The sequence below is a fragment of the Strigops habroptila genome, chromosome 4, assembly GCF_004027225.2.
Source record: "Strigops habroptila isolate Jane chromosome 4, bStrHab1.2.pri, whole genome shotgun sequence".
Classification (NCBI taxonomy): domain Eukaryota; kingdom Metazoa; phylum Chordata; class Aves; order Psittaciformes; family Psittacidae; genus Strigops; species Strigops habroptila.
This window is the reverse complement of record NC_046358.1, coordinates 35,749,267-36,025,746: the sequence shown is the minus strand read 5'-3', so window position 1 is coordinate 36,025,746 and position 276,480 is coordinate 35,749,267. Positions and strand designations below refer to the sequence as shown.

Below are 276,480 nucleotides of genomic sequence, written 5' to 3'. Positions count from 1 at the left end.
CCCTTCACTTCTGCTGCTTTGTTCTCCGCCTGCAACAAAATCTCCTTTGCTAAGCACAGTGGCCTTTTTCCTCCTTCACTCAGCACTTCCTCCTTTGCCACCCTTGGCCCATTTTCTTCAAGAGCCACCGCACCGATGGAGGAACAGGACCCCTTTTTACCCAGACCCCAGCCCATTCCATGGCACAATCATATTGGCGGCTGCCCAGCCCCATGGGAAGGAGGCAGCCTGTGCAATGGGGCAGTCCAGCCGCCACCTCCAGAAAGCTCCTGGATGCAATGAGAAGCCCAAGCTTTCTCTTGATTGCGTGGGGTTTTATTGCAGGCTCCTTGCGGGGTTCCAATGAGGAAAGCACAGCTGTGCTTGCCTCATTTAGATTTTGATTATCAGAAAAGACCTGCATCAGCCTGTCTATCACTGGGTTTGAACGTGCTGCCTCTCACCGAGTGCAAGCTTCTTGCCTTTCATTTCTGGGATTTCACTTCTAAATGTCGAGTGGTTCCACAAATGTACGGGTCATCTAGTTTCAGGTGTTTTCCTCTCCTCTCCTCCTGGCTGGTCTGTGCCCTGGGGTTATAACCATGACCATGCACAATGCCCTGGGATGGGCCTATGGCACTGGAGACGGCTGGGAGATAAGCGGCAGCTTGGCAGCGGTGCTCCGGCTCTGTTGTGCCACACAAAGGGATGGCATCGGCAGCAGCAGGAGCTGTAGCTGCAGAACTTTGTGCTTGAATTACTCTGGGTTATGAACCCTCACTCGTGTGGTGACGGCTGCCAGCCCGGCCCCAGGGCAATGGGGTGCAGAGGAAGTGCCGCATTGAGAGAAGCTGCCTTTTGACCTGCTGGCTGTGAGTGGCACAGGGTTTTGTGAGTGCATGGAGTGAGGTGCAGCCTTGCCTGGCGATCTAGCATCCACCATGGTGCAGGTGAAAGCAGAAGGCAGAGTGGTGAGAATGGGTGGAGGGCTCGACGGCGTCTTCTGCAGTAATTGGCAGCCCGTGGCATGCGGCTGCACGACCACGAGATGCCGGGATGTCTCTGCTTGCAGTGTTTATTCTTTAGGATGTCCCTGTCACACACCCAGCGGCTGTGATTATTAATTACTATTTACACTTTGCTTTGGATATGCGCTGCATTTTAAAGACCAGCAGAGGTGGGAACCCTGCCCTCATGGAGGCTCCCAGGCTAGATGTGGGGAGCTCAGGCCCTTGGGTAATGTGCTAAAGGCCCTTCTTCCAGCCCCTGCTCCCCGGCCACACAAAGAGGGGGGACAGGCCCCCACCACTGGTTTATCAGAGCCCTTTCCCGCTCTTTCATCCCATTCGCTCCTGCCCAGCTCCACAAGCCTTCCTGGGGCCAGACAGGCAGAGGGGGTCCCTTGTTCTGCACTGGGAGAGTATGTGGCAGGGGACACTGGGAACAGCGGGTGTGCAGGTGTGTGCAGGTGGAATATCACTAATGCCCTGGAGCCTGCCCATGAAGTCTGTACCACAATGGGTGTTCAGGCTATTGCATGGATCTTCTGATGGTATGGGCATGGTGTGTGGCCAGGCAGTGGTGGCTTCTCAGTGCAGAGGGGTATTTTACAGTGACAAGCTATTTTTTGGTCCCTGCAGCAGTGTCCCCTGCATGCCAGCCCTGCTGCTGGGTTCTGGCCCCCAGGTCTCCTTCCCATCCACCCCAGCAGCCCCTGGTTAGCTGGAGGCAGATGCCTGTTGCAGTGTGTGCCCGGATAGGGAACATGGAACCACGGTGCGGCCAGTGCTGCTTGCAGAGGGTGGGTCAGGGCTGTCACATGGCTGTCAAAGTGCCACGCTGCTGATATGAACTTTCCCCTGATGAGTGGCCAAATTTAGGCACAGCCATCTCCTGCCCCCGAAGTGGGTTTTGGCTGTGCAGATTGCGCTGGCCCACATGCCTCAGGTGCTTCTCTGCTGCGGTTTCCTAAGCTCCGGCTCAGGCACAAGCTCAGGTGAAGGAGGGGTGTGAGAGCAGGGCCAAGTTCCCATGCTGCACTCAGGGGCTGGGGAGCTCACTGCTCCTTTGTAAGCCCAGGAGCTGCAATCTTTACCACCTCCCTGCTTGGCAGGAGGAAAAGTGGGGCCAGGCAGATGGAGGGGCCCATTGGTACCCAATACAAGATCCTCATTGGATGGATGCTGTCCTTCTGCCCTGGCAGCACCATTGCGATACCCAAGCAGTGCAGAGACCATGGCCTTTTCTGTCTGGCCAGGCATCTGGGAAGAGCCATCTCCCTGCCAGTGTGGTCAGCAGCCACCTACTCCTCCCCACCACAGACGCAGCCATGCCATGGGCTTGTCTGGAGCTGGGAGAAAGGATCATGCTGGGATGGGGGATGCCTACCCCTGGGTTGGGGAGAGTCCCAGTCCCTAAAGTGGCGCACCCTGAGAGCTGAGGCCCAGCTGAGCACTGCCAGAGCCTGGCAAAACCCTGCTGGCCCTGGATGTACAAGTTTAATAATGTTGTAGGGCTCAATGGACTCATGGTCCATCCTCAGGTCATGCTATTTTGGAAGGGCTGAACACCTCTGCCTGTTCCTGGCTTGTGACGGGGGCAAGGAGCCTTCGTCAGGCTCCAGCAGCATGCTGGTGAGGGCAACCCCGTCACCCGGGCAGGAAGGTTTGTGCTCTGACTCTGCTTTGTCCCTGCGGTACTGCTTGCTTCCCTTTTCTTTTTATTTCTCACACAGGCTGCGGTAAAACGTGTGCACCACACGTTCGGAGCAAACAAACCCACGTCATGTGTTTTCGCTTTCTCTGTTTCCTTGCCTCCACGTGTTAGAAATGTGCAGCATCTGTGCACTTTCCATTTGGTACAAACAGAGCACACTCGGTCACCAGTGGAAATGGCAACAGATGGTTTGCATGGGCACCACAAAAATAATTTGGGCTCTGGTGGAGTGGGTCCTCCTCCTCCCTCATTTCCAGACCCTTTTTTCCAGAGGGGGGCAGTTTGGCTAGAGGAACCCTGGGGCAGCCTGTAGACAGCAGCGGGGCTAAGCGGGGAGTTTCTGAAATGTGCCTGGCAAATGTCTGCGACTTGAAACTGCGTTGGAGGCTTTCACCCGTGCTGGGCACCAGCGTGTCAGCTCAGGCCCTGCTGGGGAAAGGGCTGCTGGCAGGGAAGGCAGGGTCGTCTTCGCTAATTTGCTGGCACATCTCTCCCTTGTGCAATGCTGAGGGGGAACCTCCTTGCCTGCAGCCCGGGGCATGCTCACCCCACTGCTTCGGCAGCCAGAATGGGGGAGCGCCGGCCAGGGCAGGGAGCCCCCGGCAGCAGCATGGGGGGTGCTGGCCAGGGCAGGGAGCCCCCGGCAGCACAGGGACCTGGGGTGGCTGACGCCTGCCCCGAGAGGGGCCAGCCCACAGGCCGGCGCTGCGCTGGCCAGAGGCAGCGCTGGCCCCCGAGGGTCCTTTCCCAGGGCGCGGTACAGGCCGTGAGCTGCGGCAGTCCTTGGCTGTCCCCTCCGCTCTGACGGGCAGCTCAGAAATAGCAGCTGGCCCAGTTCTCCCGCCCCCGTGGCCCAGATCTCGAAGAACGGAGGTTGCTCGCACAGCAACAGCAACAGCAGCAGCATCAGGCGCTGCATTTAGCCCATGAGCTCAAACAGCGGGAGAGGCTGCCAGCAGGATCCCAGCCTGGCTGGGTGACGCTCCTGCTTGGAGACTGCGCTGCAGGCTCTGTTTGTTGCTGTAAACACGCTCGCTGCTGCAGCTTCCCTGTTACTATCTATAGCCGCGATCTCTTGGCTCCCGTGCAAGGCGAGTCTGCGGTCTGGCTCCCACCTTAGCCTGACCTGAGCCAGGGCTGCCTGACAACCCCATCGTGGGTGGGTGTCTCCGGGCTTCGCTGCAACAAGGATCAAAACAAAACCCAAACTGGAGGAAAGGACAAGCCTCACCCCTCACTCCTCGCCGGTGGTTTCCCGGTGGCCCCCTGCCCATGCCCTTGGCGGATGTCCCAGCACCCCTGAGCCGGAGCTCTCCCAACCTTCCGGGGGGGCTGCGGCCCCCCAGGCTTCCCTGGCAGGGCTTCCCAACACCCTGTGCCATTACCCTCGCTCTGGACTATTCCTCTGCATACATGATAGACAAGTAAGTAGCGCTACACGAGCGTAACACGTTCCTCGCCACAGGGAAAGTGGCAGGTCAGGCTCTCCGCAGGCAGGGCCCACCTTGCCCCCGTGCCCAGCTACGGGCAGACCCTGCTCTGTGCTGGGGACCGGAGTTTTAGTTGCAGGGCGAGGCCCGCTGCGGGGCCCGGCTCTCGAGCACCCTGCTCCGCGGTGGGGCTGCGAGGGGGCCCGCCGCGCCACGGCACCGCCGCCCCCCGGGGAGCGGGTCACCTGCGGCGGGACGGCGGCCGCGGGGGCAACGCCGGGGCTCTCGGGGGGGTCTCGCCAGGCGTGGGGGGGCCGGGGGGGAAGGAGGAGGGGGGAGGGGCTGTCCCGTCGCGTCCCGTCCCGTCCCGTCCCGTCCCGTCCCGCGCGCCGCCCGCCGCACTTGGCTGCAGCCTGGAGCGCTTCCCGTCAGTCACGCCCCCTCGCACAGGATGTATCCCATATAAGGATATCTGCGTCAGTGGGTTCCCGAGCCCGGCCGTACCACTCTGCGCGGGGGGGGGAACCCCGCTACCAGCCCCCTCCGCACCGCCCACGGGGCTCCCCCCGCCCCAGCAGCCTCCTCCCGTCCCTCGTCGCGGCTCTCTTCCGCGGGGGGCGGTGGCAGGTGGCGCGCGGAGCGGCCCCGGAGGCGGCGCGGGGCGGGCGTAGGGCGGGCGGCCCCCCCCGCGGGCGCGGGTGGCGCGTCCCCAGTGACGTCGCCGGGAGGGTATAAAAGGGAGGCGCGGCGCGGTACTCCAGCAGCTGAGGCAGCCCCAGCAGTGGAGCGGAGAGACGCGCGGCGCGCACCGGACAGAGGGACGCTCGCAGCCGGCCCCTCCTCGCTTCCTCCCCAAGGACGCTCCGACACCGCCGCGTCACCCCGCACCACCGGCTTGCGCGTACCGATCCGACATGATGTACCAGGGCTTCACCGGAGAGTACGAGGCGCCCTCCTCCCGCTGCAGCAGCGCTTCCCCGGCTGGGGACAGCCTCACCTACTACCCCTCCCCGGCGGACTCCTTCTCCAGCATGGGCTCCCCCGTCAACCCACAGGTGAGGTGCTGGGCACGCCGGCTGTGCCCTCATCGCGGGGCGGCAGCGCCCGGGAGGGGACGGGACCGGACCGCGGGACAGGAGCGGGCGGCGCAGGGCCCGGCGGTGCCCGCAGAGGAGGGCAGGCCGCGGAGGGCTGCCCCCAGGCTGGGGGCTGGCCGTGGGGAGCGGCTCCGGTGCCGTGGCGGGGCGGGCGGGGGGAGTCGTGGCCCGGGCCGCGCTCTGCGGCGGGTGTGTAAAGCGGCTTCATTGATAAAACGCGAGTTCATTGAGGAGACTCCGGAGCAGCGTCTGCGTCAGCGCGGACGTCAGAGATATTTATAACAGGCCGCTCTCGTGTGGAGCCGGCGCTGGCAGCGCGGCGCGGCCCCGGGGGCGGCGGGAGCGGCCTGGGCGCCCCGCTGACGGCAGCCCCCCCACCTCCTGTCCCGCAGGACTTCTGCACCGACCTGGCCGTCTCCAGCGCCAGCTTCGTGCCCACGGTGACGGCCATCTCCACCAGCCCCGACCTGCAGTGGCTGGTGCAACCCACCCTCATCTCCTCGGTGGCCCCCTCCCAGAGCCGCGGGCACCCGTACGGCGTGTCGGCGCCCACCCCCGCTGCCTACTCCCGCCCCGCCGTGCTGAAGGCGCCGGGCGGCCGCGGGCAAAGCATCGGCCGCAGGGGTAAAGTCGAGCAGGTGAGCGGGGGCCGGGGTTATTTGGGGATATGGGAGGGGGCGCGGCCGGTGGGCTGCCCCGGCCGGGAGGCAGCAGGCGTGGCGGCGGTACTGAGCGGCCTCTCTCTGCCCGCAGCTGTCCCCTGAGGAGGAGGAGAAGAGAAGGATCCGCCGGGAAAGGAACAAGATGGCAGCGGCCAAGTGCCGCAACCGGCGGCGGGAGCTCACTGACACGCTGCAGGCGGTAAGTGCCGGCCGGGATAGAGCGGGACTCGGGGTGGGGGGGTGCGTGTGGTAAGAAGAGCGGGCCTCCAGCCGGGGGTGGCGCCGGCCCTGGCTGACAGCCCCGCGCTCGCTCTCTTTGCAGGAGACCGACCAGCTGGAGGAGGAGAAGTCTGCGCTGCAGGCAGAGATAGCTAACCTGCTGAAGGAGAAGGAGAAGCTGGAGTTCATCCTGGCGGCTCACCGACCCGCCTGCAAGATGCCTGAGGAGCTGTGCTTCTCTGAGGAGCTGGCAGCTGCCACCGCGCTTGACCTAGGCACCCCTAGCCCTGCCGTGACCGAGGAGGCTGCCTTTGCCCTGCCGCTGATGGCTGAGGCGCCGCCGGCAGTGCCGCCCAAGGAGACTGGCAGCAGTGGGCTGGAGCTCAAGGCTGAGCCCTTCGACGAGCTGCTTTTCTCCACGGGGCCGCGGGAGGCCTCCCGCTCCGTGCCTGACATGGACCTGCCTGGGGCCTCGTCCTTCTATGCCTCGGACTGGGAGTCGCTGGCTGCTGGGACCAGCAGTGAGCTGGAGCCGCTCTGCACCCCTGTGGTGACGTGCACCCCGTGCCCTAGCACCTACACCTCCACCTTCGTCTTCACCTACCCCGAGGCGGACGCCTTCCCCAGCTGTGCTGCTGCGCACCGGAAGGGCAGCAGCAGCAACGAGCCCTCGTCTGACTCCCTCAGCTCCCCCACCCTCCTGGCCTTGTGAGGGGCTCCAGCATTGACTGACCTGCCGGGCCCCCTCCCCTGCCCGCGCACCCCCACGGACTCACCGCTGCGCCCCATGGGGCTCCCCGGGCCTTGGGGAGGGCCCCGTCACCGCCATCCCCCTGGCCTGGTGCCCCGGGGCCTGGCAGAGCGCCCCGCACTGAGGCCTCGTACCTCTTCCAGAGATGTAGCAAATCGCATGGAGTTTGTCTTGTCCCCAATGGCCCATCCATGAGAGCTGGTAGTCTGTAGCATGTCCCACATGGCTGGGTAGGTGATTCCCTCCCCTCCTTAGTATCACTAGCATTAACTAATTAATCTCTTGGTTTTAAATAATTGGAATTTAACCTGGTGCTGGGTATCTCCAACTCGTATCTAGTGCAGCTGATTAACAATAACTACTGTGTTCCTGGCAATATCGTGTTCTGATGACTTAGCAATGACCCATCTTACGTGGGGGGGAAAGAGACTATATTTTATTTTCTAGTAGGTAGGTAAATAGCTATATCCATGTACTGTAGTTCTACATTGATGTTCATTGTAACTTTACTGATCATGCATTGTTGAGGTGGTCTGAATGTTCTGACATAAGTTTTCCATGAAAACGTTTTTATTGTGTTTTTAATTTATTTATGAAGATGGATTCTCAGATATTTATATTTTTATTTTATTTTTTTCTACCTTGAGGTCTTTTTTGACATGTGGAAAGTGAATTTGGATGAAACTTAAGCATTGTTTGCTTATTATTGTTCAGAGGCATTGTCAATAAAAGCATTTAAGTTGACTGCTGGAGCTGTCCTTGTGTTACCTTTTGCATCACTTCCTTGTGTGCCTAAAGGGGTCCCTTAACCTCTAATTTAAGCTGGGCTTTATTAACAGCAGACTGCTGCTAGCAGCCTGAGGTGTTGGTGCATTGAGGCAGGAATACTTAAGGCCAGGCCTGTCCTGGTGTTGGTAGGGGCTGGCTGTGGCTTTGCTGTTCCCACCCATCCTCATTGCCTATCTCTTCTACCTGTCAGGGTTTGGTCTGCTCCTGTTCCTCTGTGTAACTTGCTATGGCCTTTCAGCAGCAAGCTGGAGGCTTCACTGGAAAGGAGGTAAAAGGGGCAGGTGAGTTTGTGCCTCTCAAGCAAAGAGGCCATCTCCCACCTCCTCACTTGCAGGGGGGCCTCAGCCTACCTAGGGAGGGGTGGGCACTGCCCTGGACTTGGTCTGACTCCTCTAGGAGTAGCTATGGGGTGTCTTCTTTTGGCCATGAGGGGAGGAGAAATGCTCATGTACTTTCTTCTCACTTTGGGCTGAGTGGCATAAGTCAAACTGCTGACCTTTCCCTCGCCTCTCAGTTATTATTAAAGCTGGCCATGTCTTTGAATGAGAGTTATGGCACATGGCCCCCTTGCACTGTGAATGTACTTTGCTCCCCAGCGTCTATGCAACACTGATTTACTTTAGAGGGGCTGCTACCCTCTGCTGTTCCTGCTGCCTGTGAAGCAAAACCTGCCTCTGGCAGGACAGTAGCTAGGGTTGGCTACCCCTGTGTGCAGAGCAGTGTCTGCTCCCTCCCTAATGCTTGCTCATGAAGAGACCCACCAGAGTAGCAAGACCTCCCCCATGGCCTCCAGCCCTGTTGCTTCAGCTCTTGAGAACCCCTTTCTCCATGTGTAGGCACCTGTGTCCTGCTGAAGGCCACCCTGACACTGTGCTCTCAAGCAATCTCTGCAGGCTGGCATTCAGGGCTGGGTTTGTGTAACTAACTCCACATTTCCTGGTCACTGCAGCAGGCTCTGCTTTCTTCACCCCTTCCCTAATCAGAACACGCACAGGATGTATCTCATCTCAGCAGCGCCTATTGCAGCTTCACAGCTTGCTCAACAAGGCCTGCCCTGTGCAAAAACAAATATTACGTGCTTGGCTTCCCGTCTTCCAACACTAAGCTGGAGGCAGCACTGACAACTGATGAAGAATGACCCCAGTTGCTACTGAGATGCCACCCACTGAGAAGCAGCTACTTTCACATTGCCACTCAGGTTTACAAGGGCAACACCCAGGCGCTGCAAATACATGGTAGCGCTGACCCCTGAAGCAGACATGTAGGTGTAGCTGCAAGAGCTTGAGACTGATGTGACAAGCTACCCTGTGAAGTCTGTAAATCTGGAATGATAACCCACTTTCTGCTGAAAGACCATCGGGTTCAGAGCCAGAGAATTCAGGGGTCTCAGAGACCCCACGCATGCTGGTTGAAATCACCAGACGCTCAGCAGAGAGGCTGGGAGAAGCAGGGGTGTAGAGAGACCCAAAATAGTCACGCAAAATATGGGCCCCCTGAAGAAGGTGGAGTGATCCTGGCCCCATCATCTCTCATGATCACTGGACAGGTTGAGGCAAAATCTAGTGGTGAGTTCTGAGGGACAGCAGTCCTGCAGCTTAACTGAGGCTTTCCTTGCTAGCAGCAGTGACAGCAAGTGCCAAGCACGAGTGTCAGCTTTTGCATTTGTTACGCAGCGATGTCAAACTCAGGGGTGGCACTAGGTGAGACACTGTATGCTTAACCCCAGGCCCCAGCCCTACTCCCTGCCTTCAGCCCAGGACAATCCAGAATTCAGGATGAGCTATGTAAAATTCATGGCATGCCACGAATATGACTTATCTGCTTTCCTACCATTGGAGAACTCTGTATTGAAATCTCAGTTAAATCAGTGGGAATCTTGCCACTCACTCCAACAGAACCACGAGAGGGAATAATGCAGCAATCTCTGTTTGGAATGGATTACATGCATGTGCTTCAATTATAAGCTGTATCTGATACATCACACAGATATCAGTACAGAGCTTTGTGAAACTAAACAATGGAATGAGATAAGACAAGCAGGTAATGCTCGTGTTACTTCTGACGCCTCCTGTGCTCCCGATGCCATCGAGGATGGGATCCATCGAGGGCAGCAGTGTAATTAATTCTTAGAAATGAAACTGCAACACAACGCCATGGAATAGTGCAATTGTTATTGCGAATTACAAACTGTAGAGCTGTAAAACAATATGAAGAGCCTTAAACGCGTTTACAGTAGGATAAAGAACGGCTGCACAGCAAAGCAACCCCGGATACAGGAGGGTGCTGCGGGTCCAGGACCGCTCCCATGCTGGCAGAGGCCCCGCACGCTCCTCTGCGCGCCCCCCCCCCACACCCTCCCTCGCCTCCAGCGCTCCTGCCCCCGACAGCCGGGAGCAGGGGCCCGAGCTGGCACCACTGCCGGTACCTGAGATCACCGCCGAGCTTCCCGGCGTCGGGCCGGGCGAAGGGCGGGCGGCGGAGCGGCGCTGAGGCGGGCCCTCCCCGGACCCTCCGCGCTGCGCAGGAGCCGCGTCCCCGGGGCCCGCCCCGCCGCGGGGCCCGCAGCCCGCCCCTCAGGAGGGTCGCGCGGGCCCCACCGCCGCCCCCGGCCCGGCGGGCGCATGCCGCCTGCGCCTGCTCCCGCGCGGGTGCCGCCATGCCCGCTGCGTGCGCGCCCCGCCGCGCCTGCGCGCCGGCCGCCGCGCCCCGCCGCTGTGTTTACTGTTTGGTTGCCAGGGCGCCGCGCGGCGGGCGCGTCAAGGACGTGACGTCCCGCTCCCCGCGGAGACGCTACGAGCCAACGCCATGACGCAAATACTTCCGGCCGTGCCCATATATGGCAAAGCGGCGAGTGCCCAGCTTCCCAGGGCGGGCGCGGGACGCCAGTTGGCGCGTGCGGCGCTGCGGCGGGAAGGTTCCAGAAGGGACGCGGCCCGGTGCGGTGCGCGGACGTGTTCCTCGGCTCGGCCCCGGCGCTACCGGTCGTGCTCGCACGGTGCTCTGCCCCGGCCTGGAAAAGGGACAAAGCTCGCCGCTGAGCTCCGTGCGGGCTCCTCGCGGGAAGGCGCCCGTGGTGGCCTCCGTTACGCCTTCTCCAGCACTCCCGTTCGCCTTTGGGGGAGGGAGGTGTCGGGAGAGGGAACGGGAGGTGCTGGAGTTCCCCGCAGCGCCGGGCGCCGAGTCTGAGGCAGATTCCCGTGTAACAGCTTGTAGCTGTGCTGTCCGTAACAGGGACATTCCATTCCGTGATGGGCTCCTGGCTGGAAGAGTTTCCCCTGTCATGGAGAATCAAAGGCCATGCAGTTCAACTTACCTTAAAACGCATGATAACAATTAGCTTTTATCTCTATATGGAATTAGTTGAAAGAAAATAATCAGCTACCCTGTGAAACCTGACTGCAGTGCAGTAGGTGACCAGGCATATGTTCTGCCGCTTCGCTTGTCATTGCTTTCGTTGTTGCTCTGCCACTAAATCCGACTCCTCTGCTTTCAGTCAAAATAGAACGGGAAGCCTGCCAAAAAAGTTGTCAGAGCCAGTGGACAGTCAGAAATAAATGGGTTGTTCAGAGCAGATAAGGTTCTAGAATAAGCTTCAGTTAGTGTTTTGTTCTGTGCTCACTATAGAGGAATTTAGATGATCCCTGTGCTTTTACTTGATTTAATGAAAGATTTATCAGAGGGTATGTCTCAAGCTGAAGTGTCTGTAGAAAAGGTCATGAAAGAAATAGCTAAAATAAAAAGCTGAACGGTTGGGCTGCATAATATTCATCCAGGAGTTCTAGGAGTAGTAAGGGTTTAAATAGCTGAGCTGCTTACTAATGGTTTTGTCTAACACTGTTTAGAAGTGCTTTGATAAAAGAGAATGAGAAGATAGTTAATAACCAGTCAAGTTAATGAAAATGGCTTAAAAAGTGAATGTGTGGAGAAAACGTCATACTGGTAGAGCTGACAGAGCTTCTCTACAGAAAGTGTGGCCTCACACCTCATTTAGAGTCCTGTGAGGAGTTGGGAAAACATGTGGATGAGGGAGGTTGAGCTGCTGTCCTCTACTTGGGTTTCTAAAAAGCACTCAACAACATCTATCAGCAAAAGCTCCTGAAGAAACTATGGAATAAGAAGAGAAGTTCTCACATGGGTAGATAACTCTGAGTTCAAGACAGGTTGCCATAAGACAGAGCAAAAATGTCGTCTTGATGGAAAGAATCAATATGTGAAGTTCCACAAGGATTTGAATTGGAGCCTGTGGCCTGAGAGCAACTTGAGTAAAACGGCGCAATACAAAGTAGGTGATGCAATTGGATGTACATAAATGTAAGGTGTTTGAAATGGGAGATAAGCAATCTGAACTTCAAATGTACAGAAACAGCCCGAAAGGTGATTTATGACTTAAGAACAAGATCTTGGCATAATAATAGTTCTGTGAAAATCTCATCTCAAGGCTTGGTAAATGAGCAACTGAAATGTTAAGAGGTAAGAAAGAAGAGCTAGAGAACAAAGCAGAGAGCATCATTAAGTCCGCAGTTGCCAGTGCTTTGAATGCTGTGTACGGTTCTGATCTTACCTTCAGAAGGACATAGAGCACTGTAAGAGGTGCAGAGAAGTAAATGGGTGTTCTGTGGTGTGGAACAGCTTCTGCCTGCATGAGAAACATATAAATTAACTGGGACTCTCCAGCCTTACAGAGGCATGAATGAGTGGAGGTTTCTTTCAATGCAAGAATGATGTGCATCAAGTGAAACCTGGGGAAAATGTGGGATAAACCCAAACTTGATGAGGTTGCTCATTCCATATGTGGTTACTTGTGGAAAACCTTGTGCATGATTTTGTGAGTACTACAAGGGTCTGGGTTTTTTTGAGCTAAAAAGTAGCCCAGGAAACGAATAGAAGAAAAAGCTAATGAGGACTATTAAATAGAAAAATACTCCCTTTGGCTGCAGAATTCCTGATTTTTGTAAATTTCTGGGGCTTTGAGGAATACTGTGGGAAGGCAGTACTACACCCGACTTTGTCCTCACAACCTTCTTTGGGTGGTTGCTGTCAGGTAGTTTCAGGAGACTGTGGCTGACAGCAGAGAGGGGGAAAGGATGTGCTTGATGTGACCAACTGCGGCTATTCCTATGTGGGTTTTTAAGTACCTAGCTGAACTTTTGCTCTTATTCTGCACTTCCTTATTGTAATGGTGTTTGAAGGTGTGTAAGTTACCACGAGATGTGATCTCATGTGTCCGTGCTCCTCATCCGCTCAGATCTTTTGCTGATAAGGTTGTTCTTTGACGCTGCTTCCAGGCAGGCTTTCCAGACACAGTAGGTAGGCTGCTGAGGTGCTGAAGTGAAACTAACAACTCATTCTTCTGATTTGGAACCACCGGATGACCACAAGAGACCTGGATATTATATCAACAGGATATCATGGGAAAACAAAAGAAGGCCGTAACTAGCATGCGGACAAAGTATCTTTATCATTTCCAATTATGGAGCTCCTGTGCTGTCCTGCCCCCCCCATCCCCCCCCACCTTCCTCACATTTTCAGTCTGCAGAACAACAGATTTTCAGCTCCTCTTCACTGATTATATTTGAGCTCTGTTTTTATGCGAATGTTGTGTAACTTGGTCCTGTTGGTTAAAGACAACCAGCTGCAACAGTATAAGAGTCATTTTAATTCTGACTGCATCATATCTTCCATTTGGTAAGGATTTAGCTCGTTTTAAATAGCCCATCTTGAATCTTTTCATGCTAGGGAATAAGGAAAGTGAAACCAACTGGTAACATTGTATTTATCTGGATTTGTTTGCAAAACTAAGTATTTGTTTTGAATAGGTAACAGTATTGCAAAGGCCATGAAATACAGTAGCAGTGTCAGTTTTAAAGCATATAATCTGGAATGTAGAGGATTCAGATATTACCAGGTTATTAAGGTTTTTAAGTAAAACATTATTTTGACAGTCCTCTGAAGTATAGTGGGTGCTTCAGCATAAGAATGATGCAATTCCTGCTATGAAGCATTTGAACTCTAATTGTAGGAGAAATGACAGTTGCCAGTAGCACATGGTAGAAAGAAGGACAAGCTCTGCTACAGCATTTAAGCATGTGGTATGGCAATTGAATTAAAATAGTAACATAACCTAATGCTGATGTGTCACTAACCTCGAGGACACCACGGAAGATAAACCGAAGTAGTTTCCTGGCATTACATAAGAGTTGAGTGCAAAGCCAAGAATGGGGTTTCGGCACAGATAAGGATTTCACTCTGAGACTTTCAAAGAGTTCAGCTCTTCATAGCTTTATTCATGAGAGTTTCAGATCCTCCTCCCCTTTTTTTCCCCTACTGTTTGTTAGCAAGTTCCAGGTGCCACAAGCCTGGGTTCCTTGGCTATGCCTGTGCTGCTAAATCGGAAGGGATAGATAGCAAGTTTGGGCATTGGACTGCTGATTTTCCACCCTGCTCTACTACACAGTAACAACTCTGGTCTCTGAAGCAGTCTCAGCTTGTGTCAACTAGCAATCTCCAAGATGGTGTTTGGGTGTAGCTCAGAGAGTAGAGTGTGTCTGATGGGCAGTGGCAGACTGTGTGAAACCGGGCTCCCTCTGCCCTACTGGGTCATCCAGCAATACCCTAGCAGGTATCAGACTGTCCAGCACACCTCTGTACTTTGGCATATGGCAAGTTCTTTTGCTTCATGCTCTAAATTGCCCCTCTGGGCTACAGCACAGCCCTCATGTCTTCAATTCTGGGTATTCGAAATAACACCCCTCAAATAATACTTATGCCTTAGGGCTACAGGGACACTGTATGTAGTTCAGAGGTGAGCATGGGCCAAGTGTTGTGTACTGTGGATGTGGTGAGTGTACTGCCTGGCCCTTCTGCCACAGAACAGTTCCTGGCCCTGTTTCATTTGGTGCTGTAGACACTGCCCGTGTCACTGGTCTGAACAAGCTCTGGAAGCTTACAGGATTTACCTCACTGTAAGGGGGAGGTTCCAAGAGGAATCCTGATGACTGCAGTGTTTGGTAAACTACCTCCAAGTCATCCAGAAATTCGGTGGGAGGATTTAAGGAAAACATGAACTAATGTTTTTCATGGAAAGGTAGATACGTAGCTGTAATTGGAAACAAATACAGTGAAACGGCAGATAAGGAAACATGTTACTCTACCTGGTGGTTTATCTTCAAGATCTTTGTTTCAGTCTGGGAGCAGAGCTGAGGGACATTGCAAGCTGATGGGATGGTTTCCACAGCTTTTAGGACTGCAGAATGATACGGAAACTACCTTCCCTAGAAGGGATGTTCCCAATTAGGAACATTGATTTGAGGAAAGTTTTATGTATACTCTACATACCTCTGTGTTCTGAGGGACCCCGCTGCTGAGGGTAAATGCCTTACTGGGTATGGCTTCTGGCTTTTAGTCCCAGTCCATTTAGTTAAGACCTGAACTTCTAATCACCTTCCTAATGAAACTTCTTTCGTTGTAGCTTTAGTCCTTGATGTGGAAGGGTACTACAGGAGCACAAGACTCTTGCTCATTACACCAGAGCAGGATTAATATGACTTCTTGATGAACCTGTCATATAGAATCATAGAATGGTTTTAATTGGAAAGGACGTTAAGATCATCTAGTTCCAACCCCCTGCCATGGGCAGGGACACCTTCCACTAGACCATGTTGCCCAAGGCTCTGTCCAACCTGACCTTGAACACTGCCAGGGACGGAGCATTTACCACTTCTTTGGGCAACCTGTTCCAGTGCCTCACCACCCTCGCAGAGGAGAGCTTCTTCCTTATATCTAACCTGAACTTTCCCTATTTAAGTTTGAATCCATTGCCCCTTGTCCTATCACTACAGTCCCTGACGAATATTCCCTCTCTGGCACCCTTGTAGGCCCCCTTAAGATATTGGAAGGTCTGTTCCATGCAGCCCTCTCTTCTCCAGGCTGAACAGCCCCAATTTTCTCAGCCTGTCTTTATGTGGGAGGTGCTCCAGCCCCCTTATCCTTGTGACCCTCCTCTGGACTTGCTCCAACAGTTTCATGTCCTTCTTATGTCGGGGACATGAGGATTGTATGCAGTCTGTGTATAATGTAAACATAAGTCATCTTTGCCAAGAGGGCTGCTTTAGCACTTCAGAACTGAAATGTTTAATTTTTTTTCTTCCATAATTTTTAGAACCTATAATTAGAGAAACATTTTACTGTGCAAGTATTTTCATGCCAAAAATCAATGCAGCTTATTTGCTGATTCCTCATAGACAGTAGATACTACTCCAGTAGTTCTGGAACTGGTGTTACTTGTGTGTTTGTGATTGAAGTGCCAACCAACTCCCTGTGCTGGATATGTGTATAACTCCACGCAGTCAAACCCCAGCAAAATCTCCTTTTTCCAAACTATTTTATGACCAAAGTCTGTGATATTTTTCCTCTTTGTGCCACAGTCACTTGCTGTTGTAAATCAGACCTTGGCAGCTAGCTGCTAAAAGCCTGAACTGTTGCGTGCATGTGAGAGCGATTATCATAGCTAATTTAAGGCACGTGTAGTTGCACAGGGAATGACCTCACAGCTTCCAGTCTTCTTATAAATATAGCTTAATTACTGGATATTGCATGACAGATTGTGCCCTGCAGGTGATCAGGCACAGAATGTGGTAAAGACCAGCTCTGACTCTTAACCAAAGGTTTGTATTTCCTTTTAAGATACATTATGCACTGAAATAATAATCTGTGTTTATGAGGACAATGCATTTATTATATAATGATTTCCACCTGAGCATCTCGGAGCTCCATATAGGCACTAATGATTGAAGTGTTCTGTTCTATTCTGCAGCTTAGCGTGAGCCGTTCAGAGCAGCATCTGAGTACTTTCCCATTAACCTCAAATGTGACTAATACGCAAATGTGTGGTTTGTTCTCCACTCCTCTCCCCGGTGGATTTTGTGTTGCAGTGTGCTTGCATTATGGGTGAAAGCAGCATAGCTGGCAGTCTGGACGGGCAGGTACTGAAAGGTCCTTAGTCCCTAGGGAGCTCATTCTCCAAGTTTGGACAGGTCCTTGGAAAATGGGGTCTCCTGCATAGGCGGGTATTATATTACTGCAGAGTCTTCTTGTGCCAGAGGGTCAAAGTCGTTGCCTACAGTCTATCCTAGTGTTTCAGGAGACCCGATTTTTGATGTGCTGGTGCTAGGCCACTGAATGCCTTGAAGATGACAGACTCGATTAGCTCTCCTGGAGAGCCATATGAAGCAGGTGAAGAACATGATCCCATCTTAATAGCCAGGTAAATTGTGGCACTGACACTACAGTTTCAGGTTAGATTAAATCAATCTACATGTGTGGTTCTGCTATCTTCTCTGCTCCCATCCATGTGATCCAGTTTCCTTCCTGGCTTCTACACAGTTACTTGTCTGACCTCTCAGTGAAATGATTCAGGAAGTTACACTGGCACAACAAATATATTTATGTGGGAGGGTTAAGTTCCGGCTGGTCTGAGTCCCTTAACAAAGTTAATGTAGGATCAGTCAAATGCTAATACCAGAGCAATGGAAGAAGCAGACTCTGTAGCTGATAGAGCTGTATAAACTCCTGTGGAACAGCATATTGATGGCCTAAGTGACTTGCCCAAATTCCATTTGGAGTGCTCACTTTTCAGACCATGTGCTAAAATCCTAGTGTTTTCCCATGAGGGTGGTCAAATGGTAGAGCAGGTTGCTCAGAGAGGTTGTGGAACCTTCAGCCTTGGAGGTCGTCAAAACCTGACTGGCTGAAGCCCTGAGCAGCCTGCTCTAACTGGCCCTGCTTTGAGCAGGGTTGGGCTAGGTGGCCTCCAGAGACCCCTTCCAACCCATGTTATGCATTGGGTCTATGATCTGCGGGATCATTTGGGTCGGGGAGAGTAGAGCTGGTGTGTGTGAAACCAGCCAAGTGGTAACACACATGTTTGTGGCAAGGAACTACTCCAGATGTATAAAACATCTCTATGTATATGTAAAAGCATCTCCAATACCCACATGACATGCTCTGACAGATCTAACTAGCAGTTTGAAGTGCTGTCTTTGCTGTCTGTAGTGGGTTGCTAGCTCTCCCAGGTGACAGAAGGGAGTCTGTGCTGTGCCCTCTCCTGTCCCCAGTGCTGTTAGTTAACCAAGTGACTGAGGAGCAGGGCTTCTGTAGAGCTCCCCAGTGCCCAGCAACAAAGGCTGATGTTCCCATTCCTTTCTGCCTCCCCTGGAACTGGTGTGTTAACCCAGGCCAGGAGGGCAGGGTGGAGAGACTGGCATGGGGATGCCTGAAACCACCCCAGCCAGTTGTTTCAACACAGGAGTCAGACCCCTGAGGCAGCGACTTTAGGCTTAGCCATCTCTAAATCCAGGTCTTTGGGGTCCTGAGACATCCATTCACTGGAGTTTGTTTCCCCATGTCTGATTTTCTGTACTTGTTATTTGTGGATAAAGGGCTATAGCTTAAACTGATGTGCTATAGTTTCTAATGGAACTGACAGAAGCATGTAAATGTGGCCTTGCTGTTCAGTTGCGTGATGATGTGAGCATGATCCTGAGCAAAGCTTGTGTCTTCTGGGTTTTGGTGGTCCTCTCCAGGTCCAGTGTCAGTGGAGAAGTCTTAGTGTTGGGATTTCATCATCCCGGTGCCTTGAGTCATGTGGTTATGCAACAATTTAAATTTCGGGTTTTGTTAAGCATGTGTTTAGATCTCGAGATCAAGGAGAGTTGAGCAATATGAACCCTGCAGCCTCAACCACTTGAAGCAACAAGCCACGTTCAGTGTTTGCAGCAGCAATACCGAGCAGATCCCGGGAGTTACTGTGGATGTGGCTCGTGAGCTGGCACCCCTGGGTGTCCCCTCCACCCGACTCCCCGGACGAAGGAAACGTCACCAGCCCCCCTGTGCCTCCAGTCCCGGGCAGCCCCCGGCCGTGCCCCGTCCCCGCCCGGCAGCAGCGCCCCGCAGTGCCCGGCGCTGGCCGCGTCCCTGCCCCGCTGCCCTGGGTGGGCACTCGGAACTGCAGCCCTGGGCGGTCTCGGCATGTTTTACAGCCTCGCAGGAATGCTGCTCGTCCAGTCGGTGAGTCTTCATTCCTCGCCTTTCACTGCTCCCTGCTGGTCTCCAGCAAGCTGAGCACTGCAGGGGGAAAAGCAGAAGCGACTGGTTCTAGTTGAGAAGTACCGAATCAGGATGCTTTGACCCCAGAGGGAGTTACTCCAACCCCCGGCTCAAAGCAGGTCGAACAGGAGTGTGTTGCTCAGCGTCGGCCAGTTGGATTTTGAATGTCCCTGGGAATGGAGGTTCTACAACATTTCTGGGCAACTTGGTCCAGTGTTTGACCAGATTCATAGTAAACAATCAGAATCTTGGGACGTGCTTTGAAGCATTGGTATTTCCCCACTGCTTTCCCAAACTTTTTACAAATTCCAACAATATTTTTGTTGGAATTTTTCAGCAAAGTGGCTCCTCAGCCAGGTGGCACCCTGTACTGTTGCATGGAGTTATTCCCTCCCACGTGGGGGACTTTGCATTTGATTCTTTTTGAACTTCATGAAGTTCCTATCAGCCATTTTTCTGGCCTCTTGGGACTCCTCTAAGCGGTAGCAGTACGCTACCTCTCTCTAAGCATGTCACTCACTATCCCTGATTTGGTATTGTTCATAAATTTGCTGACCATATGCTTTGTCACATCATTCAGGGTGTTGATAAATGCATCACAGTACTGGCCCCAGTACTGTGAGATGCCACTTGAGTACACTGGTTGTCACTGGGACTTTGTACTGCTGATCAGCTTTGAGTTTGGTGGTCCAGCCAGTTTCCAACCCACCTCATTATTCATGTACCCAGTTACTATCTCACTAATTTGGCTTTAAGGTTACTAGGGGAAGTGGCATTGAGAACCACGCTAAAGTCTGTTACTGGCTCAGTCAGAACCAAAGAGCTGGTGCTCCCCCTGCCAGTGCAGAAGCCTGCTTTGCACTTGCCTCAGGCAGACCCTCCTGTCCTCTCCACAAAACCTCTACCCCAATCCATCTGCACTGCAACTGCTTTCAGGCTGCCCTCCTTGCTCTCACCTATCTGCTTCCCACCGACTGGTGAGCCTCACAAGGGTGCTTCCTGGGGCAGGATCAGGGAGGCAGGTAGATTTTCCTGGAACAGACAGGTTGTTGACACATGGCCGGACTTGCTCTCAGAGTCCTTTGCCTTGCTGTGTATCTGCTGTGCAGTCTGATAACTGAAATACTTTTTGATGAAAACTTGTTCTTAATCCACTCAAATATGCACATGTGCTGATGTTGAGTCTAGTTTACCTAATGAAGCTTTGGATAGAATGGTCTGTTCCTGTAAACACTATGCAGACTAGGGGCCATGGCAGCCTCTTATCAGATTTTGCCTTAGGGAATAGTAAAAAGTCAGAAAGCACCTGTAGGATTAGGATCTGGCACTTTTGAGGAGTGCTGAAGACTGAAGCACAGCACATGAGGAGCTTGGGCTCCCATGGGCTGTGCTAGCCAGGGGAAGAGCTTTGCTTCTGATCATTTTGTGAAGTCTGTTTTTTGACTGTTTGAACTGTGTTCTGCAGGAAGGACTTGGGGAGATCTTGGGCTAAGCCTGTCTTGTGCCAGTGAGAATGCTCAATACTGAATGGTTGACAGAGGCCACAACCTTGAAGGACTGTCTTGCTGTAATTACCATGCTGGCAGAGGTACTGGGGTGGCACTGGGGCTGAAGGGCTCTTTGGGTATAGAGGGGGATAGAGCTTGTTGGATTCAAGCATTGTGCTGTGTGTATAAGTTAAGGGTGATTTCTAAAGTAAGTGAAAAGGTAGGGAATTACAGCCCTGGTGAAAGGTGCCTTGAAGCTTTCTGCACTGCTCTTAGATTACTTATGTCCCTGCAAAATGGATAACAAGAAAACAGCCCTGTTGACATTGTCTTGTGATACCTATTTCTGATCTTTTAAACCCAGAACAGAAATTCCTGTGTGGCAAGAAGGGAAGTTTGGAATAAGACTTGGATAAGAGTTTGCATAAAGTAGTACAGTAGAGCTTCCTGCTCTGTGAGCAGCAGCGCTGGAACCGGTCCTCAAAAGTTACCTGGTCTTTACTTCTTGCACACTTCTGAACCCAGCAGTGACCAGTTGCTGCTGCTGCCATCTCTGATGGCCAGGACTTTTACATGGTTGAAAAGTGGGCAGGGGACAGATGCTGAGGGCAGCTTGGAAATGGCTGTGGAGAGCTGAGAAGGTGAGACACCCTGAAGCAGCAGTGTAATGGACATGAGGGTGCAGCATTAGAAGGGTAAAGCTTCTAATGTCCTGAGCTCGTAAATGTCTGTGCAACCGCAGCTGACCACTGATAGATGCTGCGATGCTTTGTGGGGTCTGCGGTTTCTAAGGCATTTTCAGAAACAGTCATGCTTCTAGTTGTTCTTTCCTTGCTGTCTTCAAAGAAGCATCTATAGGTTTGAGCTGATCTGCTCTCTTGACTTCCCTTGTGCCTGACAGTCTGATGTGTCCAGCTGCTCACCATGCCAGATCAGAGAACCAACCCTGTGTTTGAGGAATGTTTGCTTCATTGCACTTGCTTGGGTTAATTTGCCATTTGTGTTCTGTCTCCAGAGTGGCCTATGGAGGTCTCTCTTAAAACCAACATAACTAATTTAATGATTTTCTTTTCATGCTGAGCACCATCTTTCTTCACCCCCATCTGCTGACATTCAGCATGTTGAAAGCAGAGCAGTGGGAGCCCTGGTCGTTGCAGTCAGCCATGTAATAGAAATCGCTGCTGTTGTGCTTGTAATGATGGTTAATTACCTGGGTTTGAAAGGAAAAGTTTGTTAGCAGTTATGCAGCTACAGAGTCCTGCCTGTCTTACAAGCTCTACTCTGTTCTCAAGACCTTCAGAATAAAAATGGAGACACAGTGAAATGTACAGACAGTAACAAACACTGTCTCTTGGTTTGTTGATGCGGGGAGCAGGGGCATTTTGCTATGCTGAGTTTCCTTGCGAGGGAAGGGTGTCAGTCCCAGGAAAATTGCCTTCCTCTCCTGAGGCCTGTCAAGCACATTTTCCTGCCCTTCCCTTGGGGACCCCTCTCATTGGAGTCACAAAGCTGTAGATGGTGTCTGCAGAAAGAGCCGGCTCTGCTTTGGAGGTCTAATAGCTGCAGTACCTGAGGAGCTGCCTCCTTTTGCTGAGCCCAACAATAAGGTCCTTCTGCTCCAGCTCATGGCCTCTGCCCAAATTCCTCAGTACAAGGGCGAGCTCCTACCAAAGCTGAAGACACTGGATCAGTGCAGCCAGGTGTTTGGCTAATGCTTCACAAGAGGCAAGTTCTTCCTTTGCTTCCCTTTACACTGCAGACCTGCCAACAGGCAAGATGTTAAAATAAGGGCCGTGTGGTCCCTGTAATCCCTACTGATGCTACCCCAGGCTTTTTCTCCTTCTCCTTCTTTCTTTTTCCCTCCTGTGGAAGCCTCATACTCAAAGTCTTACACTGTGCTTTCCAACTCAGGCTCTGGATCAAGTCTTGCAAAGATTGGGTGCAGCTGCAAAACTGCTGGAGGGTTTTTTATCCTCGCATCAGATGGAGCTGGGAAAAAAAAAAAACCAAGGGTAAATCACAGAGCCAGCAACTTTCTTGGCGTCTCTGGGATTGTGGCTCCTCCTGCCCCTCCGGCCTTCAGAAATGTACTCGGCAGAGCTGCCCACATAGAAAAACAAATGCATCCCAAACCAAAACAAACAGAGTTGGGTGTTGGGAGTGGATGGGCCAACACTGTGTGCTGGTGTCATCTCTGCCCAGTGCCAGCATGTTGTCATAGGAACAGCTGGATTATTTTACAATCCAGCTGTGGAGCCAATTCTCCAAAGGAGTAGCCTGGAGGGAGGAGAGAGGGGCAGGCAGAAGGGAGCACTGCTGCATTTTCTGGTAACTAGAGGGAGGAATATTAATGGAGAGAGGGAGGAAGGGAGGGAAAGATTACCAGTGAGTGCCATTGATCGTGGCCTGAAACCGCAACCAGTCATTTCCAGTTAACTAACTCTCCACTGTTAGCTGCATCTGGGAACTACTAGCTGCCCTGAAGAAGAGGGGTGAGGAAAAAGGCAAATCTTTTCGTGTTGAGGCTGATAATATGTGTATCACAGCATGTTGTCCTGCAGTGACTATGGCTTGCCAGCTGCAGGGAATGTTGTGGGGCCCCACCACCCCAGAAAGTTGGAGCTGGTCAAGTACTGGGGCCCCACCACCCCAGAAAGTTGGAGCTGGTCAAGTACTGGGTGTTTTCCCATCAGGAAAAAAGTTCATCATCCTTGCCCTCTTTCAAATATCTGTTGCCTTGTTTCCTTTCTGGAAGCCCCTTGGATCTTGTTTTGAGGATGCAGAGCACTGAGGGCACTGGTTTAGTCTTTGTGCTGGTGAAGGCTGTCGTACCTAAATGAATATGTATGGTCTGATGGCAGGATGTTTGCTCTTAAAGTAAGCTCCAGGCCCTGTGGTTTAGCAAGTCGCACTGGTTTTCTGTTTGATGAGTACCCTGCAATGAAGATTTGGTGACAAAAGCTAAAAGCCTGCAGTGGCTGTGAGAGCAAAAGCAGTGCATTTGGCCTGATACAGCAGGGGCTGCTGCTCTTCTAGAAGGGGAGTACGGTCAGGAGGAGAATCGCCCGCCTGCAGAAAGCGAGGCAAGGGGGAGACGCGTGACGGGAGGCGTCCGCAGGTCTCTCTGTGCCATCTGCAGGACGCGGTTACTCTCGTGGTGTCTAAAACAGGCCTGCGGTTTAGCATCAGAAGCACCGTCAAGGGGCGCCGGGACTTGGTATCGAAGGCGGCGGCACCTGCGGTGGCCGCGGCCCCGGAGGCGCTTGCGACCCGCGGCCAGTAGAGGGCGCAGCGGGCCGGGCCCGAGCGCAGCGGCGGGCGGGCAGCGCTCTGGCCTTTGGTCCCCTTCGCCCCGGCCCGGCCCGGCCCGGCCTGGCCCGCCGCAGCGGCTGCGGGCTCAGGGCTATAGCCTAACCCGGGCTTGGCCAACCGCTCCGCGGGGCTTGGCGTGGCGGCGCGGCAGAGCTTGTGTTAGCGCTACTCTGCGCTAGCAGGGCCCGGCCTGCTGTTCCCGACGTGGACAAAACTGCACTCCCTGTAGCTGGGGGGAAACAGGAGGGCTGGCAGCTGCCTCCTGTCAGCCCTGCCAGTGCGCTCTGCAGCCCGGCTTGGCTGTACAGGAGCTATCCTTGCATCAGTCGCAGGGAGAGACTCCAAGAAAGAGCTGAGCATGGGTCGACTGCCAGGATGGATGAATTAATCTGCTGTAGAAACCAGGGTCTTGCTTCCCCCTTGCCAAGTCATTTTGCTGCTCTGATAGGCCTGGCTGGCTCTGGAAACCCCTTCCCTCAGTAAGTTTGCGGCCAACACCAAGTTGGGCAAGAGTGTTGATCTGCTGGAGGACAGGAAGTCTCTCCAGAGGGATCTGGACAGGCTGGATCGATGGGCTGTGGCCAATGGTATGAGGTTCAACAAGGCAAAGTGCCGGGTCCTGCACTTGGGACACAACAACCCCCTGCAACACTACAGGCTTGGGGAAGAGCAGCTGGAAAGCTGCTTGGCAGAAAAGGACCTTGGGGGTGCTGACTGACAGCTGAACATGAGCCAGCTTGTGCCTAGGCAGCCAAAAAGGCCAACAGCATCTTGGTCTGTATCAGCAATAGTGTGGCCAGCAGGGCCAGGGCAGTGATTGTCCCCCTGTACTTGGTATTGGTGAGGCTGCACCTCGAATACTGTGTTCAGGCCCTTCACTACAAAAAAGATGTTGAGCTGCTGGAGCGGGTCCAGAGAAGGACAATGAAAGCTGGTGAAGGGTCTGGAGCACAAGTCTGATGAGGCTGAGGGAACTGCGATTGTTTATCCTGGAGGAAAGGAGGCTTAGGGAGACTTTATCACTGTCTACAAGTACCTGAAAAGAGGTTGGAGGAAGGAGGTGGCTGATCTCTTCCCCAAGTAATAAGCAACAGGACAAGAGGAAATGGCCTCAAGTTGCTCCAGGGGAGGTTTAGATTAGATATTAGGAAAAATTTCTGCACCAGAAGAGTTGTCAAGCATTGGAACAGGCTGCCCAGGGAAGTGGTTGAGTCACCATCCCTGCAGGTATTTAAAAGACATGTAGATGTGACACTTACAGACATGGTTTAGTGGTGGATTTGATAGTGCTAGACTAAGGGTTGGACTCGGTGATCTTAAAAGTCTTTTCCAGCCTAAACAATTCTATGATTCTGTGATTCTCAGGGCAGCACTCTCACGTGCAGTCTTTGCCAGAAGACAAGTCCAATTTTATTCCTTGATTTTGAAGTGATGATTGCATGATACATAAGAACCACAGAATGCGGGGGAGCTTGTAAGATCTGGCATCATGATTTTGCCCTTTTTCAGAGTTCAGTAAAGATTCTGAGCCATTTCCCATACTTCACTTGTCATTTTTGTTTATCTCATTTATGGTTTGATGCTGTATGTACAGACTAGGGTCTAGAGCAGAATCGAAAGGGGAGTATCTGTTCTGCACCTTGCTGGTTCATTTGAGTTACAAGAAAAAATTTTAGGCACTGCAGCACCTTCTTCCATCCCTCCTGCTTTCTCCATTTTTCTGGGTCCTCCAGCGGCATCTGTTGACCCTGCCAGTCAAGACTTGCAGCCCCTTTTAGGGGGACAGTTGGCAGGGCTTTGAGTATTCAGCCTCGCCTTCAGCATGTGAGCCTCTTTACCAGCGCATCTCCAGACTTGTGAGAGAAGATCCAGTGAGAAGTTTTAAATCATTTGTGGTATTTGGACTTACTATTAAAGACACCTTTTGAAAGTAATTTTGAAAAAATTACTTCTGGGCTTTTTCAGTAGTGCAGTTCTGGATCTGGCCCCTGTTCTAGAGAAGTTATTTGCAGAGGAAGATGGCATTGGAGAAGAGGTCAGAGTTTGGCCTGTAAAATATACAAAGAAATTATTTGCCTGGAATCTAAACTGCCACTTTTATTTCCACATTTTCAAGGAGATCCAGAGATTCCTCTTTTCTCATTTTATTTGTGGTCTCTACTGCTTTGGGGACATGTTTAAGGAGGCAAAATGCAGGCAGTGACTAATGAAGTGTCTCAGATGTCTTTCCATGATGAGACAGCCACCAGTGTGGAAAATCCTGTGCTGCTTCTGGGGGGAATTTTGTCTCTTGCTCTCCGCTATAGGGAACCTGCTTTCTTGTTCTTCATTTTAGCCTTCAGCAGAGGAGGAAGATTTAGGGGGTTTCAGGCAATTCAGTAAGACGCTTTTTTCTAGAGCTTCAGCAGATTGTCACTGCTGTGAGGTTCAGGATAGACTTGGTTTCCAACATATCCCCAGTCTCAGGTGGATATGGACTCGTCTCCCCATGCAGCCCATCACTGTGGTGCTGCACCATCAGTTGGTAAGACCTGCCAACCCTACTGCAGTTGTGAGTAGTCTGTTGAGCCAAGTGATTTGGCCAGAGCTGTGGCACCAGGCAACGTGGTGGAGCAATAGCAGTGGTAGCCCCCAGCATGCTGGTATGCAGGCCAGTGGCTGTTGCCAGTGCATGGATCAGCCCTTGTGATGTGTGTAATGAAAGCAAGAAGAATGCCTAGATTTTGCATGTATGCAACATGGGATCTCTGGTTGTTTGTGATACAGCTGTATGGGGCTTTTACTCTTCAAAAGGTCAGCATTGATGGGTAACAGGACTGTGCATTAGTAGAAATTACTGAAGACAAGGCCTGGAAGCTGGGGCAGAACGTAGGAAGGAAGCAGGGAGAAGAGAAAATAGAATTGGTACAGGGTAATTGCAGAAGGGCAGGAGAGGTGTGACATTGGCTTTTATGGGGAGTACACCACCTTGGTGTGGGTCCAAGGAGGAATAGGCAGCTGCGGACATTATTGTCCTGTGGAATTACCTGGGCTAAGCCTAACCCACATTGCCACTTTGAGGGTGTCATGTGGTAGCTGGAGCTGTGGTAGCTCCATGAGTTCCCCGGCAACGACAAGTCCCTGGCAAGGTGAAACTGAGACCCAGGGAAGTGACCCGGGGTTCAGCACCCAGGCTGCAGCGCCACTGCTCCTGCAGTGGTGGTGGTGATGCCAGTGCAGGGAGCACACGCAGCAGAGTTACAGCGTGTGCCGTAACTGCTGTGTTACAGCTGTTACACAGCTCCTTCTGCCCAGCTCCTTCTGCCTTTCAGGGTCTGTCTTTTGTTAAGTGGTACTGTGTGAGGCACTTGTGGCCAGGGATGGATGTAGGCCCCCTGTGCTTGGTGCTGCATCCCTGGAAAATAAGCAGTCCAGCACTGAACCAGTGCTTAGCTGCACTTTCAGACAGAATTGTCCATTCAAAAAGGAGCTTCATTCACTCTAGTGCATTGTTTGCCAGATTTTCCCAAACTCCTGTGTTTGAGAGTGTCTTGTAAATAGTTCAAATGCTTTTTTGAAAGGGATCATTAACAGTCCTTCAGAGCCCCTCCAAATGTGTTTGTTATCTTGAATGGAAATGTATATAGTGCCTTTGCTCATCATGCTTACAACCTTGGTATTGCAGCCATGAAATCCTGCAAAGGAGAAGGGCTTAAAAGTATGCACAAATGTGAAACTAATTAGCTTGGTGTCATTGTCCAAGCTGAATGAAGTGCTGAAAGAAAATAAACATTCACAATGAAACACAGCATGTATCTAAACAAATTCTTTCAGCTTTAGTAATAATATGTAGTGCTTCTTTACTAAATGAATGACTGGAGAATTTTTCCATGTTAAAGCTGAGATTGTACTCAGATGCCATCACCACCAAGTCTGCGTGGTTCAGCATGGACCTGCTTTTCCAAAGGGCTTTTGCCACAGAGGCTGGGCCAGAATCTTTCTCTCCTGTCAAAGTGTTTCTTTGTGCAAGCAATCATGGTAGCTGCATGTATCAACTAAGTACACAGCTGCACGCGCAGTTTTTCGTGTTGCTTTGGGCTTCTGCCTTTTAGAGATCAGACCTTGAGTGATTATGGATTTAAATTTGCTTTGCAACTAATATGATCACTGAGAATGCCTTCATTCCCACAAGTAGCTGGTCAATGGATTTGTCTTCAGATAAAGAATCTTCTATACCCTGCCCTGAGTGGAGCTTGTTAGCAGCAGGGAGGATTGTAGCTGCAGTTCTGTCTGCTGTGAAATTCCCAAGATTCCCATCACCACCCTCGTTTAAACATCCCCCAGCCCTACTATAAACAAGCGAGACACTCACCCTGTACCCTGGCTGGGAGCCAGGGATATCGTGCGCTCTGGCTGGAAACAGAAGGGGAGCACAGAAAATAGTGTCAAGTCATGAATCATCTCAGTGAGGATCGACAGCCACCATCAACAAAACCAGACAAACCTGGGGTCACTGCTTAGTAAGCAGTTTATTTCTTGCTGAAGTTCCAATGCGCAGGCAAGCTGCAAAGGCAGCAACACACCACTGGCAAGCAGATGCCTGTGCTCCGTGCACATAGGGCATCTCCTCGCCACGTCCTGTTGTAGCAAGACACCTGTAGGGCTGGGGCTGTAGTGTATGGACCTCTCAGCTGTTTCTGGCTGGTTTCCTAAGGTGACAAAGCCTATGTGATCATGCTGTTTACCATGGGCCCTTTTGACAGCTTTTCAATGTGGCTGGACAGTTTCAACCAAAAAGAAGAATAGGAATTTCTGAGATTGTTTTATTTCTACAAGTTTTGTGATGCTCTAGAGGTGGACAGAAGAATCAGCCCAGTTCAGCATGACACCATGGGAGAGGCATGGAGAGCAGAGCTTGTATAGACCCTGGTCTGCCAGCTGTGACCCATATATGTAGAGTGTGCGTGTTGGTACCACAGCCAGCACACACATGTATCAGGACTATCCAGAGCAGGGAATGGAAGAGGTGTGAAGAGAAAGCCGCGATTAACGCAGTGCAAAAGAGACATACAAAGGCAAAGGACACCAATATAGAAATTGGCTCATCACCTGTTTTCTTCTGTTCCAAGATCCTTATCCAGACCACCTTATGCCTCTTAATTCTGCAAAGAAATCTAGACAGTCTGTGCTCATGAGTGAAGATTTAGATACATCTCTGTTACTTCACACACTGAGTGTGAGATACGGTTGACTCTATCCTAAGCTCCTCTTTAAGCAGACTTGAAGCTTAAAAATGGTGCCTCCATCCAGAGTGACTTTGGGGGGGATTTAGATGCAGCCCACCAGCTCTTGACAAGTTTCCAAGTTGGCAAGGCTTCTTTTGTTGAGAAGTCTTTGCTGCCTGGTCTGTATGTGCTGTCCCCTTGCCTCAGGTGTGTGGGACAACAAAGACTAGAGGGATACAACATGACAGGTAAAGTTTACCATGGGTACCACCTAGGCAGAAAGTTCATGGACCCACAGCCTTATGTTTTTGGGTTGTTTTTTGGCATAAACAGCCTCATACACAAGTAGGAACCATAGTTTTTGTATTACGGAGTATCTTACCACATTACTTTGGAAGGGCTGTAGCTCTGTTTTGCAAGGTGATCTCCTGCTGCACAACTGATGCCAGTGGATCCTTGTGATTAACTGCACACCCTGGGGGTTCCTCCATCTGTGCCATAGTGCAGTGCTTCTCATCTGAGCTGATTTGCTGGGTCTTCCGTGTGCTCTGCGACTTTGGGGTCACCTTGACCAGCCACCATCCTCTCCATTTGAATAGGGAGCACATGGCCTCTTGTCTTAGCATGGCTTCTGCTTCTGCAAGGTTATACAAGGAGAGCCGAAACTTTCTTGTCAGAGGCAGGGGAGCAAATTCAGTCTCCGGCAGACCTGGAACAACAAGCAGCTTGGAGAAGGTGTGCTTCCAGGATACGTGCCAGCACTGAACCAGCACCAGTGGCAGGTTTACAGAAATGCCACAGGCAAAACGAGAGCTCTGGTAATTCACAGGCTCCCCAGGTTTGACAGGCAATCATCCAGCCTCACCTTTTGTATAAGACTGGCCCCTTCATTTCATGTAGTTACCCCTGTCCCACACCCAATAATATGTGCTTGCCAGCAGTACTTTTGGGAAGTTAACCAGTCTCAGCACGGAATTGAATGGAGACAGGGAATCTACCATGTCCATGGGTTGATCAGACACACTCTACAAAACCGTGTTTTTTTTCTAATCAGATATTGCCCGGTTATGGCATCTGGCTGTGGTTCCCATTCTTCCTTTCTTCAGGAGATTAAAGACTTTTTGTGTGCCCCATGTTTACTCCCTGGGATTACATTGGGATAAAGGCACTTTCTTCTGTTTGAGAGGCTAAACAGGCTGAGCTTACTATGGAGCAAATAGTGCAGCGCTCAGCCATTGGAGTGTCTCTTCTCCTTCCATTCCCCAGTGGTCAACACCCCTTTTAAAGCAGGGAAGTAATGCTTTTGCCAGTGCTGTACACTGGCGTCCTGTACCTTTTTTTACCCCTACCCACCATGTCCTTCCCTGAGTGTCCACTCTGAGGATTTAGGCTGGATTTTAACCCATGTTCCCAAAGAGAAGTGCTTGGGGCCATTTTATATGATGCAAGGTGCATGTTGAATCAGAGAGGGACAAAACCAGCAGTAACCGAAAAACTTTCTGAGTTGTAAAGGCCAAAAGGAATTAATCACTGCAGGGAAATGGGCTCTCTTATTTACACAGAGGGTGGGAGAGAGAGAAAATAAAGTGATTTAGAATGGAGAAGGGAAAGAAAGGCCCTTGTAATGTCCCTGTCAGTACCAAAATAAATCTTTGAACAGAGAGGGGGGAAACAATAGCAGCAGAAAGCTGCCCAAGCAATGGCAGAGCAGAGCCTTAGCAGCAGATCTCTTCCTGACTAATGGCTGCCAGCTCTGGACCTTTGTGGTTAGTTTGCTTTGGTGAACCCAGTAACCGCTGGCATGTACTTGTCTTTCTCATCCGTGGACTGCTTGCTAACCAGGCGGAGTGGTGATACTGAGGGCAATATCCTAGCAGGAATGTAGCTAAGCCATTGGATCAAATACTGGATTTGAATCAAACCAGTCCTGTTTTGGAGCAACTGAACTGTCCGGTGGGCTGGAAAAAGCTCTGGGGAACCTTGACCAAGGTTGCTAGAGAGCAAAGTAGCAGAGATTTTCCATCCAAAAAGGATCCAGGCAACATCTCCTTACAGTAAACAGAAGAAAGCCTTGCAGTTTTGTGATCCTTAAGCATAAGGGGAGTGGATGAGACTGCTGGGAGCAGGCTGACAGCCCTGGGAGGTTTTATACTGACAGAGCACATCTGTAGAGGAGAGCTGCCAGGCTGTCATGCAAACCCACTGTGGGACCATCTCACACGTCAAGCACATGCTGTCTGCACCTCCGGGGTTCCTCACACCTTCCTGGACATGACTGTGGGCAGGGAAGCAGGTCAAATCATCAGTGTTATTAACAGCAAATCTGACATCTGGGCTGGCCAGTGGAACAGCTCAGGCATTTGGTTTATTTTTCTTCTGCCTTTGGCGCTTTTGCTCTTTACAGAAGGCGGCCTTAGCGCGTTGCTAACACACTACTTGGGGTAAGCACTACATGAAACTCCCACTATTTTGAGGAACCCAGCTCAGGCATTTTTTAAATAACTGCTGCTTTTTTTTTTAATGTGTGATTCTTGGACAAATTGAAACTAAAACCTCTTCCCTGACACACTGTTTTTGTCTATTGTGCTGATAGGCTGCTCTGTGGTTGCAAATCTCCAACATATCAATGTACCCTGATTCTGCTCGCACTTGGCCTGACTTGACACTCTGGAGTAATTTCATGAATGTCAGTGGAGACATTTCCTCTTTATGCTGGCACAGAGCTAGCCTGGACGTAAGCCCCCACCATACATAGAGGAGAGCTGCAACTCTCCCCTGCTGCAGCTAGCAAGATGGGTGCAACAGAGGTGAACTTGCTGGAGTGCAGAATGTGAGCACGTAACTGCTGGGGACTAGGGAACGCAGCTGTCCTTCCTCCAGCTTTCAAGTGGTTTCACCAAGAGCATATTACAAACTGGGTCCATTGATTTCCCCAGTACTTGCTCTACAGCACTAGGGAAATGGACCTTTGCATTGACCATGGCCTGTTTGGAGATAGATATAGATAATCTTCAGAGGCACCTGCTCCCTCCTTCCTCTGTCTACTTCCAAACCCACCCATCAGCATCCCGGTGCCTGGCATCATGAGCTGCTTGTTCTCTTGGCTTAAAAACAATGTGGATCATAGTGTTAGACTCTTTGGAACAAGTGGAGTCTATTTTTATCATCTGTGCTGCTTTCGAGAGCAGTTGAGTAGGTGTAGGTACAGTATCAAGGGATGAGGTCTCACAGGGGGCTTGTGACTGCTGGGATTCCGAGCAAAGCTCTGGTGAGCCCAGAGGCAGTGAGAGGGTTCACTGGTCCCTCCAGGGGTGCTGCAGGGAGGGGGCTGCAGTGGGTGTAGCTGGTGGTATGTATAGGCAGCCAAAACCTGGTGTTGTAATGTCTGAGACGCTCTGAGTTTGGAAAAGGCCCCGATGATATCACCCTGCAGAACTGTTAACAGCAGAATGCAGGAAAGGAAACATTCACAAGTCCTTTCCCAATCTCTAAAGGAGAGGAATTAATGCTCCGTGTTCCCATTCCCATCCCCATCACTCTGCTTGGAACTGGCTTTCATTCACCACCAGGCATCAAAAGGGACAGTTCTTTCTCTTTTAATTTCTCCTTGCTTCTGCCATATCTCTACCCATATGTAGCAGAGAGTGCTGACAGCAAAAAGTGTGAGAGCAGTGGCTGTTCTGCACGACTTCCCTGTGAGGACACTGAACTCTGCATACCATCCTGCAGTTCTGCTTAATCCACTTCCAGAAGAGATAAACAAGCAATGGTGCTTTCAGTGCTACCACAGAGCACACAGAAGGGAGACTAAGCTCTGCAGGAGCTCTCCCAGGCTACTTCTCCTTTGTGACTGCTCGGTCTCTGCAGTTCTCCGTAGGCCCCATGTCCTGCATGACCACCAGCCCCCCTTGGAGCCCCTTCCAAGTCCTGCACTGGTGGTCTGCTTGACTGCAGTCCTTTCCCTGTTCATTGTGGCTGTGGCCAGCACAGTGCATCCCCCACCCTGCTTAAGAAAGCGTGACTTTTCTGGAGGTGGGAGCAATACCATGCAGAGATTGCTTAGGTGCTCTCAGCTCTGCTTTTTAATGTGATCCACCCACCATTACAGGATCCTTGAGAGGGTGGGAGGGAGAAGCCCAAAGCAAGAGCCAGTTAATGTGTACTAAGTGAGCAATACCCCACACAGCACAAGGAGCATGAAGAATGATGTCAGCCAGTGACTGCTTGAACTAGGCAATTATCTTTGTGATTTTTCTCAAAACAAATTGTGGAGAATGCGTGTGAAGTATTTCCCCCTAGAGCTTCAGGCAACAGGAGCTTCAGACTGGCAGGGCTGGTGTATAGTACTGAGAACGAATGAAAGTGGGGCCCATTAAGCTGCTTTGACAGGGGGAGCTTTCTTTTTTAGCCAGTCGCTCGTTGCCAATGCATAGTCTTGCTTTTCTCCTTCCCTAGCGCTCAGGAGCTTGGGCTGGTCTTCCTTCCACCATCTGTGACGGATGAGATCAATGTGGAGCTCCCACCCTCCTGCTCTCAAAAGAGCCAATGTCATGGGCAATTTGAGGAAGGGACAAAACAGATAACAACCCTCCCCTACAGCTTTCACAAAACCTCATGTCCTGGACTCACTGATTCCAGCATGCGCATTTATCTGCAGACTGGCTGAAAAAGGACTGAGATATCTTGTTTATGCTTGTGAGCATCAGGTTTGTAGCAAGCATGGTCCTGCTCTTATGGAAACAGAAAGATAAGAGATGGAATTGACTTTCCAATAACTTTCACTGATTTTTGGAGTGCAGCCCAAAGGATAGCAGTGGGGAGCAAGTCAGGCAGGGTCTGTGTTGTGTTATGGCTACAGGAAATGTCAGTGTGATTTTCCTCTCTGAGGAGGAGAGTGAGAATCTTTCTTGAAGAGTTCACCAAATATTGTGACCTGAATTGGGGGTAGTTGGAGCTGTTGACAGACAGGGAAGATAGATTGAGCATAATGCTAACCAGTTTAGCCAAAAGATGACTAAGGTAGGGAAGCATTGTTTTCTCCAAACATCTGTGAGGAGATGGAGATTATGTTAGCAAAGGAGAAAATTTAGACTGAGCATCAGGAAAGTACTTCCTAGAAGTGAACTGTTTCTCCCCAGGGAGGGGGTGGGAGTCCCATATCTGGCAAGATGGGAACAGCAATAAGTAATAACAGATCGGATTACTTGCTATGTAATGATAACAAATAATGTAAAATGAGTCTTGATAACAAGCTAGAGTTCTCTGATAGCAACCATATGCACAAGCCAAGGGATGAGCAGGGTGGGACTTGGGGGATTTCTCATGATGACAGGGTGCGCCTGGGAGTTCTGCTGACTTCCTTGAGCCATAAAGCCTTTATTTAGGCTTTTGTTCACTCAATACTTTGGAGCAGAGGTAAGTTCAATAATTGTGCCCCTTCTCTGTGATTTTTCATTTGAGGGAGAAGGAGTCTGGTACAGCAATGGTCAATTTGTGCTTTATGTGCTGGCAGTGGGATCCCAGAGACCACTCCCCCCAGCTTTATTTCACTCCCATGCTGTTTGGAGTGGAAGGATCTCCAAGCAAAGAATGCAGAAAGGCAAATGTATGTTTTGGTTGGGGGCTGTTCTGTGATACAAGCCAAGGCCTGAAGTGGGGTCTTAAATGGACAATCACATCTAGGAGTATGTGAGAAGCATCTCCTCTGAGATGTGGCCAAGATGCTAAACACCCTGGCCAAAGGGGGCCCTGCCTACAGAGCAGGCAGGGCTGCAGATGAGAGAAGCAACTGAGTCTGTGGGCCCAAGTGAGCCTCAGACACCCAAATTAAGGCCCAAGCCCCTGGATTTCTTGGCTGCTTGTTTCTAGGAGAGAGATTAGTAACAATCTCCTATTTATACACCACTCAAAAAGATGGGGTTAAGGCTGGGACTCTTTAGTGGTTTGGGGCTTTTGGTTTTGGTGAATGATGAGTTCATGATTTGCTTGGGTAACCCTGGAGCAATATGGCAGCATTTTGTCTTCTTTGCAGACTTGAAGCCTTGGCTTTGTTTAGCATGGGCTGTAGTGCCAGCCCTGGAGAGTTAAAATGTGAAAGGGGAACACCCCCTGCTTGCGCCCTTGCCCACTTGGCCTGCCAGTGATTATGTCCTAAGTGGTAGTCATAAGATAAGAGGGAAAATATGACTGAGAGGGTGCTGGGGGAACTGTGCCGGTCCTTGTGCATCACCTGCCCCACCAGTGGAAGAGGAAATGGGTGACTCAGGGCCTGGGAGCACAGCAGGGGCAGGAGGAAGGTGGCAACTGCCTTACAGGGTTGAGAGTGACTAAACGCAATCCATGGGGGTCTGCCTCTGTCCCCCAGTAAGCTCTGTGAGGGCAGAAGGAGAGGAGTTTCCAGCCCTGCCTTTTGTCATCCCCACCTCACAAAAACATCAGACCGGAGGCTCTTGTCCGTGCAAATGTGAGACACGGGCAAATGTGGGGAAGAAGGACAAGAAAAGGGGCTGGAGGTTGAGGTCACTTTTTATCCTGAAGCAGGCTTGTTGGAGTACATCCACAGCTGCACAAGGAGTCCTTTCAGTCTATAGGAAAGCAAGCACAAAGAGAAAACAAACTATAAGGATCAGGCACTTCAACAGCCAAATCAGCAAGACCATTGTCCACAGTTTTCCCAAAATAGGCTGCATCATTTCAGAGACACTTCCTCTCCTCCTGGTCCTGCTGCCTTCACCCAGTGACCAGAGCCCCAGCATATTCCTGCCAGGCACTTGTTAAACTCCTGTGCAGAACTTGGGGGAGCTGAATGCAGAGGGGAAAGGGTGAAGAGTGGGTGCTGGCTTGGATGTGGTGGCCAGCCTGGGCAAGCAGAGCACAGCATACTTCCTTGGAGATCCAGCTGGAAGTTCATGGAAACTCTCTGCTCCCCAGGCTCGTATGGGATGGCTGCAAACTGTGTGTTGCTTATAGGAGCTTCTGAGGGTGCTTCCAATTTGCCCTGATGTGCAAACCATACCTTCTCTTCCTCCAGGGCCCTTCCTCAGCTAAAGGCTGTCTTCCTCTTCTTTGTGCTGTGAAGGGTTCAGCTCCCTGTGTCCTTGAGGCTGAAAGGACAGAAGTAATACCCAGTGCCCTTGGGTCTGTTTTCGGTTGTAAGAAACCACATGGCTCACCTGGAGTCGACTCAGTGTGTGGAAATGGATCAAGAAGAGTGTCCTATCGTGGGACAGAGCCAGCCTGCAGTGGCAGTGTACCTCCGGTGGAAACTGGTGGTCAGCTTTTCTCCCAGGTGCTACAGATAGGTGAAGGGAGCCCCAGCCAACAGCATGCACACCACGTGCCGTATGAAAGGAACCTCAGAATGACATGAAACCCATTAGCAATGTCACCTGTCATTTTTGACTAGTTTGTGGGTGGCCTGGCTGACAGCTGACCAGCTGTCCCATTCCCACCAGCCCCACCTCTCTTTTGTGACAGGAGTACCTAACCTGAGCAAGCAGGGGTAGCCCTGGGCTCACCTGTGCTGAGACGGCTCTCATGTCTGGCTGCTGAGCTGGTGTGACACTGCTCAGAAATGCCCTGCAGCAAAAGGCCAAACTGATCTTGTCACAGGAAGAGGAACCACCACAGACTGCATGGCCCTGCACATCCTGACCCTTCCTGCAGCACCAGCTGGCCTGGCCTTGTAGACCACTGATGGGGGAAAGCACTGGGGAACAGTCATCCCTGCGCCCTCCACCAACTCCATGGCTAGAGCCTGGCTTGGTTTGGAGGCTGCGTACCAAAATGTCGAAGGAATGAATGGAGAATCCCATGAGGCCAATTCTGGGAATGATCTGGAGTGCAAATTTCCCCTGTCCCTCCCTAAAGCAGACCTGCCCTGGGCGCCATGAGGGCCATGGAGAAGTTAATTCTGCAGCTGGGGAGACATCTGTGATTTGGCGAGGATAGGTTGTTTCCACAGAGGCTGCTAATTCTGCATGAGCTAATCTGGATTTGCTGCTTCTCTGTACTGTGAGTCACAGTGCGCATGGTCCTTCGGTCACTGTGGCAGGCTGCAGGACTTCACGGTGGCCTTTTGCTTTTCCTAGAGAGGATGACTCTCTTTGACTTGGCTGCCATGTGCTGTTTGACGCTTTCCATTCATGTGCAATAAGATCACCACGATCTGCAGCAACAGTAGGTTGTCACCCTAAGATATTCTCAGCAACAAGCAATGCATTAGTTGGCCTAGGGTATTCTTGCAGTGGGCCAGAACAATGCCTGTATAAATTCTCCCAAAGGAGCCACTGACAGCTCTTAGGAATTGAAGACCTCAGAGAAATACAGCCATTAGTGTAGGGCAGCCTGTCTTCTCAAGGTAAAGCTTTATAGAGCTGAGTGGAAGGGAAAAAACAAACCAAACTTGGTATAAAAATAAAGTAGAAGGTGGTCATTCAGTACAAGGCAAGCACTGCCTTCCTCATCAGCCTGCCCAGAACCCATGGAAAAGCTGCTGCCATCAGTAAACCCAGCCCTTGACCAGAGCACTCTATACCGTACCCCGCACCTACTGGGACAGCCGAGCCCTGAGACTGTGTGGATTCCCAAGCTGCGAGTGCTGGGCCATGGGTACCAGATTAGCTCTTTTTATTTCCTTTCATTTAGCAGGATCCTGCAGAGCTGGGCAGCTGCCAGTCAGTCTGTCAAGACCTGAACTATTTTGGGAATTTTTATGATGGAACAATATTTTTTTGGTAAACAAACGGAAAGCTGTTAAACAGGGACCTTCACCTCACAGCTCCCAGTTCATCTCCCTCACTGCTGCGATGCCACAGTGACTGTACTGTCCACTCTGCAGAGCTCCCTTCATGGCTCCAGCAGGGGCAAAACAAATAGCAGGCTTTTTTTTCCCCTTTTCATGAACTCCTGAACAAAAAAAAAAAAAAACACCAAAAAAAAAACCTAAGAAGAAGAAATAGAGTAAATTTGGTTTAAGCAGAAGCAGTGTTTCTTGGTGGACTTAACCCCTCACACACCTGAAGGCAATCTGTATATTGGCTCTGTGTGCTGTATTAACCTACCATGCAGCATCTAGTCACATCCCGCACTGGGTTTCCTCAGGACTGCTGGAACATGAATCCAACCAGCAGTGACACAGGGCTGAGTGTGCTCAAAAGGAAGACTTCCTTTTTTCATAGGAGTCTGTTAATAGGAAGCCCTCATGGAGTCACAGAGTGCACAGAGGAAGATGTTTGTATGGAAGAATTGAGCAGGGAAAGGAAGGGCAGAAACATTTCCCGCTCTAAAATGGAGGTACTGCATTTCTCAGGGGAAAAACCATGAGGGGCCAGTGAGTCCTTCTTGCTGCCATGGGCCAAAATTGGTTTCACAATTCCTATGTATTGATGGCACTGGAGAATCCAGTCTCACATGGGATATATCTGCCCCAGCCTTTCGGGGAACTGATTGATGGCTATCAATTGGAATGAGCTAAGACATTTGTCTGCTCCACAAATGCTTCGTCCACATCACAAAGGCGGTTTGTGGTTTTCCTCGGTTCCTGGAAAGTCCAGTCCAGCTTGTACAACAGTGCTGGCTCACACAGGCCATCCTGGCAGCCCATTAACTCCAGAGCATGCAGATCACTGAGGTGTCTTGAGGGACGGCGTTCTGCTTTTCTCCTCTGCCCCTTGTTCCACTGCCAAACTCATCTAGGAGATGTAGTTTGCCCCACTTAGGAATCTTTTGCTTGCCCCATCTGATTCTGCCTTGGGATCTTTCCTGTAACTCATTAACTGTTCTCACTCTGAGACTCTGCTACTAATGACTTTTTCAGAGGAGGCTTTAGTAAAGCTGCCTGTGAGCAATTGCACCTCCCTCCTGCCCAGCTTTCTTCCCTTCTCCATGGGTAGTAGCAGCCTTGTATTTTCCTCTCATGTCCTCCAGTTTCTCAGGTTTCTTCTGTTTGCTTTTGCAGCCTCAGAAGGTCAGTTTTGGCACCTCCGTTCTTACCCTTCTCCATTTCACTCTGACACTTTCTTCCATGTCCATTCGTATGCATGACTTTCTTCTCACCTACATGTCTTCAGCACCCTTCCAGGGCAGCTTCCCCACCCTGATGCTACTTCTCTTCCTGGCCTCTGCACCATGTGGCTTTCCTTGGCTCTGTGGTCTGCTCCCTGCCTGTGTAGGAGCAGAACTCTCCTCGCCCCACCATGGAACGTTAGGGTTGAGAGTCCCAGGAGTGCTGGGAGAACATGGGTTGAGCAGCTTGGTGATTGCAGCAGTGGTGCTGTGGAGAGACGCACATCAGTCCTCAAGCTGCCTAGCACTTGAGACATCCCCATGCTGCAGCTGGATGTACAGAGACCAATTTACTCAGGTCTTTTGGATCCCAAGTCTGTGTTTTTAACAGACACCTAAGCTGTCAAAATCCCTGTAGTTTATATCTCCTGTGATTACAGTTTCTGCTTTCTGTTATTAGAGTCCCACTCCTATTTCCTCTTCTTGGTTTGTTTTCCCTCTCTTCACGCACTAATTTCCCCTCTTTTCATTGCACCCCACATTTTACCCCCATGAATTGAACTTATGTGTGCTTAGCTGGTCCATCTGCCCCACAGAGAATATACTCCGCCCCCAGTAAATAGCCCAGCTCTCCTTTTTATCTTTTTCTCCTAAACAGGTTGTGCTTTTCTGCAGTGTGTTATCTCTTTAGCACTCAACGGCTTATCCAAATCAGTGTTGTTTATGCCTATCACTCCTGTTCCTCCTGCTCAGCCTCATTCCTCCCCTAAAGAAGGCTTCCTCTTTCTGCTGCAGTTTTATTCCTCCAACTTTTATCCACCTCAGTCACTCCTACTTCTACTCAAGCCCATTTTCTGCTTATAGTTATGTTATGCGTCTCTGGGCTTTAGCCTATAGTTGTCCAGCTCTGTCTTCTTCGTGTCAGGCCATCAGAGCCAGCTTTATGATCCTCTGCTTGTCACATGGAGGTGCAGCAGAATACAGGGGTTTTGTCCCAGGAATTTCTTTGCTGTGATTTGGCCAAACTGCTTGTAGATCTAGGCACTGGGCACCAAAAGGACCCATTGCATCTATGGCTTTTACGGCTATTCCTTCAGTCAGGTTGTAGATAAATACACCCACAAGGCTGGAAGGCAACTTAGCCCCTCTGTGGCTGTGACAACACTTAGCTGGACTACAGGGGCACTGATGGGGACCTTCCCACAAGGGTGCTTTGTACTAGGGATGAGCAGGGAAGACGTCTCAAATGGTGTCAGTGGAAAAACTAGTGCCCTGGGCAAGAGCTCAGAGTCCTGCCTCATCTTCGGTCTGTCCACCTGTGCCTCCGCAAAGGACATTCTCTCAGCTTCCAACCTGCAGGCATCTCCTGGTCCTCTGTTGTTTGCGATACTGCAATTTGTTGCCTTGGAAATAAGTGCTGTTTTATCCCAAACAGAGCCTACATTTTCACAGCACAATCAAGCGAGAAGAGCAGATGGTTTCCCCCATCTCTTCTGCTGTATTTCCCATTATCTTCATCCACAGTTGGATGACAGGAATCTATGATTCAGTGCAAGTATCTGTGGCCTGGCTGTATCTACCCATGTAAGCTGGGGAGCCATGTTTCTGCTGGGATATGACATGCCTTTGTGTCTAGCATCACCATTTTGGCTTCTTGCAAACAAAACTTGACCAAAAGCCTAAAATAAACGACTTCTTACCGACTTCAGTGGTGTCTATGAGCAGTGGGCAGAAGGAAGGTTCAACACCTGCAGTTTCAGTTTCCCAGGGCTTTGTAGTACTCTCCTTAAGCTTTCAGCCCTCTCCAAGCTCATTTTACTGTTTTATATGTTGCACTTTAGACAATATAGGCCTTGTCCTCTCTGCAGACACTGGTATTCTCCTTCCCTGCAGCTCTCCTAGGCTGAATCTCAGCTAGAGCTTGGCAGCAGCTGTGCTAGGTAGGACTTGGGAACTGGGTGGGAGATAGGTCTTCATGCAAATGTCTTTCCCTGGAAGCAGTTTTCATAAGAGCTGTTGGTACAGGGGCACAGTGGGGCCGTGGCTCTAATATGCACTTGGAGAATCGAAGAGATGTGGGGACTCCATAGGGCTGCGGAGCCTTTGGGGTCTGAAATGGCTGAGGGAATCAGCACTTCCAAGACCGAGATTAATGGCTTTGCAAACAGTTCTGCTTTCATTCCTCGGTGTTATTCTTTGTGATTCAATCTGATTTGTTTGAATTCTGTTCTGAGGCTTATGTCCTGCCCAGCACTTTGCTGCTTGGATGCTGCCTTTTATTGCCAGAACAAATGTGAATGAGAAAATTTAGGCTGGAGATTAACAGAATATTTCTTCCTTTCATAGCAGTAGGATCCTCAAGCAGCTTTCTAGTGGGAACAGGGGTTATATAAGTGATGCTGCTAGAGCTTGTGGCTGGATTTAGTGATCCAGTGTCTCTTCCAGTTCTACTTTTTTGGGAGCCAGCTATGTTTGAAATTTGTTTGAAGAAGGGAAAATTATCCTCAAGATTCAAATGTCCTGAATTAAGAATGGAAAATGGAGCAGAGGCAACTGAAAACTTTGGTTCTCGGTTCTCTTTGCCTAGCAGCAGGCAGGCTGCAGAGCCAGGGCAAGCGACGAGGCTGACTTTTGGAAAGAAACAGAATTCCTGTAGTTCGGTGTGGAGATGTGGCATGGGGAGGGCAAGGCAGAGCCCTGGGGAGAGTGATCATGAGGGATGGGAGAAGGAAGGAGGGACAATGCAGTACTGGGGTATGGGGCACAGGCCTGTGAGATGTGGGAGGAGGAGGAAAGGAAGATAGTTGCCTTTCCTGCACGTACCGTGTTTGCCTGTTTTGCTTATCACTGAATTTATCCTTTCTGCAATGAGTAACTGACTAAGGCTCCTTGTGCTGCACCATTAATCTGTGGCTTTCCATTAACAGGCAGGTGCTTGTACCCGGGGGACCACCATGCTGACTGCCAGAGATTCCTGGCACCGGCTACTACGGAGTTAAGCAGCCAGGCTGGAGTGTGCAAACAAACATTGAGACCTGTACTAACAGCCCTGCTTTGTGCTAGTGGGAAGCACAGGCTCCAACTTCTTCCGATTTCTCACCTGTCCAGACTGGTACAGAGAGAAAATGCCTCTTGGAGTTGCAAAGAAAACCACACCTATTTGCAGTGGATTCCCCAGGGCCCTCCTGTGGGGTATTAACCCTTCAGCCCGGGGGCCCACAGTCTGCCTTTGGCATGGAGAATTCCCCAAAATCGCTGGGGAAATCAGCCCTTCTCCCTCTGCTGAAGAGATTTCTCCTGCTCATGGCCCAGGGTATTGGCCCATCCACTCCCTAGAGCAAGTCGCAGCTTTCTCTTTCCTCCCTATCTGCACAGTTATCTCTGTCCTTTCCTTAACTGTGCACTGGGGCTCTTTCTGCAGGAGCTGGGCTTCCTGACCCAGCTCCTTCCCCCAGAAAGCAGAACTTGCTCTGCTGTTTTTGGGTTGGACCTGTGATCATGTCTCCGTGTTTGTCTCAGACCCCACCAGGTTTCCCTGAGATACCAGCTCATCCCTCCCCCTTGAAATATCCTTGCTCTCTTCAGACTTCTTCCTGGTCTCACTGTTTGCTTTCCCTCTTTTCCCTGGTTTCTGAGTTTTCTCGGAAGGAATCCCGTGCTCTGGCCTCCTCAGGCTGGAGTGTTGTGTTGTTGTTTTTCCTTTCGTCGCTATGGGCAGGGATTTTGAATACTGAGCCAAGGAGAGGGAGGGAAGGAGGGAGGCAGTGAAAGAAGGAGGGAGTACAAGGGGAGGGATGAAGAAAGCCAGGGAAGTGAGAAAGCAAAGCGTGCAGGGGAGCAGAGTAAGGAAGAGATGGTGGAGGAATGAAATGGGGAAGGAGGATAGAGGGCATTATGAAGAGGAAGAGTTTTGGATAAATATCAAGGAGTGCTTTTTCATTGGTTCTTTTATTAATAACACTATTGCAGCAGACAGGAATATCCAGAGCAAGGCAAGGAACACCCCCCCCATCTGTCTAGGACACAAGGCATGAGAGGTTATTCAAGGCAAAAAGATCCTTCAGAAAATGAACATCCAAGCCTAGAGCAGCCAGTAGGAGCACAGGCTGCAGCAGGGAAAATGCTAGGTGCCAGTTTGGTGGGTAAGGAGAGAATGTGAAGCACAAAGACGCAGAAAAAAATTACAGGACCTTCTTTCAGTCTGTTGGAAGCAGGAAGCCTGGAAGAGGGCTAACAAGTTTTCTGAAGAAAGCAGAGCAGCTAAGGATGCTTACAGCACTGCAGAGAAGCTAAGTAATTCCCATGCCAAAGCCAAAAAGGGATAAACGCCCCTAATAGTGCAGCTCAGCTGCTACAGACAAGGCACCCTTAGGCAATGAGAACATATAAAAGCAAAGGCTAAAGCAACCATCCCCGTGACTGAGAAACCAGCACCTGAGGATCAGAGTGCAAGAGACCAGCAGCTGCGTGCAGAAATAGGGGAGGGCAGAGAGAGCCAAGGAGCTGCGGACACTGGTCTCATTTCAATCCCAGGTGAATCTGCACACCTACTTGATCTCCTGTGTTGCAGTGAGAAATCTGCAGCTCACTTTCCTCTGCCATGGGAAATGGTGCTCCTGGAGCCGCTAGAAGTTATGGAGTGTTTCCTGCTGTGGGAAGTAACAGCAGGACATGGATTTTCAAAAAGCCGTGAGCAGTGCCTTTCACAGGAGCTTCTCAATGAGGCTAAGTGGCCATGAGGTGATTTGTGCTGGCACTGCTGAAATACTGCAAAGAAGCAGAAGCTGTAGGCCCTGAGGGCTCGGAGCAGTTCACCTCTGGGAGCCATGCAGTAGTAGGATGGAAGCTAATCCAGAGAATATTGTAATGCCACTGAGTGAGTCTGGGATAAACCTTCAGCTGGAATACTCCGTGTGCTTCTCATCACCCTTGCTGGGGAAAATAGGGGAGATACAGGCAGATAAAGAAAATTACTAAAAAGATGAAGCCTCTTCCATGTGAGCAGGGATTGCAAGGAACACAACATCAGTTTTCAGAGAAGATAAATGGGGAAGGGATATGAATTAGCTAGGGCTATAACTTTTTTAGGAAAGACTACATATTTCAAACTCAGTTAAGCCAATGCCTAAATGACAAAGATAAGAAGGAATTCCTCTCTGGAGAGATTATTCCACAACTGTCCAACATAAAGATTATTCAACTTAAGAATCCAGCACTGTCAAAGCTCTTGCACAGCATTTGCCAGCCCTGGTATCTAATCAGTCCCGTTTTTATAAACAAGCAGCCTGGGGATCAATCAGCCCGTCAGCCTGTGTCCATTAGGCTGCTGCCATGGCGGTGCCTGCTCTGGCCTCAGCACTGCCGCAAGCATGGACGCAGACGCTTCCCCACAGCAACTCAGGGGCAATTTACAATCCTCCCAGCCCTACTGCTTGTGTGATCTGTCTTTTTTCTCCCTAGCCCAATTCTGCAAAATGACTGGAAGTACCTTTTTTAAAGAAAAGTCAGACTAGAAATGAGGTAGGGTTGCATGAAGGGAACAGCTAAATCAGAGCTGAGCAGTGGCCAGTGGGGATGGTGTGACATGCAGCCATAGGTGGCTGAAGGGCTGCTGCATCTTGACTTGCATCACCACCACCCTCCCCTGCAGGCTGAGGCTCGCTCTTGCTGTAGGTAGTTACTGTACTCTGATTTACAGGACTTTGAACATGTGAGTGCTAGGTTGCGTCCTTTAGTGGATAGTTTTCAGTGTTGACCATCAGGATTGAAGATAATCCTAATATTGAAGGCAAGGATCAGGGAAAAGGGAAGAAGATTCACGAGGATTTTGGCGATTTAGGTGGATGAATGACAGATGAAAAATACTGCTTCATGTAGCAAATATCAAATGGCAAGTGTGGGAGCAAGGAGCAGGTCTGAGGAATACCAGTTAAGCAGAGCCACAGCACAGTGCTCTCAGCCTCAGTGGGTGGAAAGGGAATCATTAACACTATCTGCCTGCATCAAGAGGCATTGCAGGAGGGAATTTTACATGTTGGAGGTCAATGTGGCTTTATGTTTGCCAGGCACATCCCATGTGTGTTGTGCTAGTCAGCCTGAAGAAGTTACAGAAAGGATATGAAAGGAGATGGAGTGGCTAACATCCTGATTAGACCCAGAAGATTAATCAATATTGAGCACATAAACCTGTGTTTGGACATGCAACAGAAATATTTAGGTCTAGTGTATCACTGGCTTTCTTGAATTCTTGGCCAAGAACATCCCAGGGAGGTTACAGTGAGCTCATCTCCACTGATGGTGCCATAAGGAGGGTGCACAGGGCAAGCAAAGGACTGTCATTGCTAGGGTCTTAAACATGCTCTCAATGCACTTGGAGGACATGGCACATCAAATGCAGGGACCCCTCAGGACCCTTGTCAGTGTTCTGGCTCACATTGCTGTGCCATGGGCAGGGCTGTAACAGCAAGAGTGCTGCTGAGAAACCTGGCAAGAAGGACCAGAACTGATTCTGCCTCCTTTGCCTGCCTTCGGAAGGCATGGGCCTGCCCCAGGCAGCACCCACTCCTGGTGCAAGAGGGCCACCAGACAATCCAGAGAAGAGGGGTGAGAAGGACAAGGATGGCTGTGGTGCCGTCACATGGCAAACTGGCCTAGGCCTGGATACAGTAATGAGCTGCACAATTCATCCACGCGTAGAAGGCAGAGAAATGCGTGCTGGTGTGCAAAAAGCAAAGACTTGTCCCAAGGACTGAGAGCAACTCCTTTGCTATCAAACTCCTGTGCTGGTGCAGCTCTGTTTTGCTCTAGAGTTCGCTCTGTTCCTGAAAACTTTCTGGCCCTGTGTTGTGCTGCAGGGACTGTGTTTCCACCTCCGTGAGCCTTCATCTTCCACATGCTTTATTTTGGACAAAAATATGCAGATCATCCCTTTCATCTGAGGAGAAAGCCATCTTTCAAATGGCGACGTACGGACAGCTTTGTGTGTTCTGTGCAGTGGCACTTTTGCTTTTTCCTCAGCCTCTCCTGTTTCCGTTGCAAATGCTGCCATTCTCGCTTGGTTAATTTGTCTTTGTCAGCACATGTTTCCACAGCACTGGTAAGACTGACCGTCCCTGGTAGGACCAGCCGTGTTTATCCAACCACTCCACATCCTTCGGCAAGCTGCCTGCTGTTGGTGACTTTTCTGTTCACTTTTACCCACTGAAGCCACAAATTCTCAATGAATTCTTACATCTTTTCTAGCCCGAATGAAACTATCCGAAAAGTAAACATGTTTGGTGTTTACATGAGGCAAAACCCAGCTTGGGAAAAGAACAGCTCAAGCACAGGCAGCTGAAAGAACGAGGAAAATTCCCCTGTGAGACAAGAGTTCCCAACTCAAAAAGGAGTGATGCAAGTTTGTCCCTTTAAACATGTGCGTAAGCGCTGTCCCGAACAAAGATGCTTCCCTGGAATTAGTCCTTCAACAGCTAAGTAAAACAAGTCCCAGTTAGGACTAGCTTGGATTATCATAATAATGGAGGCTCAGCTGCTGCCAAGACCTGCAGAGGGGAAGCAGGGAAGGAAAGACATTGTAGGCTGAAGGGTGGGATTCAGCTACCCCCTGTCCTGCCTGCTTCCTGACCTTCTTGAACACAGTCTTGGGTACACAGCTTTGGAATCAGTGCACTGCAAACACACTGCAAGTGCTCGTCATGTACAGACTGGTAGGTGTGGGGTCTCTGCTCCTGTTCCATGGGGACTGGTTGGGGGGAAAGAGCACCCATGAAGAGGTCAGCACTCGAGGCTGAGGCTGTAGATTCTATGTTGCAATGAGATCTCCCAGCTCTGCTCATTAGAGAAAGGGAAACGAAAAAGGGGAAAACAGTGGAAGACAGAGCAGGGAGAGCTCTCTTTCTTCCAGCCCCCAGCGGAGAAGGGGAAATGGCACTTTCCCACCTTCCCCAGGGCAGGGAAGGGCTGCAGGAGGAGCCATGTGCTGGACTGGACCTTGCTCAGCCAGGTCATTAGCCTCCTCTGAAATCCCCTTGGTTTTCCCTCTCCCTTCCCTCAGGATGCAGCAGCTGAGAGGGAGCTGCCATGCCCTGAAGGCAACTTGTGTGAACTGCTAGAGAGAGATTGTTTGTCAACCGCATTGGGATCCCTCCAGCTTAAGGCACTGGAAAAGTCTGTCCTATCTGATATAGGATGGGGAAGGAATGCATATGGGAAAAATACACCTCAGCTTGCGCTTCTCCCTTCCCCCAAAGATAAGGTGCCAAGATTAAAGAAATATTGGGGTTGTGTACAAAGGTGTATAGAAAGTATTCTGCCTCTCTGAAAATAAAAAACTAGTAGAACAACAGCATGAGGCTTTGAGCAACCTGGTCTAGTGGAAGATGCCCCTGCCTATGAGGGTAGAAATGAGGGTACGTGTACAGTGTCCTGCTGAGCCAGGTTGTTACCTATTTCTGTAGGACAACTTGAGCAAAGTATACCCTATATTGAATGCAGCATTCCCGGTCCCCTGTTCCTGCTCAGTCCCAGCACCCCATCTGAGTTCTCTCTCTCTTGCTGAGGCACAGAGGAAGAGGACAAGGCTGGAAGTGCTGGTGGTGAAACCTTGCAGATGATGAATTGTCAGTGGTGAAAAGAAATTAAATTGGTGAATAATGAAAAGAAACCATGACTGACAAGCCAGAAGGAGAACAGGGCAGGGTGGATGGTGCCTCTGTGCAGCTGGGTGGATGAGGAGGGTAGGTCAAAGAGATCGCAGTGTTGCTCAGCTCCATGACAGACTCCTCTAGTCTGTAATGACCTGCCCACAGGGACACAGAGGTCAGAGGAATTTGCTGGTTGTGAGTCCTCACCATGGTTCATCCTATTTGGAGACATGTCTCATGTCTTTCCCCATTTCCTTGGGCATAGGCTCAGGCGAAGGGAGCTGGGTAATGCCACTCAGCCTGGTAGTTTTGCTGGCCACTCTAGTATTTTTTCTTTCCAAAGGAGCCTTTCTGTCCTGAAATGCTTTAGCAGCAACAGCCCTGGAGCAGCTAGTGCCTCTGGCAGGTCCAGCGTGGCCCTGTAGCTGTGCAGAAGCTATGCTTCCTGGAATAGTTCGGCACATGCAGGTGGGAAGAGGCCAATGTTAGAGACAACGAGGAAGGAGACAGTTCAAATCCATGCAAATAAGTTATCGAGAAGGCTCCAGTCTGCCACCTGCTCCCCTGTCTCCACCTGACATCATGGTGCTAGAGCATGGCACACCATGAGTGTGCCTGTACCTAAGGCAATATCCCTCCTGGGGTGTCCCAGCGATGATAAGGGAAGAAGACCAAAGCAACTGAGCAGGGGAACCTTGAACCCCTCATCTTCCTCTTGGCTCCTCTCGGCTCCTCTCCATCCCAGTCTAAGTGCCAGTGGAGCTGGGGCTGACAGCCCTTGACCCGTGTACAGGGGAGACAGCATCGTGTGGGGCATGAGCCGGCCGGGCTGGGGTGGGATGAGATGGGAAGGCGCCCACTTCCCGTGGGGCCGAGGGGTTGCCCTGCAGCCCTCCCTGCCCCCGTGTCTGCTGCCCAGGGCCGGCGGGGTTGGTGCTGGGAAGCCCGGCCAGCCTCCGGTCCTTGGCCTCCTTGCTCCCAGGCGCAGGACTGAGAAGCGGGGTCTCCGCACAGAGCCTGTCCCTGCGGGCTGGCCCGGGCGGGACTGCGGCGGCACCGGGACGGGTCGCCGGGGCTGCCCGGGGCTGGGAGGCTGAGAGCTGGGGCGAGCGCACCCGGTTGAGGGGTGCGAATTGCCGGAGCGCCGTGGTGCGGAGGGGCCAGGGGGCACCGAGGTTGCCGTGGGGTGCCGGAACTGCCGGCTCGAGGGCACAAGGGTGCCAAGGGATGGCGGGTGCGGAGTCCCGAGGTGCGGGCTGTGGGGATGCTGGGCTGCGGGATGCCGGGCTGTGGGGTGCGGGATGCAGGGATGTCAGACTGTGGGGTGCGGGATGCCGGGGTGCGGGGTGCCGGTGCCCCGGCTGGTCCCACCCCTGCGCGGCGCTCCCCGCCCCGCGGCCCCGCTCCCCCGCCCTCCCTGACGTGTGGCGCTGGCAGCCCGGCCGGTTCCGCATTCCCGACCCCTCCCCGCAGCCCAGGGGCCGCTATATAACCGGGGCTGATGCAACCCACCCCGCCGCCTGCCACAGCCTGCGGGAGGCGCGCACCGGGGCGGCGGGGGGCGGCGGCGGCGGCCCGAGGCGCCCCGGCGGCGGCCGGCACCGACATCGACACCCGGCGGGGCCCGGGGGTCGGGGCAGCGCCGCGCAGCCGGGCGGCGGAGGCGGCGGGGCTGAGCCTGCAGCCCGCGCCCGGCCCCTGCGTGCGGCCGGGCCCCGCGGGCACCCCGGTCCCCCTGCACGGTGGGTGCGGGCGCGGGCGGGGGCGGGGAGCGCCGGGCGGGCCGGGACTGCGGCAGGGGCGGGCGGAGGCGGCGGGGGGCGCCCGGAGGAGCATCCCGGCACCCCGCGGCGGCGGGCAGGGTGCTGCGCTCCGGGCGGCCACAGGATCCGGCTGCCAGCGGCCGGGCGCCCCGGGGAGGCGCGGGCAGACCCTCCGCGGGAGCGGGCAGAGCCGCACAGGCGGCCCGTAGCGGCGCGGCTGTCCCCGCAGACAGCTACGCGCGGGGCCGGGGGTGCCGGGCCGCTGCCCCGCTCGGGCCCGCCGCAGGGACGGTGGCAGCGGCCTCGCCCGGTGCCCTCCTTGTCCCCGCTTCACCTGTCATGCGGGGCGCAGGTGGGGGGCCCGGGTTGCCTCCGGACCCCGAGTCGTGCCGTGCCGTACTGCGGGGAGGGCGGCGTTGCACCGAGCCGGGCCTCTCTCCCGCCTGCGGGGCCCCGGGAAGGAGAGGCACTCGGTCCCAAGTCCACTTTAGCAGTCAGGCATGGAGTTGAATGGAAGTTGCATTCTTTTGCACGGTGTGCTCCAGGAGGCACTTTTCTTTTTCCATGGGAGGGAAATAGGTTTGAGAGCAAATTGGGGGAAAGGGAGAAATACCAAGAGAGCAAGAGCCACATTATGTTTCCATTTTCCTTTAATGAAGGCCCTGTGGAGGTGTATTTGAAAACACAGGGTCTCCTATGCCTTCAAGGAGGGTGAGAACACAGTGCTGGCTGGTTCCAGGGCCATATGCAGCGTATGGTGGCCAATGAAACGAGGCCTGGCTCGTTCTCTTGCTTGTCTTGGCAGCCTGCTCCATGGCTTGCATTACCAGCCCTGGAACACAACCACTGCCAAACTGTGTGTGTGTGCGTGTGTGTGTGTGTTTGGACTCCAAGAGCTCAGCAGAACAAATGCTCCTGCAGCTTACACCAGGATTTTTTAGCTAGTTTCAAGAAAACTTGCATGAAAAACTCTTATCTGGAGGCAGTTTTCAGAGTCTGCACTAGGAATTCGCTGGTGAGTGCTTGTGTGGGGACATCTGGGAACGCCAGTCACTGGAGTTCAGATTCTTGGTATGACTCCTTCTCATTTAAACCAGCAAAAACCTGCCCATGTGGGGGATGAGTGTGTGGAAATGGGAGCGCCATCCAAACCTTCCCTGTGTCAAGCAGTGATTGCTTGTCCCAGGCTCCTGGGGTCTGGGGGATTAACAAGATCTGCTGAGGGTTAACATGCAGGTTGCTGCTTGTCTCCTCGCTGAGATATCAATGGATGCTTCTGCCTCCTCTTCATGGCTGAGCGTTGAGCATTTCCCTCCTTACAGGATGCAGAGGTATCTGTGCTGCAGTCCTTGTCAATGAAGAGTAGATACTCCCTCACACCTCTTGCCTCCTCCTGCCTTCTCCATCTGAGCAGTGTGTCCAACTAAGCTCCTGAAGCACAGGCAGCACTGAGTGTCTGCTCTGTGGTCTCCTTCCCCATGCTAGTGTTTGCTACTTCAGCTGCATTGCCTAGGCCAGGTACTTGACAGCATGCAGTGTCTTGAGTGTGAAGCTGTTGAGAGGCTCTTTTCACTGCAGTGGGCTGTTCCCGGTGGACTTGGCTCCAAGAGCAAGGGAGACAGAGCCATGGTGTGTCGTATGGACCCCTTGCCAGCCCGCATGTGTCCTGCAGTGGCATGCGTGTGTCCTGCTGCAAGGAGAAGGTATAGCAAACCTGATGACATCTGTCTTTGGCTGCTTGCATGGATTTCTTGGTTGATTGGAGTGTTCAGAGTATCAGTCCAAACATTGCAGGCTATTTTAACGTGCTGCCAGGGAGCTGAAGGTCCGTATGAGCCTGTCAGCTGAGCAGGGCTGTTGCAGACTAGCCAGAGCAGGTCTTTATATGAATTAGAGGTCTTTGTGGATGACCCTGGCATTTGGGGCATAATTTTGAGGAGCTTGTAGGGGGGAGGCTCTCATCTCTGAGGCCATCCTTAGCCCCTGAGGGCAGAGCTCTGTGCCAGAATAGGGCTGTCTTCTTGAAGAAGATTCCAGCCATGACCACCTTCCATGTGGTCATGGAAGGTCCTGAGGGATTTCAACAACTCAGTCGCTAACCTCAGTGTCTGAGCTGCAGCCTAGCTCAGACCCAGATATTCCTTCCTCCTCAAACCCCTTTTGAGCTGCTTCAGGTAGAAACAGGATAGCTTTTACCTTCCTGCTCTGTACTGCCGTCCGGTGTGTGGTGCAGCATTATTAAATGTCTGCCACAAGTAATTAATTGCAATCTCTAATAACAATACTGTGATAATTAATTCCAATTTTTTGCAGCTATTGCGATTAACTGTTGCAATAGAGGAGCCTTACCATGCTGGGTGCTGTACAAAACCTGCTGTCACAGGTTGCTTGCAAGCCAGTCGCTGCATTGCAGTGGTGGGGGCAGTGTAATGCTGAACTAGAGCTTTTTACTACCCTGTGAAGGTATGGAAGAAAATGTTCGGGGGAAAAGGAGGACTGTGAGGTGACTGCTTTGCTAATGGCAAAGGGGGGTGTTACTTCTAAAGCTGAGGACTGGAGGACCAGTATTTCCTCGTAATGGGGATAAGGAGTCAAAGCATCAGATGGGCAGGTATGGGGCCTGATGGTGGGAATCAGCTGGGGGGGGCTGCAAAACTGCACTTCTGCTGAGGAGAGGCTGTCTGTCCTGTGGGTACAGTGTAGGGAGCTGCGTGCCTGCCTGATGGAGAAGAGGAGGGAGGCGGCAAGATGCTCTGTGTTCCTGTTTTCAGAAAGCTTTTCATAGCCTTCTGTCTGTAAATGACTTGCACATTCCTCCTGCCATCTGTGTGAAACTAGATGTACAGGACTGAGCCAGACTGCTCCCACTCATGAAATCAGTTTAGACTTCCATCTCGTAAGGAACTGTCCTTCACAGCTCCTTCCTCTCTTTAGCATTGTGGCCCTGCAGCCCACTCACTGGAGCTTGGGAGTTTGGGATGGGACATTACATGTCTGGTGTTCACAAACCCTGCAGCTCTTCTCCCACCATGTGGGGTTGCCTGTGGGAGGAAGGGAACAGCAAGGGCAGCAGCTGGGGGTGTCTGTGGGAAGGGCACAAATGCTTCTTTGGCCCTGCACGCCCCGGGCCTGGTTCAGGAGCTGTGTCTCTTTCTTGGGGTGGAAGTGGAGCATGGAGGTGGTGGAGTACAGCGGTGTCTAGCATACTGAGGTGGCATACTTCAGCTCAGTGCACTTCGTAAGCCATGCTGTGACTGTGCCTTAAACTCGTCTTTAAATAAAGAGGAATCTCCCTGTTGCCATAAAATACTAAAGTTAGATCCTTGGTAAAGAGAGGGCATGCACAGTTTTATTCCAGTGGGTGTCACTGGAGCTTTTCAGTACACTACAGGTAGTGGGTTCCTTGGCATCAACAGCTTCAGCAGGTGAATGAATGAATGCACAGTGGCTGTTGTTAAAGTCCGTGTTTGCCAGCACTACTGCATGGGTATCTGCAAAGACTATTTACAGCCAAAGGGCTTGGCTGCAGCTGTGCTCTGGTGGTTGGCAAGTAACTTCCACACTGATTAGTGTGGCCTTTGGCACTGGTACTACAAGTCACTGCTTTTAACAATGCAGACCAGAATAGGCCAAACAGGAGATGGGGCAACCTGCTGTAAGGTACTCCTCAAAACTAGATGCATCAAATGCATCTAGACCAGATAGCAGTTGTGTGGGAATGGAGAGTATTGCATTTTAGACAACAGCAAAAACCTGTAATCGCATGGCTAGGTACTTGCGGCGGTGGGAATATGGGGTAGTGGCTTTCTGCCTTCAACTTCATTGTGGTTAACTTGGCATTCACTGGGGGCTGAACCTTGAAGTGAAAGAAGGTTCATAGGCTCCAGTGACCCCCAGCACCCTGCAGTCTTCCCATCCAGAAGAGTCAGATGGAAAAAAGGCAAGTGGCTCTGCGCTTCAGAGAAGGAGTGATAGCCAACTGCCCTGTCTTTGTTTGGAAAGTTGCATTCTTTGGGCATGAGAAGTTGGGCATGTCAGGAAAGGGTTTTCATGTAAATCATCCTTCTGCCAACAGAAGGAACCAGAAAGATGCAATGTATGACACTACAGGCTGAGCAAACTTGATAGCCAGGAGCTAAAAAAAGTAAAAAATTACAATAAAGCCTCAGTAAAATCTAAGGAACCATAAGTTGCTTTTCATGGATGGTAGCACTACTTCTGATCTCCACAGCAGACTTATAGTGTGTTGGCCAGGAGCAGATGAAAGGCCAGTTGCTGTGGCTTAGGTGCTCCAAGACAGTACATACAAATGTCAACAGTATGTGTTAAGTGCTAACACACTAATGAAGAGATCAAAGATGGCTTATATGGTGGCTCGCAGACTTTGGCAGTGCTCTGATGCATGGCAGCTGACAAGTAATGGCAGGCACCCCAGTTGAGCCTGGAGTGAGAGCACAACAGGCAAGCACAGAGAAGGGCTGATAGGACCATGTTAGTGCAGCACTTAACGTGGGCAAGAGAGAAACATGCTGGTATTTACAGAGTGTCAGAATCTGCTGGCTGGCAATATTAGGTGCTAGACTAGCTCTCTGAGCATTGGAAGAGCACTTGGATCAAACACTGCGGATGTCAGAGCATGTAAAATAGCTTATGTTGGAAGAAACTGTGATTTATAGACAGCAAGATTGAAAATAAGGTTGCAAACAGCCCTTATTCTCGCCAAGGAATCCGACAACAAGAGATAAGGCAGTAATGTCAATTTAAATTGAAGTGTGGCTGTTGGAGCCCACTTTGGGATTTTGTGGTCCTCTCTGCTGTTGATGCAACAGGAGCAACTGCGTTGGATTTATAAAGAAGCCAAAAGCACCTCTGGAAAAGCGAGGATGCATAGGATGGTCCTGGGGGAACAGTGGATACAAACTAAGGCAGTTCCTACGCAGGGAAATGAATGTAAGATTTCAACATGGGTAGGCTTTCCTGTGCCAGTTTTAGTCAGTGGGTAAGAATAGCACTGAAGAGGAGTCAGGAGGGGTGTGAATATAGGTTAGCAACCGGAGTACAAGCCCCCAGGGACACTGGATTGCGTGGATTATGCCTACGCACATTAGATTTATGCCATAACTGCTATGCAAACATCAGCTCCTTAAAACAAGCGGAAAACCCAACAACAACAAAAAAAAAAAAAGAAAAACAAAACCCAAACAAAGCAAAACCACCCAAAACACCCCCTTTTCCCCCCCCAAAAACGCCCAACCAACCAAAAAAACCCAAACAAACACCTCCCCAGAAAAACCAGCAGCAAAATCACTGGGGGAGGGACAGACCTAAACCAAAACACCCCAAAGCTCAAGCAAATGAAGATCAGAACTGCAGGAGAAAGAATAGGAGGATTCTATGATACGCAGGGGCAGTGTCACCAAGGAAGCTGAGCAACTGTATGGGACAGTAACAACTTGGTAAAGCTTCTTCCCACTTCGTCGTTGGCTCCAGAAGATAACAGACCCCAGCAATAGGAGAAAAACTGAGTAATGGGCACTGTCTTTAAGAAATATTAAATCAACCAGTGTAACAGACTGTTGACCATAAGGACATAAGTGGGGGACAAAGCACAGAAATACTTGCACTGGTGGGAAAGATGCAAGAAAACAAAGGTGAGCAAAGAAAGCTGAACTGTTGTCAGCTTTTTGTGGATGAGACTGCTGATAAAATAACAGAGCTTGGCCTGAGGTTGACCGATACCACAAGAAGAACAGTGCCAAAGCAAGGAAGCAAAAGTGACTGTAATAATTAAGAGAGTTTATAGACATTTTGGCAAGAGGTCAAGTCTTGTGTTACAGCATTTTAACCAGAACAAGGGGAGTGTAGAGGCAAAGCTAAAGAAATACAAACTGAATTTTGACCCATGAAATCACGTGCTGACCAGATTTTTGCTGCAAGAATAGTTGCTGAAGAGAGCACAAGCTGCTCATTGCTAAGCTGAAGTTTTAAGAAAGCCTTCTCTGTCTCCTAATTCACTCTGGAGCATCTTGATGTCATGGTAAGAAATGATGAATAGCACCAGTGCAGAAGGCACAGCTACTGTGAATGTAAACTGAAGCAGCTCGTGTCACGCAGATCCCAATGTCATATGTAAGGCTGCACATTCTCTTTCTCCTCGCTGCTTTGCTTTGCTGTTAGCTTCATTATGCGAAAAAGCATAGCTGATACAATGCAGGAATTGTGTGGTTCAGCTGTAGGACACCATAAGCTAGGTTTTACTGAAGATATGATTTTTAGCTCGTGTAAGGAGACACTGAAAGGCTGCCTGACAATGTGGAATAAAAGACTGTTTTAATAATCGGTTCTGAAAAGAAAAAATCTAGTAAGAATCCCAGCTAAAGAACTGTGTTAGAAAGTGAAGGAATACAGAGTTGAGTTGGTCCATGTGTCTTAGAAATAACAAACACTGCACTGGAATATCCAGAAAGGAATTAGGAATTGGCAGGGCACAAGCCATATTCACCTCATCCAGCAAGATGTGGCTTTTGAAAAACTGAAACTTAAGGGTCAAACTCAGATCTTGAACTTCAGTGTTACTTCTGTCCTACCATGCAAACCTGGTAGAAATATGCCGGAGCTATAGGCAGGCATGTCAGTGTCTTTCAGGGTAGCGGCCTTGGGAAGAAGACTGAAGTATTAAAGAGAATTACATGCCTTGGCTTTTTGACACTATCAAAGTACAACTTTTTACCTCTAGCATTAACCAGAAAAGAAGGTGAAAGTATCCTGGACTTTGGATGACAGGAAAGCCTCTTTTACAGGAAGGAGAGGCAAAAGGAGTCTCTGACCAGCAGGGAGTGACAGTGCCTGGGGCTGAGGGGCACTGAGGGGCTAGGCGGGATGATCTGTCACTCCACCCCGCTCTGCAGAGAGGGACATTCCTGCTGGGAATGGTTTTACGTTCCTCTCCACGGTCTATCTCAGCTTGACTCTTGGCAGTCCTTAATGTGCTCCAGAGCTTCCTGACCCCCTAAGTAAGATCCTGCTTGCAGAAGTCACTGGCCTTCTTCCCACCTACTTCTCAGCTCATCTTGATGTGCAGGTTCATGTTCTGCCAGGTGGCTCCTAGCGGTCTGGTTTGAACAGCCTTAGATTTAGTTTACACCGATGCAGGTGTGGTGTGGGCTTTGGCAGTGCAGACCCTGGATCCAGGATAAATTTTTAGAGCATGTTAGGTACTGGGCCAGCTCCTTCACTCTGACCTATGCCTGATGTCACACTGGTGCGGAGGCTATTTCAGGGCATAGTAAGCTACCAGATCAAAGAGGTGGAGGGAAAAGATGGACCAGAGAAAACGTGTTTTCTCAATTCTTTAGCCAGTTGTCTGTGGGGAGCTGCCCCAGGCTCAGGAGTGCAGGCAGTCCCATAGTCTGGAGAAGAGGTTTCTCCTCCTTCCTTGTTTCGTAAATTGGCATAACCCCAAACTTTGTCTAGCTGAGGACTTGCACTGTCCAGCCCAGCGCCCGAGTGTTGCCAGCTGCATGTCAGGATGGAAGACAACAAATGAAATCCAGGTCACCAAGTCCGAAATGGATTTAGGCATCCATTGCAGGGCTCAAGTCAGTTCCCAGCCTGAAGCCTGTGAAAGGGTGGGTGAGGGCCCGCAATCAGTGTGTGCCATAGCAGGTCATACATGGTATTTGCAGGAGGGGGACTTAAGCTCAAACTACTCAACTTGGGGATGGACATCTTGTGCTGACACCTGGGCCTCTTCAGTGGCAGATTAGAATATACGGCAGCTCACAGCACATTGCAGCCTGTAGGTGCTCTCTGATGCAGATCCTTGTCTGTCATGCCAGTAGGGCTTGCACAGCACCCGTGCTGGGAGCTGTGGGGCTTGCATAAGCCTTTCTACCCTTGACTAACCTGTATGATTGGCTTTCTTTCCCTTCTGCAGCTCATCTCTTGTTCCTTTGCATTAGCAAACATACCAAATAATCTGGGTAAAGAGATGAGCCAACACCAAGAAATCCTTAACTTCTCTGCTTATCATGATTAACCCTGTTCAACCTGCTCCCACTGACCCTGCTTGAGCAGGAGGGTTGGACCAGGTCATCTCCAGAGGTCCCTCCCCACCTCGACTGTTCCGTGACTCTGTGACCCAGCAGCCCTGTCTTGCATGCAGCTTTACTCAAGTTTTCAGCCTGGTACTGACATCGACTTGCCACCCTGGGACGGGAAGTGCTGAGCAACTGTGTCAGCTGGCTTGACAACATGTGTGTGTGCCTCAGCTTAGCACACAGCTCTACTGCCTGGGCCAAAAGTCTGCATCGCCTGTTACCTGGTCTCTCAGCAGCTGAGAGTGGGTGATTTGGAAAGAGTAGGGCAAGTGCATGTTATCCGTCGCTTAATCCTCACTCTGGCAGTCGATGCCATCAGAGCTGCCAGGCGTTTGTGCAGACTGATGTGACTGATGGTCCTTCGTGGACCCCTCTTCCATGAGTTTGCCCAGCTGCTTGCTGAATCCTGCCTTTTGACTGGCTCTAGTGGCTGTGGGAAGCCATTCAGTGACATGTTGGGTTCACTTTATTGGCCTGTTTTTCACTCCTGACACCACTGGTCCCTCTCTCTGCTGGTGGGTGCCTCCTGGCACAGAGGCAGGATGGGGTGGATGCCTGGAGGCTCCTGGAGTGTGCTGGGATCGGCCTGGCTGGGCAGAACAAGGAGATCAGTGCACAAGCACTAAGACACATTGTTGGGTTGAGTAGGGGGAAAAATGGTTGTTGTGTGGATGGAAGTTGACTCAATGTTGTAACTGGGTCACTTGTGAGTGTCTTGGATCACCTGTGAGTGTCTCAGGCCACTTACACAGGTAGAGACGTACTTGTGTTGTAGCAAACAACCACCTGCTCCCTTTGGTTTTTGGCTGGTGGAACAGTTCCAGCGTTATGGGCTTCCCATTTTAGGTAAAATTTTATTTCTTTATCTCTTAACCACTTGTTCTTCACGTTTCCTGGTAACTCCCTTTCTTCTGCCTATAAGAGACTTTGCCAAAGTTTGTCCTGATCCTACCCTTGCTGGTGCTGCAGTTTTTTTTCTTTCCTGATAGAAGCAGCCTTTTGCACCTTGCTCCATTTCCCCTCCCCTTCAGCCTTTGCATCTTCATGTCTGTGCTGGGAGATTTTTGATCTGTGGCAGGTTTTTCTCTTGTGGTTTTATCCCTGGTACCTGTGTGCCGTGTCCCAGCCCTGAGCAGTGGGCTGAGCCTGTCCAGAAGAAATCCAGCCGAAGGCATATTATGGTCCTCTTTGTGCCATTTTCTTCTTGTCCTAATAACCTACACGTTAATCGAAACCAGTTAAGAAGACCTCGGTCTTCTGCGCTCCAGAGAAAGGTGTACCAAAACCAGTCCATGAGACCAGTGCTGTAGCCAGCTCCTGTTCTTCTGCTTTGCCCCTCGGGTCTTTTCCCTTCCTGATATACACACCAGTAGTGTACCCTTCCTAGCAGGATTCATATATTTTGGTTTCTGTCACACAGGTTCTGCTTAGTCCTCACTTTTGCCATCACTGGGGAAGGGTGGGTGGTTTTTTAGGTGATGGGATCATAGAATAGATTTGGCTTGTTCCATGTTGTGAGGTCCTGTAGCTGGGTTGTAACAGGCCATGTCTCACTCTCCCTCCAGCCTACGAAGCTGTTTCCCCTGCTATGATGCCAGGGCAGATCCCCGACCCGTCCCTGGCAGCCGGCGCACTGCCTGGGCTCGGCCCCTTGACAGGACTGCCTGGCACAGCCCTGACCGCTGAGGAGCTGAAGTGCGCTGACATCCGCAACATCGGGGCCATGATCTCGCCACTCCACTTCCTGGAGGTGAAGCTTGGGAAGAGACCCCAGCCCGTGAAAAGTGAGGTGAGTCATGGGGGCTGCTGGCTGCCGGTGACCCTGCAGGGCCGTTGCCTTCCCCTGCCTGGCTTTCTCTCCTGCCTGTGCTTGGGTTTCCTGCCACCGTGGCCAGCAACGTGTTTTATAAGCATGTCATGTTGCCTGTTTGGTGCTGTACACGTGTTGGCGGCTGCTCCATGAGCTGCCTCTTCTCTGTGCCTGAATTTATGTCCCTGCTGCATGGGCTGGGAGTGGTGGCCTCAGTGTCCCAGACCTGACTGGTCCCATGCAGCCATTGGCAGCCAGCTGATTTCAAAGCCTGCTTGTGGAGCAGGGCCTGGTGCAGCCAGCATGGTCCCAGGTTGGTACATGCACCTAAAGGAGAAGCCATGCAGCCTATCAGAGGATTCGCATGATGCTTTCATCCCACCTCGAGCCCTTGGTGCTGCTGGTGTTAGTGTTGCCTTTCCTGTGAGGACAAGGCATGTGGGTGAGTGGTGTTGAGCAGCAGTGGTGACCCAGAGTGTGCTCCAGGCGCTGCTGGCTGGGGCTGCCCTTGCTCCACTGCTCAGGGCTCCTGGGATGGGGCACGTGAGCAGCTTCTGCAGCTTCTGCTTGGTAGCACAGGCTGACATGTCAGAATCAGGCTGTGGAGACTTGGGAGACACTTGCACAGCGTTTTCCTTGTGTGATTGTCTCATGTGTTGGTTGTCCAGTCTTTGACCCCTTGACCCTTGCTGTACTGGTGGTGAGTGTTTGCACCTCACACTTCCTACAGGCAGAGCTGGGAACCCATCAGCTCAGAGGCCCCGTGGTGGTGAGGGTGGTGGCTGCTGCCAGAAGGTCTGATAAACAACCCTGCTGAACAGTGCATTTGCTCCTGTGGATACTTCAGATGATGCCATGTGAGGATGGGGTGATGTGCATCCTCTAGAGAAGTCAGTGAGGCAGTGATGATGTGAAAAACTGTGATGAGCTGTGAGCTGAAGGGGGTAAAACGTTGTGTCCAGGGAGCAGCCCGATCTCTAAATGGTGCTGACATGTGATTTGACCTAACTTTCATGGCAAAAGCTCAGCAGCACCCAGGCCCACCTGCAGGGAGGGTGCCTGATGCTTACCTCTAGCCCCTTGCAGTGGACACTTGTGGGGAGAGCTGGTATGATGGAGTCCATCTGCTAACCTTGCACAGAAGCTTTGTGCCCAGGGGGTGTCCAATCAGCTTGTGCAGCATCCCACAGAGATCACCTGGAGAAGGACTGAGAAGTTCTGCAATGGCAAGAGCTGAGGTGAGGATGCTGTGGGAAGCCATCGGAAGGGCCTGGGGTATGCTAGTGGCTTTGGTCTCTCTGTGGCAAAGCAGTTGTGGGTTGGCAGCTGAAGCCAAATGCTGTCCCAAGCTGTTATGCAGCAAATGGGGTGCAGTGCCCGTCTTGCTTCATGGCTAGGGGAAGAAAGAGGGAGCGTGTAACTGTGCTGTCTTCCTAGGCACAGCTCCTTTCTTGGGGTGTCTCAGGCACTTCTGAGGTGGTCCTGTAACAGCTGCTTTTGCTTGGTAGGCATGGGGATGTAGTCTCATTGGCCTCTGTGCAACAGGGACAGGGCAGCTCTGCCCCACAGCAGGTACTGGAAGTGCCAAGTGTCCTCTGAGCCAGTTGTTGAGACACCATGTGGAGGAAAGATAAGAGGAAATCCACTGACAGCCCCCACGCGGCCACTGTCCCTGCAGCCAGTTCCTCCCCTGCATAGCTTGTGAAGCTGAGGGCAGCAAATGCAGCTGCCCCTGACACAGGCTTTGCAGTGAAAGCCTGCGGGAGCTGAAGCAGTAGCTGCTCATGCCATGAGCAGCCAAGAAGCTGCCCACACATGGTTTTGCAATGCAGCCTGCGGCTGCTTTCCTCTACCCAGAGCTGGGGGACGCTGGGTACCAGCACGCCATGCTCTGCGCAGTGCCTGCGAGAGCAGCCTGCTCTCCACGAGCCAGGGCACAGGCGGCTTCCTCTGCTGTGCTGGGGGGACCAGCACCTCCTGGCACTGTGGTGGCTGTCCCCGGGAGTGCACACAAAAACCACCCCTCAGACTGATGGGCAGCCCCACTGCGCAGGCTGCCTTTCTCTCAGGGCAGCTGGAGACAAGTGGTGCTGGACTCCTCAGGATGGTGATCGCCTCGGTCCCTGGTGCTGCTGACTGAAGCAAGTCAGGATCAGCCCCAGACCCACAGGGCAGCCCACAGGGCTCCCCTGGAGATCAGCTACTGAAACATGCTATGGGGTGATACACCATCACTGTCTCTCGTTCGTCTGAGTAGAGTCCTAATCCCCAGCACGAAGGTCATCTCACCTTTTTGAACTGAAATCAAACAGAAGCGGAGAGGGGGAAGCCTGGAAGGGGCAGCAACAGGTCACTTTGATTCTTACTGAATGGAGCAACTGGGCATGGAAATGTGTCAGGCAGTTCCCAGGGATACTGTGGGGCTTGTGCAGTCGCTGTTTGCTCTTCCAGCTCCTGTTACAGCCCCAGATGTACTTTGCAGGAAAGTGCATCTTGAGCTTTGGAGCTCTGAGCACGTGTCCCCTCTCTGTACCCTCCTAATAATGGTTGAACTAAAAGGCCAAGAAGCTATCTAAAGGGTAGATGAGTGGATGGGAATGGTGGCTACCCTGATGTCCACCTCCTCTTAAACTCTTCATGATAATTTTGTAAGAGCTGCTTATGCCTTTGCTGTGGGGTATCCTGGTCCTGCTAGGAGGAAAAAGCAGCAGAGCATGGAGTTAGTGCCTTCCTGGTCACTTGTGCTAATGCCTACCATGTCTGAGTGACATGGGTGCAGTGAGAGTCAGCCACTTGTAGCTGGACTTGGGGGCATCAGTGCAGTTCCCATCCTGGCTTTCCTAAGCATGCTGCATGATGCCCCATGGCACTGCCTTGGCAAAGGAATGGTGGCAACCCAGCATTATGGAAATCTGTGCATAGCTTGTGCTGACTTTGCTTTATATTTTAGCCACGGCTAAAATAGCAACTTTGGAATAATGTTTGGGAAGTAAGGTAGAGAAAATGCAAAAGCTATTAGTGCTAGGAAACTTGGACATCATTTTCTAAAGCGTTCTATACATGCTGCATATTGTACATGCAGCTTACTTAATGTACCCCTTCACCTTAACTCTGCTGAGTCAATGTCTTATCCTGTCCTTGCACATCACATTGAGATGTTTTGATGAGTGGGCTTTGGACTGTTGTGAATATTAGCAGTGTGCACAGTCTGCTGTGGATGGTGGCACATGCAGCATTCATTTCCTGCAGATACCACCAGTGTGCCTATGTGTGGGTTAATCTGGTGGTCCCCCACTCCCACCACCACTTTGTGGCCTTGGAAATCTCTGACCTTTCTTTGGAGGTGACTAAGCCCAGCCCTAGAGCAGCAAGGCTGTTCAGATAGTGTGTGCTGCAAGAGGCTCATCTGGGAGATGTGTCCCTCAGCCCCACTGACTTTGGAAGGTACTAAGAGAAGGATGCGTCTGCCTTCTCTGACTGGAACTGCACTTAAGAGACAGTGCAAATAGGCTGTGGAAGTGCTCATAAAGCAAATGTTTCTTCCACTGCATTTGAAAGGATCTGTACTGCCAGGTATTAGTTGATAGGAATGAGGCAGTTCAGACTGACGTCTCAAATTTCAGAGTCCCAGGTCAAAAGTGCTTGGAGACACTGGGGACCTTTACTTCTTTAGGCATGCTGCAAAGCATGGATGCTGACTTTGCAGGACATTCCAGCACTTCAGATCTTTCTTGAAGAAGCTGGTTTGGGTTCTCAGATGTAAGCATGCCATAGGCCATTTCCTCAGGCTTTGTAGTAAATATCCCTAAATACTTTGATTATGGGTTTCTGACCCATAGGGCTTGTGGTTTGAGTCAGACATCACAGAGCAGCTGAGTCATGGCGAACAGTGCAGGCACTGCTGTGTCCTGCTTCTTTACAGGAGATGCAGGACCTGTCACCACGGTGGCCCTGTGACAGGCAGTGGTGGAGCTGCAGCAGACAGTCCCATGTACTGGAAGGGGGGAAGAGCATCCAGGCCCAGCTGGGGGACCTCTCAGGTTTCTCTGCCTCTCACCCTGGGCTGTGTGTGTGATGCTTCGAATGACTGTGCTCACAAAGCTGTGCCTGTAGATGTCTGTGTGATGAACTGTGCTTGTCTTTGTGGGATGGGGCTCTGTTCCCCTTGTCTCTGCCATCCCTCATGGGGGGAGCAGCCCTGCAAGGAGTTGTATATCCCCTGCCAGCTGGGTCCCCAGCTGTGGGTACCGTACTGGTCTCCCTCCCTGTGTCCTCACAGTGTGGAGTCAGGGGCCATGGCAGCAGCATGCTTGGTTCCTGGTGAGGATTAGCCCACATCACTGGTGGCCACTGGCACACATGGCTGCCACCCCTCTCCTTGCCCTGCCTGGTGGGGCTGCTGATGCTCACGCCTACCTCCTGCCCTGCCCCACACCTGCCGGCTCTGACCTGAGCTTCTACATCTCGTTGCAGCTGGATGAGGAAGAGGAGAGGAGGAAAAGGCGCCGGGAGAAAAACAAAGTAGCAGCAGCACGATGTCGTAACAAGAAGAAGGAGAGGACGGAGTTCCTGCAGCGGGTGGGTGCCCTGACCTCTGCCAGGGCACAGCAGGGATCTTGGCGGGGTCACCTCCCTAGCAAGGTGCCCCAGCTGTGGGCAACACTCCCTCCTGAACTGCCCTGCTTTGCTCCTGTGCCCTTACTGGCAAAATACAGGCCCATTGGCCCCCTTTCCATGAGGCTGTGAAGGTGGTGGCCAGGCAGAGCTTACAGGCATCCCTGTGCCCATGGTACCAGAGATGGAGAGGGCTAAAGGTGGGCTCTGGGGGCTACCTTCAGAGGGCTGAAGGAGGGCTGATAGTATCCCTGCCTTAATGCTGGAGGAGGAACACCCATGGGAGTGTGGCACAGGAAAGGGGCTGACAGCAATGCGGGTCTCCTGCCCAAATTCCTGAAGGTTGCCTGGTTTATAGGCCAAATGCCATCTTGCCTGTGACCCCAAGGCAGCAAAACTCTTACAGCACCTCACTGCTTTTCTGCAAGGGGTAGTAGGACATGGGCAAATGACACAGTGGAGGACAAGGAGCCATTTCACAAGGGCAAATCCTTGCAGATGGGGGGGGAAAACTTAAACATAGGTTTGTTTCCAAACACCTGTCCAGACCATGGAAAGCAGCCAGGCAGGGGTTTTGCTGTGGTGCAGCAGAGACCTTTCCTAGGAAGTGGGTCTGTGTTTTGTTGTGGTGGCACTGGTAATGCAAGGCAGCGGGGCTGAGGATGAACTGCCTGGAGGGACCTGGGGATGAACTGCCTGGAGGGACCTGGTGCCTTAGCAGGTCCTCAGGCTGCTGCTGTGCTGCAGGGGCTGAAGGACAGCACTGAGCAGAGGTGGCTTGTAGGCCAAATTGTTTCTCCTTCTATCTTGTCCTGTTGAAGTAAAGTCACATGTGGTTGTGTTTCTGTCCTGCTAGGAGTCTGAGCGTCTGGAGCTCATGAATGCTGAGCTGAAGGCCCAGATAGAAGAGCTGAAACAGGAGAGGCAGCAGCTGATCCTGATGCTGAACCGGCACCGTCCCACCTGCATCGTGCGGACAGACAGCATCAAGACACCAGAGAGTGAAGCCAACCCGCTGCTGGAACAGCTAGAGAAGAAGTGAAGGTGGCACTGGGCCAGGAGGAGGAGACAGTGGCGCAGGGTCTTCCAGGGTCTCTAATGTATGTACTGTATGAAGAACTGTGCACCCAGGCCTGGTGCAGCCAGCACCCAGTGGGCTTCCTTGGGAACTATGGACCAGACAAATACGGGGACAGAGAAGATCAGGAACCTTCAACCATGTATTCTGAGGCTGAACCTGGGAGCAGGGCTAGTGGCGCCGGTGAGGGTAACCTCCCTGTGATACCTCATCACAGCCCTTCAGCCTGCTCACAGCCCTGGGGACCCACGATGCCACAGCATGTCCCACGAGGACTACACACCCCGTGGGGAGCAGGGGCCGCGCGGTGCCCACCAGCACCCTGCCCAGCGGCTGCTGCTGCTCCTGGCACACGCTCCAGAGGGAATCCCGCACCCAAGAACCGCAAACACTTGATGCAGCCCCATGTGGTGGGCAGGCCTGTCGGGGCTCGGTGGCGCAGGCGCCCCCCGCAAGCACACTCAGTATAATGTTTACAGCCCAGCTGTCCGTGTCGGCCGTGCTTTTGAATGCACATTTTTACACTTTTTTAAAGTATTTTTTACAAAGTTTTTATACAGCGATCTCTATATGGATTTATATAATCACTAGATGTGATCCCATAGAAATGTATGTTATGATGGTCTGTTTGTTACAAATGCATATGCCACAGTTATCTCCATTGTGTTACTTGTCCGGTAGCGTCTGGCTTCTTTCCTGCCACACTGGGAAGGGGCTCCAAGCTGCCCTCTGCAGTGGTGTCGCTGCCCTCTCCATCCATGTATGTCCTTCATAATATTCAGTTCTGTATCTCTCAGTAAATGTTACCTTTATGTATGCTGTCCTCCTGTGCTCTGTCCAGGTCAGGCCATGGTGGGCTCTGGCCAGAGCTTGGCACTGTGGCAGCACATGCCAGGTCTGACCAGCCTGAGCGTGTTCTTGGCTGAGCGGGATGGTGGAGCTGATCTCTTTCTGGTGCTTCTCTATAGTAGCAGCCATGGGCCAGTGGAATTCACCCTGGCAAAGTTGGGAACCTTGGAGGCAGCTCTGACCATTGTCAAGCAAGAAATAGCTCTGCTATGCAGCAAAGAGGGCCTGCAGGGCATGGCTTGCCAGCTGCAAAGGCAGAGGTGTGAAACAGGGACACCATCTCATCCTTACCTGGTCCTCCTTGTTTCAGGCCTGAATGCAGCAGCTTGAACTCCTTTCAGGGATGAAAAAAAGATGGGGGAGCTGTCACAATGTCCTTGTGGTGGTGATCCCTTCATGGAAGGAGGTGGAGAACAGTTCGTTTGGGTCTCTGCTGGGTCTGAGCCTTGCCCCTAACTCATGTGCTGGGAAAGCTCCTAAAGCTTGCTCTGGGCTTCAGCCAGTGCCAAGCACAGGGGTGTGGAGGTTGAGAAGATAATCAGCCAAGTGTGCTTCAAATGCTAGGACTGAAAGAGTTAGCATCCCCTTATGAATAACCAAGCCCTGACGCTATTGCTGTGTTCCTGGCTCTTAGATATGGAGGCAGTGAGAAGGTACCTTGATCTGGACTGAGCAGACCCTATCTCAACATGTGGGCACAAGAGAGGGTTGTCTCAGAGGAGCAGTGGTGCACCCGGTCTTTTCCCAGTGTGTTCTACCCATTACTAGTGTGGATGAGGCTACCTGGATGCAAATTGCAAGTCAAAGAAGCTTTCAGCATCTGGTACAGATGCACACTCCAGCCAGGAGCACTGAAGCAGTGGTGGGGAGAAGATGAGCTTGACCTAAACGTGACCTAAACAGCATGGGAAGAGGCCTTCCCTGAGCGCGACTGCTTCTCTAGTGCATGTTTCACTCTCCTTTTCCAACCATTAACCTTCAAGGATATCTGACATTAGTCCTTTCCCTGTTTCATACTTTCTTCCTGGATTTTCCCTCCCTTTCCATAACTTCTGGTATTGGGATCTCCTAAAATGCTGCCAGTGGCCTTATTTAGTGTGAAGCACATTGGATCTGTTACAGACAAACTTTTTGCCCTGGGAGGACTTGTTGGCTGAGGTGCTTGGAGGGATGTACAAGGGCAGGACCTGAAGCAATGCTGGTGGAGAAAGGCAGTGTCTGGCCTGGCTTCCACTGCCTGCTGGGCAGCTGTCCCTGTGTGCTTCCTTCTGCCCAGACACTGCAGTGGTGGCTCAGACCCATTTCTCAGCTGCTGCCTGGAGCCAGTCATCATATTCAGAGGAACACAATGCCTCTCACCAAGCTCTGCTGGAAGGAGACAAAGCACTTGCTGCGCCTGCTCCTCTCTTCAGGACTTTATTTCCCTGTGCAGAATGTACGTGGTAATGAATTCCCGGACTCCTGCAAGTATCGGTTTTCTCTTGGGTGGTCAGCGGGAGCTCCGCATGGTGTATCAGAGGAGCCAGCAACAGACATCTCGCGGTTTTTGCTCACTTGGGGAGCCTGTGCGCTCATCTCCACGTGGGGGGACTCTCACCTGCCTGCCACACACCTTCCAGCAGCGCTGGTTGTGCTTGCGGGTGCAGGCAATGGCCCTTCTCTGGCAAACGGCCACACTGCAGTAAAACTTCCTGCTGTGAAAACAGCTGGCTTGCAAGAGAAATATAAGGTGCCCTTTGAAACCAAGCATGCCAGGAGCAGCTAGCAAAGTAGCAGCAGAAGAGTGATGGATCTACATCAGCTTAATGCTCAGGTACTCCAGACAAGGCTTAGGCAGGAGGTATCCGAGCCCCAGCAGTGCCCACATAGGTTTTTGCCCAGTCTCCTGTATATCCTCCAAACGGCCTCCTGCTGCATTCCAGCCAGCACCAAGAGGTTTGCCACTCAGTTTGGGACGTTTTTTTTCAAGGGCCTTGGTTAGTTTATGGCCCAATGGAGTTAAAGTAGAGGGTTTAAAGCAGTTAAAGCCTCTGCCCCATAAGCCACAGCCTGTGAGTGTTGAATGGAAAAGGCTCTATCTCGGCACAGCCCTGGGCTGAAAACTCCTCCTGGTACCTGTAGGAGACAGGCTATTTGATGTTCCTGACTCTGGTACCATGTGTCCTCTCCAACCGCCCTTAGCAGAGGTACAAATATTGCCATGTGACCCCTGGACACCTTTCAGGCTGCTGCATTACAGTGGCATCGCCTGGGCATGGACAGGAGCAGTGGGCATGTGCCAGGCACAGCCCATGTTGCTGCATGCCAGAAGGGTGCTCCCAAACTGAAAGAGCAATGGTTGTATCTGTGGCCATATCCATCCACCTGGGTCTCCTTCCACTGGTAATGCATGCTTGCTAGGACAACGCAAGGGACACAAAGCCACAAGGGGAGAAGGCCAACAGCATCCTGGCCTACATCAGCAACAGTGGCCAGCAGGGGCGGGGCAGTGATCATCCCCCTGTACTTGGCACGGGTGATGCTGCACCTTGAATCCTGTGTTCAGTTCTGGGCCCCCTCACTACAAGACAGACATGGAGGTGATGGAGCAGGTCCAGAAAAGGGCAATAAACCGGTGAAGGGCCTAGAGCACAAGTCTGATGAGGAACAGCTGAGGGAACTGGGGGTGTTTAGTCTGGAGAAAAGAAGGCTCAGGGGGGACCTTATCGCTCTCTACAACTACCTGAAAGAAGGATGGAGCCAGGGGGTGGCTGGTCTTCTCCCAAGTAACAAGTGATAGGACAAGAGGCAATGGCCTCAAGCTGTGCCAGGGGAGGTTTAGGTTTGATATTGGGAAAAATTTCTTCACCAAAAGAGTTGTTGGGCATTGGAACAGCTGCCCAGGGAAGTGGTGGAATCACCGTCCCTGGAAATGTTCAACAACTGTGTAGATGAGGCCCTTAATGCCATGGTTTAGTGGTGGTCTTGGCAGTTCTGGGGTAAAGGTTGGACTTGATGATCTTAAAGGTCTTTTCCAACCTAGCTGATTCTATGGCACCTCTCAAAGGTCATCCAGCCACCTCTTGGCCATCCCACACTCGCATGTCCTGTAGGGTGTACTGAGGGCCACGACCACAGCAGAGCTGATGGTATCACAGACTTCAGCTTGGTGCCGGTGGCGCTGGAGCTGATCGCCTGATGGATGTGAGGCTGCTGCCAGCCCCACGTGCCCCGTTGCAGCCAGCCGTCAGGCCGAACCCCTGTTCCCGATGTGCGCACCCGCCTCTCCACTGGCCTGTGGACCCTCTGCGGGCGGCGGCAGCGGCAGCCCATCCCGCCGGCAGGGGGAGCTGCGCGGCCGCGGGAGCGGCGGGGCCGGGCCGGGGCGCCGCCTGCCGGCGGGAATGCAGCTGGGCCGTGGCGGCTGGAGCTGGTGGGTGCCCCTCGGCGCTGAGCGGCCGCCCTGGCCCTTCCCCTTCCCGGGCACCGGCCGCCTCTGCCGGCGAGTCCAGACTGCTGCCCCGGCTCCGGGGCCCAGCACTGGCACTACAGAGCTGTTGGAAAAGGCCCAGAGGAGGCCACGAAGATGCTCAGCAGGCTGGAGCGCCTCTCCTGTGAAGACAGGCTGAGAGAGCCGGGTTTGTTCAGCCTGGAGAAGAGAAGGCTCCAGGGAGACCTTAGAGCAGCTTCCATTGCCTAAAGGGGCCCTGGCAGTGTCCAAGGCCAGGTTGGACAGGGCTTTGAGCAACCTGGTCTAGTGGAAGGTGTCCCTCCCATGGCAGGGAGGTAGAACTAGATGATCTTTAAGGTTCCTTCCAACCCAAACCATTCTATGGCTTGTGGTGCTGCCCCATGATGTCAGATGGTTCTTGTCAGAGATGTGAGCCATTTCCCAGCCATTTCACCTGCAGACCCCTCTGCCTGCAGGGTACCTGAAGTCGCTTGACAACCAGGACCACCAGCCATAACTCTCAGGGTGCCATCAGCCCCCTCCAGCACATGCCCATCTCCTGTTTTGTGAGATCCACATTCAAGATCCTTCCCACACTCATCAGTTCAGGCAGGAGCTTTCCCCAGGGCATGATACCACATTTTTCCTGAAGCCCAGGCAGATGAGCCCCATCACATTTCCATTGCTTAGATGCTTATCCCAGCTCCCCAATATCCTTCCCATATTACCCTGTGTCCTCTGCAAAGCCACTCTCACCTCTTCTTCCCCAGGGAAAGTTAGGTGCCACTTTGCCCCAAAACACCAGGTCTGAGGCAGTCCCGGGGTGATGGGCTGAGGGTCCAGCTACTGTAGGTTGGTGTGAGTGCTCCATGCTCCATGCCTGACTCCCTTCTTCCCACCAGACCCCCGGCAAGTGGTATGGCCCATGGGCAGCAGGAACCCAGCTTCCCCACAAGGGTCCCCAGTCTTGCCAGCTCCTCCTCACCCCTCTCTCCTGCAACCAGCTCATCCCGGAGTGGTCGAGCAGCCCACTGTGCTCCCCAAAGCTTAGTTGTGGCTTCCTTCCTTTCCTCCTCACCTTCCTCCCACCCACTGCTCCATGTCCCCTGTGTGTGCTGCCCTGGGTGCAAGGGCATCCAGCCCCCCTGGCCTGTGGCCCATCATGGGCAAAGGATGCTTGGAGGCCATTACTCTGCACCTTTTCATAGTATTGTTCTCACTTTGTGTTTGCCCTTCTCAGCAGGGGCTGAAGGGACTCTGTGACACTGTGGTAAGCAGTATTAACTAACCTTTGACAGTGACCTGCCTCTCTTGTTTCATTTTGAGCCAAGGGCAGCAGGTAATCATTTATCTTTGTCTTTACTGGTTCTTCTACTCCACTTAATGGAAAACAAGCCCCAAAAATCCCCAGCCTTGATATTTACCAAGAGACACGGAAACTTCTTTGATTACCATGCGTGCCAGACTGCACTGAGTGGCACTGGCCCATGGCTGGGCAGCAGGACCGGAGCCGGGGAAAACTGCTATGCTGCAAGGATGATTGCAGAGGAAAGAGAAAAACCAGCTACTGCTTCCCTGAGCCTGGAAATCTCAGCCTCTGTGCACTTTTTCTTATTTGTGATCACTGGTTGCCAGCAATTGGAGTGGGGGGGCAAGCTGGTGGAAGGCAGGCACAGGGAGCATTCCCTGCCCCTCTGGAGTCACCATGCTCCTGCTGGGCTCAGGAAACTGCCCCAGAGGGCAGAGCCAGGTGGGTCAAGAGCAGGTCCAGGGTCAAGAGAATGAGCCTCCCAACACTGTGCGGCTGGTGGGTGCAGCAGGGTGGGTACTGTCAGAGATGACATCAGCCCTGCCAGCAGGGAGCTCGCTGGCAGCGGATCTCCCACCAGCCCTTTCTGTCCAAGGAAAAAGCCCTGCTGGGCAGCTGGGGAGTCTCCCTGGCTCTCACTGGGCAGGGCCACTGGGAAGGGCTGGCACCAGTGACAGCATGGCTGGGTTGGCCTTTCTCTGTGGCTGAACCCCCCGGCGCAGGGGCCCGGGAGCTGTTGCTGGCTTGGACTGCCTCCCCCACTGCGCCTGGGTTTTCATTCTGGGCACAGCCGATGCTTCCCCCACCCTTGGCACCCACAGAAGCCTCGGGGGCTCTGCCTGCTCACAGCTGGGTCTCCTGCCCAGTGAAGGCACTTTTCATCTCCTCACTGCACACATGGGGAGAGGGAGGAGGAAAGGTGGAGCTGGGGCTGGGGCTGGCAGGGAGGCACGGAGCAGCTCAGCCAGCCCAAAACCAGACTCTGCAGCCCAGACATTGCCTGGGGCCAAGTTTGCGTAAGAGCCTGGCTGCAGGTGCAGTGTTGTGTTTGTGGGATGAGAAAGCTTAATGTCACTGGACCTTTGGGTTTATCTGTCAAGGTGTGCTAGAAGTTAACCCAAGTTAGCTAAAGCGGTGGGCTACTGTGGTGGTATAAAACCCTCTACCAGATGCCCTGATGCTGCATTAAAGTGGCTTTTTCACGTGGAGTGACCGGCTCAAGTGGACTCCAGCTCAGCAGATGCATTTAGCAGCGCAGGCAGCAGCTATTGACTGCCTGTAGTGATAAGCTCTTTGTGAGCACAGCCTGCCCAGGGACACACAGACACTGAACCCAGTTGTACCAAGACCACTTTAATTCTGAGTAAGAGCATCTGCCAAGGGGCTTATTGCACTTCAGTCACTTCCAATTTTAATATAGCTTAGCCATTCTGCATGTTTCTGCGCAGACAGGCTCTCAGTTCCCCATCAGTAAAGAAATGGCCTTCCTTTCTCCAGTCCCGTGTCCAGCACAGAGTGTGAGCGGGCTGCCATGGGGTCTGGGGAAAGGTTAGCCCCTGTCACTCGAGGCAGTAGATGGACCACTGGGGGTAGGACTGACAGCTCCACATCCCTGTCCAGCTCAAGGGACTCTGCTAGACAAAAAGGCCCTGTGTTAGCCAGCTGATGGGCTTTTCCAGCCCTGGCTCCCACCAGTGTGAGCTGGAGTTCCTAGGAAATACCAGCAAGAAGCTACTTCCAGAAGCCTGCATGGGCCTCAGCAAATGCAGAGTTTGGGTCTGTGTGGCAGGGAGGTTTCACTGCAGCCTGTCACGTCTCAGATGAAGCTTCAGGAACAGGATCGTTTGCCAGTAACCACCACCTTGTGCTGATGTTATCTAGTTTCTGCAGAATGAACTTGCTGCGTTGTCATCTGTGGCACCATCAGGGGAAGTCCTGACTCCTGACACTGCAGTTCCTGCCCCTGCTTTGCCACTGCCCCAATTCCAGCAGCATCATCCAGGCTGGCTGGATTTGCTGGACACCTGCTTGTGCTGAAATGCCCAGGGGTCATCAGGAGGAAGTGGGCAGCAAGGCTTTGCCACACAGCCGCAGGCTCCCAAATCCAGTGGAGCCTTTAGGGAACCTAACACATAGTTTCTGTTTGAGGATAAAATGGCTATTGACAACTCATTGCAAGGTGGCTCTGAATGCCTGGTGACCAGACAGCAAGAGCTAACGTGGGTATCAGCAAGTGCCTTGCAGTACATGGGCTACTGGCTTCTGTAACAGAGGCAAACTCCGTGGGTGCTACTGCTGCATTATGTAGGTGTTTGCTGAATGAAGCATCCCTTTTCTTCTGTGCAGACCTTCCTTGTAAGCAAAGTGACCTGATTCATTCACCAGCTCCAGCCAGCAGATGATGGCTGAGTGGCTAAGATAGGCTGGTGCCTGCTAGCACTGCTGTGTGACCAGGCAGGATGATGGCACTGATGCTGTCAGTGTAATAGGCTGGCACAAGCAAAGCCACTGGTTCAAACAAACTGCCCCTGGGTGCAGGCGCAAAGTGTTCACCGTGCCTGCGAGGGAGAGGTGCAGACTTGACTTGAATGTGGCTGAGGCACCCGCTCCGCTGCCTGTAGGTTGCTGTCTCATGTACACAAGCTTCAGGAGCAATGCAGGCTGCCATTGTGCCCTGCCAGGCCGCCCTGGGTGTGACATGGAACCTCGTTCAGGCAGGGCTTTGGGGCACATCTCTTCACCTGACAGCAGCCATCCGCCGGGGCTGTAAGGGCTGGGGCTGCTCGGTGGCTGGGTTTGTGCACTGGTGTAGCAGCATTTCTCCCAGCCATGCTCTGGAGCATGCCTAAGTGCCAGCTGGCACTGAGCTGGTTTAGATGAGAGTGCCAATGGGTTGAAGGCTGTGCTCCAAATTCAGGGTAGAGCTACCTGGTGGGTCCCGCTCACTGTGCAGCAGTGGGAAAAGGAGATGCTGCATGAGGAACAGGAGGAAGAAAAGCACATCATCCTTTATAATCGTAATGCCATTGTAGATGGCTGTGAAGCAGCTTTCCTGGGGTACTGTGTTGGCTTCTGGTTGCCCTGCTGTGAAAACAGGAGACATCCAAAGATGTGTGCTGACCTAAATTAGGGTTGCAGGAAAATTTCCCTATGCAGAGACTAAAAGTCCCACTAGTTTAGAGCGGAAACTAGTGAAAAGCCGCGTGATAGAGATGTGCAGAGCAATGCCTGGCTTCGAGATAAGTCTGTTTGTCTGCTCACCCCCTCACAAGATGTTCAAAGAAATGGAAAGACAACTCATTTCAAACTGGTAAATTGACACACTCCTCACAGAGCCAGCAAACTGGTTTGTGCAGGTGGACAAGAGGCCTTGCTGGCCAGTGGTTTCAGAGGGCTCACAAGGGATCAGGTATTGGTATGAAAAACGAGGATACCCAGAACTCAAAAAGTTTGGCTTAAAAAAGATAGAAGACAGCATGGTTCTTGGGCACCTACTTTGGGGTCAGGTAAAGGAGAGCGGGAAGGAATTTCTGTCTTTTTCCTGTCCCTTCTTTGAAGCCGATGTTGCAGTTAGTGGCAGCAGGAGGACCGGCTGTTCAAGCCAGGGCCTTGCAGCAGCTCTGCTCGCACAGCTTAGGGTGCTGCATCTCTCCCTCATTGCACCTCTAAAGTACCATTGGGGATGACGTACTACTGAAAGCCCACAGGTCAGCTGTGTCTGGGCACTGGTGCTGGCAGCCACTGTCAAGGCCGCAGGGAAAGCAGCCAGGCTCTGGGAGGCTGGTTAGGGAGCACCTCTGTCATGTCACCTCTATGCCAGGGCACAGAAAGGTGAGAGTGGAAAGCACATGATTAATAGTCATTTGAAACTGCCGCTTCTCCCTCCCTCCATCTGCTGCTCTGAGCCCCCTGGGAAACTTGTGGGGGTTCATAAGCCCCCTTAGCTTATGAAACAGACAGCATGAAGCAGGTCCTCCCTTGTGTCCACGCGGTGAACCATCTGCATCCCTCCTCGCGTTTCTCTCAAGAAGGCATGAGAAGCCCTGAGCTGGCTGGCTGGGGACGCCGGGGGACAGGCCAGGTGTGGGGCAGGGGCTCAGCTCTGCCACCGCCTCCCCTGGCACCCCGCTGTGGGACCAGCCCTGCCCCGGATTGCTGGCAGCAGGCGAGCACTGTGCGTGCCAGCCGGCGGCTGTGCCAGCGTGTGCCAGTGCAGCGCCCGGGCAGACGGGGCTGTACGCACTTGTGTGTGTGTTTTGATAACTGCCAGTGTGGTGCTGCCAACCAGTGCCACTCACACGGGCACCAAGTGTCGCTTCTGCTCTGCTCCACGCTGCCTGTCCTCCCCCATGCCGCCTCCGACACACTGTGCTCCAGCACTGCTTGTACGAGCAAGCTCACTGCACGTGCACCCATCAGCGCAGCTACTTGTGCTGAACACCTCCTCCAACCACGCTGTGTGAGCCAAAGGGCCTGGGAAGCACTTGTTCCCACCAGATGGGGAGGGAGAACCAGTCTACACACCCTTCTTAAGCCAAAACTGAAGCAGATCCAATTGGGGTGGGAGTACAGTACTAACATGAGTGCTGTTCACACTTAATCTTCTGCTGAGATGGGTGTCTCAGAGTCTAGCTGCAAGAACATGCCCTAAATAAGCTGTACTCAATCCTCAGGAGGCTTGAACATATCTTATGGTGATGGGTGGTATTGAAGAACATTTTCCTCTGAATGGAGTCATGGAGTAGCCATGTAATACATTCAAGAGTCATGTATTAATTTAAGAGACAAGTAATGCATTCACCCTCCACCCCCATGCCATGGGTCATGGCTGCAGCCAATGCCCAGTGAACATCAAATGCCCTGTGAGGCTGCAGTCATCCCCTGGGAGCACAATTTTCTGCTGCCTGGTTGCTGTGGTTGGATTTGCTGCACTAGCAGAGGCCCAAGGTTGAGTCCTGCTGCCATAGCGGCAAGGTTGGACAGCCACGTGTCTCTCCTGCTCTTGTGTAGCCTGGAATGCACATGCTAGGCAGCACAAAGGAAGCTGGGCTATGGTCCCTTACCAGTACCGGTAAGTCTGCCCCTGAGTGGATCAGCCCTTCTGGTTAAACGGGTCACTGCCCTTCCTCTTAGGGCCTTCCCCACCATCACCGAACGAGACTGCCACCCAGATGAGTCAAACCGTCAGACAACATCTGCACCCTCCGCACGCCCCGTCCATGCGCTTGGATAGTTCAGCCGGTGGGCGCAGCCTGGGCAGCGGAAGCAAAGAAGCCCTGGGGAAGCATCTGGTGGCTAAGCCTTTTTGGCACCCCAAGTGTGTACATATCCATTGTGGCTGGGTGGTCTGGTCCATTTCTGACCAGATCCCAGAAGCTAGACAGGGCCTGTGAAGACAGCAGTGAGAGCAATTTTGGCCTTAAATGTATCTACTCTACTAGGATTTGGGATCTGATCTGGAGAGTCACGTAGATGCGCATCTGAGTACTTGCTCATGAGCTGCTAAATCTTTGCCAGGAAAAGGTTAGATTTGTGCAATTAACTACCCAACCAATTGATATGTACAGAACAGGAGAAGGAGACAGTGGTTCACCTTTTCAATAGCCTGGGGTGAACTAATTATCTGTGTCTTAAGACTGAAACTCCCACATTAGAAGTCAGACATTGCCAACCTCCTGCCAACCCTGGCCAGGCTTGCTCTCCCCCTCCATCAGGGTCAGACAGACCCCAGCTACCAGGAGCTCTGTGTCTGTATCTGGAAAGCTAGCACATTTGGCAGTTCCTTTCTATAGTTTCCTTCTTTTGAAACATAGAGGTAAAAAGTGTTACCAATAACGTTCAAAAAGAAATTGCCAGAAATGGGTTTGCCTGGGCAACCTGGCTTCAGCCATCTTGTGCATACAATCACCTCCTGCATTTTGCCCTGGATTGCTACCTCTTCGGCACCCAGGTTGGACCTCAGCCAGAGGGAATGATGAGCTGGCCAGTGAGGCTGCCTCCTCTCTAAGCAGGGCTGGGAAACTTATCCAGTCAGTGAAGCAAGGGACTGCAGAAAGTAGGGTCTCCTGGGTAGACACTTGGTGCCTCCCTAGAGAGCTGGGTCTGTGTCTGCCCCTGCCTCGAAGTTACTCTGTGAGTTGGTGAGCCGCATAAACAAGAACTTTCACAGGAGCAGCCCCATCTTCCTCATTTGCAGGAGCTGATTTACAGAAGTGCCTAAAGTTTGCAGCCACAATCACAGACATCAACAGCCAGGCTTTGGTTAAAGTGCTATATAGAGCAAAAAACACTGAAAAATTAGATCCTAATTAGTTCAAACTGTGCCCAAAGTGAATGAGTACTTGTGACCTGAATCTCTCTTTGTCTCTTGTTTTGCAACTGTTAAATAGGGATAACTCCACCCACACACACCTGAAAAGGTGGCTGAGAAAACAGCTTTATTAATAGCCCCGAAGGACTCAGTGATGAACTGATGAGCACTAGAAAGCCTGTTAAGGAGTAGAGAAGCAGGATGTCAGAGCAGGTTCTGACCACAGGACAGTGATGAAGGTAACACAACTATTCCAGGGAAGAAACCTTTGTGGGTCATGCAGTTATAGAGCACAGCATGTTATGTGTCATGAAGGTGTAAATGTAGTGTGTTTGAATTAGAGCCCTTATCGTTTGCCAGATATTTGTGTGTAAAGTATCTTTTTCCTGTATATTGGCAGGTTGTGCCCAGTAAGGACTGAAAGTGTTTGTGTGATAGGTGTTTGCTCTTTGCTAGGTGGGATGAATTTGGTGGGACTACTCTTGAGCTCTCCTGCTACAAACTTGCTCTCAGGCTCACTCAGCTCAGCAGAGGTGAAATAGCAGAGATGAAATAGTGATGGAGACAAGCCATGCTGCCATCTGGGGAAGCTGCCCATGTCACAGACAGGACCAACACCTGCTGACAGAGCAGGACATGGCAGAAGCTTCTCTGGTAGAGAGCAAGGAATTTATTTAACACCACCATTCACTTAACATCTCTTATCAGCACTGAATTCCACAAAGAACTCTTCAAACTCATATGAAGAATGAGAAGCAAATTGTTTCAATTGTCCAAATATTGTAAGAAATAATTTGCATGAAGTACTACATGTGAAGCAGAAGCAATCGTGGTGGTTTACAGGAGGCTGAAGTTGGTAGCTGCTCTAGGTTCGACTTTTAAATAGCACTATGCACAAGGTGATCATGCAAACAAGATGGGTGACATGGATGGGGTGAGGACGCAGTTTTGAATGTTGCTGCCATAAGCCTGCAGCAGGTGAGACGGCTGGAGCAGCAGGCTCCTTGTAAACAAGGAAACTCTAGTGATGACCTGTGCTGAGGAAGCTATTTGCACAGTTGGGACATAGGGACCTTTCTGGGTTTTGGAGGCAAAAGAACTCACTGCAGTTAAGGCTGAGAAATGTCTTATGCTCTCTGGGCTGTGAGCAGCCTATCTTAGTAGCTTTTTGTTTTTTCTTTTCCTCCCCATTTAAATGCTGGAAACATAACCCTAATCCATCCTACAGAGGCAGGATTCAACCTGGACCATTCCTGATAGAGGTTTGTTCCCAGCTACTTTATATGAATAACTTTGTCAAACTGCCCATCCCAAGGTCTTCCTAATCTTGTCTTGCTTTGAACCTCAGACCTGAACCTTTTCTGCTGCAGTTGAAGCTTGGTTCTTCTTACCTTGTGCTGGCTGCACAGAAAACAGCTGGCCACTCTTTCCATTACAACATATCAAAGACTGCTCCTTTCTCCCCACCCACTTCCCACCCCCAAGACTTCTCTTTTCTAGGCTAAATGGACCTATCTTCACTCCTTTCTCTTAGCACAAGGTTTCTGTGTATTTATCCTTTGTATTGTTTTCTTTTGGACTTTTTCCACTTCTGGACCTGGGACTCCGAATGGGTCCTGGCCCTGCACAGGCAGCACAAGACAGTCATCTTCTCTGCCCTGCACCCAGCACCCCAGGCCAATACCCGGCCCCTTTGCGACACCTCCGCATTGCTGGTGACGCTTTGGTTTATGGTGCTCTGCAACCCCCAGATTTTTCCCTGCCATTCTGCTGCCCAGTTGGTTATTCCCCAGTTCATCTACCTACATCTTGCTTTGCTTTACATTTGCATTTGTTCTTGCTGAACTGCATCTTGCTGCTTTCAAACCATTTCTTTGGCAGTTGAGATCATGCTAAGCCCAGCCTCCGGAGTCCCTGCAGCCACTCTGTCCAGGATGAACAGGACTCCCTTCAGCAGTACCTGCTGTTATTCAGAAGGGACAAAGAAAGAGCTGGATGGTGCCACCATCCAGTGGAAAAACCTCTGGAAATATCCCTGCTCCATCAAGCTGCTGGTATGGCAGTAACCTAACACTTACGAGTTCATCCAGTGCCACTGAAAGTGATTTCACAGCTACTGTGATTAAGATCAAGAAACCAAAATGATCCCAGAGATCAAGCCAGGGGATGTTATTCATGGTGTAAATTTAGTTGCTGAAATCAAGCACAGCTGTCTCCTGAGGCTCCCTCTGATAGCAGGGGAGAGGGCCAGCCTGGGGAGGGGCAGCAGGATATTGGCTCTCCATGTTGTGCCTGCAGCAGGTGCCCAGGGCAGCACCTGGAAAGCTGTGAGAAGATGCTGGTGAAGCCAGACTGGTGGTTTCTGCTGCTCTGAGTTGGGAGATTCCACTCCAGAGGAATGGTACATGGTTCTACTCAGCCCTGGGGAGCACTGCAAAGGCTCTGCTCACCTTTCCACCAGGAGACCCTGTCTCATTCACAGCACACGTATTCACTGGTCATAGTGACAGGAATTCATTAGCATTGTAGTCAGCTTGATGGCAAGGGGTGTGTTTGGGCAAGGAGGGAAGAAGGATGTTCTCTTGCTCCTGCTCAGCAAGACCAAGTGTCCTAAACCCTCTCCCTCGATGTATCTCTCTCCTGAGATTTCTCCATCAGCTGCTGATAAAAGCCCAGCTCTGTTTTCTCCTGTGGATAAAACAACAGCCTTTGCCATAGCTGCCTTCTGGCCAGTTTTGCACTGACCACCCAGCTCCTATCAGGACACCCAGCTTCCCTGCACTGCCTCCTGGCAATGCACACATTGCCTTCCCGATCCTCTCCCTTCAGCCACCAGCCTCACTAGATACAAAAGGAAGGAATTCAGCTCATTTGCGCACTAATAGAACAAGGATATTTTTCCCTTAGGAAAGAGCTCCCTCTGTCCTGCCCTGAGCAACAGCAGCCTGTGGAGCAGAGTGGGCTAGGCAGTCTCTGAGCCCCGCTTGCCGGAAGAGGGGCGTGGGTTTCCTCGGGAGAGCGGGAATCTAGTGGCATGCTTCCTGGAAAGGAAGTGCTGTTCAGGGTTGCAGAGTTCAGAGGAAGTGTGGTGATGCAGCGAGCAAATGGATGCTTCAATAGCTGTGCCGGTGCCTTGTGGGAGGCCTGAACTCAACGCCCTCCCTTTGGCTGCTCCCTTCCTGGAGGTGGCCACGCCAGGAGAGTCCTGCCTGCTGCATGGGGCTGTGTGGCCAGGCAACGGGGTGCCTCAGGATGGCTCATGCTAAGCAAGCAAACACTTGCAGCCACATTTGAAAGTGTGGAAGATCTTCGCGTTTCCCTGCAGCACATCAGGAGAAAAATACACACTCAAGGCTGTGAAATGGATAATCCAGTGGTATGGGATGTTTCTAATAAGGGAAATGCTCCAAAATGGAGCAGTTTTGTTTCTGGACCTAGGACAGGTGACTTCCCTGAGCTGCCCAGCCCATAGACAGCCCCACACAGTTCTTGCTTTTGCCCATGTTGACTCCATGAGTGTCAGAGTTGGGAAGAAATGCCAGCAATGCAAGTATGCACTGTGCTCTGAGCATGTGCTTTCTGTGCTGCTATAAGGCTGCAATAAGGCTGCAAACTGAAAGCTACTAACACTTTTGCCCTGATGACAACTGCATCTCAAGTGCTGATGCCCTGCTGCTCCTGCCTGAGGCAGAAGAAACTCGACCAAAACATCAATATGCAATTAAAATCAGCAACTGGGAATTGCTGCTTTCCACAGGAGTGAGTTACTGTGGATGGGTTCATGCCTGTTTCTGTATGTTCTCCCCATGGCGCATGCGAGAACTTAGCGGCTCCAAAGGCATGTGCTCCTGCCTGTGGGTGGAGAGCCTGTTGTCATGTAGCCCTAGTTCACCCCGTTGGCTGTGGTGCCGTGAGCAGATCAGAATGGAAATGGCTTCTGCTTTGACACTCCCGGCTCCTGCACTGTCACATCCAGAGCTGCTAGCATGGCGTAACTTGAGGGACCTCCTAAAGCACTGCTGTCTCAGGGACTGAGTGCATGTCTTCAGACTGCTGAGGCTCCTACTAAGGATGGAATAGTCCCACACAGCACTGACCAGGGGAGAAACAAAACATTGTAAAGCAGCTGCTTTTTGCTGCCATCTTCATGGGCCACACCCAAGCTGGGTGCCAGCAGAAGAATAGCATGGAAAAGACCTCCAACATGCCGTAATGCTCCTGTCTCCCCATACTCCCCATACTTCTATCCTATGCTGTATATTGTCAGCTGTGCTGAGAGGGGGATGTAGGGGAGCATGACAGTCTTGCATCCCCTGGGGTGTAGCTAAGCTCATACCACGATGTGGAGTGAGAATTAGGTCTCAGGTTTAGCTTCTGGGTCCATAGATGATTATGTTTACAGTACTTTGTGTACCAGGGTTGATACTCCCCTTACAGGCCAATGGTGAGGTACTAATGAATGTTTTAAAGCACTAAAGAGCTTTGCCACAGAAAATACCAGTCCTACCAAAACCAATCCAAATGTTCTATGATTCTGAGCCTTTCTTCTTAGTGGGACTGGTGCTCCATCGTACACATGCGAGCCATCCGCACAGCCACCTGCTGAGGGTTCCTGTCCGTCCCTGGGACCCGTGTCAGGGACATGGGTTGTGGGGAGGTGGGAGGTTACCCAGGAGTTTCCCCGGCTGGGCTGGGATGTGGAGGCTGCCTGGGGATGGAATGACCTCCTGCCCACGCAGGGCTGGCAAGGCACATGGTGCCCCTGGAATTTCTGGGGCTCCCGGCAACACCTCCGCGCTGCCCTCCTTTGAGGGTCCAGGTTTCACAGCCAGAGCTGGGGCTTTTCTTCCTTTCCATCTCTGCTGTTTGTCTCGGAGAAAACCCATCTCACTGTTTTTCAACTGCCCGAGGGTGTTTTTCGGGGTTTTTTCAGGCTATTTTGAAGCTCATTTTTCCCAGATGTGCTTTTTCTTTTTTTCTTTTTTTTTTTTTTTTTTTTCTTTTTCTTCTGTAACTTTTCTTCTTCGCCTTAAAGTTTCCGGCCACGTGACTTTCAGCTTACATCCCCGAGGTTCTGGGAAACCACAGGAGGCTGAGACCTAAAGGGAAGGTGCAGAGGATCAGAAAGTAGAGGTAGAGAAAGTAGCAGAGCACGGGGCAGGAGGACAGTGTGCCTCTGGGACAGGCAAGAGCTGGGAAGCCAAGGGCCATCTTGGGCAGGGGAGAGGGAAGGGAAACGAGACAGAAGGCAGGCACCCCAAGGGCACAAAGGAAGCTGAAGAGGCCCTGGGAGCCAGAGACGAGAGCCATGCCCCACAGCTCCGACAGCAGTGACTCCAGCAGCTTCAGCCAGTCTCCCCCTCCGAGCAAGCAGGTAAAGTGGGGACCCTTCGCCAGCATTCCCTAAATGGAGAGTCTTTCCCGGCGGGCCAGGGGTGAGCAGGAGAAAGGGTGGCACCCACCATTAGCATTTTCATAGCACATTGTGGTGGGGCTTTCTAGGAACGGCTGTGGGGAGAGGGATGCGGGCTGAGCCGGGAGCCCTGGCAGAAGCCTCAGCCACCAAACTGGGTATTGGTGGAGAGAGGAGGCCTGGTTACCTGGGGCTATGCCAGGGGCAACTGCGGGGCCAGGACCCCTGGGGCGTAGTGAGCCCTGCGGTACATGCTGGGCAGGCAGCAGGCATGAAGCATCCGTGTGAGAGTCAGTGCTTTGGTGAGGAGCCTGAGTGGGCACCTTCTCACCATGGACGGGATGGCTCAGGAGCGGCCTGCCAGCTTCCTGCTGCTGTGGACAGCACTCGGGACCCGGAAAAGGCTTGCCGCTTTGGGTCTGCTCTCTTTTCTGTTCAACCTTAGAGGTTTTTCACCTCAGTAATGCTTGACAGAGGGATTTTGGTTTGTTGTAATAAGTACCTTAATGGTAGGTTGTCTGCTGGCAGATACTGACACAAGTCTGAGATATTTCCACTGCCTTTTCTGTCTAAACTTTATTATATCTGTCATCTCTCATTTCTCTAGGGCTACAAACAAGCAAGTACCTGAGACTTTGCTCAGAAATCTTGGGGACAATCAGGGCAGATGATTTTGGGCTTCCAACCAGGGATGGAGAGGCATCCTGGTAGAGAAGGGGATAAAGCACAGGGGTTGCCAAAGGATAGGGACTGGACTTGGTGCAGGATGTGGGAGCTGCTGTATCTGAGGCATTTGTAGGGTATTGAAGGCAAGGATAAAACGGTTCAGTTCAAAGAAAAGAAAAGATCCTGGGCGGGGTGAAGGGGGGAGAGGATGTGGACAGACTGATGGGCTGGGTAGATAACTATTGTGGCTGAGTCTTGTAGTCCTGTGGAGAAGTGGTGGTATGAATGTTAAAGAGTCCACAAAAGAGGCAGTGCAATATGAAAATAGAAGGTGAAAGAGTCTGTGTGACAGTTTCAACTGTCAGAAGGCTGCAGCAGGACCAGATCTCAGCAGAGAACAGCTACTGCACGAAGCTCGTGATCTGGAGCCTGGAGACCTGTGCTCTCTCCTACCCAAGGGTCTTGGGAATGTTGCAGTCAGCATTGCAGGCATTGCTACCAAGGGACTCCAGAAAAGAGCAAGTGCAGAGATCAGAGAGCTGGAGCAAATGAGATCTGTGGAAAACCAAAAGCTCTGAGTCTGTCTAGGTAAACAAAGCAGAGGCCACATTGCACTGTAAGGGTCTACAACAAATAAAGCCTGAAGGAGGAGAATGATGGGGAGGAGGAGTGACCTAATGGGAGGAAAGGAGGAAAACACAGGCTTAATCTCTGAAAAGATGGCTTAGTGAAGGAGGTGGAATGTCTGCAGTGACATATCCCCACAGAGAGACAGGAAAGGGAAAGGTTTTCTGTACAAGGAATTCAGAGTGTTCTGGGGAGAAGTTCCTACTCTTGTCCTTCAAGGCATATCCCAGGCCTGAGTCTTGGTGAAGAGAGTGATCATTTCCCAGCTTACTGGGGTGCCAGACTTGCCGCTCCTGGCAATGGGGATGTAAAAAGCATCGTGCATCCCTGGGGTATGGCTTTATCCTGGTGCTAAGGGTGTGTAACCCATGTCCTGTGCTTCAGTGATGTTATCTGCTGTGTCCCCTTCCCACCTGCAGGAGCATGGCAAGGGAGGGGATGCCCCAGTCATTTCCATGCCTTGTTTTCCTAGGACTCTTCTGATGACATGAGGAAAGTCCAAAGGAGGGAGAAGAATCGCATTGCTGCCCAGAAGAGCCGCCTGAGGCAGACCCAGAAAGCAGACACGCTGCACTTGGTGAGCACTCCCACCCTTCCCTGTCCCCAGTGCTGGGGGCTCACATGGGGGACAGCATGCATTTCCCCTGGGGAGTTGGAGTAGGGATGGTCAGTTGGGGCAGGATGTAGGAGTCAGCGCTCACAGCGAGAGCACACAGCCCAGGATGACTACCATTAAAGCATTTAGTTTTGCAGCTAGTTTTGAATCCACCTTCATCTCTCAGTCTGGCATAACAGATTTCCTTTCCTAACCTCTTCTGATTGACTCACTCTTTGAAAGCACAGACTCACCCAGACTGGTTCTCCACAGGTTTTTGCATGCCATCACTTAGCCAGCAAGGCAGCAGTGTACAAGGATGCTTCTCCGAGATTTGTGTTCATTGGTATGGTTGGTACTGCAATATGGAACTGAATGGGACATGTCCTCTGGTCTGTTCCCTGAGAGGCTGCCAGCATAGATAAATACTAACAATCTTCCAGTATTTTTATATTTCTCCATGGTAGCATTCCTGAAGGCTTTTCTTGTTGTTTAGCATGGTTTTCTTTGCTGGTTTTGCCCTGCTGCCCCACTCTCCTCCTGTGGTACCATGGGCACTCATGTGGCTCTTCCTAGTATGAAGAATTATGAAGAATGAAGAATCTGCTTTTCAGGAGGGATGGTTACTTCTGGCTGTGTGTGTTTGGGCCGGGAGTGTCTAGTTAGTGTTGGAGCACAGGGGCTGGGTTCCTTTGCATTTTGCACTTTGGCAAGTGCAGTCCCATGTGTTTTGGGCCATTGGCGGGGCAGGATGGAGAACACACAACTGCAGCGGGCAGAGACCATCTTTATCCCTGTGCTGGGCTCAGCTGCCCTTTGAAAAGCAGTAGTTGGCCTCAAGTTCAAAAAAACATCTTTTTGACTTAGTGGTCTTCATATTCCCCCATATCGCCATTTTTGGGAAGAATTCATGAGAAGCTGGTCCTGAACCTTCCTCCTTATTTAGCGCCCTCAGTCCATAGTTGGAGCTGGGTTTAAGACAGAGACTTCATTCTTTTCTCAGTAGCTGATGATCCTTCTAGAGCTGACATGTCTATGAGCTGATTGCATTACATCTGTCGGCAATGACAGTCTGAATGACTGTGCCTGAAAGGGTTGTAGAGACATCCCTTCCTGGGAGTCAGTGCTCTCCCCAAGGTAATCCTAGAAGTGGATATGGACTCTGATCCTTCCCCAGGAAAAACCTGCCTAGCTGTGCAACAAGAAGAATTGGGCTGCTCTTAGAGCAGATGACAAACCACTGGCTTACGAGATTACTGCTGCTCAGCTAGCATTGATAGCACACAGTCCTTGCCATGCCTTGGGGATGGCAGCAGAGGGGCTAAGCCCAGTTTGGTTCAGAGAGGATCCTGGCAGGCAGCTAGAGAAATGCAAGGAGGCAAGTAGAGGATGGATTGAATTTTTGCTAATGTTTTTCCAATTCCTGGTGGACAGTGACCCCCTGCTGTTCTTGGGTTCATTCCCTAAGTGCTCTTTCCTTTCGGTCAGCTCTGCATGAAAGACTTTGCCTCTCTGATGTGGTTCTGCCCACAAAAGCATGGCTCGGCTTCAGCTCTGGTGGGATGAAAGGAACCAGCAGCTCTGTCTGCCCCAGGGCTCTGTAGCTTGTGTTTTGAGAGGAATGAGTCACGGGATGCTGGAGCTCCCAGCCCCTGGGTGATTCCCATCAGCTCCCGAGTTCAACAGCAGTCATGGTTTCCAAAGCATCTAGCCACATCAGAGGTGCTCCTTTGCTGTGTGAGCTCCTCCTGTGACAGCCGCTGTAACTGCTGAGTGTTTCATTCAACCTGTGTGCAGAGCACGGGCACTGTCAGAAGTCAGTGTGGCAGCAGAGGGGTGGCAGGTTTTCTTTCCCGAGGTGGTGGTGCAGCTTTCCAGGGTCTCGGAGTGCTGAGTCCCGCTTTAGCTGTCTCGGCTGAGTTTGTAGAGCCTGCTGCCATGTCTTCTCTCCCTCCTCCGGTCCTGCCCAGGCTGCTGGCTCCATGGTGGGTTGCAGCCAGGGAAGCTCTAGGCTGGATGGAGCTGACTGCACTTCGGCAGCAGTAGAGACAGCAAAAGCTTCAGTACTCTTGGGATCACTGGGACGAGGCTGAGCACCATTATTAACCCCTTTGTTGTTATTCTCATTAACAACAGTATTAATTCAGTTCTTCTGAGGCCTCAGTTTCTCTTTTCTTCTGACTCGAGCATCTCCCCTTCCTCCCCATTGCGCCGCCGGTTTCCCCGGCTGCTAGCAGGAAGCAGTGAGTCTTTTCTTTCCAGGGCAATGACAGGTTTCCCGTGGCAGGTGGTTTTCTGGTTAAAGACGGCGGTTATTCAGCGCGCCCTCCCCCCGACCGCGCGGCCCGGGAAGCGGCCGCTGCGTGCGAGGGAGCGAGAAAGCCTGGGCGGGAGCACGCCGCAGTCACTTCTCGTAAGCCGGGCCCGGGGAGCGTGGCTGGGCCGCCAGCATCGCGCGCGGCCCGGCTGCCCGGGGGAGGGGGGTTTGCCCAGGCGCGGCTCCGTGCCGGGTTTACCGGAAACGTGTCACTCTGGAAACTCTGCGGGGCAGAGGCGCGGGGCTGCACCCCCCAGCTCAGCCCTGCAGCTCCCGTGATGAGGAAGCCCCTGTGGCTCTGTCTTTTCAGGAGAGCGAAGACTTGGAGAGGCAGAACGCTGCGCTGCGCCGGGAGATCAAGCAGCTGACGGAGGAGATGAAGCACTTTGCCTCGATGCTGAGCTCCCACGAACCGCTCTGCTCCATCCTGACGTCCCCGCCGCCGCCTCCAGAAGTGCTTTACGCCACACACTCCTTCCACCAACCCCATATCAGCTCCCCACGCTTCCAGCACTGAGCCAGCCAGTGGGATGACAGCCTGCCAGCTCCACCAACAGCAAGAAGCAACTTCGTGGGGCTCACTTTTCCATCCAAGGGAGAAGGATAAAAGGAAGGACGGACAGGCATCCCTTCTTAAAGTGTGTACTCTGAGTGACTTGCCTAAGACCTGCTCCCTGTGCAGAAATGGCAGAGCCACCAGGAGGCATCTTCAGGCAATTTCCAACTTGGATCCTGGGAAGCAGAGGCATTCACAGAAGGGCAGCAACCTCCTTCCCTGGTGCTTACTTGGGGATGCTCCCAGAGTGTGTGACACTGGCAGCCTCCATGCAAGCGCCTGGCTGCAGCATGCAACAGCTGGAGCTCCAGGGAGAGAGGAGTGGGGGCAGAGGGGAAAGTTGGGGGCCACAGAGTACCAGGGCAAAACTGGTTTATTTTTGTAAAATAAAGATTGAAAATGCTTAACTCGTTGTTTCCAAAATAGGACCTGAGCCACTCCTAAAGCCCAGCATGACACAGGGAGGATGCAGGCAGCAGGAGAGCTAGAAGCAATGGTCTGTGGGGTGATGTAGTCCTTGGGGGAGATTGGTCCCTCCTTGCTGCAGGGCTGGACCTGATAATGGGTCTGGTGTGCCCCATAGCATCACAGGTGTCTCTTCCCTGCTGACCCCCTCAACTCCCTGCTGTCAATAGGTAGACCTCCATGTGCTCCCTTGCATGTGTGGAGGTGTGCTGCCATGTTGTGTCACCTCACATGTGGGTCTTGGTGGGCTGGTGGATCAGCACAGCTGGGAAAGGAGCATTGCAGTGTGGAAGGGGGTGGTGATGGAGCTGGAGCACACAGGGGAAGCAGGACCCTTGCTCCAAGGCACCCTGTTATAAGGCACGTAGCTGCAGCCTACACTGTTTTCCCTTCCCCACTAGCCACAGCTCCACCAAAGGCTGCTGTGTAATCTCATGCATTGAAGCAGATGAAAGCTGAAAGGTCAGTGAATAGTAGATTAGTTCTGCTGCGTCTGATCTACTGGAAACACAAGCTGGTTCATATGACGAGGGTCTCTGTACCAAACGCTCTGCCAGGCAGCAGTCTGCCCCTCAGGCCCACTCTAAATGCAAGGCTGAAGCCTACCTGCCAGTGTAGGTCCTGTTGCTAATGCTGGTTCAGGGCTGCTGCCATCTCCACGGAGCATCAGCTGCAATTTTTTCATCACAGGGTACCACAAGCAGTGCTGCTGACATAGGCTTTTAATTGACTCGATTTGTAGATGCCCTTCCTTCATGCACAGAGAAGCAATGTATCTCCAGATGGATTTTGGCCAATTGTCATAGCCCTCAAGAGTGGTTAGGAAAAGTCTGTCATGTGCTGGGCTGTGCCCGTTTTCTCTCTCTCTTTTACACTAGGGAGACAATAACCAAACCATCAATATAACAACCAGAGCTGCTGATTCCCTGTATAGGCCATGTTTTGAGCCACCGAGGCTACAAAGGTGCTTTCCAAACTGCTTTCCTCTGGGATTTAGCCCTTTAAGCCTGGGAGAGACAACTGGCTGCAGCTCTAGAGTAGCTTGCTTTTACAGGCAAGCTTCTGCTCCTTCAGCTTCTCCTAGGTTTGCTCCCAGATTTTTCACTTGCTGTTCCTTAGCGGTCTGATGCTCCTGTGCTTCCTGGATGTCCTGGGTTCAGCCTCCATATGGAGGCATGGGTTTTCCAGTATATAAACTGGGGAGAGTTACCTGGAAGGCCCAGATCGCTGCTCGAGTCAGGCTGGGTATCGGTCGGTGGATGGTGAGCAATTGTATCCTCTCCCCTTGTTATTTCCCTTATCATTATTATCATTTGTGGTACAGTAGTGGTTTTTTATGGTACCTTAGTTACTGGACTGCTCTTATCTCAACCTGTGGGAGTTACATTCTTTTGATTCTCCTCCCCATCCCTCTGGGAACGGGGGGAGGAAGAAGAGGGGGAGCGAGTGAGCAGCTGCGTGGTTCTGAGTTACTGGCTGGGCTTAAAACCACGACACTGGATTGTACAGAATCAGAGAAAAAAGCTACTGCTACCCTTCTGAGGATTTGCTGTGCAGGGCACTGCAGGCTCATGCTCCTCACTGGCAGATGCAGCAGAGCTCCAGCAAAGCTTGCATTGTCTCAAAGCATAGTATTGCCTACAGAAATGAAAAACCTCCATCCTCACGGCTATAAAATGCTAAGCTTGGTTTTAGCTGCAGATGGAGAAGGTCCTACCCTGATGTATGTATATCACCTATGCCCATAGAGCCTCAAAACCAGTATTCTTGTTGCAGAGCTGCCAAAATCTGCGATCCTGCAGGCTGGGTGGGGTTCTGTGTGATGCCCACAGAATTGCTAGACTACTCACTGGTAACGTCTCAGACTTATTACTGCGACTCAGAACGAAAATAAGTGGTAAGTGATGAGACTGGGAGACGGGTTTGCGACAACATCCTCTCCAGAACCTAAACAACATTCTTGGCATCATCAGTTAAGGTGCCCTTCCTCTGCATGGTTGGCTGTGTGCTGGAAGGCCTCCAAGCAACGTTGTACTCAGCCGTTTTGGCCAAGCACTGGGTGCTTATTGGTGCTAAAGGATGCATCTTCCAATGTGACTTGTATTTGCCCCAGTCTTGCCCTCAAAAACCTGATAATACAAGATGATCTGCGTGGTTCAAGCTGGTTTTGACCTTTGGGTTGCTTCTGGTGATTGCTAGGTGTCTCAATATAGTCTCTCTTTGTTATGAAGAATGGTTCCTCTGGGAGACTGTCCTTATCACCTGAGCAATGAGGGACAACGTACCCTTTCAGGGCCATCAGCCATTTCAACCAGAAAAAAGATCTTTTCCTGAGGCTATCTGCAGAGCTGCACAAGCTGCGTGATTAGGCTATGTGAGGAGATGCCTTTGCTTCTGTACCAGTGCAGTGTTTTGCTCCTCTTTCCCAGGCTCCTAGCCTCTACTCAAGACTCCTTCTCCTCCTATTTTATTTCTAAGTAGCCAAGTGCCTGTTCTCTGATGTGGCCCTCACTGTTGCCAGCAAACGAACTGTTAATGAGCTCAAATGAGGAGCAAAGGGCAGGATGGTGGCCAGGGCAACCATCCAGTTTGCTTTCGATTGTCTGCTCCTACCTGCAATGCAATTTCTTCTGAACTTAATTTCCATGGCATGTGGAATTTCTAAAGTGTTATGTGAGTATTTGGCCATGTCCAGCCAAATACCGTGCTGCTTGCTGCTCCAAGGGAAAGGGATGCTTCTGGGCACAGAAGTGGAGAAACTGGGTGATGGCTGGGTCTGTGGCAGCTTGCCCTTACCCAAGTAGGATGTCAGTGCCTTACTGACCCTCACTGAAAAGCTCTCTCAAACCAGTAAAGAGATGAGGGCTTACAGGAGGCTGAGAGGCTTTTTCGAGCAGAGGAAGTCCAGAGAGTGAGACAACTCTTCCCTGCCAGCACAGCCTGCCGAAATACTGTGTTTGTGCTGGCCTCTGCTGGGCAAAGCCTGAGCTCTCCCAGCCTGCAACCCCGCTTCTCCATCACTAGCTCCCGTAGGGCTTGCAAAGCTGCGTGCAGCCAGTGCTGGGCTGGAACTGGGGAGTGAGCACTGGGAAGCATCACAGGTGGAGGGGTAACAGCTACTAGCTTAAATAAACATAGGCCTGGCTGCAGCCTTGATGAACTATAATCATCCTCACAGATACCTGTGATGAGAACCGTGGATTTCAGTGTTTTGATAGCCAGGAAAGCTTTTGCAGAAGCACTTCGGCTGGATTTCTGCCCAGCAGCCTTGTCTTAGGGACTCTGTTGTAGATCCATACTGGGCAAAGCCATCCAAACCCCCAGTAGTTTGGGGCTGCGAGAGCAGTGGAAGCAGGTGGAATATGGCGCTGGCAGGCAGCTGCTGTGGGTGCTTTTCAAGCCTTAGTGACCAGTGCCTCCACATTACTTGCTGGCTGATATCTCCTCTGCAGACAAAACAGAGGTGTCTGGCAAACATCTGTTGATATAATCTGAGGGTGGAGATGGGAACCAGGGGTCATGAGAATTACATTTTCCTTTATGGCCTTCACTGAATCTCAATACCTCCTACAGGCTAAGGCATCCTGGCAACTCTGTGCAGAAGCAGAGCAAATCACACAACGTGGTGCGTGCAGTAATTTTCTCCCTTTCCATCCCTCTAAAAGTACAGGCTCAGCACTTTACAAGCACTCAGTATCAGCATTTCAGGACTGCTTCTATGGTAAGATAAATAAAGATACGACATTCGGTGCTGATTTAAGCTTAACATACCTCCCCAGATGGGAAGCCCAGGGCAATATTTTATGCCTGGTATTCCCTTCCTGCTTCATCTTCCTCAGCTCAGCTGCAGGCTCCCAGTGTGCCAGGTGCCAAGGTGGAGAGAGACAGAGCCAGCCAGTCCAGGGGAAGGTGCATTTATCCTGCTGTATGAGGCTGTTATGATCCCAGCTGTCATCACTATGATACATTCCCTCTAAATTGATTCACATGTGAATTTTTTCACTCGAGAGACAGAAGAAGGGGTAATACCCAAGCACAGTATGCATGGAGTCAGAAGCGAAGAAGAGGCATGTCTTCAGTTTGGCAAAGGTCAGAATGAGCAGCTGGGTTGCCCACTTTGCTGTGGCTCCAAAGTATTTATGCACTTGTTTCGCCAATCCCATCTCAGAAGTCACTTCTGTTAGTGCTGCCAGCCTGCATCAGCAAGAGAATAATCTCCTGCATACTGAACCAAAGCAGCAGCCCATAAAAGAGACCTTCTCTCTGCCTTTTACAATGATCACAGTGTCTAAAGCAATACTTGTCATACAAGAATGCTGCCTGGATGCTAATATTTCAGCACAAAGATCAAAGAAGATCAGAAATCACTCCTAAGAGACAAAGTATTTTTATGAATCAAATGCTGGTGAGAAGAGAAAAAGCAAAGCATGGCATGAAATAATGTGATCTTCCTAGCATCAGAACTGTGCTCACTTTTTCTGGGTTCTTGTTATGCCATGTTCTTGCCACCTCATTGATAAATGATCTGGAGGGGATTTGAGCAGTGATGCAGCAACATATGTATACATGAAGTTTTTTAGGTTAATCAGAAATCTAGCCAACTAAACAGTAGAAATGTATATTCATTTCTTGCCAGTGCAGGGTTACAGCCAGTGCATTAAGGTTACTACATAAGACTATAATTTTTTCTTGCAGCTGAAGTTGCAGACACCAGCTGCTGAGAGCCCTACTGCTTCAGAGACATCCATGCAGAGAGAGTGTGCATTCTTCCCAACTCCTGCACCAGTTCTCTACTCTTTCCTAAGATGCATTCAACTTTTCTCCCGTTATGACAGCGATGATGTGGTGTCCTGGTCCCCAGGACTTGTCCCAGGTTTGTCTTTTTTGCTGCAGAGCAAGTGGGAGGCAGAAGAGGAATGTGCCTGAGTTCAGCAGTGAGCCATGCACATTTCCAGTGCTCTTTAATTATTAATGCCAGCTGCAAGCAGTAGCAGATGAAAACCTTTTTTGTGTCATTGGCATGAACTGGTATGACTCACTGAGATGGAGGCTGGAGGATGCTGAGTAAGAAGGGCTTATATACTTTGAGCTTTTGGTATTTGGGGTTAATCTGTGACCCTGATCTGGACTGGGGATGTAAATCTAAACTGTGGCTGAGTTTTGAGTCTAGCTGGCTCTTTTTTCACTTCTTTTATTCTGAGCTGAGTGAAGAGATATTCATGTCCCATGTGCATGCATAGTGCAAGGCAGAGGAGTGAGGTGGGTTTGCTCCAATGACAGAGCAAACAGAGCCTAAGCGTGGCTCTCCTTACAACTAAATATCTCCACAGCTTTTCACAAGCAAAGGTTGAGAGCTGGGCTTAGATGCTCGAGCAGCGCAGCAGGCTAACCACAGTTTTATACAGCTTTTGGATTAGAGCTGATTCTCATCCGGCCAGATCAGAGCATGGGACAGAGCAAGTTGACATCTGTTTGCAGAAGACCATGCAGAAGTAGTGTACACACCCTGTGCCTCTAACCAACAACCAGCATATCTGAAGTAGGATGAGTGTAAGTAGTCTTCGATGCTACACACTCCTTTTTACATCCTTTTCTTGCTGCAAGAAGGCAGCTGTCAATATTAGCACTTCAGCCATGCCCTCCCATATACCTTTGCAGTTCAGACCTATATAATTCATCCATACAAATATTGCACCTGAACTGGACAGGGTTAAATTAAAGCCATTGCTGTGTTAAAGCCAGGCTTTGAACAGAGAGATTAGATCTGTAAAGAGGTGGTAGTTCAAGATGCTGTTGGCAGCCGAGATTGGCAGTCAGGAGCAACAGCTCTGCCCCTGGCAGGGCCACAGGCAAATCACCTTAACTCTTTGAGCCCGTTTCCCCTGTAAAACAGATGTAGGTGATGCATCCCCAGTGAAGTTCTCCGTGAGGATGTGCTGAAGGGGAAAAATATGTTATTTCCCTTCCTGGAGTTATGCTTTTGAAAAAAGGCCTTATACTTTGAAGAGGATAGGTTTGGTGCTCAAAGTTATTCCCTGCACAGTTTTGGTGGTTTGGAGGACTGCAGGCTTCTTTAGATGGGATTTTAGATTGTACAACTAAGCCATTGTGTTTTCTGGAGAGGAAGGTAATTTTTGCAAGATTTGGAATGCTGCGGAGGCTGCATGCTGCACTGCTATAAAGGTTGTTGTCCATCACTGTACGGATTTTTACACAGGAAATGTAACAGAAAAGATTCATAAGGTTTTAGGGTATTCATTGTGTATCTAACCTACTGTCATAACCTAATCCACTGTATATACAAGCTGTACGCTGGATCTTGCTTTCTGGTGGCTCCTGGGATGTAGTCAGCTATAGATGCCAGCAAGGCATCTGCTCCATAGGGGAACAACGTTGCCTTTGTCCAACGGGGCAGCCCTTGCCAGCCGCCCTGCGCTGAGTCCCCAGCTGCATATTGCATCCAGGTGTGACCAGAAGTGAGTGGTTCTGCCAGCTATTCGAGTCTTGCCGTTTGGTCTAGTAATAAAGCTACCTGACTTCTGAAATCCTCCACTAAAGCAGTTTGGGTGTTGAACCCCATACAAAACATTTTTGCCTCCACCAACAAAGATCTTGTAGTCTTCTCTGCAACATCTGTTGTGAAAGGCTGTGTGGGATAGACTGGGAGATCTTCTGACATCTCTTCTAGACCTTAATCATATCAGTTAAAATGTGACAGAGCCACCTAAGAACTGCACTAGCTAGGTCTTCTAAGTGCAATGATGAGATTTAGAGGCACAAATCACAATGCCATGAGTTTGAGAGCAAGGGACATCCTGTGATCGATCCTTTGAGCTTAAATACTTCCCATTTAAAGGGAGCCTAAGCATTCCCTGAAGTCTCTGCAGGAACTGCATGGCTGGAAGATCCAGTAGATCCCTGAGTACTTTTCCCTGGCAACCTTCACTTTGTGTCCACCTACTCCTTGAACCTCTGATCTAGTGTGGGAGAGAAAAGGCATCAAGGCATTATCCTTTCCACAATATTTTTCTAATATGGCTTCCATACACCTTCCAAGCCGATTTTCACCACCCATTCATTATGGTCTTGCTTGTCATCAAGGCATGTTGCCATCCGCTAGAAATCAGAAAGGTGGATTATCATTGCCAGTATCATCCTTAACATTTACATGTACTGGGTGGGCTTTGAGAAAACCAAACTTGTTCCAAGGCATGTTCTTCAGTCCTTGCAGAACATAAGGGAATCTGCTGTAAAGGCAGAGTATATTCCAAGAGAAGTCAGAAGTTGTATTTCTTGAGATCAGTAGGGAAAGCAGAAATGTTAGGCTCTATGTGATGGCCTGTACCATTACCTTTAATTTGGGCCCTGCTTCTGCCCTTAGTTTAGTGCCTTCCAGCCTTCACAGATACTTTTGGCTACAGGATCCTGTAACCTTAGCACTTGTGTCAATCTCCATGTAAAAGAGGTTTCCCTCTAGCTTTTAAATCCACTTCAAGGGGTTGTCCTGAAATATAAATAATTTTTCATGCCTAAAAATTCTTTATATAAAGATTCTCTGATGAGGGAAATCCAAAAGCAGCTGCTATGTTGCTTGCTGAGGGAAAAATGTTAATCTGAGTAGAAACAGATGCGGCAACGGAGTGAGGAAGAAATGCAAAGCACAGGGGTTTTATTTCGGTCCAGAAATTGGCAAACGATATAAAGGGGTGATTGAACAGTTCACAGAGGCAGAAACAAAACAACCCTGAAATCAGACAGGAGTTCTGGGAAGTGTGGGCCTGTAGGTATGAAAAATAGTTGACTAAATCAGCTTTGGGGGAGTCAAAGTTGCTTCCCTGCCTGGCTCATGTTCTGGCTGCAGTCACCAGAGGCTGGGCGCTACTTTCATCTGTCTGCTTTTAGCTGTTCTTTTCAGCAGGGTCTGTGTTTTAGTCATTCTTGATTTACTGTTTGGCTTTTCTGATTTGACTAAGACACCGGTTTAGTGTAAGCAAATAGCTCCTTGCTTGGCAAGCTCTGGCTTGCTATGGACTTTTTGTTGATGATGGGTAAAACTGAGGATTTTTGAGAGAAATTTGGGAGCTGAAGATTGAACTGAAACAAAACTCAAGATGACAGACTGCTTCTGACTCCAGTTTGGAGTAGGGCTGGCAGGGGGCAAAGAACCCAACTTGTGTTTCTTATTCTTCTCCCATATTATTGAAAGATTTTTCTAGGTGTGTGCTCTTGTTTTAGTCACACATAAAGAAATGTAACTGTTCTCAGTGTTTCCTTAATGTATGACAGTGTCTCCTCAACTCTTTCTTTTATTATTTATACTCTTTCCACTTTTTCTGTAACTTAAACCTGAGAACCACACTCAGTCCCTGTTAGTCACTGGTATCTTCCTCTTTGCTGCCCAGAGACCTTTGACTACAGCAGACTGCCATACAGTAACTAACTTCATTATCCTGCATTTATCCAAGTTTACAAATTAAAGGTGCCATGGACTGTGGTAGCACTTTCAGTTACAGATAGCTAAAGATACATTCCTAAAGTCTGTAAATGAATCTTTAGAGTGGAAAGCATTTAACTTGGCATGAGAACTCTGACTAAAGTCATACAGACCTAAATATAACATGTAGGTGACATATTTCAGTTAGTTTTGGGTAACTTAAATAATGTCTTACCATCTGCAAATTTGCTCCTTGCTCTGCTTTTGGGATTATTAATGGCTGACAGTACTCTGAGCAGTCCCAGTTTGCCATGCTAAAAATTGCCTGTTTATTTCTTTTCTTGATCTTTGCTTTCCACCTACTCTTTAATTAATGATAGTGACTACCTCTGGGTAACTTTGATTTCCTCATAATATTGTGGAGAATTTTATAAAGACCTTTACAAACCTGATGAATCTAAAAGTTAATTTTCTGTACTATTTTATATCCTCAAAGTTCCCAGACTATGCAACTGTTGGACTGTGACAGTCCTTTTCCCTCTCCATTTCACCTCTGCACTTTCTGCACTGCTATAACTTATTGCATTTCTGACACATTTAAATTACAAATGCATTAGAACAAATTCTTCTGTTCTTTCTATTGTCTCAGTACAGTGCTCGGAGTAACTTTAGGTGCCTAAGCTAATAATAAATGGGACTGAAAACCTCTTTTCTGGCTCTTGCTTCTGAATTTGCCTTTCTTGTTCACTACATAAAAGGACTACACTATGGTTACATTGTACCATCCTAACCAGCATTCCAGTGAAGCTAGAGATTGACTGGCAAAGCTGTGGGCTGAGGACCGGGAGAGCAGGAAGGTTTGCAGCTCTGCTCTATGGTGCTTTCAGCAGAGCACATAGTGAAGGCTGTGATGGCTTTGCTTATCTCCAGCTGCACTCCTTGGCCACTCTCTTGGGAGTAGGACACCCAAGTGGGTGACAAGCAGTGAGCTGTAAGGATACACAGCAAGAAGCACTTAAGGTGACATTTGCTCTCCTTGGAATAATTTGTCCAAAGATTATTTTTTTTCCTTGTATGGGAAATAAGAACATAAAGGCACCGAAGCTGATGGTCTGCCCTTGCTCCCGGCAGTAGTCAGGTGGATAACTCAGAGGAGCATCAGCATCAGTAACCTCCGACAGCATTCCACAAAGCAAATACAAGCCAGAGAAACTTCACTTTTTCATGTCCTGACCCGAGTCCTAAAGACAGCTCATCACTGCAGTTTTTCCAAGTGAACTTTGAGCTGTGAGCTGTGTGGAAAAGAGCTGAACACCACCAGCATGCAACCAAGTCCACGTTTTAAAGCTCGCACTGAGTAATGTCTGTACAGTTCAGATAACAGATTGCTAATTAAATGAACTGTAGATCATAAGTGATCTCCAGGCAGATACCTGTCAGACTGGTGTGTTGCTGAAGTTATGGGAAAACAAGAACTGACTCATTAACTGCAGGTTTCCCAGGAGGATGAAAACAAACATCACTTTTGGCTCTTGCGCTTCAGTCCCACTGAGGTGTTTTAATTTTGACTTCACTAGATGATTCCACTTCATAGTGTGCCATCTCATGAAAAAACCCATCGGAAGCCAACCCAAATGAAACCTAAACCGGTTCATCCTCCAGACGTCCACCCTGGCATCTCTGGCTGGGTCAGGTGCTGCCCACATGCACACAAGCCCCCCCGGACGCTGTTCTAGGTCAGTCCACGGCCTGTTCGTCACCCAAAGTTTACACCCTGAAGCCTCTCCTGCACCGCGTCGTTCTTACGCCGGGGCCTCTATTTAATGGCGGGGTGCTGGCGGCCACGGGGACGGGTCGCTGTCCCTCCGCGCGGCCCACGCCACAGCTACTGCCGCACAACGACCCCGGCGGGGCCGTGCTCCCCCGGGCAGCCAGGCGGCGCGGCAGGGCGGGCCGGGGGGCCGGGCCGGGCTGGGCCGGGCCGGTGGCACCGCCCCGCGCCGCGGCCGCTAGTGGGCCCGGCGGGGCGGCCGGGCGGGGCTTCCCGGCCAGGTGGGTGCCGGCGGGGAGCGGAGGCGTGCTGAGGCGAGCCGAGACGGGCCGGGCGGGCGGCCTGCGCTGCCGGCATGGTGAAGGGGGAGCCTGCCGGGGCGTCGGCGCTGGCGGCGGGGGGGCAGGCCGCTGCTGTCACCGCCGGGGTGCGGCTGTCCCGGCGTCGCTGGGTCGTGTTGCTGCTCTTCAGCAGCTACTCCCTGTGCAACGGTTTCCAGTGGATCCAGTACGGCAGCATCAACAACATCTTCGTGCGCTTCTATGGCGTGAGTGCCTTTGCCATCGACTGGCTGTCCATGAGCTACATGCTCACCTACATCCCCCTGCTCTTCCCTGTCGCCTGGCTGCTGGACAAGAGGGGCCTGCGCCTCATCGCCCTGGCAGGCTCGGCCCTCAATGCCCTGGGTGCCTGGGTGAAGCTGGGCAGCCTGAAGCCACGCCTCTTCCCTGTCACCGTCCTGGGACAGGTCATCTGCTCTCTGTCCCAGGTCTTCATCCTGGGCATGCCCTCGCGCATCGCCTCCGTCTGGTTCGGCTCCCGCGAGGTCTCCACTGCTTGTTCCATCGCTGTCTTTGGGAACCAGGTAATGGTTCCTGGCTGGCCTGCACAGGGATGGGCTGTTACCTGCCTGGCCAGAGACTGGGGGTACTAAGGGAGCGAACCAAGGAGGGGGAAGGTATGTGTAGGCCTTGGAGAGCAGCAGTAGTGGTAAGAGGCATGAAATTCCCTCTGGGAAATGCAGCTGGTACCTGGAGGGATGCAGCTGGGGTTAGGCTGTGGGCTGATGGTGGTGGCAGATCTATATGGGAGATCTAAGTGGGACCTATGTCTATAAAAGTTGGGGGCAGCATGGGGGTTGTGTATGATTCTGGCTTTGAGAGCTGTTTGGGCTCAGGATCTTCTCCATTGCCCTCCTACTCCTGTGTCTGCGAATCTCCAGTCCAGGGGTACGATTCAGTTGGACCATTGGATGGGCTGGAGATGAATGCATGGTGCTGAGAAACGCAGTTCAGGCAGAGTGTCCTGCAAACCTCAGATCTGCAGTTGCATCTGGACTTGAAGCTGCAGTGTCCTCCTCCTGCTAACAACTAGGTGGGACTAAGAAGATTAGCGGCCTACTTGAAAGGAGTACTTGACACTGAGCCCTGGAGGAAGAGGACTTTAGCACTTTTGTACCCCTTAAAAGTAGGTACAGGGTTTTCACAAGCAGTTGCTTTGCAAAGAAACAACAAAGAAACCTTCCATCAGGCTAGAAGGAGGTAAGCTCCCTGAGCATTCTTGTATCAAGGTGGGTGAGGGAGGCCAGCGATCCAACACTTGCTCAGGCTGTGATGGTCTCCTCTTGTAGTTAGCTAGTGCTCAGAGGAGACACGTTTTTCCACAGCTTTGAAAGGATCAGGTAAATACTTTCTTGACCCTTGCACCGGAACACCCACTCATCCCTGTTGTATGAAGCAGACAGGCCAATACTGATGCAATGTGGCATAAATTAAGTGAGTTTGGCTGTGCAACGCTGACATGAAGAAGAGGGAAGCAGAACCTGGCATTAGCTGCTAGGCTGGACCTGTGCCCCTTGCGTTAGTACATAATGTACTCCCCCACACATGACTTGTACCACCCTGGAGCAGCTTTGATTCAGCCTGTGGGTAGCTGCTGTTCAAATTTGAACGGTTTGCAATTCAGGTATTTTCTAAAGCAGGTTCTTCCTCACAGACAACTTTATGTGCAGTGGGTTTAAGGTCTCCTTTCCCCACATTCTTGGGTTTCTGTGATTATTTAGATACTGCTGAGGCAAAAAGAGGTGGATGCTCAGAAATGGTATTTGAGGAACTGAAGTTTGTGAAACACTGCTAGGAATTTAAGGAGTCTCTTGTTTATGTCTTTTGGAAAAACATACTTATCTTTCTCTGAGTGAATATAGGCTTTCCTCTTTGCTGTTATCACCCAGGCTAGTGGGCTGTTTTTTATGTGTTTTAAATGAATCTTTAGAGTGGAAGGCATTTAACTTGGCATGAGCACTCTGCTGATTCAGGAGTAAATAAGTAACTGAGCATTTTGCGGTCAGACTTTTTTTTTAATTATTCAGGTGGAGTTACTCAACAGTGTGCATAAGAAATCCAAACAATGAGGTTTTCAGCCTGTGCTCCATGCCTGTGTGGTATCCCCATTGTCCAAAAAGGAGGAGGTTAGTATAACAGTTACGAAAAGCAAATTTTCAATGCACTTCTGATGCTGAACACTGTTCTGGGGTTGAACTGACATGTCGATGAGACCTCAGTTCAGTACATAGTCTTTACTTTGTAAGCCCAGGCTTTCCTTTTAGAGAATCAAATCAGAAGTGTCAAGGAGCAAAGGCAGAGCATACTCCGTAGGAAGGACCTATTAATTCCTTTAGTCAATGGTCTTGAGGTCTATAATCAGAGTGAATGAAAAGTCGCTATTTTGTTTACTGGTGATGTTGTGCAGGGGGAAGAAATAGAGGCATCCTTTTTTCCTGAGTCTGCAGTTAAAGACTGTGTTTTAGGGAGTGTTAGCAAAGGTTATAATACAGTGGGTTTGTAATTGCAGTATGCCAGTATGGCAAATTATTCCCTATACTCATTCCTCTACAACTGTATGGTTTTCCTTCCCTCGCCACGTCACTCAGTTACATATCCTCAAGGCAGAAAATTCTGTCGTGAGTTATCACGATTATTTTTATTGAATGCCAAGCACTGATGTCGCCCTCCATCAAGAATTGCAACCAGCTGCACGGAGGAGCAGGGCAGTGTCGCTGTTCTTTTGTTTGGTACACCTGCCTGCTTTCTGCTCCTGCTCTCTCAGCTACCTCAGCCAGCACTTAGGCAGTGTTGCCCTGAGGAGAGTCCTGCCTGCTGGTTCATCCAGGGTCTGCTGGGGTGGTGTCTGCTCAGGACACTGCTGCTGCTTGCTGAGTGGTGGTAACCTTCAGGTTGAAAGTTAGCCCTGAACAGTAAATAATTGAATCAGTCAGGCTGGATATTGAATATCTTCTAAGAAAACCCAAACAAACTGCAGTAGAGTATTGGATTCTCCTTCTGGGCCATGCTTCTTCATGCTCATTGGTTTTAGGCCTCTCTCTTACTGCTGAATCTCCCTGTTGTCGCTTGATGGGAATGGGACATGGGCAGCATGCAGAGAAGTGTGTAACTGTTGCTCAGGGGCAATGAAAGAACATTTGTGTATGTTTGTGACCTGGTGTTGCTTTACTACCAATATTGTTATTTTTTTTGATTGAAAGAGACCTTGTTCCTGGCTCTTGCCATTCTGACAAAGAGAAACATATAGCTGATAGGATTGGAAGTAAAGATGCGGGTGTGTTAGATGATCTTTCTGCTGTAATTTTGCCTCTCATTTTTTAGCAGGGGTTGGTAGAAGTGTTGATGTGGTCTGGGAGGAAAGAAAACTTAAACTCCATGTTAACCTTTACCTCTGGGGAAAAATGATTCTGCACCTTACTGATCTTCAGGGAGAGGTCTGTCCTTGTTCTGATGTAGCTGGCATGTGACTTCAGAGATTTAGGGCTTCCATAACAGAAACTGCCTGAGGCAGAGCTTTTAGATGCTATCTGCAGATTGCTGGGAGTGCCAGTCTAGCAGTGATTAGGTGATGGCTTTTTGAAGTGGACAAACTGGATGATAAGCTGTGAATAAATTCAGGAGAGAGAATGAATGAAGTTCAAAAGGACCCTAGTGGGTCCTCTTCTCTTGTTCTCAACTGGGGGAAAGAATCTGCATGGGGTAGTGAGTCGGGAGGGTGTTGCCAAGTAATTGGGTCTGCAACATCTGAATGGCTGTTGTTTTTGTGCTGATGAGCCTGAAATGCGGTTTTGTGCTGAGCATGTGCTGCTGTTTCATGCCTCACTACCAAGTCTGTTCTGTACCTTTCGCCCTTCAGGAAAGTCTAAAAAGTGTTGTGGAGATGGAGCATGTCCTGTGGAACTTCTGTCTTCGAGTGGACTTCTAGATCTCTTTGGCCTTTCTGTCCCTGCTGGAGGCTCCCGAACTCTTCAAATGAAATTTGATCCCTGTTAGAAATAGAGGCAAGTGGCGGTCTGCCTCACACCCCTGTGTAGCTTGGCCCTGTAGGTTGGCCCTGGTTTTAGCTATTAGAATAGAGAAGATTTTTAGCAAGGAACCAAGAGGTAGTGACATTCTTTATCCCCTGCTTCCTTCTTCCCCTTGTAAAGAAGGGCAGGGTGGATCAAAGCACTTGAATCGCAAGGACTGCTCTGTGGCTAAGTCTCCGAGATCCTGGATGTGGCTCAGTGTGGGAGGGTGTGCTGAGCAAATAGCAACGTGGCTTTCCCAGGAATGCCTAAGTTTCTGTAAATGGACACTGGAGCCTGAAATGAACTTTTTCTGCCCATTTCATCTGGTCCAGCCATAAACTAAAGGCAGCTTCCCTTTCTCCCTCATAGAAGCTGTTGGCTGTTAGGTCATGTTCTGTGGAAGTTGCATGGGAGTTAAATGAATAACTGTAGTGTTTTTGCTGGGAGGGCTGTCCTATGGCACCTTCAGCACTTTCCCTGCAGGATCCCCTGGGGTTGGCTATGTTAGGTGACTATGGTAGGTCCAAAGTATTATAACCCAACTGAGGATTCCAGCAGCAGCTGAGGTAGCTGTCAGAACTGAAACTCCTCTTCTGCTTTATTCTCGCTTATCCAATGCTGTTGTTTTGCTGTGTTGCATTTCTTTCCCAGTAAACTGGGGCTGAGAGGCTCTGAATGACTTGCATAGAGAAGTAGTCTTCATCATATGGCATTGCATCATATCAAGCAGCATGAGATGGTGCCACAGAAGCAGAAGTGTGATGAGGAAGGGAGTTTGCTTTGCTTCCAGAAAAGCTTTGGTTGTGCAAGTGCAGTTTGAAAAAATCCATTATCTCCCACGTCAATGGGAGAGTGAAAAAGAGCCATAGCCCTATCTTATCTTACCACAAGGCCTGGATTATAATGTTTCCTCTCACAACTTGTGTCCTTTCTGCTTTTTAAAACATTGCAAGAAAGGTGTCTAAGCTGTGGTTTGCAAACATTTACATACGTTAACTTCTTGACTATCTACATTTCAACAGGCTCTTTTTTAGTTTTGCTGTGAGTGAGGGTGGGACAGGTTGCCCAGAGAAGTTGTGGCTGTCCCATCCCTGACAGTGTTCAAGGCCAGGTTGGACGGGGCTTTGAGCAGCCTGATCTAGTGGAAGGTGTCCCTGCCTGTGGAAGGGGGTTTGGAACTAGATGATGTTTAAGGTTCCTTCCAGGCCAAACCATCTATGATTCTGTGATATTCTGGACAGCAGTCTGTAGGAACTGGCAGCTTCTGCTTTACATAGCTCTTCGGTTGGGTATTTTCAATTCTACTGTAGCCTTCTGTATAGAAAGCCAGCTGGGACCCATGCTGATAGCAGAGGATTGGGAAGCTGATATGCAGTAGGAGTCACAGGGTGTGAGAAGGGGGTGGCTGTCCGCTCTCTACAGATTGCGATACATGCGTTGTAGGGTCAGAAAGTTTATCTATCTCCTGCGAAATGTCATGGTTATAGTGTGGGAGGAACCTGTGGTTAGAAAAGGAGGGAGCACTGCAGGGCAGGGCTCTGACACACAGACAAGAGGAGAGGAAGAGGCTGTGTAGCCTAGGGCTTTGCAATAGCTATGTCCTCAAAGGGGTTCCCTGGGTGAATGGAGATCCAGGTCTGATGCATTTAATTATGTTGGCAGAACTGTCGGAGAGGCATCTGGCATGGGTTCTGTATGTATTGAGCTTGGTTCAAAGTCCCCCCCCCAACGTCCCCCCAACGTCGCCCCCCCCCCCCAAGCAACGTAGTGAGGAGAGACCTTCTGTTCCCCTTCGTAAGAGCTTTCCTACTGCAACAAGAGGAGTGTTGTTCAGATCCAGCAAGCTATGCAACTTCCCCCTCCTCCCACCTGTCAGATGTGTCCTTTTGCCACTGCCAGTTATGTTCTGCATCTTTGCACTGATTTTGCACTATAGGGTAGCTAGTGTGGGCTTCGTGACATTCTGATCTGTTACTGAACAACATGGATGTTGCTGTTATTTGGTTTGTGTGTTTTGTCTGTAAGATTTTTGGAGAGACAACGTATTGTTGTGGTGGCTATCTGAGACAGAGGTTTCTAGAAGAAAAATAGTTGCAGCATGCAGGCTGACTTTTCCCTGAGAACCTTGGCTTCCCTGGTGATAACATTGTTGGGCCAGTTCTCATCGCTTCTTTGGGGAATCTCATAGGATTTGTTTTTAAGTTCTTGCTATCTGAAGCTATTTGTATTAGAATCAAGTATAATTAAAAACAAACCCCCCAAAAAACCCAAAAACTCAAAAACAAAAACCCCAAAACCATTTCTACTATTTTGTCTGGAGAAGAACATCTTGGAAAATGCGAAGCCCTACAGGCCTAAACATATCTGTCAGAAAACAGGTAAATCGGTGTGTACAGCAGGACTGACTTGTTAAAACAATTAAAATATCAGTCATTTTCTTCCAGAGCATGGTAGTCCCTCTGGTTTTCTAGAGGATTCCTCATCTCCTTGGTTGATGTGGATGTTGAGGATTAGAGGTAGTGCTGTGCACTGTAAGTAAATGGTTCAAGGCTGGTTCCTCATCTCCCCTGCAGCTGCACAAATCTTTCTCCTCGCCTGCTTTCAGAGACAGCGGAGGAGAGGCTCCAATAGCAATGGAGAGGTTGCGTCAGTGTGACCTTCAGAAGGCTTCTGGCAGTGGCCCTGCGTGGGTGGCTCAGTGTAGGGCTGCCAGGAGGGAAGTCTTTGGCACAGGTCAAGTGTTGGTTTTATTCATGCTTTAAAACACTGATTTAGAGTTGCACAAATGTCCCTCAAAGAGAGGTCTGCAGTGGGTAGTTAGATTCTCCTAGTTCTGTTCTCCAGGCTTTTCGGGCGTGGTGGTGGTGCCTGTGGGAGATTGATACCCAGGTCAGAAGGAGTGTGAGCCCTGTTAAAAGTCATTCTTCTGGAAGTGGAAAAATAGAGTAGCTCCAGTGCTGTATTGACAAATGCAATGAACTCTCTTTGCTGAGAGCAGGTGAAGCCCTTGATTTTATTTAATTTAATGTTATTTTGTTTTTTCCCCAAAAGCATTTCCTTTGAAAAGGTACAATGCATCACACCAGAGAAGCATCTGGTTTAGGTCAGGCCAAATTTGTCAAGCAGCCCCAGGCCAATCAGTGATAACTGCTAAGGGAAAGACAGTAAAAAAAGAGTGTATCCTCTTAACTCTCCAAAGTCTTGGACTGGGAACTTGCTGAGATTGTTGAAATTGTAGTGTCTGAAAAGCCTTTTGTATTGATAACAACGTGTAAATGTCAGTCTTTTGATTTCTGCCCATTTGGCCAACCCCAGGCCTTCTGGCTCTAGGGGTTTCCTGGGACTCCTGCCTCTGCTCGGCCTCTTGAAAATTCGCATCTCTTTTCCCTTCCTCCATTCCTGATTTGAATATTTGGTAACAGAGTGGAGTTAGCAGTTTGGTGTGTTTGTGTGCAAGTAGCGTGGGCTTTCTGTGGACTTGATCTTGACCATCTGGTCCTGATGCCTCATAGAAGAAATTCGTTGAAATAAATTAAGATCTTCCACTGACAATGCTTCAGATTTTTGCCATGTGAAGAGGTTCTGTCGATGTGGAAACTTCTCATAGTGATCATCTTTTGGCCTTACAGACTTTGACAGGCTTCCTGATTTTTCTGTGTTTGAAGAGTTTTGACTTAGTTTGTAAAGTTGTTCTAAAGTCTTTTGCTAATATTCTGTAGGCTTACACCACCTCTGATGTAGTGTCTTTACATAGCCTTAATACCACTTGCAAGCATTTAATTTCTTTTTCTCCTTTTTTTTTTTTCTTTTTAATTTGCCTTTAACCAGCTGCTTTCCTTTTAGGCAGCTCCCTCTTGAGTCGAATATTGCCCTAGTTCTCTAGAGACTGGGGGTTTTCTTTGCTGCTGCTGGAAGGAAGCTGAATTTGAGTGCCATGCAGAACCATTCTGTAATATTGAGCATGGTCACACTGTGCTGCTCTAGGTCTATATCACAAATTGTGCTGCCTCTTAAAGATTCTCCTCAGAAAAGAGTATTTATGGAATCCAGAACTGCAGTCTCTGCATCATCCCTGTCATGACGTTTATTTAGCCTGCAAAGGCATTGCCAGAATTTCTCACTGTTGCACTTTTTCTGCCCTTGCAGCATCTCTCTCTTTCTATCTTTTAACAATTTAATTGATCTTCTGGGTTTGGTGGTCTTCTCTGTCAATATTTGTGCTTACTTATGGAATTTTACAGGGCTTCTGTATTCTTGTTGCTGACTCTTAGTTTTCTTTAAGGTGAAGACCTACTCCTCCATTGATCATTCATTTACAGTTTTTATGCTGATACTGCACTGATTATCATCCTTCAGCAGACTCTTAGTATACAAACAGCTAAACTTAAATTAGACATCCCATTTTCCATTTCAAGACTTTTGGTACATTTATACCATCTTATTAACCACTTGCTCTTGGTTTTGTTGCCTGTTCTTGTATATGCTTGAATCTTGAATATGATGTTGTTGGGACGAGTCCCTGACAAAAATTCAGGTAGGAAATACATTCCTTCTATGCTTTATCTGCATTTAAATAATAAGTCATCTGACCAGTGTGCTTTGCTGTAGTTGTTGATTTCACTGGTATTCAGTTTAAAAATTACCTTAAAGCTGCCTTAAAATAAAGTGCCAGCAGCCTGGTTCCTGAGAAGAGAATGTCAAAGATCAGCACAGTTGCCTGTGCTTTGGGAGTGGGGATGCTGAATGATCTGCCAAGTTTGGGTAACTGGAGCCTATCTATACAGGTCTTGGAGACTTTCTGCCTGTACAAAGGTTGGAGATGCTAATTTGTATGCTGGTGAGGGGGACTGCACTATGAACCCTAATGACTGATGGTGTCCGTAAGGAGAGTAGCACAGATTGTTTGGGAACCATCCTTGTTTTTACATTGCTTTGTTTTCCCAGCCCGGACACAAGAGGTGTGGAGAAGGGAGAAAGTTATTTGTCCCTTGCGAAGGTGTCCTTAAATTTTCTGGTTAACCAGTTACCGTGTTGTCTGTTGGGCTGATGGTGACGTGGGCACTGGCCTGCTGTGAACCAGGCTAAAAATTTCCTTGTGAAAGGTAAGGCTGTATAATATTCATCATGGTTTTGAAAGGTTATCTTCATTGCTAAGAATGGTATGAATAATCTAGGGTCTGTGAGTACCCTCCAGGGAAGTTTTAGTTTTAGTCAAGTCAGGGAACCTCATCTTCATAGAATTAATGATGCCAGTTTCTCTGAAGTATAAAATGTAGCTTCTCTTACTATGGTTGCTAGGGCCAACCCTGAATGTTCTCATTCCTGACAGTACCTTGAACCCACGGCGCGCATCTGTAGTCTATTGGTGACTCTTCCAACTGGCTGCCTGTGATGACCCAGCACCAAGAATGAACTTGGCACAGATGCCTGTTGCTGATCCTGACCCAGCCTATGCCAGGTCCAAGTGTAGGGCAGCTTGACACAGGACAAATTTGTCCAGATGTGGTTCAAAGTTACTTGTCTGTAAGATAAATAGGGCGTCTGCATCTAGCAGGTAGCTCTGCCTGAAACCTAGGTATCCTTCCTGTCTCAGAAATCCACCAGCTGGGTAGAGGAGGAGGGAGTTTGTGGAGAGTTTTCTAGAACTGAACAGCACAAGCTGATTTTTATCCCTGCTACCAGATGTGGCACGTCAAATGTATTTGTTCTGTGTTCTTGATCCTGGACAGTGAGTGGGTCTTCCAAAATGAGTCCATTGGCGTCCCAGAAACATGGAGATATGTCAGAGAAAGTATGCAGAAAGCACAAGGAGTTTTTGCTAGAATGCAGCAGTATGTCTGAGCTCATGCCTGGGTTAAGGGACTCCTGAGTCATTCTGCTCTGTATGCTGACATGTTTGGATATAGTTTATGGGTAGGATAGTCCTTGCCTTTTTTAGTCCTTGCTTTCCATACCTGTGGAGTAATAGACCCTTTCCAGGGACTGTCAATGCAGTGAGCACTGCAGAATCCTTCTGTAGGGCAGCAGTTGGCTAGCGGGGCTGTCTTGCTGCTGGTCAGTTGTCAGTGAGGCATAAACAGTCCATTTACACAGGGACAACAGGTCATGGTGGTGCTAATTGATTCCTATTGATCTATGTTTCTACAAAGAAACAGTAAATTCAATGGGTTTAATTTGACTATATCCTCATGCCTATGTTTTGCATACCTCCTACCTCCACTCTCACTGTGATGAGGGCAGTGGCTCTATAGGGGCTGTATTGGTGTAGCTGAATAACCACTGTGGGTGGGATTTTTTTAATGCTGTTAGTCTGTATTGGTTCAGTTAGCACTGTTCTGGTACTTTTAGTGCTTTCCTGTCTCCAGGCAAATGGTACAACCTGCAAAAGAGGTTGGAAATCTGTTTCAAGCAAGGATGAGAATAGCTGCATGGCCACTTGGCATCTCTCTCTTGGGTGCTTTCTCAGTCCTTCCATCTATTGGAGGCTCTTGTGTGTGCCTTGTCATTGTCCACAACAGCCAACATAGGCTTAAATTAGGAAATAGCGAAAGTGAGGGTATTGCCAAACAAAAACCTACTTTTGCTCCTAACACTCACCCTAACAGGTGAGTGTGCAGAGCCTTGAGAGCAAGCAAGAGCTGAGCTTGAGCATGGCTCTTTCTGTGATGTCTGAGAGGCTTGCAAGTGCTGGGAAGGGACAGGGGAACAGGTAAATACACTTGAGAACAAAACGGTGATTGAAGCTCAGCCACAAACCCTGAAACACAAAGAGAGGAAAGTGGCTTTTATAGGCCTCTCTTGTGTTTAGAGTACTCATGAGTGTGCTGAGTGCACTTTGGCTGCCACTTCGTGAAGAGTGAGCTCCTAAGCACCAAAGTAACTATTTCTTCCCTCTCCTATTTGAGAGTGCCACTGAAGAGCTGTGCCACTGTCAATTGCACTTATCGGTGTGGCAGTCTGTGCTGCTACAGCTCCTTGTCGCTGTCCTAGAGAAACAGCTGTGGAGTTAAAAACTCTAATGTGCTCACTAAAGTGTGTGCTGCCACTGCAGGAGCCCCTCAGCTGGACCTGTGCGGCCCTTGGCACAGGAGAGGCTAGAGGTGCAGGGGTTTCTTCTTGCAGCCCTTCAGAGCCAAGCATTTTATCCAGGAGCAGTTGCCAAGCCCCATCATGCAACCTCAACATTTAGGATGCATGCCATCAGCACTTCTTTGCTCTCAACCTTGTTTTTCTGGGTTCTTCTAGTGGTCATAGGCTGAGCCTTGTCTAAGGAGGGGGCTCATTAGGAAACTGTCATAAAGTGTCTGTGGCAGACTAGTATCTCATTAGGACTGGGCAGGTTTCTGTTCTAGGCCCTTGTGCTTCTCTCACTGGAAAATAATTTGGTTCAACTCATTAACCCAGCAAATAATTGTGATATGCTTTGATGGTCTTGTTTTCTGCCATTTTTAACGAGCAAAATTGGATTCCCAGGTGATCAGGCCAGCACCAGAGCAGGTGCAAGATGAGTGGGATGTGTGTGTGGACAGGAACATGTGGGGATGGGAGGACCGGGGAAGCAAGACCTCTACTTTGATAGCAGTGGGTAGTAATTCTGCTCAATTCTATTGTAGAACTTTGTCTTGAATATCCTGACAGCTGTGAGTGCAGTTGGGGCAACCTGTCATGGCCTAATTGCAATGAGTAGCTGGCTTTTATCTCTTAGTTGTTGGGTGCTAAAGAAGATTTTCACCTTGTTTGTGAAATTGGATTAGGCTCATTTGAGCCCTTAGTGGACATCAGGGGGCTGAGGGGTGTGGTGGTGGCAATGTTGTGGTTCCATGTCACACCTCACTGTGTCCCCTCTCTCTCCTGCTCAGCTCGGCATCGCTGTGGGCTTTCTGGTCCCTCCACTTCTGGTTCCCAATGTGGATGATGTGGAGAAACTGGCCTACCACATCAGCATCATGTTCTTCATGACTGCAGGTGTAGCAACAGCCCTATTCATCCTGGTCGTCATAGGTAAGGAGGTGGGAGCATGAATAATGAAACCAGGTGGGACTGAGAAGATCAGCCTGTGTGTGAGCGGCCTGTGTGCTGCGAAATGGGCTGGGGAGTTCATCTGGGAATGTGTCCTAACACACAGCTGACAGGATCATGCAATAACATATCTTGCTGCTTCAAGCCCTTGATGAACAGCACATGTAGAAGGGAGTACAAGAGGTTCTGAGTGCACCTGCCAAATTGTTAATTTTATCCTTTGCCTGCATAATAAAACCCTGGCATGAGTAACAGGGTTTTATTCAACCCCTTTATTCAACCTTCAAAAGCTAACAGAAATCTTCCAAGGTTCACAGATCATCTTGCCTGCAAACAGGGTGCTGGGCCTTGAGTTTGTGTCTTGGACCTACCTACCTCTAAAGGGTAGGGAGAAAGAGTCAGGTTATATGTTAGCACTGGAACAAGCTGTTCCCAGGAGAAAAAAACGTAACCAGTTGTGAGTGGAGAGGAGGCATTGAGAGCAGTGTCAGGACACCAGAGGTGCAACTCGCCTGCTTAACATGTGGCAAAGAAGCCAGAACTTTGGCATGAAAGACTGGCGTGCTTACTGGAGAGCAGAACTTGTCTGATGAACTCCATGTTTTGGTTTTTTTTTTTAGGCTTTTCTTGCTAGCTTGTTCATATTGCCTGGTGACTGAATCAGATGTAGGCTTTAAAGAATCTGGGGCAGGGAACAGGCAAGGTACAAAAATGGCTGTCTAGCACCTCGTACAGCAGTATGGCCTGTGACTGGGATTTCTGGATGCTACTTTATTGCTAGTTACGGACAGCAGATGGCTTGGCCAGCCTAAGAAGTGCCAGGCCTGAAATCTGGCATAGGTCATTGCTCTGCAGGCACTGGGCACTGCAGGGCATGAGGCCACCTTTGCCAGCTGCTTTTCCCATTTCACTTCTGCTTTTGTAACTCCATGCAACACTAGTTGCTGGCTGGCCATCCTCCTAGAGACAAAGGTATCATTAGTCCTGAGAACTCTTTTGTTGCTGCCAGGCATTACCTACACAAAAAGCTAATTGAAGGTAAGGTGTTTCCCCAGTGGCAGGAGTAACTGTTGGAGAGACCCTGTTCTCTGCTACTGCTGTATAAATTAATGTGTGGAGATCAAAGCTTAAGGATGATGGTGTGTTTTGTACACTTGGTTTTACTAGCCCATACCTCAAATGGCTCTACCTACAGTGGGTGCTCAGGCTCCCTGATTGCACTGTTACAAACGTGTGCTTTGTGTCTGGTTTCAGTCTTCAAGGAGAAGCCTCTGCACCCTCCGAGCCGAGCTCAGGCCTTGATCCAGTCAAGACCAACAGAGGAGTATTCCTACATGCAATCAATCCTCCGTCTGTTCCGTAATGCCAACTTCATGCTACTTATGGTCACTTACGGTAAGGTCTGGCCTTTGTTCTGTGCAGTTGTCGCTGCTAGACATGCTTAGCTTCTCCCTCCCTCTCCATGCTCTGCTGCGGCAGTACATGGCATGGGTTGTTTTAGGGGAACATAAGGACCAGGAGTCCTTCTAGCCCAGTAATCTCCAGCAGTGGTTACAAGCAAATGCCTAGAGAAGAACAAAAGCAAGGCAAGCACGCACAGGACAATATGCCCCCACTACTGTTCTCCTGGTCTTTGACTGTTTTCTGTTCAGGGGATTTCCCTATCTTGTTTTCTTTCATTCTAGTTAGTTAGTTACTTGCAATGAACTAGTCTTAAGTGCTTACCTAAGAAATACATAGAGCTTATATATAAGCAAGTGCAAGTCACAGACTGAGAGAAGGTAATTTCCCAAGGCAAGGTTGTGGCTGCCAGGCATCTCAGTGGAGGTCAAATGAAGTATGCAGATGTGCAGACTGCGTCAGCTTCCTTGGCGTTCCTTATGAAGCAAATGGAAGGAAGGATTGGAGAATGTCGTCTTTTGCCATCTGTCCTTACATACTGGGTTTGCTGGTTACTTCTCTTCAGCAGTCTTGGTCTGTTTGTCTGAAGGCAGTGTGATGCGTTGAATCTGTTCCTGATGCTGAATTGTCATATAGAAAAGTATTATTCTCTTTAGCAGAAAAGGTCATTGTGGTCTATGCCTGGCTGCATAACAGGATATACTGTAGCCAGCTAGTCTGCAGGGAGTTGTGTCTTCACTTACTACCAGCTTGCTGTGGAAGCTCCTCAGGGGGAAAGTTAATTAGTCCTGGAAGTTCTGCTGTTCTGCCCGCAGTCGTGCCTGAAGAGCCTGGTGGATGAGTAGCCAGGTTGGAGTGAGTGAGATAGTGGCTTTGTACCTGCTGAGGGTGCTAATGGTCTTTGCAGTTGTTGAATTCTCTGCTCCCTTTTCAGTGCAGTAGTCTTCTACAAATGCCTCTCTTGAATCGCTCTTAAGCTCTACTGGTTAGTATTGCAGTTGCTAGTTTGGCTTTTTGTTTTGTTTATTTTGTTTTATAGTACATGATGTCCTCTCAGCAGAGATAAGAAAAACTGTCAGGCAGCCTATCTAAAAATTGGATTGCGTCATCTGCTCAGTTCACACCCTTTAGATAAAAGAAAGGGGAAGGCACTTGTTCTAGTAGATGTAAATGAGTTCTAGAGAAGAGAGGAGGGCTTCTGGTATGAAGAGCATATTTAGAATCTGACCTCCCTGAGATAATTCCCTTCTGGCTGTCAAAAAGATGTGGAAAGGCATTCAGTGGCTTATAATTCAGTCTCTTTTCTTGCTGGTCTGTGCCTTTATTCTGTTCCTCTGTATAAGCCCCATGTCAATCTCTGTCTTGATTTGAGATGGTGACTGTTAGAGAGGGAACTATGCAGTGAAACTTTTTTTTTTAATTAGTCTGGCTTGAAAATGGGGACAGTTTTTCCTACTCAAAAGTTATGCTGGCCAAGATTTAAGACATCTGCAGCCACAGGAGTGCAATCGAGTCATCCTTCTTGGCTAACACAAAGATAGCTGCAGCATTTTGTATTCACATAGTGTGTGTCAGGGGGAGGGGGGGAAACCCGCTGCTTGTGCATCTTCCCTGGCTATAGAAAGAATGGGGGCCCTTGCATGATACTAGGTCAGAACAGGTCTGCAGATCTCTAAGGTCTTGATATTACCAGCAGCTGCCAACTCCTGTGGTAGGACTTGCAGCACTGGAAACACTGGTGGCACTGCAGCTGTGTTAGTGCTAGTGAACTGTTTTTCAGGAAGGCCCTCAGACAGGCTTTTCCCAAAGGCTGTAGACATTGCTTCTGTAAAGCTGGACATAACATGGAATGGGCATTAACAAACTATGAGTTTACTGGGTCGGGCTCTGCATTGGAAAGCCTGTTGCAGCTGAGGGGCGGTAGGCAGGAAAAGGGTTCGAAAGGCTGGTCAAATGGGCACGGCCCCACTGGAAATAACTCTTGCCTGTTTTATGGGCATTCAAACAGCTGTAATTCACAGAGAAACTTCACTGAGCAACTGTGACATGTGAAATGCCTACAACTTTTGCCAGCCCCCAGAAATGCAAATTCAGCACATTGTCTTGATTCTTAGAATATTTTGCCCGACTCTGGCGCCAAGTGTTGATGCCAACTCTGCACTACTTCCTGCCCAGCCTAGGAGCAGGGTCCCTTCTTTCTCTTGGATATTGCATGCATCACAGAGCTGCTGTGAAGATGGGGTACTGGCAGCATCAACTACCAGAGCAGCGTCTGGCTGTCCCCACAAGCCTACTGTCCTCTTGTTTGGGTGAGAAGTAGAGGTACACAAATGACTGGTAAACGAACTGTTTATGTCCAGCTTTAAAGTGAAGCAGTAGCAGGTAGTAGTGGCGATGGTGCTGATCTGCCACAGTTCCGTGTCCTGACACTGCAGTTTGTGGTGTCTCCTAGTGAGCAGCATGCTCCAGAGGTAGAGGAAGGATGAAGCTGAATTAAGCTCTTGTGGGCTGTTTTGCCATAGCCTAGTATTGCAGAGAGCCAGCTTTCAAGACTGGAGGATGCCTCCTTGCTGTGACATCTCCCTTTCTCTGGCTGCTGGCCCTGCTGGAGTTTCCAGCCCTTCTGAGTAACTCTTGGAAAGGATTAGGTGGATTCCTCTCACCTAAAGAGCATGTCACTCTGTTTACTAGCCTCTCCTGTAACCTCCTGACACCTGCTTTTGGAGCAGGGAGTGTTGTCACAGTAAATTGGCTTATTTGGGATCACGTGCATCAGATTCATTATCTGTTCTCTGTGCCATAAAGCTGTGGAGTGAGCTCTGCTTAATCTTATCAGAGAGGGCATGTGAAGGAAGTGTGATGTCCCCTCCAGTTGCTGATCTTGTGGCTTCTCGGAGTACTTCATGAGCTGTGTAGGGCAATGGGTATCCAGCATCCCAGTGAAAGAGTGGGCTAGGCACAGATTACCAAGTACTTTAGGGTCAGGGGAGCTGGAGGTCTTCAGGGGCCTGGGAAGCTCAGGATATTGTTCCCTTTGTCAAAACTCTGCCTGCTAGACTGCACTTCTGTATTATATATTGTGATGTTTCTCCTTTTAGCTAAGGCTGAAAAAGGAAAAGTAGGAAGTGGGGACTTGACATATATCTGCTCTGTCAGGATTTCAGGCATCTGTGCCAGAGTTTTTAAACCCATGCCTCCTTATGGAGCCTATAGGTGTGTGAGCTGCACTGGTGAAATCTGTGTCCCCATCCCTCCCCCATCAGGATCACTGAAACCTTGAAGAGAAACTAACTGCAAATGTAAATGACTTTCTGAGAAGAAAGTTGTGTTGACTGTTACAGACCTCATCCACCTGGGGAGGGTTTCTCGGTATTGCCCAAGGTGAGAGTGTGGCCGTTGCAGTGCTGCTGGTCCAGCACCCATGTGGATGCTCTTGTACTGTAAGCAAAACTCTTGGGTTTTGTGCTCTTTGGGAAGATGTTTAACTTAACCAGAGTTGCATGTAAGCTGGAGCAGAGTGTCTGAGTGGGGCTTGACCAGTATCACCCCAACAGTTTCCATTCTCACCTTGGGTGATACTGAGAAACCTTCACCAGGTGGCTGATGCCTGTAACAGTTAATCTAACTTCCCTTTCAGAAAGACAATTACTTTCACAGTTGGGGTTTTTCTCAAGCTTCAGTGATACCTTTTAAAATGCAAGACTTTTTCCTTGCAGACACCCCCACCAGGTAACTGGGAGAAGTGCTGTCTGTGCTTCACCATTGGCTCTGCTCTTATTTTGCCTTCTGGTGTTTCTTGGCTTGGAGAGGATTTTTACTGGCTCTCAGCAGGGAGAGCACTATCAGGCTCTTCTCTGGAAGAAAACCACACAGGTCAATGGCACTGGTGTTAATTGAATCCCAGGTCCTTATTAAAGGTGTAATGCTGAGGCAGGTACTTTTCTAGTATTTTGCCTTGATTGGGAGGAGGAGAAAACTCCAATGCTAAAGATGGATCTGGGTGTGAGGTAGGGGTGAGACTCTATGAAGGACTTGCAAGACTTCTTAGTACCAGAAATGTGCACAGCCCTTTTCTCTAGCTGCCAAGGTAAGAACCATCCTGAAACTGCAGGGTGCTTCCTCCTGCATGCTGACATCTGTCTGTCTTTGGTCTGTCTGCTTTTCTTTCAGTAACCTGTGTCTGGCCAGTCTGGCTGGCTCTCGTGAGAGTCAGCAGCCTTGTTATAGATCACTGCTCCCAAAGATATCTCTCTTTGCATTTCTACCCTTTTGCTACCCAGGAGGAGAGTGGCAGGCTCTGAATGTGCTGTATTTTTATCCCCCTCTCAGGTCTGAATGCAGGTTGCTTCTACTCCCTGTCCACTCTGCTGAACCGCATGGTGATCCAACACTACCCAGTAAGTGTATCCAACCCTCATGACCCTCTGATGCTTGCTGTTGTCCAGCACTGGCTGTCGAAGGGTAGTCTGTGAGAAATGCAATGCCACAGCACTTCTGACTGGCTCTGACACAAGTTGGCTGGCTGGCAAGAGAGCATTTATTAGTTCCTTTAGTTCTTGACACCACCCTGTGCAAAACCTGGAGAGCTCTGTCAAAGACAGCTCCTTTACACCCTAAATGACACCTTTTTCTTCTAAGAAAGTCTTCCAGCAATTCCCTCCACCCTGTTCCTTCAGTGATTTCTACAGGGACATCCATAGTGAGGGCTGCCCACACTTGTGCTTTGTGGCAAAGGGGTGGGGTGCTTCAGTAGCTACATAAAGTTTACTGCAGGGGCTGCATGCCAGAGAGCTCCTGTCTGTGCTGTCTTATAGTGGTTCCCAGTTTTTCTGGTTGATCTCACCCAAGTCCTAACACCACACATCAAGCTTCATAGGGTTTATGCTGACTCCTCTGAGAGTATCTGTTCACACTGGCGTTTTTTCTGGGCTGGCTCAGAGAAAGTGCCAAACCACTTTTCTTCATGGGCCAGAACAGAGCATTGCATTGGCTCACAGTGGGCCCCAAAGTGTTCTTGCAGAGGCTAGTTCTGGTTAGTGTGTTACCAGCAGAAGTCATGTGTGGACACCAACATTGGTGTCTCTTCCTCTCTGAGTTCTCTGCATTTTGCTTCTTGTCAGTTATGACTTTGCTCCTGCATTTGTGTGAGTGTGTGTGTCTCGCCATAGAGGGAGGAGGTGAATGCTGGAAGGATTGGACTCACCATTATACTGTCGGGGGTGACTGGGGCTCTGATCTCTGGCATCTGGTTGGACAGAACCAAAACCTACAAGTAAGTCTCTTTTGCCTGGTGACTGTGCTGTTCCCCCATCCTGTGCAAGGAGCAACCCTGTGCAGCTGCAAGTCAGCAGTCCAGAAACTAAATCTTTGGGAGGGTTTGAAGGAAAAAAATGTTGTTTTCAAAATCCAGTTAGTCTGAAGTGAAGTTTGAGCTGTGTGTTAGTCTGCAATAGTGGTCCCTAAGGAGGCATAAGGAGAGGATGAGATGGCCCAGTAGCCTCTTTGTCAGGGATGAGAGAGTTCTTGGCACAAGCAGAATCAAGACTGTACCAGACCATTTCTCAGCCCTTACAAACCAGCTTCTGTGAATCTTTGTCCGGCTTAATGAAAGGCACATTGAATCCAGTGCCCAGAGGCATTGCGTGAGGGTGCGTTGCTGAATTTAGGGCAGGCATAAGGAATATTGGGGTAGCAGGTGGATGATTCTGGGTTTGCTGTCTGGTGGTTTGGGAAGGCAGATCTGGCCAGCATACCCTGCCATCTGTGAAGGGACAGTTAATAATATTCGGGTGTCTGGAGCTCCCAGTCCTGAGGAACTGAGATCTCATTGACAGACCTCTCTAGGGTGTCCCAGGGGATGGACAGTGCCTCTCCTGTCTTATGTTGAGGTCCATGTAAATAGTTTTACAGTTTCCCTGCTCTCTTTGTGCTATAATCTGTTGTCTGAGCAGGTTGGGTGAAAGGGGGCTTTACTGGTGGTGTACTGGTGATGAGCTGAAGGCAATTTTGGAGTTATTTTCCTTGCAGCAGCTTTTCTCCTGGGGAAGTCCCACTGCCATTATCCTACCTGGTGTCTTGGGCCAGGAAAACAAGACCATGTTTGCTTGCTTGGAAGGGACCATGTAAGTAGGCACAGCTGGCTGAGAGTGCAGAAAAATAGGGTTATGGAATTTACCCTACAGACCCCAGGGACTATCTGGGGATAGATTTAGCCTTAGGTGAGGAAAAACAGTGCTAAATTTTTTTTTTTTTCTCCATTGCAGCCCACAAAGTGGATTTCTGTGGAACTAGCAAAATTTTTGAATGCTACAGAGTCTTTATTTAGCCCCATTTAAAACTCTATTTAAAAATTAAACTGTCAAGATGCCAGATGTTCTAGGTAGGTACCCTCCCCCTTCCCTCTGCTGCTCAGATAGTGTCAGGAATGAAATGGTAAGCACATGAAAATCAGGAAGGAAAGATGTCAAGTCCTTTTTTTAGTAAGCTTGGAGAGAGGGGGAAGCAAATGAATGGGATCCAGCTGTGATTGAGGGAAGCAGGGGGAGGTTAGTAAGAGAAAGAATTATAGTGCTCTACATGCATGTTTGATCTTTACTGTCCCATCAGCAGTTCCTTGAAAGGGTAAGGCTATGCTAAGTCAGGCTTTCCCCATCTGTCATGCTCAGGCACCAAATGGCCTTGCATTCTTGCTTTTATTTGGCAGGCAAGTCCCTGCGCTGTTCTTATTTTTGGAATTAGCAGGCACAGATTTGGCCCATACAGATACGTGAGTTACGCTGTGATGAGCAAGCAGTCCCAGAACTGGGGCTGCCTCTGGTGGGATGACTTATTGAGAACAGCCCACCTCTTCAAAAGAATGTGTTTTGACATCAAGTTAAATGGGGCTCCATGTACATCCTTCAGGTTCCTGTCCTAGAGGAGAGAGGGAGTTATGACACTTGGAGACTGCTGGTGCATTGGTATTTGTAGGGGAGTCTGGCTCAGAATCAGGGGTTTGGGGACTGGATTAAGCAGCACATGTCTTTGGCCATGGTTTGCTTTCAAGGGCAGCATTCTCATGGCCTCGGGTCTAGCTGGTTCCAGACAGCACTCTCTGCTGTTATCGCTGTATCTCTGTAAGTCAAGATGTCAGAAATATTCAGCTCTCTCTATTGACTGGGCAAAGGACCCCAAGTGGTGTTTTAAACTTAGGTCTGTACAGGCCCAAAGTGTGTCAAAATTTGGGGGTGGGAGGAAAGTCTTGGATAGTGGAGAATGGGGGTCGCTTGGGTCTCTTCCACTGAAAGGTGAGTGCTTTCTCAGCCTAGCTTGGCCTGCAATTTGGGTCATCTTGTTGTAGCCCTTTTCCAGGTTAGGCCTTGTGTAGCGGATATGCCTTCATCCTGTCTTGACGTATGTCTTATAAATAATTTATCAAGGCTATCTCTTTTTGTGACCTTCATACAGGAAAAAGGCAGCACAAAACTGAATACCGAAGGATGAGAGGTGGTGAAAACCAAACCAGCCCTCTCTAATTCTTCCCTTCTCCAGCATCTAACTTCAGTGTCTTCAGCGGTGAGATCTTTCTGGAAGTATAGGGACAAGGCCTTTGTTCAAGGTCTTGCGCAGCCTGGAATGTGCTCATGGCAAAGTCTGTGGAGGCTATCTGTCATCCCAGTCTGTACAGCAAAGCACTCTGGAGCTGCACATAACATCCCAGTAAGCAGTTAAAGCTGTGGCATGTGGCTGTGGCCTGCCTCCCGCCCCTCGTTCATTTGTTGCTTCAGATGTTGCCTGACTCTGGTGTTTTTGCAGCTCCAATCCCCTGTGAGTCTTGTCCTGTCCCTTTAGCTTTTCTTATCCAAGTGACCTTGCGAGATGCTGCTGGGCGGGGCCATGCACATTCCTTAGTCTAGTCTTGTCCCAAAACCAGGATCATTACCTGGTATGTAAAATGCCAGTATACACGCAGAGTTTAGGCTTCCTCTGAAGCTGGCTGAACAGCAGGAGTTGGCTCTCCATTTCAGTTCCAGCTGGTGCTGGCCCTGCCTGGCTTTTTTCCGTAAGGTCTCTCTTTTCTCACTGTGTGAGCACTTTAATCTGTCTCTTCAGAAGGGAAGAGAATGCGGTTGGGAGGGCAGATGAATGTCAGGGCAGCTTTAAGGTTCACCGAAGTGACAAGGATGTCGGCTCCTTCTGGGATGTCCCTCTTCCTCTGCTGCAGAGACCTGGCAGCCGGTGCCTTCATAGCACTGCTTCCACATCTTCCACATCTGTACACTGGGCTTTCTTTGCAAATCCCAGAGCACAGAGGGAGGTTAACCCCAGTTGTCGCAAGGTGATGTAGCAGTAACTTCCAGTCTGCACTCACTGCACTACTCAGCCTGTAAGGAGACTGGTGGTACCTGTTCCAGACAATTATAATCATCAGTCCCTGTAGGGCCATCATGGGAACAGGTTGCTAAAACCAGAATGCTGTGAATCTGCTTCTCCTCCTTGGTGTTTTTATCTCTACTATAAGATTTATGGCTATGATAAGAGATTTATCAAGGAGAACTGGGTATTCTTTCATGCCCCCACGGTCCACAGAGCATTCTTCTTGTCCTCTAGTGAACATGGTGACAAAGGCCACTTCCTGGTGTCTTTCCCCAGGGTTTTCTTTGTTTCCCTATGCGTCAGTGTCCACCTGTGTCTCAAACCCTTTAAAAAACCTTTGGGCCTTCTTGGAGTGCTGGACACTAGATCTCTTTTTTTTGTCGTCAGTGTTATGCTCAGGGGAGCTCAGTATTGCTGAAGTCTGGTTTAGCAGAAGTCTGCTTGTGTGCTTGAGACTGTTTCCTGCAGCAGGAGTTGCATTCAGGGCTGTCTGCTCAAGTCCCAGTTAGGGACTGTGGTGAGCAGGCAGCCACTCAGTGCATGGCTTCAGGATGCTTCCTAGCGTGGGACTTCCACAGCACTCAAGCACACGGCCTTGTTCTTTCATAAGGGTCTGTTGATTCATTTTGTCATGCTGGAGCCTAATAATTCATGGAGGTCAGTGAGGAAGGCTTGTAGTCTCCTAGAGCTAGCTAACGTGTGGTAGATAAAGTACCCATGCTAAGGTCAAACAGTTATCTCCATTTTATCCCCCACTTAGTTCTGCAGTTCCAATGGAGAACAGCTTCAACAGCTGCCTGCTTCTGTGAGCCTGCCTGCTCTAGTTCTCGGTGGGGGGCTGCGTGTTCTGGGAACTTCTTTCTTGCAGCTTGACTAATGACACAGCATCAATGTGAAACAAAGCCCTGACCACATCTGGTCACTAACTCATTCATCACCTTTGCCTGGAGGTGAGGGGCAAAGTGCAACTGTTAGCGACTGTCAGGACAGACTGAATCAGGTATAAACTAGTTGCAATACTTGAACCGTAAGCCTAGGAAACCTGTGTGACATTTTGTGGGGCTATCCTCAGAGCTCTGTGCTGAGACCAAAACTGGCTGTGGGGATAAAAAAATAACAAACATTTTTCAGGTGCTGCTGGCAGAGGCTAAGCTTCTTAGGGCCACAGCCACTTCTTGGAGGCTTGCACTGTATTTTAGCGCTGACTGCCACGTATTTAGAGACTCCTGTTTATGGGAGGAGCACCCAGTTCAAACTTGGTCCATGCAGTCCAGCGAGCTGTAATTCCAGCCTTGAGCCCCTTTGCTAGTCATTACTGTTCCTCTGTGGCTGCTTGTCAAGGAATGGGAGGCGTAACAACTCTTGGGAGATATCTGAGGAACCTGTACTGATCAGAAAAATGCTTTTACCTGCATCTGTTTCACTTTCTGGGGCTGCTTTCTAACTCTGCTATCAGTCTGTCAGCTCTTCACCTTCTACAGCCTCCAGACTGTTTGCTGGCCATGTAGAAGCTCTTTATAATGGGTTATAGCAGAAGTAAGCAGCCCCTTTATGCTGCCTTCACTGGTGACTTTCTCCTCCATGAAAGCATTGGAAAGAACATATTCTAGAAATGATTCAGCATTAGGGGTTAAGGGGTTTGCCTACCACTTTGATACAAAACAAAATTACTTGTCACAGTGAAATGTTGTTTAGCTTTTCAATACATTTAATGTGTCTAGTGAACCTTTGTAAGTATGAATCGATAGTTGAAGTCTGAAATTTCCTTCTCAAGCCTGTATTTGGATAAGAATTGACACGAGCATGAGCCCCAGTGACTTCAGTCATTGCAGCAGTGAGGGAGGATAGAACTTTAGCTGGAACATTCTGGTTTTATCTCTAGCAATACAGCGTACTGAAACATTTTATTACACAATATGACATTGACTGCTTGTTTGGGTTTGTATTTTGACAGTCATTTGCATTAAAAAAGAAAAAAAAGTGAAAATAGTTTGAGGTTTAGTTTCTTTAGTAGAATTCTAGGACCTGATACCAAACACATTCTTTAATGGATTAAGACTAAAATTTGGTAGAGGGTACACAAGTAGCTTGTGGTTATGCATTTAACTTCTTCCTAAAAGACAATAGCCAAAAAGTTTTGTCAGCTCTGGTAACTGTTCTGCTTTCAAGATCCTGGTGGAATTTCATTCAGGTAAACGATTTACCTTTCCTTCCTTTCCAAACCTATGTACTGTGAAGGGCTGCTTGCTACTTCCTGTACTAGAAAGAGCTTTATTTTTTGGATGTGGGAAGGGTTTCCTTGGTGTCTAATCAGGGATGACAATTGCTAACGTTTCAGTTCTGGTAAAGGTGGCCTGGGCTGCTGCATGTATCTCGCAGTAGCAAGCCCACTGACATCACTCAGCATGGCCAGGCTGCAGGTCTGGCAGTTCCCAGGATCTGGCTTTTCCCAGGACCTACCTGGCATTCTTCCTGGGCACAGGGTCTTTCTGTCCGCTCTGCCCAGAGATGAGAGCTTGTGGCTCAGCTGCCACTGGCTGTGGAACTGGCACTGTCCCTGCTAAATGCTTCTTTGGCTTGAGGGTGAGGTTGTGAAGGCAACTTGGTTTGCACGTCACCCCTCCAAGTGCGCTAGGCAGTTTAAACACAGAAAGGAGCAGCAATGAAAGGTGTTTTAGACAGCGATGAAAAATACAGGCCCATAACAGTGGAGCAGTGTTGTCACCTCTTCCCTTTGCTTTCCTGCTTGGGACTACTCCATCATCTCAACTCCTGCTTATAAGTAAATGTGTCCAACTGGTTATAGTACAGAGGGTGCCCAACAAAGATTAGTGATCTCCTTACTTGGCTCTTGTTCTCCCCTTCAAGAGGCATGTAAAAAAAACCACATGGACCAAGGACCTGTCAGCCCATGGTAGGATCTGAGTTTTGTGGCTGCTTCATAGGTGCCTCCTTACAGATGTGATGCCCGACCCCACAGACAGCAAAGCCCCCTATAATGTTTATTTATTAACCACATACTGCAAACTATACCAAGATCTGTGGGCAAAAAGGAGGACTGGATTAAATAAAACCCTGACTCTACTTTTCTTTGCAGGCAGACAACACTAGTTGTCTATATCATGTCTCTGGTGGGAATGATAGTCTACACTTTCACTCTGAGCTTAGGCCACCTCTGGGTCGTCTTTGTGACTGCAGGCATACTGGGGTAAGTTCATGAGCAGGCTGCTTTCCTCTACATGTGAGGTGCTAGGGATGAGCGGGGAGGCAAAAGTCATGGAGGGATTTGGGATAGTCATAGCCTGCGTGTGGCTCCTGTGTGGTTTAAGAACAAAATTATCTGCTCTTCCCATCTCTCTCTTATATGTGTTTCATTAGCTGGGGACATCAGCATGGCCCTGCTCAGCTGCCTTAAATGTTCCAGGTAATCAAGTGAAAGCATTTGGAAAGTGAGAGGTACCACAGCCCCATAAATGACTGATGGGTAGGAATGAAAAGCATGAGGGTCTGGGTGGCTGTTTGACTGTGCTGGGGATGCTGCCCCTTAGAGTTACTTGTGGGAGATGCTGCTTTTAATTCCTTGTTGTAGTAACTGGCAGCTCCCTGCTGGCCTGGCTCTGTGCCTTGAGGCTGTGGGCAAAGGTATTTCTGGGTAGGAGGAAGACCTGTGCTATGGTGAGGGAGTGAGACAGCTACCTGGGCTGTGACAGTGTGTGACAGTGCTAGGGAAAACACCCTGTGCAGTCAGTGAAGCACCCTAAAAGGGATATGGGCTACACTGTGCCTCTTCAGTCTTCCGTCTGGTAGTTGCTGAGTCTTCCTTTCCATGTGTTTTTTTTACAGGTTTTTCATGACTGGATACCTTCCGCTGGGCTTTGAGTTTGCTGCAGAGTTGACATACCCAGAATCAGAAGGAACATCATCAGGGCTCCTTAATGTCTCGGCACAGGTAGGTGTGCTGTTTTCTCATTGCTTACCTCTTCATAGGCAGAGAGGTTAAATTGTAGTTCTCAACTTTGACTCCTATTTCTTGTCCATGATTATTGTAATGTACTGCAGAGCTAAGCACCCCGGGACTTGGCTTTTTGAATTATGTTCCTCACGGCATTTCTCTAGTGGCACCCATTCTGTTTCTGCTTAGGAAAATCCATGAGGATGCTAGCCATCCTTGCCTTTTCCAGCACTGCCCTTAATAGCCTAGGGCCTGGCTCTTCTCCAGTGAGAGATGGCATTCTGGCCTTAAGGGTCACCTGTCTTCCCATCAGCTGTATGGAGGTCCCTCTGCATGTGTTTATAGCCAGACTTATCCTCACTAGGCCTACAACTTGGCTGGCCTGTCTGCTCTGATATGTCAGTAAAGCTGAAAAGCTGTTTGGGCTGCTTTACAATAACAGTACAGCTTGACACTGCCTCTGATTATTTGTAGATTTTTGGTATTGCCTTCACCATCGGCCAGGGGCAAATCATGGATCACTTTGGGACAAAGGCAGGAAACTTATTTCTTTGTGCATTCCTGTTACTGGGGAGCATTATGACAGGTAATTAAAGTTTTCAGTGTTCTTCTGCTGTGACTCTTCCCCTTGGGCTTGGCATATGAATTGGAGGGCTTTTGTGTGTAGTGGTGGCTGCAGAAAAGGGAAGGACATAGCAGTCCCATAGCAATGCTGCTGTGCTCCTTTAAGCATCTGGTCTGCGCTACAAAGAAGATCCAAGGCTTTTTGCCCTGGCTGCTGGCTGGAGTCTCAAAGATGCACCTTCTACATGGTGCAATAAGGAGTCTCTATCCTGCCTGTTTCAGAAATGCTCTCTGCGTCATCCAGGAGAGTGGCTTCCCTTGCTCACCGCAATATGTTCCTGTCTACTCTTGCGCCTCTGCTGCCCCTTTGAGTCCTGGGGAAATTGATTTGGGCTCTGCATGGTGACTTAACTGCCTTCACATCTCATTTCCTCCCTCTTTTCCAGCATTCATTAAGGCTGATCTCCGAAGACAGCAGGCCAATTTGGATAACGAACAGACAGTGAGTAAATCCTCCTTCAATCCCTGCTGTGCCCCTGCTATTTGCTCAGGACAACACCCAACCTCTCTCCTTTCTAGGAATGGGGCTGGCCCTTTCCAAGCGAGGACTGCAGCTGTCATTCTTTTACCCTACCACTTTTTGCGTAGCCCTTGGGGAAGCTCCTTGCTGGCATTTTTAGACAGGTGGTATAATCCCAGCTCTGCCGGCCGCTGGGGCCTCTGTTTGCTCACTGTTAATATCACACAGAATCTGTAGGCTCTGATCCTCTTGAGAGTGTGCAGAGCTTCACACATCTTTATATCAGCTAGGGTATAAAGTAGGATATCAGTAGGGCAGTGCTATGTTTGCTTCTCTCCCCTGACAAAGCACTGAGCCTAACGCTGCTTTGCCCTTGTTTAGAGCTGGGTAACTATCATTCCAGGCCCCTGGGAAGGCAGGTTATTCCTCTTATTCCCTGTCCTCAGCTGCCAACTCTCTTAGAAGCTCTCCCTGCATGAAAAGGGAGGAGACTGGTGGTCGAGGCGCTCTTGCAAATATAATTCTAGACTAGGTGGGGCTGGGGAAATCATTTACAATTTATCTGGTTTGGATAAAGCAGCTCTCCCCCTGCCCCACTGTCATAAGAAGAATTCCTGCTTTTTCTTTTTTTTTTTCTGCTCTGAGGCTTACAAGTTTGGGTGATTTTAGCAGTGGTGAGTATCATGGTCTGTGGGACAACTAGAAGGCAACTGCTCTGCCAGAATTCTGGTGTGAATGGGAGTAACTGGAACACACTTGGCTAAGCTGAGCCCGGGTAAAGACGGGTCTCTTTTAATATATGCAAAACTGCTTGTATCCTGCAGTTAATAGTGCTGAAGTCAAAGGCAGACGATGAATTGTAAGGCCAAACCATCCTCTGCAAGCTCTGAGGCAGCAGGGTTGTAATGAGAGGTGCTGGTGGCACTGTGAGTTAATTCGTACCATGTATGTGAAAGGCCCAGGAAATAGCAAGGTCCTTTGGCAGTGATGTCTAGTAGTAGTAAGGCCTTTTCCCTATGTCAGTCGCTTCTCTCACCAGATGAACTGTACACTCCGTTTTTAGTATAAATCTTTTAGTATAAATACAATTGTAAAAGCTTCCTGCTGGAGAGGCCATTGAGACCAGAGCAAACGTGGTACAGGCGTAATTTCTATAATACTAAAAGTCTCCAGAACTGACAGCAGTAAGAACCAGAGGAATGTGTGAGAGGTAACAGGTCTCAGTCAGGCAAAAACTTCACTGGCAGCTCCTTCCCCCTGAGGACTCACGCTTTTGAGAGAGTCATGATGGACACCCCACTGCATGCCCAAATGTGGCCTTCACATGGCTGAGCTCGCCTGGGTACCTCTCAAGCTTAATGCATAACCCCATGTGCTCAACCAACTGAAGGTGGGCTGAACCTGGTGTTCTGCACTAACATGGATGCCTCAGTCAGGGGAACAGCCAGTGGGGCTTGGGCATTTTGTGCTGCCTTTGTGGAGTGCTCTGGGGTCAGGTCCTGGACCTTTTCTACATGGCGTAGCTGCCTTACATATGCTTTTACTTACACATGATTTTACTTTGCCTGTTCCTCTTTATTTTTTTTTTTTTTTTTTTTTTTTTTTTATCCCTCCTCCCTCCCCCCTTGCCCCTCTTTTATTTCCCTTTCTACTTGCTTCATCCTTTCTGGCATGGTGACTTGTGGCTGTTGTTACAGAGACTCCAAGGCAGCAATCAGATCATGGATTATGGGACTGTAGCTTGTAACCCTAACCCCATCAATTCCCATTCCTGCTCACTAGTTCATACACAAAGGTAGGAGAATCGCACTAATCTGCTTCTCTGAACACTCATAGGTGGCACAGGCACCAAGCCAATGGCACTTCTGGGGTCACAGCAATGGCCATAGAGTACTGAGAATCTTTCTGGCCTTCTCGGGGACACACCTGAGAAGAAAGACAAGACAGCTTTCACCACCAGAGTGGAGATCCCACCAGGCTCATGTCAGATAGGGGCATAGAGATTCATCTAGGTGTAGCAAGGCAGAGCCTGGCGCTGGGGCCGATGGAGAACTGAATTGTCAGTAAGTTACTGGGGAGAGGAGGTACAGGCATTTAGAGAATCTTCTCTGACATTACTTTTACAGTCCAGATTCTTGGCTGAAAGTGATACCAAGAGCCCTGTAGAAGAGTTGGCTTGATCACAGCCAGGCTGTATGGCCAACTTCAAGAAGTTTAAAAACATCTAGCAATAACAGAGTCATTGGGTTGGTGCCTCTTGGTATAAGAATGAAAATTGTAAAGCTCTATGCTTGCTGATGTGTGAATCGCAGTAGCACTTGGCATTTTCTCAGCTGTTGCTCAGGGTATAATGCTTTATTACTCACTGTCCTCTGCTTTGCACTGACTGGCTGATCTGCCAAATTAACCACGCTACTCTTTGCTTTCCAAGGTGTTCACTGAGTGTGTGTGTCACTTAGTGCCACAGTCAGCCAGACTAAGAGGCAAAAGCAGAGTGAGTCCGTTGGGAAAAACAGCCTTAATCCTGCTAAGATTACAGTGTGTGCTACAGGGTAGCTGCCATGCTTTGATGCAAGTGTGAGGAAGAGTCCCATGGACAGGGAAAGATTTGAGTCCAGGATGAGTGCTTCTGAAGCTGTGTCCGTGCTGCAGCCTGAGGCAGTTTTAGCAGGGCAGATTTTTGGTATTAATTTGTTTGAGACTCTGCCCAGGAATCACAGCCTCTCAGCAGACACCTATCAGAGCTTTTGGCTGCTGTGTCCATGCTGCATGACGTTTCCCCTTTCTGCAGGACCTGCCTTGTGTTCACAAGTAGTTTGTCTTCTGCCAGTGCCCTTATCTGCTTACGGTTATAATTAAACAGATGTTGCAATTAGTAGAACTTGCAGTGGGAACTAAAATTAGCCTAATGATACTGTAGACACCTTGTCCTCTGTTAATAAAGCTGGAGTGTGGTTCCAGCAATCCTCCCACTTCAGTCTGCCTCAGTTCAGAGAGTGACAGCAGGGTTAGCTTTCTGTATCTCAGGACATTTAGATCTAATGCCCGTTTTACATGATAATGAGTCTCTTTGTGGGCTGCCTTTGTTGTAAGTGCATCTGAAGCCATTCCAACATTGTGCCTCAAGGTTTCATAGTAGTAGCAGTTGATTCAGCTGGGTACGGCTTTCACTCATCTGCTCCTTATTTCCAGCATCCATGCAAACCTTCCTGTGCTGTTTCTTTGCATTATGAAATAAGTATCTTTGCTGAGTTTCCATGGATTGTTTTGACTCGGGAGTGAATTGTTCAAGAAAAGCCTTAGGCAACATCTGTTTGGAAATACTTTTAAGCTTGTGTGGGTTTTTAAGAAAGCAGCTATCCTATAGAGTGCAGGATTCCAAAATGGCAGGACTATCTTTTAGTTCAAACTGGGCTTTGCTAGGCCTCTCTGAAACTTGCAAATTTGATTTGTATGTGCTCAGAGCACTTGAGACTACTTTGTGCTGGTCTTACACTGTTTATATTAGTGGTGGATAAATGGAGGTTTTGGTGTGTGCGTGTGTGTGTATGTGTGTGTGAAGAACCTGTTCTTGACAGCAGAGAGTAGGGAGTAAAGTGGTTTCATACTTTGTCCTGCTTTCTTAATTGTAATGAAATTAAAAACTTTTGTCTGGAGTGTTAATGCTACCAGCAGGGCTGAGCACTGATGAGTGGATGATTTTGGATGACCAGTGACCTGCTCTAGGTGTACGGCCACAGCAAGGGGTTTGTTTAAAACAGGACTGAATCTCTGCTGTGTCCTCAAACCATGTCCTGGGTAAGTCAGGACTCAATCAGGGCCAAGTACCTTTTTTGCTGGTTGTATGTTTGCCTGGATGCAAAAACGCATCTGAAGGATCTCAGTGGAATACCCAAAACCATTGCTTTTTTCTCCCAAGGCCAGTGTGATTTAGAGACTGGCTTAGGGCTTTAGGTCAAGCATCCACCCTCAGCGGCTTACTGGAGTTCTTTGCAAGTTGTAGCATGCTTACTGTCTAGTGAAATACTGCCAAGAAAAAAAAATCTTGCTGGAATTTTGTGTAATAGGCACAATGTGTACCACATCCCCTGCTTCCAAAACTTGCCTGCTCCCTTTCTCTGCTTACTGTGTGGCAAGCAGCCTTCTGCTCCTGTCACTAAGCCATGGTCAGGCTGTCCGCATGCCCTTTTCCAGTGCTGTGACTCCCAGCTGTGAGAGCAGCCTTCCTTTCCCAAGGTGGTGAAGCCGTGAGGCAGGCTGTTCTCCTAAACCCTCTGTTCCTGTAGCTCCTCAGCAGGTGAGTGGTGTACAGACCCCAGAAGTGTTTGGGGAGTCTGTTCAGAGTTACCAGAGTGCTTCCATGATGCATTCTGGTGGGGGTTCCCAAGCCTAAATGCAGCTTTCCGCTTACTCCTACCTCTGGCACTACTTCATACACTCCTCTTACCCCTCCTGCTGGTAGTTCCCTCTATGCACTTCCTGGCTTTTGCTTCCACGCACTTCTTTGAAGCTTTCCTGATCTCACTCTGCTTTGGGATATTGCTGCTGACCTCTATAAAACCTTTTCATCTGCAGTTTGTGTAAGAGGGTGCTCAAAATTAAACTGTTTCGTATCTCTTGCTTCCATGCTGCCTGGACTTCTCTTGAACTGCACAGGGGATGTGAACCTCTTTCCTGTGCACCCCTGACTCCTGCCTCAGATGTCAGTCTTGCCCCACAGTAAGTTAACTTAGAGCTCAGGTTGTGGGATACTCACATCTGCCTTTGCAAGTCTGCATACTGTCTTCTGAACCAGTGACAAGTGAGGTGTCTCACTGTAAGCAGAGTCAGAACTTGGAGAGGTACCTGAAATCCTCTGGAGGACTAAGGCCTGGGTTTAATCCTAACACACCGCAGAATGGCTCGGTAGAATAGCTCATCAAGTTCCACCCAGGAAGGCTGAACTGGAGTTGTGAAAGTTTGGCTGTTTCCTGGAGCCCAGGATAGGGTGGTAGTTGGGCAGCAGTTTTGGTTGTCCTTGCTCCTCCTCTGGGAAATTACAACTCCCCTCATCTTAAGGGAAGAAATTTTAGGAGGATTCAAGTAATCAGGCTAATTCTTCTATAGTATTCATGCAGGAAAAAACCCAAACTTGTGTATATTTGGTTCTTACTTCTTATGGCTCTTTAAGATAAAAGCAGTGAACTTTGAAGGCCTTATCTGCACCACTCTGGAATTATTCCAGCCATAAGTCCAAGCTGGGGACAGGGAAGAAGTGGGGCAGAGGGTGGCAGCCCTGAATGGGAGGTGGGGACGAAAAGACCTGAGAATGAGCAGAACCAGCAATCTGCCTGGGAGTTAGAGACCTTCAGGCACGCAAGAGTAAGGACAGAGTGGAGCTAGTTGCTCCGCTGAGCCTCCTGAGGGTGCATGGGATGCAGATTCTCTATGGTGCTTGCACAGACACCTGTGTTGCCTGTGGCATGAAGGAGTTCCCAGTTCCTTTCCTTGCACAGGAACTGGCCCTGCAGTTTCACCGCTTTGAGGCTGATCTTGTGTCACAGTGAAGTATCTTCAGTGAGCTGGCTGTGGGGCTGACACCTGGGCCTGTACAGCTTCTGTGAGTTAACTGTGGTCTGAGAAGCTACTTGCTGTAGTCAAGGGAAGTGGACCCTTGCTCTGCCCTGTTGCCCCAGTGCCCCATGGCTGGGCAGTAGAAGGGTCTGGAGAAGGGAACCAGATACACTCTCAGGATGGTGATTTTTCTGTGGCGATTTCTGCATATGAGCAGGGAGTTGTGAATTAGCCAGCTTCTGGCCAGCTGCTCTCTCTCAAGCCTGGGTCTGGCCAGCCAGGATCCTAACCATATTGTTTTTCTCTTTGACTTGCAGAAAGTGATGCCAGAAACCTGCACTGATCCCATAGTCCTTGAGGAATCAAAGCTGTGAACGGAGGAGTGGCAGAGCTGGGAGATGCAGTCCCCCTCATTCCCAGCTTTGCTACCTACCCTGTCCGCCTGTTACATGCACACCATGGCAGGGGGACAGTGTGTGTGGGGGGGAAGCCTCAGGGTTAGGAGCCTAGTGAAGAGTGTGAAAGAGCAAAACAAGAAGGGAGTTGCTCTCTTCAGTTATATGTCTGCATGCTGCTCTTCTGGAGACTTTCCTGCTTGGGAGGAAAAGCTGGGAAAACCCACTGTTTCTCCCCTACCCCAACATGTACGCTTGGAAAAGAAAAAGCACACAGCTGAGAACAGGTCCAGGCTATCCCTGAGAACATGAGGGTGGCAGCCTGGATGTGTCTGTCTCTCCTCTGACAGGCAAGCTGTGACATGAAATGCAGAAGCTGGACCATGCTTGCTCTGTGAGCAGCCTTAGAAAAGCTTTCAGCTGTCTCTCAGGAAGAGGGATTGCTCTGCTTTGGTACCTGTGATGCTGTGTTGCACAGGTGATGGTAGAGGCCTCAGCACATCACCAGCAAGTGCTGGCTCTGGTTTTGTTACGTGGCTGCCCCAGATGAAATACTCTTGTGGATAAACCTCTGCTCGGAATTCACTGAGGTTGCCCTGATGTTCCTATATATTAGGAATATTTGAGAGACACCAATCCTCCTACCTCGAGCCAAGGACTAGTTCTGCAGCTTATATTGAAGCTGTAGCCTAAGCCTAGTTCATCACTACACTAGCCACAGGAATGAGTCAAACTACAAGCTCCCTGGGCTGATGACTCTGTCTTCCTCCTTAATGATAAAGTGCCTTTTGCATGTTTCAGTGCTACATAAAAACTTTTGTGAAGTGTTATATTGAGATAACCAGCCAAGGCTATGTTGCTCTTCACAGATGAAGAGAGAGGTTTGAGTATGATTGGAATCCAGATCTGCTCCAGTGTGAAAGTTTCCCACTTTATAATAGAGAACAGGGAGAAGAAGCCCTTTTACCAGCATTTGTGTCTCGTAGGCACTGCCCCTTTGTATGCTGCTGTTTCTCTTCTAAATACAAATATAGATCCTTCTCCTTCCTTTCCAGCATCCCTCCACTGGTGGAGACATCAAGTGTACTTATACTCCTTAAATCAAAAACCACAACCAGGGGGAATGGATAAAAATAGTCCTCTCTGGCATACCATTTTGACAAAACTTTTTTTTTCCTGTGTGAAACTGCAGAATCTTTGGCGCATTAAAAGATTCAGTTTGTATCTCATGGCTTGGGGTTAAGGGTGGGGGTCTAAAATGGCTTTTCAATAGAAGTGTTTATATAAAATAAAAACATTTGAAGTGTACAATGAAATCTGACACATTCATATTAAATGGTATGATTCTATGAAACGTTCTACATCTGCCTCTTTTAATAGCCTGAAATGTTTTGCAGAACGGAAAAGTAATTTTTCTGCCCAGTGCTGCTTTGTGCTCTTTTCCTCCCTTCTCATTCTTTTTCTTCTGTGCATGCACTGTCCTCCCAGCTAGAAGATCCTGCTGCTTGCTTCCTACCTTCTGTGCTCTGCCCATCTGCTTTGGGCATTATTTCTCTGTCTTATGTAGTTCTAGCTCACAGCAAAGGTAGCTCTGATGACAGTTTGCTGTCACCAGTATGCTGCGGAAGCAAGAGCTGCAGCAACAACTATCTTCGTGTGTGCGTGTGATGTGAGTAGTCAGACCTGAAACTTTATGGGAAGGAGTCAGGGAAAGGTGGGTTTGCTGCAAAGAGAGATCATTTATCCTGCAACATACAGCAGAAACTGCTGTTTCCTCTGAGGTTGTACATCCTCTACCTGCTACTGTGTAGCAGAAAGACAGACATAGCACCCTGTAGTTTTCTGCCATTTATTAGAAACGACCCCTGAAGAACACACACATGCAACTTACATAGCAGTGCCAGGGGCAGTACATGTTCTCTCTCTGGTCTGAAGAGTTCAGTCAATCCTGGGTAGCTGTACACCTCCTCCCCACACTGGGAGCGAAGTTCTTAATGCACTGGGCATGCCTGAGATATTGCCTGCTCTCTGGGGAGGCAGTCACCAACTGGCCCCTGCAAGCTTTGACACAAACTCCTCTGGGACTTGGTCTTTTGACATCAGTCAGTTGAAATGCTGCCTGGACAAGAAAAAACACTTAGTAATGATGAAACATTGACAGTCCAACATTGATCCACTAGTGGGACTGGTGTCCTGAAGAAGTTCAGCCGATTTTTAGTGGAAGTTTGGCAGTGAAGATAGGAGACAATGCTGACCTACACAGGGCCCTCAGCTTCAGTTTTTCTTCTTGTTCTGTGACAGTGCTTCTACCTCCAGGTACTGCAGCCCAATCAACATCCCCATAATAGAGAAACCTGTGATAGAGATACAGAATGAGTTTGTATGAGTTTGTCCAATGGATGAGGTATTTCCTGCCACCACTGCCTCCCTGATCTTATGTCATAGCCCCGTGGAGACTTTTTTTCTGGGGGGGGGTCACAGCTCCAAGGAGAGTTTGTGGGGGGAGGATGCAGAGCTCTACTTACTTGCTACCATGAGGGGTGCCATAATTCCAATTGTCAAGGCTGCAGTGTGGTAAATGAAGACCTCGGAGAGGAAGTGAACAAGGGCCAAAAAGAAGGTGAAGAGTGTGATGTAATAGAGGCTGTTGGAGAGCAGAAAGAAGTAAGTTATCATGTAGCCCATAGTATGGACATGAGCATGGCTGAGTGGAAAAGAGGCATACCTGCATGCTTCCCCATCTGTCCTCAGTGTGGCAGCACAGAGGGCACTTGGTCCCTGTCTAGTGAGGTGCAAAACCTGCCTGGGCAACGGCTGAGAGAACAGGGCAGCATGTTCATTGAAATCAGCGCGGTGCATTGAAAATCACAGGCGTTATCTGACTTGAAGGAAGGCGAAGAGGAGAGGACAAGGATAGGGCACCGGTGAAGTGAGAAGCATGTGTGCACACAAAAAGAAGGTGAGAAGTAGATGAGACGAGAACTAGGGTCACAGGACTGGGCTGACTCCGGGCTGTATCGCCCAACACACCTTCCCACCTGTGCTCTGCTACCCTCTAGGGGCCACAGCTGTTAAAGGGAGCAGGTCCAAAAGAGGCAAGGTAAAAAGTCCTTCTAAGAAACAACTGGCTCACGGGGAACCGGCATTGTCACCACCCCTAAAAACAGATAATTGAGTCCCTCCACCTTCCTACCACAGACAAGCCTAGGCAACCCAAGGACATGCTGCCAGCTGAACAGTTACTTCTGCTGCGGGGCTGGGGGAGGCAGTGACGAAGAGTGAGTCTAAGCAATCTCCAGCTCAGGCTTTGTCTAGCACAGACTCAGTCAGCCTGCTCGGAAGCCCCTCTCAGGAATACCTCTGTTACTACAGGGAGAAATGGCCTTCCTCCCACCACAGCATCAGGCTGCGCTTCAGGCCTTGTCCTTAGCCCCCGATAAGCGCATGTGGAAGAAGGCAGCGGGTAAAGACCTCTGCAAGGGGCATCTCAACCTGCCACAGTCTTTACCTGGGATGTCACGGGAGAAGCAGCACCGACTATCAGTCAGACCACAACATTAGTAATTGCTTAATGTCAACATGGTAGCAACGCCATCAGAAGATGTTTTCCAAGCTGGAGCTCAGAAATTTTTGACCTAAGAAGTTCTCAGATCTACCAATTTCTGCCTGAGCTAAGAAACAGAACTCAAATGGGCAGGCTCTCCCCTCAGGGGCAGGAGAGAGCACCAGTTAACATACAAATCCCACACTGCTATTTAGGCTTTTTGGGGGGAACGCTTTCAACCCTACAGAAAGATTAGGCACAGCTTCCGATTCCCCATCTCCTCTGCGCTGCCTTCTGAGCAACTGCTCACACTGTGACTAGCACACAAACCCAAGGATTTCCCCGGTGCTCCTTTACTCCATTACGTACGTCCTATTGCGGATGTCGATGGCGCAGAGACAGCGGATCACCGATGACAGCAGGGTCCAGACGCCGAAAGTCCGAGCCTGGAGCCCGTTCACTGCGCAAAGATGGGGGAGCACATGGCAACCACGCACAGCCGCGCCCGCCGCGCCCACCCCCGCCGGGGAGCAGCCCGCTCCCGGGCCCGACAGCGGCTGCCGGCGCGGCCCTTACCGAGCCCGGGGCTGGCGGTGTACAGCTTCTCTGAGAGGAAGCTGTGGTCGCGGAAGCTCTGCAGCGTGTTCCCGGCGGCGATGACCGACACCATCACGAGCCAGCTGCGCAGCACGTTCAGGAACCGGCTCATCCTCCCGGCCCGCACGACCCCCGCCCGCAAGGACCCGACCGCCCGCTGCCGGAGCCTCACCCGCTCCCGCAGCGCACGCCGCCACCCGGCACTCCCATTGGCCACGGGCGCGCCACTCCACCGCGCACCACTCTGACGCGAGGCCGCCAGCGCCAATCGAATCGCTCAGCGCAGGGGAGGCGGGCCCGCCCCTCGTTGGCCCCGCCCACCAGGAGGGAGGAGGCGGTACTGCGGCGGTGGGCGGAGACGAGGCCGGGCGCGCGGCAGGACTGTTGCGTCTGCGCACTGGGGAGAGCGGCCGGCGCATGCGTAGTGGCGAGGGGGCGGGACCAGCCCGTGGGTTGTTGTAGTAACGGGGAAGCGGAGGGAGGGGCTGTGACCGCCGGGCCGCTGTGTCCGGTCGCCCGGCCCGGCGCGCCCCACCCCGGGCGATGCGGGAGGAGGTACGGGGAGGGTGAGGGAGCTGCCGTCTTAAGGCGAGGGGCTGTTGGCCCCGGAGCGGGAGTCGCGGCTCTTCGGGCGCTCCGCGCCGTTCGTGTTTCTTCTGGGGCTGCCGCAGGTCACTGGGCCTGCCCGCCGCGGTGTAGGCTGGGCCCTCAGCCGCCCCTCCGGGTTGGAGCTGTTCCCGGGCTGGTGGAGGCGCTGGCCCCGGGCGTTTCCTCGGCGCCAGGGAGGAGCGGGCGTTTCCCGCTCGGCTGGGCTGGGCTGGGCCGGGCTGGGCTGGGCTGGGCCGGGCTGGGCCGGGCCTGGCCAGCCTGGTGCGGCTCTTTAGCCGCGGGCAGGGCAGGGACGCGCTTCAGCGGTAAGCGCCTGAATGACTCTCACGGGCAGATGAGGGAAAATCTGCTGGAAGGTGATGCTTTTTCCTACACTCGCCTGGATAGGATGTGATTTACTGCCTGTAACAAGCTTGGTGATAGTCCTGTGAGAAATATGTATTGGCAGGAGGTGGGAGTTAAGTTACCTTATTTGTCTTGGTGTCCTGCTCAGCTATGCTTTCATGCTTTTAATCCTTATTGCAGGCAACTGCTCCTGCAAGATCCCTTGAATCTGTAGGAAGGAGTCTCAGAGGCTACCGGGACTGGGCTATATGAAAACTCTCAGAGGAAATGCCAGCTGGGATTGCTCGAGGTCTGGAGGAAACTGGCTCATCCTTACAGCAGGAGGAGGAGGAGGAAGAAGATGTCATAGATGAGTTGGAGTAAGTAGGAAAAAACCTGCTTAATTGTTTCTATCTCCCTGTGCTTCCCGCAGGATTTGTACTAATCTGAAAAGACAGTTACATTCCTTACCCTCCCTTATCTATAAAGCAGAAGATAGGTAGTTTGGGCCTGAAGTCTGTGGGCAGGCTACTTATGTTTGTAGCCTAAAGGACCACCATATTCGCCTATTCATCAGGGTTAGAGGTGCGGCTCTTCCTTGGCTACTCTAAAGTCTTGTAGTTTCATTGATGTCATCTTGTCATATTCCTAAGCTGGGAACTTCTTTGGTGATGTTTAAGAAAATGAAGGAAATAAATTACCTTTTTTTTTTGTTTTGTTTTAGTTTTTACTTCCTACAGTAGACTGATATGCAATGTTTTGTGTCCTTTTTTAAAACTGTCTTGTGAGAAATCAACTCCTAGAGTTCTTATTACTTCTTAGTGTGTTAGTTCCTTCTTAGTTTAGTAATTTCTTTTATCTTTGCTTATTCTTTCCCAGAGTGGAATTCCTTTTCTCTTCAGCTGGACCTACTTTCATATGTTCTGTTTGCTTTCTTTTTGGTGCATATTGTTACTGAGTGCTCAGTTGCAAACTGCAGTGACTTAAGGCATTTAGAGGAATGTTGTTTCATACCAAGTAGTAGGTTCAGACTTGCAAGACCCTCATGGATGGAAAGGTCCAGAACTGACTTCATCTAGAATGTAACTGCAACAGTGTGGCTGCATCAAGTGACAAAGGGTCATGCTAGGAATGAATGACTGTCACCTGGAGGATTGAGCCTTACTGCAAATCCTCAGGACAGGCTTAGCATAAACTCCCATCTTGATGCTTCAGCTCATTTCCAACTTATATAAGGCTCTGGCCTGTACTGTAAATTCTGGAAGCTGCTTGGGTCCCTTCCAGCCTGAACAGCCAATTAAATGCCTGGAGTGGATTTTTCTACTTTATTTCATTTTTTCTTTAGAGGTGGTGAAAGCAGATGGGGGTGCTGTGAAGTTAATCTGTCTGGGTGATAAAGGTAATAACTTGGTTAGGATGACCAAAGTTGCACTGAAGAGTACTTACTTGTCCTAGCATCAGAAAGTTGTCCTTTTATATCTGTTCCTGTGTTCTAAGTGTAGGAAGTGTTTTGTCTTTTGTAGTTTCTCCAAACCGTTGGCAGTGATTTTGCACTTTTTATAGACAAATGCTACTACATATCTCTGCCAGTCTTTATTTCTTCTTGTCTGTGTAGATATTGATGCGAGTAATAAGCAACTGGAGTTTTATTTGCTTAGTTGCTTAGGTTGACAGGTTTTCTTTCTGTGACCTTGGCATTTTATGTAACAGATTGTAAGTGGGTTTTTTTGTGTGTGTCCTTAATTTCTCTGAGATGATAATTCCCAATGTAGTCTTGTTGTTTTGGACAGAACTGATCATTCTATCTCAGAACCTGTAGTGGCTAGCTGGGGGTGTCGGTGTTGAATTCTGAGCTTGGATTCTACTGCATCTGGCAGAAATTAAAAAGGAAGAACACACAAGTTCATCCCTTGTCCTAGTCTCTCAAACTCCACATGAGTGCCTTTTAATGCACTTTAGAGCCCAGGATTACAGCCAGGGAGCATGCATTGATTTGCAGCTCTTAAATTGGAGACTTGGGACCTGCATTGTAAGGTTTGGTTGTGGATACCAGCAATTATGGCCTACCCTGAATTATAGATCCTGTTTTCAGGCTACAAATCCAAAGAACTGTAGCTGTGAAAAGTCATGGGATTTCTCCCAAATTATACTCAGTAAAATAAACACAAATTAAACAGTACTCTGACTTAGACTGGCAAGACTAACCCAAAAGAAGGAAGATTCCCTCTATAGCTGAGAACCAAGGGTGCCTAGCGTGTGCATGTCAGTCAGCCCAGTCAGGGTGCAGGAACAACCACAAAGCCATGGCTGAAATGCAAAGAGTAAGTTTATTTTCATTACCTCACCAACTGGGGAACCCTGAAGCAGCACCCAGCAGAGGCATACAAGTGGGGATGCAGGCACCACAGAGCTCAGTCCTTGCTAGATGATCGCTGAACCTGCTGTTTGTGTCTGTTTTTCAGGGATTCACACAGACGTAGTTTTTACCACCGATCTGTCCCACAGCAGGGCAGGGATGTCAACCACTTTTGATAAGGTGCCTCTATCACAGGCCTGTGTTATCTGAACACAGATGTTCTACTTGTCAAACACACAAGGATAGACAAGAATTAGGATGGTATATGTATTTTTCTACACCCCAGCTGCAAGTCACTTAAGCATGTTTACAATCCTCCTCGCCAATCTACCATTATTTTCATACAGTGTGTTTGCCTGTGTCCTGCCCGCAGGCTAGGTGGGCAAGCAAGGGCAAGTATGGAGAACTGCTGTGTCCTCATTGTAAGTAACTACTGTGTATGAGACTCAGCAATTGCTTATACTGACTGTCTTGCTGTTTCAGAGATCATCCATGTATCAAGTGGACTGGTGGTGGCTGCAGGCGGATCCCCATCTTGGTGTTTCATGCAGAAGCCATTCTGACCAATGACAGCTACCTCCGCCTAATTGGAGGTAGGTGCCACTAAGTGCCAACTGTTGGCCTGAAAGCATGAGGTGGAAGTCTCTTACCTTGATATTTGCTTCTCATTGTGGTGGGGAAGAGGACATGGTAGGAAGGAAATGACAATCCTCTCTTGTCCTTGTGCACTGAGGTGGTCAGGAACACTTGACCAGCTGGTGAATGTTTATCATGTCTTTGGGTTGTGACAAGTGTCTATATTTGCCCCTCCATTGGGTCCTGATGTGTTTTGAGTTGGAACTGCTTGCTTGCAGTTTGAACTTGGAGGCCATGCTAGAACTGATGACCAGAATATAAATTGACTACACTGTAGCAAAGAACTTAAATCAATCATTGCAGTGAGTTCTGAGCGCTTTTAACTGGGATATGAAGCAGCCAGCCCCACAGTGGTAATAGCAGTAGTAAGCTGTGGTAATAAATCTCTGCATCTACAGCCTCACAGCTGTGGGTAAGGCTATAAGCTCTGGCAGCATTTGAGTCAGGAGACCAAACCCATCTAGTGTCAAATAAGGGAGAGCCTCTAAGAGAGAGTTATAAACAGTTACTCTGGATTGTGAGAGTTAGTACTTTGTGGGTGTGTACGGCTGGGAGCTCATTCTGGATGTGCTGAGTTGGAGAAAAGCTTAAATCTACTCAGCTGCTTTTTGTGAAGATGATGACACTTCTTTTCTTCTCTTGCTTCTCCCTTTCTTAGGTAATTGGTGCCCTCATTTATAATATCCTATTCAAGCAGAAATGCTTCTGGCTTATTGGGGTAAGGGGTGGAGAAGGTGATTTGTGTGTGGAAACTCCTGATCCTTTTGATGTGAATTAAGTACATATTTGAATGGTGGCAGAAAAGCTGATGGTAATTGTAACTGGTATCTTAACTGGAGTGCAGTGTGTCTGATTTTTCTCGGGAGATAGAGGCTTTTTGTGGCTTAAGTCTGCTGCTGAATAGTGCAACTTGTTAAATTCCCTTGAGCTTTGCCCAATCCCAGATTATGATACTTATTACTCTCTTCTTTAGTCTTATTTTTATTGGTAGAACATATTTCCTGAGGTTTAATTTAATCTTCATTTTTCTGTTCTCAGTTTGAACCAATTTAAAGTGCCTTCTCCAGGTGATTCTAGCACTGCAATTTCTGCCTCTGTTTTCTTTGAACTCTTTTGCAGGTTGCCACATCTTTTTGTATGGCAACTGGCCTCTGATCTTGCTGTTTGCTTCCTGTTGATTTTCCACCTCCAGTGCTGCTTACTGCTTTTGTTTTTACGACCTTCTACTTGGATAGTGATTTTTTTTTTCTCTTTTTTTCTTTCCTTGTCCTGTTTACTTTATTTCCTGCTATTTTTTGTAGTTTATTTATTGGAAGATCAGTACAGGTGACCGAGAGATGAACAAAAATTCAGTGGTTTATTTTGGGTTTTGAAGATCTAAAAAGTGATCATATAGCTAGCCATGCCAGTGAGGGGCATGTGGGATGATTACTTTTAGCTAGGAATACAAAACTCGAATAGAGAAGAAAGAGCTGAAATCATGTTTGGAATGTTATAAAGCAGTCTATATAAAGAGCTGTTTAAAGCAAACTCAAACTGGGGATGTGTTAGAATGTCCTGTATTTCATTTTTAATAATGATCAGGTTTAGTGTTTCAGCAATATTATACCTAAGGATTGATGTAAGTCAGTTCAATGCATTGTTTGAGTTAGCGCCCCAAGAGATGGACAGGCATTTCCTACCACCCTTTGTCTGTTATGTGTTGCTACAGCGTGGATGCTCCGCTGTGGGTTAAGTACAGCTGTACTGAGTCAGAGAATCATAGAATAGTTAGGGTTGGAAAGGACCTTAAGATCATCTAGATCCAACCCCCCTGCCATGGGCAGGGACACCTCACACTAGACCCAAGGCTCTGTCCAACCTGGCCTTGAACACTGCCACAGATGGAGCATTCACCACTTCTTCGGGCAACCTGTTTCTCTTCTCTCCTTTTTGGTAGCATAGGCAACTTTCAGTATATTATTCTAAGTGCAGACTCTAGTATTGTGTCTCTTGGCCTCTTAACAGAGCGCTACCACTTGTCCTATAAGATTGTGCAAGCAGATGGCCGCCTGGTTCGAAGCATTCTTACTGCCCATGGATTCCATGAGGTGAGTGCAATGAACTTCAGCTCTAATGAGGGTATTAGAAGTTGCTGTGTTACTCTGCCAGTCAGACAGGCAATGTATTGTGGTTTGGTTTCTTAAAGGAGTACCCTTTAGCCTTAAGCCTGCAAAATTAGGGGAAAAAGAGATGCTGAAGTTGGGTAATGTGTTTTTTCTCTTCTTGCTTTTAAAGCATCATCTCACACCCTTGGAAAGATCTAAAGGATCTAATCTCTCAGCTTTTGCAAGCTCACAGAAGCATCGGTGTAGTGTTTTGTATTTCTCTTCTAGCACCTGTCTTGCTTTAAAGAATGTCCCGTATGCAGCTAATGACAGTTTGAGAGATGTGTATATATGGTGGATTTTCTTCTGAATAACACCAAGTTGAGGCTTTGATCTCACAAGTTTCCTGAAGAAATCTAAAATACTTTAGAAGTTGTGTTTAAACGGTCTGTAAAAAGAACAAACCCACAAGTTTGTTTAGAAAAATATGATGTGGTTATTTCCCAGCATTAGTGGACAGGGGTCTGGCTACAGTTGCCCTAATACTGGAGATGGATAGAGGAGATTTGTCTTAAACAAGAATTGCTTTGGTCATAGACGTAAAGTCACAGTATATAGAACAAGTGGTGGTGCTTTTCATCAGTTCTATGTTCTTTTGTGTGGTGTGTTTATGTTGCTTTTTAGGCGCAACCTGGTAGCAGCGATTACAATCTCATGTGGACAGGATCACACTTGAAGACTTACTTGCTGCGTTCTCTTACAGATATTCAGAAAGTCAATCACTTCCCTAGGTAAGGCCTTGATATCTTGTTTTGCGAACACCTTTGTGATGATTTGCAAAAATCTGAATATAGATAGCTGTTAAAAAAAAAATAGAGTGTACATGTTACCATAAAGTCCCACCACACTGGGCCTGTGCCACATGCTGTCTTCGTTCTAAATGGTCTTTTTGGAGAGATAGTATAGGAGTTGAAGTGCCTGTCTATAGCCCAAATACTGGATTTGGTTTTGTTTGGTGTGGTGTTTTTTTGTGGTTTTTTTTGGGTGGTTTTTTATGCTTGCTTGTTTGTTTGTTTTTCCTTTTTCTATATTTGGTGGTATAAGTATTTTGGGCTTTGGGTTCTTAGTTATAGAGATATAGTCGTATGTCACCTAAAGTTTACAAACTATGCTAAAGTTTACAAACACTGTTATAACGGTTTGCTGTGCTTCAGTCTGTCTTGGGAATGGATATTAATGTGGCCATGGGACAGAGACAATAAAACTGAAGAGTAGTTGCAGGTTAGGGTTTAGACATCTGACAGGGCTACAAATGCTTTAGTAACTAGGACAAAAGGTTGCTGTAATGTGTGGGGTTTTGGTTTTTTTTTTTTTTATGTGTGTCAGGGAAATATAGTCTCTTGTTTTGGGACTCTAGGTCATATGAACTGACACGGAAGGACAGACTGTACAAGAATGTCAGTCGTATGCAGCTGGCCCATGGATTCAAAACATTCCATATCTTACCTCAGACCTTTATCCTCCCGACAGAGTACCAGAACTTCTGCAGTAAGTGAATGGCTGACCTAAAGCAAAATAAATGGGTGGGATAAAGGGAATTTATTTTTAATATCCTAGCCTGTTGAGCGTGCCAGTGGCTAAGGCAACAAAATTACAGGGAGCTGGAAAGACAGTGGAAAAGGCCCACAATTTCTTTGTATAATTTCTACTCTGCTGCTTTCTTCATGCCTGCGTAAGTTCCCAAGAAGCTAATGTGCGCTTAAGGGTCCAGAATTGAGCCTTTTTTTATGCACACAGTGTTGATGATCAACTTCACAATAACCCATGTTATGTGGGAGTACTGAAGAGAGAAGTGCCAAAAGGAGGTATAAAGCAGAAAAACTAATCTATTGGCGGAGCAGGAGGGACTTTAGGGAGGGGCAGTAATAATTGCAGTGAATCCCAGGAGGTAAAATAGGACATCAAAGAAGTAGACTTTGATCTCCTCGTGGAGTTTTCTGAAGCTTTTACTGTAGACAACATTCTTGATTCTTGCTCCTCTGTAAATAAGCAAAATGGAAAATGTTTCAGACTTGTGCTGTTTTCTTTTAACCAGGTACCTATTCTAAGGACAGAGGTCCATGGATAGTGAAGCCTGTGGCCTCTTCCAGGGGTCGAGGTGTCTACCTGATAAACAATGTAAGTATTCACCAAAAGGACCATTCTTTAGTAAAATTGTCTGCAGAACTATGCCAGCTTCCAGGCAAGGGGCATGGAAACATCTAACCAGACACTGGCCCTGCTCTGGGTTTCTCCTCATACATTGGTGAGCAGCAGCTGGCAAAGTCCCAGGCCTATGTTGTGTAACCAAATGCAGTCTATTTCTTTGTATTCTGTTGTTACTGTGCAACCCACTTTCAAGTCTTAGCTTATTAAGAGCAAGTTCATGCTTCCTGGGACAGTTTTTTGGGAAGCTGTGCTTCTTCATGTTCTCCTTGTGGCTGGCGGTATAGGCTGGCCTTGAGAAGATTCCCAGAGCTTTTCTTAGTTGTTTCTCTGTGTGACCTAAACAGTCCCCTTGTCTCCCTCTTCCCCCCGGAAAAGACCAGGTAAAAATGAAACCTTAAAATGAAATATTAGTATATCAATCTTAGAGCTCTGTACCCTTACTGAGGTGTAATGGGAGTAGTTCTTTGAATTCAGTGTGCTGGTTATAGTGTATTTTGCCCTTTTTGGGCTTTCCAGGGAGTTAGGTTGTCATAGGTAACACTTCCATCTGTGCAGGAGCCAAACACATAAGAGGTTTCTAATAAATATTCTCAGCAGTAAAACTGACTGGTGAGTCATTTTGTTTTCCCTCACTCAAACCCCTTTAGCCTTCCCTATACTGAAGGGGTCATGCTGCCTCATCTGTTCCCTACTTGGATCATTTCCCGTAAAATAGGGGAGCAATTCGCCAAGTGTATGAGGTAAGTATTTCCAGAGCTGCGCTCAGCTTTTTCTTTGCTTGAAAGAGAGGAACGAGCTCAGGCTTACAGGGCAGTCGGCCATGGACTGGGGAAAAGACACTTCTGGGGCCGATCTCCCTTTGTGTATATCTGTTCCAGAAACACTTCAGCTAGTTTGGCCCAATGAGTTAAATCTCCTTCAGTGTGACGCCATTAAGGGAGTGTAATCTAGAGTCTCATCCCAAAAGTGTTTAAAAACAACAACAAAAAAACCTCCAACAAAATAGCAAAGCTTTGAATTTCTCTGATCCATAATAAATCAGTCTGTCACTGTTGTGTGATGTGCTGAGGGAAGTTGAACTTTTTCCCCTCACTGTTGTATATGTGCGCTCTACATGTCTAGGCTTCCTGCTCATGTTGGGGTGAACACCAGCTCCTGCTGGTGATGGGGTGAACACATGCAAAATTGGGTAAAGGCAGGGTAATGGGGTTCTCTTCTTTGCCTTCAGCTTGCAAAAGAGCCACATGTTTTGCAAAAAACTGTTTGTATGAGTAGTTAAAACTGCTTACAAGAGAGAGTCTTGCAAACAGCAAAAAGTAAAAGCTTTTTTTCAACAAATCCCATGACTTCGTGATGTATTTTTCATAGATAGAGCTTTCTGTTCTGAGCTACAAGGGTAGCATCTTCCTGGTACCATTAGCTTCTGTTGTGAACTGAACCTCAGAAGAAGGTATTTACTCATGTAGGCAAAAAGGTTGGATACCAGCTCAGGATCTAGCTGTAAAGATCACAAGTTGGAGTAATATTTTTCACATGTGATTGCTCACCACCTATATCCTTCCAGTGTCTTTTAAACCCCTCCGCCATGTTTCTGACTAGACGCTTGAGAAGCAAACTGAATGACAGTCACTTCTTAGACGTGCGTGTTTTCCTGCCTATTTTACATCAATGCCTTGTGGCTCTTAAATCTGTATTCTACTCTAAGGAGCACTGAACTGGAAGATTGAATGGCAATTTTTTTATTTTTTCCCCCAGCAATGTAATCATTCCCAGGCTTCTCGTTTGGATCTAATTACCATAAGTATGTTGTGACTGACAGTGGTGTGTGTTCATTTTGATTTTTGGCTCCTCCCCACTTGGACATAGTTGTTGACACAGAGTGGCTTTAGGAGGGAAAGGCTGGAAAAAATGGTGGTTTTGATCTAGTTGACTTATTCCTTAAGCCTCCTGTTTTTTCACTCTTGTATTCTCTGTTCTTCTGCAGCCAAACCAGATAGTCCTGGAAGACAACATCCTGGTTTCTCGTTACATCAGCAACCCCTTGCTCATAGATGGTGAGTATGCTTTAGGAATTGCTTTTCTCTCTTCCCCCAACCCACACATGAGGATCTCTGCAACCTTTGCAGGCATTTGGTTGAGTAATTGAGTGGTCTGTCTTTCTCTGGTACTGGAAAAATGTAACTAGAAAATTCCTTAAAATCTAGAAGCTTTTCAACTGGGAAAGCTTTGGGCACCTGCGTCACTAGCAGATAATGGTTTATTGCTCTCAGGGTCTGTTGAAATTCCTCATCTGGATATGATGTCTGAAAGATACTTAACAGTCACTGACTCTTGACAACTGTATTTCAGATTTCAAGTTCGATGTGCGCCTCTATGTTCTGGTTACATCCTATGATCCGCTTGTCATCTATCTCTACGAGGAAGGATTGGCCAGGTAGAGAAGATTTCTTCTTTCTCTGTGATCCAGAGATGTTTTTGCTTGCCTCTGTAATCTAGACACAATAGCAAATGAGGGAAGTGCCAGTTAGGGAGTTCTGCAAAGTTTATATAATACCTCATTATGCTGTGTCCCCTAATTTTTCTTTATATAGATTATAGGATCTTTAAGTGAGGGACTTTATTACATATGTAATTCAAGGATGAATGGCCACACACACAATGATTGGTGTTTTCGCTTACAAGGTCGGGTTCTTCTTGAAACTTCTTTGGACTCTTGGTGTCTTTGTGCCAATTCTCTATCCTCCCAGGTGAAGGGAACCTAAACTTTCTCGATTCCTGCTTAATCCTAAAGACAAAAGCAGTTGGAGACCTGTTGTTTATATTTGCTTTTGTTTTACTACTTTCAATTGTTCTTCTAAATTTTAGGTCAGTGTTTGTATTTTCTATAGGATTAAGTGGGCTTAGACTAGTTCACTGTTCTTATCTGGCAAGATGTCAATTTCCTTTTGCATATAAGCCATGAAAGATACTTAAGATTCCCAGGAGGAACACTTACTTACCAAAAATAAAGATATTTAACTAAATGTCTGTGTATAGTAGACATTTACATTTAACTAACCTGTGTATAGTAACTAATACATTTGAAATAATCACCCCTCTGAATTTCCAACAGATCAGAAATTTAACTGTAGTAGTGTTTGAGAAGAGATCATCGTAGAACTGTCTGCAACAGTTTTGAGCAACACTGAGTCTTATAAGCACATCTGATGTACCAAGAAAGAGTATCTCTAGGGTTCAAGCCTGCATGGCTCTGACTTAGGCAGATACTAAATCCAACTTACCTTTATCCAAAGCGGATATTGGATCCAAAAGGATATATTAATAATGATCCCAGAAGAAATATCCTCCTTTAAATTGACAAGCTGATCCCCTTCAGCTGTGTTGTGCCGTGCCCCTGCCTGCAGAGACAATGTGAACAGATTATTTCCCTAAAGGGGGGCAGGAAGGGGTAGCTCATCTTGGTCAGTGGAAAACTTGACAACTATATTCACTTTAGAAAAGGAGCCTTAAATGTGCCTGGCATGTAAGACTTTTCTCTTGAGAATCAGCAGTTAAATTGTTAGTTGCTAATATTGCATGTTATTGGCAAGTGAAGAGGGAAACAAGATCATTGGTTGAATATATGAGTAGATTGCCAGGATGTTCTGAAAATGGGGAGTGCATAGCAGGCCTCCCAAATACAATTTACACCATTCTTGATATCTTAAAGATAGTTCTGCTTATCTTCTTGTAACGGAGTTTACTTCTGGAAAGATCCATCTGTGTAAGAGGCAAATGTTCTACTCTGGAGGCAAGCGTGCCAAGTCTGTGATAGATAGCATTTTTGTCTCTGACAGTAGAGTAACATGTTTTGCTTGAGAATCCAGTGGCTCCAGGTTCCTTACCTCTCACCAACTGAATTTGCATGTTCCAGGTAGAAAAGGACTGTTTTGTAAAGTTGGTGATCTCTGCCAGAAAAGGAGTGCTGTTGGGAAACCATAAGATGTAATGATCTTTAAAAGATCATGAAGTCAAAAGACTTCATATAAAACACAGTCATGATGTTTGTTTAGATACTTCCTTAGACCTGGTTTCTCTTGGCACAGTTAGGCTTGTCATGATGTGATATAGAGTGGACAAAGGGAGAGCAGTGGATGGCATGGCTCAAGACCTGAGCACTCAAATGGCCCCTGTAAAATCACTTTTCAGTTGAATGCTTTCAAGTGACAGGTAGAAACTTACTGCCACCAAGTAAGTTTTCTTTCTGGGTATCCATCTGAAAGCATTGTTCTTAACATTTCTGGACTCTATCTTGGTAAGATCCCGTGTGGCAGTAGTACTTGCAAATCACTTTTCAGCATTCTAAAATCCTTAAGTCTTAAATGTGTTTAGATTCCATTTGTTTAAACTATAATCAAAGCTGGAGTACATGTTGTCCACATACATGACAAATGGAACATATGTTCAGGACACCACAGTATTACAAATGGTACTTGGTCTTTCCTTCAAATTGCATCCCATCGTAGAGCTCTCTGTGAGAGGTAGCTAGTATATGGAGACTAAATGTGGCACTTGGTATCTTAATGCTGCTCTGTGATATGGTGAGCTCTACCAGTATGTCTGTGGGAATGGTGTAGAGGGAATAATGAGATGATATCTCTGGTCAAAGGACAGTCCTGACTCTGGAGGGTAGCTATAGTTCTGTTACTGAACTTCTGCTGCCCATTAGGCAATTTCAGCTGTAGTGTCAGCTATGGCTGAAGGCTTGTAGCAAAACTTATAGTTGAATGCTTTCAGATGAAAGGTATAAACTTATTCCAACCAATATCTTTAATTACTCTTAAGCTTTTCCTTTCTTCTATGGCTGTAGAGTTGGTATGTTTGTGCAGCATGTGCTGGCAAGCTCTCATTGCTCATGCTAGGGTGTTCTCTAGAGGTTGCCAGAAAACTTTAGGTGGGCTGCTCTGTATGGCCTCCAGATGGCACTAGTGGTCCCTAGTTTTAGCTGCTTGGATTTTCCCATACAGTGAATTTGCAAATTTGGTTGGTGAGGTAAGGAACGTCGAGCTACTGGATTCTGGCTTCCTATTTAGCTTTTCTGCTTTCCATTTAACAATTTAGGTTCAGTGCTGTGAGAGACCCTTTTATTGCCTCACACAGTGTGATGCTATGGTTTAAAGCTAGGCCAAAATTTTAGCTGTGCAGGGAGGGGGGAATACTTAATGACTATGCGTGAAGCTGTTTTTTTTTTTTTTCTTCCTTAAGAAAAAACCCTAAACAACACACTGCTTAAAAGTGGAAGGGAATTGGGAGGTAAGATCAGGGCCTGAAATTAGTGGTCGTATTGAAGCAATCTAAGGGGAAACCCACCAGCAGAAAAGAAGAATGTTTTTTTCAGGACCTCCACTAGTGCTGTGGTGCACTATGGTGACTTCAATGTTTTGAGTTTGCCTTTTGAAGGTAGGTAGTCTCTGAAGTATAGTCAGGGTGACCTTCTGGGTTGTTCTCTTAAGTTTGTTTTCCCCTTTTTCTTAGTCTGGCTGAAAGGTTATGTTCCTCTGCAGTGTTATGCTTTGCATATTGCAAGTAAAAGAGGAACCTGACTATTTCAGTGAAGTTGATGACCTCTGCCACAAGAGGAGTGCTATTGAGAAACCATTAGATGTAATGATCTTTAAAAGAAACAGATTTTGTTTAACGCACACTTGTGATGTTTGATTAGACACTTCCTTAGGCCTGGTTTCTCTTGGCACAACTAGGCTTGTCATGATACGATCTAGAGCAGAATTAGAGGCTGCAGTGCTGAGGAGAAGAAAGGGATTATGGATCCAGTACGTGTAACTTGTGTCTCACTTTCCACATGGAAGACTGAAGAAAAAGTTTCCTTTGAAGGATCTCCTAAAAGAACATTGAGTAGAACTTAGGTAGTGCTGATGTTGAGTAGGCTCCTTTTGTAGCCATTTCCACCTGGAATAAGCTGTACAGGTGGAGTCTTAGGTCAGCAGAGTCAGGTATCAGGCTTCTGTAGAGTTACTAAGAATAGTATCAGTGAATGTGCTCTATATTATCATTTTTCATTACAATACTACTTTTCTGGTATTGCCTCCCTCAACTCTATCAAACTTCCTCTTGCATATTTTGGACCTGGTCCACCTCTAGAAGGAATGCTGCTAATAGACTCATTTTGGGGGGTATTCAGTGATCTGTTTGGAGGGAGTGGGGTAGTTGGTTTTGGTTTTTGGTTTTTTTTCCTCCTTGAGGCTTGAAATAAGACTGAAGCTGTGCTTAAGGCATAAAGCAGCACTAGGTGACTTAAGATCCTTGTCTGTTGGATTAAAAAATGTGGTGTTGAACAGTTTTCTAGTACATACTTAAAAAGTAGACAAAGTGTGCTGCTGTACATCTGTTAAATTGACAGATATTTCATAATCTGGAGCTGGAAAGGACAATTATTGTATAGATTGGCCATCTGTGATTCACAGCCTGGGGAAATGTAGCTGGGACCTTTGCATCAAACATATACATTTGGAGAACGCGATGGTCTTGGAAAGCTTGGTCCAGGGTAATTGCAATCCAAGAGTACAGCATAGGCTGGGATCTGCTTGGCTGGAGAGCAGCTCTGTGGAAAGGGAGCTGGGTGTCATGGTGGACAACAAGCTCAATAAGAGTGAACAGTGTGCAGCTGTGGCAAAGAAAGACAACAGGATGCTGGGTTACATCAACAAGGGCATCACCAGTAGAGATAAAGATGGCATTATCCCACTCAGTACTTGTCAGGCTACATCTGGAATACTGTGTCCAGTTTTTGTCCCCACTATACAAAAAAGATGTGAACAGGCTGGAGAGGGTCCAAAGAAGAGCCACAAAGATGATCAAAGGACTGGGAAGCCTGCCATGTGAGGAAAGGCTGAGAGAGCTGGGTTTGTTCAGTCTTGAGAAAAGGAGGCTCAGGGGAGACCTTATCACCAGTATTTAAAGAGTGGCTACAAAGGAGATGGAGACTCCCTTTTTACAAGGAGTCACATGGGAAAGACAAAGGGGCAATAGGCACAAATTATTCCTGGGGAGATTCTGATTGGACAAGAGGAGGAAAATTTTTCACAATGAGAACAATCAGTCCTGAGGGAACTGGTGGATGAAGTTTCCAAGCCGTTATCCATCATACTTGAGAAGGCACAGCAGTCTGGTGAAGTTCCTACTGACTGGAAAAGGGGAAATATAAGTCCCATTTAAAAAAAAAAAAAGGAAAAAAGGAAAACCTGAGGAACTGCAGGCCAGTCAGTCTTACCTTGGTGCCCAGCAAGATTGTGGAACAGATCCTCCTGGAAACTATGCTAAGGCACATGGAAAATGAGGAGGTGATTGGTGACGGTCAACGTGGTTTCAGTAGGGGCAAATTGTGCCTTGCAAACGTGGTGACCTTCTACAAAAGAGTGACAGCATTGGTGGATAAGGGAAGAGTGACTGATATCATCTAACTGGACTTGAGCAAAGCATTTGGCACTGTCCTGCATGACATCCTTCTCTCTACACTGGAGAGGCATGGATTTGATGGACGGACAACTTGCTGGATAAGGAGTTGACCGGATGGTCACACTCAGAGTTGTGGTCCCATCCTTGGCAGTGTTCAAGGCCAGGTGGGATGAGGCTTTGAGAAACCTGGTCTAGTGGAAGGTGTCCCTGCCCATGGCAGGGGGGTTGGAACTAGATGATCTTTAAGGTTCCTTCCAACCCAAACCATTCTGTGATGTTCCTATGAACTGTTTGAATAATTTTATCCATCTTTGGTTAAAGAAACTCTGCAATCTTAGAGATGTTACTAAAAGTTCTTTTTTATGTTTAGTAATTCCCTTACAAGCTTTGGCTCATATTCATACTCAGTTGCTAACTGACATATCAGGTGGATGCTGTGGAAAATACTCATGTTAGAGAAAGGGAGTTGTGATGGTGTCTAGGCTTTGGTTTTCTGTCCTGTACTGCGAGGGAACTGTGTCCCATGTGGCTTTGTGGAGTCCAGAACTTAATAGTGTTAAAAATGGAAATATCTGTATGTTTCCTCTACCAGTTCTAATCCATTGAACAATTCCTTTAGGATGTCTTGTTTCTTTTCATCCTGATTGTACCAGCAGTTAATGGGAACCAAGAAGAGAATTGAATGGTGCAAACAACTTTCTACAGCACCTTAGTTCCCTAAACAAAGTGGTGGTTAATAGGCTGACAGGGAAGCCAAAGTCTAATGCATGGGAAGGGGAGAGAAGAGGGACCGAGAATGTGACTTCAAGCATCAAATGTATAGAGCGTGCTTATAGAAACACTACACTGGTTATTTCCAGGACATTTAGGCAGGAACTCTGTGTGCAGTCATGGAAAAGGCTATCATAATATGTGCTTTTTCCATAGCCCTTTCTTGAGAGAAAAGGGATTAACTCTTCTTTCCTTCTTTCCACTTGAGGGTCTTTTTAATTCTTTGCCTCGTTTTCCAGGCCCTCGCTAGATGTCTCAAATAAGCATTCCAGAGCTGCCAAGTTTCATGCAAAACCAAGTAACATCTTACGTAAATATTTAATGATCCAGTCATATATTTCCAAAATGACTTGCTTATGACAAGTTTTGCCTTGTGGTCAGTTCATTTCCTGAAGTAATGCTGGGGATACGGCAAAGAGCTGCATACAACCCCTTGGGCAGTGTTCTCCCTGAATGCATGGCAGTAAAAGGGTAGGTTGTTTGGGTTAAGATGGTGTAGGGGTGTGGGTTAGGGGCCAATCCAAGTTTGATGTGTTGTGGTGGATTTGGGAATTTCTAGAGATAAGTGTGGGCTCTGTGACATGTTTTGTAAATTGCTAGGTCAACAGGGAAAAGTGCTGCATGTCACTTGCCTAGTAGGTGGCCTGCTGAAGGTGGAGCTCAAGCTTGCTTGTCAGGCTTATAGTGAACTCTTAAAACTTGGGGAGGGAAGGCAGTAATCTGCCAGGATCTGAATGCTAAAGGTGACTTTAGGTGACTTTTACAGGGGAAGTCAGAAGTATGACAGGGAGGCAGAGAGCTGGGACACCTCTGGGCGATGTACTGTTAAGTCTGGAGGTTGAGAGTACTTCTGGATTCTGAAGGAATTGGTAAGGATTTCTCCCTTGATTTTTCTGTTCCTGCTGCTACTACTGCCACCCTGCTGCTTGCTTTTGATTGCTCTTTCCCTCTCTCTGATCCAAGAGAAAGTGCAGCCAGAGGAAAGGCAAATGTGCTGTTGTTGAAAGTGAGCTCTGTAGCACTGTGTAGTTGCTGGTAAAAGGAATTGGTTGTTGTCTTCATCCAAGCTGGTGTGCACCTGTGTGGCTTGGCTGTGACTAGGTGAGACGTGGGCAGGTGTTTCAGAACAATAAAATAGACCTGTGTCCCTTCTCTATTCTAAGTTTTGAATTTGGGAGTGAAGGGCATCTCCTCTCTTCTGCTGCAGAAAGAGAAACTGCAGTGAAAAGGAGAGAGGTTGCTAGAGCTGTTCACAATACCACTGCTGCTTCTACCATTGCTGCTGCCAGGGAGGCTGTATTGTTGGCAGCAGTTTGTGTGGAAACTGAACGGTGTACAGCCAACCTCAGTTTAACCTTTCCAATTTCCAGCTATAGTTTTGGGGTAGAAGATCTCTCGTAGTATTTCTGTTTAGAGGCTTTTGGAATATCTCTTGTATACCGTGTTAGTAGGTGTCCTTAATTTTTTTAACTTACCCCTTTCCTCAGATTTTAGAAAGACAAGATTCATTAGATGGGGAGGATCTTCGGGAGAATGGAAATGTAGTAAGGCCAGGGAAACAAGTTAATGAAAATTAATATCTTTGATATCACTTGTTATTCAATTTAGACAGTGAATACAAGCAGTACATAACATAAAGATGGGGGAAGGTGTTTCCTATTCCTTGATGCTCTGAGCTGTAATATCTCTTCTGTATTATGTATCACAGAGGTCACCCAAGTTAATGCTGTGATAGGGGACCATTCCTCCTGCATCTTCTGGCTGTCCCCCCAGTCTGCCCCAAGTCCATTTCCTGGTGAAAAAGAGTTCAGTCAACGCAGGAGAAATCCAACTTTGAAAACTTGTAGTTAAAACCTGCAATATGAGACAGCAAATCTGAATTCAGGCCAAAACAGATTTGATATCCTTCGGATGGTGGATACAGAACAGATATCCACTTTTTTTCCTTGGTTGCCTCTGTAATATTTCACATTGTTAACAATAAGAACTGCTGGTTTAGATGAAGTGGGGTCAGAAGAATGCACTGAAGTGGCAGGAAATTTTCCTGTCTGACTAATAGTGGAAAATTTCACCTGTCCGTATCTTTTTTTATTTATTTATTTTTTTTTTTTAATTCATTTGGTAAGTCTTACAAGAAAATTCTTTGTAAAAAGTCAGAGCAATGTGGGTCCAGTTGTTGAACCATTCAGATCACACACACTTAACTACCAGCAATACACAGCAGTGTTGTGTTTGGTCTCTGCATTGCAAGGCCTATGGAGTAATCCAGAACTTGGAGAAGATCAGATCACAGTGGGGGGAAATACTGCTCTGCTTCAAGCAGCTCTTAAGAGGCTGTGTTAGTGAGCAGAAGATAGCATTTTGAAGAGTTTCACTTGATGAAATAGTCTCCTTTGGCTGAAGGTGCGCCTCCACATGTGGGCAGTCCATCCTCCAGTTTAGGAATACTCTTGGATTCCTGGCTGATTGCAGGCTCCCACATAGCAGTGCCCTCGAGTAATGCTTTGGCTAGGGAACAGTCTTATCCTGGCAGATGAGGAACTGGCCACAGTTATTTGTGCCTTCATCACTCTTTGGCTGGGTTATAGGAATATGAGATACCTGGGCACGAAGCCTTTAGTGCTTAGGAAAATAGCTCGTGCAGAATGTTGCAGCATGTGCTTGTGGTAAATTGTGTTACTGGGAAAACATCAGGCTTGCCCTTTATTTTCTGTGCCACCTTACCATATAGTCTCTGTAAATTGCTTTTAGGATCTTGGCCCTTTCAGGTGACAAATATTCTGTTCTTAGAACTGGCCAGGAATTAGAAAAGAGGGGGGCCCAGAATGAAATTGCCAAAAGAGTGGGGGCCCTTCTGAGCCAAATAGCTGAAAGAATGCCTCCTCCCTGCTGCCCCAAGCCAAATTGCCAAAAGAGCGGGGTCCCTGGAATGGAATTGCCCAAAGAGTGGGGTCTCCTGAACAAAATCATCCTCTGAAAGATTGTAAGCGATCTCAAGAATTTATACTGATCTCAAGTTTTAACACCTAGAAGAATTTATAGGGGTTGAAGTTATCCTACTTTTCACTCTTACTGTAAGCCCTTTCCTCTGACCTTACTGTCTCTAGAAATAACCTGTAAATTTCTGTTGAAGCAAGACATTCTGTAGCATGCGTGTCTCCTGTCCTTCCTGGTGAGAACAAGTGTGGTGGATGAGTAGCTTTGTTACTACAGTGGAAGAAAGATACAGTGAAGTGTAGTACTTAAAGCTGTAGAACTATAGAGTGAAGGTCACTGTAACTACTCTTTCAGTAGTAGTAACACTCTTCCATCCCAAGCAAGTGTGAAACACGGTGTAAGGGGTGTGCACTATTGCCAGTGTTGTACTTGTGATGTGTCACTCTTCTAACATCCAGAGGCTATTGATAGAGGCTCTAGAAATAACTTGCATTTCCATTTGCAAACTTGCACTTGAGGCTAGTAAGGCTGTCGAACCAGCTCTGGGAGAATGCATTAAGCTGGTGTTAGCTACTGCTGTTTAAAGCTTGGGCTTTTTTGATAGTACTTTTGAGTCATTAAATGTTTTGTATTTTTTAATGCATTGCTGAATTAGCCCATGATATCCCTTAAGATAACAGCATCCTAGTAGAAGAGAAAGTTTACATACTGAGAGCTCTAGAAAATTGAAATCCCTTTTTAATAATTGATTTGTATGGAAAAGAAAATTCTATGGGCATGGATAAATTATGGACGGTCTCTGTAGTAGGAAGCTAATGCAAACATTTGCAAGGTAAAGAAAAGAAGCTCTGTTGTTTAGATGTATTGTCTATGTCTGCTAGGAGTTCATATCCGCATATTTCTGAAGACGCGCATACTTAAATAAGAAGCAGATGAGCATGGTGGACCTAATTGCCTTCTGCTTCGTGAAAAAGCCATGACTTTCTGCAATAGCTTGCTTGCTTGGGCTCAGGATCTTCTAAGATCTGGTTGAAAGCACATTGTCAACAAGTGCTATTTTAGTGCTAAATTCAGAAAGGTTACAGTTAAACTGAAAAGAAATTCAAATACTTTAAGCTCTGGAAATATGTGGAAAGGGGATCCAAGCTTCCAAACTCTCTTCTGTTGCCAGCTGCTCTGACTTCATATGTAGTTAAAGCTCAGAAAAATATGGTGCAAAGAATTTTTCGCTTTCTTAACCTTACCACTTACAGTTAGCTACGTGATGGAGTTTGTTGTTCCTGGGTTTGTTTTGGTTTCTTTTTTTCCCCCCTTTGCTTCTCCTACCTGTATATTTAAGGATAGATTTAATCTGATGAGTATCTTCATAGATTTGCTAGTATAGTTCTTGAGAGAGCGATTTCTACAGTGGCTACCAAGTGAGGGCAGTAGTGTCTTCATTGTCACTGAGAAATGAGATATTTTCTTTTTTTTTTTTTTGGCAGTAATTTCTAAAGGAAGGTTTTTTTTTTTTTTTTTTTTTTTTTTTGTAACTTGTTAGATGTCCTGGTATAGTTCAGCTTCTGAACTACAGAAAATAATAGGGGAAGGATGAAGAGAGATGACAGTAAAGCTGACTGGGGATGTGTTCTCTTCTGGACACTAACTTAATTGCACAGCCGGATGCTCCGAATTCCCCTCCCTCTTTCCCTCTTCAATTTTTCTTGAGCGCTGCCTCCCCTTTCCTGCTTTGGGGCTTCACCCTAATCTACTCTTCTTTTCTTGATACTAACCCTGCTCTTCTTTGTACTTTCTTTCCCTCTTGCCAGGGCTTCTTACGATATTGTATGTCTGACTTCCCTTTACCCTTTCTTTACCCTTTTTCTCTCTTTTAAGACCTTGGCGTCTTGTGGTATAGGAGGATGGTCAGAGTGAAAAAGGTTTGAGTTTTTGTTTGGGTTTTGTTTATTTATTTTTATTCTTTTTTTCTTGTTTGTTGTTTTGGGGTTGTTTTTTGAGCTATAACATGCTTGCTGTTATGAGTTGTAGTGATTAACAGTGGCTTATGCTGGTCATTCTCCCAACTAGACGCCTTGGGTTCTGCCCTCAATCTTCTGTTTTATGTATTTTTCTCCAAAGTCTGATGTCTAAAATATGCATTGAAACAGGAATTGTTTACATGCAGAATAAGAAAATGATTGCAGTTGGACTAGATGATCATTGTAGGTCACTTCCGACTAGAACTGTTCTGTAACATTATATTTAACTTGTTGACATGCCCATGTCTGGATGTAGGTTTTTGCAAATGTCACCACAAATAGTGTTATATTCTGCTTAATGCTCGATTACTTCCTTTTTCTCCCTTTTTTTTTTTCTTTTTCCTTTTAAGATGTTTTGTGGCCTGCTCCTAAAATGGAGTCACTGCCCTCTTTCTGTCCTGACTGCATCCTAACACTCTTATGTCTGAAAGAGAGTGTACCTGCATCTGATTGAAAGTTAAGTGGTATCTTTCCGTATTTGCTAAAGTGGCTGTTCAGTCAGATCTTTGAAGTGATCTGACTTGCCTGTGGCTGTGTGATTTCTGGAGCAGATCAAGTAGAGTGGCTGGAGTGTGCAGCTGGGCAGGTGATGAGCTTTCACCTGCAGTGCATCCTTAGATTGACAAAGGCTGATCATGCAACTACACCTTTAGAAAGAAACATTTGCACAAGATGCAATTGTAAACACTTTAAATTGGCACGGCTATCAAGAAAACTAGTCCTGCATTCTTCCTGGCTGCTGTTTCCATTCTCATGTTGACCCTTTCATTTCTTGGCACGGGTGTATATAATCAGTTCCTCTCACTGCACAGTGCAAACTGGAATGGAGGGGTAGCATGGGCAACTGTATTAACAGTTGATTGTAGGAAGGTCTTTTCCCTCCCTCAGAAGCTTATATTGTTTCAGCATTCATTCAACCTCATAGAGGTGTGCTATTGATAAGATTACTGTTTAAATAGCTTCAGTGCAATTTTGTGCTATATTCCTGTGGTCATTCAGGGGCTTGTGTTGTCCATTGTATTGTGTCACTACAAGCATTTCTGTACTCATGCAGTGAACTGATCTGATAAACAGCTTAGCAAAAAAGGCTGGTTTTAAATGGCTTCTATGCAGGGCAGACACTCTTGTGCTCATATTGTGCAGGTAAAATGAAGGTGGATAGTTGAGAAAAGAGAGTATGGATAGCTTAAGTCGGTGTGGCCACTGTGGGGGGTGAAGCTTATCAAGTTACTGCTCTGTAGCTGGATCAGGGAGTTGATCTACCTTTGTCCTTTCATACCCTGCTCACATCCCTCAACACACTCACACAAAAACTCTACCCTAGCTGCCCCCAAAAAAACCAACCAAAACCCAACCAAAACAAACAAACAGACAAAACCCAAAAACCCCCAACAAAACAAAAAAAAAAGGAAACAAAACAAACAAAAACACCAACCAACCAACCAAGAAAAACCCCAAAACAAAAAGTCCATCAAGCACCTTACAATTCAAAATCCTGGGCTATTTTTCAGTTGGATCAATTCATTGATTCATTTTAACACAAACATCCATGAGAGTAGTGTATGGCTAAGGGAGTGGTGATGGGGTACTTGGTTACAGTACAGGTAGTGCCTTTTAATCAGGAGGTAACCACTGTTTCCATAATAAATAGGCTGACTTAAGTGTGGTATTGTTGGCTGTAACAGGGTTCATATGGACGCTAAGTAAGCTTGTAGCAGTATCCTGTTACTGATTGCAATCTTCCCTGCAGTCCCTTTCCTTGTACACAGCTAGGTGACATTTTTGAGATACGGAAGGGCTGTGTAGTCCCTGAGAATGACAGCACCTTGGAGCAGGTGCTGCTTCGTTGCACAAATTTGTCCGGCCTTCAGGTTATACCTGGTTTCCTGGATGCCTTTTGAGAAAGAGGATTGGCGGTTGTAGGCTGTTGTGTAGTTGTTGGTGGTAGAAATGTGTTCCCAGCCTCAGCCTTTCTTAAGGCATCTTTGGAGTACGCAAGAGCTGAGCCATGCTTGTACGAGACTTTAGGAAATATTGACTGCATATGTAGTATGATTGCTCTGAATGTGTCATTTCCTAGGACCAGTGGATCTTATGTATTCATGGTAGGTCCTATTGTGAAATTGAAGGAACTGTGACACTGACTCTCTAAAGTGAAGTGGCGTGTTTGGCCAGAATGCCCAAGGACCATAAATCTAAGCAGTTGAGAAAAAATGTGCCTATCATGTACACTGGTAGGCTGTAAAAACTAGCAGGAGAACAAATGGAGCTACCTGCTCTAAGACACTGGAAAAGAGACTAAATGCACCTGGATGTGGCCCTTGAGAATAAACTGTGGGGGGTTTTTGTGAGGAGAGGTTGCATTTGATGAAGGCTCATTACATACATTCTCTCCCTAGCTGCTGTTGTTGAGTGGTCTGTGTAATAGGCCATATTTAGCAAGGCTGTCACTTGTTCAAGAAATCCTGAGAATCTTTATTCCTCTTTACAGGTTTGCAACAGTGAGGTATGACCAGGCATCCAAGAACATTAGAAACCAGTTCATGCATCTGACCAACTACAGTGTCAACAAGAAGAGTGGAGATTATGTCAGGTACTTGGCTGGAAAATGGAACTTGATCTCTAGAGGTTGGGTCAATTTCCCTAGGTTTGTCTAAGGCTGATGCAAGTCTCTAAATGAAGGTCAGTGGTGTCAACCTGTTTGTTTCACTTATTTTTAGCTGTGATGATCCTGAGGTAGAGGATTATGGAAGCAAGTGGAGCATGAGTGCAATGCTGAGGTACTTAAAACAAGAGGGGAAAGACACCGCAGGTCAGTAGAGATCTTGTTCTTTCATTCCTTTGTTGGATCTTAATCATCTCACTAGTGTGAATCCTAAGAAGTCAGAGAAGAGCAACAGTGGGTCCCATTTAGCACCAGAGCAGGGTGGAGGGAAGCATTGTTCATTGCAGCTTACTCATTAGAGCTGTGCATTTATTCTCTATCCCCAGAGATGAGGCCTTTCCCTTCCCTTTTGCAAATAATGTTCTGAGACTTTCTCAGGGTGTGTTTCTTAATATTTTACCTACATTTCCCGTTTCTTAAGGTCATTCCATTCCTTCTAAAAGCTTCCCTCCCTCTACTGCTCCCATGGCCTGTTCAGTCTGATGAGTGACCAACCTCTGGAGAACTATGCCAGTTTGAATGACTCTTGGATGTGGTGTCATCTTTGCATGGCTCAGGTTTTTGCTGGGTGTTTTCATTTCAGTCTGTGTTTCATATAAAATAGCTCCCTCTTCCACACCTTTGCCAGGTCTGCTGGGAGTAAGTACATCTGCAGAGCAGAATCCAGGTATATCCTTTAAGAGATAAATTACCTGTGATACTGAGGCATCAGTAACACTACTGGTAGCAGCTATGCCCATATTGCAAATGTTGCCCAGGAACAATTAGTTGTTGGGGGAAGGGGATTTTAATCTGGCTTTTGGATAGAAATAGACTTTTTTTCCCCATCATATGTGTGCATGGCTGTCTGATTACTTGCACCATATGTTTTCATTAAGCTATGTATGCATAGTTATTTATATTGATATATTTCCAGACTCCAACCTAAAGTATAAATATGCACTCTTAATAATTAAATAAACTACTGAGCAATGCAAGCAAGTTTCTCTAACTATCCATTACAAGGCATCTTGCACCTTTCTCTGATGCATCTGGTTCTGGTCATAAGGAGGCAGAATGCTGGCTGGGAAATGCTGGCCTTGTCTGGGCTGGCAAGACTTTTGTGCTCTGGGATGTTTATGTGCACTGAGACATTCCCATGCTGTGTTGCTTCCCCTTAGTTGTCTTTTGGCACAGAAGTTCACATCTGAATTTGCTTGCAAGGTCCTCTGTAATTATTCAGGTCCCTGCATGTCATCATCTGAACATGAGAAAAAGTAATCGTAGGCCTAAATTGAACTCTCTAGTCAAGTGGTTTGTACTGGATGTTCTTTGGAACAGGGATTACCAAATGTCTGTGTGGTTTTGCTGGAGGTCTTTGCTTGAACCTCCCTTTGAGACATGTCCTATCGTCTCTACTGACTTTTCAGACCAGGGCTCCAGTGTTCTTTCATTCCTTGCTCCTCTATTGTTTGTCTTTGAAAACAGAAACTAAGTGTGGTGTTCTCTATTTCATGACTCATCCCAAGGCCAGTCTAGAATCCAGGTCTACATCTAGCATGCATCCTTTCTTGCCTTTTGCTCCCTCTGTCAGGTCAGATTCCTGTTCAGAGCTCTGTTTACAGGCTCATAAAGAGGTGGAGGGAGCTCCTTTACTGCAACTGCAGATTATCTATGGGTCAGCAGGACCGGGAGCTGTCACCAGGCATATAATTTTGAAATGATTTGTGAATCATGGTATGGAAACAGCTGCCTAAGAGGAAGGTGCAATCACAGAGCAGTTATCACATGAAAGTCCACAAGAAAAATTTTTGTATCTCAGGGCCTATGGCTTGTTTTCCGTAATTTAAGGGCTTATCTCACTGACCCGCTCTTGTTTAATCCTTCTTAATACTCTGAGTGGGCGGTGATCAGACTCCAGCTGACTTGTGCTGATGTGCTTGCCACATGTTTCTGCTTACTTGTACTGTGCATATACTCATTTCTGTCATTCTCATTTGTAAGTATTTTTGCACTAGGTTACTTATGCATGTATCTATACACTTATGCTTGCATGGATTTCCAAGCATGTTATCTTTTGCTTTGTCATCCATAAGCTCTCACATGCTTTGACTCACAAAGGTATCTGTCCATATGCATATTCTCATATTTTTGAGGTATTGTGTGTTACTTCACAATCTATTTTTTCTTTTTGTTTTTTGTTTTGTTTTGTTGTTTTTTTTCTCCTTGCAGCACTGATGGCCAGTGTGGAGGACCTGATTATCAAGACCGTGATTTCTGCTGAGCTGGCCATTGCCACAGCTTGTAAACATTTTGTTTCACATCATGGCACCTGCTTTGGTAAGGTACTGGGGGCATCTTTGTTGATTGGCTCAGGTACTGTTTGAGACTTCCAGCTTTCTGATGCTACAAGGAAACATACATTCCCTATTGCAAGGAAGCTAGATACTGGTTTGGTTTTGGGGTTTGTTTTTTTTTTTTTTTCCCCTCAGTATAGGCCTCTGTGAGGGCAGGAGACATTGAGGTGCCCCGGTGCCAATGTCATTCATCAGAATCTCCTGCTGGAAAATGGAATGGTAAAGGACTTGAAAGTGAAGTGGGGAAATGCTGGAAAGTTGGTGTCACACTAATGCCCTTGAAAAGGATGGCTGTCCGTGATTAAACATCCCTTTAGAGCATTTAATATTTTCTGTTGAGCCATCTAGCCCAACGTAGTTCTGAACTATTGTCCTACATGCATCTGAGGACTAGGGAGGAACGCGTAAAGCAGTCCCCGGAATGAATGGTGGTGGTGAGTATTTCTGGGCTTGTGCTTGTCTGAGAATACCGCATGGTGGCGTCAAAGTCTATTTCTGGCGGAAGCTGGGCGCAGAACTATGTGCTGGCAAAGGGATTTGAGAACTCGCTGGCAGCAGATGCTGGGACGAGGTCCAGAAAGCAGCGGCTGGTACCACAGTGTGCCTTCTCCCGCTTTCCAGTGGCTGCTTCCCAGCCTTCCCTAAAGAGGCCTCCTCCTGCTCTTAGCCACCCTTTGCTCATGTGGATATACTCATGGAGTCTTGGGGCAGGGAAAATGAGTCTAGGATTAATCTCAGTCAATGCTTAAACCAAAGACCAAGCTTGGCTGAAGATATGCTGTGTTTAGGTATCGGGACTTGCATTTAGAGCTGCTGTGACAGGTAAATCCATTTGTGTGGTCCCTGCATTGCACTTGGGTATTAACAATTCTACAGCTTTCAACACTCTTAACATAAATGCTGTCATCTTTGGATATTTAGGGTGATGAAACAGTAATAAAGAAGGAGCCAGGGCTAATATGTTGCTTAGTTACCTGCCAAACTAGCTACCTTTCTGGTCTTAGCTTCTCCTGACTGACTCTGATGCCTTTGTTCGAAGTGGGAGAACTTTGGTATACATGGAGATTTATGAGTTAGTAGCTTTAGTGAAATTTTTCAGCTACTCCTAAATATCAACTACTGGGTTAAAAAAAAAAAAGGCACACCAGAAAACACTAACTGCCTCTTTTTTTGATTCTTCCTTTTCTTCCCTCAGATGTGTCTCTAGATTCCTCTGAGCTGGAAACTAATGTTCCTCATGTACTTTCTGCTGGGCCTGGCTCTGAGGTTATCCCACTTCCTGCTGCCTCCCCAGGGCTGCACTAACCACCCTCTCAGATGCTCCCCCACAAATAAACTGTTTTGTTCCATTTATTTCAGTGTAAACACAAATTAAGAGCTTCCCAGGAAAGAGAGCTTAAGTAGGAGCCATACTGCTTCCCTGGGGAGCCTGAGGCATTTCCAGAGCTCAGTACTTTCTGCCACCTTCCCCCACAATTAAGTGGTGGTCCTTGTTCCAAGGATTTGAATTGCCTTTTTCATGCTGTATGGATCATTCTTCATCCTGTGTCTTGTTCTGACACTCTTTGCTTGTGCCACTTTTAACCTTGCTGTAAAAAAAAACACTTTCTAGCTGGAAGTGTTCAGAATGGCTGAGTTTATAGCTGTTAACACGAAGGAGAGAAGTAGGAATGAAGATTTCAAGGCAGCATGTAGAGGCTCCCAAACCAGCATGCTTTCTGGTTTGGGCTTCCCCCCCCCTTTTTCTTTTTTATTTTTATTTTTTTTATTCTGGGCTGTGAACAATGAAACCACATGTGTGTCCTGAGAAAGACTGGTCATTTGAAAAGTATCTGAGACTTCAGAAGCCTGGATCTGAGATTCAGATATACAGGTAGACCTTGTTTGGAAAGCTGCTAGAAAAATATGACTAACTGAATGTATATTCTACTCTAGTCTTTGTAATGCTGTTCTGGGAATAGGACTCCATCACAATTGCCACATTCTTCCTAAAAATTAAATCACGAGTACTTATTTGTCTAGATTAGGTTTTCCCACTTTATTTCTCCGTTTAGCACTCTTATGGTCCTTCATTCCTTTCCCAAGTAAATGTTGTTTTAATGTAATATACTTGCTTTCTAGATTTAAGGGAAGAGACTCCATTCATAGCTTCTTCGTGTTCCAAAATAAGACTGGTGAGACAGTCTGTATGGTTCCAAATAGCCGTGCTTGCCTAGAAAGTGAGAGGATGCTGCTTTTTCTGATGTCAAAGCAGAGTGCTGCTGATAATTTGTGAAAAGATTGTAGTGAGTCCCCTTTTGGCCATGTCATGTGAGCTGTTTACTGCATTCTAGTAATAAGCGCTCCTCTGAGGACTTGGAATGCTCAGTAGTTTTCTTCCTCTGAAGAGGTGTACTTACGCAAAGTAGTATAAGGGCTACATTTTGTTGCAGCCTTGTTTGTGCACTGTTATTAATGATGTGGTCTCAAGCCTCCGCTTTGTGCTTTATGATTTGCTAATAATTCCTCATGTTAAATTAAGCCACAACTAAAAATTGTCTTAGAATCACAGAATGGTTTGAGTTAGAAAGGACCTTTAAGGTCCTCTAGTTCCAACCCCCCTGCCATGGACAGGAACACCTCCCACTAGACTAGGTTGCTCAAGGCCCTGTCCAACCTGGCTTTGAACACTGCCAAGGATGGAGCATTCACAAGTTCTTTGGGCAACCTGTTCCAGTGCCTCACCACCCTCACAGTAAAGAACTTCTTCCTTATATCTAACCTGAACTTCCCCTGTTTAAGTTTGAACCCATTACCCCTTATCTTATCGCTACAGTTCCTGATGAAGAGTCCTTCTCCAACGTCCTTGTAGGCTCCCTTCAGATTCTGCTGGGGGTGCTTCAATCCCAACGTTCATGTTGCCAACAAAGATGTTGAACAGGATCAGTCCCAACACCGACCCCTGAGGGACACCACTTGTTACTGGTCTCCACCTGGACCCTGAGCCGTTGACCACAACTCTCTGCATGCAGCCATCTAGCCAATTCCTTATCCACTGGGTGGTCCATCCATCAAATTGATGTTTCTCCAATTTAGGGACAAGAATGTCATGTGGGACAGTGTCAAATGCTTTGCACAAGTCCAGGTAGATGCCATCAGTTGCTGTGCCCCTGTCCATCAGTTCCGTAGCCCCATCATAGAAGGCCACCAAATTGGTCAGGCAGGATTTCCCCTTAGTGAAGCCATGTTGGCTGTCACCAACCACCTCATTGTTTTTCATGTGCCTTAGCATGCTTTCCAAGAGAATCTGCTTCAAGATTTTGCCAGGCACAGAGGTGAGACTGGCTGGTCTGTAGTTCCCTGGGTCTTCCATTTTCCCCTTCTTGAAAATGGGGGTTGTATTTCCCTTTTTCTAGTTGTTGGGAACTTCACCTGACTGCCATAATTTTTCAAATGTGATGGACAGTGGTTTAGCAACTTCATCCGCCAGCTCTCTCAGGACCCATGGATGAATTTCATTGGGTCCCATGGATTTGTGCACATTCAGGTTCTGAAGATGATCTCTAACCTGATCCTCTCCTACAGTGGACTTAAGGCCTTCACTCTCCCAGTCCCCGCATGTCTTTTGAAGCTTGAATGGTGTGGCTGTAGCACTTGCCAAGGAAGACTGAGGCAAAGCAGTCATTGAGAACCTCAACCTTCTCCAAATCCAGGGTAGCCATGTCTCCCATTTCCTTCCGGAGAGGGCCCACATCGTCAGAGCGCCTGCAAGCATGAAGCTGCTCCCATTTGCTTATGGAGGGTGTTATTCACACTGTCCTCCTGATTGCATGGCCTGTTGCTGGTGTCCAGTGTAGCACTGCTTTCTGCAATCACTGAAGCATGAGCCTGAAGAAGCTGTAGACCTAAGTCCCCAGTTTCATTCCCAGCTCTAGTCAACCCAGCCATGACACTGTTGAGCTCTTCTGAAATCAAGACAGCAGGACAGGACAGGGTAATAGTCATGCTCATCCCACCAAAGCAATGAGTTTCTTACTTAGCTGCTCCTGTGTACTAAGGTTGGGCTTATGCTTCTAATCACATCTACAGTAAGATGGTATAGAGCAAATCATAAATTATTGTACTACTTTAGTGGTGCTGACCTGGACCTAAAGCTTAAAAAAAAGTCTTCATTTGTATGTAATCACCAGTTCTCAACCATCTGTGTTTGCTGTTCATGAACATTGAATTTTCTTAGTAGTAGCAGCTGGCCTGTTTGGAGGAATGGCCTGCTCCATAATGAATTTTGCAGGACACTAGAATTTGACATACTTAAGGAATTTCTGTGCAGACTTTCTTGATGTGAGTATAGGTAAGTCCCTGCTTAGGGACTTACCTCAGCCATACATATGCCGTACACATCTCCTCTATCTTTTTATGCTATCATGGATGACATGTCAAGGAAAAGCAGAACAGGTATTCCCTACACTCAGTCTTTGCTTTAAAGCCAGTATGCAAAGATGCCATTTTGAATCTGAAAAAGGTTGTTCTTAGAGTACCCTTGCTACCTTCAGATTCAGGAGCCCTCTACCTTTCAGGCCTTTTGATGATACCAATGTGCCAAGGTAGATTTCGTGATGTAACTGTATCTTCAGAATTTAACAAAACTGTCAGCTGAGCCTGAAGGGTAAAACAAGTTCAAGGGATAGATCTTCTAGTGATAGCTCCTGTTAAGAGTAGGGGTCTATTCCTGCATTGTTTTCCTTACTTGTCACTTCATAGCTCTGATTATTGATGATTTAGCACCCAGAGCACAGCTCAAAGAGTTAGGATCCCTGTTGCTGCAGAAGCTTTCTGGTTTCTTTAGGAAGCTGTTCTCAGCTTGGTAGTACCAGTTTTCTTTCTCAAGGTGCTCGGGCAGACTTAGGAAGAATTAACTCTTCCAAAAACAGCCATAAGGAAATGACAAGCATTGTCAACTTATTAACAGCAGACTTGTATTACCAAAGTCTGAATTATCTCTGGCTTCTCATCCCATCTTCTATGGGCTGTTTGGTTCTCGTAGTGACATGAGGGTCTTTAGCAGATAGAACATGAAAATGAGGAACACCAGGTTGTTGTTGGCTCCTAGCACCAACTTTGCTTAGGGCTGAGGTGGTTGGAGTTTAGGAGCTTGAAATCAGAAGAACTTAGGCTAATGAAGTCAGGAAACATGCTCTCTTTCTCCTTCACCTCATGTACCCATGTATCTATGGAGTCAGCTCGCTTTCATTTTGATCTCCCTGCTACTATGTTTTCTTAAATTTGGCCACCTGGGTTTATTGGAGAATAAATAGTAGCATATCTACTCGTCTGTTCCTCAGTGGCATAAGGGAAGTTAAGCAATGTCCAAAGGTGGTTATTGAGATGTTAACTTCTTTACTCACTATGATCTCACATGCTGGGTTGAAGAACTTTCTCCTTCATAGGTGTTAATTTATTTACCTTGTAAGATTAGGATTATAAAGGCATCCCCATTTGCCCTAAGACACCTGTTTTTTGATGTTTTGAAGATGGCCTAATTATCTTTTCTGAATAAAGAGTAGAAGGATGATTCTGAGTCTGATTTTTGGTATAGGTGATGAGCCCAACTGTAGTCTTCACCAGAGAAAGCAGTGGTTTGTGTAGAAGGAGGGTAACCAAGATGGTGAAAGGTCTCAAGGGGAAGAATTAGGAGGAGTGTCTGAGGTCACCTGGCTTGCTGAGCTTGGAGAAGAGAAGCCTGAGGGGTGACCTCATCACAGTCTACAACTTCAGGGGGGCAGCAGAGGTGGAGGTGCTGATCTACACTCTCTGGTGACCAGCAATAGGACATTAGGAAATGGAATGAAGCTGCATCAGGGGAAGTTCAGATTGGACACTAGGAAAAGGTTCCTCACTGCAATGGTGGTCAGTCACTGGAGCAGGCTTCTCAAGGAAGTGGTCACAGTACCAACCCTGTCAAGAGTTCAAGGACCGTCTGCATGATGCTCTTAGTCATGATTTAGTTTTAGATAATCCTACGAGGAGCAGGGAGTTTGTCTCTGATCCTTATGGTTCCCTTCCAACTTGAGATGTTCTAGGATTCTATGTAGGCATCCTAAAATTTCACTCTTATTGGGAATGTGACTAAGTGTCCCTCAGACTTCAATAGTAGGAAAAAAAGGTTGAAAAGTCTTAAGTGGTGTATTTTTTCTGATTATCTATTGTGGAGAGAGTGCCTCTAAGTGAGGTAATTACGCATTCAGCCAAACTAGTATGACAGACTTCGGCAGGTACAGGCTGCATCTTGTGGAGCAGACAAGAACAGGTGGAATAATTCTGTCACTTCTTGTTGGGTCCTTTCCTATAACAACACTGAGAGATAAAGCTTTCGTCTGTTAAAATAAAGTGTTCTCAAAAAGGGAGTTAAGCTGTGTTATTTTGAGTGCAAGGCAAATTCTCACACAAGACAACAGCACCAGTACTTTCCCCAAAGCCTTTGGTGTCTAGAGGCTTCTATTCTGCTATTTGATATGACAGTGTGGCCTTTTGCTTATTAAAGCCTAAGTTGTTATGCTGTCCTTCTCTAGAGTAACAGGAATGATTTGGGACCTGACTGTGATAGCCCCCAAGATGTAGATTTGTTCATGTCCCCATAACTGTTAAGATCAACTACCAGAGTCGAAGCAGGTACAGTATCATCACTAGATAAAATCATAGAGTTCATTTACAAAATACTGTGTAGTCTCTAAAGCATTAGGTTTGGCAATGTGTTCCACAAAGCAGTGTGCCCAGCACTATACTCCTAAGTTTTCCTCCTTGCACTGACTGATAGCTGCTTTGGATGGAACAGTAGCACAGTTAACTTTTCTAACTCAAGCTCCTTGATACATGTTGTGTACAAGCATGGTCTGCATGATAACTTTATATGAAGCACAGAAAAAGTAGGAAGGAACAAGGGAAGACTTGCATTTCAGTGGCACAGGTGTAGTTCCTCACATTAGGCAAATGTCTGTAAATATACTTCTGCTTAACATGAAGCAAATGGTTTTTATTGCCATATCAGAAGAGTTGCATACTATGCACGTTTTTTTCAGTGTTTATGTGTCCCTTCGTAACCTCAGGTCACCTCCATTCAATTGCAGAATATGTGCTTTGCAGTAAAGCTGCTTCTTTTTCTCCAGTGAACAAGCTGAAAATAAAGACCAGAATTATAGCCACCCTTCAGGAGTTGAGCTTATTCAATCTACACAAAATCATGAAAACATTGGTGGTGCTACCAGACACTTGTGACTAAATTTCTAGACTTACAGACCATAGTAAATTCTTTGGGGGGGGACAGTGCAGTCTTTGACAGGATTATAAGACAAACTTAGAATACATGGTAGTTAACCAGAGCCAAAAAGCTTGAGGCTATGTCTCTAGCCTTTCTCTTAGTCTTAAATAATGACATCGGCAAAAGAATCTCTGGCTGAACTGTTGCTGTTAGAGTTCAGTCTGAAGCTAGCCCTTTTTCTGGGAGGATGAGAAGCTTGGTCAGCAGTGACTTCTCTATGGGGGTTGGAGGGGAGAGGCGGGCTGTTCCTGCTGGGTCTTGGCACAGCTGGTACCTCCTGATATAATTCCAATCTCTTTAGCAAACTGCAAGGGTGAAACATTTTTGTGGATTGTAGTAGCAAGGGAAGGCATTGTGGAAACTTGGTATCTTAGTTTCTTGTATTTTTCCCTTAATAACAGTAATGGTGCAAGGTGGGTTGTCATAAACCTACTATTGCCACAGCCTGAAGCACATGTTCGTCTTTCAGTCGTTCTTTCTTTACTCTCTCCACAGAGGGAAATGGCAGTCTTGCTTAAGTTGGTAATTGCAGAGGATATACTTCTGATCTTGCTATGCTCACATGACTCTACATCTTTGTGCTGCCTATGTTTTTATTTTTACAAATGGTAGTGACGTTTCACAGTAGAAAGTATACTTCTTCCATGTTTAATCTAGGTAGTGCACTTTCCAAATGTGTAAGAGGGCCAAGGAGATATTTCTAGGATAGCTAGGTAATTTACCTTCTGTTTGTGCCCTAATATCCCAGACAGTTTTGAGAAACCCTTTGTGCTAAGCCCTATTTGGGAACCTGTAAGGCTTGATTCTGTTGCTAGAACATGGATATTGCATAGCTTCTGATGTCCTGAGGTTAGCAGAGATATCTGTCTAGGGGTTGTAGATATGACCTAAAATATATGAGACTTGGGCCATTATAGAGCAGCAGTGGAGTATTCTTAGGAGAACCTAAGGCATTGCAGTTGGCATGAGATATCTGTGTTTAATAATGGAATTGAGTCAACAGGGATACTCCGAAGAGCTTACTGTCCTAATAAACAAGGCAGAAATAAGGGAAAGGAGTGTAAAGCACCAGCAGCACGGTCAGAGCTAGCTAAGATCAAGAGGTTTCCCATATGTATTTGTAGAAGTGGACAGAGTGAGTAACCGAGTGGGTAAGAAGGAGATTTAAAAAGCAAGTGGTTTGGAAGGGAGAAAAGTGTAGGAGAGGAGGGCAAAATCAAAGGAGCCAAAATACTAACAAAGGTCCTCTGAGGGGCAGAGGGAGGGAATGGTCAGCAGCAAAAGCAGCAGCAGCTAGTCAAAACAAAATGCTCTGCTTCCTGACTGGGGTTGAAAGGTCACAGGCCTGGTCATTGCTCCTCTGCCTCATGCATGAGCTGCCTGTCACTGGAGTTTGCTATGCCATGAAGAGTCACAGGTCTTTACCAAACCTGAGACTGTATTTTGAAACAGTGCACTGAAATAATCAGAAGTTGCTTATGGTCAAGATGCTTTGCTGATGTTTACATTTATAATCCCCACCTCATCCTTTTCCCTCTACTGCAGCCTTTCCTGTCTGGGGAGCAAGACAGCCAAACGTAAATTCAGCCTCATTTCTTTGGAGTGAACCAACCCCTCAGCTCTCTGCTGTTTTGCTTCCCACTCAATGTCTGGCAACACAGTCTAGAAAAGTGAGCAAGCAATACTGACTCTGCTACCATTTCCTCCCCTTCCAAGTCCCCCCCACAGCTCATTAACTTCCCGTTATAAGCTACATGAGCACAGCTGTCTGCATAGGAAGGTCTTGTCAAGCAGTCCAGCTCCCCAGAGCCAGCATCAGTGTCAGGCAGGTGACAAAAGGCCAAGACCAGAATTCAAGGAAAGCAGCATGGCAAAGAAATTCTCCTGCTTTCACTCCAAGCACTAGGGAACTGGTTAATTCCATGGAAATCCTTCTTCTCTGCCAACACCCTGTTGTGCTGCATTTTGAAAAAATGTGCATAAGTTGCCCTGATGATCAATTAACTGTATTTCTTAATGCTGGAAGAGGAAACTGCATTAATGCCAACTTCTGATTTACAGTTGTCTTTGTGTGGCATCTTTCTTGCAACTCTTTCCAAACTAGAGAGAACATCTGTATAGAGTGAAATACTGAAACTAGTATTGGAATGGGAAGCTGGCGTCAATCTGACCTATGTAGAGCAGAATGCATCTAGCAGATGTAATATGTTATGAATGTTTTAAAAACTAAGGAAAAAATATTTCTACAGTGTTTGGCTGAAAAGTGGCAAGCTATCAATAAGATAAAAAGCTATAGGAGGTTGTCCATGTAGATGGAGCTGCCGAGGAGAAGACTCTTGCGCTCCTGTGGGGATATTGTGGAAACATGTACAGGGCTAATTAGAAAGGAGTTGATGCTTGAAAGAAGCAAGGTTTTCTGTGGCTGACTGGAACAATGAATACAGGGATTAAAAAGTGCAAAGAATGAGGCTCTGTTGTTTCCAGGATCCAGTGGAAGAAGTAGATTGGACCTGCTGTATGTGAAAACATGTAGTAGAGTTCTGCATGAACTGCACTTTGTGGAAAGCAACACTTTCCTAAAACTCACTTTTTACTTCCCTCTTTCCCCCACAAACAGAATATATTTAATCTTGACTCTAAGGAAGTGAAATTTCCCACTTGTGGAATGTTATTATTTGTTCAGCCCTAGAGAGTCTGTTGGATGTAACATAATATTGTATAGATAGAAATGACCTGGTAGAGATTAATGATGGACCTTACCTGAATGTTAAAGGTGCAGTAAGGTAAACTTAGAATATCCACTGTGTTTTCAGAGCTGTATGGTTTTGATGTGCTTATTGATGACACTCTCAAGCCCTGGCTGTTGGAAGTAAACCTATCCCCATCATTGGCCTGGTAAGTGATTCACGGTTTAATATGAGGCTGAGACTGTTGCTAGTGATGGTTGTCCTTGAAACTTGTGGTCCTGGGAGGGCCTAGGATTTCATGATACCTGCAGAGTATTTGTTCCACTGCTGATTGACAGGGAGGATAGTCCTTTGCTTTTCCCTGTGCATAAACAAACTTATTGCAGCAATAAGTTTTGAAAGAACCCAGTTGGGATTCCATTTTCCTTTCAATTCTTTCTCCTCCACAGTCCATCATCATTGTTAACACTTGGTAATCTCCCATCATAGATGAATTTTGAAACTCTCCAGACTATTGTGTGTGATTTCGATCTGCTTTGCTGAGTCGAAAGTTAGATTTTGGAGTCTAAGCAGAATTCAGGCATTATGCTTGACTTGAGTATGTAGATATACGTTTGGGCTCAGATTTTTGGTCTAGTACTCTCTTTAGCTAAAATCTGAAGAGTGAGTGTTGTCTTGGCCCTTATGCTGACACTCATACTCCAATGAAACTTGAGGAGTTTGGTTTTTTTTTTTGTAGATCTCCAACTGTGTGTGTTTCCTGGACTACTGTTTAGCTTTACAGTAACACAGATGCACAATACACTTTTGTAATAGTGTGAGTCATATTTCAGTTAGGATGGTATAAATAAGCTTGAAGTTAAATGTTCCTGGAATAGCCATATCTGACCTTCCTCTAGGCATTTTTTTTTTTTCTCCCCCTCCCTTATCCTGCATAGGTTTTTTTTTTGTTTTGTTCCCGTCTTTCCCCTCCTCCCCCTCACTGTTCATAACCCTACCTTCCACAGTACCTGTTTTGTTTTCAGGTGCATCTAGAATGTTACCACAACATTTATTTTCCTGGTTTAGTTGTTTGTGCTTACATACACACACACCAAATTATTTGCATCCTTTACTATTTAAAACTCTAACTCATATCTGCATCCTTTGTTCTGCTTTATGATTGCCATTTTCTTTATCCAAGCTTTTGGCACTTTTCTTTGTTGGCATCTATCACTGTGCCACAGAACATGGCTGATTTCTCTGCTTCCGAGGAATCAGACTTCGCCTGTCCAATCTGAACTGTATTGTAGAATAATTACTGAACATGATTTAGAACATCTCTTAACACAACATGTATTCATTGATTTTTCCACTGGATATAATTATGGATGCATCCCATCTGTACCCACTGTCTGATCTCTTCATATCTGTCACCTTCCCTAATCACTTTTTCCCATCTATTAGAACTAACGTGTCTGATTTTATAATTTTATGTGGAAAAGGCATAGGTAATTGTGGTTTTTAATAATTCTGTGACAGCATCTTCTATCTGCTCCATGAAATGTCATATAGATTCATTCAAAGAAAATGCTTCTAGCCAAGCAGAGCTAAGACAAGGTGGTACATTGCTGCATTAGAAGACTAAAGCGGTGAAAAAGGATAAATAGAAACAGATTAATCTTTACCTATTGGTGTGAAAATCACATAGTTTTCTTCCCATGTTGATTATGTCTGTGTTAAGGACCAATACAAAAAAACTGTATTGGGAGGTATCTTGGGACATTGATGCATTCCTCTCATTTAATGCCAGACAAGTAATTCCTTTTGTGCTTTGTTGCATGTGGGGATAGTGATGCTCCTTTGGACCTGAAGATCAAAGCTAGCATGCTCTCAGATATGTTTACCCTTGTAGGTGAGTGTAACAAAAAGCTCCTTCAGTCTTCCCATCATTAGAACCAATAAAAGATAGGTTTATGAGATGAATGTTATTAGCATATAATAGAGCAGAACTCTAATTAAGGAGTACAACTATATTTAGCACTGGGAAGTTATATGTGGACATTTCTGCTTCAGAATAATCTGTCTGTTTATGATGATTAGGTGGTATATGGAGTCCCTAGTTCAGTATTTGAAGATACTACTGTTTCTCTTTAGCAGATGACTTCTGTTTAGCCTCAGAAACTGTATTAATGCTTTTTTTAGGTTGAATGTGTGGGTTCTGGTTAGGCTATGTTAGAAGAGGAGTCATGATTGTGAAAAGCTACATGACTGTCTAGTGCGTAGCACCTTTTAGGCATCCCTAGTACATTTTGGTTCAGTTATTTGATGCAACTTGCCCCGATACTAAAAGAGGCAGAATTGTCATAAGGTAGCCCGCTCAGCTGTTTAGGAAACAGACCCCATCTCTACGCTGCTATTCAGTAACTTGGTTTTGAGAGAAAGCTTCAGTGTTAATCGAAAAAGTGTGATGCAGTGTACAGTTTGGGATTAAACAAAGCAAGGTGTAAAAAGGAATAGTAGTAGTTTTGGTCCTTGGACAGGAAGGTTATGTATATAAATTAACAGGAATGCTAGGTTTATATTTCAGGGTTTGCCTGACTTAAAGTTCTTACGTGGCTCCTCTGATGCCCACAGGCTTAGTCTGCCAGGATCCAGGCCAACGCTCAAGCCGGGACAATTGTTCATCTGAATCTGTCAGGAGAAATCCATATCAGAAGCTGCAGGTAAGTGAATTCAGCTAGAGCTGAGGAAGATAGCAGGGGAAGTTATTCTCATTGAAACTGGTTTACAGGTGGGAGAAAAAGTGAGTGAGTAAGGTTGTCTGGGTTTCTTGCATAGCTGCAGAAGAGACTCGGGGGATGCACCTGGGCTATGGGCTGTTCAGCCACTCCCATTTTGTGGAAGCTGGAGAGAGACTTTTTATAAGAGCAAGCAGTTATAGGGCAAGGGGTAATGTCTTTAAACTGAAAGAGGATAGATTTAGGTTAGATATAAGGAACAGATTGCCCAGTGAAGTTGTGGCTGCCCCATCCCTGGCAGTGTTCAAGGCCAGGTGGGATGAGGCTTTGAGCAACCTGGTCTAGTGGAAGGTGTCCCTGCCCATGGCAGGGGGGTTGGAAGTAAACGATCTGTAAGGTCCATTCCAACCCAAACCAATCTATGATTACATGAAAAGGTAGGGAGATCCCTATGTCGGACTTTAAAATGCATTTCTTCTCAATAAATAGGCAAACAGCGTATCTTGACACACTCTGCAGCTGATGAATATGCTCCTTTGAGGGACATGCATAATGGCTATGTAGCTCAAATTCAGTTAGGAAATGAGAAGTCATTTTTTCAGTGACAGGGTACCAATACACTGTCCACTTTGGTACAGGGAAAACTCGCAGAAATGGCAACATTTTGCTTCTTTTAAAACTCAGAGTCTTGGCTCACAGTGAGACAGGTGAATAGTTTGCAAGTTGAGATTTGAGTACAGGATGCACAGCTGAGTCCAAAGCTTCTAAGGCCGTTTTAATAGATAGGGTTTCATACAGATCCCTATGACCTTAAAGGTCCTCTTTGTGGCAGACAAAATGTATGTTAGGTAAATTAGGAACCATCCAGAAAAAGTAACCTTCTCTTTTAGAGTAATGACATATCTTTGGGATCTGATTGCGTATTTTATCTGAAAACAAAAAAACAAACCCTATGTAAGACAGTCTCAGAAAATTAAGCCATTGGGAAGCATTAGATTTTAATGTGGCTTTAAATGTTTAGACTTACTTTGCTTAAAAAAACCCCACAAATAGATGTAAGGCCTGGCCAGTTGAAGTATGCAAAGATTCATGTGACAGAATAGTGGTTATGAGATGGGATTGACTTATCTTTTGGGACAGGTGTCAGCCTTACCTATTTCACCAGTCACAGGCTGCTAATCCAGTGATAAAGTTTTATAGCATGTTTTTGGCGTGTTCTTTGCTGAATGCATTTTATCTCAGATTTTTGAATCTTTGATACTTCTGTTCCCATTCTCAGTTGCAAAGGCTACTTTGAACCTCTTGTTTTTTTTAACTGCTTCATGATGTCTTATGTTTCAGTTATTCATGTAGGGCATCTTTAATGCTGATACCAGTGTTCTTGGTCATGAGATAGTTATTCTGTTTTCTGAGTTTCACAAGACTGGACTGCAAGTTCTTTGTGCAATTTCTTTGGTTTGACCCTCTGAGCATTTCTCCCTCTAGGGAAATTAACAGTTTGGCTGTTTCCTTTGTAACTTATTGTTGATTTGGGTGGGAGCTCTTTCAATTAATCATAAGCAATAAAGAGAGTTCAACCTGTTTTGTATAGACCAACTGTAGACAAGAACTTGGCAGTTCTACAGCTAGAAATGATAGATAGGTCTCTTGAGAATCATCATTTGCTCCTCTTGGGCATTGGAGAGGAGGAAGACAGGCTGAATACTATCAAACACAAGAAAAATCTAAGCACCTATCATAATAGTTTTCTTTTGAACCTACTCCTGTCATTACATTGGTATTGCTTGCAGACCTGATGCCAGATAAATAATACAGGGTACTTTTTGACATTCTGCTGATATTTCTACACCTGTTTCTCCTTAATACATAGCTATGAAATATTTTCCTATGATAAGTCTTATCTTAGAAAAATATGAATTTTGGTCATTAGAGTTAAATTAATCCATTCTGCAGAGCTCTTCTGTGTGTTTGAAAATGATGTAAATGCCCAGATGCATTCTGCGCAGTTGAGCACATCTGAGGCTAGGATTAGTGCTGTGTTTTAGTGGGGACAGAATACATTTGTGGAGAATATGAAGAAGATTTGAACTGAGATGATTGAGGCTGTTAGCTATATCTCTGGATTTTGGTTATATCCTTTTACTTTAGGGTACTCACCACTCCTCTGCAACTTGGGCAGTGATGATAGTGTCTTGGAGAACAGGAGGTTTTTATTTCTCTTTGTGTGTCTCTTGCAGCGTCCTGTGTCTATGCAGTCGCAAACAGCAAATACTAAATTGGTAAGTACCCTTCATCCCCTTTCACCAATATAAGGGATGCATTTTGAAATATTACCTTGTACAATACTTTTGGTGCAGTTGGTCCCAAAATATATTTTTCAGTTAAGTAGCCTGGGTGGGGAGGAAGAAAAGAGGAGATGGATGGGTACTGGTGTATGCTTCCATGTGGCAAGAGCAAAGGTTGGAAAAATATTTACATCAGTTCCAAAAGCTTAAAAAAAAAGTGGGTGAAGTGTGCTGAGAGCCAAGGTCAGCTGGGTTAAATCCCTTAAAGTTTTTAAGCCTACAAGTATTTCTGAACAGCATTTTAAAGAAATTGGATATAAATGTTTAAAGATAAAGTTGTGATTCTGGTTCTGGTCATCAAATGATGAAGACAGTGGCAGCACAGTGTTTGGGATTTGATAGGTCTTTGAAAAGGAAACTGTAAAAACTGATGAGAACAGCAGCAAAGAGTAGTGTCACATCAAACGGGAGGAGGAATTTTTGTCTTGTGTACTGCAGGGGATGAAATGAGCCTGAATGATATGGATGGCACAGGTGAATCTGTATTGACAGAATTCAGGTGGCCCCATAAGAGAAGTAATTATTTTCTGTGAGACAGTCATCTGCAGAAAACTGCAAAAATTTGAGAGTGAACTGGGTCGAAATAGATAAAGATAAGAGTGATTTATTGAAGATAATGGAAAATGTAGAACTACTGTTAGCATAATTCAAACTGATCCACCTTTCTAAATGTTATATTTTGCACCCTCCTTTTGAGCCATATGGACAAATCAAGGTTAGTTTACAATTTTAAGCACCTGGCTGTGTGGGGACACAGTAGGCGTTATTTTGCTGCTAGGCTTTCGGCATGAATGTGATAGTGATGATTCTGACTTTTTTGGAGGTTTCTCAGCAGGAATGAAGGTAGAACAGATGGAATCATCTTGAGAACCTAATTCACTCTATGCGCTGCCGTTTGTCATTCTGTGGAAGTTTAGCTGAGGACAGTTTAGCTGAGATGAGAGTCTTATTGAATAATGAGGTTTCATAGAGAATAGGAAGGATCTTTGTGCCAACTGCTGTCAGTGCTTAGTATAATTAGAAGCATGATGTGGGAACCAGAGATGTTTGCAGAATTTGGAGATAAAACAAAGTGGTTGATTTATCTGTACTTCTAAAGATAAGCTGGGTCAAAGAGGGAACAAAATTCTTTGTGAAGCTGGAGACATTTCTGTGCTACAGCCAGAGAGGATTCTGTAGTGAAACACTGAGAAAAGTGTTTGTGCAGGAAGTTCAGTAAAGTTAAAGTTTTTCTCTAGCATTTTGACAGTAGTGTAGTTTGCTCTCAGGTAGGAGTCAGAGTTTTGCCAGCTGTAGGAACCACAGCTGCCAATACATAGGCATAAATTTTTTGTTTGTAATCAATGCACTCATCTCCTTTGTATTGAGACAATGGATATGATTTCATTGAGGTATTTTCTCAGTAAAGGAGATCATCTGATAGGATGAAAACTTTAGTGTAATATTATCTTTGAGCAGCAGTTCTCACATGATGATTGTTATCGTACTGTCAGGAAATGGTTTTTAAGAGGACTTTACCAAGCAGGAATTTACCGAGCAGGAGGAGACTAAAAACCTTAAAACTTAATGCCATCTACAGCATCAAGCAAACCTGTTTGACTACTGACATTTTTTTTTTCTTCTGTGAATGCTTGTGTCTTCTCATCCAGATTGTCTCATTTTCTGTAGTTTTATTTAATCAGTTTTCATTAGGCTTAACAGAGTGTTTCAGCTGGCACATGCTATATCTATTTTCTCTTTGGATCTTTCTGTTGTCAGTCATTGCAGTGTAACCCATTCTAGTGCAAGGCTTGTTGCTTTTGCAGTTGCTTCATCTGCAGATTTTGAGTAGCCATGTGCAATTTCTAATGAAACAGCTCTTACAAATAAAGGTACAGCCTGATCTTGCCATGAATTTTACTCATATCTGAACAGTATGGGATATTCCCCTGGATTTATCCAGTTTCAGGTTTCTGTCATGTTTTTATCTTCTTTCTAGGTTAAGAAGGCTCTTTCTGCATTCTTTGCTCAGTATAGCGCTAAAAGAAAATCTAGATTTTGTATAAAGTCACAAGACCTTCCTAGCTAGGCTCTTCTAATGATATTAACATTAACAGGCAGTTTATCTGAACTAGGCCTAAGACCGGCTAAAATGTGCTTAAGAACATGTTAAAGGTTTCAGTCTTGCTGGGATTTTAAGATAATCCTGTTAATTTGAAGACAGTTTGTATTCCTGTCCTTCATTAGAATTGAATAGGACTACACGTCAGGTTAAGAATGAGCTTGGAGAGACTGTCTGCAAAGTATTTTCTTATTTTTTAAATGTGCATGATCTTGCTTGCAGCTCTGTCCATTAAGTGCAAGAAGTAGCAAGTTGAGATCCAGCAGTATAGTAACAGAAGAATAACAGGTGGTGAACTGAATTTTTCACTTTTTCCCTACAACTTTGTGTCATCACTGATTTATAGTTCTGTTGTTCTAGTGTAGCAACACAACTGGAACAGAGAATCATGGTTCTGGTACCATTGAGGTGTTAATCCAAGTGTATTTGGGGCCTGTGAGTGTGAATGCTGGCTCTAGTGTCCCTTGGGTAAGGATTTTTCGGTATGAAATCCTGGCTTTGGTGCTTTTGGGTATGTTTCATGTTTTTAGGAAGGGGCCAGGGGTGTAAATATTGGCACTGCTGCCTGAATTGTGAGTCCTGCTGTGCTAAAAACTAGGAATGTGAATAGTCACACTTAGTGTGCACTGGGATGTGGACCTTTCAACAGCTGCAGTGTGGAATTGTGAATTCTGGCCGTAGTACTCTGGAGTGTAGATTCTGCTGGGAATGGGGTCCTGGAATTTGAATGTAACTTTTGTTTTTTTAAAGTAAGTTGAGAAAGGAAAAGGGAAAAACCTGGATTCATACTTTCTCTACAGCGTACCCGTCCTTTGTCTGCCAGTGATGCTGAAGTGAAAACCCTAATGCCTTCAGGCAGGGAAAAAGTAACAGGAAGGCAAGGCACCTCTGTCCTAGGTCTCTCCATGGAAGAGGTAAGGCTATTAAATCTCTCTTATTTACCTTGGCTTTCAAGCAATATGTGTGGTTATTTGCTCAGCACAGAGCAAGTGCATGTATATGAAAAACATGACAGAAGTAAAATACTTGAAATAGAACTGCTGGATTTTACTGCTGGTACTTCCCTTGCCCTCACTCATGCCAAGCATACATATGCGCTCCAAGCAGTGAGAGATTCCTTCAGAATCAAAATGCAAGATAAGATTGCTTAAGGATATCACATGTACCCAGCCCACTCCCAGGACTGCAGTAACAGTCTTGTCCTCTGAAACTCCGAGGTTTTTTTAGGGTTCATTTTTCATTATATCTATTTTGCTGGGGTGTTTTTTTTTCCTCTCTTTTTATTTGAAGATAAAAGTTCTTTGTCGAGTGAGAGAGGAGAATGAACGGAGAGGAGGCTTCATCCGGATATTCCCTACCCCATTAACATGGGAACTTTATGGGTAAGAATAAGAATATAATAGGATGACTTGGTGTTGCACTGATACTCTGTGTTGAGGGAAATTCTACGTTAGATATATGTAGATCAACCAGCTTAGCAATCGGAAAGACATATAATGCGGGTTTTGGTGGAGTTTATTTCAGTGTTGAGGATGCTTTTTTCTGCTTTTTTCCTGATCCCTTGTTTTTAACTGCTGCTGCTTTGCCTAACTGCATGTCAAGCATTGTTTCTGATGTTGCTTTTCTGTCAGAATAAAAATGTGTTTACTTCAGATAATCCATTCCTGCTATCTTCTTTTACATCCTAGAGCTGCACATACTGTGTATTGTCCTTAGGCCATAAGCTCAATATAGAGCTCATCATGTGAGTTATACTATATTACGCTTTTCTAATTTTTTCCAGTCTGTAATGTTTCTCTGTGTCTCTTGCCTCACCAGGATCTTCAGCTGAGAAGTGATAGGTCTCCTCCTTTCCTCTTTTCTGTTATGGTACAGCATATTGTCTCAATCCACTTCCGGGATATTTTTAATAGATTATTGTTTCTGTATTATGCTGCCTTTCATTGTGTTGAGCTCTATTTTGATACCTCCTGTATTTTGTTTTTCTAGATCCTTTTTAGAACACAAGACATCAATGAACTACATGCTGGCTACACATCTGTTTAAGGACAGGTAGAAAGCTTTTCTATTTGGGAAGGAAGCAGAAGGCATAAACAGCATGAAAAGGATTGATTTCTCACTTATCCAATGTTATAAACACCAACCTGTGATTTACAGGGGTGGTCATAGTTGCACATCTCTTGTGTGCCGGTGACTCTGGAGGTTTTATGTGTAGCACCTCTGAATCCAAGGGCAAAGAGAACAATACAAAAAATATTACTATAGACATGAAAGATCTTCAAGCACCTATGCTTCTTTATGAAGGGGTTATAGGTGGTCCTTGCTTACCTTTTGTTTCAAATTTAAAGTCATATTAGAGCTTGTCCTCATGTAAAGTAAGCACTTAAATTTACTTTTTTTTTTCTGCTGTATACTTTCAGAGAGGTGTCTGGAGGGTAGCTCCGAATGACACCTTCTCCGATTTCAGCCAGACAGATGAAAGCATCAGTTGTAGAAGAGCTGTTCAGATTTCCTCTTCTGGAGCTTTTTTTTTTTCTCCTTTAAGATGGACTCACAATGAGTTCTGTAAATGTGACCTTTTCATCGTACTTATGAAAGACTTTGGAGGCATTTTAATCCAGTCAGAAGGTAATTTTTGCCATTTTTCCCTTTGTAGGGGCAAGATGAAAAGAGACTTCCCCACTGGGAGATCCCGGTAAATCGCTTCGTAAATAATTCATACTTTGTAGGATTTGTTCTAAATTTAGATTTTCACAGCTTCATCTTCCAAGTCTTCGGTCAACACTTTTTCTATCTGAAATCTATCAAACTAATTTTAGAAAAGTAAATACAGTGAGCACAGGGGATCCCAGCATGTGGAGAGCTTAAGTTTTGTTGGATTGGATCATAAAATTGCTCCTTTTAGGCTTCCTACTCTGGCATTCCTACTGTATTGATAAACCTCATCATTGAGTTCTCTCAAAAGATCCTGTAATGCATGAGGGTTTTGGATTTAATATACCCGTGTATTCACTTTGCTAGATCTAAAAGATAAATGGAGCAACAGGGTTTTCCTGGGGATGTTCCCACTTACATCATGAAGAGCACTTTGCTGGATCTTTGTGCACGGGCAGAAGGTTATGTTTGTTCCCCTTAAGGAATCAGTCAGGGCTCTTTCTCCCTTGGTTTAGGCAGAACTTGTAGAAAGATTGTAATTTTTCATTTAGATTATTTTAAAATTCTTAACTCTGAGCAAACAATGAAGAACAAGCTGTTTACATAAAGGGTTTGGAAGGCTGGACTTGGATCCATGTGCTCTCTTTCCACTCTCCTCCAATGTTTTGTACTCTTCAAATTCAATTTTCCCTATTAACTGTGCCTTGAGCTGCATGGTGGACAGATGCTGCTCAATCAGGAAAGCATGACAATAGATAAGTACATTTTGAGGCTTTGAGGTGATGTTCAGTAAACTACTTGCAAGACTCCCTTCAAACATTTGCAGGCTTTAAATAGAGCAAAGTTAGACTGATCATAATTACTTCTTTCCTGTGTCAGGAAAACTGTTTCTTGAAGAAAATTAATCTAGTAAGTCTCTTTTGTCATCAGGAAAAGAAGTATAAAGGGAGATTGAGGATGTCTCTGTATTATGCTTCCCAGAGCAGGTCTTAATGGAAAGCTGGATATGAGGCTGGAAGCTGTAGACTCTCATGCTCTCTTTTATGAGAGAAAGCTTGTTTCACTGGAGTTACGGAAGCGCCAGCGATGCAATGGCAAGTCTAAAGCAGCACAGACAGGATCATCAGGTATGCATGGCTAAGTCTTAGATGAGCAGCTAGTCAAAACCAAATAAGCAAGGACTTTTTCATTTGAAATGTGTGTGAATGGGGTTGTTCTGGCCTCTGTAGTCGCTAAAGGGTTTCACAGGTTGAAGTTAGTAGTTTTCATGTCAAGTGTTAGTGGTTTTCACTTCATTCCTCTTACGAGCTTCATGCCTTCTTAATGCCTAGAATTTCATTCCCACCATTCCACATGCCCATATAAATGACTGAAGATAATCAATATTTTCTTGAAGATGAGCTTGCAGTTGAATTTTTGGTTACAACAAATCAACAGTATGTGTGCCTTTATAGTCCTCCACCTTTTCAGAGAAAGATGAAAACGTGGGACCTTCCAGGCTGGTTCTCCTACACAGCAGTGTCTCTAAGCTGTTGGAAAGAGAAAAATCTTTCTTATCCAAGCTGACATGGGAAAAACTTAAAACGGTACAGAGGTGAATGATCCTCACAAGTGGCTCTTCCTGAAGCCATTATCTAAACTCTTTCTAGTAGCTATGTGATACTGACTGCAATGGGAGAGATTGTATGTTATAAAATTATTTTGGTGCTATGTTAATGTATGTGATCTTTAGTCGCACATGGGAAAGTTTTACATTTCATAGCTTTGTTTTTTTTGACACACAAAATTACAAAAATTAGTATATACATCAAGTATGAGTGTCTATGTCGATACACACATAAGAATCAGTATAAAACATAGACAAATGCCTTTGTTTCTTTGATTATTTTTTTTTCGTTTGTAAATTTAAGAAAAGACTTGTGGTATGTCTTCCCTGATATTGTGAAAAGGGGCTTCTCAACTCTTTGATACGCAAGCGGAAAGACAGAATGATAAAGGGCAGCGATACTTAACGTGCTATTCTAAAATAGTGGTGGTCTGTCCTTCTAGCAGGAAAGAGTTTAGAGGTAAACCAAAGGGTATAAATAGCAGGATAGGCTTCCCAACTTCTTACTTTTTTCTTAATCAGCATAGGTGATTTCTCTTCTACTACAGGGACATCAGAACCAATGAAGTTGTCCCTCAAGTCAGGCACAGAATGTGAGGAAGAAGAGGAGGTAGATACAGATGAAGATGAGCTAGATAGAACTGCTGGCTCTGTTTTGGACACTGAGGTGAAAAGTAAGCCAAAGCTCTCTGACTTGGTGAAAACTACTAGTAAGGAGAGGTTGCCAAAAAAACTTGACAAAAAACCTGGAGATGGAGGAGAGCTGTTTCCTCAAAAAACAAACATTCAGATCAACTTGCTGCAGATTCTTCGAAAGCAAGGAAATCTGAGGTGAGAGGCACATTGCCTTGAATTTTGACTTGCAGCTAATATTGGTTAAAATACGGGGGATGTACACTTAGTGCCACATTATGAATGAGTGTGAATTGATAAATGGACCCTAGAGAAAGGGGTCTGGATTTTTGTCTAACTGTGGGCTGCCTTAACTAGTTGGCAGAGAAGGGAGATTAGTTGCAAAGACTGACAGTTTACCTGTTGGATCAGTATAATGTATAAGCCATAGTTACCTTTGCTATTCTTTAATTTGGTGATGCAAGCTGTTCTTTGGTCAAATCAGGCTTCTTAAATGCCTCTCTGTCGTAATGCAAGATGCTATTGAATTCTAAAATTCATCTTTCTTTCTTTGCATTTACAAAGAAGTGGGTATAAACATAAGTTAAACTGTCCAAGAAATGTTGGGTGGGAATACCTCAGTGCTGCCTCTCCATAACATTAGTTGTCTCATTTTTGTGCTCTTATTTATGGTGATAGCATTTTTACCTCTGATAAAAGTCTTTGCTCAAGGTCATCACCTCCTGAGAGCAAGGTAGGAGGTCATGTGAGAATGACAAGTTACTGAAGCATCTTATTGCCTGCTGTTGAGTATGGCAGTGTGGAACAGATTATGTTCTGATGTATGGCTCTGGTGCTTGAAAAAAAGAGAAGTGCTGGAGGAGATTCTATAGGATAACACCAGCCAGGGTCTTACTAGATGTTTGGAAGGATGATCCTCCCCCTAAATATGGATAGTAAAACTATCTATTTGCAGGTGGACAAGAAGGGCAAAAGAAAAGAGTGATAATATATAATCTGTATAGGAGGATTTTATATCTTGTAGATGAGAAGCAGCATTGTTTTTTGTGAAAAGTGCCCAAAGGTAGGGAGAATGATTGTTGCTTGTTTTTCTTTCTTAGTTTAGTTTCTGAGAGGATTTATGAATTTTCAAATGGATTTTGGGATTGTTCTGATGTCTTCTTGTGACAAGGACATTTGCTGTTGTGACAGGGAAGATTCTTAAACCTGTTTTGAGGATGAACATAGCAATGCTGTCATCTACGTATATATAGAACTGACTTATGCCAAGAATGTAAGCTCTCTCTGGTGTTCCTGGCAGAATCTTGCGCAGGACCCAGTACTGTTGGGATTCCCCACAGAAGTGTGTAAGGCTTCTGGTGACCTCATGTTCCAGGATTGTGCTTGGCTTGGTCCATCTGATCTGTCATTGATGAAAGCTTTGCTTGCGGGGTCAACAGGTAGAGGAGCTGAAGTAATGAAATTTTCATCCAAAAGAAATCAGGCCTGTTCCAGTCAGTTTTTGTAAGTGATAGGACTTCTCTCACTCCTTTAGTCAGCCTGATGAGGCAATTTCTCTGCCTTCCATACACTGGGTGTTACTGGTGAAGAGGTAACAGTTGAATGAAACATGTTCCCCTAACCATGCCATTCCCAGGGAAGTAAAATTAAAAGGGAGTTACTCAGGTTTCAAAATTCTACGCACCAAAGGAGAGGCAGTGTTACACAAGGACCTTCTTCATCAAATCATAGAATAGTTAGGGTTGTAAAAGGATCTTAAGATCATCTAGTTCCAGCCCCCCTGCCATGGGCAGGGACACCTGACACTAGACCATGTTGCTCAAGGCTCTGTCCAACCTGGCCTTGAACACTGCCAGGATGGAGCATTTACCACTTCTTTGGGCAACCCATTCCAGTGCCTCACCACCCTCACAGTAAAGAACTTCTTCCTTATAGCTAACCTGAACTTCCCCCATTTCCCATTTTGTAATCACAGAAGTATTAGGTGCAGGCAAAGAACTGTATTACTGTGCTAATGTTGATAATGGGGTCCTTAATTCTTACCAGCACAAATCTTGAACTCTTGGTCACAAGATGTTTGAGTTACAGGTTGTTGTGGTGTAAACCAAGCTGGTAACTAAGTCCCATGCAGCTGCTCGCTCATCCTTCTCACCCTTTGGGCCTGGCATGGTCTTCCAGAAGTATCAAAAGCTAATGATTAAGCAGATGCATGGATACTTTTAATGTATTTTATTTTAGTTTTAATTTCAACTCTTACCTAGATTGATGCATTGGCCTCTATAAATGTTACTATGTTGTATGTTACTATGTAACATTGTAACAAAGTGTTCATTAAATTTACAGACATATAAAACAGGAAGACAATTTGTGGACTGAGTTTTTAATAAAATTTCAGGCACATGTGTACCTGGAGTCCTGAGGACCATATAAGTATCTGAGAATATTTCTAAGGTGCAGAGAAGAAATAGAGAAAAAATGGTGAGGTTCCTCAGGAATTGGTCTGAGGCTGATTTTAATAAGCAGTTCAAGAATGACATAAAATGTAGAGATGTCCTAATTTAATTTGCTGATGGAAAAGACTTGGAAGTTATTACCATGAGAGAAAAGTAGTGGAATAAACATGGAAGAAGCTGGATGAACTTGAGAATAGGAATAATATAGCTAGGATAAAATTCAGTAGCACAAAGTCTAAGGGCATGCTTTTAAGAACTAATAATTCACAGCAGAAATTCTATCAACTGGGTGTTCATCAACTGGAAATTAATTATAAGGAAATATATCTTACATGCTTGTTGATCACAGGAGGTTTGCGAAGCTCTAGCTCACGTATGCATGAAAGCACCAAATGTGGTCTAGGGTTTATCACTTGAGATACTTCTGAGATTTCATGTGTAATATTGTATACACCTGCTATCACCTGTGTTCATGGAAGGTAAATTGTGACTGGACAGGTGGAGATTGGCTGCTAGTCTTATGTCACCAGTGTGGGTGCTTTGTTAGAAGACACTGAAAGATGTGGATAGTTCACACTAGTAAAATGAGAACTAAGGAAGAATGTAATTGCTAATTAATACATTCAAGGTAGGAGACCCATCAGGGATGAAATTATTTAAGATACAGGACAATGTTGGAGAAAGAAAAAGCAAATATAAACTGCTCATGAGGGAAGTTAGGCTGGATGGTAAAGGAAGGTTCCTAATTATTAAAACAGTAAGGTCTGGAATAGTATTGTAGGAAAGTAATGGGTTTAAAACTCTATTAAGATGAAACCTGATAATTTACAGAGATTAGGACATTGCCTGTGATGGAAGAGTAGCTGACACTAAAGCCCATTTACTTCTACATTCTTATGAAAAGGGAAGGAGAAATTATGTTTGCAATTCAAGGGGCAGCTGGTAGTGACTATGGGGAAAACTATGACGAAGAGTGGAGACTGGGAGAGCAAAATGTTGAAGGAGAGGGTTTAGGCCAGGATGAGAATGAACAGAATTAGGCAAAGCTTTCGGCGGTTGGAAAAGTTGATGCGTACGCTAAAGTGACTACCATTGTGAGGGACTGAGAAGCAATGTGTCCCTCCCAGTCCTACCCCAGTGAAGTCTCCTCAGTTCACACTCATAGCTTCCTAACATGTTCAGCCAGCTGCACAGCAGATTTTGCTGATGTTCTTTCATTCTTCAGTGGTGCCTTGCTCAATGAAATTTGGCTCATGTCCTTGCACCAGCAGGGAAGAGCTCACTTTCACAGATTTAATTCCTTCATTTCCAATGGGAATTGCAGGGTCTTTGTTATAACTCTGGCACCAGTACCAAGCCCTTCATTTGTTTTATGGTTTGTTGTTGTGGTGTTCAGAATGCTTGCGAAGACAGAGGCCCAAGAGATTCTTGAATTTGGTTTAAAAATACACAGTTCTGCTGATGTTCACATTGTTGGCTTTTGGAGGAGAGTAGCTAAGGCTGTGAGAAGCAAGGAGACCATTCGATTTTTAGAGATGATCTTGGAGAGCATCTGTGGTCTTTTGTATATCCTGCAATACCTACTCCAGCTTGGTAAGCTGAAGGACTTGAAAACACTGGCAGGGTGAAAAGGTCCTCTTTCCTTTGAGCTTCAACATTTGTACACCTAGGAGGTCCTTGCTGACCATACTTTGGTCCGTAAGCTGTATTTGACTGCTATAACTCTTTCCATTACTACTCTGAAGATAGCTGACTGATTCTTTTGGTCCACAGCAAAGTCCAAGCTCGCAGGGCTTTCTCTGCCTATCTACAGCACGTTCAGTTGCGGCTGATGAAGGAGGCTGGTGACCAGATCCAGAATTCTGCCTGGACTGCCAAAGAAGATGAGCAAATGGTAAGAAGCTTTATGTTGGCCAGACTGAGAAGCCAAGGTGTAATCTGCCATGAGAGTTTTGATGTCTGTTCCATCCTTGGAAGAGCTTAAGTCCAACTGATATTATAGTTGGCTATTGTAGTCCAGCTGCCAGTGCTGTATTCTTTATATGCAGACAAGTTAGGCTGCTGACTGACATCTGAGCACCAGCGAGAGTAGACAGCTCTTAATGATTAGAGTGTGGTTCATATTCAAGCTGCTCAGATCTTTCATTGGTTCTTGTTCACTGATCTCTGAGCTTACTGGCTTTTGAATTCCTCTCTCTAAGATTCTTTAAGACAGCTTGGCAGTGTCTGGTTTCTGTTGCATTAAAGTATACATCTACTCAAATAGAACAGATAGATACCCACTTAAGCTTTTTCTCCTGTGTCCTGTTTTACCCTTTGCCAGCATCTGTGCCTAGGAATCTTCTTTGTATTTGAGATAGAGGAAAAGAAAAAGAAAAAAGTCAAAACCACTGAGGAGAAAAAGTTACTTTCTAGCATAGATGTTTTTATTTGCATATTTATTTATTATCTATTTAAAAAAATGTGATTAATTTTTCTAGGCCGTATTTTAAGGCCCTATATTTTATGTATATACATTTTAAAGAGTGCAGCAAGCTCAGATCTCCTCACAAACCTTCTTAAAACAGCTTTGTACAATAGGCTCTTGAGCTTTCTTGCTGAATACATGTTGCAGGGAAAGAGCCAGTGCAGTTCAAAGATAAAATTGTGTGTCAAGAATAATCAGTTGACTCAGTGGAAAATGTTACCCCTGCTCTTTCCAAGTGGAAATTAAAACTGGGTTTTTGAGAGTCACTTTGTCTGCTGTACTGTGAAAAATAATGTTTAAAATAACAGATCAAACCAGCCTGGAGTAATGGCAATGAGAGGCGAGCTGTGAAATCCAATAGTTTGGCTGTGAGGCTGCTCATTTATGCATTAGCAGACCTCCTAACCAAAAGCAAATCCAGAGGGGAGACAGAAAGGGTTCAAAACACCCACAGGATGCATCAGACAGACATGGTGGGGGATTGGAATTACATGGCTATAGATGTAGTCATCTGCTGCTGTGGAGAGACTGTGGCAATAGTATGCATACATGAAAAGTGATGAAATGGGGCTTAGATCACTGTAATGGAGATATCTGACCAAGATCCCCTTTCCTGTGATAGCACTGAGGGTTTTATATCAGTGCGCTTCATCACAGGCTTTCTTTAACACATTGCAGATTGTTTTTTGGAAATGTTCTCCTAAGGTATTGGACTTTACAGGTGATTCTTTGTTGTTACTGCTTTTTGCTGCTTGGTTTCTGTTTTCATCTGCCATGCTTTTCAGACGAACACTCCTCAAGTGTTCTCATTTTCTCAGGACCGTGTGTTTAGTTCTTGCCAATCAGTAGCTGCCGTAATACCTCTGTTCTCCTCTCACCACATCTCGCAGCTGGTCCATTGTTAATGCCATCTCTCTTGCTTGCAGGAGCTTGTGGTACACTTCCTGAGGCGAGCTGCCAGCAATCTTCAACAGTCCTTGAAGATGCTGCTCCCCAGCCGTCATTTAGGACTAAATGATCGTCGTCGCGTCCTGGCTTACCAGCTGGGCAAGTTCATAATCTGTTATAACAAGGTGACTAATTCTTTCTTATTTCTTCTTTTGGTAGCTCTTTTGGTTTCTGTTCTAGAGTATCTTGTGCTGGCTGCTGTCATAGTCAAGACAGCAGGCTGTTTTAAAGGCTCTGTTGTGTAATTTACATGGTTTGTTTGCAGTTGTGCATCCAGTAATGGTAGTTTGTCTGTTCAAATTGTCAGAGAGACAACAGTATTACTGAATTGTATGTGCAGTCTGGTCATCATGTGCATAAAAGTAAGAAGAAGTGTTGAAGTGGAATTTAATTGGCAGTTTGCTTTTTCTCTTTGGCTTGTCTTCAATTCTAGTGTTTTGTAATGTCTTCCCATTTCTCCCTGGTTTTATGGTGCTTCTTTAGAGATAATTTTTCTTATGTAGAACAATATGAAATATGTATTTTACTGTTTGTTTGGTATACTGAGGGACTGCTACCTATCTGCAGTATGGGACTCTGCATGCTCAGTAATAAGAAGTAGGTCCTAATTTAAAAAATTTTCACCTCTTTAGATGTAGAAGATGCTGTTCTTAGCATAGTGGTATCATGCTAATCCTTGTTTTGCAAGAACAGCTTCCCCTTTCCTTTGCCCCCTAACATTTCTTTACTGTTGGAACAAGGGTAGTTTAAATTTTGGTTTCAGAGACTGCTGTGTACATAGGCTTCTGAGCTCCTTCTCATTAGCAGAGGATGTTCACTTACATTACCTTGTCAGAACTGACATCTAGTAACTTGATCTGTCAAAGCAAGGTTGGTATTGAACTAAATCTGTTCCAAGGAGTGTCTTGTATGCCTAATGCTCACTGAAATACTGTGTTAGGAGTAACCACAAAACGCTTGGGTGGCTCTGTGGTGAGTGAAGAATGCAGCTGCTTTGGATATAATTTCCACTCAAATTATATTAAAACATTAGGATTTTCTGCTAACTCTTAAGTAAATTCACAAAATAAAGCTAACTGGTAATAAATCAGTGCATAAACATATTTTCTCAGTTAAAACAAGTGAGAACAGATCACTTGAGGTTTTACGATGTACATGTTCAAGCCATTGAGGGACTCTTTGGCTATGAGGGTTTTTTTTGGTGTCTGATTCCAACATATAGACTTCTTTCACTGACTTGTAACTTCAGATTTAGTAGGGACTTCTACTAGTCATTATGTATCTTCTGTAATGGCACAGAATCAAAAACACTACCTCCAGCAAGCTAAGTAAAACAGATCACATATTGTCCAGACTTCTACTTAAGTAGTGAAGGGTAGAACCATGTCCCAGAGTGGCTTTTTCTTCCCCCTCCTGAATTACCTTTCAAAAGATTTATCTGACCCTTTCGTCCTGGGAATGCTCAGAGTAGCAGTAGGAAGTAATAAAGTAGAGGTGAAGTCTGGTCAGATGAAGCTCGTGTGCTAGTATTGGTATTTCAGACAGGCTTGTAGGGTTTTTTTATTTTAATTAACAAACATGTTAGTATTAATACAATTGCTTGTGTCAGCAAGTTCCACTGGTGTGAAATAGAAAGATCACTTATATCTATCTGAGAGCTTACACACAAAGGCTCACCATCTTTTATTCTAGTATATTTTAGTGTATAAATGCATATTTGCCACAGGCTGAACTGTTTTACTTTCTTTGCTTCTGCTAAAGCAGTTTATTTTTGATGTGTAGATAAACCCTTGGCAATTTGCTGCATGGCAAGAGAAATTAACTCTAGAGGAGAGCTCCTAGTTTACAGTAGGAAATATGGATGCCCTCAGCAGCCCTACTTGATTGAGTTTCTTCTAGTATAATTTTGTGGGGTTTGTCCTTCTTTCTGAATATCTCCTTTTGGGATAGATGCTCAAATAAAAGCTATTTTGACAAACTCTATTTATGACAGAAACAACAAAACTAGAAAGATTTTTTGGTTTTCCCTCCGTATTTCCTTATGTCCCAGCAAAGACTATATTTGAAGAAGCAGCACATATTTGTGAAGACTACTCTCTTCTCAGCAAATCAATTCTAATGAATTATATCAGGTGGAGGAATGAAGAGTTCAGTGTATGCTTAGCATGCTGTCTCTCGGGCTCTCTATATTTATCCATTCTGTTGCCCACACTGAAATACTTAAAATTTGGCTCTTCGGAGTTGATATTCTTTTGTCTTAGATGCCATGGAATTGGGTTTTTGTCTTCTCTGAGCTGCAGCTGTGCATGGAACATAAAGTAACTACATAGAGACACTTACTGATACTACTTATTAACAGGAAACAGAGCAGATGGTTCAGAAGCAATCAAAAAAGAAACAGGAAGAGGAGCAGGGAGTGAATCCTGAACTTTTTCAGAACTTCATTAGCAAAGCAAGGTAGGAATGGATTTTACTCTTTTTAATAAAGGATCTCCCAGCCCTGATGGTGATGGGGTTGTTCTAAAGATGATCTGATTGATCTAAAGAGTTCTAAATACCTTTATTGACCATAGCACCTCCTTCTGCTCTTGCTGGGGACAGAGAACTTGTCTTCTATCTTTTCTTCCAGCAACCAAACACTTGAAGCATCAGCATCTGGTGCTTAGAGAAGGACATACAATAGATGTTTTGACCATTAAGAAGATTACCAAAGGGCAGCAGTGGTTGCCCTAGTCTGTAAATTTCAAACTGATGCTGGTGAGCTAATGGTCTCCTTTCCTGTGATGCTGGAGCAAATGTGGAGTTATTTTGGAAGGAGAATGAAACTAGAGCTGCTGCTCAGATGGCCTTGAGCTGCTGTGGTTGAACAGTTGTTGTGGCTCTAGCTCTCAAGTTTCTGCTCTCAGAAACAAATCTCATGCTTGCTGCCTATCTTCAGAAACTCTCCAGGTCTGGACTTGGATGAGGAAGGAAGGGAGTTATACTCCCTGTCTTCATCCTAGCCGCTTATTTGGCCTGCTAAGGCAGTTCAGTGCAAGCAGTTACTTTCATAATGAAAAACTAGCATTTTCAAATGTGCATGCTTTGAACTTTATGTGCCTTAAACTTACAAGGGTCTAATAGGAAAGGTATTTTGAAAATAGATAAATACTCTTCATGGCCTATAGCATTTTATGAAAAATAATGGTATTATGGCTATCTAACTATGGAGAGCTCTGAAATTATTCAGTGAACTGGAATTATGCCCTCAAAGTTTCTGATTCTTGAGCACAAAACCTGATTGATTGATAGATTTTGACGGCTTTATTTGACCTATATATGACATGCCTGTATGGGCAAGCACCCCTGTCAGTATGTGGACAGGTAGAGTTCACCTGCCTTTTTAACACCCTTCTGTCTTCTCTGGGAAGGTTGGCAGTCACTGCTTCTTTTTCATGATCAGTTATGAAACTGTATTTTCTTTTTCTCTGTTTGGATAGCACTCTTAGCGACTGATTAGAAGTGGGTTATAGCTGAGGCTTTTTAACTAAGTTCAGGAGGCTTTATAGTCTCTTTTGATACTACATTCTCATGAAAACAATTAATTTTACATTTTAATATAATTCATGGAGTTATTACTGCAACAGATTTACAGGCTCCAAGAAAAATCTCACTGCTTTTCAGATAGTTCTGTAAAAGAATGATAGTCAGGATATCTGACTACCATATACCATAGCATCTAATCCTGTCACAAGAAATGCAGGTTACGTGGGCCCATGGCATGCTTTTGGTTCTCTGACATCTTTGGCCACTAAAATGGCTGTTGCATCCTAGATCAGGTCATTTTGCTTTTTGCAAGAAATGCTAAGATATGCCTGTTTGGGGCAGAACTGTATGTTCTTCTGTTTCTGTTACTGGCTACCATACCATCATGGCCTGATGCACAGTTTAGGCTGGGGCTGGAGATTTTTGCTGGATCATCTGCCTGTGTGATAAAGAACAGCAAAAGCCAGTTTGCCAATGATCAGACAATTTCTAGTGATGATCTTTCATCTTTCTGCTTCTCCTGAGATGTCAGGTATGTTTGAAAATTCTGATAATGTGATGCTACTTTGCGCTGTGCTTGAAGCTTAAGTCAGTGAGCTAATCATTCGGAGCCAAGCAAAGGGTATAGGTTTTCTGAGTAGCTGTTCTGCCGTACAGTGAATGCGACACTGGAGAAAACGTGTAATAAATGTTGCCACTTAATAATTGGGGTTGTCTCATGGGCTTTCTAACTTCGATATCCCATGGATAGCATTGTGTTTAGTTATACACATGCTACAACCATTGCACCTAAACATCCTCAGTGCAATGCAGAAGTATATACTTATACTGGTAAATTCACTTAAAAGCTTAAAGCACCTTTCCACCAACAACTCTTATTCTTACATTTCCTCTTCACCTTTATTCTCATTGGTCTGGGAGAACAGGTGAACTTTGCAGCATACCCTGGAGGTCTAAACTCTGTTGGGATGTGTAGCATGTTCCAGCTTTAGATTGCTTTTACCAAAGCTCAGGCTAGCTAAGACTAGTACAAGTGTGATGTGCAGAAGACATTTTGAAGGATTACAACTGCTGCTATGCTAGTTTATATTCCTGTGTTATGTTTTCTTGTATTGTTACTGGCACTATACTTCTTGCTTTTGGTGTTTGCTCTGCTATACACCCACTCACTAATTCTGAGCAGTACTGTAAAGCAAAAGGAAAGCATATTAGATATCAAAACAATCAGAATTACAGCTTGCACAAGCTGTAATATGAATGGCCAAGTAGCTGATACCGGCTTGGGACCAATAGGCACTTAGGACTTTGGAGCAGTTAAACTTTTTTGTTCTAAAGAAAGTGAGAAATGTATGGTAGTTCTGTGAGCTTCATGAAAAAATTGACTGTTCTGTTTGTTTGTCCTGCAGTTTTGGCTAATTAACAAGCTCTTTCCTCTTCTTTCCTCTTTTCCCCCCACTGCTGAATTAAAACTACTAATGATGACTATAAAACAGAGACTGAGCTGAGTTCTGTCATGAAAAAGATAGCTGCTTGTTCTAGAGAGCACCTGGAGAAGACTCACAAATTCAGCTGTGAACCAAACTCCAAAAATGTGTTTGGAGTTTTCACTTGCTCTTTATTTATCCTGGGAAGGCTCCTGGGTGCCTCAGTTTTTCTGTTGCATAAGGAATATGGCATTTCAGTGGGAATCTCGGGTTTAACTAAGCCATGTTCCTGTCTTTCTGCTCTTACCCTGCTGAACTGAGCAAATTATTAACTTGTTTGGCCTCACCTTTTTTCCTACTCCCCTTTTCAGTCTCTTTATTGTTCCTTGCCTTTGATTGTTATGTGAATGCAGGAAAGCTTAGAATCCTCACTTCTATCCATTCTTGTCTCCTTATTATAGTGAAAGTGACCTGGCGGAAGTGCTGACCTTTTACACACAGAAGAACAGGTCAGCAAATGTCTTCCTAGGAAAAAGCTCCGCAAGCACAAAATGTGGCAACACCAGTAATGAGTCAGAGAAACAGCCTCAAGAGGGTAAGTTTTGCAGGCAGTTCTGAGATGGCATTGCCCAGGCAAATCCACTTTAACTTCAGTCTATGCATAGAAGTGAAGTGGGATGAATCTGGAATAGCATTTATAAGGAGCTAGATATAGTGGGTCATGACTGAAACAATAATGTGGAAACTGAAGGCACTGAGATTTGAAATGAGCGGAGAATCCCAAAATCAAAGTAAGGGATGAGAGAAATCAAGGCCGATTAATTTTTGCTGCCTACAGTGAGCGTCCCCATTGGAGGGCAGAGTCTGTATATTTGAGCCTAATAAAGTGTTCCATGGAAGGGTATGCAGTGCCAGCCATACATATTCAGTAGTCCATGCTACTGTACATGACAGCATAATTGTGATCAATGAAGTTGCATGGTCTACAGTAAATATTAGCAAGAAAATCCATTGTAACAAGGTTTTAAATTCTGCAGTCCTGTTGTAATGATATCAGTTTGCATTGTTCTACTTACTAACTTCTTGATTTTTTCTAGAGCATCCTGAGGTGGTGAAAAAAATAAAAGGTGATCAGTCCAAAACTTCAGTTGCAGATCTACTTGCAGAAGGAGCATTAAAAGGCTGTAAACCCAAAGAAGGTAAATCAACCTGTAAAGTGAACTGGCTGAAATCAGTAAAAAAATAATTAATGCATATACTGTTTTAAACAAAGGTTGGAACCTTTGGGTTCCTCCTGAGGGATTCAAATGCCCAATTTTGGGGAGGATTCTGCAGGGTTGGGTTTTTTTTTTAACCCAAGAGAAGGTACTGTAGAGCCATCAGTTTGAAAGTGTTAGCTGCTCTACTGTGGGGGAAGATCAAGATACGTAACAAGCTTCGGAAGAGGATATTCATCATGTAGAGCCTCTTCTTGTCTTTGCCAGTAGATGAGGTCATATTGGCTTCCGTGTGTCTGGGTAGAGGCATCTTTGGTGTGTTGATATTATCCAAAGGACCTGAAAAGCAGCTTTTTCTCATCTAGTGTGCTCATTATCTTTGTGTAGTTTCAGAAGGACCCATCTTCTCCTTAAACCCTGAAGTGAAATTACCTCGGTGCAGCCCTTCTGGTGCTTCTTCCTCTACTTATGGTGCCACATTCCAGAGAAGTACCAGTTCCTGGACACCTTCTCAGCCTTCAGCATCTGAAAAATCACAGGTACCTGGTCACCGTTGCCAGCTCCTCCAGCTGGTCCCAGGCCCCTTCCCCACTACCATCCCTGCAGAGCACAGCTCTTGACAGCTCTTCTGTCTTCATGAACCCAGTGTCCAGTGAGGCTTCTAGCCTTGCAGGGTTACATTGTTGTCGTTCTGGTAGATACACTGTTGGCCCATTCTCATCTTTTCAGGCTGCTGCTCAGATCTACAGCCAAAGATTGTCCCGACCATACTCTGCAAAAGTAGGTGAGTGTTCTGGGATGCATAATAACCTGCTAGATCATGTAATTTCTGTTCTGGACTAGGTAGAAATTTTACATTTCCAGAATTATGTGTCTAGTTGAATGGTGCTAAATTTCTCATGGAAAGGAGTCCAGGAAGCAGCCCTTGTTTGCCAAAGACGCCCTTTTATTGGCCAGATGAACAGCGAATTATAAAATCACTTAGGTTGAAAAAGACCCTTAAGATCACTGAGTCCGACCATTAACCTAACATTGCCAAATTCACCACTAAACCAGGTCCCTAAGTGTCATGTCTACACATCATTTAAATATCTCCAGGGATGGTGACTCAACCACTTCCGTGGGCAGCCTGTTCCAGTGCTTGGTGGTCTTCCTAATATCCAGTTTAAACTTCCTCTGGAGCAACTTGATGCCATTTTCCTATCCCTTGTTACCCTGGGAGATCACACCCATCTTGCTACAGCCTCCTTTCAGGTAGCTGTAGAGAGTTCAGCCTTGAACTCAGCTGTTGAACTTGTTTGAAAAGAGCTGGGAAATAAAGTGTTGTATACATTTATCTGATTGTATTACTGAGCTCTTTTTTTTTTTTAAATATTTAGTAATATTAATCTAGTTTTGGTTAGTAGAAGTCCTGTCTCAGTCTATGTTTTCTTAGTTCTCTGTTTCTCTATCATGCAGAGAAATCCTTTAACAAAACCTCATAATTATTGAATACTTGTGAGGTATTCAATAGGTGTGTAAGGACCTCCAAAACCAAAAGATCTGAGTGGATCATTACTGTATCTCTTTCTTCAGGACCTTTCATCACTGCCATATCCAAGTGTATCTTAAAAACACGATCTAGAGACTTCTCACTCACCATGCTGGGGTAGAACATAGTTGAGCAATGCAACTTTAGAGTGTAACGAATCTGAAGAGTAGAAGAAACTATAGGAATTTTAGATATATATTGTACTTTATTGAGAAAGTTTTGGGAACCACACAGAGGCTAACAGCTGTGGTCCTGATTTTTTTTTTTTTAATGATATACATTTGTTTTAGATTGTAGATCAGGGTCAGCACATGTTCATTATGGTTGCTGTGTAGATAGATATATATATTGACCACCTTTCTAGCATTAAATTAAACCTGACTTCCTAATTGAATAGCTTGTTCAAATTAATCCATTTGTTTTTAAGGCAAAGAATTATAGATTAACTTAGGTAACAGCAGCTAATATTATCTGGAATTGGTTGCTATTAGATACACTGCGATAAAGAGAATATGGGTTTGGAATTGACAAAAGCTCATGTGGGCAATACCCATGCAGAATAGAAGGCTGTATTCTCCCTAGAATATGCAGAAGGTATCATACCTGCTTTTGTACTGTGATCAGCAGGCTGAGAGAGTCTGACATACTGCTCACTAAGCATATCCACATGTTTGTTTGGTAGGTTTGTGCCATCGCAGTTCAAGTGGGCAGCATGTGGGCTCAGCCAGGATGCACAAAGATGCAGAAGATACTTCTTCCCAGGACAAAAGTAATAACCCCAGTATGGTAGCAGCAGAACTGCAGCAGGTGGCAGAAAAGCAGGTAGGCTGTCAGCATTCCCCACCACGCCACATCAGTCTCCTTATACAGCAGGTATGTAAGCAGTAAAGCCAGAGTCCCTGTCACAACAGAAGAGGCTGTCACAGGCTTCATTCTCACAGTCCCTGCACTTGTCATCTTTTCTCTCATACTTAGATTTTGGAAATATTGTTTTAACAGTGGTCTTTTGCTAAGTTTTCTGAAGCATCTTTAATAGTTGCAGTAGCTGGTGCTGTTTGTTTCTTTCAATTCTATTATGTTTGGATTTTGAATATCTGTTTAGATGATTGGCAATATCTCTTTTTTAAAAGGTGGGGTGCATTTATAAATCTAGGAAGCTGAATTGATTTTTTTGTACTCTTCTACATCTGGTTCAAAGTTTTGATTCAGTCTGGGCAGTTCCAAAACTAATACAGGCACTTTGGTCTTTGCAGATAGGTCTCGAACTTTAAAGAATAAGTCACAAAACCAAAGCACCTTCTTGCTGATGGACTCAGCAGAAAATGTGAGCACTGAACATACCAGTGATGCTGAGGCCTGATCTTGCATCAGGCCAGACCCTAGTTACAGAATCTGATCTTTCAAAGCCCAAAGAGGTATGAGGAACGCTGGGAGAAGCTTCTTTGCTTGTCCAGTAACATTCAGAGTTATCAGTCTGGTTCTCTTAATGAAGTCAGAATTCAGCATTTTAAAGCTAAACTTTGTCAGTAAAACTATTAAAAAAATTTGGTAGAGAAGTGAACATTCATTCAGGAAATGCTGACTTGTTGAAAGCTAAATATATGATGGAAGCTGCCTCCTTGGATAAAAAATAGTATCTAAAAAAACATTTGGGGAAAAATGAAATGCATCTATTTAATTTTTTTGCTGAAAAGAACTTTAAAAAATAAATCAATAGACTTTCTCCCTAAACCCACTCATTTCTCACTTGGCTCCAACTGCTGTGGTTTTGTAGGTCTGTCTAGAAAACCAATGTGTCCTCTTGCTGCCATTTAAAAATCATCTAATAGCTATATAAAATTCTGTATTCCTACCACAGCTAGTTACTGCTGGTTAAATTAGGAAGTATAGAAGGGGAATCCAGAGAGTAATTCACAAAGCTCTATGAGGGAAAGGCTGTGTAGCTTCCTGAGCAGAGCTTTTGTTGGTTGACAGAGGAGCTTACTCTGGTAATTGCAGATGGTGGAGGTTGAAATCTGTTTAGCCACCTATCAGTGCAGGTATACTCAAGTCTGGAAGTGGCTATGAAATGCAGTGGAAGCTCTGGAAATGTGTTGGTCGTGGTAAATGTGTCTGCATTGCTTTTTGTTTCTGGGTTCTCCGAAGATACTTTCCCCACAGAAGAGTGGGAAATGTGTATAATGAAAGTGCTAATTCCCTTCTTTGTGACCAGCAAACAATAAAGACCTCAGCTCCTAGCAAACAATGTAGATTATTTCCAAGTGAGATTTTGTATTGAGCAACACAGTGTTTGTACACTCTTTGCTTCTGTAGTGAAGTATAGAAACATATGTTGCGTTGTGTCGTAGTTGTCTTCTGTCACCATGAAAAAGATCCATGTAGAAAGGGATACACAAGTCAATGAAAAGTTTAGAGCTAGAGCTCTATCTGACAATGAATTTCCTTCCTGAAGCTGCATCTATTCAGTTCTCGACATCTGCTCTCTACTTTGATTCTCCAGGCCACATTTCTGCAATAATCCCTTTGGAGAAATGAAATCTGAAGCTTGCTTAATATGAAAATTTGGATGGTTTAGTTGAGGACAGTTTTTCTTTTGAAGAATTTAAAGTTTAAATTCAGAACTCTTCAGTTCTGAATTTATGGCATGTAGTAATTTCTAACCTAAGACTATTATTTTAATCATACCTGAAAACAGTGGTATTTTGGAAGGTTCAGATGTAACTGCAAGGCCCAAAGGAACATAGGTAAAGCGTACGGCTACTGCTCATGGGGTTTTGTTGTTGGTTCTTCCCCCTTCCCCAGACACATTCATAGAATGTCTTCTGTTATTTAAGAGTCATTCTAATTATTTTTTTGATCTAGCCTGGCTGTTAAATCCTGTGTTGCAACAAGGACCAAGAGTTTTAGTTCTGTGGGAAGACAAGATTGTCATGACAGTGAAGGGTGCCAAGAGGTACCAGCATACAATAAAAGCGTTACAGTATAGCAGCAAGTGCCTGTACAGGCAAAACTGGAGGAACCAAGCAAGGGTTGAGCTCATTTTTGGGCGACCTAGAACCAGGACACCTGGTGTTAAGCCACTAGATATGGATGTGGATGTGAAGCAGGGGGATTGAGTGAATAGAAGTGCAGGCATTAGAGAGTAGGCTGGAAGTTTGGAAAGTGATTTGCAGAAGGGTAGATACCAGTGAAGCTATCTGGGAGTGCTGCATGGTTATAGGTGTGGGCAGGGAAGGATTTAGTCTGAACCAGGTGAGAGGAAGATAGGGGCATAAGAGAGAAACATGTGGGAGAGGATTTAGTAAACAGCTGGAGAGAAGTGAGAAGTCAATGACCATTGGTATGGGTTGAATGGGGGAAGGACTTGAGGTGGGAGTGTTTGGGGACTCTGGGTTATGAAATCCTTGTGGCTTAGGGACAGGAGAAGGAAGGGATTGAAAGCTGAGAGAAGGTTAGAGAATAGGACTTGTATAAGGGTGATTTAGTTAAACAAGGCACTTCTTTGTGTTTTGCTATATGTTTCTAGACAGGAGACTGAATTGTTATTTTCCCCCTTTTCACTCCTCTGTTTAAGCCACTTGAAATATAATAGTCCTTTTAAAGTAAAAGCATTCTAAAATAAATTGGCATGAGGATGACCCCTGGAAGAGAACATCACTTACATAAATAGTAAAAATAGTACAATTGTTTAAAACCCCTCCAGAAACTTGGAGTTAGTCTACCTTATTGGAAAGTACCTGGCTGGTATGTAAGGGACCTGATGTTTGGATTTAATTATGTTTAATGGCAAGATTATGCTATTGATTTAGAGAGGGTGCAAGAAAGAGACTTTTGAAAAGACTGCTATTGCTGTGGACTGTTTCTTTTCCAAGGGCAAGAACTATAATGTGAGAGCTGAATGCCTTTGTATCTTGGTTCCCTGTGTTGTGCCCAGCTGTGTCTTGGGAGCGGGGGTTCTCTGAATACATTACCTCCTTCCAAGAGCAGCTGGGAAGCTTGTTTTCCGTTCCCATTCTTGTGAGAATTGCTTCTGGTATCTGTGTACTAGCCAGGGTCTCTGGAGTACCCAGGAATGTAGCCTCAACAGCTGTGCTTGAAATGATGTTGCCATTCTAGTTGGGAATCCACCTCTGTCCTTTGTCAATCCCTGCTGTTTCCTACCTATGCCCAAAGCACCTGTTTTGTGTTTTCTTTCTTACACTCCTGTATTCTATCCTCTGTACTCAATCAGTTTAATTTATTAAGCCAGTTGGCTGCTAAAATTACAACATTCAAAGGGAAAATTTTAAGAGTAAGTATTTGATGAGCATGGAACAAGGTGTTTAAAATCTGTCATCTTAAGAAAACAAGATTTTTGTGATTACATCAGCTTTTTGTCTTACCAGTCCTCTCCGTTCTCTTCTGAAACACCACATGGCAACTTCATAGTGATACTCGCGAAATGAACAGTTCTTGTAATATGGGAGGTGGAGATGGTAGAAAGGTAAAGCATTACCGATGTGTGGTTTCATTCCCTTGTACACAGTTACTTTTAAGTCGTCTCACAAAGTGTGTGAGAACATTTTGCCTTGCATTAATTTGTATTTTTGAAAAATATTTTTCATTATAGGGTATAAAATTTCATCAGTGCATCTTTATGCTTGCAACATTGAGAAAACAAGGGTGCCTTCACAGTGGTATACAATAGAAATATTGATCTAGAACCTATGAGAATCATTACTTAATCCCCTGCATCACTGTATGATGTCTTACTGCCTAGTTGCAGGAGTGAGAGAGAGATGTATATAGAGAAAAGAGGAGCAGTACTATTGTATCTTAAACTAGAAAAGGAGCAGCAGTTACTTCTGTAATGGTCTTTAACGGCAGTGTCTTTTCTGCACTTACCTTAAGGACACACTTGAGTATGACAATCTCAGGTTATGAAAGATAAATATTCAGCATTACAAATTAATACAGTGAAGCTGCTAAGGAGAATCTTTGTTGTTTAGTATAGCTGTAACAATGAATGTTGGTTTTTACTTCTCAGGAATTTTATTCCATTTTATTTACTTAAAATCACATATTTACAATGTTTTTGTGACTACATAAAATCTAATAGTAAAACTGATTTTGAGGTTAAGACAAGCAGTAGAGTTACGTACCTCTGTCCATAAGAGCTATAGTACCCACAGTATTCAAAATTAACAAGATATTCCTCCAGCTAAACTATCCAAAACATTTGGGAGAAAGCAACAGAGAGATCTGTAATAGAACATGTGTGCCTTTGAGGATCCAGCATTAACCCGGTAAGTTCATGGCTGAGTAGGATAATAATGGAGGTATCTGAGCTCAAAAGGTCATAAGAAAACAAATAAGAAAGAGAAAGCTCCTGTCCAAATTCCCCAAGTTTCAACTAAATTATTCTTGCAGATAGTATATTCTTACCTGTTTCATGAAAAATGTTAGAGCAGAGAAGTGCAAGGCCCGTGAGTGTTTCAGTCAAGGGTGAAAATCAAGTGGAGTTCAAAATATTCTGTTCTCTTTGGACTGCTGCCTATCCAGTCAGAGTGCATATATAAATTAGCCTGTTCACTGCTAATTGGGAACTAGCTGCAACATGTGCTATTTCTTGCTTGTTAGTTAAGGGGATGCAGGGAGGAAAGATACTGACTATATCGTAGGTAGCAGACTTGTGAATGATGTGCTTATTGGCCATGGAGACACATGAGGATGCCACAGGAAATCAGGTTTCCTTAAATATGCTATTGATAGATTAATTTGTTAATTCAATGGGGATATATTCTATGTCTGTAGAAACAATTTTTGGAGGATGTGGAATTTGCATTTTTCACTGTACTGGGTATAGAGGAGATACATTTTTCTTCCCAGGTAATGAAGTTAAACTTGTAGGAGAAAAGATAGGCAAAAAATGTTTTGTGAGACTTCTATGGCTGGATGGTCTACATTCAGGAGTTCAGAAATGCAACAGCGAAGTGACAAAGTTTCTGCTGAAAGGTGGGGTCAGTGATGAAGCTGGTATAGAGGACAGATAGGCAACAAATACACTTGTCTGTAATGGGGACTCTGAAGTTTCCTGTAAATTAAAGCAGAGGGTCTTGCTCCGTTAGCAGATATATATTAAATTGAAATAAAAATGGAACTTTAATTCACTCAGGTAAACATAATTCAGACCAAAAAAAACCCCCAAAACCAAAACCCAAAACCAAATCCCAAACCCCAAAACACCCAACCCATGTCTTGATCTATTAGAATTCTTTGAACTGAGAAAAATAGCATCTACTATGGCACTGGTTCTTGTTCTTCAAACTTACAAAAAAGTTTTTTACAAGCTCTCAGCAATTACTGTTAGGCAAGCCCAGTATCTGTAGGCAAAGTTTTGTTACAGATTGAAAGCAGACAGAAAGCAAACAAAAGAGTAGCCAGTTTGCTATACAGCAAGTGGGTAACCAAAGACACAATACAGAATGAACATGATGGAGTGTAAAATTAAAGATTTGAAAGGAGGAGGTTCATAATGGCTGCATGTTATTCCCTAAAGAATGAACATAAAAGCAAGTTATTGCAATGTAACATGGGGTGTGAATTTACAGTAGATTAGCTACTTTATACTGTTCATCCATGTGCACATATACTTGTGCAGCCCATGTTTACTACATGAGGTAACTTCTTGTTACCTTCAGTGCAATGTGGGCTACAAATGTCCAGACGTTCAATTACTGTGAAGTTGTGTGTGCTATAAAGTTAAACTTGAGCCTACCTTCTGATAATTTGTCAATACAATTGTTGATTATTATGAGAAAAGCTAAGAGAAATGTAACAACTGCATTAACTGGGAAGGGCAATGGCAAATGAAGTTCAGTGTTTATAAATAACTGATTACATGACAAGCAACAATTTTCACTACTTGAAGTAATATCCTTTAATCATCCAGGGAAGAAAAAATTAGTTTTGTTCTAGAAAGCTCAATGGAGATACCTGTTCTAAGTCAAGTAATAAAGGCAACAAAGAAAAATTAGTAGCATGTTTAAGGAACAGGGTAGGAAATGGTATGTAGTCATGTAAGCATCAGTTACAGGCCCTCCCTTGAAAAACTGTTTTCAGTTCTGGGTGTCATTTCTAGAGCTAATTCAGGAAAAATAACCGGGATTCATAGTTGAGTGACTAGAGCAATTAACTGAGGAAGTGAAAATATTAGGCTTGTTTGTTTAGGGAGGAGATAGGTATGAAGGAATTATACAGAGCAGTGGATGACCAGGTAAATAAAGATTTATTCATGTTTCTCATAACAAGAAGGGGATATTCATCTTAGTAGGAAGACATCAGAGTAAAAATCATTAAAGTGAATAGTTATTGTCACAGACTATTGACTTCCCTTGCCAAGAATAATCACTTGACTTGTGAAACTTCGTGCAGTAAGGTAGCGTTAAGGCAGAAAACTTAACAGGCCATAGTTGAATAATGAGCACTTTGCAAATAATAGATCCCTAGCTTTTAACATACAGAAATATCAAATTAATTTTTCTTATCAATAAGATGTTTCAGTTAGATGCATGGAAACCAAGATTTCTTTCATCTTCTGAAATATGTCAGGCAGGATAGCAAGTTTGCTGGTCCGCTGCTCCTAACTGATGTGTTGTCTTTAATATTGAGGAATGTGTGCTATGCTGCTGCTTCCATATTTATGACTTTTTCTTTGCTAGATTACTTTACTGTAGTCAAGCTAAATATTTCCTTTATGATAAGACAGTTACTGAGACACTTGTGGGGAAGTCGATATCTGAAATTAGTGATTTTCCAAGTTATAGCATGCAAATGATTATTTTTAGAGGGACTTCTTTGTTGGTATGTGTGGTGCTTCACCTGCAGTGTTGTCAGTGTGTTAATGATACTCAGTTTTTCAGTTGTCCTGAAATTTTCTTGTTCAGTTAGCCCATTGCCTAGCATGAGCATAAGATAGTACTATTGGAGAATCATGGCATATACATTGGTGATGTGTTGGGGAATAAAGCCTGAAAATACAGACTGGTAAGCCCCTTTCACTATATAGGGACTTACTTGCCTTTCTTGCCTTGATTTATGATACAGGGACCTTACTGGCTACAATGTTATTTCTGGACAGCTAAATGAAAAGATATTTACGTCTGTACCTACTGTTAGCCATTGGTCTTTCCTGATGGATAGATGCATGAAGGCTGTGAACAAAATAATCCAGACTTCTTTTCCCTCTGTGTTGTTTACCAGGCATTAATCCTAAAGTCTTTATTTCACTTGTGCTTAGCTTAAAATATTTCTTTGTGCTTGTATTGTGGGACTTGCTATGGGGAGGATGTTAAAATGCACAGCGTGTGTTTAGATCCAGAGCCAGGTGGCTGAAGCCTGGATATGTGTTTTTCCTTTGTGAATAGCATGCTACTTATTTCTGATATATGCTCTTAAGGTAAAAAGAAGGTTTTCTTCTGCAATGGATCTGTGTGAGGTCCCTATCACTGGCTGGCGTGGGGGGCTGCAGCTGATACCTGCCAGGCTGTAGTACTTTGTAGTTATTAATGCTAGTGAACTGAAGAATGTGTTGAATTGGCCAGCTTCACCAGGAGGAGGAGGATGAGAAGGAGGAGGGGAAGCCTGGTGGGAGCTCTGCCCCTCTCTGTGAGGGAGAGTGTGAGATTTCAGGACTCAGTTATCATTAGGAATAGCTCCAGTTCTTCTAGCCAGCCAGTTTAATCACAGGGATAATATCAGACCACCCAGGCAAGGGCTATACTGAGCTGCCTCTCTCTCTTGCTATGTAGGCAATCAGTGCCCAAGATCCAGCAGCCAGGATTCCTGCAAACATGCTGATAGATCCATGGAAGGGTGGGGTACTTCTCTCACTCTGCATTTTTCATTTGGACAGAAGGTACAAATTAGAAAGAAGCAGATGAGTTTACTAAACCTTAGAATGGGGAGAAGGAGTGAGACGCAATTGGAATGGGTTCTTGACAGTGCCCCAGAGTGGCCATGTGGGAATAATATGTCACAGGAATCCCAAAATAGCAAGTTTCAGCTTAACATCAGCTACAACAATATTTGAACCCACACTAATCATCAGTTACCTGTCTCTATTATGCAGTGTAGTACCCTGGCCTCCCTTGTCCTCAGCAGAGGAAAAGTGCCACAAAGCAAATGGCCAGCATGCCAAAATGCACTCTACTGGTACCGGTGGGCATCAGCTCTTTTAGTTCTAGAACTGAGCAGTGCAACTGAAAAAAGACCACGAAACTCAGGGTGCAGCAACTATTTGCAGAAATTTGGTGAGAATGTTTTCCGTAACAAAGGGGTTTTTTCAGTGTTAGTCCCTTGCTTTGACTCAACCAACTTTGTCTGAGTCTTAATCAGATTTATTTTCCTTATTTAAGCATTTGGTTGGCTTTTATCCTTCTGCTGAGGGAGAGGAACAGAATTATAAAGGAAGAGGGCATCTCACTGTGACTAGGAAGAGGAGCAAGAAGGCAGGAGATGAAGTCTAAGTGATCTTTTTCTTTCCTCTCACAGAGCTCTGCACGGCTGCAGGGCCCCATCGCCTCCTCATCTCCAGGCTGTTCACACAGAAGCTGGAATTACTTTTAATACTACTAGTTTGTAGCATCAGCAGTAATGTAACTGGTCTCAGCAGAGGCTGTAGGAAGCGAAAATGTCAATGCAGTTTCAGCAGTGCTCAAACTGAACTCCTTCTGCTCTGAGGCTCCAAAGGGAATAGGAGCAGAGGCTTTCCTTAGGATGCAGTAACATCTGCAGAGAGTCACCAAATGGGCCAGGCCGAGCAGATAGAATGCATGTTATAGGAAAGATTACACCCTGATCATCAAACGTTTGGCACGTCTATGCCTTATCAAAATCACTCCCACTAGGAAATTTTGAGTCAGAGAGCATCTAAATGAAAACCTGACTTTTTCAGGAGAAGGAAGAAGGGAGTACAGCCATCCACAGCGGCAGCACTAACTTGGGTTTTGTTATTTTTTCCCTTTTTTTCATTGTTAAATGGATGCATACGCTGGAGACACTACAAAGGAATTTGTAAGTTTGTCAGGTTTCCCAGGAATGTCTCTGGCAGGTCTTTGTCTGGAACATTTTCTGGAGACTGGAACATTTGTGCTCTGTATGCATATGTATATCCTGTAAGCTGGTAAGCTCCATGAGCAGAGAAGGAATGTCAGAGGCCTTTGGCCAGATCAGCCTTGGTACACACACAGATTTCACACTTCCCAGCCTGTTAGTCCCAGTTCTTCCTTTCTGGCTGGTTGCTCCTGCAAATTCAAATCTGTACATAAAATGAAGGTGGTTTAGTGTCGGATGCGGTCAGCAAGCTGGCCTGGGTAATAAAAAGGTGGTCCTAGGAAAATCTGCTTGTATTACATAGTTTCTTCAAGGAATTTGTAGTAGGTGTATTTTGTGCCACTATTCAGACAGTGAAAGTGTGTGTGTGTGCTAGAGATTTGTGGTTTGGCATTTCCTTTGCCTTTTAAGGCAAGAGGCAGGTTAAGATCCTGTGATGTTTCCCATACTGGGATGGCCTGTTGGATTCCAGTATTTCGATGAATTAAGGAAGGCAATGCAGGTGGACTGTTTCCAGTAGTACTGGAAGACCTGGGAGCTCTGTTTTGTTAGACCAAGTCATGCTAGCTTGCACTTGATCACACATGTAGATGGCAGCTCTGTAGTGAAGTCAAGAACATGCAAACCACAGACTGGGGAGACGACAAATTAACACTGAATATTTATATTGGTTTAGCACCGAGTCACTGTCACCTCTGCAAGCTGAAAGAAGAAAAATATAACTGAAAGAATCTGCAATTTTTTTTAATTTTTTTTTTTTAATAGCAAGTTGTTAGCTCTTCCCCTCTGTTCCTGGGAATATAAATATCTCACTGATGTCAAAAGCCCCAGGGGCACGTGTGTCTGAGGAAGGCTTGGCAGGTGAAAATACAGTGACTGTGGAAGCAAGGTAATGGAAGAAAAGAAACATTTCTCTTACAAGCTATTGGATAAAGATGCATTGCTGGATGAACAGTAATAAAATGGAAAATTAGGGATTGACTGAAGGGTCTTGAAGGAATCAAACTGAGCACACAGGAAAAAACAGATGAAAAGGTAAAGGACAATATATTGCAAATTATGAGACATTTTGCATGCTTTCAGTTTTCTAGTGGAATGCTTCCTTCCTTTGAGCTTATGATACAATGTCACTTTGTCCTGTCTGAGGCATCAAAACCTAAAGATTCTGGTCTTTAGGTAGAGGAGGAGTGATCTGACATGTAAAATGATCTTACATCCTTAAAATGATCCCTGTCCAATCTTTCTTTAAAGAAAAAAGGTTTCTCAGTAAGCTGTTGGTGTTCATATACACCTTTGAAACTTGTTGAGAGGGTACATTGTGCCTAAAAATTTGTGGCATTAGGCCTCCTCCTGCTTCAGACTGTGAAATTTTTATCATATTGAAGTTTTTTTTGGAGGAGACAATGAAGTAGGTCTATGATCACTGTGTTCCTTTGGCATATCTTGATCATGTCTTGATCTTTGAAATATGGCTTGGATTTCTTCTCCTCCTCACCAGTCAGATCCAAATGGAAATGAAATGTGTGAACTGGAAGGGATTCAAGTGTGGCTCCAACTAAGAGAAGTGGTCATCTTTAGACTGTGTAGATCTACAGTCCCCAGCACTTTACAGGCAAAAGGACATGACTGGCCTCTGGCAGAAAAATACTAAAACTGCCAACTGGGGAGTGTGAAGTAAGCATTCTTTTGTAGTGCATTGCTTGCTCAGTGTTGTAACACATTGACCAGTGAAACTCAGGATCTGCTGTTCAGGATGTTGGTAATGAAAATTTAAGTCACTGTTCCACTCTGTGCCAGGGGGGCAGCTTCTAGAGATGATGTGTCCTTGTTCACTCTGGTTGACTCCTGCAAACCAGCAAAAGAAACGCTCAGGCTTTTAGGAGGCTTTTTTAGAGGGTTTTACTGAGTTCGTTGAGGCTGATCTGCAGCACGTATAAATGTATATATGTGTGTGTATATATATACTTTTTAATTTTTGGCCATAGGCGGCATTTTCTGCTTTAGCTTATTTGAAATATTAGACAAGTTCAAAATGAAAATATTATAGAGAAAAAGGTTCTTGAATGTGATAATGGGAAACTATTGAAATAATAGTATAATGTAGATCAGAAATGTGAAAGAGATTAAGCTCCTCTTTTGACTCTTGCTTGTGATTTCTTAAAGGTACTATAGAATGGGTCTTTGTCTGTAGAATGCTATTCATTAGAAACGAATTCAAAATTCTGTCCTGGAGTTTTGTTTCTTCCTATTTGTATTTGGAGATTTCTTATTTCCTATTTTAATTATAAAGCAGATTAACAAAAACAAAACTCTCAACTCTTAGATCTGGTGCTTTCAGATACCATTCTGTGTTGTCACCTTGCGTTCAGTCTTAAATTTATTGAGAAATAGATTTCTCTGAATAAAGCAAAACCATAGAGACAATTTCTCTTAAACTTATGTGGGTCTGCTCTCAATAAGGCAAGTGTATTGTCATAAACTTACCTTGTAATAGTTAAAAATAATTAAAAAAACCCCAGTAAAAGTAATATGGCATTATGCAATAATTTGGTTTTTGGTTTATTAGTATTGAACTAATTATAACAGTACATGTATATGCTGTTAGGCTTTCTAACACTAGGCTCTATTTATCAATATGGCTGTGACAACCCACATGTTCTTCCTTTCCCTATTTCTTGATTTTAGATAACAACTAGAGTTACATAAAGTGGGCTCCCCTCTTGCTACGAGAGCTCTTTGGGATTTACTGTCCCATTGTGTTGTTCACTCAGCATGTTCCTTTCAGCTATCCCAAACAGTTTAAAAATTGTGGCAAAACTTTATGAATCATTCTATCATGAGAAGTATTAGCTGTGTATTATCTTGCCTTTTACAGACTCCACAGAAAATGTTTTAATGTGAGGAGAGGTGTTTGAAGATAGGGATGCTTGAAGAGTGCAGTGCAGCACACACGGGTCTCCTGTCATGCTGTCAGAAAAAATATTTGTGAGTCCCTTACTGCTAGTGAAAAACAGGAATCTTACCAAGCAGGAGAGTTTGAACCCATCTTGGTACAACTCAGTGTGAAAACTAACTTTATTCTTGTAGTTCCACGCCAATAATCAGTTTCCCTGTTGAGCCCCACTAACCTTCCTTTCTTGGTTTTGGGGGTAGGGTGAGGTGGTTTGGTTTGGTTTGTTTCCCAATACCACATTTTCTTTATGGAGATTTTGATATGTCCTTTGGTCCAAGTGCTATACACTATCTTATTTTAAGCCAAAGTAACAACTCATTTGCTGCTAAGTATTTGCCTACATAAAGGGAAGAATATGGTTTCACCAGGTGCACAGGAGGACGAGTGACTAGAAAATGAAGTCACTCTGTGGAGCACATATGTGTTGGGGGTGTCCCAGCAATCCACCAAGGCAACATCCTGGAAAGCTAATTATAGCAGCCGAAACGTCTCAGCACACCGCACAGTAACAGCAGTAACACCTATCTGGGTGGGCTGGCTGCAGCTAGACCTTGCACTCTTGCTGGTGTTCTCTCCCTCATTCTGAATCCCTTGTCTGTATTTAATCCTGCTGTAGTTTAAACACCTGTCTATGTGGAATGTGTGAAATGTCCCTACTACCCGTACTAAGCTATTTGCTCACGTGCTTTGCTTGGAAAGACAGTTTTCAAATAAACAATGATACTGTATTAGAGAGGAAAGCAGATTGCATTAATAGAGCAGGGGTGAGGGGGTAATTCATCAGGCTAAATGGTTCTTGGTATCAAGATGATGAAAAAAATGGATAAAGTCGTCTTCATTTCACACATTGGATGTGTTAGCAAAGTTGTGATCACTGTTGCTGACAAGCTAAGAATTGTATATATTCTATTTCCTTTGTGTTTGCCTCATTTGCCATTCTTGCTTCTTTTCAGACAATAAACTCTTTGTGGCCAGAAACTGTCATTGTTAGGTATTTGTATAGTGCCTGGCACAACTGGAACTAAACCTGATTTGAAGCTTTCTGTTATTGCAATGAAAATGCTTTAAATTTTAATTAAATTCTACAGAAGATAACATTTAAGGGTGAGGTAGAGGCACCAAAATGACACCTTAAGTCATTTTCCATATAAGATGGGTAGCACTGCCTATGACTAAGCTTGCTTCTAGGGCATGAGAGCAACTGGAAGAGGAATGAAGAACAAAAGTGTGGGAAGACAGATCAAATAATTACTCCCATGGAGAGTTCCAGGCCTGAAATGGTGTGGCTCAGGGGCCAGAAGTAGTGAGGAGGCCAGTGCTGGAAGTCTGTAGGAATGAAACTGGACTGAGCAGAATAAGGAGAATGACACCTGAAACGTGGAAGCTGTGACTGGCTAAGTGAGAATAATGAGACACAGACAAGGAGTAAGAACAGGAAAGGGGAGAGCTCAGAAGGGATGAGACAAAAGAGGTTCCTTTTGGAGAAGTGGGCAGAAGCCCACTGCATAACTGCTATAATTTAATGCTGTCCAAAACTTGAAGTAGGAGTCAAGATTTCTGAATTTACAAAATGCTTAGATGCCTCATAGTACTAAACCACAGGAGGAGCGGGAATCTACTGTGTTGCCAGTTGCAATGGTGGTTCATGCCAGAGTTCAGTCGGAGGATCTGAAGTCTGCAGTCACGCACAAGTCTATTGTAGGTATGAGTGCAGTGTATTGCAATGAAGCTGGTATGCACTTGAGTAATTGCACACAAATTCTGGTGAAAGAGCATTGTTAAGATCTCAAAGCTGGGAATTCATGAGCTGTGCTTAAGTCACACTTAAGTGACTTAACAAGCATCGCCTTTGAGATCTGGAGCAGATGCAGGGTTAGGTGTTAGACTCTTCTTTCTGTCTCTGTCCTGTGTCTCTCTGGCTATATGCCTTCCAGTTGCCAAAGAAGCAAGCAGGGGCCATACAGACAAGTTTTGCTTACCATATGACCTTAATCTTGGTGCAGAACCAGCTCTGTTCTGTGCTCCTAAAAGCAACACGTGATCATGTAATTAAAGGTAGTAATAAACTTGATTCTGGCAATGCCTGACTGGGAATCGTAGCTTTGCAACCTTTGTAGTGTCTTGTAAGCTTCATAATTTTTATTTTTTTTTTCCCAAATGTAACCTAATACTTCTCCTGCTGTAGTAGATACTATTTCATTATGTTTTTAGGCTCTCTTCAATAAACCAACAGGCAGCATCTGCTTGCAGTTTGATCTGTCAAGAAGATAACCAGTGCAAGAAGAATGCTCAGAGAGAGAAGCAATGGAATACATTTTGTATGCTTAAACCCATATAGACAATTTCTTTAGAGCTTGGTATAACAAACATATACCTAACACAATTTTAGACTATCATTAGCTAGCATATTTACTTGTGTAAACAGATTGGAAGTGGTTGTGTGAGAAGTTTCTTTCATTTGTGGTAGAGTTTGGTTTCGAATTATATATACAAGGTACATATGCTGTTGGATTGTGCCTATATGGATGCATAGAGGGGGGTAGGGAGAGGAAAGGTGCATATGGCTGGCTTAGTGACACAGCTTATGTTGACTGGGCACACTGGTCTCTGCTCAGTGTAATGTGAGTTTCTAGGTTTTGATTAGTGCACGTAGAGTTAAGTTTTCACATGGCAGGAATGTGATGTTGCTTTCTTACTCTGGGATTTTCGATCCATCTTTGTCTTTCCTCCTTTGTTCTTCTGTGAATGGAAGGGTTGTATTTTTAATACTGGTACTTGAATTCATCTCAAGCATGGTGGAGGTTGGTGTCATCTCTCCCACTGCTTTATGCAACTAGCACAGTCCTGCCTCTGAATGTTTCCTTTCTCTAGTAGTCTTATTCCTCTTAGTTCATAGTCTATCCAGTTTACTTAGTGACACCTTTTGCTCTTTTCTTTGCTTTTAAATGTTTCTGATGTATGGTTGTTTTTTTTTTCTCCTCCTCCCACCCCCTTTAGTTAACAAACCTGAACTTGGCAAGTGGAACTATAAGCAAGGGGAATGCAGCCACCTCACAGAGCTACCAGTCATCACTCAACAAAAGAGGGTCATTGTTGGCTGTGCAGTCAGACACCCATATAGCTGACAAAAGACCTGTCTCTTCAGCTGTCAGGTAAGTTAAAATTGCTGCTCCAACTTTTTGAAGAAGAATGTAATGCACTCAGGAGCTCATTTGTAATTTGTATGTGGCTTCTTGCTCAGGTGCTGGAGAATGTCCAGAGGGTAACAAAGCTGGTGAAGGGCCTGGAGCACAAGTCTGATGAGGAACAGCTGAGGGAACTAGGGTTGTTTAGTCTGGAGAAGAGAAGGCTCAGGGGGGACCTTATTGCTCTCAACAACTACTTGAAAGGAGGTTATAGCGAAGGGGTGTCAGGCTCTTCTTCCCAAGTGACAAGCAATAAGACAAGAGGAGATGGCCTCAAGTTGCTCCAGGCAAGGTTTAGATTGAATATTAGGAGAACTTTCTTCACAGAAAGTATTGTCAAGCATTGGAACAGGTTGCCCAGGGAAGTGGTTGAGTCACCATACCTGAAGGTATTTAAAATACATGTAGATGTGGTGCTTAGGGACATGGTTTAGTGGTGGACTTGGCAGTGCAAGGCTAAGATTTGGACTCAATGATCTTAAAGGTCTTTTCCAACCTAAATGATTCTATGATTCTGTCTGAGGGCCTGTCTTCTTAGGACTATCCTAGAAACTAGGCCTATGAAAATAGAGCTATGTTTGCAGAGCTCTCAGGTTCATGGTGAAATAAGGAGATGGATGAACATGTAGAATGAAAGGGAAATGTCTGTTTCTCTTTGATCATTTCTCATCCCTGCATCTGTAAGTTTAGGTTTGCTGGTGTTGAGACATATATGCAGAATGCAAACTTATACCTGATACTGCAGAAATCTCCAGTAAGGCTGCATCTTTATGCTTCTTCCTTGAATGTCAAGTTTAGATTGTTCAAAGATAGAGCAGTATCTTGCAGTGTTTATATTATAAAGTTTCTTTTTCAGATGGCTTCTTTATGGTCTTTATTAATTTTGGACATTGGAATTTATATTTATGGCTGATATCATGGGACTCGGGGCAAAGGTCTGTGATTCTGCATTAAAACCATTCTTGCTGGGATTAAAAGAGCAGCAAGGTTTGCCCAAAGGATTCTGGATCTTGGAAGCTAGGAGCAGGGTGAGCTATGCTGAATACCAGCCCAGAACTGCTGGAGGTTTGAGTTCTTTCCTTGCCACTTCAGTAAATATTTTTTATTCTTTTGCCTAAGCCTTCATTTTTGTCTTTTAGATTAGAATAAGGAGGCACAGCTTCTCCAGCACGAGTTGAGGACTGGAAAGCACTGTATGCATGGAAATACTGATTCTTGTCAGTGCTGCTTCAATGCTACCAGAAAATGGAGGGAGGTGGTAGAGGCAGACACACAGTGCAGGAGGCATGTGACCTGAGTGGTCATCCTTTCCCAAATGGGTCCTTCAATAGAAAGATTGGAATGGGACTTGGAAAGCTGAAGTAAAATTGTTCTTATTTCATCAGTCACTGCTTTTCATCCTGCCTAGAGGAATGTGAGAAATGAATTCCTGACCTGTTTCTGTTCCAGCATTATGTTTGCCTCTGGGGTTTAGAGTTATTGAGAGAGGTGGTGGTGATTCTGCTCTTGGAGCTCAGCCAGGCAAGCTATTACCTAATCCAAATAAAGAACCTATCCAACAGGTGTAAACTGCCTTCCCTTCCTACATAGCTTGAGAGAGCAGCAGAGTGCAGGCTGTCCTAGAGCTTCCATTCCTTTCTCAGCTCTGCTTGCACCTCTGCATGGACTCACACACAGCTGGAAAACGATTACGCATGCTCAAAATCTTCTGTTGCAGAACTCTGCAGGAGTCACTGTAATTACCGTGTTGCTCTGAAACCATTTCAGTTATGTTACTTGTAGATCTAAGAACCCACCATTTAATGCCCAGAACTCCACTCTGAATGACTTCAAGGGCTGTGCCTCATCTAGCATTGTATGCATAGTTTAATGCCTTTAGAAATTCTGTTTTATTTTGTACAGTAATCCAAAAGTACTTCAGAATTGTCTGGTCACAGCTAGTATAAGATCCCCTCTTCAAATCTTTAGTGAGCCATTTAGTTTTTTAGTGCTTCAGTTCTGTTCTTATCATTAGAACAAGAGATGGAAAGACGTCTTAAGACTTTACTGAATTACTTTATCTTTGTGGCTGCTTGTGTTGAATGGCCAGAATACTGGGAGTTAAAAGCTTTATGTAAACCTGGGGGGAAAAAAAAAAAAAGGATTCTTTTCGGTGCTGAATTACTTGGGCTGTGAACTTTCATTTAATGGGAGAATTCCAAAAGGAATACCAAGGTCACAATATATGGAGATGGCTATCTTCTATTCTAAATGCCTTTTTGCTACTTGATCTGTTACACTGGAGCAAGCAGTTCATAGAGGGTCATCTGCTGGGTGTCAGCCTGTGCTCAGTGCTGGTTGACTGACTGAAGAAAAAAGCTTCCTGTTTTGTTCCATTAAGGTTCTGGTCTACCAGTTGTAGGATTCGGCAAGGATGGAAATGTTTTGTAAATGGGTCTCTTATCTGGCTTGCACTTGGCTCCAGTTCAAACATCTGCCTCTTAAACACAGTCCTTACAGTTTTTGTATGGCTCTGTGGTAAAAATAAGCCATTTTAGTGCTGTTGAGATTTATTTGAAAATTTTGTTTTGATGCTTGCAATCTGTAGGATTCAGCATAGTCTTAATGACAAATCTTCCTCCTTTCTAATTCTCACCCTCCAAGTACTGCCTTACCTAAATGTTTCTCAAAGTAGTTCTCTCTTCCTTTGTTGAATTCTTTTGGATGTATGAGATGAGGTGAGGTGCCAAATCAGTAGTCTGCTTAATACAGAGGCAGAGAACAGTTCTGGATACCGTTTTTTTTGGTTTTTTTTTTTTTTTGGTCACTCTATACAAGCATTGGTGCTATTCCCACCCCAGTGATGGTTTAGGCTTTCACTGTGCCCCAGACACAGAAGCCTGCAGGGCTATACAAGAGGTGAGATGTTCCAAGTTGTATATGGGCTTACTTCTGACTACCGTAACATGGCTGTCAGTCTCTGCCATGTTTGCTGCAGCCCTGTCTTTGTTGCCCTCTGTAGCTCATTGAGGCTGTCCCGGATCTGCTTTCTCCTACTTTAACACTAGTCCTGCCTCAGTGCCCTATTTCAGTTCAATCTCAACTTCTCAATCTATCCATCAGGCAGGATTGTCACCCTTTCACATTCTGCTGTGTGTAAACGTGGGTATATGTTTTGTAGCAGAAGTACGTAAAATCCCATATATAATTTTTATCCATTTTACTAATGTAATATAAGGACAACAAATATGAAAGTGATTCCTCATTATTCAGTGCAACTAATTTCTAGTCACTGAAGCCAAGACCTTACTAGAACTGCTCTTGGAAGAACATTCTCTTGCACGCATTCTCAGTTGCAAAATAAAGGTAAAAAATTGGGCGTTTGAGAATGAAGCTTGTTGATTCGGAACCTAAATTAACTTTTGAGTACCTGTTGGCAAATAGTTGCATAAACCCTAGTGGTGGAGACAGAAGACATTCCTGGAAGCTTCTGGCACTGGAATCTGCAGCTGCTGTGTCACTGCTTCATGCCAGTTTTCATTTACTGTTAGGGGTACATGTACTGTGTGTTCTAGGTTTCAGATGTTCTGCTCTGATATTACTAAGTATATATCCTTTGGACTTGTGAGTATGTGGAAGAGTCTCTGATCTCTTTTGAGACTTTGTTCTGTGCTGGTATAAGTGGCTTCTTTGTCTCCACTGAAACTTTGAGTTTTGCCAGAAAGACCCCAGACGAATATCACAGGCTAATTGTGATTCACTGGTCTTGATCCTTTGTAGTCAAAGGGGCAGCTTGCTACGTTTGACATAAAGGGAAGGTGAAAGTGATGTCATTGTTTCCCCAGTTTATATTTTAAATTTTGGAGGTATGGGATGTAAAATAAGAAATTAGGCTTGGACCCAGATATATGGGCTTTGAAGAGCTATTAGAGCTGTTAGAAGAGTGATACTAGAATAGCCAAGAGATGTGCTAATGTGCGAGGTGATTCTCAGAGTGATAGAAAGGTGAGCAGCTGATGGGACAGTCCTGGTTTTTTGCAAGACTCATGAGCTAGGCTAGGGTGGGCTTATAATTGCAGAAGCAGCATGGATGTTACAGTAGGGGCCCTGGGAAAGACCTAACTACCTATGGGCTTGCAGCTAGAAGTAAGGAGGAGAGAAGTCCCAGGGATCTTCGCAGCTAACGCCAAGTTTTAATAAGAACAAATCTATTTCTCTTTGTTACGTATGTGTTGCCTTGTAGTTCTGCATCTTAAGGGTTGATAGTGATTTTATTCTCTTCCAAATCGTTTGTTTCAAGCTCCCTGCAGTCTCTTGCAAGGTAGAGGCTGCCCAACTGCTGTCCTGTGCAGCACTTGCCAAGTGGTCAGAGCCTATTTGTTTGTGCAGTATCTAGGTGCAAGCTAACTTGGCGACTGCTGCACTGATGCCTCTAGAGGAAACGAAGGGAGAAGGCAACAGGCATTGAGGGCTATACAATAGGCCTTCAGTTTGGTTTGAGCAAACTGCATTGACCTTAACACCTCCCTAGCTAAGCAGCACAGAAGTGCCAGAGCAGTGGCAGACCAACAGCACTGAGTCCAGCCCTGTGCCAGCATAGCCACGTGTCTGTTTCTTGCTCCTCATACTGCTTGTCCTCTTCTCTTTTCTCTTTAGCTCTTGAATTAATTTAGGTGTTATGGTAAATTTCTTTATTTGAGGTGGAGGAGTAATTGAGGTAGGTACGGTGATTTTTCTGTGACTGATTTGTTTCCATCTCCTCAGCAGCGCTGATGATTCTGCCTGTGGTCCTTGAGAAGCAGCATTTGTGCGAGTCCTGAATTTGGGGTTTGGTCTATTATTACCTTCTGTTCAGAGAAGTTTTGAGGGCAGGAGAAAAATAGAAGTACTGCCTGGGCAGCTGTGCATTCTTGCAACTTGTCCTGTCCCTCGTTTGTGCATATTCTTCCTCTCTCAGTGCGTATTTGTGCCTGTAGCAGCCTTCTCCTGCCCTTCCCTGGCAACCTTTTTTATACATCTCCCAGGGTCACTGGTGACAACTTGTTAACTCTGGGAGTGAATTTGCTGACTTAAACTTCAGAAATACATGGCTTGCCTTTGTATTTTATTTTATTTTTCTATATATATATTTTGGTCACACTGAAGAAACTTGTGATGGCAGGTCCAATTACTCTCCATCCTGCTCGGAAATTGCCCTGAGCCTCAGCACCATGTGTTGGCACAGTCCTGAAGGGTCCCTGCTTCCCACAGCTAGGCCTTGGCTCTGTCTGCCTGGAGCCTCCAGGAGAGGAAAGGCGGAAAGCTCGTGACTTGCCCAGACAGTCTGAGGCCTGGCCCTGCAGCCTCAGCTCCCCAGACGCTGTTGAGTCGGACTTGGCTGGCAGCCGCTGCGCTGTTGCTTTTCCGAGGTAATAAGTGAGATTAATCGCAGGACCCTTTCCAGAGGTGAAGGGGGTTTGGGCTGTGTTCAGGGAGACTGTAAGAGCCAGTGCTGGGTCTGTGAGCTGGAGGTGAGAGCTAGGGCCTCGCAGCAGGGCAGAGTGGGTGCAAGTGGACTTGTGTGAGTGTGGCCTTTCCACTCAGCTACCTCTGGGAGGCTTGTCTGGAGTTGCATCCTGGGGCCTGCCTTGGACTGGCTCTAGCTAAGCAAGGGGGCACAATGTCTGCATTACGTGTGTCTGCTGGCCTTGGGTAATTATGGTTTTTGCAAATAGCTCTCGAAATTTGAGGGGGCAGGTTTCTCTTTGACTGCATGACATCCTTTCAGAGAAGATATTAGGATTTTTCCCATTATTCTCATCAAGTAGCCCATATTGGTAGGTGAAAGGAGTGACAGGGGTTTCATACCTTCCCCCAAGTCAATACTGTGTTATGGGTTTGCATTTTTCCATTTCAGCTGCCTTCACAAACTGACCTTACCCTAACATAAACCTAGGATTTGCCATCCTGGACTGGGCTGCAAATCTGCCTAGTTCTCCCATCATGTGCTTCACAGCAACTACCACCACCATCTTCAGTGGAAGCACAGAGAGCAGAAGTTCTGATGGGCAGCAGTGAAATTCCCTGTCTGGGGTGGGGAGAAGCTTGCTTTTACTCTCCTTTTTACCCTCAACAGCTAACAGCTGGCTTGTAGTTCTCACAATAGTTTCTGTTGTACCATAGTCTAGAGTGGATGTTGTTGTTAATCATCTAGTTTTACTTTCTGGAAAAACTGTAGTCTCGTTGAGCTGTAGCAGTGAGTTCCACAGGTGAATCATATGTTATGCATAAGTTTCCTTTTAAAATTTTTTTTTCCCCAAATTTGCCAGAAGTCTCTGCCCCCTTATTACGTGAAGGCAAACAGAAATGCTTGATTTATTTTCTGCACTATTTATTCTTTACATTTCTATCATCTCCCTTCTTACTTGTCTCTCCTAAACTAAACAGTCCAATTCTTTTCAAGTTCTAAATGGAAATCTTCCCAGCCCTGTAATAATTTTCTGGCTGTCTTTATAGAAATGACAAGAAAGTACATCAAGTAGGAGTAAGACACTGATTTTATGTAAGTAACACTATAATATCTTTATTTTCTAACTCATAATTTATATATACTAGTATCTTGCTGGCTTCTGACCTTGCTAAACACTCAAAAGTTTTTTATTAATATGCACTTGTTTTTCTTTGATTATTGCAGTAAATGTAAAACTGAGCAACAGGTATAGGCAGTTCATGCTGATACATCTCTTTTTTTCTTTTCTTCCCCCCCCCCCCCCCCTTCTGCCTGCTTTCAGCTGCCACCAGTGGGTTTTATTGGCTGTGACAGAAGTCACATGCTGGTTTCTGTTCTAATAAGTATCTCATTCAATATAGAACAAGTTGAAATCTTTTAGTGTCTTGCAAGACTTGACTCATAACCTTCCTTCACCCATGCCTGATCTTAGATCTCTTTGAAATATCCTGTGTATGTTCTAGATATTTAATTTGCAAAGTGACCAGCAGATCTCCCTTTCCTCTGCATTTATTTAAACCTATCAATCATCATTAAAATAGTTGCTTTCCAGAGTGGTATTCAGAGGGTTAAAGTGGCCCTAGATCGTACTTCAATAACTCTCATGAGGGAAATAGATTCTGCTGCTTACAGCCTTCTAGGAATGAGGGGACCCAAGTAGTCTGGAGCTCTGTGAGAGCAGCTCTGGTCACAACAGCCTTTCTCTCTAGAGGAGTTCTGAAAGGGTTACGAGGGAGCCTTGGCTGTTTCTCTGAGCTATTTGGAAAGGACGGGCCTCAGACAGCTTGGCAGGAACCTGGGGCCCTGTTTTTTCCAGCCCAGCCCTTCCTTCTGCACAGAGCTGTCAGGGAATCCCATGAATGTCTGGTTTCTCCCCTTTCCTAATTTTTTTTTAGCAGTATTTTTATCCATCCCTGACTCTTCCCTACACAAGGAGCTCAAGTTTTGTCCATTGATTGATCTTGCAGGTAGTGAGGTAGAAATGAAAGCTGTGCTACCATGCCATAGCTGTTGGAATTAGTTTACAGTTGTGCAGCTGAGAAGGGCAGTGGGAAGTTTCCCAGAAGAGCGTCCTTTCTGGCATTGATCTTAGGGCAGGTCCATCTGGCCTAAGAACAGAGGGATTGAATGGGCCCATCTTTGAACTGTGCTATTCCTGTGGGTCACAGCGAGGCACTTTGAAATCTCAGAGCTGCATGTCGTGTATCCTCCCTACCAGACACACAACAGAATGCTGCTTTGTAAAAATGGAAATCCCCTTTGTAACCCAGGATTATGAAGCACAGGACAGGTTAGCAACTTTTCCTTCATCTGCCTTATGCTCTGCAGGGCTGTCCTGAAGTTGAACTCATATTTTGGAGGTTTCCAGGTCTGTCCTCTACCTTTTCACTTCAAGAAATGTATTTACAGGGTAGTGTTAGAAAGGAAGTTTGGCTACTTGTGAAAGCAAAGGTTTTAAACAACGGTGTTGAAGACATTGGTGTTGTACAGCTGGGAAAGAGAAGTTGAATTAGGATTATCTTGCTGTCTTAGCAAACCTGTCAGAGGCTGGGAGCAGGGTGTGATCTGAGATCCATGTGGAAAGCCTTTCCAGAAGGCAGCCTTCATGTGGGGCAGTCTCTGGACAGCTCTTTGAAGTCAACAGCCAAAAGGCCTGGAGTAAAGCTCAGATGAGTTAAGGGTTTCAGTGACCAAGTACAAATGCCAGAGCAGGAGGCAGCAAAAGGGGCCAAAGGGTTTTCCTTCCTGCTAGGCTTTGTTTTGGGGCTACCTTCCATTTCGTACAGTGAACTCTCCACCACCAATGCATGTTCACATTTTCTGCAAGCCTGAGATCATGCTTTATCTCGGCGTGCTCAGGATAAGCATGCCACTCTTCGCTGTTTTATCCTGTGATATAATGGGAATTTCCTGCCAAAAGCACAAACCCCTTTTCTGTTCCTGAAAGTGTTAGTCAGCCGTTCCTCTGAAGATCCTGCTTTGTCACCTAATTTTCCCCACCTTTCAGATAGGGAAGTTTTGCAGCTGACACAAGAGTTTGTGAATTGTATGCTGTTGGCTCCATGGCAGCCTGTAATTGTCCTGGGCTACTCAGGGCTGCAGGTATCAAGCAGTAGCTGTTTGTGAGCCATGCAGGGCTTCAATGTTTAAGAAAAATCTCTTTGGAAAAAGGGGGGGGTGTGGGGGTGTGTGGGTGTGTGTGTGGGGGTGTGTGTCTTAAAAAAAGCCGGGAAGTATTTTAGCTTCCCTATGCACGAGGCGATCCTCTTCATTAGCTCATAGGTTTTTGAAGTGTATGTATATTATGTAGTGTGAAGACGGGGCAGCCATAACTCCACAGTGGAACACCAGCTTTTTGTTTAGGCAATTTTGCGAATTATAATAATGAGCAGCATTTGTAGTTAGTAGTACTTTCTTAGTCTTCACCCAACACTGTATACTGTCAGCCAGTGAGTAGTTTGATCAAAATGTTCTGGGTAAGAGGACGTGGTTGGTAACGAGCAAGAAAGCTTTTTGGTGACTCAAGAAACATGGTTATTGGATTGTCCAGAACCAGTGCTAATTGCAAAGATTTTTAAGTGCACTGTTAAAGGTAGGCTCTGCAATGTCATGTCCTTTATCACGAGCAGTTATTTCTAGGGTTTCATTCTGTAACAATAGTTGAAAGATGGAAATCCTCCTTAAAAAAAAAAAGAAAAAAAAAGGTGGGAGAAAAAAGAGGGAAAAAAGCTAGGTAGTGCTTAAAGATACTGCAGTTTCCAGGCACTCTCCTGTTGCACTCACTGAACTTTTATTAACATTTCTCATCCAGTTACTGTCACAGCAAACCAGGTGGGGAAAGGCCAAGGCAGCCTGACTGATCCAAGTCTACTGAAAACTGGCCCTGAGACAACGAGCTTTAGTAAAAGGAATTTCAAAATGAGAGAGCCTTATCAAAGGCACTGTTTATGTCCCAGCTGCTGGTATCCATGATGGTGCATGGCTTCTTTGGTCGAATTTCAGATTGTATCTGGCTCACTAAATATCTTCCATTGCCCTTTCTATTCTTCTGCTATCTGGCGCAAGGGGCTCAAATGAAAAGTTCGTGTAAGATAATTGTTGTCTGGCAATGCTGCACATGCTGCTTGGCAGCTGTCTGTCAGGGATGCTTAGCCCGGGCAAGAATCACACTTTGGAGCAAAAGGGCTGTAGATTATGTGGTCTTAACCTTTTCTTTGCATAGAGAATTCTTTATTTGCTTGTTGCTGGGGAAAAAAAAAAAATTCTCTGTGAAGAATGCAGCCAAGTTGAGCTGTGAATGTCTTTAGTGTTGAAAACTGAGTTTTCTTCAAAACTTAGCTCAGAAAACTTTCAGTTTGGTAGACTATGTGAAGAGGAGGAGGAAACCTGAAATCTGGACCATCTGTTTCTTTTTTTTATACTGGGATAAAGATGCTGATGAGTAAAGAGGTGTCAGCTTCTCTTCACTTAGCATTTTGAAAAGCTGCAGATGCTGAGACTTGAATTTGAATAAGTTAAGACTTTTGGTTCTTGCTGGTGGTGACCGAGTGTAGATCCACAAAGAGGTGACAGTCATACCAATGAAGGCTTGGCATTCCTAGAAACTGTTTGAACTTCCAGATCCATATCTATTTTTCAACTAATACAGCATTTTCAGGGATTTTTCTTTTATGAGATTTTAGCTACAGAACAGTATAAATAGCATAATATTCTTTATATTAGTCGGAAGTTTAGGTCTGACACCTCTGTTGGTCTTTTATGTTACTGATGATTAAGTATCTAGGATTTATGGCTTCTATCACTTATAAACAATAATTCTGAATTTCAATTGAGAATGTTCTAGTACTCATTAAAGACAATATACTGCTTATAGTGACTTCTACTTCCCATGGCTGTTTCCCAAAAGATCTCAAACTGTGGTGTTAGAAAAAAACTTGAAATAACTCGTTAGAATGTTCTGTTCAATATATTTCTGATCTCAGCTCCACTAGAAGCTTGGGTGTAAGATTCTTTGACAGTCTCATGATGCTAAAGATTTTAGCTTCTCTGTAAATATCTAGTGAATGAGAACTTGAACAGTGGTTAAAGGCTTTTCAACTCAGGCAGTCAACATGGCAAAGGGAACACAACCTCATCTGTTGTGAAGAAATCAACAAGAAAAACAGTGTATGTGGAAGTTCTAAGCACAGGCTTTTGAAACTCTCAAAGACAGCCCCAAAGATGTTTCTTCAGAGACTTCGCTGTTCTTAAGATGAGGTGCGTTGATAAACACATCTCTTTCTGATAAAGAACTGTGTGTATCTCCAGAATATTCTCCAAGGGAGTGAGATCTTGGTGACTACTGACAGCATTCCCCTAGCCTTCTGTTTCAAAATTCCTTAAAAAACCCACAAAAAATCAAGAAAGTTCAGAGCTTATCCCATATGAACAAAGTTCCAGCAAAGGCTGCCTATTAATATTTTTGGAACAGCTGCCTTTCATAGAGTTGGGTTTTGAATATTGAGAACTTGCTAATCTTTCTTCAAATTTGAAAACCCTCAAGAAGGAGCTGTGTTTTAATGTGGAATTAGTGTAATTAAAAATACAAAAGAACAATAACTTTCTCTGTTATTAAAGTTCACAAATATTTTAAATTTTTATTTTAATTTGTATAAATAAATGCACATATTATATATTAAATAAGATAATAGTTACTGGTAAAGTAATTTTGAAAGACCGGTTTTAACAATTGGATTATTCTGGTATATTTCAAGAAACTTGGATCCAATCCATTTTTAGTATTTTAAATATTTTGTCCCATTCAAGACATTATTTGTATAACTATTTTTTCTCTTTCAAAGATGAGAGTCATGTTTTCATTTGTTTCTGAAATTCCACTTTCCTGCTGCTGATGCTAACCGAAATGATTTAAATATGAAAGTATCCTCTACTTTCTGTGTAAAGAGAATGGAAGTTATGCATGAATTTCTAGGTTGTTTTGAGGCATGGGTACAAATATGATTCATGTAGTGCACTTCTTTGCTATATTGGTATTTTCTAAACAGAACAAATTTTTAACATATTATGACCTCTAAAGCATTACAGAACCTGAGTGTACACATAAGGCCTGTATTACTGAGGAGCAGTTCAGTGAAAGCAAAGAGAATTGTGGTGCTGGATATTTGAAATTCTGAAATTACCTAAATTCCTGATATCATGTAACTTCATAGTGTGAATTGTTCTGTTTGTTGCTACAGAATGTATGATTGTTTGCATCTTGTTTATCAAAATCTCGCTGATGTTTAAGGTGTCTATTGTTAGATAGCAAAACTAGGTAACAACTACTCTTGTCATTTATTTTCAATTTTTTTCTAATGTCTGTTATTTGCCTTTATGGGAGAGCTTGATTACTGTCTTATGCTCCAGCTAGTCTCTAGAGAGCCGTAAACACATTACACAACATGAAGGTCAACCTCATTGCAAATGTTACTTTGCTCAGCTCAAGCCATTTGGAGGCCATGTTTGGGCTCTTACTTGTCTCTACTACAGACTCATTTTCTGTTAAATGCACCGGTTTTGGCTTTGTTAAGAAAAGTCGACACTACATAGAACATTTGCTGAAACATCACGAAAGCCATCAAGTATAAAGAAGTGGCATAGAACGGAGATTTCTTGATCAGACTCTGGATACTATTGTTATTGTTCTCTCTTGGTGTGCCTTATCTGTGCTAGGAGGGGACTCTTGAAAGGACATTATTCTACTAAGTGGCTGGGATTTTTTAGTCTGCCCGTACAAGGGTTTAGCATCTGCAGCTGCACCTTTGATGTGCTCATGCTTAGCATTACATGCAATCACTTGGTGAAATTCCTGAGGTAGTGATTCCATGGTTCCCATCTGTGTTCCTGAGTCGGGGAGCTTCAGACTAATTATACAATTTTCTCTGTACACTGTAGGAAACAATTCCATTTTGGCTCTAGAAGAAGGGATTGGGTAGGACTGGAATATAGGATTGCATAACTTTTTTTCATCTTTAACCACAAATTCCTATGAAATTCCTATGCATCATAGACTCTTCTGTCCACGCTGGAGGAAGAAACATCACAAATATGGTGCCTGTTCAAATAAACAGAATGTAAAAGCTCTTTTTTTAGGTGCTGCAGATAAAACCAGTGCTTACAGTCTCTACCTCCTAGCCTGCAGCTGTGGGCAGAGGCAGAAATCTCATGTGAAAGACTTCAAGCTCTCGGCTGCAAATTTTGTGCAACTTGACCATTTTTTGCAGACAGGATCTGACAGAGAGGGATCTTTCAACAAATCCCAGGCAAGTCTGGGAACTGACTTTAAGAGTGTGCCAGCTCCTTCTACTATACAATATAATTATCTGAACATCCTTTTACTCATCTTCCTCTAATGGCAGACTTTGTCAGTCATCAGTTAGCAGTTTCCGGAAAAAAGAGATTGTCAACCCAGTTTACTGAGGTAAGCTGGGGCCTTTTTGTAGTTTCAGAGGTGTAACCACAAATTCTCTGTTCCCTATGCTTAATTGTCTGTCAGCTGGCATGCTTTGGTCAGCACGTGCATTGCTGCCTGCTGGGGAAAGGAGACGACTGAGTGATCTGGGGCTCTCCCTCAATTTTCCACTCCACCACCTGCTTTGGAAGTGGCTGTAGAACTGCCAAACATGCTGAAGCGGTTAAGTGTACCAGCTCCTAAAGAAGCTGAAAGGGAGGAGTGGTTCTTGCCTGATGGGTTTTCAAAGGGAGCTGAGACTTTGAAGTTCTGTTTTAGTAGCTGCCAGGTATGCTGCCTTAGCCCTGTGCAGCACTTCTGCCCCCAGCCTTCATGTGTTGCATTCTTCTTTACAGTGGCAGGATGGAGGGAAATAAAATAAATTAAACCAAGAGTGTGGGCATTAGCAATAGTGTTACTTTATTATATTTTACCCTTTGAATTATAGTGTGTTGTGCCACATGTCAGTGAAGCACCTCGCAGTTGTTTAGGCCAATTAGAGTAATAAATTTATTTCACTTCGGTTTTCTTTGCCTTTCTAATTACTGCTTCCTCATCTCTCTTCTGCTTTAAGTCCTTTCCCAAAATAATCATAGTAATTTTGATCTTTTGTTCTGTAATGGGCACATAAAATAGGCAAAGGTTTACATTCATGATGCCCCAGAACTCCTTGCTGAGACTAAAGGGACCAAATGATCTTTCCAATAAGGAAAGAGACACAGAAATGTGGTGGTTAAACTAAAGCTTCGTGTAAAGCCTCTGTTAAAGCAGGAACAGATAACCATTCACTGCTGTATCTGCTGGAGGCAGTTAACTGGGAGCGTCTACTTGGCTCACTTAACTCTTCTCTGCCAAAACCAAGATGCTGTAACTCAGTTTATTCCACTGAATATTGAACTTTTTTATGATAATGTGACCTCCTCTGTGATTTTTCTTGTTGAAATATTGGGTAACTGGAAATGCTGCAGGCTGAGCTCTGTTTTCAGGCAAAGAGGCAGACAGATCCTAATAGGAGGTGGGACGATATTAGGAGTGGAATGGTGACTGTATTCTGAGTAGCTTAAAACAAAAGACCAACAAGGAGGCAAAAATTGTTGTAAACTGGAATAGTCTCTTCTGGCAAGGCAATATGCTTCTGTGGTATTAATCCTTGGAGGAAAAAGTGCCAAAAAATCAAAAAATGGGGAGATTCTTGCTCTGCAGTTTTTGAAAAGCTTTGCTTTTTCAGGTGAGGCTTTATAAGAATAAGTCTTTCCACTATTTTCTTGCAGTTCTTTATAATCCACTCCTGGTGTGTCCTCACCAGTTTCTGGAAGCAATAGAGGGGAATAGATGCATAGGAAATTTTGGGAAGCAGGTGCACTGTTTTTGTTGGGTTTTCTTGTTTGCTTTGGTTTGGGGTTTTGGGGTTTTTTTGGGGGATGTTTGGTTTCGGGTTGTTTGGGGGGTTTTTTTTGTTTGTTTTGTTGGTTTTTTTTGTGGTAGTTTTTTTGTTGTTGTTGTATTGGGTTTTTTTTTCTGGTGCTGGCAATAGATTATTCTAAAATATTTTCTCTTTCTGTGTTAAATACTGATAACATGTAATTCAAAGCTGAACCTGCCATTCTGTTCTGAAGTTGGGGGTTTTTTTGGCTGCATTTTAGCTTTCAATGAAATACGCAACAAATTTGTTTGCAAAATACCTTGTAGATTTTTAGGGCAGAATTCTGTTCTGAAAAGTAGTTTTTGCAAGTAGGGTGTCTCTGGAGCTTTCTTAGAAGGAACACTACAAACCTGGAAAACTTCTGTCAGTTTTAGCTTGAGAAGAACATTGCTAGGGATTTGTACTGCCTTGGTTGAAAAGCGCTTCCAGAAAGTATCTTCCATCATGTCTAAGAAGTTGGGTAACCAGTGGAGTAAGGGAAAAACAGCACTTAACTTTTACAGTACAAATACAGCATTGTGTGGCCATTGTGAGGCTTGCAGGAATTCCAAAAAAGCTAGCTGTAAACAGCTAGCACCACAACCCTGGGATTGCTTTGGTACCAATGCGCCATGCTGCTCTTAGGATGGCTGATAGTCTATATGTCATGGTTTCCGCATAGTATCTATCTGTGGTCTCTGTATAAGTAGGGTTTTTTTTATCCCTGCAATGTGTGTGATAGGATGCTCTCATCTATCCAATATATATGGTTACTGGGTCAGCTTCTGCAATTGATAATAACTCATGCTAGTATTCTCTCTGTGGATCTGAGCATATTCCACATTTCTCTCTCCCCCCCTCCCCCCAGTTATATTTTATGTAATTGCTTTGTTATAAATTTTAGAAAGTGTGTGCTGACACAGACACAGTCACTTCTTCCTATTCTTTCTCCAACCCATTGTTAAATGTTCAGGGAGCCACAGCAGGTGCGTTGATTTGTGCAGGAGGTGGAGGTAAGAAATTTTCTCTCAACTTCAGCATAACAGAACTGCATAAGGGACCTGAGGAGGGAGAATATTCTGTTTAACATGTGGGAGATCACTCTTAAATCCAGTCTATTCTTGTCATACCTTTTTACCTTATCTAAATCCTCTTGAGGGACAAGGAAAGCAGAAACTACATACAGAATCAAGTTTAGAACATGGGAAAGAGAAGAATGCTAGAGGTGCTTCTTTGGCCAGCATACAAGTGCCATTGTGCTTAGGGAACTGTCTAAGTCTATTTTCTTTTGACTGGGAAAATCCTTTAGCTTCATTACATTGAAGCTAGGTTTATAAATTTCAGTTGTTTAAGGGAAAAGGTCTCTTTGAGGACCTTTACTCTGCCATTATATCAATGCTTGAGGAATTATCCAAAACCAAGAGACTATTAACCACAAGCATACAGCCTCACAGCAAGGACTCAGAGAAGTGACCTTTAGTTTTTGTTTTATATTTTTTTCTTATTTTACTGTATTTCAGCAACTAGATGGTATACAGCTTTAGTTGTGTTACTCAATGGTAGCAGCAGATGCATCTTGCTGGTGCCATGCTGCTACTCTACCTCTCTTACCTGGAGCATTTCTCCTAATATGACTGTTGTTCAGCTAGCTTTCAGGTGACACTTTCCACACTCCCTGAATAGGTGAACTCGTACATCTTTGTTCTGGAAGTGCAGAACAGATTCTGGCCTTCCCTTTAGGTATATAGATTATAAATGTAGAAGTGTTGCTATTTTTGTGAGGTTCTATTATCTGGCTATAATTCTTGAACTTGAAATTTATAGCCACGACATCAGGGAACTATATACTTCAGTATACTTCATCCCTATAGACAGACCATCTAAACTGTCAGATTTATTAAGTCTCCTCTAAGAGACACTCCATCAGAGTATCTTCATCTACAACATAACAAAATAATAATCCAGGTGTACTGGATATCCAGCAAAGTCAATTGCCTTCATGAACTTCAGTGCAAACTTTGTGGAATTGAGAACTTTGTGGCTTGTCATGTTCTTTAGAGGTTTGTTTGTGTACTTGATATTTAATATTTAGACAACAAAATACCAGAAGTTAGGAGCATGAGTCATATGGCACAACTCAAAAAGTCATTTGGGCCTCAAGTGGTGTGAGATCTGAACAGTACAACCCTGGAGGAATACTTAAGGCCCTGTATTGTAACATCATCCTATGCTGTATCTTTTGGGAGGCTGATGGTGGCAGGGGCAGAGTGCTCTGACTGTTCTCTCCCATGTTAGAAGCCCTAACCCTACAAAACTCAACAGCCTGGTTTTTGTTTGTTTGTTTGTTTATTCTTAAGTGTTCCAGATTTCACCAGTTTAGCCCAACTGTAACTTTTCACTTGCCTCTTGAGACTTGAACAAGGGGTCTGAGCTGCTTGCTTCGTTCCCCATTCTCTTATTCAGTTGGGATCTTGCAGCTGTTTCTTGAGCATATATAGCAAAGAGCACCACACTCTGGGAAAGGCTACACAGGAAGAAACTTAATGGAAAATATTGAGGAAAAATATGTGTTTGATGGACTTTTAATATAAAAAGGGGAAAAATAAAAGAAAAGGGGGAGGGGGAGATTTATTCACTGTAATAGGAACCAAATGTTGGCTGGGACAGCAGCTACACTCTCACTCTTTCCCTGTAAACTGTGTGAGCAGCTTTTCAAAAGAGGCATTACAGGGTGCAGGGCTACTTACTGGTGCTGACTTAACCCTTGCCTCTCTGGAGAAAGGTAGAGAATATGTGTTTCATGGGGAGATTGGTGACTTTAATTACAGACCCAGCCATAAACATATTCTAGACAGTGGTGCGCATTTACTGTTTTCATCCTCATGTGCTACTGCTGCTATCCACCCATGAAATGCAAAATCTGCTTGCATAAAGCATACACACAAAATATATAGCTAAGAATAAAGTCCATCAGTCTTTTCCAGTTTGGTTTTCAATAGACTTGCATACATTGATAAAGGAAATGTAAAAGAGTGTATGTCCAAGTCATGTTTTGTTTTAATCCACTTTATCCATGCTAGGATTTTACAGTGGAACCTCTGTAACAAGCCATACCTTTCCCATCTTTGAAAGTGGTCCAGTATTGCATCTAAGTTTCTGTTACTTTGAATCCTGTGGAGTGTATATATTCACCTCAGAAACTCTGTCTGGATTAGGACAAGTGATCAAATTTAAGGCAGCATGTGACACATCAAAGCCTGAATGACTTGAAGAGGAGCTAGACAGTAGTACAGTGAGATAACTTTGCTCAAGAGTCTACCTGCTCTGTCTGAACTTCATTAATTAATACTTTAAAACTGGGGGCAGACAGGGGATGACAAGACACAGTTCAGGCAATTGCACGTCAGATTTAAGGAGGTAGTCTTCCCCAAGACTTCCTTATGAGAGCAAAAGGATACCAGGTTTCTGTGTTAGTCCTATTGTTTGTATGTCTCGCTGTTACAATGTTTTTGAAGGCTTTGACTGTGTTTGCAGGTGTGGAAGTATATGAAAGAAATGTGAAGCCAGAACCACCTTCTACTCAGTAAAGTTCACCCCTATGTTTGCACTAACTGAGGGTAGAAAGGCTATGTGATTTTGTTAATCTAGATCACATGGAGAAGATATGCTCAGTTGCTTTCATTGCTTCTCCAGCGACCTGATGAACTACAATAGGATGAAAGCATTGAGCTTTGCAGCCGGCTGGCTGTTAGTTTTCTTCTTCTGCTTGATTTAGCCTTTCTACTAGTGAATTTCAAAGCTGCCATGTGTAAATAGAAATAAAAAATACAGTGTTGTTTACCTGCCAAGTATTCCTCAGTTCAGAGAGACTGACAGTATTTTCTAACTGGCATGGAGTCAAGGATGCTACCAGAGGCCCAACAAAAATTGGCTCCACCAAAGGGTAAATATTTCATTTGCTAAGACTGGCATGTTTAGTGGTCCTGAAAGTAAGAGGTTGATAATACCTGCTAAATCCAGGAATAACTGAGGTAGATCAGGTCTTGCCTGCAGAGGTTTTCCAGTGCTCCATAATTTCACTCTGGCCTTCCCCTGCTAGAGGCCACTCTGATGCACCTCATTTCTAGCCTGCTACACTCACAATCTTGCCTGTATATGGAGACCCAGGATCTAAAATGCACTTAATTCCTGATCTGCAGTGCAACCGAGTAGGCACTACATTGCCTTTGCTGTAAGAAAATATTTTTGGTCTAAACCCCAGGTTTCTGAATGGCAGGAATAATCTTCAGAAGCAGGAAATAAATTATACAGCAGCATATACCAGAAAAGAAGGAAGCCCATGAACTTTGATATTACTTGTAGAATAAAGTGAAGGAGCAAGAAAGCAGGGGTCTTTCCCTTTATAGCTATTGTGCATGCACATCTGGAATAATGTGCTCAGTTTTGAGCACTTGCCTAGCCCCAAATACTGATAAAGTGGAAAAAGTTCAGTGAAAAGCAAAATACAATCAAAGGCCAGAAGGGACTAAGATGAGGAAAAAGGTGAAGGGATTTAAGTGTGCCAAGGCTGGCTAAGCTCGAAAGAGGCATAGCTCTAGTAGTGAAGCTCATGCAATAAAACAGAGAAAATAGAAGTGTAATTGGGAATCTCAGAGGAAAATTCTAGATGCTGAATGTGTACCTGCCTGGGGAGTTGTGCAGCTGGAAGTGTGACACATGGACTCCTCCAGCCACTGAAACATGCCGCTAATCCTGCACCACAAGGAGATGAGTTGGATGCTTTTGCTTACATCTTTGTTTTTGAATAAAATTCTTGTAACAACATCAACTGTCAGTTGAAAGGGGGAATTGTGAGAATAGCAGAGGGGGACTCCTGACATTTGCTAGTAATTATGCACATTAAAATGTCCTGGGATGCTTGAACTGTGCCTCTGGTAGCTATTACAGTTAACCTGGGAATGGATCTGGAAATTGTAGTTAAATCCACAGAACTTTTCATGTTCTTTACTTAAGCCATCTCAGTCCCAAGGCTTTTCAGATGTACCTTGTACACCTTCTGTTGTTTTATGGCACAAAGATACTGATGGTAAGAGCCTCTTGTGTAGGTATAAGTAGCTTGAGCTGCTGGCAAAGTGGGGAGCTGAAGAACTAAGGCTGAAACTATTACAGGATGCCTGTATCTGTGCCTCATTACTAAGAAGGGAAAGTTTGATTGATGGTCTGGGACAGAAGCTCTCCCACATCTCTGCAGCACCTTCACCATGAGGGATTGTATTTGTCACTTTGAACTGGATGTGAACCCAAAATGCAGTTCCACAAGTTTATTGTGCCAATGCAGCCTTGACAGGCTGCTCATTAACTTTAAAAGCTTTTCCTTGGCTTCTCTTGCAAGGCTCAAAAGCAGATTGCAGTCCAGGTGATGGCATTCTTGTTTTACACAGGCCAGCTGCTTCCTCCCCCTTCCCTGTCTCCAAGTACCTGCACTGCAGTGAGTTCTGGACAGCTCCCTGTGCCTCAGAAGATCTCCAGAGTCCCACACTGAGGTCTTTGAGAAATATTAAAAATGCTTTGTTCACCTGCGGGTTTTTGGAATGCCCCCTTTCGTTAACATTGCTGCTGCTGCATATCTTAGGGGCTTGCATGGTCCAGCAATCAGAGCTACGGACCATGCTGGAATGTAGAGTCTTGCTAACTAAACTGCACTAAAGTCACTCTTTCATAGACACTCCTGATAACAGCAGAGGCCAGGAGCAAACCATTCTCAAAGACTTGTTGCCTCTGTTTTTCAATTTTTAATTTATTGCTTTTGAAGCTGAGGGGAGGGAAAGAAGGAGAAAACACAAAGAAATGCCCTGAGGCAAGTAGCACTGTGAGAGGCCCAACAGTCCTGCACCCCAGCCAGGCCCCCAGCGTCCTGGGCTTTGTCCCACTATGTTTATCATTGCTCCATAGCCAATCTAGGGCCTATTGTTAGGGATGGAAGAAGCGTATAGTGTGCCAAAGAAAATGTTCTGTGTTTTTCTGAGTGCCTGAACATAAGTCAGCAGGATGCTGGGAGCTGCCACACTAGTCAAAATCATTAGTTACTATGCCAACTACTTTCTAGCAGCTGATGTTCACCAAGGCTTTGTACTAGAAGCTTTCTGGACTTGTCATACCACCTGAATGCCCTGTGGGAAAGAAACTGCTGTCCAAGGTCGTCTTGCATTCTGTGGCAGGGTGGGAGCACCAATTTATAAATGCTCTCTGTTCCCTTGTTGCCAGCAATGGCCCTTGTTCATCCTTAGCTCCAGCCTTTACAGGAAAGGATGCAAAATACTTTCATTGTCAGCTTGTTTCCTTGTATAAAAGAGGATAATTCTTTTCTCAGTTTGCTGGGCCTCCAGTTATACTGACTTCTGCTGTGATCCTATCAGTTCTCACAAACTAAGTAAGGTTAAATATAGAGGAATATTCTTCAAGAATGCTAAGCTTCATTTTCGCAAGTGATGTGAACCTAGTTTGCGTTGCTTTTCAATGGGTTGTAGGCATTTTTCAAATGTTTCAAAAGTGATTTCTTAGTCAGTGATATATGGGAAGCACAAGTATACGTGAATTGGCGTTGTTGCCTGCCACACAGGAGTTGGTATCAAACAAGTTCCATTGGAAGAAGGCTTCAGTTGAAATATAAATGAAATCTCCGTGTGTAATATTTATGATACTTAAAAATCCTTAAATGCTTGGGTTTTGTTTTGTTTTTTAACATTGGAAGCTTTCAACCCAATCTATATCCAAGCTATACACTAAGAAATTACACTACTCTGGCATTCCCTTCCCCTCCCCTGATTATTTCCTTGTAGTTTCACTTTAGTAATGATTTTTCTTTGTGCTGTCCTCTGCTGTCTTTTATTGTGCGGTATTACCCATCCCAGCAGTGGTGGTGGTGTAGTAGATCCTGCTTTGTCAGATGTTTGAATGAGTTAATTAGGAATGGTGGATGGTAGGAGAAGCATGGGTTATCGTTAGTAGTTACTGGTGTCATTCTTTTAGTATGGACTTACTGTATGTCACATAGTTCTTTGTAACCATGATCTTCTCAGTGAGAGGAGTTCTGTAGTCTGGTCTTGTCTGCAGCTTCAGTCCTTGGTATTCCCTCCAAATCTTTTTGAAGTGGGAACAGAAGCCATCTGTCTGTTTTCTTTTAAGAGCTGATAACAATATCCTTTCTGTACGAAGGCTGGATTTCATTGAGGCTTTTCTTTTCTGTAATCAACGAACAAACGTGTTAGCATTTTATGAGTATTTTAGTACACCAGCATTAGGTCCCCGGACAGATGTAGGTAGTTGATTGCATAGGGGTTGCTTACGTTGGAAAAAAGAACTAGAGCAGAAAGGGAATTTGGAACCAGAAAATCTGGAGATGAGTGCATGGTATTCTAGCACTTTTAGGCTGAGTTGTAATCATAATAGCATGGAGCTCCGTTGAAACTGGTGTCCCAGGCAAACCTGTATCTTTTATGATGCAAAAGCTGCAGCAGAGACGTCTTATACTGTCAGCAAAGAGAAAGAGGGAATTTTGGCCCAGGCTTTATGAAAACTACAGTTGAAAGAAAGGAACACAGCGGGTTTCTTGCCAAAAATGCTGAGTAGCCCTGAGAGCTGCTGGAAGGACAGAATCTTGCTTACAAAGGATGGGCCATAATGCCAAGCCTGAGATTTCCTGTCCATAGCGAAGACCTGAATCCTGGCCAGGTCTCTAAACTAAGCAACTCATAAATAATCCTGAGCAAGCTGTGAGAAGATTGCTCACAACCAGCCTGGCTGACAGAATGAAACCCAATCACTTCTGGTGGCACAGGCAGGAATTTCTATTTCCCATTTGCATGTGTATGCATCTATTCCTGTATCTGTTATGCATCTATGGCTGTATCTGTTGTCTGTAAATGTGAGCAAATGAATATTCAGTCAGTCGCTCATGTTCAAGCAATAATCCTGAATTGAAAACAAGCAGGCCTGTGAGAACTGACTCAACGATCCTCATTTCCACTGTGGGTGTGGGGGTTTTTCTGGTTATTTTTGGCTTTGCTGAAAACAGCGTGAGTTGTGAAAAAGCTTTTCTTTCAGTTTGGGGTATTTATATATTCTGTCTACCATACGAACTTTACAGTATCTATTAAGGTGTGAGGTCCTCTACAGCTTTTTTCCAGCCTTCAATACTGTGCTGAGCCTGTTGTAAAATTCCTTAAGTAAAAAAACTAACTTCAGGAAGGGTGCAAATGTGCTGTCATGCTTCGATAAATCATCTGACAGGCAGAGAGAGACTAGGAGCTGCACCGTGGTGCATTCCTGTGAGCATGGCAAATAGACTAAAAGCTGGAGCATGTCTCTGGCAGCAGCATATTGAGTCTCAGATCCTAAACCCTGTTTTCCTGTACCACAGCAAGCTTTGCCTTAGATGTAGTATCAGCAATTTGATAACATGTTACATGCGGACTTTCCAAAACTGCAGCTGAAACATCTCTCCATGAAAGTGACCTGAAGACTTGCAAATATGCAGGCTTTCTGCTGTCAAATGTTTAATGCTTATATTATAAAAGGTCAAATGCTTTATATTATAAAAGGGCAAAGTTATGTATAATGAATTTATATTGATTTCTAACTATAAAGAAGCAAGCCACATGAAAACTAACAGAAGCATATTCAACCCAGAAGGATTCTGCAGGCCATGAGAGTAAAATCTACTCAGGCAAGCAACAGTGTTTTCAGTATAGTATGTAGAAAAAAGTAAGTGCTGTTGTGCTGCATCGTGTGGAGAAGAAGGTATTGGAACTGCAGGGAGTTGTATACAAGACTGTCTATGCTGCAAGAAAATGTTAGCCAAAGATTTTGTGGTTTTGTTTGGGTTTTTTTGGTCTTGGTTTGGTTTGGGGGTTTTTTTGCGTGTTTTGGTGGTTTTGTGTGTGTGTGTGTTTTGGTTTTTTTGTTTTTGTTTTGGGTTTGGTTTTTTTTTTAATTTAGTTCTTCCTAAAGATTTAGAAGCATAGTTTCAACAGTGGTTTCCTGGGTAGTTTAAACCAAGCTTATATGAGTGATATATCCTATAGAATTTATTTTGGGCTGTAGATCATCTACTGATTGAAACAGGTTAGAAACCCATTGAAAGCATTTGAGAGTTCACTGGAGTAGACAAAGGTTGAAGGCAGCAATCCCAGTGCATTTTAAAAATTAGACCATCATTCTTCAGTATTTGTATTTCCATAATAAATCTTTTGCTAGGTACGTCAAACAAAAGAAATGAGAATCAAGGAAATGATACTAAAGTTTTGCCATTCATTTAGTGGCTCTCACAGTACTACAGTCTGCAGTCATTGCACATCATCCCTGTGGCACAAAGCCAGTTTGGCTATCAGCAGATCCAGCTTTAGCAGAGTTTTATCTCCTCCATTTCATCTTGACTTTCATGTTTCAGAACAATTCACTCAATCTTTAGTTTCCCAAGTGTTCTTTTGGATCAAAGGATAAATTTTATGTATTGCAGGTTCTGAGATGGAGGTAGGTATGAGAGAAGCTGGAATAGACATTAGTTTCCAGATCAAGCATATAACTTCAATACCTTAAAGAGTGCTTAATTGAATTCTCTAACTTCTAATGGAGTCCTGAAACAGGTTTAGTTTCAGACCCCTGATACATATACATGACTGGTTGCATTTTCACAGACCAGATGGACTATCTGGTTCAATGTCCTGCTCAGACAATAGCCTATGGAAGATTTTGTGGGAACAGCATTAGGTGATGTTATGGAATGGTGATACTTTGCCAATACTCTGTAATCAGTGATTTTCTGGCCAGTAGATGGTATCTTTGTATATAAATAGTCAGTGGCTCTTGCTTCTGTGAGTTTGTCTAGCAATTTCTGAACCCTTGTAAATATTTGGCTTCCTTAACTTCTTGTAGTAAGAAGGCATCCACAGTTTAATTACGTGTTATGAGAAAAACTGCCTCTTTTTGTTTGCTTTAACCTGCCCACCTGATGACTTCATGTGGGTTTTCCTATGTCTTGTATCATGAGAAGCGAGTAAGTGTTCCCTGTTCTTCTTCTTCCTGAAGCTCATGATTTTATAGGTATTTTTCATATTTCCTTTCAGTTGTCCTTTTTTCAAGCTGAAGAGTCCTTATTTATTTAGTCACTGCTCAATATATAAGCTGTTCCATACCTTTGATCATCTCACAGCATTTCTTTGGAATTCTTCCAGTTCTACTGTATGCGTTTTGAGAAGGGAGGAGGAACAGGGGTTAGAACTATCCTCAGTATGCAAGGGGTGATGCAATTTTGGCTTATATGGTAGCATAGAAGTGTTCTTGGTTTTGTTCCCTGTGCCTTTCCTAATAATTCCTAACACTGACTTTGCTTTTTGAGAGTATTTTAGTGATGTTTTCACAGAAAAATCCATTATAGCTGTAGTTAGAAGGTCTCCTTCCTGAACAGAAATAACTAGTTCAAAGTCTATCACTACGTAGAACCAAGATTGTGTTTCCCTGGGTACATGACTTCGTAGTTATTAAATTGAATGTCATCTACCAATTTAATCTCTGATCATTCAGTAATGTAATTTTTTTTTCACACTTCACAGTGACTTTCAGCTTTTCAACAGCAAACTTTTTTTATTTCACTCTTTTTCTCCCCCTCCCCTCCTCTCCCAGATCACTTATAAAGGTTTTGAACAGCAGAGGCCATAGCTCAGGTTCTTGTGGGACCCCAGTGGTAATCTCCTTCCGTTGTGGAAACTGCCCATTTATTCTAGCTCTGGTTTCATGTGGTTTAGCTAGTTATGAAATCCATAAGAGGTAACCACTTTGTCCTACATTGGCTTACTTTATTTAGAAGCATTTTGAATGAACTTAACAAATTTTACCAACTGAGAAATTGATGGTGTGAAAAAGTTAGTCCAAGCAAGTACACACATACGATTGTTATTTAGTTCAAAACAGATGTATTGAAGATCATAATCTTTCAGTAGTATTGATGAGGAATTAATCAGGCTGTTTACTGAGCACTAATATGACTTTGATGGAGATCCTGAATGCTTTTCACCTTTGTATCTGGTGTTTGTTTCAAGAGCTGATCTGCAGCATGACCTGACCTCATGGAGATGGGGGGAATAAACATGACTGAGATTCCAGCTGCTTCACGCAGGGGAAAAGCCTGATAAGCTTTAACATCAGAACGAATGGTGGAGTCTGTATCTATGCAGTGGAAGGACTAGACATGGGGTGGGAGTTTAGTCCAGGTGACAGGAACCTGCTGATAATCCATGTGGTGAACTGGTGGGATTGGAGAGGAGACAGCTGGGGATCATTTCAAAGATTCCTTCTGCCTTGTCCTCCTTTTAAGTTATGCTTTTTGTGGCATCCTGTGCCCAGGTGACAGTGCTGGGAGGCCAGCAGCACACACACATATTGATGGATCCAGAGCTGAGCAACTGCAGGTAAAACCACAGTAGTAGAGGATCATCACCCTATTACTGGGGCAGAAGGGGGAAGGCAGATTCAGAAGCGGGAAGGAGCTCTCCCAAGATTAACCACAGAGCCAGATTCGGACCTAGACAATTGGAGTTTCAGGGCCTGTGTACTCTCTGCAACATTACAGTTGTCACTTTTCTAACCACCGGTGAAAGGAAAAGAACTGAGACTGAGAATCTTGTAGCAAAAGGGAGCAGGGGGTGAGAGTCATTTGTCTGGTGTTGTACTGGGATACAGTGGGGAAGCAGAGGACTGAGGAAGCATGGGTGGGATCTCTACTCTCTAGAGTAGTATAGAGAAGGCTACCTACAGCCAGTGGCCAGTAAGAAAGTGGTGCTCCAAGCAGAAGGAGGCCCAGAGGATGCAGAGTGGAGATGCTGGCAGCTGAACTCTTTTTCCGCTGGCTTGTCTTAGTACTCTGTTGCTGAGGAACAGAGCATGGAGAGTGATCCTTTAGTGTGTAGAGTCCCCGTCCTCAATTTGCTTTGAAAGGGATGCATTAGGTTATTTTTGAGGGAGAGTACGTAAAGCTGGTAGTTGCTTCTGGTCATTAGGGACTGTAGTGGCAGGACAAGGGGTAACGGATTCAAACTTAAACAGGGGAAGTTTAGATTAGATATAAGGAAGAAGGTCTTTACAGTGAGGGTGGTGAGGCACTGGAATGGGTTGCCCAGGGAGGTTGTGAATGCTCCATTCCTGGTGGTGTTCAAGGCCAGGTTGGACAGAGCCTTGGGTGACATGGTTTAGTGCAAGGTGTCCCTGCCCATGGCAGGGGGGTTGGAACTAGATGATCTTAAGGTCTTTTCCAACCCTAACTATAAGGGGGGGTTGGAACTAGATGATCTTAAGGTCTTTTCCAACCCTAACTATAAGGGGGGGTTGGAACTAGATGATCTTAAGGTCTTTTCCAACCCTAACTATTCTATGATTCTAAGATTCTATCCTTCTGAACATTTTAAGGATTTCTGTGATGATGAAACTTGTGGGGGAAGGTGCAACACATTAGAGGGAAGCTGTGACATGTTCCAAGAATCTAGGTTGTGAGTTTTGATAGGATCCTGAAGAAAGGAGATTGTAGTTAACTGCCTTGCCAAAACCATGGCTTACATTCCGAATTGTGGCATGAAAGACACCAAATATCTTTTATATCCCAGTTACTTATGACATGCATAGGAAATACAAGGGAAGTCTAACATGGGAATCCAAAAGAAACATTTGGAAAGAGTGGCTGAAACATGACAGAGATCAGCAGAAACTTGGGAAGCTCAGGCATTGAGGCTTGAAGTTTTTATTAGCCAGGGTGTCCGGATTCAGTGGGTCTCTGGCATCCTGTCTTGTGAGCACAGGATGTGTGAGTTGCTGGGCCATTGTAGCCTTCTCAGGGTACCTTGTGGTCCTGTCAGTCTGCCACCTGCTCTCCGCAAAGCCCCTCAGCCTTGTGGAGAAGTGTGCTGGTGCTGCCTTCTTGACAAGGCTTACAAACTTCAAAGCAAGCCAGTGAGCTCCTGTTGGTACTTGTCACGTTGCAGGCCACAGCTGAACTCCCACTCTATAAGCCTGGGTTGTAATAGCTCCTTCCTCTTTGCAGGAGGTCTTTTCTCTCCTAGGAAAGACTTGCGTTACTCTGATGATGAAAGAAATGAGCCTGTCTTCAGACCCCTCAAGTCTTTTGGGTTGTAACTGTATGAAGTCAATATGTGCCCTAGTTGCAACCTCACCCTACCAGTCATTTATCCTCTCTGTGGATATTGTACTGCATGTCTGTCTTCTATTCCACTCTTACTGCAGCATGTATGTGCTTGGTGTAAGCTTTATGTTGGTGTATTAACAAAACACATGAACAAAAATATTTACAAATCCAAATAAATAATTATCTCGTTAGTGGTGGGAATCCTTAGATCTTTTCCTACTGCAACTCTGTCTCTCTTCAATGCTAATCAGCCACAGGCATGCTCCAGTTCAGAGTTTTTCTTTTCTTTTCCTTTGTTCTCCTCAAGCATGTTGTTATGGCTAGTAATATAGTCCTAGCCTGGAATTCAAGAAACTCCTTAGCAAGATGGCAGTTGGCACGTGGCACTTCTAGCAGGTGGTGTGCTTGCTGGAGCCACTTAATACAATTTCCTAGCTGGCTAAATATTAAGAGATTTTCAGGAAGCAGCACTGCCTTGTAAGCAGGAGTCCTTGTATGCAGCGTGGTGATAGAGTGATAGCTCTTCTTTTCTCAGGGCTCCAGAGAATCATCGTTTTGCCTGGGAAGGAGAGATGGAGAACAGTGTCTACAACAAGGTGACACAGAGTCCACTGGCACATCCAACCTATCAGCTCAATTTTGCTCTGCAACAACTTCAGGAGCTTAAACTTCAGTCACGACAGCTGTTGGAGCAAAGCCAGGCCCGGCACCAGGTAATTAAGAAAAAAGTCCTGACTGGGATGTAGCAGTGCTGACTTAGATGTGCAGAGCCACAGTCTTAGATGTGCAGAAGCAGCCCAGACCCAGTGCATATGGCACAGCTTTTGTGAAGAAGTAGCTCTTTGAGCGGGTTGCAGTAAAACTAGTATTATCTGCACTGATTTTGATAACATTTTTATGCTTTAATTCCCAGTGGCTTCTTCCACTGCATTGGCATCCTCCTTCATTTGGCTACTGACATGCTGCTTACTTTTCTGCACCAGTTCGGGGCATCCCCTTATAGTCCCTCAGCCTTAGAACTGTAGTCTCCATAGTTCTTTGTCACTTAATCTCATCACTGATGATATGTTCCTACTTTGACCTAAGTTCTTTTGGGATGTGCTTAAGGCTGGGTAACTGTTGTGCTTCTGTATAGGGTCTTGAAATTGTGTTAGCAACTGTGTCCTGTGCCAAACAGACCCCGTCAAGGCTTCATCTTGATTAAATTCTCCTCTTCCTGAATGTCTTCTCATATGATTTGATTCAGTTATCAAAACAGCAGGTATCAAAGGAGGAGTATGCTAAGGGGACTCAAAAAATATTTAGAAGAATCTTCATTCTATTTAAGAATTGTATTAATTTCTTTTAAGAACCTTCACTGTGCAGGAGGCATAGCCATTAACCCTGATGCCATTTGCAAGTTTTCTCTGCAACCCTGAAAATCTTCTTCGGGCCTCCTACACGTTTTGTTATTACTACATTTAACATCTTTCGCTTCTTTGCATGGAACTGTCTGAAGGATACATGACTCCTTTGTTATAATTGCAAGGATAAAAGATGGGCTAAATGTCCAAGAAGTGGAGGAAATATGAAAAAGGGTTTGTATTATTCATGTTCTGAATGACACCTAGATGCTAAGAGTGGACCACTGTGTTTCGAACAGCATTTCCATCCTGTCTAGGGAAGTTTCCAAGGTTACTATGAGATCATTGATGCAATTGTTACCTTTCTTTGTTGTTATGGAGAGAGATGTGTGTTCTTTCTTCTGAGTGATGTCCAAAAGGCTTCCCTGCTAAAGGAAAGGAAGTCTTTGAGTGAACAAACCTTCACTCAAAAAAGGTTGGTCTCCATTAGGAAGGAGCTATTTGCTGGGCAGTCTGGCAGGGCTGGACTCCAACAAAACCAGAACAGAGCTAACATGTGGAGGTCTGAACACCCACTCTCGCTCCTGTGAAGAAAAATGAGTCACTACTCAGGGTCCTTGAGGATAGGTTATAGGCAGATTGCCCTCATACTTTTCTGGGAGCGTCTTGGAAGAGGCCCTTCTGCATTTACTCTTTGCACTCCTTTCAAGCCCTCACTTAGCCATGCAGATTCCATCCCCAAATTCCCTCACCTATAGTCATCTTGCCCCCCCTCTGAGCAGAAGGTCTTCCTTTCATCTCCATCCAGGGGGCTCTGGGTGGGCAGCTGTGGCTGCTCATGAGTTCAGGAAAGGGCTGTAAGTTGGCTTGTGGCTGTGAGGAGGCTGGAGCTGGCCATGGGGCCTGGCTGAGCCCCCTTCTAATTGCTGACATTGAGCTGATGTTATTCTTGGCCTGGGGCAGAGCCATTACTCAGGAGTTTCTGTTAAAATGATTCTTTGTTAAACCTCCTCTCACCCCCACAACATCCCTCTCCTTTCTCTCCCTCCCTTCTGCTTCTGAGCCAAGCAGTTTGGAGTTGCAGTATTGAGGCCATTGCCGCAGGGCTCAGACTGCACTGAAGTTGCCATTAATGAAGAAAGGTATTTGCTGAACATGGGTAGTTTCAGACTTTTTGAAGTGAAAAAATTCTTAATGAAATGATTGTCCCTTGGACACTTCTTCTCTCAGCCAGACCTCCCCTTCCAGTCACAGTTGCACCGATCCTCTTGATGCCTCTTCCAGTCACTGCACTGCCCTCATCTTTATCTGTCTGTCCCCTGCTCTCTCTCTAGTTTTCTGTCACTGACCTCTTCCTCCTGCTAGTTAGCTTCTCAGATGTCAGTCCTTTGACTTGGCCTTCCCAAGAACTGCTTTTCTGTTGCTGCTGCTTACACACTTCCTGCCCTACATCTCCTTCCCACTCACACTGCTTTGACTTCTGCCCCACCTTTTCCTGCTGGTCATCATTTGTCCTCTTTTTTAGCTACAGCTGATGTAGTTTATCCTGGCCTGCATGACTTTACCACATTTCCTAGTCAGTGTCACCTAAGCCACCTATCTCCTGTTGCCTGCTCTTTCCCTTCTGTTCCTTGCCATGTATTGAGATGTACTCCATCCTTTGTTGTCTTGCCTGCTACATTCAAGTTCCTCAGCCTCCTCTCAACAGAAGAAATATATCCCCCAAATCAGAAAGCCTATCACTTGAAAGAGTGTCATGATCTCTCTACCTTGAGTAATGCATGCAGGATATCTCCAAGCCTCTTCCATCTGACTTTTCAAGTTCTCGTTATGGTTGGAAGGCAGGCTAGCCATTTGTCAGTAGCTGAAGTGCATTTATTATGCATATATTATTACGCATTATATACTCAAGAGACACCTTGAGTATAACATGACCATACAACATGACTACATGCCAGTCTTCCCTTCTGTCTGTGACAAATGTATGAGTCATATGCATATGGATAGCATGTGAACAGATTACAGAAGCACCATGATTAATAACACAGGCAAATGCTTCTGCCTGTACATTAACCAGTTCAGTATGTTGGAGATGATATGGATGTGTTGGAAAGCATGGAAGTTACTAGACAAGTATTTGTGTAATAGGAGTGCCTCCATTGCCATGCAGTGGATGTATTTTATCATGGAGGCTTACTGTGTGCTTCTTTGTGGCAGCACCCATCTTAGTTGAGCACTTTCCAGGCACTGAAGAATGATGATTTCTCCTCCAGGCATTTAACAATTTGCAGAGTAGCAAATACTGTGTAGGTGGAGGAAGAGGAATAATAACCAAAAATTTTCATTCATTGTATGTGAAAGTTAGTTTATGCAGTGTAGTGTGGTGGAAATAGATCTTAGATGCCAGAATAGGTACTTTATTCCCTGGACAAAAAGGAAAACACCAAACTGACTGGATGAGAACCTAACAAACAAATGGATACAGTGATAGGGCCCAAGAACACAGATAATACAGAACCTGAGAAAAGAGAAAAAAGTAGAAAGGGGCAGAGTTTGAAAGTGGAGACAAGAAGCTTTTGTTGATCTGCTATCAACAAAATCAAGGAACAAGAATTACAAAATCAAACCAAAAGACAAGAAAAACAGGCTTATAGCAATATTTTAATGTTTAAAAGAGACTTCATGTGACACATTATGACCTAGATGTTAGTATCACTGCTGCAGTTGGCAAGGCAGCTAATATACCATCATTGTTTATTCTCTAATTGTTTCCTGTACTGGAAAGATGCCATTAGCTGTTAGGGAGGTCCCTCCTTTTCTGTGTGGCTATGTTCTGTCTGCTTAGCTTAGCATGTACTGGGTTTAGAATTTTATGCCAAACATTTCACATGGGAAAAAAGCTAAATTAAAACAAGGAAAGTACAGTCATATAGCGGAATGATCCCCATCAGTCCTGCTTATATCAAAAAAGCTTATGTTAAACCATACATACATCATGTTAATGAGTTGCGTGGTCAGTTATAATCAAATGTCCAATCAGAATTTTAAGTAGATTTTATGCTAGAAAACATTGGGCTAAGTTAATCTTAAATAATTCTCTCAATCATTTAAAAATGGTATGTTATCTGAAATATTCCTCATTTTATGAAGTTCAGCAAAATTGTGTTCTTTTAGTGTATGTGACTCTCTTCTGAATTCCCTGCAGTTTATTTAGAGCTGATTGGGAATGTTGAGTATTCAGGATAATATTCCTAGTATTCCTAGAACTGTATTATTCCTGCCTGAAGACACAGGACCTCTTTGAATGCAGCCTTAAACATCATTAAACTGTTTTCTAAACTATTATATATTGGACTGCTGTCAAATTTGTAGTCTCTCTTTCCCTTCAGTCTCTTGTTCATTCTTGTTTTGCAGCTTTCTCCCTCAGATTGTTTTCCCACTAAATGTACCAACTGCCATTTTTCCTATTTGAGTCTTGTGATACTGATGAGTCAAAGTCTCAGTCTAAGTAAAGCAGAACAACTGTTCTGAAAGCAGTAGTCTGTGCTGATTTATACCAGCTGAAATTTTGTCCCCAAGTTTCTGATCCTGTCACTATTATTAGAATTATGGCAACGCCCAGATGTGTTAAGTATCTTTCCAATACAATTATATGGTCCAATCCTTGCCCTAGAGAGGTCCCAGTACCAAAAGAGAGACAAAGGAGAAGGTACCATGTCAACTTGCTATAGTATATTTTAGTCTCATTTTAAAGAATTTACCAAGGAAGACATGCTTCAGGACAGTCTGTGCATATCATGAATTTTTTCCATTTCTTTAAATTTCTTGATGACCCAAGATGCTCTTCTTACTGCAGTTTAGCACTATGGCAGTTAATAGTACATTTTGAGCCTGTTCTTTATTACCTGTTTGAAGTGATATTTGAGCCTGTTCTAAATTTGTGAATTTTCAGGTCAACTGATTATTGCATCCAAACTGATATAACTGAATGCATTAATATGTGTTCAAATCACCAAACAACTTGCATGACTCCCAAGGTCTTCCAAGCCTTTTAATTCTCTGTATTTTTGCAATGTCATCTGAAATACAGTTGTTTTTCTAAAAGTGGTGGGGTTTATTTTGTTTGGTTTGGGGTTTTTTTTGTTTTTTAAAAACTTAAATCCTCATCATTGTTTATTGCTTATAAACATTTCAGTTTCCAGTGCTTGTGATTTGGAACTAGCTGCACAGATCTTTATGCAATACACGTGTGTGCATCTGTCTGTCAGTTCTCATACATTGGTGAGTCTCTCATTGTTTTCAGACTTGGTGATCCAATTTAAACTGAATGAGTATGAAATGGAAATCTCAAGGCTATGTTTCATATAAACTTTATGAAAATAACAAGCCATATATCTGGAAAGGGGATTCAACTGCTGTTCCGATTAAGGCAAAGGCTGCAGCTTGAGGCCACTCCTAATTAGACAGCAGAATATAGATGCGAGAATGCCCCAAACCCATGGAAGGAGGCATAATTTGGGGCATGCTTTATATTAGATACTGTAAGATTCAGCCCCGAGACAGATTCACAGGAAATGAGCTTCATTACCTCCTCTGGTCACAGAATGAACATGTTTTTGCTTGCAACATTTGTTCCATTACTGTGCTGGGGATGGGTGTTAGATACAGGGATGGTAAGTGCCAGGAACATTCTTTCTGGTTTGTGAAGATCATTAATATATCTGCAGTTCTTCAAAGTACTACCCTGCTTTTAATCATGAGCAGCCCGAGCTTAGCTGCTGCTAATGAGGCAAATATGAGCTTGGGAGTCAGGATCTTCTCTGAGCTCTCAACCTAGCTTTTCATATTGCTTCAGTCTGTGGCTTAGGGGAAATCACTTTCTCTGTCAGTGCTAACTAACATTCATCATGTTCAAGACAGGGTTAATGCTGTCCTACCTCCCCAGAAAATTATGCGGGAGAATTAGTTCACTAATGCTGTACGTGATTTTTAACTAAAAAGCCTCATGGTGTTCTAATTACTTTTCAGGTCTGTAGCCCTAAGAACTTGTTGGGGAAGCAAATGTCTTCTCAACACAAAGTTAGATCTGCCAGCCTGGGAAGCGTGGTTCCAAGTGCTTTACTTGCAGCAGCAATAGATGTAGGGTGCTACCTGCTTCAGGACTGCCTCAGGGTTTGTTTAGGCTTCTGCTCTACATAGACCCTTCAGAATCCTAAGTGATGAGGTCTGTCTCCTTTTTGAATATGCTGAAATATCTTCCCAACCCTTTCTTTGTGTGGTCAGGCTCTGCTTTCTCCAGCTGCCCTCTTTATTTGCACAGTAGCTTCTCCTGGTTTCCTGTCCTGTCCCCATGGAGTTCACAGCAGGGCAGTACACTTTGTAGCTGAATCCAGAAGCTATGGTCTGTGTCAGCTTCCAGTCTCCCTATCCTTGCCTGGAAAGCAGCCAGAATCTCAGAACAGCATGGAGACAAAGGCCTTTTTGGAAGTCCGTTGCCCCCAAGAAAAACATCCGTGACCTTTCTTTAGGTAGGTCTCAGCCCAGCTTTTGCTGATCACTTTGTTAGAGCATCCATGCTTGCTGTTTCTTTAGAGTCATGGACCTCCTTGTCATTGCATGTTAACACAGGGAAGGGGTTAAGATTGTATGCTTTGTGGACTCTGGGATCTTAGTGATTTTAATAACAAGAAAAAGAACTTACAGGAAATAGCATAATATCAAACAGAGCACGATGAAATGTCACCCCTGAGAAAGAAAGAGCTGCAGTGACTTGAGGGTATCCGTCCCAACCCCGTGATGTGTCAGACTCTAAGATGCAAGAGACTAAACCAAGTTCCATTTTAATTTGTTTTGATGGGGAGAGGTGGGGTGTTACTGCTATTTTCCAGACTTATGCACTTGTACTAGCTACTTACTGAAAATCTGAAAGCTCTGATCAAGGTAGAGCTTCAGGGAAGGGAGAGGTTAAGAAGGATTGGGTGCCCAAGGGCATCTTGTCAGTGAGCTCTAGTTAGGAAACAGGCCTGTTTGGCTCCTGCACTTCCTTTTCTCCCTAGAGCTCTGCCTGTCAGAAACGCCTTCCCACACACCGCTGCCCTGCCATTTGCCAGAGAATTGCGGGGGAGAGGGGCTTTTCCTGTCTGTGTGCTGGGTCTCAGCCAGCCCTCAGACTGTGGTTTTCTCTGGAGCCTGGAGCCCACTCGCTGTGGCTTTGAGTGTTTTTCACCAGAGAAGAAACTGAGGACAAATGCAGTAAAGGGCACTGCTCCCAAGGTCATACTGAGGTGACTGGTGAGCGCTCAGCTGTTCCCCTCATTTCCTATCACTGACCTCTAGCTGCCAGACTGCATGGTTGTGGTATTGCCTCTTTGCCCTGGGAATCGGACTCACTTCAAGGAAAGACAAGACAGAACTCCCAGCAGGTTGCTCCTTTCTGAAGAGTTGAGCAGTTTGCAGAGCTCCTGTGGGAACCATTTCCCGCTCACTTCTTTGCCAGTCCACTGCTCAGTTCTCCAGTGTCTCAACATGTGGATTCTTTTGTTCCTGGTGACAAGTCTCCAAGATACTTACTCTCCCATCTGCTATAGGAACAGAAATATTTTCTGTTCCCTGGTATTACTGGGTATTTCCTTTGTGTCAGCTGCTGACCTAAAGTCCCTTTTTCAGAGAAGGTACCCTAGAGCCTTTCCATTATTCCAAGCACCTACAGGGTTAGCCTGAACAACTGGCATTGTATCATCTTCCCCATAACCTTCTTCTTTTCCTTCCTTGAACTGTGTCTCAATCCCGCTTCCCACACAAAGAATCATTTAGCAAGATAAATGCAGAAAGTTAGTCAAAGCAAGAAAAGCTTTACTTCTTTGAGGATGGAGCCCACTGCAAGACTAGATTGAGGATAGGATCTCCTGGGTTTTTTAATCCAGAATAGTATCATTCTGTGGCAGTAGTGAGCTTGAATGCTTTCCTAGAAGCTAGTCCCAGCTTCTTAGGGTATAAAATTCAGCTCTAAAAACTGCTTCACTGATTTGACCTCTTAACTCTTCTTTCTATGTGTAGGACTGTCCCTGGAGCCCTGGGTTGCCCTCATAAAAATGTCACCCCCTCTATCAGCTCTCAGCAATATTGAGAGAGGTAATCACCAGTTACTGTGGTATTTTCCTTCTTTTCTTCTTTTTTTTTTTTTTTTACCAGACTCTCTTTGCCAACTACTCGCAATTCAGCACCAGCCATATACATATGCCAGCTGGCTCTGATGCCCACAAGACATCAAGTGCCACTTCTAGTATCCAGAAAACACCCAGTTTGCACAAAGTGATGCCATCCCAGAATACGCCTTCTCAGCTGGTTCCAAAGCTGGTTCCAAAGCCTCCAGCAAACCACAGGCAGGCAGTGGTCAGAAAGGCTGCAGCCCAGAGGATTTCCAAGTAAGTTTTATCTCTTCCCATTTGCAGCAGCAAGCTGGCACTGGTTCCTCTGAGAAGGAATATCAGAGAAGAACCTGTCTACATCTGACTCTGACATAGATCTTTTGGGCTGCGCTGTCCAAGATAAATCTCAGAATAACCTGAGCTGTGTGCACTGAAATAGGTGTGCGCTATGTTGCAGTTTCATGTTTCACAGTGGTAAGGTAGGTAAGACTGTAACATCATACAAACATAAGGACATAGGAACTACCAGACTGAATCAGAGAAGTACCTGATCCAAGGTGGGATTCAGTTACCTAAATACATATTTTGGATGCTCAGGACTATTCCACCTGACCTCCAGCTGCTGCTCCAGGTGAGCACAAGTCTTCTGTAGATCTTGTGTTTTATCTGCCAGTCCCATGCAGATGTCTCACATGATTTGAGAGTACCAAATATGGTACTAGACATCTATGTTTAGGCACTTGAGTCACTCCCTCCATGTTTAATTTTTTATGGGGGCTAGAATCAGATGGCTCAGAAGAGGCTGCAAAAATAAAACAACACACAAGGATTGACTTATGCCTTCAAGCACAAGTGTCGTATTTCAATTGAAGTGTTTATATTGTGCCTAATGCAATGATAGCTTTCCTCATTATCTGTAGAAATTCTGCTTTTAACTTTGACTAAGCTTTTAGTTATATAGTGCTTGCCATTCTAAGGTAGATGGATTTGGCATGTGTTATATTTAAAAAAACCCAACCCACTACGAAATGTTGCTTACTGATTGTAAGTTTCCTTCCTTTCTGTTTCTTGGTGTATCTTCTCTTTGTGCATTATGAGAGAATGTGAACAAGACTTCTGGGTTTTCTTCTTATCCCTTACTTTTCTTGGTACCTTCCTCAACAATTACCTCCTCTTAAATGACAGAACTGCTTTAGACTAAATCCTTCATCAGGTTTTTCCTCATATATCCTCAAACTTGTTTCATCCCTGAGTACTGAAGAGTAAAAACTGAATTCATAACTTCCTTCCTTGTACTTAACCTACAGCCAGAAAAGTTATAAAGCTTTCAGAGCAGGTTCCTGTGAGATTTCCTGATTCTGTACTCCCTTCCTCTCTAAAAAGAGAAGTTTTAGTAAAAGATTGCTGATAGAAGACACCTCATGAAGATGCTAGGGCACTGTCAGCATGTGTGGATCAAATCTGGAACTGCAAGTGTATTTAAGGAGCCTGGACAGAACTACTTTGGGGAAGCTTGTGTGTTTCCTGCCTGTGCTCTTGCTATCTTTAAGAGATAGCACACCAAATTAATCCCCAAAAACTATTTAAAAAGAAAAGAAGATGCTAGCAGACTTTGTCAACTCAGCAAACACAGGTGTGAGCATCAGATCTGGCAGGTATATGTGTGGGGGGTTTGCTATCTGATCTCTTTTATGTTGGGCAGCTCATGTTAGTACAGGTGACAGGCTATGTCAGTGGGTTTCTCTGCTGGGCAGCAGAGATGTGTATTTGAAGATGCCGGTGTGCTGTGCTCACTTCTTGGCAGAGGAAATGTTTATCCTTGTGAGATGGAATTGCAGCTCCTTGGACAGACTTTACTTTGCTGCATTTTTGTGGTTTCTGCTCTGTGACAGGCAGGAGTGTGGGAAAACCGGAAAAAGTTCAGCACCAAAAATGCACAGAAGGGGGAAAAAAAGCAAAAGATTCCTTTAGAATTTCAGAAAACTAATCCAAGTATTGAAGGCTGCAAGGAGCCGCTCCGGAAATACTTTCCAAGTTGCCTTTCAGTCTCCAGTGCAGGACTCCAAACCCATTCTTGCCATTCATGGGATCTTACAGTAACATTTTTTCGCTTACATGGAAAACAGCAGTGCCCAGCTATATTTCCAGCATTCTGAGAGCTAATCATAACGTTTAAAAACTGCTATGTCTCAGTCTAATTTAATCCATTCATTGTTGTCAGGAAAAGACCAGAGATGCATTGACAGAGGAGAGTGAATGGAGAGAAGCCTCTGTGTCAAAGGAATACAGATTAAAGAAAAAGATGTCTTGCATGTGCCAGCCTGTTCTTTACAGTTCCTGGTTATTCTGTATGAAGTATTCTCAGGCACTGTGTGTAGCCTCCTTTCAAAAACCTCTAGTGGTTTTTGAATTAATTTTTATTTAAGAATCCAGACAGCCTTATTATCAGAAAGTCTACCCTGATGTGTGATCTGCTTTTTTCCTTTGTTTCATCCTGTTGTACCTTGTTCCTCCTTCCTGAACCACCCTAAACACTTTCCCTTGCAAATACTTTCCATCTTCTGAATATCCTTCTACTTCTTGGAGTATCTTAACATTGCTTAGACTTGTTGAGGTTTTGTTAACCTCAGATAGTAGTTCCACCTGCCTAGTCCTTAATTGTCTTGAATTTACTGTATTTTATTCAGTTTGTCAGAGTTCTTGCATTGTGGCACCCAAAATTGTCCTTTTCCAGTGTGAGACTACCATATCTTTACGTTATGACAGTGGCAAATATCTCTCTTCATAACATCTAATCTAATTTTGGCTTTTTGGCTGCTTCATTTCTCTGTCAGGTCATTTTTGATTTGCTGCCCACTCTCACCCCCTAATACTTGTTGGCTGTTTTCCTGATCTCTTTCCTTGAAGATCTCAGTACTATGTATTATTTGCACAAGACTCACTGAAACTAATCCCATTCTGTTGTAAAAAACTCTTGTGTCTCTCTCCCCTCTCCCCTCTCCCCCCTCCCGCCATATTTCAGTAGGCCAGACTTTATTTCTCTGTCTGCTCTTGCACTGCCTTGCTTTTATTTAACATCTTAATAAAGATCATCTTTTTAAAGTTGTTTGTAGAACTTCTCCAGAGACTGGACTGTGAAGACAAGCTAAGATCAAGTTTGTCTCTTTGACCTATCCCTTTCTTGCATGTGTTGTCAACTCTCCGCCAGCCAGCACACGTGGCTTCCAGAGGAGGAAGAAAAGAATAAGTAGAAAACTCAACTACAAACAGAAATGGGATGCTAAAGATGAACATTACTAATTCAAAAACTATCTACTAACTTGGACATTTCCCTGGTTAAAACATAAAGCAAAAAAGTAATGGAACAGCCAGACAATTCACTCTAGTCTTTCCAGTTCCTGGCCTCTCTTGTTTTCTCAGTCTCTCAACTTGTAAAAGGTGGTAGGTTGACTTTATAATGGATTGTGTCCAAAGCAGGCTCCTTGTTTAAGCTAACAGAGTGGAAAACTGAGGCCCATATTAAGGTGTGGAAAAAGACTAATTGGGAGAAATGGTTTAATATATTGCTCAGCATTGAAATGTAGCCCCATAAAATGGTCTCATGGGGCTCCATAGTTTTGATTAAATGTGCTCATATCACAAGCAGAAAGATAGTTTTTGAACAGCTAACACAACAAGCTCTTCTTTCTTTCCAAGAGTCAGACTAGGTCCTTTCCACTGCTCATGTTGTCACTGCAATAGGCAGGTCCATGAACCATGATGAGACCTGCTGAGAGCAACATTTTGAGACAGAGATCACAGATACAGTATTCGTAAGCTGTGGAATGAAGCAGATGTCCCTGGAAGTAGCATTTGGTGTGCTGAAACTTCATGTTACAGATGACAGCATGCAAAGTAGAAAAATGTATTAGCTCAACTGTCAGAACCCAGAGTGAACTGGTACAGGTGGGAGACAGAAAATCTTTCTGCTTTTAGGAATGACTAAGTCGTAATAAATACAAATTTCAGCGCTATCATTCCTAACTGTTAAGAAACCTGCTCTCTAACTACGACAGCATCAAGTAGAGCAAAGTTGAACAGCCTGTGAACAGAATTATCAATCAAAGAAAAGATATCAGGAAAATTCAGCTATGAACATTAGACCACTGCATATAAAGAGAGGAAATGCTAGGTAGAGAAAATGACCATAGTTCCAGATGTTATGAGGGAGACAGAGAGCCTAAGAAGATCACAGTGTTTACCAACGATAGACTGGAACATCACAAACTATTGGGGATATTGATCAACACGGCATAATCTCATGTACTGAACTTCTCTGTAAGTGTCATTTCCAAAAACTCTATGGAGGAAGCCTTTCAAAAGAAATACTTCCTTCAAGTCCCAACATCACAGCACAGAATCTTTCTACCTTGTTCTTTCTTTGTGTATTTCATTTGCATGGTGTCATCAGCAGAAGAGCCAAAGTTCTACTCTATTGTAACTAGTACAGAAATAGGGTAGAGGTGATGCATTTCTCCAGCGTTCAGGAAATCCATCCCATGGCGGGGTGGAGTCCTGACTGCAATTGGATGCGGCAGTAGCCAGCTGTTCTAGGACTGGCTGGCTAAGCCTGGCAAATGTGCCAAAAGTAGAATGATGGCCACAGAGTGAGCCCTATAAAATGCTATGGTCTGCTTTGTATCCTGTCTTGCCTATGTGTACTTACTCATGGGCATGCATGAAGTGTCTTAAGTGGGCTAGGTACATCACACATAGAAACCAAGTGCCCGCTGGAAAGAGGACAGGCAGCAGGACAGCAAGTAACTGTTACTGGAACCCCTTTCACTTATTTGCTACTGCTGTACTGCGACACACTTGTTTTTTTAGCTCCTGAGCATCTGGGTTAATCAGGCTGCCTGACCCTTAGACCTTTTTGGCAGCAAAAGCAGTGCATCTGAGAGACATGCCTTGATTTAACACCCTGACACAGCTGGGCTCACTAGGCCTGCAGCTCTTAGCCCTTGGCTAGCCTCAGATCATACACACAGATACACATGCAGAGATATCCTGTCCAAGAGCAACAAAGAGGAACAAGCCTCCCTGGCTCTGGGTATTCACATCTGTTGCTGTCCTCTTGTCAAACCTGGGGGTTTTGTGATGTCAATTTATTAGTATCAGTTCTGTTCCCCCTGGATCATTAAATGTGTTGATAGCATCCTATAGCAATAGGTTGTTAAAACAAAGGTGTTCAAACTTTAGTTAGTAAAGTATTTCTTTGTCACCTGTGGAACAAGAGCATCCTCCAAATTTATAGTAGGCTGGGCAGCTTAAGACTGGTTTAGTGCATGAATTAAGGAAGTCACTGTCAGTTTCAAGGAGGGGATAACTGTAGAAGTGAGAGAAAAAGGCGATGACAGATATTTAAGTGGAGGGGACAGTGAGGACTGTTTTTGTTGGTATTGAAGAAGAAATGCAGAACATAACAATGGATTGCATTAGAGAAGTGGAAGCAAAACCAATACAGACATTACAAGCAGGAAACTGAGAAAGGCAGTAGGGTTTCAGCCAACCTAAGGAGGAAGAAAGTGGAAAGGGATTAACTCAGTTTAAGCAGTCAGTATGTTCTGGCACTGGAGCTTCCATCTGGACAGCAGAGATGGAAGAGATGTAAGCTTAGCGTGGTGGGAGATCAGTGACTGAGAACCAGGTCTGAGAATGAGCTGTATGGAGGTGCAAGTTGAAACTGCAAGAATCAAGGTGCACTCTGTGTAGGCAGGAAAGAAGAAGGGCAAGTATGTAGAAAGAGATTTTCTAAACATAAATCGCACTTCCAAGCTAAAAGTGTGACTGTTCCCTGTTTGGTTTTTTTTTGTTGTTGTTGTACTTGCTGGCATTCTTGATGACATTTTCAACCACTAGTCTTGCATTTTACCTACAGAGGGTGAGCATTTTACCTACGCAATTTGACTGTCAGTTGTGCTGTGTTAACAAAGTGGACAAGCTAATTATGAGCATGAAATATCTATGTATGAGGCATTAAGATCCATCTGGCTTCTCAGTTCCCAGAAGGACCATGCAGTGTCAGCAGCAAAAGAAACCATAAGTACAGATCCAAAATTCTCTCTGAGACACAATAAATATAGAAACAGGCACCTCATTTGACAATAGCATTTCAAATTGTGACAGACTGAAGTAAGGAGTTATGTTTTGCAAATGTCATATCTGCATCCCCCAGTATGGATTCCAATTTATTTCATTAAAATCCAACTGACATATAAAATATAGGAGTTCCTCACTGGCCTTTTAGCTGCCAGGAGCACCTGGATTACTGGCAGCTTGCTGACTTTGAAATCTGAAAGCAAAAGGTTTCAGACAAAACTATAGAAACTGCACTTGTGTGCCTGGATCTGTTAGTCATCAGGGCATCGCATGGGGATTGGAGAGTACAGTGCTCTTCTGGAGAAGAGCTTGCAGTAACTGTGTAATGCTGTAGACCTGCATGAGTGAAGAAGGACTCTGGCAGAGAGGCAGAATTGTGCACGCAGAAGTCTGGAGTGATCACTGTAGAGTTAGGCAGGGCGGAAGAAAGGTGGGAGGGACGTGGAGGAAAGAACAAACCAGGAATAGATGGATCAATTATATAGATTTTAAGGGCATAATAGATCATTGTAGCTATGTAACTTGACCTTGCCTTGAACCATTTTTTATGTAGGAGGGCATGGTCTCAGTTTGGTAATGAATCTTTATAAGAGTTAAGGGAAGTGCAATTGTACTCCACAGAATATAGATTTACTGTAACTCAAATGCTGAGATTTTGCATAAAGCATCTGCTTGAGGGCTGGCACTAGACTACTGGAGATTAAATGCAATGTCTCAGTTTCCAAGACAAGTGACAAATCTTGCCTAAATGAGCTGTCTCTGCTAAGACAAGATGCAAAGACTTTTGAATGTAGTGTGTTTTGCCAGCGTGTGCGTTTTTGTTCTAAGGTTGCTTAATCATTTTACTTCAAATCACTGGAATAAGGTGACCACAGCATTACTAGCTGAGTTGTACGTCAGTGATCCAGTGCCATTTATTATCTCTTTTATTCTCCAGAATCAGCTTCCAAGGCATGTGGGATAATTAAGTGTTTTACACTGGTGGCTTGAGTGTTCATCTGTCTTGCTCTGCTGTATTGGAGTCAGTTGCTGTCACCGCCTTTTTCATACCATGTTGAGGCACAGCTTTGTAGCTACAATCCCAGTGAGATTATGTAAACTAGGAGAATTCTCAATTTATTTTTTTTTTTTTGTTTGTTTGAGACTTTTATTCTTTCTTCGTGTGTCCCTTATTATCTCTGTCTAATTTGATGCTTTTATCTGTTAGGGTGTCTTCCATTGAAAGGCAGCTGAACCGATTCCAGAACAGTGATGCATCCTGTGAGCCAGGGAGAAATTCCACAGGTGAGTCCCAGTGCTGAAGACCAGTAAAGTGGGGGTGGGTATGCTGGGATGCTTTCAACTTTCTCAAGAACTGGCAGGGAAAAAACTTTCTCAGCAAGAAGAAGAAACACAGCTGCCTACCCTGCATGTAATGGTTCCTAGGTAACAGTCTGGGTTCAGCTGTGCAGGGAATTTGTTCCCCCTGGGATTAAAGAGACTAAATAGAAGGGAGTGAAGGCTGACTTTCGTAGAGCTGGAAGAGTAAGATCCCTAAAAATGTGGCTGGGAAAAAAAACTTGGCTAAAATGGCTCTGCTTTGCTTTAGGCTTTGGCTCAAAGATGTTCTGTTGTTTAAGCCTGGCCTGTAATAAAGGGCCAGGACATTCTTTACATTTTTCTTCTGTCTTGCAGAAAAGCCCCTCAATTCAGAAAGACATAGTTGACACTGGTGAACCAGTTGCATAGTGAAGTCAATCAATAGAGGTGAAAGTATCCAAAGGAAAATCACTGAGACTTATAGAACCAAATCTTCATAATTCCGTAGTAGCTAATTAATTAAAACAGGTTTATCTGCTGTAAATGAGCACCTAATCAATTTTTCATTGATGCAGACCTATTAGCAGGCAAAGTGTAGTCTCGATGAACCTGCATTACCCATGGCCCACAGTAATTTGTGATAGTGCTGTAATAGAATATATGGACAAATTATGGCCTAGAATGCTTTAAAAATTGTTTCTTACTTTCCGTTTTGCTGTGAAAACCTTGAAAACATGATTTGAATATTACTAAAATGCAGTGATCGCTGTGTTTTCACAGGCTGAAGGAAAAGTTTGCATAGGAGCGAACTACCCAATTTATCTCTTGGATGTTTAGCTCTGAAACTTAAAGATGATATTTCCATTATTAATGTCAGTGATTTTATTGCTGGTCCTCTAGCACAGACATTCAGTTAATGCACTTATCATACAGATCCAAACTGCCTCCCACACTCTCCCACCTGCCAAAAGCTCCAGTTATCCTACCAAAAATTTTATAGGGTAATGGCCATAGTCATTAAAAGACCCTACAGCACAATGGAACAGGACAGTATAGGAACGGAATATAGTGGGATTATAAAAATAAATAAAATTGCCAACAGTGTAGTATATGTATAGTTGAGGCAAAAGTTCTGGTCTGCTGTATAGTTCAAGCTGAGGTTTTGGTACAGTAAATGAAGCAAGTTTACACATAAATTTAGAAGTAAATGTAAAAATGGAGTTCTCAATATATTGACCAAACTGGTTTGCTGAGTAGACTTATACGAAGATGTTTGTATTCTGAATTCTGTCTCTTTTTCAATTTTAAGAGCACTTTCACAGTTGCCCCCCTGTAATTTTAATCTCTGCAAGAGATTCTCTCCATCTCCTCTGGGTGCTGTTGTAATGTGTCTCTGTGATATATGTAGGTAGCATTTTTCTATCCTACCCTGTTTCTGTGAATATTTACGCAGAGCATGCATGAAGATTGTTCATAACATTAATGATGAAAACAACAGCGAGAGCTGCAGGAAGAATATAGGCTAGGTAACCCTAGTTCAGGGCAGTCACCCTCTCTGGGAATACTTGTAATCCAGTGAGAACTCAGAACGCCAGCTCATGTTTCTTTCTGTAGGACTAGGCTAGCTGCACTGTACTAAACTTACACTCTCTGAAGCTGAAACAAAGGATGTGAGGACTTAGATAGAAACCCAGTTTGGCTAGGGGTAGGCTAGCAGAACCATGGTGGGTGGGTCACCCAAAGCTTCCTTGTTGCTAGAAGAGGTGTATAGCTCCAAGAACAGTGCTAAATATTACAGTGATTTAACTAACTAGAGCAAAACGTTTGTTCTTGGAAACTGGGGAATGGCACTTTCTTCAGCTTTGCACCAAGCCACTGGTATGCATCAGAGGCTGTTGTGCCCAGTCTGTGTGTCTCAGAAACTACTCTGGTCCTTCCTGCAGGAACAGCTGTTTTCCTTCTTCACTCTCTCCATCAATTATTTATACTAGGACCCTGATTTCCCTCATCAGCAACTTATTTGGGGTTGCTGTTTGACATTTATTTAGCATCATAGATACCAACTAGAGGGGCTGGAGACACAAGTCATCAAGCAGATTACAGAATAAACTGTAAGCATTTAAAGATAGAAGGCTGAGAAAAGATGCAGAGATAAAAGAGGAACCAGGAAGAACCTTTGTATGAACACACACACAAATGTTAAAAAATGTCTGAGAAGCTTGAATAGGACTAACAATCTATCTGAGGATAGCCATGGAGCTCTGCAGAAAAACTGCATAAAGGTGTCACGAATGATATAACCAAAAGTAAGGATGATAATCAAAGGAAGAGAGAGTCAGGCAGTATGCAAACTTTTAACCAGATTGTCTGGAAAACAGTTCATTGGTGGTTAGTACTGCAGCTGTAAGAGAATACCAGTTGTAGGTGGTGTTTGTGCAGTAAGCTCAAGCTCTTGAGGACAAATCCCTTGAGATGAAATAAAAGGGAGGATAGAAGTCAGCATTTCTGCAAAGCAGCTCAGGGTTCCAAAACAAGCCATGACTACAATGAAGGTGTGACAGTCTCTTATCTGTATGGCCTCATCCTCACTTCATGGAGAGGCAGGAGTTGTGTATGAGGTGTATGCCACTGGCATAATGAGAGAGAAAGAAGGCAGAGATTCTCATGAGTATCTATAGAGGGGAAGCTAAATCTGAAAGCTATCATTTGAGGTTATTTGCAGTGTCTAAACAGTCAGATTCCTATCAAAGTTCCTCAAAGTTTAACAGGATTTATTCTATTAAAGAAATACTGAGAATATCTACCTCTAGGGAACATTCTGACCTGATTTTTCACAGAAATTCAACACCTAGCCACTAGTGGGCTCGTCAGTCATTCTGAACATACAACCATTATCACATCGCTTTTTTTATTCTGTATTACTTCCACATTACACTGATTATTTCCTGCTTCATGGAATTAGTGTTAATGAAAGAGGGTGATTGTGAACTAAGAAATCAATTCTGTTTTCCAAGTCTGCTTCAGAATATAGCTTGATGAGTAACAGCTAAGCTAAGTAGCATGGTGGGTTATCCAGTTCGAGGTTGTCTTTATGAGGCTGTGTTTGATGTGGTAAGTTCAGGTGATGAAGGAAGGAACCTACATGCTGGTCATTTTTTTATTATATGTATTAATAGTGTAAGGTGTATGGAGACATTTTGCCATATTTGTTCCTCTCTAGTGGCATTAGGTGAATAGTGCATGAATCCTTTTTCTCAAGAAAGTGAAGTTCTAGATTAAAAAAGATGTAATTTTTCCACCAGAATTTAGCTTTTGAACAACAGGCAAGAAACATCAAGGATGTTACGTAGCTACATGGAAGACCTCATAGTTAAAATCTGTTATATTTATTATTTTTCCTTTTTGAACACGTGAAGACAAAGCAGCAGAATTTAGGGAGAATAGAGGATGAAGGGAACTTTATGAAAATACAACAGCATAGTCCCAGGCAGATTCTCTGTTCGTGAGCTGGACTCTTATCTGCAGGAGCCTGGAGACAGGAACAATCTGAAAATATAGTTAACCCCTCAGTGCAGTTGTGGAGGGATACACAAGATGATGACCCCAGCTGATTTTATTTGTTTTGTAAAGGTAACAGCAACTATGAGTGAAATAGGTCTTCTGTCTTTGTGCTTTCTTCTTTCATTTGCTGCCAACTTCTTGAGAGTTTGTGAAATTTTTATTTTAAAAGCTTCAGAAGACAGAATGCCTCTGGGGATCTGTTTTGCTATTGCAAAGATATAATGTGTTAATAACCTATATAATTACAAACAAATATGAATCATGATTAAAACTGGGCAGGACTAATGCCTGGCTCCAGACTTGACAGGACTTTCACCTTTTTGTACTCAGACTGATTAACAGTGATGTAGTTTTATTGTGCTAATGTTTATATTGCTAGTGTCCGTATGGCTTTTCTGCTACATGTGCTGGGAGAAGAAAGTAGCATTAGAGTTACCAATCAGGGCAGGTAAAAGTTAGTAATATGCTGTCTGAGTTTGACAGCAGTGAAGACCGATAATTCATTCAAAGTCTTGGATCTCTACCTACTCTTGTTTAAAGAATGACTAATTTATTTGTATTCTAGTTCTCTTGAGAATACTTCATACAGAAGGTAAATGTCAAAACTCAGTCTGAAGCTAGGGAGGAAACTTCTTGAGCTAGGTGGAATAAGCTTGATTTTATTCCCTGTGATTCCCAGGTCTGTATCTCAGCTTAGTTTCAGAATGATGCACAGTTGTCTGTTTATTCTGACATTCACCTGGCCCCAATATCTGCGTGAATGCCATGTCCTGAAGGTATGCAACTCTTTGTAATAAAGTGTATCATCATCTGTAAGGGGTTAAAACTGGATCCTGAACTGCCAAGAGACCAGCTAAAGAATATGGGGATTAATAAGCTGGTTTGGATCTGATCCACGTAGAAAGCAGGCTGCTGTTCTTAGTTTTCTAGTGATTTCCTTCTTTAGGCTAAGGTGGAGAGCAGCGTCTGAACGCCATCCAAATAAGATGAATGTTCAAGCAGTGTGGTCTGGTACAGAGCAATGAATGGAGTCTGCTTGCAAACTAGTGGTAGTAAGAAACACTTTTGCACTTATTCTTCTCTGCATGTAGCACAACTCCAGGGTTTGGGGTTTTTTTCATTTTACATAAAATCTACAGGTAGGTTGTGTATTTCTAAAGTTTTGTATATCCAAGGTTGTTGTATGGTCCTTCATAAGAAGGTCAGGTATGTCTTGTTATCGGAGACCTGAAATGAGTTAATATTGGAGCTGCTAAGCTGTGACTGGCTGTCGTCTGCCCATTGCTTCAATTAATATTATTCCTGAAATGCAGCTGCTTTTATATAAGCTTAAGGAAATAACAGATTCTTTTAGTCACCAGCAAACAAAACAAAAGAAAACAAAAGGCAAGTAAACACAACAGGCATTCAAGCAAGATACATACAATCACTTTGTATTGTTTGCCAGAGCTAAACGAAGAAAATGCCTGGGATTTGGAGATTCTTTTATAAGCCAGTGTCTCTCAACTCTCTTGGAGTGTAAAGGGAGTGGACAGGATGGGATAAGTGCTGTTGCCACTGTGCATGGCCTGTGTCAGACTCCCAGCCATTTGCTATAGCAGGGTGGAATTCCCAGCTGCCCAGCCTTGTCCAGGCTCCCTCAGCTTCTGCCAGGCTCCCCTGCAGCCTCAGAAGGCAGTAGATTGTTGAACACCAATGTATTTATTTTTATGTTGTTACCACATTCCCAAGAGGAACCTTGGCTATGATTTCAGCTGGTCTTACCACACTATCCAAATCCTTCATCAGGAGCAGCTGGGGAAAGAAATCACTCAGGTTTCTGCACAGCACATTGCTGGTACGCCTCCTCCCTCCCACTAATCCTTTTAATTCCACTCTTCATTTGCCATCCTCCTGGTTTTCTCTTGTTGCTGTGACTGACTGAACAAGTGGTCTTGACTTTGAAAGGTGACCTTCAAATGGGCACCTTGAGTAACCTTTATCTCAGACTACTTTCGCTACTCAGGCACAAGATATCTTATGACACAAAAGAACAACTTTTGATGTCATCTCATTGCTTAGCCTATTCCAGGAATGGAGTAACAATGAGATCTTCCACATAAATCCTTCCAGAACCCTCTGTCTGGCTGAGAAGCTCTGGATGGGTCACTGAAAGGGAACAGCAGTGTGATATCCAGCACCTTGAATCAAACTTTTCCAGTGCAGCTTCTCATCCTGCAATACAGCCTTTGTCAACAGCAGCAATAACATTCTGTCAGAATCTTTCTCTGTAGTACTGCCTCCATGCAGAGAAAGTGTTAATGAGAAACGGAATCTGTCTACTTTATTGTATTTTGGAAAGCAGTGGAACTTGAGGTGAATCCTACTACTGTGCCTCCCTTTTTGGGAGGGCAAAGAATCAATTACAATAGAGGATATTTGGTTTCACCTTTGTTCTTAGAATTATCTTACTAAACCCATTGTTCTTTCATGCATCATGAAAACATCCTGGATCTTCTGTCTCGCCTGCTGACTTCCACAGCTTCACAAAGAGGGCAAACAGGAAAGGGGGAGGGAAAGATAATTTCTCTCCCTGCTATCTGTTACATCTGTCCCACATCAGATAATGACAGATAAGCTGTAGTACCAGAAGGGAAAGGAGAAGGGTAAAGAAAGACTTTCTCTTTACCCCAATTCTTGGTACTCTTTGAAAGAGCAGGGAACCATTATCTTATGGTTTGCAATGAGCAAACATTGATGTCTCTAACCAATACCTTTAAAATAGATATAAATCATCAACAGGGCATGACTGTTCGAGTTTATCCATTTACCAGAAAGCTATGTGTAAGTCTCATTAAATCCCAGCAGAGTTGTAAAACTCTGCCAAGAGCAGCATTCCAGGCCCTTCTCAGATGATGTTAAGAAGATAATGTCCAACTTAGCCTTCGCCTCTCAGCTAGAGCTGAGGGTCAGTGTTCACCTGTAATGATCAGAAATGACATTTATTCCTTAACTTGTGAGAGCAGCCTACCTCTCACACTTTTAGTCAACCTTCTGCCTTTCTTTTATGAAAGGAATGAGCTTTTTCCTGTTGGTACTGGGTTTGTGCCACCAAAAGGACATTCTGAGCCTCAGGGCCGCTGGGAAAGCAGGAGAAAAAGAAAAGGACAGTCTCTAGAAATTGGCTTCCCTTGTTGAAGAACTAGAACCCAGGTTGAATTTTAGGAGCCTTCACTTCTGACAGGCTCAAAGAAAACTCTGAAGCAGGAGAAGAAATGGCTTCAGGCAGTTGGCATTTTTGCTTGACAGGAGGCTGAGCATTGCTTGTTCTCAGTAGTTAGGTGATGGCGAACTGCCTGTATTTCCTTGCTGTGTTGGAAATGTCATTTCAGATCAGGTGTGCAAAGACTGGGGAGAGGTTATATGATATCTTGGCTACTTCTGTCTCACATCTGGCCCTTTGGCATTGAGCTACCTATAGACAGGATAACTTTGCCCATCCAAATTGGATTTCGTTTTAATCTGGCATTATTTTATTGATACTAAAAATAGACACCAAAGTGTGTGTGAATAGGGTAAGAGGAGTGTCTGAAGTTATGAAACGAAATGCGGGAAAAGCCAGAGAAGAGAAAGCCGGAACAAACCAGGGAATAGGGAGCTGAATAAGAGAAATCAGAATGAAGGCTGTCAAGTACAGATGGGCATTAGCAGTTGGGGTGAGGAGCCCACCCAGTGTCTTGTCTGTAGCATGGGGAGCAGAAAGGCTTGTGCTTGCTTCCACTGCTACTCCTCCACTTGTTAATGAGACTGCTTACTGCTCTTTTCAAGCAGGGAGACTGCACTTGAATGCAGTTGTGTGTACTGTTTGTGCCAACCCCTATACTCCCAAGTAAATTTTCATGACTTGGAACTGCTGCTTTCTCCTGCCACTTTTTCCCAGTCCAGCAAGCCAACTTGAAATTGTGCCCAAAAGATGGGGGAGGGAAGGCTGGCCTTGGGTTGTCAGCTGTCCTGGCTTGCTAGTGTCAGTCACCATGGATATAAATAAGCGTCATCTATTTATTGCCTTTCTTAGTTACACTATCTGTTATCAAGAGAATGTTGGGCATCAGTCTAAGGTTAGAAATTCCCTCTGCTCTCGGATAAAAAAATCTGAATTTCTAGGATTATCAGAGCTTTTCAGGGAGAAAGGAAATTCCTGTTTTCAACACTAAATTCAGGAGTCTTCGACATGCTTCTCAATTCTGTCACAGACTTGCTGTGGGTATGATGAAACAGCCCAAACTAGCTCTAAAAAAATGTTAGCATGGGTCCCTGACCTAGTACTGCTCTGTCTCATTCCTGCAGCTTGGAAGCAGGGTAGTTTAGGTGCTGCTGTCTGACCAAGGCTGTGTACATCTGTGTTGGGAAAGTCTACATGGCACTGAATTTTAATGTGCAGGTGTCCCATAAATGACTTTACACAACACCAGTGATTTCCCTGTGACTCAGAATCGTATTCATAAAATGGAGGCAATAATTTTCTGCCCCCTGTATGACTGTTCTAAGTACAAAAGTGTTGAAGTTTTTGAGGTGCAGTCATGGATGACATAATAGTATGTAAACGTGTGGGCAGACATACAGGCAGATACTTTAACACCTCCTGGCAGGCAGCGAATAAAGGAGATTCCTTCTGTTGTATGTGGTGGTTCACTGCAATGACGCTTATCACAAGGGAGAATCAACCTTTAAAGCTGGCTTCTCTAGGGAATGAGGGTTTTTTCTGTCCCCTCTACTCAACCAAAACCTCAACCTACTCAACCAGAAGGAGGTGGAATGCTCACCTGTAGCTTTGAAGTGACAAAACTTCATAGAATTATATACATGAGTATTTATGAAATTATTGAATTGGCCATGAGTTGCATTCATGGTAGGAACCTACATATTTACTTGTAGACGTAGGAATGCCCTTCTCTGTGTTGAGTCCTCAAAGTAGTCACACAAGAGGAACTCACACAAAGTGATTTTAATTCAGTTTGTGAGAAAAGACAAGCACTGAACTGTGGATTTCTGTAGGAAAAGGAAGGCTCAAAAGTCTCTTCAAAACAGGAAGATGAGGTTGAAGTTGGCTGTCTTTCTCATGTGCCTTTGTTTCCTTAATTTTAGCATATTGCCAAGGGATAGGTTTCTGGACTAGTATATCCTATCTTAGTACACATGGCTGAAAGTTTGGTTCCCAGTTCAGGTTCCAAACTTTCTGTGCAGTGACATAGCTGGCAGTCATGCTTTCTAAACATCTTTCCAGATCCTCTGTGCTATGTGATGTTTGGCTCTATGCTGGGCTTTCAAGGAGAATGTATTTTTTTAAATATAGCAATATATTTAATAAACACCTCTCATTTAGAAGCAAGCTGATGTGCTAAATACACAAGACAAGCTTTACCTACTAGATTAGCTGTAAAATGCAAACTGTCCAAAATAAACATGGTACATTTCAAAGTGGTTTAGATTTTTCTTTTTAAAGGACTGTCTAAGGATTTTTAAGTAAAGAAGTGAATATGACATTGACTTTTTCCCATAACATGTCTAAGTAGGAAAATGTTACAGTATGTAGAATTAAAATATATCTATATAATAATGGGAAGAATTTTTTTTTCCTTACCGCCATTTTGTTTATTTTAAAGATCGACCTTTTCACACCCCCATCTCTCCTGCACCAAGGTCTTCAGCATGTTTTGGAGTGGGAAAATAGACTCCCATGTAAGCAAAGAAGTAAAAGACACAGAGACAAAGCCTACTGATACAGGAGAAGGATTTAGAGCTACAGGAAGAGCCTGTGAAGAGATGAGTCACAAGAGTCAGAGGCGAAGAGTGAAAAAGGCATTCTAGGGCTTGAAAGAAATGCCAAGAGTACTTTTTCACACAGTAGCTTATTCAGTTAGGTTTAATCATACTGATCTGTGATCTCATCTATTACTGTAGAGAAAAGTTGTGTGATAGGAAGATTCGGATTTCTGGTGATGGCTGAGATTTCCAGAGCAGTGCACACAACAGCCCCCTGTTATTACTCAAAATCTTTGCTTTGTGTTTTTTTCCAGCCTCTGCTCGAAGAGGAGGACTAACACTGAACACCAGGTGAGGAATCCAGGGTGTTGCCTCAAGTATGGGGCAAAGGAAAAAGCAGCAGTGACTTCATACCACCACCCTTCCAAACACCCAGGAAAGAGTGAAGAGGAGGCCCTGGTGAGAGGACAACCCACAGAGGAGAGCATCTGGACATCTGTAGAAGATGGTGATACACCTGCAAGCTGAGGTGAATGATTGCCTCTGAGAGCTTCTGCTGCTGAGTCTTGGGGTCCCTTCCTCCCACCTCTTCCTGATCACTAACTGTGAGATCTTTCTATGAGACACAGATCCTCCAGCTGTCTGTATTGTTCTTCCTAAGATCCAAGTTTGAACATAAAGTCTCATTTGCTCAGCCATTTCAATCTGTCCTAGTTTGGTAACAGCCAAGATTCTCTGCTGTCATCACATGGCAACAGCAGAGAAAAATATTAGAACGTATGACTGGAGACATCCGTGTTGGTTGCCATCTTAAATTTTGGCACAGAGCCATAGAAATGATTGGTTTGAATAAAGTAATTTCATTTGTTTGTTTTGGTTATAATTTCAGTTATTAATTCACACCCCCAAAATATTTGCTGTCATATTAGACAGGATTTTAAATCTGTCTTTATGCTTCACTGGTGGATGCTTACGTTCTGTGTGGCTTATTTTTGTGGTTTGATTTCTGTTTGTTTAGGCTTTATAAACTTTTTTAATTGGCTGATGTTTTCAGACCCAAGCTTGAACCCTAAGGCCCAGGTGGCTCCTATCACTTGCAATAGTGGCTTGGTGAAGGACTCCAGTTAAAATTTCCTTGTGCTAGAAAACATCAGCAGCTGGAAAATGTATTGGAGAGAAGTTCCACCCATCCTTAAAATGAACAGGAAGCGGCTTCAGCTCTGGCTCTTTGTTGGTGCCAGGTTACAGGAAAACTCAGTATTTTGCAACTTCTGCCTTGTCAAACAGCAAGTGATGTGACTGTAATTTTCAAAGGGTACAGAATCTCCTGTTGTTTGTATTGGGGCCCTCAGAGATGGGATTCTAACAGTTTGATCTGTTTTCTTACTCCACAGCTTCCCTGTCATTTCTAGTCCGCATAGTCAGTGTACTTAGAGTGGGTTGGCAAGTAGATAATGTGGCTCACAGAAGAAACAGTGTTACAGGAGGAAAGTGTTTTCTCTTAAAATGGTTGCGTTCATGTTCACTCTTGGATTGTGCATATTTTCTGTCATCTAAGACTAGATAAATTGTGAGAAGATTAAATAATTATGTTCATACTCCATTAGTTTCACCATCACTTGCTCCAGGCATAATTCATAGGACAGAACGTGCATTTTTCTATTTCTGCTCCAGTCATGCATATGACAGACATTGAATACTTAATTTGTCCAAAATGCAGTTCTCTGATGTAGCTGCTCTCTTTCTTACTCCATTGGTTTATCTTTGATTTCCTAGACAATCACGTTCCTCTTCACTTTCTCTACGTTTTTCAGCTGTGTTCTTCAAGAATCTCCATAGCATTTGTCTGCTGCCTGTGCGACCATCACATATCATCAGTGACCAACAGATCTGTAAAATCTTGTGAAGTTACTTTCAGATCATGTCCCTTCTGTCTGTAATCACTGAATTCCATTCATGGAATTCTCTGAGATAGGTGGTTCTACTTGTGCATCAAGTTGTTGGCTCATGATTAGTGAAAAGTTAGTTGCAGAAGTTGTTACTTCAAACTTCTGCGTATCCTGAGCAGCGGTGGGTTGCAGGACCTTGGGTCTGGCTTTTCACAGCCTACTCTGCTACATGTGGTATTGGCTACAGCCTCCAGCTCTGTTCGAGAACTGTCGATGGGCCATTTCCCTCAAAGACTTAGCTTCAGTAGCAGATTCCATTCCTTTCTTCCTCCTAGGGGGATCTGAGTTATCCTTTTTCTACTGGGTTTCATGTGCAGGATTAAGTAGGTGTAGGATATACACCCTTGTCAGCTTCAAGAGCAGTGAAGTCTTGCACTCTTTGTCCCTGGAAGATTTTTCTTCTGCTTCCAACAAACAAAAAAAAAAACCAACAAAACACCCCAAGCCCAAAACAAAAAAAACCAAAACAGGGATATCAAGATGGGTCCTTTACCTCAAGCCAAACACCTACACCCTGAACTGTTCAGCTTCAGGATGTTTTAGGGCAGCCAGAGCATCAGAGGAAATAGCAGTATTCCTTTGCCTTGCGTATCTGCTGATGCCAGCTCTGAGCACAAATGCTGTTACCTTGGGAGCACATGAAATAGAGAATCAGAAAAAAATCCTGTGATTCCAGCCTCATATTTTTTGCATCTCCCTGTCCTCCTCAGCCTGGAGTCCGTGTATGTCTTTGTGCATGGTGGGTATGGTGTACTGAAGGATAACACACATATTTTGTCTCTTCGCAGCTGCTACCTCCATGTCTGTCCCTTTTCAAAAGAGACTGCTTCAGTTAAGAGATTTAATGGGGAGGCATAGAACTGTTTCCTGCACATCTTGGAGAGAAGGTATTTTACAGGAATGTAAAATGTTTTCTAGTACAAGGGAGGAAAGGAGATTGGCAAACCATTTCGGATTTATAATAGTTGCACATGAGGGGAGTGCAATTATATATGTGCTTCTCAAGTGGGGATTAGTTTATCTCTGCTTTTATGACATTTGCTTCCCTATATTTATCAATGAGTTTCATTGAAAGTGCCTTTGTTCACTGTGGGAAAATTACCCAAAGAAAGTCTCAACATCATTCAGCATCTACTTCAATGGTGAGATTGGACAATGTAAGCAAGGGATCCCCCTCTTCTCTCCTGCTCAGTGATGCTTGCATCACTTCTACATTAAGGAGCCTGTTCTGATGATAGAGAATCAGACTTGTTAGTCTTGAAAGGGGTAAGGTGCACATCAGAGTCCTGGAAGCTAAGGTAATGCAGAGTTCATACAAGCATTTTGTGTTGTGTTTGAGCGATGAGTGTACCACAACAAAAATTAAGGGAGGATATTAGATTTTCTCCTCTCCAGAAGCAGCTGACTTGTACTGAGTACATGGAGTATTAAGTTCACTTTTACATGGTTCCTCTTGGCCTTTAAACAGCCTCACAAGTCATGTGAGTGCCATCAGTGGGAGATCATATTATGACACTAGATAGACTACTTAGTCTTGGATGCCAACAAGAAATACTGAAATTTCTATTCTAAAGACAAGATATGCTTTTGGACAATCATTATTTGTTGGAAATGCTCCTCATTATGATGCCTGGAAGGTCAACAGATATATCTGGTTCCACACTGTGGCAAGAGGCTTTGGTATCAAGACCTTTGTTTACTAGTAGGAATCCTTAATGCTGTGCCTCTTCCTCATACCAGAATATGGATAATCTCCATGTGCATGGAGTTGAATGGCTGGCAGTGTTGGATCATTCCTCTTCTTCAGCTCTGAAGGAGATCATTGACTTATAGATGAGTTTGCAGAACAGACTGGATTCTCAGTTTGCATTCTTTCGGGCCTGTACCTTGCACTAATACAACAGTTCCAGTCATTCTGGATTATTTGCTGGAAACAAAAGTAGTCTGGCTCCTGATTTATTTTTGTTAAGGTTTACTTATCAAACTGCCAAAGACATTTTTTCTTCAGTCAGTCCTACATTTGCTGTTCATGATAATCCTGGACTCACTCTTTGAATCTGGGTCGGTTATTTGCTGGTATTTAAATAGTTGGATTTTTTTAGTTGCAGTAACTGGCTGGTTGATCCTCTTCCTACTGATTCCTTTCTGGACACATTATTCTGTGGATCTATCTTAAGTTTCTTTCAAAAGAAAGTTCTGAACTTTATTTAAACCTGAGACTTGATGCCCTTCTTTCTAAAACCTCATGTTTCTAGAGCTAGGACATCCTTGTTTATGCCAAACATCAGGAGGACCTTATTGTATCTTTACAGAATCAGGTCAGTCAAACAGTCCTTGAGACAGGTGGATAGAGCACAAAACTTAACATTCATAGTTCTCTTCATGCAGAAAGTGGTTAATTGGAAAAGAGGTGGGCAACGAGGACTGTAAGGGAGGTGAAAAGGGAGTAATTGTTCACAGTCTTGCCCACTAGAAGTAGGAGCATCAAATGGAACCAAGAGATACCAGATTCAAAGAAAAAAAGAAAAAGGGGTGTGTGATTTTTTTTCTTTTTTTTCACAGTGTGTAGTTGACCTGTGGAACTCATTGTCACAGTTTATGGTGGATACAAAAAAGTGTAAAAGTGGTTTGAAAAGAGAAGTAGACAAATCCATGAAAAGGTAATTATTAGGGCATATTAAATATTAAAATTAAAAAACAAGCAGGAAATTTCTAAGACTTTTCAAGTGGCTATTCTGGGGAAGTATCACGGTGGGCTTTTCAAAATTTTAGCTTGTCTGTCAGACATGCTGTTGACCACTGTTAGAGAGAAGAGGTGAGATAGATGGTCTTGTAGTCTGGATGTTTTATTTTGGCAGTTGCAGTACAGCCTAATAGAACAGCCAAGGCAAAGCTGCCTTCCATAGCAGTGGCATATTGCACCAGAGTTCACTCTGTGGTGTTTGGTTCTCTAAGAAAAGTCTCTGTTGCTAACATCTGCCAAGTTGTCACATGCAGTTTATCTACACTTCCACCTGAGTGGGCACTATATATTGCAGAGGCTTTCAGAATGATGAAGCTCTTACAAGAGCATAAAGGACACCATGATTCACCTCTAGATAGGGGGGATTTGGAGGGAAAGTAGGTTGGTGTATGGAAGTAATCCATAATATGATGTTTGTAAATGGTTAATCACTTAAATATGGAAAAGAAACTACCACTAACTGAAGCTCTTAAATTATCTTACTCGTACACATTTCACTTCTCATCATCTTTCTCTTCTGAAGTGCTTAAGTGCACAGAACCTTCATGGTGAGTGTGCACAACCACAGCACATCTAAAAGAACTATGGTACCTGGTAACTGCTTTTTTCCCCATTTTAGAGTGCTACTGTCCTCTTCCAAAGAATGAGATTAAGTTTCCCTTTTGCCTTAAAGATGAGTAGTTGGAAACACAAGCTGATCTTCTCCAAAATTATTGGATTCTGAGTTTTTGAAATAGCCTCTCTGTACAGTTTTAACACAGAGGACAAACTCCACTGAACTAAAGGTGACAAACAAGACACCAAGTGTCTGTTATCTTACCAAAAAAGGATTTTACTGGCCCTCATTGAAAAAGTGTTTTCACTGCTGTTTCCAATTTAAAGGAAAGAATCACCGATCACTGTGGAGATCCTGGTGTGAAGCCTTTGCCAGTGGTATTCAGTGAATCATAATGGTTCCCTAGGGAGAAGAGTAGACTTAACAGGGCCTCTTCTCTACAGCTCCATGCCTACAGTGCACAAAATGAGCTATTATTTTCAAAGGAGTGGCTTCTTTATCTGACCTGTCAGACAAAAAAAGATTGAATTGGCCTTAAAAAAATTCATGAAATTGTTAAGAATTCGGGGGCTATCTTTTATTACCAGAATTGTTATCTTTTGTTTGGGGCAGGTGGAAGAGGTGCTGTTATCTCTAAAAGCAATTTCAGCATTGTACTTGGCCTTTTGCCTACTTGTGTTCCAGGATGTGCAACAGAAGATAACCCCAGAACATTAGTTTAATTTGGTGTCTCTGCAAGAGAATTTTAGAAAATCTCATTTCACCATAATTATAGCATTGGTAAAGTGTAGTCTCCTTTCCCCAGACTAAGAGACAAGTTACTATAGTCAATGTAGTTAGGTTTAAAAGTCATAAAATCTCCTCAAAAAAAAAAGTGTTCTGTGGTTATTGATCTAATCTATGTCTTAAGTACTACCATGTCAAAAGTCAGGAAGGCATCTTTGAAAAGTTCCTCTACTGCCAAGTCCGAATGTTTGACTGTCATCACTCCCTCATTCTACTATAAAATTTGGGTATTTTTCTGAGATTGGGGAAGAAAAACAACAAGGGATTTTCCCCCACTATTTTCACTGATTACTATATAGGATTCACCTCAAGTGAACCACTTTTCAAGTGGTTTTGCTTTATGTGTATGACCTTTTGGAAAGGTTGTGCTGTGTTAGGTGTATTTAATACATGTAGGATGCCTGTGCCATTCTTCAAGGTGTGCAGATGGACAGCTGTGAATTTTCTGGGAGGGCAAATGAAATTGTAGGCATCCTATTAGTGCCACTATTTACAGTGCTTACAATTCCAGTTGCATGATGCTTCCCTCCATTCAAATCAGGATTGTCTTCCCTTCTGAAAGTGTGTTTTCTCCACTATTTCTAATTCTAGAAATTCATGGTGGCATACATTTTGTCTATAATATCATCTGGGAATTTTTTTTCTTATCCACAGACCTACAAAACTTGTTTCCATATGTCTACTGAAACTTTCTTAGGAAAAATATCTAAGAATAAAGCTTGGTGGTTCTTCCTGCCAAATTGTGGCTTTGCAAGTTTCATAGGTCTTTTGAATGATTGCTTGGCTGAGAGCAGGTGAAATTGATAAGAATTAAGGACAATTTCAAATGTGTAGTCAGCACATTGTAACAGCTGCCACACCACATTTCCCTGAGATTTTTTGCCATCGTCTTCTTGATTTTGTTTCTTCGTATTAGCACTACAGAGCACTCAGCATGGTAGTGTCCGAATGAGATCTTCAGATCCTATAGTCAGAGATTTCTGTAGCAAGTGTCCTTAGAGGGGGCAGATGTGAAATTGTGTCACGCAAAGCAGCTTGTTGCAAGCTGGATGTCTTCCAGAGACTCTGGTCGCAAGTCAGGCAGTCTGCTACTGTTTTCCCCTACAAGTGGAATTTCTTACAAATCATTAAAAACAGTGGAGGTCTCCCAGGCATCTGGTCTACCTGCAAGAGAGTTTCAGCACTTCGAGGGACCATAAATTTTTGTTTCGAGAAAGAACCAGAACATGGTTACGAAGACATTCTCTAGTCATTGCACTTTGTGCATTGCACAAATCCTGTAAGATTTGCCCCTGGCTGCACAGCAAATCTTTGTTTTGTCTGCTTCCTGAAGAGGATAATAACTTCAGGAGAAAAAAGAGATCCTTCCTGAAGAATGTCAGGAAGTCTCTGGTTTGATATGACCCAGCTGGCTCTTTCATCAAGTGATGTACATGCACTGACCATGATATATTAGTACAATGCCTCATGCTGATTTCTGTATGTGATGAATGGATATCTGTAAACAGCTACTGAGAAATGTCTGAGTGTTGGCAGACCAGAAAAGGAAGCCACCTTTGCTTTCTGCAACATGCGTAACCCCAACATGTAATTATTTATTGCATCGGTCTCTGTGGACAGCAATGAGGTATCATCTTGCCTAGCCAACTAAATGGAATGAGAGATGAAGAATATCACCCTGCACAAAGACCAATGCCTCCCTGAAAGAGGGAGAAATAAATCTTGGTCTTCAGCAGATGCAGCCTGAAAGACTGGTATTCTTTGGTATAATTTAACAGTGCCAGCATATACCACAGGGGACAGAGTTTCTGTCTGAAAGCTGTTCACTAAGTTTGCAGGATGTGGGAAACCAATAATGGGGGAGAGGGGGGTGTGCCGCAAACCACAGCTATAAAGAAACCTCTATTCTGTACTAGATATAAAGGTCCTTATCCCTAAGTGTATTTTCCATCAAATCACAGCCCAGTACTGGAAAAGGCCCAGCTACTTAGTTGAATGCCTTCAGACCATCTCTGCCATCTTTCCTATGCAATCTAGCCCTAGATAAGGATGTTCTAAAGCAGCTGGGTAACTGAGGTCTATAATTTTTGAAAAGAGTCTTTCCTGGAAACACACTGTGACATCCAAAGTACCGTACCATATTGTTTCTTAAGGGCATAAGTGGCATCTCAAATGCATTACTGTCATTTAGAGAAGTAAGAAAATGGCAACCATTAATCAGGCATTTTCATTTGCTGTATTTCTTGTTGATGTATCTGAATGCATTTCTAAGACAATCTATGAGTAAAACGGTCTCATCTCTTCTGTGTTGACTTGTTGCACGATAAAGGATATTGCATTTGTACAGGGCATCTGAAGCCTCTCTTAAAGGGAGGATAAAAGACACTGAGCTTAGTTGCTTCCATCTGTCACTTCTGGAGCTGCATCAAAAATGAATCAGGGTTCAAATTACTTCGCTATATAGAAAAAAGAAGGTATTGGTAAAGCAGAAACCTAAAGTCCTGGTGTTATTTTACTAAACATCATAGTATGCATGTTAGTTACTAATTTTATACACCTTTTGACCAATATATTCTAGTAATTTTATATGTAAAAAAATTTTAATAGATGTTATTTTTAAAGAATTCGAAGGCATATTTTCCTCCTTGCACTGTATCCAAGTTGCTGCTGTTACTCTAAACCGCATTTAATATAGGTTTTAGGCAGCCCATACAACCATCTATTATTTTGCACTACCACAAATTAGTATAGTTTTGCAAGTGTGTAGATATCACACTGTTGGCTCCACATGTATTGAAAACTATTTTCTTGATGGATTTCATTGCCTTTAAATCAACTCAGTAGTAGAGGAATGTACCTATTAAGAGAATACAAGCCAGTACTATAGACTTCATGTTTTGCATTCTACTAGAAACAGTAGAATGTAGGTAAGAAACCTTTTCCGCACAATGGAGCTGGCCCTAGAACTGCATCCTGCTCACCCTGTGGTACTGATCATGCCCTGCATTGGACCCCTGACCATATTGAAGACATCTGTCTCACAAGACATTGCAATGGATCCTTTTTTCTTACGGGATGGCTGTAGTGATTTCATTTACAAAGCAGTCTGAGCCTGGAGACCTCCTGTATTTCTGCCTTGATCTTCAGAGCAGCACAGCTTCAGAGTAGGATAGGAAAATAAGAAAAGGATCTGTGAACTAAGAGAATGGAAACTTGGTTGCTGCAAAAAAGAGATGTGAGACATCACAGGACAGAGCAGAACAGCTATGATGTTGCCAGAGGAGTGGACAGGTATGTTTGTCTTTTGCATCTTTTATTACTTTTGGAAATGGTCCATCTTGTTTACTGTGTGCATTGATGTCTGTTGGTTATGGAAAGATGAAACACAACGCAGTATATCCCAATTCACCGCAGCAGTAACGGGGATGTGCTACTGCTTTTTGTAAGCATGGTGAGATAGCTAGAGACTGTCCAACCCAAAGACTGGGGAACAAAGACTTACTTAGTCTTTGTTCCTATTCTTTGCTTCAGCAAAGACTATTCTTTGCTGAAATATCAGTGTACATTCCTCTACTACTGAAACAATGTTCCTTGCAGAGCTGTACAATGCACTACAGTCTGAAAAACAAGGTGTTCAAGTCTAGGCCTCGTGCATGCTATAATAGAGGATGCCTCAGAGAAGCAGGGACTACACAGATGGTCAGTTGATCATCTGTTTAGAATGTGCCTTATGGCAATACAGAATAGGGTTTTTTCACTCTTTCTAACCATTGATCTTTGTTAGAGACAGAAAGTGTGCTGGGATTGTTTTAATCAGCTTTTGTTTGTTCCTGCAAACAACAAAAGGGAACTGTTGGGAGCTGTATTCAGTGTTGGCAGTGAAGATCTCACTTTTTCTTTCCCACCGTCTTCCTCAATTTGCCAGCTAGTAACAGCATATAGAGAACTGCCATCTGCCTTCTCACACAAGTCCTGAACCCTTTTGGTAAGCCTGCGCCCAGAAGTGTATCCAATCTGTTACTAACACCGTGTAGATAGTATAGTATGTTGCTGAATTATAGCTAAAACACCCTGTGAAAAGCTATTTTAATTGTAGGAAAATTAATTCAGATCCTGTCTCACAAATGTAATTCTCGAATGTTGGTAGGGAAATGGAAGGCTGGACAGAAAAGCAGAAGCTGAAATGTTTGACTTGAAGGATTACTGTACCCGTGAGATTACCTGTGTCCTTCCTGGTTGGACACCCCAAGACTCTTCTCCGCTGATTATCCATTGCCATTTTGCTTCCTTTCCAAGGAGATGAATGGCTTGGTGCTCCTGCCACCCCTCCCTGCTATTTTGGAGCAGCAGCGAATATGGGCTAGTAAGACAGACCCATCTCAAGGGGCTTGCCAGGGTTAATCCATGGGTGGTTCTGACATGCTCCAAGTGCCACGTAGGACTGTGAGCTGTGCAAATGTTCTAGCTCAGCCCTTTGCAGCTCCCCCTCCTTGGTTTTGGGTTTTATTTTTTCCCCCCTTTACTAGCAAGGAAGCCCTTCAATTGGATGGGCAGCAGCGGCAGCCCAGGAGGAACAATGACCAAAGAACAGATTGCAGCTTGTAAACCAAAACCTCCCCAGGGGCTGCTGCTAAAAGATTAGAGAATTCCTACGCCAACTGGCATCTGGATTTCCCCCCAC

At 45.5% G+C, this 276,480-nt stretch overlaps 7 protein-coding genes across 16 annotated transcripts; 5 read left to right on the top strand and 2 right to left on the bottom strand.

Moving 5' to 3' along the window:
* The first annotated feature begins 4,873 nt into the window (after positions 1-4,873).
* On the top strand, positions 4,874-7,597 carry FOS (Fos proto-oncogene, AP-1 transcription factor subunit). The gene is made up of 4 exons (XM_030482451.1): positions 4,874-5,179; positions 5,614-5,859; positions 5,975-6,082; positions 6,206-7,597. Exons 1-4 carry the CDS (start codon positions 5,039-5,041, stop codon positions 6,812-6,814), a joined length of 1,104 nt encoding a protein of 367 aa, XP_030338311.1. The 5' UTR covers positions 4,874-5,038; the 3' UTR covers positions 6,815-7,597.
* A 40,544-nt stretch (positions 7,598-48,141) lies between these two features.
* On the bottom strand, positions 48,142-48,849 carry LOC115606383 (predicted GPI-anchored protein 58). The gene has a single exon (XM_030482224.1). It carries the CDS (start codon positions 48,847-48,849, stop codon positions 48,142-48,144), a length of 708 nt encoding a protein of 235 aa, XP_030338084.1.
* Positions 48,850-48,912: 63 nt separating this feature from the next.
* On the top strand, positions 48,913-65,575 carry JDP2 (Jun dimerization protein 2). Its single transcript, XM_030482449.2, has 4 exons — positions 48,913-49,137; positions 58,823-59,046; positions 63,541-63,645; positions 64,538-65,575. Exons 2-4 carry the CDS (start codon positions 58,846-58,848, stop codon positions 64,721-64,723), a joined length of 492 nt encoding a protein of 163 aa, XP_030338309.1. The 5' UTR covers positions 48,913-49,137; positions 58,823-58,845; the 3' UTR covers positions 64,724-65,575.
* Positions 65,576-66,044: 469 nt separating this feature from the next.
* Positions 66,045-86,939, top strand: BATF (basic leucine zipper ATF-like transcription factor). 3 transcript variants are annotated; one of them, XM_030482448.1, is made up of 3 exons: positions 66,045-67,421; positions 83,836-83,940; positions 86,586-86,939. In XM_030482448.1, exons 1-3 carry the CDS (start codon positions 67,395-67,397, stop codon positions 86,790-86,792), a joined length of 339 nt encoding a protein of 112 aa, XP_030338308.1. In that variant the 5' UTR covers positions 66,045-67,394; the 3' UTR covers positions 86,793-86,939. The 3 variants fall into 3 exon arrangements, with proteins under 3 accessions (XP_030338308.1, XP_030338306.1, XP_030338307.1); XM_030482446.1 differs by lacking the exon at positions 66,045-67,421 and adding an exon at positions 81,741-82,031; XM_030482447.1 differs by lacking the exons at positions 66,045-67,421; positions 83,836-83,940 and adding an exon at positions 85,830-86,371.
* A 10,902-nt stretch (positions 86,940-97,841) lies between these two features.
* Positions 97,842-131,969, top strand: FLVCR2 (FLVCR heme transporter 2). 5 transcript variants are annotated; one of them, XM_030482437.1, is made up of 12 exons: positions 97,842-98,366; positions 109,712-109,853; positions 111,126-111,266; positions 115,602-115,669; positions 116,441-116,544; positions 122,725-122,835; positions 123,471-123,576; positions 124,054-124,165; positions 124,590-124,645; positions 126,361-126,458; positions 129,320-129,382; positions 130,534-131,969. In XM_030482437.1, exons 1-12 carry the CDS (start codon positions 97,857-97,859, stop codon positions 130,538-130,540), a joined length of 1,518 nt encoding a protein of 505 aa, XP_030338297.1. In that variant the 5' UTR covers positions 97,842-97,856; the 3' UTR covers positions 130,541-131,969. The 5 variants fall into 5 exon arrangements, 4 of the variants coding, with proteins under 4 accessions (XP_030338297.1, XP_030338298.1, XP_030338299.1 ...); XR_003990913.1 differs by lacking the exon at positions 126,361-126,458 and having other exon boundaries at positions 130,534-130,554; XM_030482438.1 differs by lacking the exon at positions 129,320-129,382.
* Positions 131,970-132,444: 475 nt separating this feature from the next.
* ERG28 (ergosterol biosynthesis 28 homolog) lies at positions 132,445-135,144 on the bottom strand. 4 transcript variants are annotated; one of them, XM_030482442.1, is made up of 5 exons: positions 134,732-135,144; positions 134,525-134,615; positions 133,137-133,255; positions 132,867-132,965; positions 132,445-132,730 (listed from the first exon to the last, which is right to left on the bottom strand). In XM_030482442.1, the coding sequence occupies exons 1-4, from the start codon at positions 134,862-134,864 to the stop codon at positions 132,886-132,888; spliced, it is 423 nt and encodes a 140-aa protein (XP_030338302.1). In that variant the 5' UTR covers positions 134,865-135,144; the 3' UTR covers positions 132,445-132,730; positions 132,867-132,885. The 4 variants fall into 4 exon arrangements, with proteins under 4 accessions (XP_030338302.1, XP_030338301.1, XP_030338304.1 ...); XM_030482441.1 differs by having other exon boundaries at positions 132,445-132,965; positions 134,732-134,977; XM_030482444.1 differs by lacking the exon at positions 133,137-133,255 and having other exon boundaries at positions 134,732-134,959.
* Positions 135,145-135,200: 56 nt separating this feature from the next.
* TTLL5 (tubulin tyrosine ligase like 5) lies at positions 135,201-274,101 on the top strand. Its single transcript, XM_030482434.1, has 36 exons — positions 135,201-135,307; positions 135,887-136,065; positions 138,525-138,634; positions 140,685-140,767; positions 141,449-141,555; positions 142,182-142,312; positions 142,860-142,942; positions 144,957-145,026; positions 145,322-145,406; positions 158,642-158,743; positions 158,871-158,962; positions 161,027-161,134; positions 171,259-171,340; positions 172,965-173,026; positions 173,749-173,837; positions 176,090-176,131; positions 179,099-179,212; positions 179,589-179,680; positions 180,288-180,350; positions 180,955-180,993; positions 181,935-182,080; positions 183,108-183,390; positions 187,419-187,539; positions 189,039-189,185; positions 191,420-191,517; positions 194,471-194,604; positions 195,107-195,208; positions 195,614-195,765; positions 195,956-196,010; positions 197,440-197,579; positions 212,800-212,954; positions 241,070-241,247; positions 249,069-249,301; positions 256,371-256,447; positions 266,080-266,116; positions 266,202-274,101. The coding sequence occupies exons 2-36, from the start codon at positions 135,974-135,976 to the stop codon at positions 266,209-266,211; spliced, it is 3,714 nt and encodes a 1,237-aa protein (XP_030338294.1). The 5' UTR covers positions 135,201-135,307; positions 135,887-135,973; the 3' UTR covers positions 266,212-274,101.
* The last annotated feature ends 2,379 nt before the right edge of the window (positions 274,102-276,480 follow it).

Excerpts from the sequence above, each read along its gene's own strand:
- TTLL5 (XM_030482434.1), top strand. The coding sequence starts at position 135,974 with ATGCCAGCTGGGATTGCTCGAGGTCTGGAGGAAACTGGCTCATCCTTA. Across the intron at positions 171,341-172,964 it reads CTATCCCCATCATTGGCCTG|TGATGCTCCTTTGGACCTGA; the intron begins GTAAGTGATTCA and ends ATGTGGGGATAG. Across the intron at positions 195,766-195,955 it reads CAGCATCTGAAAAATCACAG|GCTGCTGCTCAGATCTACAG; the intron begins GTACCTGGTCAC and ends TCATCTTTTCAG.
- JDP2 (XM_030482449.2), top strand. The coding sequence starts at position 58,846 with ATGATGCCAGGGCAGATCCCCGACCCGTCCCTGGCAGCCGGCGCACTG. Across the intron at positions 59,047-63,540 it reads CCCAGCCCGTGAAAAGTGAG|CTGGATGAGGAAGAGGAGAG; the intron begins GTGAGTCATGGG and ends ATCTCGTTGCAG. Across the intron at positions 63,646-64,537 it reads GGACGGAGTTCCTGCAGCGG|GAGTCTGAGCGTCTGGAGCT; the intron begins GTGGGTGCCCTG and ends CTGTCCTGCTAG.
- FOS (XM_030482451.1), top strand. The coding sequence starts at position 5,039 with ATGATGTACCAGGGCTTCACCGGAGAGTACGAGGCGCCCTCCTCCCGC. Across the intron at positions 5,860-5,974 it reads GCAGGGGTAAAGTCGAGCAG|CTGTCCCCTGAGGAGGAGGA; the intron begins GTGAGCGGGGGC and ends CTCTGCCCGCAG. Across the intron at positions 6,083-6,205 it reads TCACTGACACGCTGCAGGCG|GAGACCGACCAGCTGGAGGA; the intron begins GTAAGTGCCGGC and ends CTCTCTTTGCAG.
- LOC115606383 (XM_030482224.1), bottom strand. The coding sequence starts at position 48,849 with ATGCGGAACCGGCCGGGCTGCCAGCGCCACACGTCAGGGAGGGCGGGG.
- FLVCR2 (XM_030482437.1), top strand. The coding sequence starts at position 97,857 with ATGGTGAAGGGGGAGCCTGCCGGGGCGTCGGCGCTGGCGGCGGGGGGG. Across the intron at positions 109,854-111,125 it reads ATTCATCCTGGTCGTCATAG|TCTTCAAGGAGAAGCCTCTG; the intron begins GTAAGGAGGTGG and ends GTCTGGTTTCAG. Across the intron at positions 115,670-116,440 it reads TGGTGATCCAACACTACCCA|AGGGAGGAGGTGAATGCTGG; the intron begins GTAAGTGTATCC and ends GTCTCGCCATAG.
- ERG28 (XM_030482442.1), bottom strand. The coding sequence starts at position 134,864 with ATGAGCCGGTTCCTGAACGTGCTGCGCAGCTGGCTCGTGATGGTGTCG. Across the intron at positions 134,616-134,731 it reads CACCGCCAGCCCCGGGCTCG|TGAACGGGCTCCAGGCTCGG; the intron begins GTAAGGGCCGCG and ends ATCTTTGCGCAG. Across the intron at positions 133,256-134,524 it reads ATCGACATCCGCAATAGGAC|CCTCTATTACATCACACTCT; the intron begins GTACGTAATGGA and ends GCTCTCCAACAG.
- BATF (XM_030482446.1), top strand. The coding sequence starts at position 81,966 with ATGCCCCACAGCTCCGACAGCAGTGACTCCAGCAGCTTCAGCCAGTCT. Across the intron at positions 82,032-83,835 it reads CTCCCCCTCCGAGCAAGCAG|GACTCTTCTGATGACATGAG; the intron begins GTAAAGTGGGGA and ends TTGTTTTCCTAG. Across the intron at positions 83,941-86,585 it reads AAGCAGACACGCTGCACTTG|GAGAGCGAAGACTTGGAGAG; the intron begins GTGAGCACTCCC and ends CTGTCTTTTCAG.